The sequence below is a fragment of the Eulemur rufifrons genome, chromosome 15, assembly GCF_041146395.1.
Source record: "Eulemur rufifrons isolate Redbay chromosome 15, OSU_ERuf_1, whole genome shotgun sequence".
Classification (NCBI taxonomy): domain Eukaryota; kingdom Metazoa; phylum Chordata; class Mammalia; order Primates; family Lemuridae; genus Eulemur; species Eulemur rufifrons.
The window spans coordinates 46208357-46482927 of NC_090997.1; the positions used below are offsets into that span (position 1 = coordinate 46208357).

At 42.4% G+C, this 274571-nt stretch overlaps 5 protein-coding genes across 8 annotated transcripts; 1 reads left to right on the forward strand and 4 right to left on the reverse strand.

Moving 5' to 3' along the window:
* The first annotated feature begins 590 nt into the window (after positions 1 to 590).
* PM20D2 (peptidase M20 domain containing 2) lies at positions 591 to 14785 on the forward strand. Its single transcript, XM_069488378.1, has 7 exons — positions 591 to 1096; positions 3178 to 3326; positions 6352 to 6494; positions 8442 to 8596; positions 10734 to 10869; positions 14261 to 14368; positions 14582 to 14785. The coding sequence occupies exons 1-7, from the start codon at positions 626 to 628 to the stop codon at positions 14734 to 14736; spliced, it is 1317 nt and encodes a 438-aa protein (XP_069344479.1). The 5' UTR covers positions 591 to 625; the 3' UTR covers positions 14737 to 14785.
* Positions 14786 to 27369: 12584 nt separating this feature from the next.
* GABRR1 (gamma-aminobutyric acid type A receptor subunit rho1) lies at positions 27370 to 63410 on the reverse strand. Of its 3 annotated transcripts, none has more exons than XM_069488247.1 (10): positions 63289 to 63410; positions 45017 to 45067; positions 42917 to 43023; positions 41361 to 41428; positions 40161 to 40384; positions 34743 to 34825; positions 32677 to 32817; positions 30556 to 30708; positions 28625 to 28821; positions 27370 to 27675 (listed from the first exon to the last, which is right to left on the reverse strand). In XM_069488247.1, exons 1-10 carry the CDS (start codon positions 63408 to 63410, stop codon positions 27370 to 27372), a joined length of 1452 nt encoding a protein of 483 aa, XP_069344348.1. The 3 variants fall into 3 exon arrangements, with proteins under 3 accessions (XP_069344348.1, XP_069344347.1, XP_069344349.1); XM_069488246.1 differs by having other exon boundaries at positions 45017 to 45070; XM_069488248.1 differs by lacking the exon at positions 45017 to 45067.
* A 25252-nt stretch (positions 63411 to 88662) lies between these two features.
* On the reverse strand, positions 88663 to 123308 carry GABRR2 (gamma-aminobutyric acid type A receptor subunit rho2). Its single transcript, XM_069488262.1, has 9 exons — positions 123121 to 123308; positions 116005 to 116111; positions 100012 to 100079; positions 97391 to 97614; positions 96498 to 96580; positions 96165 to 96305; positions 93631 to 93783; positions 92444 to 92640; positions 88663 to 88974 (listed from the first exon to the last, which is right to left on the reverse strand). Exons 1-9 carry the CDS (start codon positions 123306 to 123308, stop codon positions 88663 to 88665), a joined length of 1473 nt encoding a protein of 490 aa, XP_069344363.1.
* A 2675-nt stretch (positions 123309 to 125983) lies between these two features.
* On the reverse strand, positions 125984 to 150603 carry UBE2J1 (ubiquitin conjugating enzyme E2 J1). 2 transcript variants are annotated; one of them, XM_069487461.1, is made up of 8 exons: positions 150308 to 150603; positions 144390 to 144463; positions 143311 to 143442; positions 139322 to 139406; positions 139068 to 139173; positions 136474 to 136603; positions 134737 to 134856; positions 125984 to 129293 (listed from the first exon to the last, which is right to left on the reverse strand). In XM_069487461.1, the coding sequence occupies exons 1-8, from the start codon at positions 150336 to 150338 to the stop codon at positions 129015 to 129017; spliced, it is 957 nt and encodes a 318-aa protein (XP_069343562.1). In that variant the 5' UTR covers positions 150339 to 150603; the 3' UTR covers positions 125984 to 129014. The 2 variants fall into 2 exon arrangements, with proteins under 2 accessions (XP_069343562.1, XP_069343563.1); XM_069487462.1 differs by lacking the exon at positions 134737 to 134856 and having other exon boundaries at positions 127526 to 129293.
* Positions 150604 to 165331: 14728 nt separating this feature from the next.
* On the reverse strand, positions 165332 to 201560 carry RRAGD (Ras related GTP binding D). The gene is made up of 7 exons (XM_069487853.1): positions 201174 to 201560; positions 185353 to 185648; positions 178850 to 179049; positions 177926 to 178040; positions 176555 to 176697; positions 171552 to 171700; positions 165332 to 165868 (listed from the first exon to the last, which is right to left on the reverse strand). The coding sequence occupies exons 1-7, from the start codon at positions 201316 to 201318 to the stop codon at positions 165717 to 165719; spliced, it is 1200 nt and encodes a 399-aa protein (XP_069343954.1). The 5' UTR covers positions 201319 to 201560; the 3' UTR covers positions 165332 to 165716.
* Positions 201561 to 274571: the final 73011 nt, after the last annotated feature.

The following is a 274571-nucleotide window of genomic DNA, read 5'->3' on the forward strand; positions in this document are numbered from 1 at the left end:
GACATTATTAAATTCTGATTCTAATGAGACAACTGTTGAGCAGTTGCAGCTTTTAGATAATACAACCTCATGAAGCAGGACGTAGAGGCAGTACCGAAACAGTGTATATATGAATGTTCTTTGTACAGCATTTATATTGACGGCCTCTTTTAGGAGCTGAAATCCTTGTACAATTTTTTATTACTATCACTAGGAAGGAGAGCGGCGTTTTTCACAGGACTATGTTCCGCTTGGTCTGTCTCTGATGGCTATTAACCAATAAAACCGTTCTCATTCTGCTGCTGTGGGAAATAAAAAACAGTGAAAAAGTAACAATGATTTTAGACTCTAAAAAAATTTAGAGCATAATTCAATTGCCAGGAGAGCGAAGGAGACAGAGGAGACAAGCTGAGCCCCGAGCCCCGCCTTCTTCACTGCGCCCCCGCCGCGGGGCGCGTCTCCCGGGAGCCCTGCCCCGGCGCGGAGGGGCGGGCCCGGGCTCGGGGCGCGTCTCCGGGGAGCCCTGCGACCGGCCTGCGCGCGCCGCCGGGTTCTGGCGGCCGGGGGCGCGTGCGCAGGCGCGGCAAGCGGCTACCAGCGAGCGAGGCAGCGAGCTGAGGGCAGAGGAGAGCCGGCTCTCGGCACCATGGGGCCAGGAGAGGAGCGGCAGGTGGAGGCGGGCGCGAGCGAAGGCGTCTCCAAGCTGGAGGTGCTGGAGCTGCTGAAGCTGCGCGCCGCGGAGCGCATCGACGAGGCGGCCGAGCGGCTAGGAGCCCTGAGCCGCGCGATCTGGAGCCAGCCCGAGCTGGCCTACGAGGAGCACCATGCCCACCGCGTGCTGACGCGCTTCTTCGAGCAGGAGCCGCCGGCCGCCGCCTGGGCGGTGCAGCCGCACTACCAGCTGCCCACCGCCTTCCGCGCGGAGTGGGAGCCGCCGGGGGGCCAGCCGAGCGCCGCGCTGCGCCCGCTGCACGTGGCCTTCCTCTGCGAATACGACGCGCTGCCGGGCATCGGCCACGCCTGCGGCCACAACCTCATCGCCGAGGTCGGGGCAGCGGCCGCTCTGGGCGTGAAGGGGGCCCTGGAGGGCCTCCCTGGACCGCCGCCTCCCGTGAAGGTGAGGTGGGGCGGGCGCGGGACTCCATGCGACTGCCCGGGTCGGGAGCTTCCCGGGAATGTCAGGGCCCCTGTGCATGCGGTGCGCCCCCGTCCCCTCCCGCCCAGGGGCCGGTGATGGGGACCGAACTCAACCTTGCTCTTGGCTCAAAGGCAGAATAGAATTCCCTAATAAAAGTCAGTAGTTCACGTGTTGCCGACCTAGCTATGTTTTGCAGGTATCTGTATCCTGTTCTGCCGCTGTAAACAACTCGGTGGATTCTCCCTTAGGAGAGAAATTAGAACCAAGCCTGGTTTTCATTACGGGGTATTTTTGTTAACCCAGAGACAACTGCAATTTGCTGACAAGGTTGTGCAGTCTCTCAAGGAAATTATTTTTGTAGGGAAATCTACAGCCCCTCTTCATTCGGCTTCAAAATTTTTTTTTTTTTTGTTCTTGGCAGTCATAGGAGCTGTTGTGATTTGAATCATTGGGATTTGGATAGGAAGTTTTCAGTCGTTAGAACCACCAAGCGTCTAAAAGTATACATATGATGGGGAAGTGAATGAACATTTACTACATAGATGAGTTCATCCTTAAGTCTTCATTTTTACTTCATGACTGGAGAAATATCTTGATTCTTTAAACAGGGAAATGTTTATGTTTGTCATAGGCCAAGTTTAATCTTGCATTACTGTTTTTCCAGATGTTTTGCATTCTGTAAGTTAAGATTCAATCATCATTCAAGTTAAGAGGAAACCAAATGTTTTATTTTCGTATTCTTTGGCCCATTATTTCCAATGTCAGTAACCTTTCTCATTTTATCCTAACAGTTCCATCTTTTGTGGCTTTTTCTCTTTGGCTGCCTTCTCTTTTCTGCTTCTGGGGGCTTTTTGTTGCACTTGGTTAGGTTTTTGTTCTGGTTGGGGGGGGCATCCTTTGCCATGTTGTGAAACACTGGAGAGATTTAGCTTTAACCAGGTTTATGAAAGGTCAGCAAGAGACATCATATTTAATGAGTCAAGAGTTAAGAGTAAAGAGCAGCTTAATTTGAAAGTTTGGGTACTTTATAACTTCTAAACAAAGCTGGACTTTGGGAAAAATACAAACTTGTAACTTCAAATGGTTCTTAGTTTTAGCAAGGTTAAGCTATATTTTACCTAAAAATCAAATTTAAATTGATTCTCTTTGCAAAACAAGACTTTTTCCAGCTTGTTTCATTGTCTTATACATGATCTTGAAAGTATGTTAGTTTATAGATAATTTTTTTCTTTTTAAAATTGTTTGAAGAAGTTAAGCTTAAATATCAAAGTAAAATGTTTACTCTGTAAAGTTCTTTTTTGTTTAATTAGGTGTTTGGTGACCAATAAATCTGCCTGGTTGAACTGGTGGAATCGAATTAGTAAGTTTGTGTAATAGTTGGCTGTTTCTAACCATGGTATTAAGATTTGTTTAATGTTCTTCATAAAGGATTAATGAGTTGAGACCTTTTAAGTAGGTAGCTCAGTAAGGAATCAGAGTTCGGGCCTAAAAGGTCAGGACATCTAATTCCAGCCCTGCCTGAAGACTTGCTCTGTGACCTGGGGCAAGAGACTTTACCCTATTCCTCAAAATCACCTTCCCTAAAATGATGATACAGCCTGGTTACCTACCTCACAGGGTTGTTGTGAGGGTAACTAGTAAGTCACTGGAAAGTTCCTTACCAGTCAAATGCTTATGAGTAATTGTAGACATAAATTAAAAGACTTAGGAAGCCGCTTTAAGAAATAAATCCTAACAAGTTTTGAGAAACTAAATATGTAGTGTTTAACTTTTTATCTTTGCCATTAGTTATGGAAAATTGGGTTATAAAATTGGGAAAAACTTCCTATAGTGTCTCTAGTACATACTTTGCACCAAATTAGTATAACGATGTAAATTAAATGTTGCGATTAATTCAGCACCATGTGTTTATGCCCATTGCATAAGTGTCAGAGAACAAAACATCTCTTCATAGTTTAAGGACTTTAATGTAGATTGTGAATAAATATGCAAAGGAACTTGTTTGATATTTTCCTACTAGGATTTTGTTGTTTTGCTCTGACATGGGTATTTCTTTCTAGGTAATTGTCCTGGGAACCCCTGCAGAAGAAGATGGTGGTGGCAAAATTGATCTAATTGAAGCAGGGGCTTTTAAAAATCTTGATGTTGTTTTTATGGCCCATCCATCCCAAGAGAATGCTGCTTATCTCCCAGATGTAGCTGAACATGAGTAAGTAATCAAGTTGAAGATAAACTTCTTAGAGGAAAACAGACCATAGAGTACTTTTATGTCTAAACCAGAGAATATACCTCCACGTTTATACATTTAAAAAGTAAATTGAAAGATAACAATATGATGTCTTGATTTCTATTGAATGACATTTGGCAAGCCTCTTCTAATTGAGATTTATTATGGTGTTCATAATTGGAGTATTAAAGTAGTAGCCCTAAAAAGCATAGGAATAGCAAACAGAAGATGTTCGCTCTTAAGTTCTGTTTTGAACTATCTGAAAACATTTTCAAGACGTTTCTGGAAAACATCTATCCTTTAATATGAGGTTGCCTTTGCAACTGCATAGATCTGCAAGAGACAATTCAATTAGACTTGGGAAGAAAACACACCTCTCCATTTTATTTATTTTGAGTTCTTTACAAAGAGGATAAATTATGCCCTGAGAGGGAACATAGAATCTGAGTAACTGGATTTTAGTGGAATTTGTCAATCTTTGCTTTTCAGATTTGTCTGGTGCTGAAAGCTTTTATCCTTCTCTACATTGAGGAGCTCCCTTTTTTCAGTGCTAGGAGCATGCATCTTTGAAGTGGTTTGAATTTTTTACACCAGAAATTTCAACCGTAGTAGTTAATGGTCCAGTCACAAGGAGCCACTGCTCAGCTGCTTCAGGAAAGCTGTGTGTTCTCCTCTGAGGTAGCTGGGTACCTAGGGAGTGATAGTAGAACCACCCAGCAGTATTTCTAGATTGTATTCAGGTAGCTCACCTCTCTACCCTACTGGGCCTTGTTTTCAGAGGGTGATCATTTTAACTATTCTGGTATTTTAGTTTTTATACTGGGAATTCATACTGTGACAGTAGGAAGACTCTTTCAACTTTAGCTTCAGGGTGGTATAATTATGCTAGCATGCCTCTGGAAAATATTAGGGATTAGAAATCTTCGCTCATGTCTTTGGCTGGAAGGGGCCTGCAGCTGTAGGCAGGCTTCCCAGCCCATTAGCCTTCTTGGACTGTCTTGATCCTAAAGTTAGCCTACTTGGCCCCAGGCCTCTTCTTCGTGTCTGACTTAGTTTTTTCACTGGTCATCTTTTAAGATGGAAAAGAGAACAAGATCAAGAATTTAATTTTTGGCCTGGCGCGGTGGCTCACTCCTGTAATCCCAGCACTCTGGGAGGCTGAGGCGGGAGGATCGATTGAGCTCAGGAGTTCAAGACCAGCCTGAGCAACTGAGCAAGAGCGAGACCCCGTCTCTACTAAAAATGGAAAGAAATTAGCTGGACAACTAAAAATATATAGAAAAAATTAGTCAGGCATGGTGGTGCATGCCTGTAGTTGCAGTTACCCAGGAGGCTGAGGAAGTAGGATTGCTTGAGCCCAGGAGTTTGAGGTTGCTGTGAACTAAGCTGACACCACGGCACTCTAGCCCGGGCAACAGAGCTAGACTCTTGTCTCCAAAAAAAAAAAAAAAAAAAGAATTTAGTTTTTAAGAAACTAATCCATTGGTCTTAAATTTTTTTGTGGTTTTATTTTTTTTTTTTTTTTTTGAGACAGGGTCTTGCTCTGTCACTCAGGCTGCGGTGCAGTGGCATCATCATAGCTCACTGTAACCTAAAACTCCTGGGTTCAAGCCAATGCTGCCTCAGCCTCCAGAGTAACCAGAGTCTCGGTATGTTGCTCAGTCTGGTCTCGAACTCTTGGGCTCAAGGAGTCCTCCTGCCTTGGCTTCCTAAAGTGCTGGGATTACAGGTTTGACCCATGGCACCTGGCCCTTATCCTAAAATCTTAAAAGTTGGATGCTTTTACTTGTTTTTGTTGTGGTAATAGAGTGTTTAGAATCAGTTAAGAAATAACAAAAGCAATCTAAGGACTCCTGAATCTAGCCCATGAAAAAAAAATAAATCCAGAGTAGTTTTCTAATAATCTAAATATGGTATTGTTAATCAGTTAGGCTTAAAAAGTGTTATCTAAACAAGTCAATCATGAAGCTTTATAAGTAACTATTTAATATGTAGTCCTTTCTCTAAATCTGTAGTTTTTACTCTAAATTGTATCTCTACTCTAAATTATGTAAGAGTAGTTAGAATGGTATGAAAACTATTTGTAAGTGGAATAACAATAATTTATAAAATTTAAAAATATTAATAATATAGGTATTTTGGAACATTGGTATAATATTGATCAGGAACAACTGACTTAATACCAGGGTACCTTATGGTAACATTGTGAATATAATCTGATTTTCATAGGTTATCTTAACCCATTTCAAGAGTTATTTTCTTTATATCTTTCCTGACCTTCCTCCACTTGAAACAGAATTTCTGAGTTTTTACAGACCCTTGATATAAAACTATCACAATGCAGTATAGAAGGAGATAGGAGCCATTTTTTTTTTTGTAATTCCAGCACCTAATATATAGTATTGTATGTTTGTTTGAATTAAATTGTATACACAGTTAGGCTAGGGGGTAGTTCAGGTCTGTAATCCTAGTACTTTGGGAGGCCACGGCAGGAGGATCATTTGAAGCCAGGAGTTTGAGACCGTCTTGAGCAACATAATGAGATCTGGTCTCAAAAAAAAAAAAAAAATTAGCCTAGCACCATGGCATGTGTCTATAGTCGCAGCTACTTTCCAGCTACTCCCAGCTACTCGGGAGGCTGAGGCAGGAGGGTCACTTGAGCTCAGGAGTTTGAGGTTGCTGTGAGCTATGGCTGCACTATGCACTCTAGCTCAGGTGACAGAGCAAGACCCTGTCTCAAAAAAAAATTTGTGTACAAATTAAGGTTGATTGAACAAAGTTCGCTTTTTCTCTTTTTTTGGAATGCTTTCTTTGTGTCAGGTGCTGTGTTACGTAATAATAAACTATAACTAACATCCGTAAATTACAGTGTTATTACTACAAGTGATTTGCAAATGGAAAGTCCAGCAATGTGAATTAATTTTGAATAATAGTTGGGTAATTTTAATTGATTTTCTTACTTTACCATTTTTGGGAAAAGAATTACAAATGGTTTTTTATTTCCTAGTGTGACCGTGAAATACTATGGAAAAGCATCTCATGCTGCTGCTTATCCTTGGGAAGGAGTAAATGCACTAGATGCCGCTGTCCTTGCCTACAACAATCTGTCTATGTTAAGACAGCAAATGAAACCAACCTGGAGAGTTCATGGTATGTATGAATGTTAAATATTTTGTATGATAGGTGGTGCTTAATGTATTTCAATGCAATATGATTATTTAATATTTGATTTTTTAAAAAACATTTGGAAATATTTTATGTACTTCATATGAATATTCTAAAAATTTTACACATATTTGCAGAAATTCATATGACAGGGTACTACAATATTTGTATGTGGGTAGGAAGACAGTTTCAATTATTGTACGTAAATGGATTGGTCTTCCTTGAGTAACAGAGGTAAAGTTTTTATGTAAGGAGCTACATTCTTTCTGTGGGTATTTGAAAATTGGAATGTGATTTTCCAGTTGTCCTCATTATCTCTTAATGATAACAAAATTTTGTCACTTCTTCAATTTAAAAGAAGTTGTAATGACTGCTAGTTTTATTTACTCGAGTGCTATTAATCCTGCATACCATCTTTTAAAACTACATGCATTACTGTATGATAAATACAGTTGTAAAGTACAGTCTTGAAGGTACAAATTTATTTTTTAGTTTATTTCCTTTTGATTTAAGAAATTGTTATAGTTTAATATTTCTTTTTTACTTGGTTTTGCTATAGGCTGAAGTCAGTTTGTAATCGCAAAAACATTACCAGTTTTCCCCGCCTTAGTTTCTTTAAAAGGAACGAACAGGAATATGTAGAAATATTTTTTTAAGTAGATCATATGAAATTAGATTTTGCATATCTATATTTTAGTTACTACTTTGAGTGGCTAAATCTTCGTTCTGTGGAGTTTAGTTCCAAATGAATGTTTTTTGTTTTGAAAGTTGATAGTACTTCGTGATCTTTGACCTAGTTTCTTCTTGGCATGAAAATTATTTCCCATTTGTAAAATGTGGATAATTAAAAATAGTAATATAGTAGGCCTTCCATATTGGTGGGTTTCACATGACAGATTCAACCAATTGCAGATGGAAAATATTTAAAAAAAAAAACAATAAAAATAACAACAGTAAAATAATACCAATAAAAACAATGCAGTATGACAACTATATGTTATATTTAACTGTTTATATATTTTCATTATATTAGGTATTGTTGGGCCGGGCGCGGTGGCTCACGCCTGTAATCCTAGCACTCTGGGAGGCCGAGGTGGGCGGATCGTTTGAGCTCAGGAGTTCGAGACCAGCCTGAGCAAGAGCGAGACCCCACCTCTACTAAAAATAGAAAGAAATTATATGGACAGCTAAAAATATATATAGAAAAAAAATTAGCCGGGCATGGTGGCGCATGCCTGTAGTCCCAGCTACTCGGGAGGCTGAGACAGGAGGATCGCTTGAGCTCAGGAGTTTGAGGTTGCTGTGAGCTAGGCTGACGCCACGGCACTCACTCTAGCCTAGGCAACAGAGTGAGACTCTGTCTCAAAAAAAATAAAAAATAAATAAATAAAAAATAGGTATTGTTAAAAAAAAAAAAAAAAAGAAAAGAAAATTACTTCCCTAGAGCTAAATGTCATTTAAAATATTCATGGGATTCTTGAAGTACAAGGATAATTATAGAACCTCCTCCTACCCTTAGTTTTTTCTTTTTTTATGTCAAAAATTTATCAAAATGGGCAACTATAGTAAAGCCTACTGAACAAGAATCTTTTCCAGAAAGCTTAAGATATTGCTAAGTTTATTTTTTTGTAGTTATATAATTTCTAGCAGTTTCTTATAATCTGGATCATAATTTCTTAACATTATATAAATTCCTTTGAATAAAGTACATATAATTATTTTATTATTTTCCTGTTAGGCAGAAAATACCATACTATGTATATAAACTTATGTTGTACAACATATCAAAATCTTTAATTGGTATATTGGTGAAGCTAGTAAGTTTAAATTATTTTTCTTTATGTACATATTGGCTAAAAAAACTTAATGAGTATATTTAAGCTTAAAGAAATGGTCACCAAGCTTAATTCCAGTAATTTGGTTTTTTTATAGGTATAATAAAAAATGGTGGTGTAAAACCCAATATCATTCCCTCTTATTCTGAATTAGTCTATTACTTCCGTGCCCCCTCAATGAAAGAACTTCAAGTTTTGACCAAAAAGGCAGAAGATTGCTTCAGAGCTGCAGCTTTGGCTACAGGGTGCACAGTAAGAATTTTTAAGAGTTAATCTAAGTTATAATTAGAGGTATATATATGGGCTGGGGCTGTTTATGTTAAGTTACATCGAAGCCTAACTTGCCTCTTTTTCATTTGGTGATATCTTGAATATGTAGAATGAATTGGCTGAATAGTTAATGTGAAAGTCTTTAATTTTTATATATTTTACTGAATGCCTGCAATAGGGAAGGCTACAAATCATCTTACTTTTATAACAATTAGAATAATTCTTATCCTGCTGAGCTAGAATCCCTGCCTTTTTACAAGTTATATTCTTCCTTATTGACAGTTATCCTTTTAGAATTGTTCTATGTTCTGTCCTGTAAAGGGAACTTTATGGCAAAATCGGCAAAAGCTGTTTTTGGTTAAGTTATAGGTTTGCGTAGTAGTGATATAAATACTTATGGCTTGCTGGAATGGAAGTTAAAAACACACAGACGTTAGTCGAGAGGTTCTGTTGATTTGATCCTAATATCAGAAACATTTAAGTACCAATCATGTGTGGTGTAAAGCAGTACAAATCCTGCCCTGCAGGGAGCCCGTAGTCTAGTTGAAGAGACGAGATCTTGACCTGTGCCTCAGCTTAGGTAACTCTGTAACCTTTAGAAACATTATTTAATATCTCTAGGCCACCATTTTCTCACTTGAAAAATGGGGATAATAACATAATCTATTTTAGGGTTCTTATGATAATTAAATGAGATAGTTTGTGAGAGTTTAGAGCCCAGCCTTCATATATATTACCTTATTTTTTCTGTCCTTGTTAGTCTAGAGATGTATGATTTATTCCCATAGTAGCAGTGTCTCACAATAGCAGTAACTCTCAGACAGTGTGTGTTAAGTGTCCTAAGAATAGTGTGGAAAGTGTCAGATTAGAGGCAGGAAAGAGATGGGCTGGGCTGTAAGGAGGGTGTTGTGGAAGACTGTGGACCTGAATTGAGCTTTGAAGGATGATCATAGTTTCAGATAGGTTTGTGAAGGACGGAGAATGAGAGCTCTTAGACAGGAAATACAGTCAGCAAAGATGAGTATGAAAGCTCTTGTTGTGTTGTAGTGAATAGATAAATATATGGACAAAGGTAGGAGCAAGGACATATCCTCATATGCCCTTGGAGAAGATAGGTATAGATTTAGTTAATGAGAACTATAAAGCATCCATAGCATAGGGCAGTAAAAACTAAGCCGTCATTTCCGTATTTGTTTATAATTATAAATATTTTTAATATACATGCATACATGAACTATTATCATTAGCTGATATCTCAAGGTGTACAGTATTCCTTTAGGGTAATTCCTTTCATTAGTCTTGGATTTAAGTCTATATTTTAAATAGTCTTTTAATAATTTCTTGTATTTTGGATGACTTGTGAGGTTCGATTAGGTTGTCACTGCTTCTAACTATTAATAGGTGTTGCCAAAAACAGGAGAAATGTCATCTCAAGAATAGAAGAAATGTTATCTCTGCCATTGTATGATTGGCTTTTGCTAACATTGATATTATCTTAAGTTCGAGGGAATATCACCCATTTTGATTTAATCAAAACTGAATCTTTAAATCTACTTAACCGAACACATGTAAACTGCTTCTGTATCTTCATACACTGAAACTAATAAATGAGGACTGTTGTCCACCTTTCCTCATTGTGAATCTTCTATATTTCTTTTAGGGTACTTTTCTATCTTTCAGACCAAGCAGTAGTGTCAGTATCAGTTAGCGTATTGAATATTAGTAAAGCTTATTTTCTTTCTTTTGGAAACTGAATCCTAGAGCAGTATTCCTCAGAGTATGGTTTTTGGACTATCTGGTGCTGGTTAAAATGGAAATTTCTGGGCTCTCCCCTCACCCTATTTAGGTGACTGAAGTTGATGACTCTGGCTAGTATAGAGCTTGGTGACATCATGTGGTTTGGTGCATATATAATAATATAAAGGAGACTGGGTTGTAGGAACTCTTGTAGAAATACATCTTTTTTTTCAAGGCAAGAGATTTGAGAGAGTTTATATCTGGAAGGGAAGATGCCCCCTCTTAAAATATCTTTCCTGATAGAGAACCCTCAGTGGTTTGAAAACTAGATAGTGAACTTGTGTTTTTTTATTTCAAAATTTGTTTTGCAATTTTTTATTAGGTGGAAATTAAAGGTGAAGCACATGATTATTATAATGTTCTTCCCAATAAGAGTCTATGGAAAGCTTATATGGAAAATGGAAAAAAGCTGGGAATAGAATTCATTTCAGAAGATACAATGATGAGTGCCCCTTCAGGTAATTAAGTTTTTTAATATGTATTGAGCTATTTCAGGAAGAGAAATACCATCTTTAGTTAAATGGTGGCGCTTAATGTTTTGGGAGGTAAGGAGATACTGCTAATGTTTTTAATATTTTCATAAACTTTATGGTTAGTGGAAAGAAACTAATGGACTCTCAGTGAGTGTAAAATGTCAAATAAGCAGACTTGTTTTTAGAAATAGCCAGCCTGCTTTTTGGTCTATATTCTAAATATTTTTAGTGTTTAAATTTGTTTAGTTCTAATTTTTAAGTAAGCTGCTAAAATGGGAAATAGAATTTTAATTCATTCTCAGTCATCACAATAAGCAGGTTAACTTAGTACTAAGTTATCTGGGACATTTTTGGTTTTTGAGGAGCAGTAGACAATTAGAATTTAAATAATCTCAAGTATATTTGGGGTTATTTTTGATTTTTTTTCCTTTTTAAAGCATATTACTACTAATACTTTTGCAAGTTAGAGATGTATCTCCTATTATAATAGATGTTGATGAATTAGACCCAAAAGGACTTGATGATAAAAATGGGGTGTCAATATCATTCACTGAGAAAAGGAGTTCAAGAGAAAGCAGGTTGGGGTAAGATGGGTTGATATAAATTATTAGCATGTTAAATTTGAGGTGCTTATAGGATTTTTAAGTAGAGCCATTTAGTACCTGTTGAAACTGGAACCCCAAAAAATGTTGAGGTTGGAGATTTAGGAATTGTTGATGTATGGAAGGTAGTTGAAGACAGAGATGTTGATGAGGTTACCCAAATCCATAGAGGGAGAAGATGCCCAAAGATGAAACCCTGAGGATCAACAGCATTTAAGAGACAGGCAAAGGAAGGAATCTATAGAAGGAGAGAGCAGTCAGAGAGAAAGCCAGACCATCAGGAGAGACTGGAGTCATGGAAGCCAGTGGGGTAGAGAACATCTAGAAGGGAGGGAGGAGTAAGTCGTGTCAGATGCTGTAGAGATTGAATGAGTTGAGTATGGTCTGGTGTCCATTGGACCACTAATTAGAAATTCACAGATTGTCTGGAAGAAAATAGTTGAAGACTGGTGGGACCAGATGCTGTATTTCACTTTCCTCCTACCCACTGGTAAAATCGTGCAGGTAGCAAAGGAAGGCTATTCTTTTTCAACAAAGTTAGCTTTAAAGGGAAATAGAGTGGATACAAGCTTGAGGGAGATATGGAAAAGAAAAGGTTTTTTAATGGAAGATACTTGAGAGAAGTAGATACTTGAGAGAAGTAAGTGCTCAGGAAGGAGGCAGGGAGTTCAGAGACATCCTCCCTAGGAAGTTGTTGGTAGCCCATGGTGAGCATTGAGCTGGTAGGCTGGAGGATTGAGAGAGAATTACCACTGAGAGGAGCTGGCCAGGAACATCAGAGTTTTGTGTTTTGTGTTTTGTAGTTTTGGTTCTTTTCTGAATAGCACTAGAGCTCAGCTCAGCATCGGAAACCATGAATTTGTTGTCAAGGCAGTCTTTATGGTCCTATACTTTTACCCTACCAGGTTTCTGCAGTCTAGTTGTAGGAGGGAAAACGCATGGTCAGTTTGAGTTTTATTTAATGGACAAAATGGTAGAATAAAATGGCTGTAATTTGGGCTTGATTTGCAGGCACTAGGGTCTAGCTCCACAGGTAAGGTCTTAAAACACGCTGCAGCCTTTGTCCATCTTGTTCACTGCTGTGCCGTCACTGTGTATCCTCGGTGTCTGGGGCTGTTCTGGCACAGTTAAGTGCGTAGTGAATGTTTTCCGAAGCAGTACTTCTTTACAGAGGCCAGGTTGCTCCAAAGCCTGACCGTAGCCTGCCCTTACCACATAACTAGTAGCTATGAGGCTATGGGCACATTATTTAATATCTGTAAGCCTTGGTTTCTTCATGTGTAAAATGGAAACTGTTCAAAATGTTAATGAGAATATGTATGAAGCACTTAGAATTATGTTTGGGATGTGGTAATTCCAGATAAACATTAGCTACTGTTACGAGTTCTGCTTCTTTTATTCCCTTACCACTTATTCTTGTATGGTCTAACTTTGCCTGGCATGGTGTTTGACACATAGTAAACATTGAGTAAATATCCACTGAGTGAACATAAGGCTCTGTTTTTACTATGATTTATTCAACAAATGTTTGTGTGTCAGTCATGTGAGAGGCCAGATGCATGGTGATTTAAAATATCATTTCTTGCCTTATAGAGCTTCATAGTCTAGTTTTCAAGATAGACGTTAACCAAATAATCCAGTAAATGAAAACTAAAATTGAAAAGTGCTATGAAAGAGAGTGATACAATTCCGTGAGAGCCCACGCTAGAGGAATTGGACCTTATTAGGGAGGTAAAGTAAGGCTTTGCTGAGGGAATGATGTGCAAGGTGGTATCTGAAGATTAAGTAGGGGTTAAGTGGGTGAAGACGAGATAGCATGTACAAAGGTCCTGTGGTAGGGACATCTGCATGCGGAGTGTCCAGAGTGGTTGGGGTGTAGAGGATAGTGGGAGCATGGTGTGAGATTGGGTTGGAAAGGTGAATGGTGTTAAGATTGAAAAAATATTGGCAAATAGAGTAGATGCTGCTAGACCAATTAGGGGACTATTATATTAGTTCAGGCAAGAGATGATAGTGCAGACTGATAGGGGACAGGTGTTAGTGATGGTGGTAAGAAGAGTGTTATGATTTTGAGATGTTTGGGAGGTACTGTTGGCAGGTGGGGTGGGGGCAGAAGAACAGAAAGATCATGAATTTAACTTTGGATATGTTAAGTTTGCTCTACCTTGAAGACAACCAAGAGGCAATATCAGGTTGGCAATTGGATGTATGTGCATGGAACTTAGAAGAGACTGGGAATAAATTTGAGCTGGTGGCAATTTGAAGCAATGCATACGGACAAAATCTTGAGAAAGTATGTGAAGTAAGAAGAGAAAGGCCCTGGAATTGAGTCTCTAGTAACTAATATTTCATGGTCAGATAGAGGAGGCTGCACTCCCAGGAGAGACAGAAGAAGGGGCCACCAGAAAGGCAGAAGGGAAGCCAAGTGCTGTGTCACAGAAGAGAAGGCAGGGGCTGGGCCGCAGTGTGCAGTGCTGTGGAGAGGGCAGTAAGCACCATGGGACTGGGCAAGGGCAGGTCTTCGGTGACCTTCGTGAGAGCTGTGGTGGTGACTGATGCAGGTGGCTGCCGACTGGAGTGGATTGAGGACTTGGTAGGAGGTAAGGTGGGGAGAGCACAAGCATGTGGACAGCTCTCCAGGAAGTTCACTTCTCTAGATCTCTCGTAACAGGGTATAAGAACTATATATAGCCAAGCACCGAATTCTAGCTGTAACTTCATAGTTCAAGAATATTTAAAAACAAATATACTTTTCATACTTTTTTTGTTCCAAGGATCTACTGATTTTGGAAATGTTACTTTTGTGGTTCCTGGAATTCATCCATATTTTTACATTGGATCTAAAGCCTTGAATCACACTGAGCAGTACACTGAGGCTGCAGGTAAGTGCTGTTGGATGTGAATGTTTTGGCATGTGTTCTCTTTTTCTAGTAGTAACTGCCTATTATTTTATTGTATAACATCACCTCAGTAAATACTATATTGTGGTGGGCAGTTGGAGAGCCAATTTAGATATTGAGAGCTAACCTGAGAAATTAATAAGTTGGTTTTTAATAAATATGGAGATATTTTAAATTATTTTCTGTACCTTTTAGGGTCCCAAGAAGCTCAGTTCTACACTTTGCGTACAGCCAAAGCTCTGGCAATGACTGCATTGGATGTTATTTTTAAACCAGAGTTGCTGGAAAGGATCAGGGAGGACTTTAAATTGAAACTTCAAGAAGAACAGTTTTTAAATACAGTAGAATAAAAGGAAGATTTAGGAACCACTTATGAATTGTTAAGAAGATGTGATGAATTTTTTCTTTCATTTTTTTTTTAACAAAGGGGAGGACATGCTTGTTTTTCAATCTTAAAGGAATCAAATTTCTCCTCCCTGATAAGTGAGGATGGGATGTGGAGAAAACATATTACCTCATATCTAAAGTGAAAATTTTTGCAAATCTATACTTGATGTAATTGTGATATTTTAGGAGCGGGTATATGATGCCGTTTCTTAAGCTGGATGATAGATGGTTTATCAGCGATAATATTTTGTAAACTCACATGGTGTATGTAGTTTTAAAAGTCCAAAAGTCAAACGTTATATTCAGAATTGACATCCATGACAGAGTTTTGTGGTATAGGGTGGTAAACTCGATCTTACTGTCCGGAAGGTATCCAGCCATGTAATATAAAAAATGGAGACATTTGTTGAAGAACATACGAGATACAAGAAACATTGTATATAGGACAATGATGCCTCAGTCCCCTTAGGGACAGTGATGCCTCATTCCGCTTCAAAGTAGGTACCCTGGGACCTCACACAGTTCTTCCACTGTTCAAAACACTCTGCAAAATCCTTTGTTGGAATCGCCATCAGCTGCCTCATATTTTCCTGAATCTCACTGATGGTCTGAAATCACTTCCCTTTCAAAGGTGATTTTAGTTTTGGGAAAAGCCAGAAGTCACAGGGCACCAAATCTGGGGTGTCGGGGGGCTGAGTCACCTGGGTGATTTGATGTTTTGCCAAAAAACTCTGCATGAGATGTGATGCATGGGCAAGTGCATTGTTGTGATGAAGCTGCCAATCCCCAGTTGCCCATAGCTGTGGCCACTTTCATTGCATTGCATCTCTCAACCAACGAAGAGCATTGAGGTAATAGTTCTTATTAACCGTTTGTCCTGAAGAATGTACTTGTGATGGACAACACCTTCCCAATCACAAAACACAGTTAACGTGGTCTTGATCTTGCTGCAACTTTGCTGCAGTTTCTTCGGATGTGGAGAACCAGGTGACTTCCATTGGGACTACTGGGCTTTCATTTCCGGATCTTAGTTATAGACCCACGATTCATCTCTGGTTATGACCTTCTTGAGGAAATCTGGTTCATTGGTAGCGGTTTGAAGCAAGTCATTAGCAAATGCAGCACGATGTTCTTTCTGCTCTGGTATCAGAAGCGGCGGAACGCATTTTGCCATGATATGTTTTCGTGCCGAGATCCTGCGTCAAAATCTCAGACACGGTAGTTTTTGGAATCCCCAGATCAGCTTCTAGTTCTCGCACTTAGTCAATGATCTTTGTTGATTGCAGCTCGTACACGTTCAACATTCTCAGGTGTTCTGCTTGTTGTAGGCCTTCCAGAACGTGGATCACTTTCAGCAGATTCTGTACCGTCTTTGAAGCATTTGTGCCACACTTTTATTTGTGCTGCACTCATTGCATCGTCCCCGAAAGCCTTCCAAATCATCCACATAGGCCAGGTGTGGGGGCTCACGCCTGTAATCCTGGCACTCTTGGAGGCCGAGGCGGGAGGATCGCTCAAGGTCAGGAGTTCGAGACCAGCCTGAGCAAGAGCAAGACCCCCGTCTCTACTAAAAATAGAAAGAAATTATCTGGACAGCTAAAAATATATATAGAAAAAAATTAGCCGGGTATGGTGGCACATGCCCATAGTCCCAGCTACTCGGGAGGCTGAGGCAGGAGGAATGCTTGAGCCCAGGAGTTTGAGGTTGCTGTGAGTTAGGCTGACGCCATGGCACTCTAGCCCGGGCAACAGAGCAAGACTCTGTCTAAAAAAAAAAAGAAAAAAAAATCATCCACATAGTTTCTGTGGAGGAATATTCAAGCTTAGCGCAAAATTTGATGCAGATTCGTTGCTCTACTTGCTCATTTTGAATGCAATAGCCACATAGTACACATGCTCACTCAACTGTGTCCAGCACCCCACTGACTAGTACATGATGTCATCATTGTTCACATAGGTGCATTCCAGTCCACTATCCTTGGTTGCTAGGTTACATCAATGTCACGCAAACTGTTCTGGTTATAGTAAGAAAGACTGGATACTTTCCGGACAGACCTCATATATATGGTTTATTATTCCCCTACTGGATTGTATATTTGAAGCCAGAATCTTTTTAATACACATGTGTATGGGTATTTTTAAAATTCTTATAGTATTTAGTAGCTTACCTGTGAATATTCGTTACTTTTGAATGCATACATACTGCTTCCATGCTTGGAATCATCAAAGTTTAAAATAGCTTTGTGGACAGATCACGATCCTAAGATGAGTTTTAATTTTGTGGTTGTAGGCATCTCTTGTACCACCTGTAGAAGAAAAGAGATACTTAGTATTACTTTGCTTCAGGTACACTTAGGAAACCGGACTCATTTTTTAAAAAGGCTAGGCTGACTTAGTGCAAAGTTTAAAATTACATGATTTTTAAAATATTGAATTAGTTTCTGACCTACATTAGTGATATAGGTAGTACACCTGCTTGACGTGCCTTTGTTTTAATAGAAAGTGTTTTAATTACACTTCATACCCTGTACTGAAAGCCTTTCCCTCAAATACCAGCTTTTGACTATGTTAAACTAATAGACTTCAACAGGCATAATCTAAATTAATGGTTTAAATATACAAATTGAAAATATTTTCTCTTCAGTGACTTAATTTTAAAAGCAGGCCTTAATATGAGACCCATATAAAATAATTATGTGCTACTATTGACTAAGTTACTATGTACCATATAAGATTGGATATAGCTAATATTTAGCATGCCTCTTAAAATTTTTGGAGTACTTTTCAGTATTCAATTCTTCATATCATGTGAACTACTCAGGAAGTTTTTCCCTTTTAATTGCCTTTCTCTATAGCACTCATAAGAGCCAGGGCATTAGGATAAACTAGAACATTTTGTTTGTTTATGAATACTTGTATAAACTTAAAAGTGTTTAGATTCCCCACAATCCTCCCAAAGCACTCTTTATTTATTAAGAGTTGTGTTGATATTTTAACTGTTACAATTTTGGCAGTTGAGTTCAATGAACATTTGTTGAGGAGTTCCTGTTTCTAAGCACTGGATGTAAGAAGAAGAGTTAAGACATGGTCCATGCCCAAAAAAGCTTGTGGTTAGTGTAATTCTCACAAGATTTACTTCATCTGAACATCACTGGGATTCAGGGAACAGCTGAAAGCTATAGTCTTGAAAATTTTTGAGGTAATGTTTCTAAAATATTTCAAAATACCTGAGTCACTTTAATCTGTTTGAACAGAAGAAATTGATGTGAAAAGTTTTTTTAAAGAATGATTGTCTGATTTTATATATTCTTTTTAAAAGCCTTTCTGATGGTGTTTTATACATTTGTAACTTTTTATCTGAAGCATCTTTTTAGTCTTTTGGAAGATATCCTACATAGTACTAGCCTTCAGAACTATCAAAGTAAATTTTATTTTAAGATAAACATTATCTTTGTGCTATCTGGCAACTCTTTATAAGGCTGTAAGGTGTGATAAACTACTTCTTTATTTTTTTACATACTTCAAGCGTTTTGCAATTCAGTTACATAGTTGAGGATGATATATTTTGGTATGTATAAAGTTGTTATTTTCAGGCAAGTAATCAGTCTACTAACCATCAGATTATAATAGTTTTTAGTAATATGTATATATTAAAATATGTATGAAAAAATCTCAAATGGTAAATGTTTATCTAATAGCAATTGTCTTTTTTAAATGACATTTATGTGAAGATATAATAAATATAAGAAGATAAACACAGTTACCCAAATATACTGTGATATACTATATTTTCTCTTATTTGTCAGTATTGTAAAGATTGTTTTGCTTTTCAGCTATATAATGTCATATATTTTAAAAGCAATTAAGTCATTTAGTTTAAAAATGAATGTTGTACTAGTCTCAGAAGTTGAAAATGGCAAATTGTACATGGTAGGCGTTAGATACATAATTATAGTATTGAATTTATCTTTTAAAAAAGTTTTGCAACTTCAATGCAAAGTAATTCCATATGATAATGCAAATGCAATAGAATGGGTTTTTAGGTGCTTATCAGTGGCTAAAATAAAGAATAAGTGCCTCATAAAAATTGTAGCTGTCCATGTTTCTTTGTTTAAACTGGCTTTCAAAATAGAGAGATAGAATCAAAATCTGTTCTTTTGAATTTTTTTTTTTGTTTTTGTAGAGACAGGGTCTTGTTATGTTGCCCAGGAGCTGGTCTTCAACTCCTGCCCTCACGCCATCCTTCCAGAGTTCTGGGATTACAGGCATGAGCCACCACCCCTAGCTCCTGTTCTTGTTTTTTTTTAAGTGATTAAAATGTAAGATTAGCTTTGGTTAGTTCAGTGGATCAAAGCATCTAAGAAATATAACAGAGAAAAGATTATCAGGTCAGGGTTTTAAATAGACAAGAATCTTGTTTAGGTCAAAGATTAAGTAGACATTACCCCACTGGATGAACAATTGTATTTGAGAGTTTGAATTTTTTTCTGTTTGTTGTGTTAACTAATCACCGACACAGTATTTTGTTCAGCTCAAGAGAATGAGAAGTGGTTAAAAACCTGCATATTTTCCATTTAATTTATTCAAGGTAGGTATACCAAAGCTTCTAAATTCATATATTGTTACTGCCTTAAATGATATGGATTCAGGACTAACAGTAGCCTCATGGAATGCTATCTGATCTGACGCATTCCTTGAAGTGTGTGTTATGGTATGAGAACCTTAAGGAGTTTGATGTGATCCTAAGTATACCTTGACTATAAATAAAGAGTTATTAATAAAAGTTTGCTCATTACTTGAGAGCAGGGTAGCATGCCACCTTTGAAGAAATGAACTTAAATGTAGTTGAAACCTAAAGCTTTAAACTAACATCCAAGCCCATTACTCTCTGAAAGTTGTGTAGTGGTACTCAATCTTTGTTCCACCATAATGTTGCTTCAAAGGGAGCAGTTATCCATAGCAGCTGTTTGGTACGACTTCCGTAGCTTCTGGAAGGCTTATGGCCTCTGCCCATACATTCCAGATCATAAAACCTACTGAGGTGGGTTGTATGTTCTTTAAGAGAAGGTCCCTTCCCAGGCAGAAACATTGCAACCTTGATTCTCTTGGATTTTTATCTCTAAGTACTTCCTCCAAGCAGACTGGAGCCCATATTCCCTGGCTTCTGATGTTGCCACTAGGCCACCTACCCTCTGCCTCTTTCTAGGTTCTCCTGGCCTGAGTATGAATTCTTTTGTTTCACTGATGATAATGAGCCCTGGAATTTTGAGTTCAATAAGCCTATGAGTGTCATGTATGAGCAGAGAAGTCCAATCTTGATAGTGAATGAAGCAGTCGTCCAGCAAGAAGTAAAGAATGGTCTTTATACTGCTTAGAAAGAGAAGCTGTCTGAAATCTTTCTAGTGAGGCCCAGCTGAACTTCACTTTATTTCGTTAATTTTATTTCTGTGAGATTCCCCTGTATTTCTTTCTTAAACTAGTTTGGGTTACTGTTCGTACTATCAAATGTCACTAAGGGTTTAATACCCATTCCTGATTTTTAAAGTCTTAGAAAGCTGGAAACCTAGGATCACACTATTATCACATAATAAAATTGATCTCAAATTAACATCCATTTGGCTGGGCGAGGTGGCTCATGCCTGTAATCCTAGCACTCTGGGAGGCCAAGGCGGGTAGATTGTTTGAGCTCAGGAGTTCGAGACCAGCCTGAGCAAGAGCAAGACCCCATCTCTACTAAAAAAATAGAAAGAAATTAGCTGGGCAACTAAAAGTATATAGAAAAAAATTAGCTGGGCATGGTGGCGCATGCCTGTAGTCCCAGCTACTCTGGAGGCTGAGGCAGGAGGATCGCTTGAGCCCAGAAGTTTGAGGTTGCTGTGAGCTGGGCTGATGCCACGGCACTCCAGCCCTAGCAACAGAGTGAGACTCTGTCTCAAAAAAAAAAAAAAAAAAAAAATTAATACCATTCTATACATTCATTCTCAATGTAAGAAAATAGTGTAGAGTGTGACAAGAATATATGCCTAAGAGTATTCATCACAGTATTAATTTTATCCAATATTATGAGAAAGATTGACGTGTACATTCATACTATGGAATGATTTTAATGGCTATAACATACCATGGGGAGTTTTTGGTAGAAAATGGTCCTGCTGTGTTATGGAAAAGAACCAAAATCAATTTGTATGTAAAATATGATGGCAGCTATATAAAAATGTATAGGAAAAGATGGGAAATACTATTTCTTGCTGCTGGCTAGTAGAATTATGAATGAGTTTTTTCTGTCTTCTATAACTTGAACTTTATAAACTGCCCTCGCCCTCAAAACAGGAAAACGAAAGTGCTCCCAAATCAGCACTTAAATCCCGGGTAACTCAGATTCATACTCCTTCAGAATTAAAAAAAATTCTAAACTCAACTGAGCTTTGTGGTATAGGAATATTTTTAAAAAATATTTCTGAACAAGTATTTCTTCCTATTTTAAAGAGACATTTGTATTCTTTAAGCTGGGCTTGGTGCTTGAGGGTATAGACTTTAGGGAGATACTTTACCAACTTCTTTGAGGTTAACAAATCAGCTATAGCTCTTAACACAGTGCTTAGCAGATATAATAAGTACTCAATTAATATCGAATAAGTTGTTGAATGTATAAATGCAGCACTCATCACTTTTCGTGAATGACACTCAGAGGTATATGGTTATGAGAACCTAGTTCAGAGCTTTGCTAACATGAATGTACGTATGAGTCACCTGGGGATCTTGTTAAAATACAGGTTCTAATTGAGTAGATCTGGGGTGGGGCCTGAGATTCTGCTTTCCTAACCTATTCCTAGGTAATTCCAATGTGTGCTCTGGGAGTTACAATAACCTAATTGTGTTTGTCCCAATTAAAAATAGGTGCAGCGATTACCCAAAGGTGGAACTCGAACTTAAGGGATGCCATGGAAATTAAATTATATTATGGAACAGTCAGTATTACAAAATGGGAAAATAGTTCCGATGCTATGCCTTAAATCTTTAGTTTTTAGATAAAGCTGCCCAATATGTTTGAGTATAATCAAACCATATTTCATAACTAAAGACCATTTTGCAAAGACTGTTAACTGTTTGGGATGGCAAAGCCAACAAGTTTATAACTAGGTTCATATTAAGTTGTAGTTGCCGTACTTTGGAAAGAAGCCAGAACATTAAAAGTGATTTTAAAATAAGGATAGTTATATGGACATGTATAACATGAGAAAATGGTGCCAATTTAGGATAAAGATTGAGAAATGTTCAGAGACTATTTTTTTCTTCTTTTATCATGCTTGAACTGTTTCTCTGTACATATCCTTAAATTGGGCAATATAAATTAGATTGCTTTCCAATAGAAGTTCTAAGAGTAAGAAACCACTAGAAAATTACAAGTGGAATTCTCCTATAACATGCCTCAATGAGACTTAAAACTTGACATTTGAACAAAGGAAATCTTGGCATTTTAGCCAGTAAAATTTCCTAAAGCAACTTCTGCCTGTTTATTTAATTCTTCTCAAATAATTCCATTGATCTTTCACACTACAAAAATGTCTTTTTCCTTGGAATTCATCATTTTTAGGAACAATTTTTGAAGTTACATTCATCTAGGTTTTACACTGCAAAAAAAAAATTAAATTTAAGACTATGTTTTATATTTGTTGCTAGAACTTGTTTTCTTGCTCCAGTGGTTTTCCTCCAGTGTTTTTTTTTTTTTTTCCTATATACAAAGCCCCTCAGTAAATTCCCCCAGTGTTAATGACCACTTTTAGAAATGGCAATAAAATTTTAAGCCAAAAGAAGTGATGGGAATTTGAGAGAATTTACTTTTTGCATCTCTTTATGACATTGTGGTTCCCTGTCTTATTTTTAGTTTTTAGAATAAATTAGATCTTTAAAAGGTTTAAAAGGCTTTTATTTATTGGAGAATCACAAAGTTAAGATAGATACATGAGTGTTTAATCTACAGAATGCCAAAGCAACCATTCAATCCAGCATACCAGTCAAACTGTCCAGCGTTGTATCAATTCAAAAGATACTGCCTAAATTTTATCTTGCAGTCATTAAGGTTGTGTTTTACTCTCATTGGGACCAAAAATAGAATTTTTTTGTTTTGTTCTAACTAGATTTTAAACTTTCTTCAAGAGTTTTTACTTAATTTTATTCTTTTCCTTTATTAGCTTCTTAGTCCATGACTCCTAGTATTCATTGTTCGGTGTGGTGTGTTACCATGAAATGAAAGAAGGTTTCTGTACTTGAAACTTAAAGGAGTCTTTAATACAAATCATGCTGTTTTAAACAGAGTATTGAAACTTGTAAATCATGAAAAATGAAAAAGCTAAATGCTTCCCCTTTTTCCACCTACCACTATAGATAAAAGGTGTAGCTGGGTGATATGGAAATTTTACATAATTTAACCTCACTTAGGCATGAATTAGATTCTCAAGGAGACACAGCTGCCTTCATTCAGTTCTCATGGTCAAGACCTGCATGCCAGGCAGGGGCCCCACAAATGCACGTGTTGAGTCACAGTAGGGACTGAGTGTGTACAGAGCTGTAAGTGCTACTCGAAGAAACCCACTAAACTTATATGGATATGTGAATTGTGTTTGAAGTAAACCAGAGGGCATTTATAAAATACTCTGATCTCAAAACACTAAGGTGGTCTCCTTCCACATAAGGTACTAATACTAAAAATAATTGAAAGAAAATGGATTAAATTCAAAATATGGAATTGAAAAATTAAGGGATCCTTTTATTTTGATAGTTGTGATAATACCGAAGTGAGCTAACTGGTATTACTCTAAAATTTTTGATATGTGCATTGGATAATGTGCTGTCTTATTACTGCAGGTACTGAGATTTCCCATACATAGCAATCCTTAAAATTCAGTTGTAACAATTTGATTGATAGCATCAAAATGAAATTGGTCTTTCTGTACGTGCATCATCATGCTTGTTGTGATTACAGCCACACACAGTAGCAGGCTCCATGGTTGAAACCCACAAGTCCATGTTCCTGGAGGCTGGAATGCAGGCACAGGGCTAGGTTATGTCAGCAACTCTCCACTTTCAAAAAAACTCATACAAAAAGCTGATGGATTGGAAATGAAATAAAACTGGCCTTTCACCATAGACACTTTGGAGAAGCACTAGTCTAGAATGTTGCCTACTACAGAATGGGTGCTCAATATTACTTCATGAATGAATGAATGAAAAGATGTCATTGATTGGTAAAAATATTTCCTTATACTAGTGTTTATATATTGTGTATGACAGTTTGCTTGTCCAGTATATATTATCTGTAATAAGATGAGTGAGCGTGGGGTTAGGAGTCTTTTCACTTATTAACCATGTTTTCTGTGTGCCTGTCAGTCAGCCTCTCTTGGCCTCTAAAAGTTTCCTCATTTAGATTCAAATGAAACAGAATGTGAACGTACACTTTGTGAAACTGGGTTCACAAATGTGAGGTTTTGTTGTTACTAACATAAGCCATTTTTTTATTCTAAGATCTAGCATCACCACTCCTTTCTATAAAGTATGAGTTATGAAAAAAAACTAAAGAATATTGGTTAGGATAATATAACACAGGAAGAGAATATTGCTATTAAATAAAAGCTGATTTGACTAAAGCTCCACTTCTCTACTGGCTAATACTTCTGCATGTCTTTCTGATGCCCACATTATATCATAATGATAAGAGACCCTCAAAATCCTAAAGTGCTTTCTGAATGACCAGGCAGAGAATACATTATGTTGGATATAGTTTTAGTAAAGTGTAGTTTAACCCTTTAAAAATAAATTATTCAATATAGCCATGTGGTACCTGCCTATTAGCCAGACAGTATCATTAACCAGATCATCCTATTCATGCCAGTAAAAGTTTATTGTACTATAGATGCTCACATATATGATGAGGTTTTTCTCTAAAACTATCCCTTAGAAAAGAGGGAATTGCTTTATATTTAGATCCTTACAAAGTCATACTATAGAGCTTTCTCTCAATTACATACCTTTGACAGTGAAGTACTGCCAAGAGAAAACACATTAGCATGGAAATTGTTCAATTAATGTGAGTTTTAGATACTCAGTGGAGGTCACTGTGGAATTACTAGAAAAGGTAGCAAAGAAATTTAACATGAATTTAATCATTTATTCCTCACAGTCACTACTGTGGCTATCAGCGTAAACAAGCCTTTTAAAGATCACTTTAAAAACAATACTGTATGAGATTATGTTGTAAAATCAGGAATAAACACCTGTAAGGTTGATTGGATGTGCTATAATGCAAATGGATAATTTCCATCGATATTTGTTATGGAACAAATTGTGTTTCATCCCATTTCCCAAATTGATGTTGAAGCTTCAACTCCTAATATGACTGTATTTGGAGGTAGGTCCTTTAAAAAGGTAATTAAGATTAAATGAGGTCATTGAGATGGGCCCTATTCCAGTATGACTGGTGTTTTTATAAGAAGAAGAAATTAGAACAGAGACATGTACAGAGGAAAGACCACGTGAGGACAGTGAGAAGGCAGCCATCTACAAGCCAGGAGAAGCTTCAGGAGAAAACAGACCTGCCAACGCCTTGATCTTGGACTTCAGCCTCCAAAATTGTGAGAAAATACATTTCTGTTGTCTAAGCCATCCAGTCTGTGGTACTTTGCTATGGCAACTTTAGCAGACTAATGGAGCATCCTATATGCTGGTTCAAATGGTGGAGTATCCACAGCAAGGTAGGTGGAAGTTGAGATGGTGTACCCTGAAAACCTAGATGACCCAAAGTGGCCCTAGTGATGAAGAAGTAAGACAGTAGCAAAGATGCTTGTGAAGAGTTGATTTTTTATTGCAATTGTTCCATAAAAAAGCATGGAAAAAGCAATGTTTTTAAAATAATATTTTAAAAATATCTTGATGAGGTTTTATTGGGGGTAAATGGGAGAATGCCTTATAATTAGGATTTATGCAAGTAGGTTTTCTTTTTCAAATTAGAATAAAGTATAGTGCTGGATATGTAGAAATACCATGATATTATTTACTATTGATGATCAAATTAACTTTGAAATGAAAATGACATTTATTGTATGTATAATTCATTTTTAAAGTCAGTTTCAAATAAGACAAATGCTGTTTGGCTAAGTTTGGTGGGGGTTGATCTGTATGGTATATAGATATACAGTATAAATAACTCCATTTTAAAATAATACTTTGAATTAGAACCCTCTCCTTTATCCATCCCTTCACATCAGCTGCCATAGGTCCATCCTGCTGCCTGTGATGACAGTTTTCTGTTTTATGGAAAATGCTGGTATTCACCGAGTATAAATGCAGACATTCAGTGATGTCCCATTTCTTTTGCTTTTTGTTGCTCTTTTACTCCTAAGAAATCATGTGAGTGTTTCTCATTCTAATGAGTTACGAGTAGTCCCAAATTTCCTTGGAATGTTGTTTATACAGGAGAAATCATTCTCTTCCCAAGTTCCTCAGTGAAGATACCGCATCACTGAGAAAGGATTTGGCTTTGAACAAGGATATGCTCCAAGGTGGAGATACATGAAGTGGTGATTATAAAACAGGAAACACTTAAATACAAGTTTCCTAGCCTAGCTATCTCCATGACAAAACAGACAGAATGCGTGCATATACCCTTATCTTCAAAGTTTCCCTACTAGGGAAATTTCCACCAAAATCAGAAACAATTGCACCAATCTAAACAGTTTTTCTTGTGAAGAGGTAAAACCTCGTGAACCACAGCATGTCAATAAAAATAATGTGAATATTATTGCCTTTTATTAAACATGCAGAGATGCATAAAAAATAGGTAATAGGCTATAAACTGAATCATGAGTTTCTGTCATAATGGGGATTTAGGTGCATGTGGGTTCCATGCAAATGAACTCTAGGTGCTTCCCAAGTCCACCTAGTCTGAAGACTATAATGACACTCATGTAAAGGAAATCATTTATGTGGATAGCATCGAGGATCTAACAGAGATTGAACTACAGTGTGCCCACAGCACTGGTAATGTGCTCTTCCAGGGGATGTGGGTGACAACATCAGTTGCTACAGTGTCATATTCCTGCAGCACTTATATAATGCTGTGTGTACAATAGATGGTTAATACATGCAAATTAACACATGAAACACTAGAAAAAAAATTTTTTTTCCTTGGGGCCACGGTATTTTATTACGAAAATAGAGTAAAAACTTGAAAAACAAAATGATCCTTTCTAATTTAATGAAAAATGTTATTTTTTATTGTTTTCTGTGCATGAGTTATATGCAACTTGAAAAATAGTTCACGCAGCTCCCAAAGTGGAGATGTGTGAGTTACATACACTTCATTAGGCCCCGGGCTCAAAACTAGCGTGAGGTAAATACAACTCACACAGCAGTTAATGTGCTAAACCAGTGAGTGTCTGTCTTGTCAGTCTAGCTTTGGAAAGCTGGAGAAAGAAGAGTGGAACCACCAGTGGGTACTGGGAAATTTTTTTTTTTAACATAGCCTTAAATTCTTTTTCATTACACAGATATTTCACTAGTGCATACCATGAAAAGTATGGAATTCATAAAATTACAGGCATCTATGAGAAAATAGACCAGTATATTAAATTGAATAAAATGTATGCCGCTGGAAAGATTATCCTGGAGTATTTATCAATGGCGTGGGTGTCGATTCTCATGCTCACGTAGCTGCTTCTCGGACTCTTCCTCTGGGGGGAGCTCCTCTCCGAGGCCAGGGTCAGCTGCACCATCATCCTGTCGGGCTTCTCGCCGTCGCCGTTGTCGTTGTCCGGCAGGTAGCTGTCCAGGTCGTTCACCTCCCCGTCGCTGTAGCTGCCGTCCAGCATCACGGCGCGGGGCGGGGGTAGCCCGCCGGCGCAGGGCAGCTGCGGACACAGCAAACAGGGGTGGCCGCTCAGCGCCTTCCCTCGGAAGCCCTTCCAAAGACTGCACGGTGGAGGGGGTTGCTTTTTTCTACTTTCTTTCTTATTCTCAGTTTGGGAGGAGGGTAGGACACTAACGGTGGTGTCACTGTAAACATTCTAAAATAGCAGGATTCCATTTTTGTTAAACTAAAGGATTCTTGTTGACTCTTAGGAAACATTGCGATGTCATAGCAGAGACCAACAAGAATGTTGATTCTTGATTACATAAATCGACTTGTTCTCCGTGAGATCATAAACTGATAAGAGCCTTTGATACAAATGTTTACAGATCACATTATTGTGTATGAGAGAGAGAGAGAAAGATGGGGGTGAGAATTGGGAAGGTATGGCATGGTGGGGATAGTTTATTGCGATATGATTAGAATTTTCTGGAGCAGATAACCATGCAGCTGCAGACTGGAGGGACAGAGGAAAGCCGGTGGGAGGCGGATAGCCTGGGAGATGTAGGAGATCACATATGAAGGAAAATTTCCTAGAATAGGAGTTGTTCTTCCCTGGAGGGTTCTTTTAACACACCTCTATGTTTGTAAATAATTTGTTCCACCATGTTAAATTGCCATTTCTTTTTCTCCTGGGATTCCCTCACTAAACTGAACACCACCAAGATATTGCCAAGACCTAAGACAGGTCTTAGTTACATTGGCTTTAGCAGCTCCAAGTATGTGGAAAGTACTAAATAAATGTTTTAGTAAGTGAAAGATGTCGCCCACAGTAAATGTCACACTGATTTAACACATGTGGTGATGTCTGCTCTTCACAACCACCCTGTGAAGTAGGCAGAGGAGGGAGGGCTCACGACCCCATTTTACAGAGGTCTGACCTGCCCGGGGCCCCAGAGCTGGACCAGGCTCCGTCCTGACCCGACGCTTTAAGCGCACAGTGAAGTCACCTTGTCCCGCAGCTTCTGCTCCTTCCGCTCCTGCACGGTGGTCAGGTAGTTGACGGCCGCGTACTCCAGCACCGAGAGGAACACGAACACAAAGCTGACCCAGAGGTAGATGTCCACGGCCTTGATGTAGGACACGCGGGGCATGGAGGCGTTGACGCCCGTGATGATGGTCGACATGGTCAGCACCGTCGTGATGCCTGCAAACACACACGAGGAGAAATAAGCATGTGTTTGTCTTTCTCCAATCACGGGATGGCTCCCTGCCTCCGCTTGTTTGTCCCTACAGCTCCCTCAACCTAGACTGTCTCCATCCCTACCCCTCTGTCTGGCAAACTACTCATCTTTCACAATTTCACTTTTACGAAGCTTTTCCTGATCCTTTCCCTCTCATGCCCACCCATTCCCGGTCTGCGTACCCTGTGTATTCATCGTAGCATCTGTCGCTGTACCTCTCCTCGAGAGCCCCAGACTTTTTGGCATTAAGGCATTTATCTCAATTTTTAAAAATAAGAGATTCATTTACAAGTAGGTATACATGGGGGGAAAGGTGCACGAGGTTTATCGTAATATTTATGTCCTTGCTCCTGCTGTGGAGTCCTGTTGTCCCCGCGGCATTAACAGCGGTCAGGGCTCCCCTGGCCGCCACCCCCATGCTGACCTGGCTGCCACTCAGCAATGTCGGCTCCAGGACCCAGAGGTCGATTTTACTAAGGATGATGATGTTAACTTCATCTATAGGAGACAGATTTCAAAACTAGAATGCATGTTTATTTAGCACAGTGAATGTTCAAGCTACGAACAACTGTTAGAAGACAGGGCATCTGTCCGTGGAAATTTGCCCAGGATTTCAAATTAAGCTCAGAACATTTGTTTGGCAAACATCAAATCACAGAGGATTGGGGTCATCTTAAGGGCCAGCTCCAATCCAGTTTCACTAAAACCTGGTGGGTCACACTCCCCCTTGCAGCCCCTGAACCGTCTGAGTGATGGTGGTATGTGTGATTAATTGGGTACAATATTCAGAGCGAGTGAAAGAGTTGATAGCAAACAGCTCCTGATAGAATGCTTACGGGGTGGGCATTTTCAGACTTGAGTATGAATAAGAATACTGGGAGAGCTTGTTAAAAATGCAGGTTCCTGGTCCTCACCCAGAGATAATGATTCTATAGATGTAGATGAGACCCAGGACTCTTCATTTTTAACCGTGTCCCTCAGAGATTCTCTTACAAAGATCTCTAGTGCCACCTTTTGAGAAACCCTGTTACAGAATATGATTCATTTTGCAAGTGAGCAGAGAAAGCCCCTAAAGACCAGGATCACCCACCCTAGAACACAGCTCTAATGAGACTAAAAGTGGGTTGTTTGGATTGGCACCTGTAGGGTCCTAGAAAGTTTTGCAACATAGATTCTTTTTTTTTTTTTTTTTTTTTTGAGATAGAGTCTTCCTCTCCCACCTGGGCTAGAGTACAGTGGCATCATCATTGCTCACAGCAACCTCAAACTACTGGGCTCAAGCTATCCTCCTGCCTTAGCCTCCCTAGTAGCTGGGACTACAGGTGTGTGTCACCACGCCTAGCTAATTTTTTCTATTTTTGGTAGAGACAGGGGTCTCACTCTTGCTCAGGCTGGTCTCAAACTCCTGACCTCAAGCAATTCTCCTGCCTCAGCCTTCCAGAGCGCTAGGATTACAGGCATGAGCCACCCACCACACCTCGCCCATAGATTCTTAATTATGGGATTTTATCTGCGATTAAATAACTTGGAGTTTCTCCAAGTTACAATGCCTAAAGGGGTATAGGACCAATTTGAAAAGAATGTTGAAAGAAATGAGAAGGCATGAGGAAAAAAAAAAGAAGAAAAGAATGCTTTTATCTGGAAGGAATTACTGGTATTTTCAGATGCTTGGAATGTGTACTTGAGATATTTCTTACCTAAGGGGACTCTGGCAGGCACAGCTCTGCGGTCGATCCAGAAGGACACCCAGGACAGCATGACCATCAGGGTGGCGGGGAAATAGGTTTGGAGTAAGAAGAAGAAGATGTGGCGACGCAGCGTGAAGTTAATGTACAGACGGTTGTACCAGCCTGGGGGACACAGGAAGAAAAGGTAGCACACATCATAGCTACTCAGCTCCTTCATATAACAAATTTTAATCAGGGAATCATAAATACCTTAGACACTCCAATGCAATCTTACCATACGTTAAAAAGGTGGAAATGAGGCCAGGCGCAGTGGCTCACGCCTGTAATCCTAGCACTCTGGGAGGCCGAGGCGGGTGGATCTCTCAAGGTCAGGAGTTCGAGACTAGCCTGAGCAAGAGCGAGACCCTGTCTCTACTAAAAATAGAAAGAAATTATATGGACAACTAAAAATATATATAGAAAAAATTAGCTGGGCATGGTGGCACATGCCTGTAGTCCCAGCTACTCGGGAGGCTGAGGCAGTAGGATCGCTTAAGCCCAGGAATTTGAGGTTGCTGTGAGTTAGGCTGATGCCACAGCACTCACTCTAGCCCGGACAACGGAGCGAGACTCTGTCTCAAAAAATAAATAAATAAATAAATAAATAAAAGGTGGAAATGAGGAAAAAACATGTAATAAAGTGATCACATGGTAATCCACACCACTTGGGTGAATCCGTCTTAAGAAATCTTTGGCCCCTGTCCTATACACAAAAGGAACTCCTTGAGAAGGTTTTTTAAACTCTTGTTACTCAAAATTCGTTCTCAGGCCCAGTAGCCTCACCACCACCTGGGTGGGAGCTTGTGGGAAATGCAGCCCTCAGGGCCCCACCCCAGATCTACTGAATTAGAATCTCCACTTACCAACATTCCCCAAGCAATTTGTATACATGTCAAAGTTTGGGAAGCACTGATTTAAACAATCCCCTCTGAATTTCTTTTTTGGGAGAAATGTGTTTTAAGTTAAAATACAAAGCTAAACACGACATTGTGTTTAGGAGCAGAGTGAACAATCACAGGTCCAGCTATGCTTTAGCTCTGCTCTTGTGTTCTTTACAAGGAAAACGTATGCCTGGGGGCGTTGAAGGGAAAGGGAGGATAAGTTTGAGATGACTGGGCCTGAAAATTAAATGTGGACTTGGCAGCATTGACTTGGAAACCGGCATCCTGGCTAATTTGGGATCTGCCTTTTGGTACCAGGAAGTGATTGTGGAGCACTGTCAAAATGCTGAGGGTCAAAAGAACCAGGGTCCCCTGATGAACCGAGACTTCTGGGTGATGGATGCGGAGGACAAGGAGCGCGGGGGTTGCCATGCTACGTTGGAAGTAAACCAGTGCTCTCTCTTATAGATAGGAAGACCACGGTGTACTTAGGAGATTGCACTTCCCTGTGCAGTCCATCAAGGAAGTTCTTAGCAATAGAACTGCTTAAGAATTTGAGCAAAATCATCCTGAAGGGTGACTGGTCAAAAAAGAGGCAAGAGATGGAGTAAGTTAACCTCAGCCATTTAAGTAGCACAGGCAGGCGCTCAGGAAGAAGGTCACAGGCAACCGGAGGTAGCAAGCCTGTCCAGACCCTTGGTTCAAAAAGCAACAAGCAGGCCCACAGGGGAATAACCAGCGGTTCCTGCGTGGAGCCTTAGAGGACAGTCACAGAGGGGCTGTGCAAGCAGGGTGGCAGGAGTGCCCTGAGCGGTTGGCTGGAGCAGGGAGAAATGAATGGAAAACAACAGACCTGAAGTTGGACTTGTTTCTTGCTGTAGAGGAGGGGCCTCTGACAAGCGTATCAGGGCTGCCAGCTAGTAGGCTGGCAGTGCAATTGTCTCAAATAAACCTGCTCACTTACGTCTGAGTCCTACTAATATTTTCTAGGCTTGTACTCCTAATGCATTGATGGTATCAAAAAATCACCTCCACCCAATGCTTGCCACCCACTAGACTTCATTTAGGATTTCCGTCTTTTGTTTCAGGTACAAGTGACACAGGGTCTGTTTACTTGACAGCCAATTCATGCCTTTCCTACAAGGGAGGATGAACCTCTGTGGCCAAGCTGAAGCCTGCCCCACGCCCCGCCCCCTGCCCCCACACCCACCCGTGCTGCTGTAGAAAGCCAGTTTCGTGGTGGTGTGGAATTCTTGAATGAGGAACTGGGAGAGTGAGATGCGCTCATCCGTCTTCAAGGAGTCATTGCCTTTTTTCCAGTACAGCATGAGGTCATCTTCCGTGTAGGCATCTGGAAGGATGGGAGACGGTGTCAGGCAAGACAGGCTGTCTGTGGGGCTGTGTGGAAGCTGTGTGTCTTGCTCTCTCACACAGACTATTGGGATTGTGATAACATAGTTTGAACAAACAAACCACGGTCTAAACAAAGCAAAACAAAATCCAAAAAAACCAAAGCTAACACTCCCCCGTCTTCCAAAAGTCATCAAAGCTCTCAAGCCCAAGTGCTCATAATTCCTGCAAAAGGGCTCACCCCGCAAGTCACCCTGCCATTGACCATGTTAGATCAAATGAAGTTGCTGTTTTTTAGGTCAGATTTCACATGGTTCAGCCTTATAAACCAGGGGCCCTTTCCTTTCTGCTTTCAAAGTGTAGTGACTCATCAATCGACGGTAAATGCTTTTAAACACTATCAGGTAGTAAAGGCTGTGTTCTAGCAAGAAAGGATCCACACAGAAATGGGAGCAGAACAAAGTCCCTTTTCTATAGGCCTCTAATTACTCCTACCTGGGGTAAAGTCAAAGTGAGCCCCTGATAATCACCCTCTTTGGTGCCACCATTTCTCCCAACCCCACCCACTTCAGGTGAATACATATCTTACTCCAGTTGAACAAACCTACCCACAGCCTGGGCATAACCAAGGTAAAACCTAATGGAGTTGCCAGTCCAATCTGCTCACTTGTAAACAGTTCCTTCCAGGGCTCCCTGACAATACTTTTTTTTTTTTGGAGATAGAGTCTTGCTCTGCTGTCCAGACGTCAGCCTAGCTCACAGCAACCTCAAACTCCTGGGCTCAAGCGATCTTCCTGCCTCAGTCTCGTTAGTAGCTGGGACTACAGGCATGCGCCACCATGCCCGGCTAATTTTTCTAGTTTTGGTAGAGACGGGGTCTTGCTCTTGCTCGGGCTGGTCTTGAACCACTGAGCTCAAGTGATCCTCCTGCCTCGGCCTCCCAGAGTGCTAGGATTCTAGGCATGAGCCACCAGGCCCAGCCCCCTGACAATATTTCTTCCCCATTTTCCAACCCTTGACCTATGTGATGATTGGTTTTAAGTGTCAACTTGGTATGGTTACAGCACCCAGTTATTCAGCCAAACGCTAATCTGTGGAGGTATTTTGTAAATGTGAATAGTGTCCACAACCAGTGGACTTGAAAGAAGATGATCCTGGATAAACTGGTGGGCCTGATCCAATCAGTGAAAGACTATAAGAACAGCTGAGGCTTCTGAAAGAAGTTCCACCTGTGGGTTGCAAAACTTCGTGCGATGCACAAAAGTTTTAAATTTTCATGAAGTCCAATTTGTCTCTTTTTTCATTTGTTGCCTGTGCCCATGGTGTCATGGGGCCTGGTTTTCAGCTTCCCCAGGACTCCCGCCTGTGTGGGAGCTTCCTGAGGCCCCTGGGCTGTACCTGACAGCAGACCAGCCACCACACATGCTCACAGCAGCAGTTCCCTGGGGCAACTGTTGCCCACTCCGCTTTTGCCAGGAAACCCTTTCTTCAGTGGAAAATGTATTTAGAAAAGCAATAAAACAGATCAAAAACGGGCTCTCTGGATGGACTCTGAGTGTGTGTGTGTGTGTGTGTGTGTGTGTTGGCCCGAGGGCTTGGAAGGAGACTCACATTCCATCTGCCCTCCACTCCTCCTCCTCAAGAAGTTGCCCTGGGGAACTCTTAAAAACTCCAGGTTCCAAAGAACAAAGTTTAAAACCATAGCCACAGGGCAGTAAAAAGATCAATTATGGGAATTTATCAATTATGGGATTTTAGTCTCAAATTTGTTCCTGATTTTTAAAATTACCCTAGTCTTAGCTTCAATCTAGAAAATCACTTTAAAAGCATTGTCCTGCATGAGAAACACACACTGTTCCTGCTGAGAGCTGGAGGTGTTTAGGATGATAAGGAGCTGCACAGACGCCTGGGCGCAGGTCTACTCACAGCTTTCAATTTCAAGCGAGCACGTTTGTGTGTCCAGGGGGAATCGGCTGAAGTCCATGTTGCACATTGCAGTCACCGTAACCCTGGAAACAAAAAGACAAAATCCAAGTGTTCAGAGCTTGCAAAGGACAGGTGCAAAATGATAAAGCAAACAGAAAGACCTCTGCTTCCTTCCAATATGATAACTGCCTCCTTCTCAAAATTCATAAGCAATGTGTCAGAATTCAGATAAGTAGCTGATGAGCGATACCCTCGTTGGAGTACTCAGGTATTTATGTTTAACCCCAGTGTCAGTGTGAGGGAATAGAATGTCTCTGCTAACTCTTATCACATCCAAGCATTTTAAAAAAGGAGTGGTCTCAATTGATATAACAATTGAAATAAAAGCTCACATGATATGTTTTCTTAAAAGAAGCCTTAGGAGCATATATTGTTCTCCTGTTTTAGGTAAGTTCAAGTTCTTCTGTTCTTTTATTGATTTTATTGATATTCAATATCATGTACACTACTGTGTACACTTAGGCCAGTTGCCAAACTGAGCACTTTTTTCCATTCTATTCTATCTCTCCATTATATCAATGCTGATATTTTTATATTGATAATAATATCTACTAGTGGGCTTTTGTGTTTTTAATGGGTCATTCCATGGAGATCACAGTAATGGGGAAACAATGAACAATCTTGTTGTACTAACACACAAGCACTTGGTGGTATTGAAGGTTTTGTTTCAGAGCTTACACAGGAAGATAGGCTTCTGCATCATGGAACAAACAGATCATTAGTCATAGACGAAAAGTCTCCCATTGGTGCGGGATTTCATGGCAGGACATGATTAACGGTCGCTGGCTGGTACTGAATATACTATTTTTCCTTCAGCCACACAAGATTTGCTATGTATAAGTTGTGGAAATGACCTGGATAATTCATGGCCCAAAAGAAAAAAAAAATCACTTTTAATTTAAATGGAAATTTCACGGAAAAGAGCATTCTTGAAATGGAATTACCCAAATATTTGACTCCTTTTTTCCCACTGCTTTGAGGGGAGAATGTTCTCCCCTCAAAGGTTGTGTTCTTCCAGGCATTTGGGATTGCCAGCAGCTGGGTAGCCTTCTGTCCCCTAGAGATCCCGATAAATAGGGTATGTTGGGGTGCGGGGTGCAGTCGGGCTGGCCGCCGACGTGGATGCCTTGTGTGTGGGCTTCCGTTTCTGTGGGTACCCCATCACATAACTATGTCTGATGTCACCATCAGCATGAACGCTAGAAGGCAAGTTTGGGGACACATGGAGCTAACTTTAGGGACATGAAATGTCAAATGCGGGAGATTCTTTGCTATGAACAAGAGGATTGAATATCTCTTCTTCGCATTAGTTTTAGAATCACAGACATCATCAGACGAAGTCTTTCCAGCCTGACTTGATGCTTTTTCATTCATAACCTATATATAGAACAAGCATTTGTGATGTAATGAAAACCCATGTTTATTTTTGTTTCCCAAGTCTCTTTAGATTGAGTCATCGGAAGGGATCTTCCCTTGCCCTGGACAGAAACTCTGCAGGTCCTGTGGCTCTTCGGCTCGTTCTCATGTAACAGTCAAAAACGCTCTCAAGTCACAAACCACATCTCAATTCAAAAATTAAAATTTTTGTCTGATATATTATATTAATCAATGCTTCTAACTTCATTCAAATGAAGACTTCTGCTTTCCCTCCTCAGCTAAGATACAAAGTTGGCATCTGAGCGGTCAGTTTCTGCCCATCTCGGATCACGGCTGGCACAGGTGGGAGTGCAGGAGAGAGGGAGGTGGGGCAGGAGAGTCTGGCTGGGCGGCTTTGCCCTCGGGGCCTGCCACCTGGTGGCAGCGGATGCTTCCGTTCCTGGGTTCCTCTTTCCCACAGTGGCTCCTTCAGGCTGCAGGTTTCCATCCTCCAGCAGCAACTCCCCGCCCCACTCTTGGTCACCCACCATCCGTTCCACACACTCTTGACCGTTCCCAACAACCTGGGAGCACAGACTGAGCACAGTAAAAACGTCTGGCTCTGCCCCGGGTGGGCAGACAGCTCTTCTCTCTCCCTGGAACTACGAAGTGTCCCCAGCTGTAGGCACACCGCCCCCAAGCTCTCCAGGTGGTCCAGTGAAGGCCCATTCACCACATGCCCACAACTCCCTCCAAAGAAAAATCTCACAAATCCTTTCTTCCTCCCCCCATCATTGACTATTTTATATCTTGAAATTTATTAGGAGTTCAACAGTCATGGAATTGGTTTTTCAACATTTCCTTAGTAAAATCTATGTAGTGTAATGGAGCATCTCACTTGTAAATTTCACTTTTTTATTGTATGTTTGTGCCTTGGAAACTTCGATCTCACTGTCCTGTCACCTGTCGTTTCCTGCCCCTCCGCCTGCTGCACTGTGCATACCTCATTGGATTCCATGCCTGTCTCCTCCACTGGCCTGCAGTCATGCTAAGGGTGGTGAGCTTGTATCATTTGCCTTTATGTCCCCAGAGCTTGAGACAGGACCTGGCAGGGATTTCATTTGCACAACTCTGGGGGCCACCCTGGCACCCAAAAGGCTCTTAAAAATCTGTTGCATGAATCCATGAGTGAACGAAGTGAGAGAATGGCTATTAGTGAGTATTTTAGGAGCCGACACGCTGCTTACTGAGTTGACAATACCCAAGTACTCCATGTTTTCTCTAACGTAAATTTCAAAGTGGTAGTCCTCAGTAACTTAAGCCTCTTTTTTTATTTAAGTAAAACAAAAGCATAATTTTATTTGCAATGAGAAATCAACTCATCTATTTTTAGGCACAGGGATGGAAAGGAGGTGTTTTCCCTGGTGGGTGAGGCTCACTGAGGATTTCGATTCTGAACACGTAGATGTTCCACTCCCTTGTTTCCTCTGTTCTGCCTTCTGTGGTGACATCCAGTGGTGCACTGGGCTAGACTTCTAGGGCTCTCAAGATCTGATTGCTAGATTTGAAGGAAAGTTGCGAGCCAGTTGTTAAGCACAGTCATTATTAAAACTTAAAATTAAATGGTACATGAAAAACAAAAGTAACAAATACTCAGAAGTTATCACTTCTTAATTATTTTACTACATTTTATTATTATCTATACTCCTGATATCATTTACATTTATTGCATCTGTATGGTAGAAATACTGCATAATAATGTGTTGCCATGTGACGTTTCTTTTTTTTTTTTTTTTGAGACAGAGTCTCACTTTGTTGCCCAGGCTAGAGTGAGTGCTGTGGCGTCAGCCTAGCTCACAGCAACCTCAAACTCCTGAGCTCAAGGGATCCTCCTGTCTCAGCCTCCCAAGTAGTTGGGACTACAGGCATGCACCACCATGCCCGGCTAATTTTTTCTATATATATATATTTTTTAGCTGTCCATATAATTTCTTTCTATTTTTAGTAGAGATGGGGTCTTGCTCTTGCTCAGGCTGGTCTCCAACTCCTGAGCTCAAACGATCCACCCACCTCGGCCTCCCAGAGTGCTAGGATTACAGGCGTGAGCCACCACGCCCGGCCGCCATGTGACGTTTCTTCTTAACTCTGCATTCAGTGACATCGGTGGCTGGTAGCTTGAAACCAGCCATTATGGCAGTATTTATACTACAGAAATTGGCAAACTCTACAGATTAGGGCTTGATTTATTGTTTTATTGATTATTTAGACTTAAGAAGGCAGATTAAACCTTAAAGTATGTTATGTCTATCACCATTACATTGTGAATAGCACAAAATATTGAGAAAATATTCTTCCAATATTTGAAAGCTATTACCCAACTCAGCAAAGACATTGCTTATGTCTATAATAAATGAGTAAAGTTCCTACCCAGTTCTTCATTGTTTCACTTTTGTCTTTCAATTTAAATGAAACTATCAACCAACATTCATCAGATCTACATTCATTTGGCAATCATGTAAGCAAGCAAATACTTATAAATATTTATTTGTAGTCTGACCTTGTAGAATTATTGTTGATGATATAATTATAAAACTGATAGTGGTTTTTATAAGAAATAGGAAATCATGCTCAAGTTATAAGTATATGGAATTTATAATAAAGAGCATGATATATTTAATTTAATTTGTAAATCACGTGCTATACATCCTTTCTATCAGTAATGTTTACAATAAACATATGTATGCATACTTTTGCCCCAGATAACCAATTGTTAAACATTTACTAGCACCCCAATGGCCATGTGTGTTACAGTCTAGTTCTCTGTAGCCCTGGTGGTGCCATTGAGTTGTGTTGCTGTGTTGGTGGTTTTTGAGCCTTAAATTGCCTTGACAACCTGCCTCAGGAATGAGGGCTTCAGACAGAACAAGTTCAATGTGGCTTGGGGCAGGGGTTGCACATTCTGGAGCCATTTAAGCCTTGAAGATGAAAATCCTGTACCTCCACTCTGTGTCTGGTACCTATCTACTTGGGTTCCAGGTCAGGATAAATATTAAGGTGTCATTATAAATATTCCTTTGGACAATAGGGACAGAAATTCAGCTTCAATATCACGATCCCTGATTCGGAAGATATGCTGTGCAACTGCCCAAGAACGCCCTGCTTAGACAGACGTTGGTGTGAAGATTCGTCATTACCATTCACCAGCATGTGAGCCAAAGCAAAGCCAGTGAAACTGAATTGCACCCTCGGCACAGGCACAGCACAGAAGCAGTAAACCACAGTGAGTGACCGCGTCCCTTCTCTGTGAAGGTCGCAGCTCATCTCCATACCTCTCCAGGGAGGGGAGCACCAGGAGTTTCTAAAGCCAGCCCTGCAGCCTGGAAGCCACGCTGGCTGAGGTGCTGAGATTAAGGAAAGCTTCCCTAGGTCAGTGCTTAACGAGCAATTAAACATTTCTAAGACATCTGAGCTGGTGAGAAGAAAAAAATTTATTCTTTGTATTTTAAAAGTGACGCTCAGAATACCACTTCAAGTCATAAAGTAGCCTGGGGTCCTCACAGTTTCTCAAGTAGAACACTGGGGAGAAAGGATAGAAAATATGCCTGTGGCTGGCCAGGTGGAGCAAAAGACTTTTTTTTTTTTTAATCAAAGTTCTAAAATGTACCTGAAAAATGGAAATCAGAGAGATTGGAGGAGGCAAGTCTTTGAGAATGCATTTTCTATTTCTCTGACTCCTGCTAGAGAAATAAACTTCTTTATTACAGAAATATACGGGATAGGGCATAAATCATAAGTATCAGCTTGAGAAATTTCCCAAATGTATTTTCAAGACTGAGTAATTCTTTAAAATTTCTACTCATGTAAAGTTAGTTTTCCTTGACGTTGAGAAGTTGGCAGCTACTGAAAAGTTAGAAATGAGGTGTTCAGAGCCAAAATGCAAAACTGTTGCTGCGAAACCCACGCTTCTCTTGGTTACGAGGAACGAGTGGAGTTTCTCCCTACCTGAGGCTGTAGAGCACTTTCCCGTCTGGCTGCACGCGCAGCATGACGTTGTCCGTGGTGGTGTCGTGGATGAAGGAGCGCTTAGAGTGCACGAAAAACATGTCGGGGACCCAGATCTTCTTCACCAGCCGGCCGTCAAATGTCATGCTGAGGTTGTTGGTGCTGGGAAAAGACAGCCTCTCGTCCTTCCAGTAGTGCCTCAGGTAGAGGGTCATTGTAAAGTCCTGGGGGCGGAGGGGCAGAGAGGGAACCCCAGACACACAAACCCACTGGGTGTGGGCAGGAGAGTCTGTGCCCATGTGGAGCCATCACCTGGCTGGGAATGAAACTGAGCCAAGTGAGGGCTTGCTTCTAGTGCCCCAGTTTGCTGCAGTAGGAGGAAGAGAATGCTGCAGGGGAGGAACGCTGCAAGCCGCAGACAGGGTGAGTGGGTCTGAGCCCCACCCCCAGCCCCTGGCATTTGCCCCTATACTAAGGAGCCTGCTACTGCCAACACCTGGGGCTCAAGCCACACGTGCCAGAGAGCGCTGGGAACAGCACTCAGCCATAGAGAGGGGTGGTGGATAAATGCCCCAGATCTCTTGCTCCTGACTTGGGATAGCCCTGAGATGTGTTCTTTGCAGACCCCCGAGCACCCCGTGGGATTGAGTTCTGCACTAGTGACTGGCTTGCTAGCACAGCTCCTCCGCTGCCTTCCCTCCCGTGTCACTTCCCCACTCTGTTCCTGTGTTTCTCAGAATCACCTCCAAATAAATTATGGTAGAATGCTCGTCTCAGGTCTGCTTCTAAAGGTAAGGCCCCCAAAAGTCCTGTAAGTCGAGGAGTTGTAGGCTGTTCCATTTTTTATCTGAACCCACTAGAAAGGAAAAAAAAGCGACACTCTTTTGTTCCTTCTGCATTTCCGCAGTCAGGAAATCTGTGGGAGTAAGAAGTGTCTGGCTACTTGGCAGCTGCAACCTGGGACCCTGTCGCTCACATTTGAGGCGCTGGAGGGGGAAGATCACATTTGTCATCTGGCTCTGTATCATCCCAGTTTGGTGGCTTTGGGCCAATCTCTCTGAGCCATCTGTAAAATGAGTGTGGCAACTCCCACCTCCTAGGGCAGTTGTGAGACTAAATGAGTTCAGGTGCCTGGAGCTGCTGGCCTGGGGCAGGCCATGGGAATCCCCCTGCCCACGGCCGGGTCAGAGAAGCTCTTACCATGTCAACCTCTGAGATGCTGTCCAAGCTCTCCACCTGCACGTCCACACCAACAGGAATGGCAGGGCCTGGGGACAGAGCATGACTACAGCATTCATTCTTTTTACTTGAACTTTTACTAGGCAGAAATAGGCAAAAGGAGCATTTCCCCTGGAACCTCAATGTGATGTCAGACTTGAAGGTTTGGTCATGCCAACCTGAAGTCACACCAGAGATAAAAGGATGGAATCATGGGCTGGCTTCCTGAAATATTCCAGCAAAAGGGAAAAAAAGGTTTTCTGTTTTGTTTTGTTTTTTTTAGTTTGAATCATCCAGGTGATTTTGAAATAATGATGTTAATAAATAGCTTTCTGCCTTGGTTGCATATGTTCATTTAAAGGTATGACCTAGGTTGAAGGCTGGGTCTGGTCTAAAGGGTAACCGACTTACTCTTTAGCATGAAGCCACCCACTTTATTTTCTGTATTTCTCTACTGATTGTGCACACTTTTTCATCATGAAAGCAGTGGCTCTTATATGGCCATGACAAAGGCATTGATTGGTAGTAGGCACCCAGGACTGAAGTCGTGTTCAGGTCGTTTCCCAACCCCACAGATCTGCTTCTCTGCTACATGGTGGAGGAGCTTTCAGGGGAGACATAATGAACCGGATGGCCTTAAAAACATGTGATTTTGTTGTTGTTGTTGTTGTTTCTGGGCCAAAAAACCTTAATATTGATAAATAGTAAGAAAGCATAATAAAGGAAATAGACTCTTGCCCCCTTTCGTCCCTGCTTTCAGGGACAGACATGGAACACCCTCAAATCACCATGGAGTGAAAAGGTGGGCTTGGATCCAACAGCAGCAGATTATGGACTGGATAGAGACTCCCTTCTGGGGCCTATTATTCTCTGGGCAAAGGTGAGTGGACAAAATAAAAGGCAAGAGAATGATTTTTAAAATAAATATTTTTTTTCCAGGAAAATAAACCCATAAGGATGAAAATCCTATTTCACACTAAGAGGGCTGAAACCAGCAGCTGCAGGCTAAGCTTCAGAGGGCTTTGCCATTCTTCTGCACTAAGTCATTATTTTCTCAAGCTATTTTCATGTAATTAAAACCACACTCTGCCCTTAGATACACACCCTGAATTCCGTCTTCCAGATCCCAGAGGAGAACAAATTTAGTGCAAGGGTTGTAATTTCAGAGCATTTTCAGGAGGCAGCTTTGGTCTGCAGCTGCCCCATCTTCCCCTTGCCCTGCCCACGGCCGGCCAGCTGCTGGCCTCACTGATCATGAGCCATCCTTGTCAGGAGCAGTGGCCTGAGGACAGCTGGTTGGCCCAGCCTGGTCACCCGTCAGCATGCGCCCCCTGGGAATGGGTTCCGCAGAGCCCAGGGTAGGGGGAGCCCATGCTCGGAAGATCTGTGGGCTTGGCCAAGCCTTGTCCACCGAGCACGGCCAGGGCAGACCTGACAGCAAAGGGCACAGCCGTGTGGTCCCTTGGCTTGATTTCCCGCACGCGGACAGACGGAAGGACCTGAAGAAAGAAGACACCCCGAGAATGCACATCTCATACCTCCGAAGCCAGGCCTCATGCTGAAATCATGGTCGTCTATCCTCAGAAGCTGCTCTGACTTTGTCAGAGGTGATTTGGTGATGTCAGGGCTTCGTTTCAGAATCGGGCTGCCGAGGGGGGAAAACAGGTGGGTCACGTATTCCAACCAAGCCGGATAAGAAGCCTGACTTGCTCTTGACAGGCTTGAGGGGATGTGTTATTTCTTTTTTTAAGCTACTTCCTTTCTCCAGCTCTCTGGATAAATGAACTGACCCAGAAGGTTCTCAACCACAACTGAGGAGCTTCAAAAACACCAACATCCAGGCCCCACCTCAGAGATTCTGATTTGGGCAGTTGGGGAATAGGGCCTAGAAATTGGTATTTTTTTTAAAGCTTCCCTGATGATTTTTTTTTTTTCTTTTTTTTTTTGAGACAGAGTCTTACTCTGTTGCCCGGGCTAGAGTGCTGTGGCATTAGCCTAGCTCATGATAACCTCAAACTCCCGGGCTCAAGCAATCCTACTGCCTCAGCCTCCCAAGTAGCTGGGACTACAGGCATGTGCCACCATGCCCGGCTAATTTTTTCTACATATTTTTAGTTGTCAGCTAATTTCTTTCTATTTTTAGTAGAGACAGGGTCTCGCTCTTGCTCAGGCTGATCTTAAACTCCTGACTTTGAGCGATCCTCCCGCCTTGGCCTCCCAGAGTGCTAGGATTACAGGCGTGAGCCACCGTGCCTGGCCTTCCCTGATGATTGTGATGTGTAACCAAGTCTGAGAATGGCTGGTCCCAGTCTTAGTAATAAGCCCAAACACCCCCAAAGTGCCTCAGCCATTCTGGGGCTTTGAGCTAGAGGGAGAGTGGTGTGCGTGGGCCAAGCCTAGTGCCCTTGACCCCTGCCTCCCGCTCTGTGGAGGGAGACGGACTTCCTTCCAGCCAAAGGCCAACCACCCTGTCATCTCAGGAGGCAGCTTTCGTGCTGCTGCTTCTGAATTGCACCTAGGGCCATTTTCATCTGTTTTCTCTTTTTCTAAATAGCTAACATATTTGCAAGGTTTGACAATTTTCTTTTTTCCTTTTTTTGGAGACAGGGTATCATTCTGTTGCCCGGGCTAGAGGGCAGTAGCATCATCATAGCTCATTGCTTTTACAACCAGCGCTGCAATGGCCTTGAACCTTCTCCATTCGCCCAGCCTTCCCAGTTCTTCCTTTTCCTGACATCCGGCCTGTGTCCTCTCTGGAGACCACCACACACACTTCCTTTCCCCAGCAAGGTGGCTCCCAACCTTTGGCATGCAAGAGCATCTCCTGGAGGGCTTGCTAAAACCTAGATTCTTAACCTCCCCCTCCCCCTGCAGCTTCGGATTGAGCAGGTCTGAGCTGAGGCCCAAGAATTTGCATCTCTAAAGAGGTCCCAGATGCTGCTGCTGCAGGCCAGGAGACAACACCTGGGGAACCACTGCCCAGGTGCATTTTATCCTTAGCAATACTCAGTCCACCTTTACGTTCTCTGCTCTCTTCTTTCCTGAAGAAACTCTTTAGCACCGTGGGGGTGGCGGGGAGAGGGGATGTGGCTAGGAAACAGAAAAACAGGGCTCTGACCTCCATTCTGAAACTGCCTGCTATGAGCCTTTAGGCAACTTGTTTGTTTTCCCAAGACTCAATTTCCCCGACTGGTAAGAGGTAAAGCTCTGTGACTGGATTGGGGTGGGGGCGCGGTCAGGATTAAATGAGAACGTGTGTGGAAGCACATTTCACACCACGAAGCGGTGTGCAAAGGAAGGCACCATCGCCATTAGTGAGCCGAAGAGGAAGTGTCCTTGTATAGTGGCCATTATGCTGCTGGCAGCGAAGGAAGTGGCCCAGGGAAAGAATCGGAACTAGTGCATGAGGACCACGCTGCAGCTGCTTCAGATGCATGCCAAGAGGACAGCCGGTCCCCATTGCCGTGTCATCCTCTGTCCCACCCAGCTCGATCCAGGACCCCCCATCTTCTCCTTTTAGGCTCCCCTTCCTCTTGTCCCCTGCCCTCTGCTTCCTGACCCTTGGTAAGGGGTCGGGGGACAGGGTGCTGCGGGGAGGAAACACTTGCAGAACAGTGTTTGTGTGTTCACGGCCATACCTGCCTGGCATGTGGGCGTCTCCGTGGGCTTCTCGTCTCTGTCTTTGAGGCCTGCTGTGAAAATAAAAAATAAAGACACTCTAGAGACAGTCTAGGTACTCACATCAACCAAGCACCCTCGTCCTCCAGATTTGCTTCAACTCTAAACAGAATAAAATGATAAATGTGAAAAGAAAAGAAAAACTATGAAGCTTCAGTGCATTAATTTAGCCTTTTGATGAGCATTTTCCAGGTAAATACAGAAGCAGGGATTGGAGGATTAATTATTTAGAAGGCCTAATTTGAAGAAGTCTGACCTGAAATATCTCCCCTACTGGTCTACCCAGGCCTGAAATTGATGCCATTCTTCCAGAATGTTCTTAAGGACATGCACATTTTAACTTTGATCCACCGTAAACCCGTTCCTATGGAGAATAACACATTGCCAGGTGAACTGTATCACTGGGGCATCTTTGCCGTCTGGCTTGTGAGTTCAGCCAAATGGGCACTGACAGGAGATGAGAGAGGAGGAGGAGGAGGGAGAAAGTCAGGGTATTTATTCCTCATTCTCACTCTGTTTTGATGCCAAGGACTAGCAATGCCTGTGTTACTCTGTGATGACAGATAATCAGAGGATTTCCAATAAGCTTCAATAATACTATTTCCCCTCAGTCCTAGAGGTATCATGGCTTCTTGCTGTTCCTAGTCCTCAGGCATCAGCAGCCCCCCTGGTTCCTGAGCCCTGCCCACATCTCTTCGAGTGCTCCCTTAATTCACATAAGCCCTTTTGAGCACGATGCTGTTTTCTGCTAGAACTCGACTGGTGCATGAGGACAGGTCAGGACCGATGCACAGGGATTATGTCATTTGTACCAAGTGGAGCAGAGCAGGTGTGCACTCTGCAGGAGTGGGTCCCCGCAGCGGGGATGAGCTAAGCCTGGAGGGAGGGATGCTCTCTGGGCTCCAGGCCACTGTCAGCAGGGGCAGTGTGAGGCTGCAGGCTACAGGTCAGAGTCCTCTTCCTGGCCAGCACTCGCCCAGTGCTGGGCCCCCATGGCCCCTCAGTGCACGCTAGCCAGATGACGGGAGGAATCAGCCCCGAAGATGCGCACATGCAAAGGGAGACAGGAGGGACTGAAAGAGGGGGCCGAATGGAAAACCACCTGGCCCAGACCTTACTTTAGCTTTGGGCCAAACAGAACTGGACACTGACAAAAGGGAGGTTTGTCAGATTCTGAGATACCACTGCCTCTGCCTTCCTGAAGCTGGATTCTAGCCTAGGGGACACTGATAAATAGCATCCTTAACGTCTTTCTCATGTTGTTTAATATCTTAAAATATAACTTTTTTTCTGTTTACATGCTCATGTAAAAAAACTTGGAAAATAGATTAAGCATAAAGGAGAAGATGAAAACAACTCAGAAATAACCTCTGTCACCTTTATACGTGTGTCCTTATGGTTCTCTGAGAGAGAGAAATCATAGTTTGTAACTCGCTTTTAAACTCAGATTACACTATAGTCAACCATAAGTTATAGTATACCTTAAAAGAACAAAAAGAGTGGAATCGGAATGTTCCTAACACAAAGAAATGATAAATGCTTGAGGTAATTAGATACCCCAATTACCCTGATTTGATTATTACACCTTGTATGCCTGTATCAAAACATCACATGTACCCCATAAATACATGCAATTATTATGTACCCATGATAATTAAAAATAAAACATCTTTAAAAAAACATACTCAAGTTACAATATGTCATGGAATATTTTTCATGTCATTGGCATCTTTTACGAGCCAAGGATATGATTATTAATCTGAAATGAAGTATTATACAAAGCAAATATCAGGAATAGCTAACATTGCTCGAGCCCTTCCTATCTGCCAAGGGCCATGCTAGCTCACATCACGTGCATTAACTCAGGCCTATGAGGTAGGCCTCATCATTACCCCTTTTATACACAAGGAAACTAAGACACATGAGGGTTTAAACAACTTGTAGAAGTGAGAGTATCAGAAGTCAGACCCAGGGGTCTGGCTCCAAAGGTTGGAAGCAAGGTTGGCCGTGTCGTCCTGTTGAAAGATTTGCCTCCCACTGCCAGGAATCTGGCTTAGAGATGGAAGGGCTGAGCTTGTCTTTCTCTTTGTGTGTAAGCTAGCACGGACCTTGCACAAAATTGGTGATCAATAAATATTTACTGAATGAGTCCCAGGAGGTCACAAAGAAAGGATAGACATGTCCCAAGTTAAGATGACATAGGATGACGTTCAAGACAGCTTTTTGGACTGAACAGAGGGTATGCACTTTTTGAACACCCATTTCCATTTTGGATAGAATGAAAAGTTCCAACCTACGGAACTTGTTAATGTCTGCTTGTTCTAGTTCCTCGTCAGTTTGTGTGTGGAGAATGTTTTCCCCAGAGAGGAGTCAGAACACTCTCAGAGGGCAGGTGGCATAGCGCTGGGCCCTGTGACGGGTGGGCTGCCCAAAGGCTCTTTTGCTAACAGCGGGGCTCCTGGTGAGTGATACTGGACTTCTCTGATGATTTCATCTCTGAGAAGATGAAGAACTTAACTTTCACAAGGAAGCAAGAACCCCCTAAGGAAAATGATCTTACAGGGAGGGCGATATGGTGGACTAGAAGCAGCCACTCTTACGGAGAGGATCAAAAGTGGTGAATAGATACCCACTTTTGGATCGATCGTCTCAGCGAGAGCACTGGGAATCCACGCAGAGGAGCCGGAGTGAAGTGAAGATGATGCCAGTGGGACGAGCTGCTCAGCAGGACCGGAGGTGACTAGGAAAGGTGCCCACACGTGGGAAAGGGATCGAGGAGAGAATCCGGGGCTCCACGCTTCCCCTGAGGATACTGCAATGGGAGCAGCGGGAGGGCCCCTCCACTGCAGCAGCCTCCGGACTGATACAAGGACCTGCCTGGAGGCTGTGCAGCTGTGTTGTTGCTCCAGAGAGAAGGGACAGCTGGTTTGCAAGCCCCAGGCACTGCGGCTGGCGCCATTATAACATTTCAAACCCAGAACACTACTTTTGCCCAAGGGCCAGATCTGTGACTACTGCCTCTCCATGGCCCCTGCCAGGTGGGGAGGGAGTAGGAATCCCAAGGCTGGTGTGCACTCATGACATGCACCCCCACCACCGCCACCACCATGGGGGGTGGGGAGGATCCCTGGGCAGAGCAGGAGACCAAAGACCTGGCACCTGCTGCTGTGGCCTGGGTGATCTTGCTCAACTGCACTTCCATGGGACCCAGGTGGAGCACATGCCCATAGCCCTTGGCACCCACTGCCCATGGCCAGGGCAGCTGGACCACTGCTTCTGCCACTACCAGTGCCTGAAAGACCCTGAGTGTGTGCCCCAGCCGGTAGCTCCCCCAACCTGCACATGAGCACTGCGCCCTGCAGACCTGCTCCATCCTGAGTAGGTGCCCTGCACTGTGGGCCCGCTCTGTCCAGGGATCCTGCTCCACCCTGTGCATGAGCTGTGACCTGCTGGCCTGCTCTACACTGAGGGCCACTCTGCCCCACACCCTGCAGGTCTGCGGGGCCACTGCACCCTGAGAACCTGCTATACCATGCACCACACCCTGCATGGACTTTGCCCAGCCTATGTGCCTGGCACCTAAGCTGCCCAGGCCTGCACACATTGGTGCTATGCCCAGTAGGCCTCCTCCATCCTGTGCACCTGCCCTGTCCTGCCAGCCAGCTCCACCTCATGTGTGCACCTGGCACCAGGAGCTGGCCTTGCCACAGCAGCCTGGTGATGACTACAAGGGAACAGGGGAGATGCAGCAGAGCAGCAGCATTAGAGGCTCACAGTGTACCATGTCAAGCTTCTGGAGTAGGACCCAAGCATGACATCCAGGGACCCATCCCTATCTTCACCAAGCAACAGAGGTCTCAGCATAGGAGAACAGATGTACCATATCTGCTATCTGTTTTGAGCTGAGAGAAGTAGCCCCAGATGGGAAGGCACCGGCATAAAAACTCCAGCAACATGAAAAAATAGGCTGTCTTGATACCCCCAAAGGATCACAATAGCTCTCCAGTAATGAACTCCAACCAAAATATTGTTGAAATGACAGATATGGATTTCAGATTCTGGATGGCAAGTAAGATGAATGGCATTGAGGAAATGGTAGAAAACCAACTCAAAGAAATTAAAAAAATGTTTCAGGACATGAATGAAAAATTCACTAAAGAGATAATATTAGAAAAGAGGTAATAGAAGTTAAAGAAATGAAAGAGTCATTTAGAGGATTTCAAAATACATCAAAAAACATTAACAACAGACTAGACCAAGCAGAAGAAAGAATTTCAGAGCTTGAAGACAAGGATTTCAAAGTAACCCAGTTAGTAAAAAAATGCAGAAAATAGAACAGAGAAGAATGAACAATCACTGAGAGAAACATGGGATTATGCAAAGCAAACTAATATAAGAATAATAGGTATCCCTCAGGGAGAAGAAAAATCAATAAGCATGGAGAACCTATTTGAGAGAATGATAGAGGAAAGCATCCCTGATAAAGCTAGAGGTTTAAATATCCAGATACAAGGTGGTTATTGACACCTGGAAGATTCATAGCAAATAGGACATCACCAAGACATATAATCTTCAGCCTGACCAAAGTCAAAGTGAAGGAGAAAATCCTACAAATTGTAAGATGAAAGCAACAGGTTACTTACAAAGGAAAACCCATCAGACTAACAGCAGACCTCTCAGCAGAGACCTTTCAATCCAGAAGGGATTGGGATCCCGTATTTAGTCTTCTTAAACAGAATAACTGCCAGCCAAGAATTTTGTATGCTACAAAACTAAGTTTCACAAATGAAGGAGAAATAAAATGTTTCCCAGATAAGCAAATAGTAGGGAATTTGTCACCACTAGATCTTCCCCACAGGAAATGCTTAACAGTGCTCTACATGGAAAAGAACAATTGATACCCACCCAATGTAAAAACACCCGAAAGTTAAAGCTCACAACTCTTATAAAACAGTAACACAAAGGAGAAAACAAAGCAACTAGGTATCATTCAACATGATGAACAGAACAGTATCTCACATGTCAATACTAACATTGAATGTAAATGGTCTTAATGCTCCTTTTAAAAGATATAGACTGGCTGAATGGATGAAAAAACCTAAGTATCTGCTGTCTCCAAGAAAATTGCATGGATACTCATAGACTCAAGGTAAAGGGATGGAAAAAAATATTCCATGTGAACGAAAGCCAAAAGTGAGCAGGAGTAGCTATTCTCATATCAGATAAAATAGACTTTAAATTATTAATAACAATGGTAAAAAAAAAAGACAAAGACAGTCGTTATATAATGATAAAGGGAGTAATTTAGCAAGAAGATATAACAATCCTAAATATATATGCAGCTAAGACAGGAGCTCCCAGATTCATAAATAAAATACTCCTCCATCTAGGCAAAGAAATAAACAGCAACACCATGATTATTGGGGACTTCAGCACTTCACTGACAGAACTGGACACATCTTCAAGGCAGAAGATCAACAAAGGAAGAGTGGACTTAAACAGGACTCTAGAACACATGGACCTAACAGATACATACAGAACATTCTACCCCCAAACTGCAGAATATACATTCTTCTCCAGCACCTGGGACATTTTCCAAGATAGATCATATGTTAGTCCACAAAAAGATAGATCATATGTTAGTCTCAGCAAATTCAGAAAAAGAAATCATTTCATGTATTTTGTCAGATCATAGTGGAATAAAACTGGAAATCAACTATAAGAGGAACTCTCAAATCTACAAAAATTCATGGAAATTAAACAACCAGCTGCTAAATGATCCTTGGGTCAAAGACAAAATTAAGATGGAAATCAAAAGATTTTTCAAACTGAATGACAATCATGACACAAGCACCCAAAATCCATGGGATACCACAAGAGCAGTGTTAAAAGAAAAATTCATAGCTTTAAATGCTTATATCAAAAAGACAGAAAGATCCCAAATTAACAACCTAGTGCCACATCTAAACAAACTAGAAAAAGAAGAATAAACCAAACCTAAAGCTAGCAGAAGAAAAAAAACAACAAAGCTCAGAGCAGAACTAAATGAAATGGAAACAAACAAACAAAAAGTTGGTTCTTTGAAACGATAAACAAAATCAATAGACCTCTCTAGATTAACCAGAAATAGAAGAGAAATGACCCAAATAAACTCAATGAAAAATGAAAAAGGAGACATTACAACTGATACCACAGAAATACAAAATATCATTCGTGAATACTATGAAAATCTCCATGCACACAAACTATAAAACATAAAGGAAATGGATAAATTCCTGGAAACACACAACCTCCCAAACCTGAATCAAGAAGAAATAGAAATCCTGAACAGACTAATAACAAGCAGTGAGATTGAAGCAGTAATAAAAAAAATTTACCAACCAAAAAAAATCCCTGGACCAGATGGATTCACACCCAATTATACCAGACCTGTAAAGAAGAACTGGTACATATCCTACAGAAATTATTCCATAACATTGAGAAGGAGGGAATCCTCCCTGACTCATTCTGTGATGCCAGTATCATCTTGACACCAAAGCCAGGAAAGGACAAAACAAAAAAACTACAGACCAATATCCCTTATAAAAATAGATGCCAAGAATCTTCAACAAAATACTAGCAAACTGAATTCAACAGCACATCAAAGAGAGAATTCACCATGATCAAGTGGGTTTCATCCCAGGGATGCAAGAATAGTTTAACATATGCAAATCAATAAACGTGATTCACCACATAAACAGAAGCAAAAACAAAGACCACATAATCATCTCAATAGATACAGAAAAAGCATTTGATAAAATCTAGCACCCTTTCTTGATAAAAACCCTTAATAAACTAGGCATAGAGCAAAGGCAATATATGTAAATTAAACATTTGTACCCCCATAATATGCTGAAATAAAAAAAATTTTAAAAACAAACAAAAAACAATCTAGTCATAGAAGGAACATATCTCCAAATTATAAAAGCCATATATGACAAAACCCACAGCCAACATCATACTGAATGGGGAAAAGTTGACTGTCTAGAATGTCCCTCCCACTATTCTTCACAGCCCTTCTTACTCAGACGACTCCATGCATTCCCAGATCAAATACTACCTCCTCCCAGAAGTGTTTCTGGGCTTCTCTCCTTCCCACTGAATCCAGTCTTTCTCTCCTTTACATGCTTTCATTAGAACACGCATCTCCCTGTGTGGCTTGGGCTTTCTGACTATCCCAGTCACTGCATCGTCAGCCCAGTGGAGGAGGGACTCTATCTTACACATCCCTGTAAGCCATTAGCACAGCTGATTTTACAAAGACACATGCAAAATATGGAAGGAGAAGCCCAAACCCAACGGTGTATTCCAAAAAGTTAATTGGACCCATAAGAAACACAGCAAGGAGGCCAAGGTCTAAATGAGGCAAGACTCAAGAGACACGTTAACGTCAAGCAGAATTCTTTCCGGTTGCATTCTGAGCCAGAGAGTTGGGAGAAGGAACCGTACTGAGTGAAGAAGATGAAGCAATATTAACAAACAGTTACAATAAGGCTGAGATTCTGATAACAGAATCCAATTTTACTTTAATACTCTCCATCAGAGAATGGTCTTCACATTGGAAAGAGTAAAAAGAATGAGTTGCTGCTCAGGATAGCGAACGTGATAGCAGGAGATCATCTAATGCTCAGCTCTGATTGCACATTGGAATCACTCGAAGCCACACCCCACACCAATTAAATCAGGACCTCTGAGGGTGGGGCCCAGCCATCAATAGTTTTCAAATCTCCTCCACTGATTGCAGTGTTCAGCCAATGTTGAGAATTCTAATTTTTTTTTTTTTTGAGAAAGAGTCTCACTGTGTCGCCCGGGCTAGAGTGAGTGCCGTGGCGTCAGCCTAGCTCACAGCAACCTCAAACTCCTGAGCTCAAGCAATCTTACTGCCTCAGTCTCCCGAGTAGCTGGGACTACAGGCATGCACCATCATGCCAAGCTAATTTTTTCTATATATTTTTAGTTGTCCATCTAATTTCTTTCTATTTTCAGTAGAGACAGGGTCTCGCTCTTGATCAGGCTGGTCTCGAACTCCCGAGCTCAAACAATCCTCCCACCTCAGCCTCCCAGAGTGCTAGGATTACAGGCGTGAGCCACCACGCCTGGCCAAGAATTCTAATTTTTAAAAGTAAAGCTCCTTTGCACAGAACTGATAGAACAGGAGGGCGGCAGGCAGGCAGGAAGTCAGCACTCTGCCCTGAACCCCGGTTTTTCTCACTGGTGGGAGACTCAGCAAGCTTCATCTTTCCAGGTCTGTTTCCTCAGCTGTGAAATAAGGGATGAGGCAGCTGTGAGGACTCTCAAGTCTATTTCAGAGGTGGCGGTGTCCCTGAGAGGTGAGAGATGCTTGGCAGCTCTAGTCCTGCTGACTGAGGGTCGGTGCCCTGACAAAGCCGGGATGTGGTGTCAGTTTCCACACAGACCCATCAGCACCCCTGGCTGAGGGGGCGGGTGTTTAATTTTTATTTATTTAATAAGGATGCTCCCATAATGTCATTTATATTGGATTTCTTGAATTTTTATAATGGCTGCGCATTTTGTTCACATAATGACTATTCTGTATTTTTCCTTGGGGGTAAATAGTTCACCTCCTCTGATTCCCTACTAAGTGGATTTTTCGTAACTAATAATCTACCTTTCAAATCATGTTCTCTAGAATGTGTGATGGTTAATTTTATGTGTCAACTTGACTGGACCATGGGACTCAGTTTTTGGTGAAACACCAGTCTAGATGTTGCCGTGAAGGGATTTTTTAAGATGTGATTAACATTTCCCTCGGTAGACTTCAAGTAAAGCAGATTACCCTCCTTAATGTGGGGAGTTCTCATCCGATCAGCTGGAGGCCGTAAGAGAAAACACTGGGGTTTCCTGAAGAAGGAGATTCTGCTTCCAGACTGACCGTCGTCCTCGAGACTGCTACACCCACTCCTGCCAGAATTTCCAGCCTGCCTGCTCCACTGATTTCAGACTTGGCGTGCCCATAAATGTGGGAGCCAGTTCTTTAAAATAAGTCTCTCATTATATCTCTCTCAAGAGAGGGGGGTCTATGTGCATGGATGTGTACATATACATCCTATTGGTCCTGTGTCTCTGGAGATCCCTGACCAATACAGGGTGTGAACACTCCTTGATGTCTGAGGTCTGCACATCTAAGGGAGAGCCTAGTTGGTGCCTGGAGCAGAAGGACAGCTGGGGCTGTCTGGGTGGGTGGGACCAGCCCACCTTTGCCCTGTCAGCTTCTGTCCTATCTTGGGGCTGTCTGATCAAGCCATCTTCCTGCCACGGTCACTGGCTTGTGTTCCCCCCAATGTGGTGGGTCCCTGAGACACAGACCCCCCTGCTATTGACCTTCCAGAGAGAAAAAAGGGCACATCAAGAGTATGCTTGTCTGCCTGCTTCTCAGGCCAAATCTCAACCTAGATCATCCCTTTGTTTCTTGTATATATGTCTGAATATATGTTCTCTAAGCCTTTACTTGAAGACACTGGGTTACTTTTTTTTTTTTTAATTTAAAGCTCTGAATTTTTTCCACTTATTCTGTTTATCAGAATTCTCAGACTGTATTTCTCCCACTTATTATAGAACATACTACTTTGTAATTTGCAGGTATCTACGTGTCCCTAATGCCAACACCATCCCCATTATGAGCAACCTTTGTTTAGCGATTAAAGCTTATTCACTATGTACTTATGTGCTTTTGAACATTCTAGGCACTCATTAGATGCCTTTGAGTGAAATTCCCATAGCTAATTAAATGTATCAGCTGTAAAAAACAAAAACAAAACAAACAAAAACAGAGTATGTTTTTCTAGGAGACACCTGCAATGCATTTCAGCCACCGCGCCCGGCCCATGGCCAACATTTCTTGAACATCTCCACATATCAGACATCGTACTTGAGCCTTGGGAGGCACCGGTAAATGAGGCAGGGTGAGCCCTCACCAGGTTCACGGTCTAGAAACAGACAGATGAGATAAAAATGACACTGGTGAGTGATTAATCCTCCGAGAGGGAAGTGATCAAAGACTGTGGAAGCTCAGAAGTCAGTCACCTGATTGAGAATTGACAGGCAGGGGCTGGGGAGGGCTGAGAAGGCTTCTCAGAGGAGGCAACACCTCTGCTAAATATTGGAGGAAGAAAGAAAATGAGCTGGAGAAGGAAGAAAGCGGGTGTTGTGAGCACGGGAGCAGCATGGGCAGAGCCTCAGGAAACCGTGGGGCGAAGGGCAGGTCATAATTAGGCAGAGAGAAGAGGGCCAAGAGCACCATGAGGTGACTCAACAGCTCGGCAAACATCCTGGAGAACAAAGGGACAAGATGAAGAGAGAACACTACTAGCTTAAGGGAAAACCAAATTTCAAGGGGTTTAGGGCGATGAGAGAGACCCAGTCCACGATCCACCAGTTTTCATGTTGCCCCACGTGACAGGGACTTGACGGCATCCCAAGCATCATCGTTGCCTCCCTCTGGCTCGGCCCTTCTCCACTGGAACCCCGTGAGGTCTCTCTCCCAGCCCAAAAACTCTCACCTGTTTCCTCTTGTCGCCTTCACCCAGTCTCAGTCTTTCAGTTCACAGCCAGGTTTCTGGTGAGAATGACCTGTGTTCACTCCATTTTCTCCTCTCCTCTCGTCAACCCACTAACACCCGTTTCTTCTCGTTAAGGTCATTAATGGTGCTTAGCTGCTATTAATATATCCAGGGATGAATGTCTCAGTCCTCTACCTAACTAACTTTAACCTTGGAGTGATCTGGCCCTACTGTCCACTCTCTCCTTCTTTTTTTTTTTTTTTTTAATTTTTTTTTTTTTTTTTTTTTGAGACAGAGTCTCACTCTGTTGCCCAGGCTAGAGTGAGTGCCGTGGCGTCAGTCTAGCTCACAGCAACCTCAAACTCCTGGACTTAAGCAATCCTCCTGCCTCAGCCTCCCGAGTAGCTGGGACTACAGGCATGCGCCACCATGCCCGGCTAATTTTTTGTATATATATATTTTAGTTGTCCATATAATTTCTTTCTATTTTTAGTAGAGACGGGGTCTCACTCTTGCTCAGGCTGGTCTCGAACTCCTGACCTCGAGCGATCCACCCGCCTCGGCCTCCCAGAGTGCTAAGATTACAGGCGTGAGCCACCGCGCCCGGCCCACTCTCTCCTTCTTGAAGCCTGTGACCCCCTCACTGGAACACCTCCCTCGTCGGAAAGCCTCTGAAGGCTCAGTCTGTATCTGATTTGGTCATTGGCAAAGAACCCATTGACCAATGTGGCAACCTGACCTATAATAAGCATTTGGTAACTGTCAAATAAATGGCTCTTAGAGCAACCTCGACACCTCTCTATTCCAGTTCTACGCCTATTTCTCTGGTCCCTCTTTTCCAGCTTCCTTCACTGAGTCCTTTTCTTCTGTCTTCTCCTTAAATGCTGCTCTCCTTAAGGTCTGCCCTTGATCCTGTTCTTACTTCATGCTCCATGCTCTCTCCCGTCACCTCACCTGCCACTGCCTATGAGGACTCCCTTTAAATCTGCAGCTCCAGGCTCAATTTCCTTCCTGAGCCAGAGACCCACATCCCTCCCTGTGGATGGGACAGCAGTCTCTGGCTATCTTACGAGCACATCCAGGTTCATTGTTCATACCAAACTCACTATCTTTACCCCCAAACCTCCTCCTCCACCTGCTCTCCTTCCCTGGCACCGCCATCTACCCAGTCATACAATCCAAATACCTGTTGGACATTCACCCTAAACTGCACTCTCACCCTGAAGCTAATCAAATTGTGCAAATTCCAACTCCTCAAAAGCTCTCAGATCAGGCCGGGCGCGGTGGCTCACGCCTGTAATCCTAGCACTCTGGGAGGCCGAGGCGGGTGGATCGCTCAAGGTCAGGAGTTCGAGACCAGCCTGAGCAAGAGCGAGACCCCGTCTCTACTAAAAATAGAAAGAAATTATATGGACACCTAAAAATCTATATAGAAAAAATTAGCCGGGCATAGTGGCGCATGCCTGTAGTCCCAGCTACTCGGGAGGCTGAGGCAGTAGGATCGCTTGAGCCCAGGAGTTTGAGGTTGCTGTGAGCTAAGCTGACGCCACGGCACTCACTCTAGCCTGGGCAACAAAGTGAGACTCTGTCTCAACAAAAAAAAAAAAAAAAAAAAAAAAAAAGCTCTCAGATCTACCCTCCTAGCTCTCCATCCCACTGTTATCCCAGCTGAGCCTTTCACCAGCTCTCAGCTGGTCGCAGGCACAGACTCCCCATTACTTTCTTGTCTCTCTCAAAGCACCCTCCCCGCCCATCCATCATACTGCTGAGCAAGCAAGCGTAATCTCTCTGAAATGGAAATCCGCCGAAAACATTCAGATCCTCCTCACCTTTGGAATAAATGTGGATTCAATAGCATGACAAAGAACCCATGATAATGATACTTCTGGCTTCTAGTAGGATCAGGTTACCCTCCCAGAGCCTGAGCTGGCATTTTTCCAGGGGCCTGTAGTATAGACAGGTTGTTTCCATTCTTCCAGGGAGAAGAGAGACAGTAAATTTTGATTCATTCTAAAAACATTGCCAAAAGCCCTGGCATTCTGATCTTTACCCCGAATGATTCGTGAAGGTGGGTCCCCCCTCAGTGTGCCTCCCATGGAGATGCTGGGAAATCACGTGAATTATTTGCTAGGATGGAGACTAGGGTGAGGCAAGTGAGGTACGTAGGGAACAAAATTAAGAGTCACTCCTTCTCTGGGTTGTGCAAACACCTCCTTACATTTTGCCTCTTAGGTACTTCACCCTCCTCACCCCTTTTGTGCCTGTGTTTGCCTGAGTTATTTGATTAGCAGGAACCATGGAAAGAAGCCTGGATTCAAATTACCAGCAGCTTATGGGTTTAGTGTCTGGATGAAATTAAGCAAGCCCTTTAAAAATTTAGGCTATATAAAAATAAAATTTAACCTGGCTAGTGGAGTATAAGTTGGGGCTGCCTTCTGTTCTAGAAAGAAATTTAGCCAAATATATCTGGAGCTTTGAATGTTCTTGTGCCATTCAATCCAGGACACTTTTAGGACTCTATCCTAATTATATAGTCATGTATGTAGACAACTTCTTATGTACAAAGATATACATACAGAATATTTATGTTAATAATAATAAAGAGGAAACAAGTGTCCATAAATAGAGGAAATGCTTACATGGTGGTACATTGTGCATTATTATGCATATTATGCATTATTATGCAGCCAACCAAATGATAATTATATGGACTTTTAAAACAAGTAAACATGCAGACAATATCGTAGTAAATACAATAAGATTATAAAACTATATGCATAAAATAACCCCAAACTAGTTAATATTTGATATATGCTTAGCAAAAAAGACCAGAAGAAAACACACAAAAATGTTAACAAGGTTACTTCTGGATTTAGAGATTGTGGGTGATTTGGGGTTTTTACATTTTTTCCTAGTGAAGTAACTTCAGTTAAAAAGATTTTTCCCATTTTTTGGTAAATTGAAGTAATAGCCATAAGTATCTTTCATAATAAAAAAATGAAAGTTTTTAAAGGTAATTTTTTTTTCCCCCAAGATAAGGTCCCCCTCTATCTCCCAGGCTAGAATGCAGTGGCGTGATCACAGCCCACTGTAGCCTCAACCTTCTGTGCTCAAGGGATCCTCCCACCTCAGCCTTCCAAGTAGCTAGGACTACAGGCATGCACCACCACACCCGGCTAATTTTTTAAAATTATTTTTTGTAGAGATGGGGTCTTACTATGTTGCCTAAGCTGGTCTCAAACTCCTGGGCTCAAGCAGTCCTCCTGCCTTGACCTCCCAAAATGCTGGGATTACAGGCATGAGCCACTATGTCTGGCCTAAAAGTAATTTTTAAAAAGAAAGTCTACGTCACTCTTTAAGATGAGCAATAAGACAAGGACACCCACTGTTGCCACTTCTATTCAACCATAGTATTGGAAGTCCTGGCCATAGCAATCAGGCAAAAGAAATAAATAAAAGGCATATAAATAGGGAACAAAGAAGTAAAAATGTCACTGTTTGCTGATGACATGATCTTATATATAAGAAACCCTAAAGATTCGATCCAAAAAGCATTATGGAGGTATCTTAAACAGATTCAAGTAGATCTGCCATTTGATCCAGCAATCCCATTATTGGGCATATACACAAAGGAAAAAAGGTCATTCTGTAACAAAGACACATGTACCCGAATGTTTATAGCAGCACAATTCACAATAGCAAAGATGTGGAAACAACCCAAATGCCCATCAATACATGATTGGATTAGTAAGCTGTGGTATATGTATACCATGGAATATTACTCAGCTATAAGAAATAATGAAGATACGACATCTCTATGGTTCTCCTGGAGAGAGTTGGAACCCATTATATTAAGTGAAGTATCCCAAGAATGGAAAAACAGGCATCACATGTACTCACCAGAAAATTGTTTTCCCTGATCATCACCTAAATACACATCTGAGAACGATGCCAATCGGATATCAGACTGAGGTGGGGGGTGGGGGAGGGGATGGGTGTATGCCTACACAATGAGTGCATTGCGCACCGTTTGGGGAATGGTAACGCTTGAAGGTGCTGACTCCGGAAGGGGGGGGTGGGGAAGGGAGGGATATGTACCTACATGATGGGTGCAACGCACACTATCTGGGGAACAGACATGCCTGGAGCTCTGACTTGGGGGGAAAGGCGGTACATGGGCAACGTATGTAACCTGCAATTCTGTATCCCCCATAACAATAAGATGAAATTAAGAAAAAAACTATTAGAACTAATAAACTAATGCAGTAAAGTTACTGGATACAAATCAACACACAAAAATCAGTAGTGTTTTCTATACACTAACAAGAAACTATCTGAAAAAGAAATCAAGAAAATCCCATTTAAAATAGCTACCCTCAAAAAAGAATAAATAAAATAATAAAGAATAAATTTAACCAAGGCGGTGAAAAATCTGTACACTGAAAACCACAGAACACTAATGAAACAAATTGAAGAAGACACAAATAAATGGAAAGATAGCCTGTGTTCACGGATTGAAGAATTAATATTGTTAAAATGTTCATACTGCCCAAATTGATCTACAGATTCAATGCAATCCTCATAAAAATTGCAATGTCATTTTTTACAGAAATAGAAAAAATCCTAAAATTTGTATGGAACCACAAAAGACACTGAATAGTCAAAACAATCTTGAGCAAAAAGAACAAAGCTAGAGGCATCACACTACCTGATTGCAAGCTGTGTTACAAAGCCATAGTAATTAAAACAGCATGGTACTAGAATAAAAATGATACACCAACCAACGGAACAGAATAGAGAGCCCCAAAATGAACCCACACGTTTACAGTCAATTGATTTTCAATGTGTGCCAAAAACACACAACGGGAAAAGAATAGTCTCTTCAATAAATGGTGTTGGGAAAACTGACTATCCACATGCCCTTTAACTCACACCATATATAAGAATCAACTCAAAATGGCTAAAGACTTAAACATAAGACCTGAAACTGTAAAACTGCTAGAAGAAAACATAGCAGAAAACTACATGACATTGATCTAGGCAGTGATTTTTTTGGACTTGACCCCCAAAGCCCAGGCAACAAAAGCAAAAATAGACAAATAAGATTACATCAATCTAAAAAGCTTCTGCGCAGCAAAGGAAATACTTAACAGAGTGAAGAGACAACCTACAGACTGGGAGAAAATATTTTCAAGGCATGCATCTAATAAAGGATTAATATCCAAAATTTGTAAGGAACTCAAACAATTCAATAGCAAGAATATAAACAAACCAATTAAAACATGGACAAAGGACCTGAATAGACATTTGTCAAAAGAAGACATACAAATGGCCAACAGATATATGGAGAAAAATGTTCAACATCACTAATCATTAAGGAAATGCAAATCACCTCACACCCATCAAAATGGCTATTATCAAAAAGATGAACGATAAGTGTTGGCAAGTATATGGAGAAAAGGGAACCTTCGTACACTATTGGTGGGAGCATAAATTAGTACAGTATTACGGAAAACTGCATGGAGGCTTCTCAAAAAAACTAAAAGCAGAATTACCATATGATCCAGCAATCCCACAACTGGATATACATCCAAAGGATTTGAAATCAGTTTGTTGAAGAGATATCTGCACTCCCATTTCCATTGCAGCATTATTCATAATAGCAAAGTTTTGGAATCAACCTAAGTGTCCATCAACAGATGAATGAATAAAGAAAATGCAGTATACATACATGTATAATGACAACCATACACAGTGGAATACTATTCAGTCATTATAAAGAAGAAAATTCTGTCATCTGCAACAACATGGATGAACCTGGAGGACATGAAGCTAAGTGAAATAAGCCAGGTTCCAAAAACAAATACTGTGTAATCTCACTTATATGTAAACTCTAAAACGATTAAACTCATAGCAACAGACAATAGAATGATAGTTACCAGTGGCTGGGGATGGGTGGTGCAGGGAGGATATATTGGTCAAAAGATACGAAGTTTCAGTTAGGAGGAACAAGTCTTTTGAGATACATTGCACACTATGGTGACTATAGTTAATAATACTGTATTACATATTTCAAGATTGCTAAGAGTAAATTTCAAATGTTCTCACCACAAAAAACAGTAAGTATTGGAGGTGATGGATACGTTAATTAGCTTGAATAATCATTCCACATTGTATACATATATTCTAACATCACTTTGTACCCCATTAATACATACAATAATAATTTGTAAATTTACAACAAAAGAAAAATAATTTAAAAATTTAAAAAAATTTAAATTTTAAAAAAGTAATTCTTTAAAAGAAAATCTTTTTCACTCTCTGAGATTTGTTAATCATTGGTATTTGCTACTGGATTGCGACTCTAACTCTGGCTTGGGAGACAGGCTGAGAAGTTTTGGATGACAAGCAATAAGATTTGTTGCTGTTGTGCTTTTAATCCCTGTGAGCACATTTGGTTTAAATAATCTCTATGGCTGCACCACTTCACAATTTCCAGTTTGCCCAAACAACTTCTGCCTCTGATGAGAGCAGGGCACAGTAGTCTCCCTTGGTACCCCAGGGCTCACCATGACCACTATATATTTCAGCTCCTGGTTTTGTGATACTGTTAAAACAGCTCGAAACAAATGCTGTGAGCTCCAGCTGGCTGTTTGCAACCCTTGTGTGGAGGGTTCTCTGAAGCCCCAGGGGGGAAGGTGCTGAGGAGCTAGGCACGCAGCCCTTGTCCTAGTCCCAAACTCTGGGAAGCTAGGTTTTCTTTCGTGTTAACTGATCTTTCTGACTCTATTCGTATTTATATCCAGAGATAAAGAAAGCTGAAGTTCGATTGAGAGCTAGGGCTGATAAAGGACCAAGAGTCAAGAATGCCCTTACTGCCTTCATGTCCTCATCAGTAAAGAGAAAGTGCTGGATTAGGTTGTCCCCAAGTGTCCTCTTGTAGAGACTGATGCCAGCAAGCAGGGGTGCATCCCATACACACACTCATTGCTAGTGCTGCCATCAGGGCTGCCCTGTGAGGTGGTGCCCAGGGGCTGGTGGGGAGTCTGGCTCCCTGTCTAAGCTCCCTCTACGAGGGGTGGACAGGGCAGCATGTACCATGTTGGCCACAGCCAAGCAGCTCACCTGAAGGCAGCTCCATCCCTGTCCCCGCCCAGTTTACAGGTAGGGGACAATCTAATGATCCTTCTAGCCATACAGCTTAAAGAAAGCTGCTTTGTTTCCTTTTAAAAGATTTAGAAGTGATCCACAAATCTAACAGAAATACTTAGAACCAACAAAATCATTCTTACAAATTAGAGATTCCATTGATTATTTGGGAATTTGCAGATTTTTTTTTCTAACCTTAGGATACAGACATCAAACAATTGCCCTTGGTTTTTAAAAAAACGTGCATGCATTCTTTTTTTCCAGAATCTACCTTTTACCCAGGACAATTCATAAGGAATTTAAGAATATGCAATAATAATATCATCTAATCAGCACCATTTTATAACAAAACATAATTCTAACTTCCTAAAAGGGGGGAAGCAGGAGAACAAAGGGAAAAGGGGAAAAGGCATCCACACAAAATACCATAAGCTGGAAACGATGCTCGATCTCTAGAACAATACCATAGACTTGCTTTGCACACCCTCTTCCCCTAAATCCTCTATCCCTAAATGTCTACTCACCTGCCTTTCTTAGACATCTCGTGTACTTCTCTTCCTGGCCAGCGCACTCTGCTTTCAGTGGCCAAAACCCATCCCCACCACAAAAGAAAGATGCCAAATTTCATATTCTGAAAAGCCAACATGGGTTTCCAAATCCAAACAGTTCTCGCAAGAAACAGCAAAAAGGTGTTCTTTTTCTCTCTTAAGACATTATTGGTCTGTTCGTTATTAGAAGGATGTTTACTCATGCAAAAAAAAAAAAAAAATCAACCGCGAGTATGTAATCTGGAAAGCAGGAGAAAGCAATTTCCACTAAACCTATAAATCCTCCTACGTCACATGTCAGGGATTTTCTGAACTGAGGTTGAATTCTTGTGTTCCTGTGGAACAATTATTTTGGCCAGTCTAAATTAGTTCATCGTCAAATGTGGTAAATATGTTGGTAAAGGTCTATTATCTTGTCCATGGAATACAGGGAAGTAAAAATGGACCAAACCAATTTCCAAAACAAAAAAGACTGGAGATGCTGAAATGTTTCATAAGTTCACATTAATGAGCGCATCCCTGGATCTATTTTAAGCTTCCAGCCGTTATTATTTGCTCTAGCTGAGAGCTGGGTTTGGACAGCTCCCTGCCCCCACTTCTTCCTGTGGCTGAATCTGTGAAACCTCAGGGCTCCATACCTGGGCAGGCTGTCTGTACGGCTGAGATTGGGAGGGCAAGTGAAGAAGAGGCTTTTCTATCTTTGTTTTGCGCGGAAACAACTAAATTTCCTTGTTAATTGCATTACTCTTATAATGAACCTCATTGGACTTTTCACATATGAAAAGTATCAGTAATAAACTATAGCCATCAAGTCTGTGATATCTATCTACAGATAGCTTTTCTTTTTCTTTGATGCTTGCTCTAAGACTCTGCTGTAATCTACAGGCCAGAGTTTGCGTCTTCATCAAAGGACAGTCTCAGAGCCTTGTGGAAGAGACTGCACTAGGTACTCCCAACTATCTACTCTTCAAAGCAGAGCTAACACGGCTTTCATAACTTCCTGTACTGCACTGGCAGACTGCGTGAGGAGTCCTGGAATTCTATAGTTGAAAAGCAGACAGTTGCACAAATCCAAGGTCCAACAGAACGAGAATTAATTACCCAGGGCCAGTTGCGGTGGCTCAGGCTTGTAATCCTAGCACTCTGAGAGGCCGAGGTGGGAGGATTGCTTGAGCTCAGGAGTTCAAGACCAGCCTCAGCAAGAGGCCCAGCTACTCGAGAGGCAGGAGGATCCCTTGAACCCAGGAATTTGAGGTTGCAGTGAGTTACAGTGATGCCACCCATACCCAGACAGAGTGAGACTCTGTCTTAAAAAAAAATAAATAAATAAAATAAACTTTACTTTCCATTAACACCATGTGGCTCTACTGTAGAGAGACTCTGTACCCTCTTTTTGTTTGTTTTTTTGGGATTTTTTATTTTTGCCAGGGTCTTGTTCTGTTGCCTGGGCTAGAGTGCGGTGGTGTCATCATAGCTCACTGTAACCTCAAACTCCTAGGCTCAAGCAATCCTCCTGCCTCAGGCTTCCAAATAGCTGGGATGACTACAGGCACGTGCCACCACACCCGGTTAATTTTTCTATTTTTTGTAGAGATAGGGTCTTGCTATGTTGCTCAGGCTGGTCTTGAACTCTGGTCTCCAGGGTAGTAATTCATTCAGTGTAGGAAGGACCAGGCAGAGGTTGACTGTAGCTTACTTTCTCATGGCCTTCAAGTGTCCCCTTGCTTCTGGCCCTCAGAGTAGCCCAATGCCATGCAAAAGGCCCTCCCTCACTGATGGAGCGAACTTCAGACACCGCACCCCGGCTACTCCCAGACAGTGGCCCCAGGCGCTCATCAACTGTTTTCAACTTGCTCCCTCTAGCACAGCTTCTAGCTACGGTGGCCTCCACATCTGTGGGTTCTGCATCCACGGATTCATTTCAGATCAAAAATGTTCAGGAAATGCCGGGCCCGGTGGCTCACGCCTGTAATCCTAGCACTCTGGGAGGCCGAGGCGGGTGGATCGCTCAAGGTCAGGAGTTAGAGACCAGCCTGAGCAAGAGCGAGACCCCGTCTCTACTAAAAATAGGAAGAAATTAGCTGGCCAACTAAAATATATATAGAAAAAATGAGCCGGGCATGGTGGCACATGCCTGTAGTCCCAGCTACTCAGGAGGCTGAGGCGGTAGGATCGCTTAAGCCCAGGAGTTTGAGGTTGCTGTGAGCTAGGCTGACACCACGGCACTCACTCTAGTCCGGACAACAAAGTGAGAGTCTGTCTCAAAAAACAAAACAAAAAAATGTTCAGAAAAAAAACAATAAAAAATATAATAATACCACAATAAAAAATAACACAAATCCAAAAAAACAATACAGTATAAGAATCATTTATATAGCAGTTACATTGTATTAGGTATTCCGAGTAATCTAGAGATGGTTTAAAGTGGGGGGGGGTATAGGTTATATGCAAATACTGCGCCATTTTTATATAAGGGACTTAAGCATCCATGATTTTGGTACCGAAGGGCGTCCTGGAAACAAAACCCTTTGGATACCCAGGAGAGACTGAACACTTACAACAGTTTTGTTCCTGGCTCTGAGGTCGGTGCCCAAACATGATCTCTCAGCATTGGGCTGGACCTTGCCAGGTGGGGAATTAAAGATGAATTAAAGAGCAAAGGAAAGGAATTTGATAAAACAATGACCACAAGAGTCATTTTTCAGTTCCAGATGTAGCTGTTTATTTACTCACTGTATTTCCTGGCCTATAATTTAAGCTGCTGCTGGAATCAAACCATTCAAAGACCAAGAAATAAGAAAGAATATTGTTTCTCGTGGCCACTCCTGACTGTGAGGAGTCCAGAAAATACAACCTTACCCATTGCTAAAATTCTATCACTATGGGGGAATAAAAAAGTAAATTTGGGGGTACAATCAGTGGCCTGCTGAACTCTCTAATCGTTCTTCCTATCCCAAAAGTCAGGTGGCCATGACTTGAATCCCAACTCCCGTTCCTGTAAACCCACATTGCTGGGCTCCTTTGTTCCTTGGCCCTCTTCATATCTGGAGCTAAACACTCAGATCAGTCAGGACATCCAAATAAAACAAAGAGGGGACAAAGCGTTAGGCCATTAATATCAGTCATGTCGGGAAGGCTGTGGTATTTACAGTGTGCTTCCAAAGCAACCACCCCCATTCTGCATCTGCTAGTTTAATTCAGGTCAGATTCCTTGATCTCTAGGTCTTTTGATGCCCATCTGTAATGTGCTCTTTTTGTCATTTCCCTGTCGCTGTTTCCCTGCTGCGTTACCAATGCCATAAAACAGCTGGTGTTGGTGTCATATTGAAAGCACTTAAATTACTTAACTCAAGTTATTTAATATGGTGGTGACAATAAACTATTTGGAGGCTGTCTACCAACTATATTGGAATTTTCATGATTGATGAGAACTCTAGATTAACAAGAAGGATCAATTAGCTGGAGTAGTCTAAGCCTTGTGGTCTAAACACACCCAGCCCAGTGTTCCAAAAACTGCTGCAGCCAGAATTGCAGGACCAAGGATCAATAGACCATTAGACTATGACCTTTTGATAGCAGAGCCTTAATTTTATCCATACATATTTTTTTTCATCACAAGCTTCATGATAAACTTGATGTCTGACACTTGGTAGAAATCAATAAATATTTGCTGCATGAATAAATGATAAATGTCTGTGTCTAGATTCTTTGTTTTGTTTTTTTTTGCATGTGTAAGTCCAGTTTTTCCAGAACCATGTGTTGAAAAAACTATCTTTTCTCCATTGAATTGCCTTTGTTTCTTTGTCAAAGATCAGTTGAATATATTTGTGTGGGTCTATTTCTAGAATCTCTATTCTGTTCCATTGATTTATTGTCCACTCTTTTGCCAATACTACACTGTTCTGATTACTGTTGCTTTGTAGTAATTCTTGAAGTTGGGTAGTGTCAGTCCTCCAACTTTGTTCTTCTCCTTCAATACTGTAGTGACTATTCTGGGCCTTTTGCCTTTCTATATAAACTTTAGAATCAGTTTGTCAATATTCATAAAATAACTCATTGGGATTTTGATTGGGATTGCATTGAATCTATAGACCAAGTTGGGAAGAACAGACATCTTAATAATATCGAGTCTTCCCATCCATGAAAATAGAATATCTGTCCATTTATTTAGATTCTCTTGATTTCTTTCACTACACAAATAAACGAATTAATAAATATTGCCACTGAAACTTCATGTTTGGAAATATTTGTGGAATGTTTATAACCTGAGTCATACCATAAAATTTTCTTATTTTCAATATTCTCTTCTAAAGAATAATTAAGGAGGCAAACTTAACATTTTTTTAGTACCTACCTCCAACAGATAACTTGAATGAGTTCACATCTCCAACTGCACTGCCACCACCAGGACCCATCAACTCTTCCCTTGACCACTGCAATAGCTTCCTAACCATTCACCTCAGAGTCTACCCTTGACTCCAGTGCCAGTTATCAACTTATTGGCTCCCAAGCCAGTAAGAAAGCCACCTTTCCTTGTCCTACATTGTAATAATACAGCTAACTCTTAACCCGTGTTTCTCCCATGCCAGCCAACAGTATGCTAGGTTCTGCCAATAGAGGGTGCGGGACAGAGTCTGCAAGGCTAGAAGAGGGAGAAGAGAATTTTCTTCTTCCTATTTTAATGTTTTAAGTGGCAGCAAGGGAACAGTGTGCAGCTGGTCCCTGTGGTGTTCCTCAAAGCAGCTGAGGTCCTCATGGTTCCAGCAAGCAGCTCCCAGCAAGTTTCTTCTTCCCCACGCCCCACGGTTCCTGCAGGAGCCACACCTTCTCACCAGAGTATGGACCACAGACCTTACGGGACCTCCTCTAAGTTCCTTCCTTGTTCTTCCCTCAGCCCTAGCGTGCTCTCTGCACTTGCTACCTCGGTACTCTTAGGGTCCTTTTCTTTGCCTTTTAACAGTTAACCACCTTGTACCTAGTAAACAACTCCTTGTAAAATGTTCCCTGTTCAAGTTACTGGTGTGGTTTCTGCCTCTTGACTAGATCCTGACTAATACACTCCCTATTTTATTCTCCAGAGATCAGCCAGAGTGATTTATTTTTTAATTTGGATCCCACTGATTGTCTCTCTGAAAAAAATGAAAAATAGGCTGTCAATAAAGTGAATGAACCCTCCACTTCCTATTGATACACTCCTGTGGTTTCCCAATAAACTTTGACTAAAAGCTAAACTTTATGTTAGCCTCAAGACCTCTGCCCAGCTTCCCAAGTTTATCGGACTTCCTTGCCCCATCTCACTATGCTCCAGACACTGTGCTTGATGTAATGGTTTCCAACTGCTATGGTTAGTTTAATGTGTCAACTTGGCCAGGTCATAGTACCCAGTTACATAGTCAAACACTTAATTTAGGTCTTGCTGTGAAGATATTTTGTAGATGTGGTTAACATCTACAATCAATTGACTTTCAGTAAAGGAAATTACCTTGATGATGTGGGTGGGCCTCATTCAATCAGTTGAAAGGCCTTAAGAGCAAAACTGAGGTTTCCTGGAAGAAGAAATTTTGCCTCTAAACTATAGCATCAGCCCAATAATTCCATCTTACTTGCCTGCCCTGCAAATTTTAAACTTGCCAGCCCCCACAAACACATAAGCCAATTCCTTGAAATAAGTAAATAAATGAAGTAGGATATATGCTATATACGTTAAGAATGAAAAATAAAATTCTAGTCCCCCAACCAACTGAATAGACCCCCCTCTTGGACAAGGGGACCTCAGAGAAACCTTAAAAACTACGTTCTCAGCCATGACAGGACATGAGGTTGGACATGCTTTGTTATACCCTCTCCCTGTTGTGATTTGGACACAACTGACCAGCATTAATATTAAAATAGAGATCAGAGTCTGACAGAACAGACTCTTTTTGGCAATAAAATACCAAATTATAAATAGGACCTACGGCCATGCCAGGCAAGGATTAAATCATACACCCCCACACTTAAAGAATAAACTATGTTCTAACTGCCACAAGGTTTTTCTTTTTCTCTAGCAGCTAAACAAGCATTGGATTTGAGATAAGCCATTTTAAAACAATTATATGTCATCCACCACCAGACGCTGACTAACTGACCTCCCTCATAAGCCATAACCATAGCTGTGATTGGCCATAAGACTGGTTTCAGTAACTTTCTTCTGATAAGAGACCACTGACTATACACTGGTTCTGGCCATTGAAAAGAGGTTGTGCACTTGAGTGCCTTTGTGTCCCTGCTTCATCTTTTGACATATAGAGCCTCCTAGCAATGCGGTTAAATGTTAAGGCTCGGCCGGGCGCGGTGGCTCACGCCTGTAATCCCAGCACTCTGGGAGGCCGAGGTGGGCGGATCATTTGAGCTCAGGAGTTCGAGACCAGCCTGAGCAAGAGCGAGACCCCATCTCTAAAAATAGAAAGAAATTATATGGACAGCTAAAAATATATATAGAAAAAATTAGCCAGGCATGGTGGCACATGCCTGTAGTCCCAGCTACTCGGGAGGCTGAGACAGGAGGATCGCTTGAGCTCAGGAGTCTGAGGTTGCTGTGAGCTAGGCTGACGCCACGGCACTCACTCTAGCCTGGGCAACAGAGTGAGACTCTGTCTCAAAAAAAAAAAAAAAAAAAAAAGGCTCCACCCCAAGGTGAACACAGGATACATGTAACATGCATGTTTGCCTATAACACATGTGCGTGACCCCCTTTCATGAATATTCATAGCTCCTATAACTTGTTGAATATGTATACTTAGCCAACCCCTTCAGCATAAATCCCTGTTTACCCTTCTCTCCCTCAAAGTGTCTGCATCCAGTTTAGGTGACAGGTCCTCTTCCCAGCCTGGAGGCCTTCATTTATTTATTTCTTATAACAACTGTAACCCATTATAAGAAATAAAGCCTCCTTTCCAAATTTTTGAAGACCTTCTGATTTTTAAGTTGACATATATGAATATATAGCATTTTATATACATATACATATGTCCTACATATGATGCTATACCCGGGCACCTCAAACTTACCCTGCGAGCCTGCCTGGAGCTCTGCTCCCCACTTTACAGGACTGGCTCTCCCCACCCTTCAGGTCTCAACATTGCCTTTTCAGAGAAGCACTCCCCGACCACCCTATCTAAGTAGGTTCTAGATCTCTTATTTGCTGCCACTCCAACATGTTCTTTCCTTCAAAGCATTTCTAACTACTTGTTTATTGTTGAAAAATATCTCCCTAAGATTTTAATAATCAATGAGGCATATCTATTTGCTCACCACTTAGAACCCTACCTGGCTTACAGTAGGTGTTCAATAAATATTTAGTGAATGATTGAATTAACCCATCAAATGCCTAACACTTTTATTTACTAAGGAAAGAAATGCATCAATATATTTAAATTTTTTCTGAGTTTAATTTTGGAATATTTCAAAATATAGGACACAATTTCAGATGTCCATATATTAATACATTTTAAGAAACATTTCAACAACAAGGTTTGAAATACAAAGTATTTCTGATTAGCATTGATTTAATTTTTAAAAACAAAATATCTTAATTGCTCCAATTTTTCTCACCTTGGAAGGTCCATCTAAGTCCAAACCATTATGTGATGCTCATCTCATAAAAAACAACCTCTCCTGACCACAGTAGGTCATCATGAGCTCTCTTTGTTCATGTACCAATGGTGCTTACTCTGTACCACATAACTTTAGTATTAGGTGGGTGCAAAAGTAATTTTGGTTTTGGCATTGTTGAAATTTGCTGTTTGATATTAGAATATATCCTTAAATAAAAGTGGCTATGTTATACATCATTTTAAAGTGCATTTCTCACTTTTTTTTTTTTGCTAATGACTTATTACTTGCTGTTTATTTTATATTTATTTTAGACTATGGAAATGATGTTAGACAAAAAGCAAATTTGAGAGATTTTCTTATTCCAGTCCAAAATGGGTCGGAAAGCAGCAGAGACAACTCGCAACATCAACAATGCATTTGGCCCAGGAACTGCTAATGAGCGTACAGTGCAGTGGTTGGTCAAGAAGTTTTGCAAAGGAGATGAGAGACTCGAAGATGAGGAGCGCAGTGGCCGGCCATTGGAAGTTGACAACGACCAATTGGGAGCAATCATGGAAGCTGATCCTCTTACACGACAGGTTGCCAAAGAACTCAACGTTGATCATTCTACAGCCGTTTGGCATTTGAAGCAAATTGGAAAGGTGAAAAAGCTCGATAAGTGGGTGTCTTATAAGAGGTCCGAAATTGAAAAAAATTGTTGTTTTGAAGTGTCATCTTCTCTTCTTCTATGCAACAAGAATGAACCATTTCCTGATTGGATTGTGACATGAGACGAAAAGTGGATTGTATATGACAACCGGTGATAACTAGCTCAGTGACTGGACCCAGAAGAAGCTCCAAAGCACTTTCCAAAGCCAAACTTGCACCAAAAGAAGGTCCTTGTCACTGTTGGGTGGTCTGCTGCCCGTCTGATCCACGACAGCTTTCTGAATCTCCGCGAAACCATTCCATCTGAGAAGTATGCTCAGCAAGTCAATGAGATGCGCTGAAAACTGCAATGCCTGCTGCCGGCACTGGTCGACAGAAAGGGCCAGATTCTTCTCCACGACAACACCTGAGCGCATGTTGCACAACCAGCGCTTCAAAAGTTGAACAAATTGGGCTACAAAGTTTTGCCTCATTTGCCATATTCACCTGACCGCTCACCAACCGACTACCACTTCTTCAAGCATCTCGACAACTTTTTGCAGGGAAACGCTTCCACAACCAGCAGGCTGCAGAAAATGCTTTGCAAGAGTGCGTTGAATCCTGAAGCACAGATTTTTATGCTAAAGGAATAAACAAACTTATTTCTTGTTGGCAAAAATGTGATGATTGTAATGGTTCCTATTTAGATTTACAAAGATGCGTTTGAGCCTAGTTATAATGATTTCAAATCCATGTTCCAAAAACCTCAATTACTTTTGCACCAACCTAATAGTCAATTATCTGTTGCCTAAAACAATTGGCTACTGTTCCACATATATTGTATTAGCCCTTTTTCTCTAAGAACAGTATAAATGGCATCACCGGATCTTACACACCTTTTTATCATAGTGACTTTGTACACTGTTAGATGAAAAATTATATTCATAACCATTCTCATGATTATGATCAAACAACAACTGTTTTACAAATACTTAGACCAATTATCTGGTGATTCTCTGAGCAGTCCGTTAAACATTTGACCGAAACCCTTCTTAGGAAGTTGAACACTTTGGTTTCCTTCCAGTGAGGTAACCCCCACTTCCTACTTTTGCTAGCTCTTTCTACCAGGAGCCATAGTGGTTTTTAAAATGTGGTCTCTAGTTTAAACTAATTAGAGGTTATAAACATTAACTATCAATGAAGAGTCGGTAAGAAAAAAACCACCTGTAAAACCCCCATTTCTGAGAAACAAAAAGAAGAAAGACAGCATTAAAGATTTCTATTTTTATGGTTTGCTATTCTAAATGACTTGAATTTTTCCTTTCATTAGGCTAGAAATAGAAATGAGAGGAGCATTTATGAAGTACATGGTATTTCCAGCACTGCCATCTTGGGTGATTTGGGGCATGTTTCGACTTGCTGTACAGCAATCTCCTTGCTTGGCAATAATCCTTCCAAGTTATAGATCCATCTGGGACCAGGCATAAATAATAAATGTTTGTAAAGTGCTGTGTCAATGAAGCAGAGTAATATCACAGAAGTAATATGACCAACATCCTCAACAAGTGACCCGTGGAAAACCAATAGATAGTTTAAAGTGAAAAGTAGTGGTTCTCAGCCGCTATTTCAGCCCATCCAGTGGCTGAAGACCACTGGGCAGCCTTAGGGAAACTGAAGGGAATCGTCAATCCATACAGGTACTATATCTTCCAGGACAATTTTATTTGTAAAAAATAGAGGCTTGACTCAAACTGGCCTAAACAGAAATGTATTCTCTCACAAAACAGGAATTCCAGGATAGGGGGTTGTTTGATCTAGTGATTCAGTGGTGTCATAAATTTCCCAGTTCTTTCTTTCCCTCCAACTTTTATGTTCTCTTTTTCCTCTGGCCATTTTACCCACCGTTGCCATATGGCTGCCAACAGCAAAAAGTTCCCTCACTCACAGCCAGTGGGAAAGAGAGGGAAGTCCTCTTCCCAGAGCACGGAAGACAAGCCCTTCCCTTCAGTCTGACTGAACCAAGGAAGATCACAAGTCCATCCTGGGACAAGTTACCGTTACCAAGGGAAAAACGTGCTCTGATTGGCCTAGACTAAGCAGGATCCCCTTTTGGACTGGGAACGGGGCAGATGTTGAACTGATGAGGAAGGGGGAAGACAGGGTGGATGTGAAACCATCCTTATAAAATTAATTAAACCAAGTTGCTGGGATTTTGATAAGGACATAGTCTTGAAATAGCACAGCTATTAACCAGCTCTTGCCCCATAGCCCACTCCCTTACAGCTGTTTACTGCTTAAGAGGCACATAGACCTCTGTCAGAAAGTCCTATAAGTTCCCTTAATCACTCTTATAGTAATATCTTCAATGTTAAGCAACATAAGACTGTTTCCTGAGATATTTTCCAGACCCTGCATTCCAATGGGCCCACTGACACCAGCCAGTCCTGCGACTCCTGCTGGGAACTGACTCAGCACAAAAATGCAGTTTCTACATCCCTACAGTTTCATCAGTTGTGCCAATTCCCTAGCCCCCTGCCCACCAAAATTCCCTAAAAACCTCAGCCCAGGACTCTTTGGGGAGATGAATTCAAGGGGTTCTTCCTGTCTCCTCCTTTGGCTGCTCAACAATTATTAAACTCTTTCTCTCCTGCAACGCCTGCTGTTTCAGTGTGTTAGTCTGTCACTGTGCGGTGAGCAGATGAACCTTGAGATCCTATAAGGGATGCTGGGTCGGCCACCGATGGTACCCACCACAGGTGCAAAGCATTGCCTGGAGACCGAATACATAGCCTGCCTTTGCTGTTTCCAAAGGCCCTAGCAGCTCTTGTGATCAAAAAATGCAAACCTATTTTGGAAGTATAGCTGCATTTGTAATGGCCTTCAGCCATTTATTTTCTCCACCAAGGGACATTAAAATTATGACTACCATCATCTGATAAGGAAAGAAGGAAAGAAGGGAGCGAGGGAGGGAAGGAAAAAGGAAGACAGGCAGGCTCTTCCTAATGCAAACCTTTAAATGAAGTTGCAGTTCCTATGGGAAAGTGCAGCCCTGTCTCCCTCTGCTGGAGTCACAGTAAAATTGTTTAAGGAAGACTTTCATTCATTTCCAAGTTGGCCTTTAATTAAAACCTGTTGGCTTCTAGGCTTAAATACAACTTCACAAAAAGTCCTCTGGTTTCTTGTTGAAGGAGTTTGACATGCTTGTCTGGCTCCAGGGGCGTAGTCGTGGCGGATGTCGTGGTGACAAGAGGAAATGCTGTGAGATCAGCCTAGGCCTCAAGGCGCAGTGGGTGGGGAGCCCTGCGTGGGGTCTGCTAGGGTGGAAGAGGGGTGTGGATGTGGGGCCCTCAGCAGCTTAGATGCTCTCTGAGGACTGACTACGAGAAACACAGGCACTTTTTTGTCGTCCCCCAGAGCAAACCCAACTGCTGCTGAATAATAATGGTTTGCAACTGAACGGTCCTTTGTCCATTTGGCCCTAAGAATGAGCTCTCAAAGTAGGCAGAAGGTTGCTACCTCCCCTTCCTCTGTGAGGAAGCTGGGCCTTGAGACATGAGGTTATTCGGCCCAGCCCGTGTGGTTAATAGACACGAAAATTTGCGCTTTGGTCCCAGGCCTGTGCTTTTTTTCCTTCACCTCTATGCTCCCCCACCCCTTTCTGAAATGGCTGATCTGCAAAATGATGTTATTTGTGGCGCGTTCTTCTTACTTTCCATGTTGCCCAACAAGGCATTTTGATGACAACTCAGATCTTTTAGTTAAGTAATTCCAGATTATTCCCTGCTAATTAGAGGAAAGGATTTAATGAAATAAACGTTTTGTTTTTTTTTTTTTGGTGACAGTTAAGAATGAATTCATTGAATGAGAAGCCATATTTGGAATTGCCAGCTCTTGAAGAAAAGAAAGAATGTAATTTAACTTTATGATAAAATAAACAACAGACTTCAATTGAATGCATAGTAAGTATAAAATAGGAAATAACAACATCACAAAAGAGCAACATAACATAAGTTGTGCAATTTAATGTTTGACTATTTAACTTTTTTTAGCATGTAACTGTCTTGACTCACAGATTAGCTTTGGTTGCATATAATTCCTTAAAATCAGTTAATACAAATTCCACTCTCTTTGAATCTGTTGAAAAACAAAAATAAAATAATGAATTTTGCCCCATACCCTGCCACCCAGGAGACCATCCTGGACAGCGTGGATGTGAACATAAATCACAAGTTCGTGGGGGACTGCAGGTGATCATGGTGGCACTTTAGTCAATGCTGGAGAGAGAGCTGGCCAACCCTGGCCATGGGGTCTCAGGGCTGTGGATCCTGCTTCTGACTGTTCTGTAGAATGGGCTCCCCAACCTACGGTGAGTTGTAGAATTATTTCATTATATATTACAATGTAATAATAATAGAAATAAAGTACACAATACATGTAATGCACTCGAATCACCCCAAAACCATCTCCCTGTCCCCCCCGCAACCCCACCCCACCCCAGGCTGTGGAAAGATTGTCTTCCATGAAAATGGTTCCTTTGCCAAAAAGGTGGGGGACCCCTGCTGTAGAAAGTGCTAAAGATAGCAGCGCAGGTGGTTTTCTCAGTTGCTTCCTCTTGAGTTGAATATTCAGTAGTTTCTGGAGTTGCTGAGTTCAATTACACCTAATTTAGAATTACCACAGTTCATGCTCTGAAACCTCAGTGATAGAGACATGAAAATTTTAGACAATCATGATTATTTTGCTTAAAAAATGGTGCTTTACTTTCAGGTCAATTTACAGGTGTTAATTAGTGGTTACTAGTAATTTTAAAATAAAAGGAAAAAGAAATGCAGCTTTGTCCACCCCACCTCTCCCCACCAGTCCTGCAAGGTGCCTCTCCAACTCGCTGTCCGTAGCTTCTTGCACAAAAGGAGGCAGAGCCTGAGGCACCAGAGAAATGTCTGAGAAGGCCAAACTGTCCAGGCGGTGAGGACACAGAGATTAAAGTAAATGACCAAATCACCAGGGATATGGGAAGGCTTCCTTCTTAGCATGCAATGCTGCAGGGCACTGCCCATCTCGCTTGGACACCATGCTGAGTGCTCTGGGAAAGACAGGTTGGTGGGAGGAGGAACTCTGGGGGGATCTGCTCCACCAGGTTGGTGGGCAACGTAGCCCAGGCTGGTCTTGAGCTCCTGGCACAAGGGATTCTCCTGCCTCAGCCTCCCGGAGTAGCTGGGAACACAGGCGAGGCGTGTGCCACCATGCTTGGCAGGGGCTGGTGCTTCTGAATGTCCCATAAATACAAAGCTTGTTACAGTGTGCACTTAGCCTATGGCTTACACAGCAGTCTCACTGCGAACCTCCAAGAAGACCAAAATGGGAAATCATTAAGAGTTTAGGCAAACTTTCAGCTTTCTTCAGTTATATCTACTGGATAACACTCCAAAGAATTCGAATATAGCAACCCTCCCACAAGTAAACAAAGGCTGTGGATGGAGAGAGTTACTGTAAAGTGGGGATGCTAGGAGGAGGTGTGACATCTTTCTAGAAAGGCAGACATCGCAATAGTAACGGCTCAGACTTGAGCCAGATCTACCTGTGTTCAAATCCCACTTAGCTCATTCACATCTGTGCAGCCTCTGGGAGGGAAACCTGTCCCATTGATGGTGGTCACATGGACAGGTGGAGCAGTCAGTGGAGGGGCCTTCTCAGTCTTTCCCAAGGACAATTGCCTTGGATTTGCTGACTCCATTTGCTTGTCCCAAAATTGACAGAGTTTAGGGGAAGGAAAGAAATCCTGAGCTCTTTCAAAATAAACGATGGCAGGGATTCAGTGCTCAGGTTCTATTTCTGGGCACAGAAATATTCTGAGTCTCTTTGAGCTCAATTGTAACAGAATCTCCTGGCATCAACAAAATGCTTTAGAAAGACCCGTTTATCTCCGAGATAGAAACAAGAAATTATCTGGGAGAGAGGGACAGAGGAAGGCGAAATGTTTTGTACTTAGATATGAGCTTCCTAATGTAAAGGAAAATAAAAAATCTCAGGACCTCCAAATTTATTATGCCAAAGGGAGAGCTAAGCCTGGAGACTGAGTCACGCAACACCGCCATTTATTCCCAAATGAATAGCTGTTAGTCCAACCTCGAGTCAAAGTATTACATGTTAGCCAGACGCCCACAGAAAGGCAAAAGGCCTCAGGCATCTCTGGCTGACTGCCCTCACAAATTGTTCTTTGCTGGCCTCAGAATCTTTCAAAATGTATATCCTCCCATAAAACAAGGACATGTCAGTTGTACATTTAGGTCTGCATTCTAAATCTAGGTCCTAAAACTAAAGTCTGCTAGATGTCACACTGAAAATGCTTATCTTCCTAGGACAGAGACAAGATGAGCTCACTCATTCTTCCATCTACTCCCCTTCATCTTACCGGCCTTCCCCCCATTTAACAAAATGTATAAATACTAAACCTTCTGAAAATACCTCTTGGAGAACACTGGCTACAGACTCGTGTTTTTCCTGGGTGCCCCCAAGCTCTGGCTCAATAAACCTCAGTTGATTGAGACTCTTGCCTCAGCCACTCATTTTGGTTAACACTAACAATTCTCAGCTGGTGCTTCATAGAAACAAGTGGGTGTGTTCATGAGTGCTACAGCAGGAACTACTCCTTCCTCCTCTATGTATCCCTTTCTTCCAGAATCACCTATTTTTAGCTAGGTATGTGCCTATTCAGAGTAAACACTTTCCCCAGCATTCTTTGCAGGTAGAGGTACTGGTAGGAAATGTGTGGCACCCACTGGGAACTTTCCTTGCTTCCTGGAACTTTCCTTGCAATACAGCTGGGGTGCCCTTTTCCCCATTCTCTGTCCCTTTAACCATCCTGCTTCCTCAAATGCAGAAATAATGACTGTCTTGAACCATGAGGTCAAGGGCCACCCTACCCGCTGGGGCAGCAAGCAGTGAGCTGGTCACAGCCTGAGCTTTTGTTCCCTGAGGACTTTGGAGCAGAGCTGCTAACCCATCCCAGATTGTTCACTTCCGGACTTCTATCTTATTTAACCTCTTGTTATTTTTACTCTGCTGCCTGTAGCTGAATCTAGTTAAAACTGATGTAGGTGACATTCAGCAAGTCATGAAAGCAAACACATGGACATTAAGCAAACTTTTTCAAAGGAGTTTTCCTGAAGTCAGGAATATGCACTAGGAACTTAATGAAAAGCGTGATTCAGTGAAGAATCCTGAGAGATGGGCTACCTTATCATTTCAACTGCAGGGAGAACACTCACAGATGTCCCAGTGGGTCAGAGCGAAACCACCCTCACAGGGTTCCCAGAATGACAAGCCACGCTTTAGGAGGAAATATAGTTTGGCATTAACCAGGGTGCACTGGTGCGCTTTGACCCACTTCCTTGCAATTGCTAACTGAGAGTAATGTCCTATGCTGACCACCTGCTTCTCCATTATTCCTATAGACTGGATCTCTGACGCTGGAGTAAGACTGTTGCTCAAGCATTGCTTGTTTTTCAGATCCTGAATTCTAGCAGAATGGCTGATGCCAACCAGTCTGAAGACCCCCTCAAGGAACCAGCTCAGCACAAGTATATGGTTTTTTTCATCTCTCTGTCCCACAACTTCACCCCCCACTTCTTGACTAATTAGTGATCCCCACACCTCAGCTGGCCATCTGTCCCACCGTCTGTCCAGATCTCTTACAATCCCTATCCCCAAACCTCTTGGGGAGGCGAATTTGAGATGTCCTCCCATCCCCTCATTATGCAGCCCTACGATTAAGCTCTTTCCTTGCTGCAACCCTTGGTGTCTCGGTACGCTGACCTGCTGCCCATCAGGAAACGAACTATTACGGTTACAAGGGGCCAAGAAAAAGCTAATTTGAACTCTGTAACTGGCAGAAGAGGGTCTCTGGGTAGTGGGTAAGCATTTTTCCTTTAACAACTGTCTGGCATTAGGCAAGTTAGTCTCTCTGGGTTTATTTTCTCATCTGCAAAATCGAGAACAAGTTCTCCGTTCTATAGGTGGTCCCCCAAAGTACTGTCAGGTCCACGCCAAAGTTTTCATCTGTGCTTTTGATGAAAATGTGAGGCGTAAAGTGCAAACTGGGTTTTCTTAGGAAGAATTTCACATGTTATGAAATCAGACCTTCCTACAGTTTCAGTTTAAAAATTGTTGTTGTTTTAGAAATGATAATAGATGGAAGCAATATTTTGGGTTGTGGGTGGTTTTTAATGTTTTCATTTGGCAAAGTTAAAAGCTGACAACACTCTTCCCCCTGCTTCCTTCTCCTTTTTCTTCTCCTCCTCCTTCCCTGCTCTCCTCCTCCCTCTTTCTCCTCTCCCTCTTCTTTGTTTTTTTTCAGGGCCTGGCACTGAGCTGAGTATTTCAGACACATTAACTCACTTACTGCTCCACTCTAAGAGGCCAGAATTACTATCTATTTTTCTTTTTTTTTTCAGATGGAGACACCAAATCTTGGAGAGATTAAGTAAATGACTCAAGGCCACACAGCTAGACAGGCTCCTGTACAGAGATATGAGTGAGATCCTCAGTAGCTAACAGTAAATGACGTGAAGTGAGTACCTAACACAGTGTTTAATGCCTAGTGGACACTTACAAAGAGCAGTTGTTCATTCATGTCTTCCAAAAATATTTGCTGAGCATCTACCATGAGCTGAGCACTGTTATGGACCCTGAAATACAGCAATTAAGAAAACAGACAAAAACCCTTGCCCTTAGGGAGCTTATCTTCCAGAGGTTATTATTAAATCTGTGATTCCATCCTCTGCTGCAGCTTCACCCACTTGCACCCTTGCCGCTCACAGGAGGAGGGCAGAGGTCTGTGGCCGTTCCACTCTACAGCCCCCCAAATGCCACAGCAGAGCAGACATAGGGGAGAGTGGGAGATACAGGGTCCCCAGCGGCCGGCTTCCTAGCAGAGGTAGAACAGTGGTGCTCCCTTAGGGGAAAGGAAAGGTGGTGGGGAAAGGAAGAAGTGAGTGAAGACTGGAGACCAGAAGGGGGTGGGCAACCAGAGGACCAGGATCCAGGGCTGGATGCTACTTCCAAACAACTCGGCCAAATCCAAGCTCTGTGGTGCCTGCCTGTCCCTCCCACCGCTGACTCCCATTCCACCCTTGGAAGCCAGGTGCCTTCTGGAGTGATCTGACGAGATAGGAGAAGACTGGAACTTGCCTAGGGCCATTTTTTCCTCAAACTCTATGCTTTCTTGAAGGGCACTATGAAAAGTGAAAAGGACTTGGGCCAGAGGTCCCATTTCCAGTCCTGGCCCTGTAACTTGCCATCTTTGCCTCTTATTCCCCGTGTAAATCCTACTTCACCAGGATCTTGGAAGGATTAAAGGACTGGGTTCTTGAAAAATCACCTGCTCATAGTAGGCTAAGTATTCTTTGTTGGGCTAGTTGGCTGGGTCCTTTACTTTGTCCCCACAAATGCTGCTCCTTTCTGTTTTTCCATCTCTCAGCCCCACCCCCCAGTAGACCCTGAACCACCTCCAGAGAACCCCTTGTTACCAGGGAACACAGTTTGCAAACCATGTCCAGGCACTACTCTCCCAGAGAAATTGATTTCAGACTTTAGTGCTAGCCTTTAAAATAGAGTGTCATTAAAAAAAAAAAAAAAAAAAAGAGGTGGGGCCACTGTAAAATAAAAAATCTCGGGCAGTAGAGTTCAGGCATTGATATTTTTTCAAAAGTTCCCCGTGTGACTCACATGCAGCCAGGGCTGGGAACCACTGATCGAGGAGAAGCATCACCACGTAAAGGAAGTGCCTCAATACACAATGTGCTCTGGGAGCACAGATGAGGTAACAATAAATCCTGCTTTGGAGGCCAGGTGTGGTGGCTCACACCTGTAATCCTATCACTTTGGGAGGCCTAGGCGGGAGGATCCCTTGAGGCCAGGAGTTCAAGACCAGCCTGAGCAAGAGTGAGACACCCCTCCCCCCGCCCCTGCTCTTTACAAAAAATAGAAAAATTAGCCGGGCATGATGGTGCACACCTGTAGCCCCAGCTACTCGGGAGGCTGAGGCAGGAGGATTGCTTGAGCCCAGGAGTTTGAGGTTACAGTGAGCTATGATGACACCGCTGCACTCTAGCCTGGGCAACAGAGCAAGACCCTGTCTCAAAAAATAAAATAAAAAATTCTGCTTTGGGAAGGGAGAGAGTATCAGGTAAAGCCACAGAAGGGAGGTGACATCTGAACTCAACTTCAAATGATGAGCAGGTCCCTGGGGTCCCTAGGGCCTTGCTATGTAAGGCCTGGTCTGCAGGCCAGCAGCACCAACATCTCCTGCATGCTTTTTAGAAATGCATCATCTTGGGTCCCACCCAAGCCCACTTTATCAGAATCTATAGTTTACCAAGACAACCAGGTTATTCATACGCACATTAAAATTGGACATGTGTTGAGCTAAATGGACAAGGTGGAGAAGAGCATTCACTGTGATTAACCTGGCCAGTTTAGTTTAAACAATAGTTTATTGTAGCCAAGGTTTATTCTTCAATTTAGCTTTTAAAATAAATCCGAAACCTAATGTTCTTGATAGCTGGTCCAAATGTCATTTCATAATGCCATCTGAAGGTCTGAGGGACAGGATTGAGTGCTTTATCCCAATTTGCTAATGGGGAATGTTTTTGTACTGCAGGTGCAGACGATCTCGGGATGGTCTGGAGGTCAAACAGCTGGGCCGTGGGACCAGGCACAGGATTTAACTCTGGGTGAGAACAGTCCGGCACACTTGCCCTCAGACAGACGTAGGGCATGTAGCCTTGCAGGTGGGCACCATTTTAAGTCCCGATGTGTTTCCTAGTGATTGGTGGGGGTGGGGAGTCAGCTGCTTCCAATCCTGTGTTAATCCCCCAGGCCACAGCCGTCTGTACTTTTGCAATGAAATGAAAAACGGGAGACGTCTCAAACGGTGATGGTGGTGCGGACTAGCGAACTCTACTTGTGCCTTCATTAAATGAATAGTATCCTATAATGGCATAAGTGGTAGAAACCCATAATACCTCTGCCCTAGCTGCCTGAATATCTGCACATCTCACAAAGCCAGCGTCGGCCTCCAGGAGCTAATTGGATGTCCTAGTTATCTCCAAGTTCTCACCTGGGTGTAGGGGTAATTCTGTGTGGACATGTTTCTGCACAACCCAGACCAGTTTGGATTTTCTTTCTACTCTTTCCAACCCCTTCTCTGTCCATCTAAGTAAGGGAATAAATCACCTTTTCCCTGAAAATACTGTGAGAAATGGATCATTTCATGCAAAGTCCACCTCCCTAGATGTGTTATGGAAGGCCTCATGGCTTGGTATGTGAGTAGCAGGGGAATCTTTCCCTCTGCAGCGGGGTTTATGTGAGAACCGAGTTGGGAACCACACGTCTGTGTTTACCCTGGTGCTGAGCACAGAGAACGCACCCAGTACTTGGCCCTTTACGTGATGTGGTTGCTTTAATGTCTGTTCTCTTATCTCCTGTGGTGGCTGAGGCAGTGCCCACCGCATGTGTGTGGGGACAGAAGATGGCACAAATACATCTTTATTTGTTTTGAGTTGTTTTTATTTGTCTTAAGTTGTCCTCGAGACTGCTGCTTCCCAAGCTCTGGCCCACAGTTATGAGCACTGTTCTAGCACCACTCCCCCAGATTCCAACAGAATAGTCTGGGGAACCAACCACTGGGAACACAGCCCCTCTCCTGGCCAGGTAGGCCACCATGTTGTTTTTAAATACTCAGAAAGAAGAAGAATCTGTAATGGGCTTTCCATAATAAATAGCATTAGTTTTCTGAACATTTTTCCTTCTACCTACTTAATCTTTACCAAGGATGGCTGCTACCTGGTGCTTGTCCTCAGCTAGCCCCTGCCTACACATTGCTACTCATCTGTTCACAGTCTTACCCTTTCCAATTTTTATGGTTATTCTTTGCCCCCAACCCCACCCTCTTCCACTTCAGAGTTTCTCCCCTCCCGTTTCTACAACACAAGTGTCTCTGTTGTCCGATCTATTTCTCTGATCAGTCCTCCTGTGACCTAAGCTCTTCCCCACAGCCCTCCTCTTTACCTCTGTTTCCCCTTCAAGAGTTTTGTCTGCTTTCGCAGCTTCACTGAACCTATCTGGGAGGGTAATTGCAGATCTTTATCTCACTCCCGGCCTCAGATCAGCATTTACAGCTTTTTATTTGACGTTTCCATTTCCTTGTTGCACTGAGCCTGCACCCATAACAGCTCTTTCTCCCAGTCTCTGTTAGTGTCCACGCCCGGCTGTGGCTCTCACACCTTACGGAACTTAGCATGAACTTTCTCTGCTAGTATTATCATTATTTTCCTTCTGCGTTGGTTCCTCGAAATTAAGCAGCCTTCCATTTTTTAAATTCATGGCCTCCCTTCTGCACATGTTTACAAAAAGATTGAACCAAATAAAAATGTTTTTAAAGGGTTCTACCTTTCTAAACTTCAACGCAGCACAGAGCTCTGATCATCTTCAACATACTTGGCCCAGACTAGACTCATCAAATTCCTTCCCCAGATTCCTTCTCCATTCTAAGTGGAATGAACCTAGAAGGACCCTTGACACCAGGGTCATGGATCTAGAAGGCTGTGGGCCCAAGACTGTCAAGGCTGTTCCCCATCCACACAAACAGCAGGTGGAGAAAACTTGTCTGCATTGGGTGAGAATGGACACAGAGTAATGGATGGAGACGTGATCCTGGAGAGATGTATTGACTCTCAATTCCAAACCCTCAAGTCCTCAGAGTTTCTCTGCTTCCTACAAATTCTCTTTTATTCTGTGAGCCCCTATAGTATCCTTTCAATAAATCTCCTTTTTTACTTGCATATTTTTAGTTGGATTTATGTCATTGGCAATTAAAAGGGTTTGAAAATACACCAGCTTATGTTCTATTGGAAAAGTAATCGATTTTCCAAAAGATTATTACTTCCCTGATCAAAACCCTTCTTGCTCTAACCTACTTTTCCAATCTTACGTTTCTTACACATTCAGTGGCCTGTCTATTCACTGACACCCCTCCTCCACCTGCCGAACATAGCTGGGCTTTCCTTCTGCCTTGTTATCATCCACCCCCCTCCTTTGCTGGTAGTTGAATCTAGATCTATCCGTTGCTCGAAATTTATCACAAACAGCACTACTCAAGCTCCGTGGTCTTTCCCTCCTTTGGGCTGTGGCCCCTATAACCTTCTTCATGCCTAATGGGTGTTTCCCATTCATTTCTCTCTCTGGGGCTACGCCATCCCCCACCCCAGCACAGGCCTTGAAGACAAGTGCTTAATACATGTTGGCTCCTTGGTGTCAATGAAGTATATCTGATCATCAGTTTTTGTATAAAAGTCATTTCTTTTATTCTGATATGCACATTTTTTCACAATTTAATATTGGTGAAATCAGGATTAAGCGTATAATCATTGGCATGCCAGAATTTAATGAGCAGCATTTTTTATTTCTTAGGGTTACATAAAATATTGTTGCATCTTACATTTGATGATGTCGTAGAGTCAGTGAAAGAAAGTATCATTCGAGCATCCCAGATAACAATTGTTTGCTCCTCTGTCTTCCTGCCTCTAGGGTGAATCATCCCCTGTTCTCAACATGTCTTTAGTTCCTGCGTTCTACTCCTACTGTTGTTGTCTCCACTTTGCCTCCTTTAATTTTCCACTTTATTCAAGTGCAGATTATTACACTGCAATAAGGCAGTGCTAAATACAGTGGTGTCATTGTGTCATGGTCCCACATGATAAAACACTGTATGATGCTAAATATGTTTGCTATAAAATGAACTCCAGTTAAATATAGAAGCTAGCAAAAATACATCTTTATTTCAGTTGTGAACAGGCAACCATGTTGTATGAGACATAATTTGTGAAGACAATGAAGTCAGAAGCAGAGTAGTGATAGAATTAAATAAGACTTACAACCAAAGCAATACAATATATTTAATGACAATATAATCATCATTCTTTGAGCAGATTGTGGCCTAGGAGAGTCTCTAGAGATAAAAGGTTTCTAAACAACTCCAGACGCCCTGTACCATCCAATTACTCTTGTTTATGCACTTTCATTCTTCACTGGTCTATGAGGCTGGGAAATCCAGTGGTCTTGCGCTAGGCAACTCGCTGGATGGGAAGCTGTCCTCATTAGCGCTGGCACGGTGGGGACCTGACATGACCCCTAGTGTTGTGGAAAGAGCTGGTCTCTCACCTCCTCTTCCTACAGCCTGGGATCCAGCCAAAACAAATGACTCGCCCCATAAACCCTATACTCCGCAATCCAAAACCTTCCTGCTGGGCAGAGATGTTCCGCAGATCTGCACTGCCAGGCACAGTAGCTCCTAGCACCTGTGGCTGTTGAGCAGAGCACGTGAAGTGTGCTAAGGGTAAACCAAAGAACTGAGTTTTCAATTTCATTTAACTTAAATTTAAAGACATATGGCCAGTGGCTACCATATTGGCCATGCAGAACTAGCAAGTGCTCTGCCCCATTTCTTCTTCTCCAAATCCCTGACCTTCAAGGGGCATCTCTGAGGCTGCTTTCTCCACAGGATCCAGTCTTCCCAGTGGGACTCGTTTCTTTCCTTCCTCAGAACTCCCATCACACATTGAGCCAGTACTGTGTCACTAAGCAGTTTTAAACTTATAGATGTTTGTGTGTCACGTCCTCTACTAGTCCCCTCTCTGCTGTGACTACTCTTATTCTTAATTTGGACCCCACTATACCTAGGATGGGGTTGCTTTAAAATGTTTGCTGTCTGGATATATAATAGCAGCACACACAGCAATTAACATCAACAGTAGGAATTGACCAACGTTGCCATTCAGTGAAGGATTAACCTTGTCCAAAAAAGGTTTGAGTCTTAGCTCCCTGCTCCTGGGGGGTGATCACTGTGCCCTTGGAATATCCTGCCTGATAGAAGGGTCTTTGTTTATTGGGGGTCTTGGGCCATACCAGATAGTCTATGTTATGTGATTTGTGATGGGTGCCTTGGGACACAAGTATCAGCTCACCCTCTAGTGGAGCTAAAGACTAAGGTCAGCCATGGGGGGGATTGGCTGGATCCACGTGACAGATCCCCAATAAAAACTCTATACACCTTGGTGAGTTTGGGTGAGTTTCCCTGGTTGGCAATACTCCATGCACACTATTGGACATCAGTGCTGGGGAAAATAATCACTATCCACTTGACTCCACTTGGGAAGGACAATTGAAAATTCTGTGCCTGGTCTCCCCTACACCCTGTCCTATGTGGTCTCTTCCCTTCGCTGACTTTAATCTGTATCCTGTTGCTGTAATAAACTATAACCATGAGCATAATGGCTTTTCTGAGTTCTGCAAGTCCTTCTAGAGAATTATTAAACCTGAGGATGATCTTGGGAACCTCCTGAACTTGCAGTTGCCCAAGATAATCTATGTTGCAATGGTGCCTGGGGCCAGCCCAGCTGAGAGTTCAGCTCCTTGAATCCCAGCCCTGATCACACAGCCTCTGGGCTTAGAGATGATGCCAGAGATGATGAGCCTGGTGCTTAACATGAGCAATGGGCTTCAGGGAGCAGGGTCACACAGGAGTATATGTCGGAACAGAGGAAGTGGGTGGAGGACTGCCCCAGGGGAAGGAACGGAAACGGGCTGCATAGAGCAACTGTGTGGTCAGTCGTGGTGTGGGAGTAAGAAGTCAGGGAGCTACAGGCCCCTGACTTGAACCTTCTGGGAGTATTCACGTGCACCCTAGTCCTCAGGAACTAAGAATCACTGCCCCTGGCAGTCATGAGCTGTGGGGCAGACCTATCAGGCCAGAGCTTACTTGATTTAAGGCAGGTTATACTCTCTGTTTTGCTGTACCATTTTTCTACTCTTGACCAAAGTTTAGGCCAGGCACCAGACCCTGGCAGGAAGCTGGCAGGGGCAGAGGGAAAGAGAGCAGAACCACCTCCTTCAGTAAACAAAGAATGTGCGGTGAGCATTGCCTCTCTGCTCCTCAAGAACTGTCTTCTGATCCCAAGTGCTGTGACTTAAAGAAAGGGCCCTTATCAAAATCATGTCCTTTATACCACCTGAAATTCCACTAATTAAAGAGTCAAGTTAACCTAACAATCACCTAAAACTGGATCAAGAGAAACGGTCTTTCACAACTTAGTGTAGACTCAATAATTAGATTGCTTTCCTCACTCTGAGCTTAGCTGCATCAGAGGAAGGGGTCACTAACTTACAGGAGTAAGGGAGAGATCGTTCTGGAGTGTGGGCCCTTCTGGTTAGAGTAGGAGGGGTACTGGGGTGCGGCCGGGACTTTGGTGCAGAGATTATTGAGGACATTGTTCTGGGGCAGGAAGGGAAGAGTCCAGAAGCAGAGAAGATCCATGCCCCCTTCCTCTCCAAGACCAAGTTCTGCTCTCACTAATTCTCAAGTCCCACCTGTCTCCCCTGCCCTAGGCTTGCCCTGAATGGAGATTCCAGGAGAGAAGCATTCTGCTGGCTTCATGAGGGCCTCACAGGAGACTGGAAATGCTTTTCTAGACAGACCTAGGAGTAAAAGCACCAGCAAACAGGATGGGTCTGTGGGGTAAGCAGGGTTGAGGGAGGCAGAAGGGCAGGAGTACGTTATGCCACACGTAGGATGAGCATAGCTCAGAGACATTCTCTGAGACATTCATTTCCACAGTGCCTGGCACAGGGTGGGGCCTCAGTATTCAGTGAATGGTTGAATAGATGGATGAATGAATAATTTCCCCTAATATTGCAAAATCACGTAGGCTGCCGGACTCACACAGGCCAAATCATTCCCGCTTGAGACCTGAGCTTTCTTCCTTCCTAGGTAGGCACTTAGTCCAGTTGTGTGGGTGTACAGATTTCTCGTGCCTCCTTTCCTGTCTCTAATCCAAATGCCCCTAGGCTTGCCCTTCGTTTTTCCCTTTCCCTCCACACCTGCATCTGAGGCTTCCTGAGAGTTGCAGAGTGTCTGGCGGGCATAGCAGGGGAGTTCTTGTGAACTAGTTCACACACAAGAGCAGAAGACGGCTGTCCCAGAGGGATGTGAAGTGTGACACAGGACACCTGTCGACTACTGGCCCAGCCTGGCAGGTGTCTATGCTCTCTCCTAGCCACACCTTGGAGCCCCTAGGAAAACACTGACCAATAAATTAAGTTGAAAAATATGTAAGAGGCAGGGAATATCAACCTGGAGTATTTGTCAATGGCATGGGTGTGCTGGAAGATGCGCAGACCCACCTGGCCCTTCAGAAGCCCCTTCTTCCTGGAGGAGTTGGATTCATTGCTCAGGGCCAGGTGGACCACGATTTTGTCTTGCCTCTCTTCTTCCGTCCGGATGTGGCTTCTCGGGTATCCGGCCAGGCTGTTGGCCTCAGACTCGCTGTAGCTTCCATCCAGCATCATGGTTCTTGAATGAGGCATTCCACACACGCACGGGAACTGTGGGCAGCAAACATCAAGGGCTGTGTGTTAGAATCACCTGCGCAGCTCTTCAGACTGGCCACGGCCAGGCTCCACGCTACACTAAAACTAGTCTTAGTTTAAAACTACCAGGTGCTTCTACTGAGAACCACTGATCTAGTCCAAATGCCCTCCATTGCAGAGGCAAAAGCTAAGACCCAGACAGCTGTACAATTCTCCTGAGACCACACAGCAGGTGTCAGAGCCAGGACTTTAACCCCACACATACTGATTTCAGCCGTAGGACTGATTTCACCTCTCCATGCATTAACCAGAAGATGATTAGGTGGAAGAGTATCCTTATGCTGAAGAGTTATATTTTAGACTCAAGGGTCATGGTGCTTGCCGTGTATTTTAAAAAGGTTCAACTGCACCAACAAAAATATGCTGATATGGAGAAAGCACTCACGCAAAAATGGCAAAATGTCAGCAGTGCTAGACCCAGCTGTGGGTGTATGGATGTATGTTTCCCTATTCTTTCGATTGTTTCTGCAAGCATGAAAATGTTTATAAGAAAGTCTAAGAGGGAAGAGGATCGTTGTGCTTGACTTCTCCCCACAGTTTGAGTCAGCAGAGAGTGGGCTTCCACTGGCACCTGGACTGTCAGTGTTGGCCGAAAGCACGAGGCCTGCTTGACCAGCCGACCGGCCATGGGTTTATTCCTCCCGATCTGGTGACACCAGCACGTTTCTGACCTGGTCCCAGCCCGTCAGTGCCTCTGTTTTTTACATTTGGAAAAATGAAATAATGACATTTCACAACCTGCCTTCTATAATTATGGATCTTAAAATACTCAGATGAATATCATATAGCTTTGGAATGCAAAAATAGATAAATGAAGTCTAATGTGAAATTAGAGTTACTCAAAGTATTCTTATGCTTGAAGAAATCATTTGTGGTTGGGGGACTTTTTTTTTGCAGATTTGATTGTTTCATTATTATTTCTATGTCTTGTCCCATCAGTAACAGTAATTAAGTAACATAGTAACCCATTTTTGAATAATTAACATGGACCCATAGATATTAGTAAGAGGTCATTTATTCAACTCTTTGCATTTAGGTATAATCACACCCAAACTTTGATACAATTGTGAGATATTGTCATTGGGGTTATTTATTTATTTAAGGCACAGGTCTTTACTTCTTTTCCTTGCTCTAAACTGCAATACTTTCTGCTAAAATGAAAGCAGAATTTTCTCCTATGATTTTGAGTTAGAATCAGGAAATGCCAAATATTCTGATTAATCCCTCTTTTCCACATCAGCTTGTTTCTACGAAAGAGTTCACCATTTGAACTAGGGGTGGGTTACCCGGTCGCAGGCAGCTGTGTCCTGTATGGAGTGTAGGTCAAACCTCAGCAAGCCTGAAACTTTGTTAGATGCTGACTCCAGGGTGCCATCCCCAGAGAGTCTGATCAGTAGGTCTGGGGTATGGCCTGGGAATCTTTATTTCTAACAGGCTCAGGTGATTCCAGGGCAGGTGCTCCATGGCTCCCACTTGGGAACCTCTTTACTGGGGACCATCTTAATGATCAGGAATAGTGGTTTCTCTGTGGGGCAGCAGGAGAGAGATTTGATGTCTGCCCACTGTGTGCCCTCCAGCAACTATGTGTCTCTGCGTTTAATCACATGTTTGAAAACAGTGAAGTCTAAGATCTCACCTCCCAGACATCTGTTCTCACACAGAGAGACAGACCTACGGGCCCAGAGGCCTTTCTGAGTATGACTTCCCTGTTGCTCTTTGAACAGTGTCATATAATCACTGGCAAAGACCAGGACCCATCGTTTGGAAGCAGGTTAAGGAGCTGCCTGAATACAAGTTACGCATGGTTAATGGTTCATGAACCCGTATTTGTCTGATGAAGGCTTTGCTATTTTTTGCATGACTGCATACAGGAAAGTCCAATGGGTTATAAATCCAAAGTGTTTAAATATAATCCAAAGGTCTTTGATAATGATCAATGTATAAATTATTGAAAACTTAAATACTCAAATGCTGAAGTACAAAAGGTTTGAATAGTTTTAAAAATAAATTCTTTTTTTTTTTTTTTAAGCCAGTCAAATTTAGCAGTGGAGGAGTTGAAAAAAATAAATTCTTGAACAGTCTAATTTATTTGTAGATAATGTGGAAATATTTGACAGGTGTAATGTGGTCACTGAAAAACTATTTTTGAAAAGGCAACATATCCTCTTTTCCTAAAATTTAAAGCTCCCTTATGCTAAGGGGCTAACAACCAGCCAGACAGGCATAAATGTGGGATTTTCATGCTCCTGATCTCTACACCTTTTAGGAACACTCATTTTGATTAGTGCATTGATTAGCAAAGTCGGCATTCTTTATTTCTTACTGTGATCAGTAAGAGTCTGAAATGAATGAAATAGACTTTCCCTCCCTAAGCCAAAGGCCCATGAACATTGCTTTGTAAAATTTCCTGTTTGCATTCTATCTCCCAGTATACAGTTGACCCTGGAACAACAGAGTTTTGAAGGGCACAGGTGCACTTACACACAGATTTTCTACTGCCTCTGCCACCCCTGAGACAGCAAGACCAACCCCTCCTCTTCCTCCATAATATGATGATGACAAGGATGAAGACATTTATTATTAATGTGATCCACTTCCACTTAATAAATAAGAAATAGATTTTCTCTTCCTTATGATTTTCTTAATAACATTTTCTTTTCTCTAGCTTACTTTATTGTAAGAATATAGTCTGTGATACATACAATAGACAAAATATATATTGATGGACTGTTTATGTTATCAGTAAGGCTTCCAGCCAACAGTAGGCTATTAGTAGTTAAGTTTTGTGGGAGCCAAAAGTTACACTCGGATTTTCACTTGTGGGAGAGTTGGCACCCAACCCTCACATTGTTCAAGGGCCAACTGTAGTATAGTGCAGTATAATATTTCCAATAAATAAATACAAAATATTTATCTTTAGTCTTTAATGTGGCTGAATTTTCACTGGGCCAGAGCAGTGATAAATAAAGGAGCTTTTTTTTCTAAAACCTCCCCTTCTCTGGTCATAGGACAGGGAGGCATTTTCTCTAGACATGTTCAGTAATAATAGTGATAGTTTGTATCTAGAACCTTACAGCTTCAAAACAGCTTTCACACACGTTCTCCCATGTGACTCTTACAATAACCCTGGGAGGTGAGGGTTCTGTTATGCCCCTTTTACAGATGAGGAAACTGAGGCCATGCCTAGCAGAGATGGGTCTAAGAACCCAAGTCTTCCATTCCCAGTCTTTGTCCAAGACTTTCTGCTTTCTGGGATCCTTTCTGGTAGAAGCTGGAACCTATTCTAAAATGGATCCTCCTCCTTTCGCATCAACATCTCCTTTTTCTACCTGCAAACCCTGGTGGGCCCTCTGCCCTGCCGACCTTCTCATTTTCATCCAACCCGCAGCAGGGCTTAGGCAAGGGAAGGAAGAAACCCTCCCACCTTCTCCCGCAGCTTGCGCTCCTTCCGCTCCTGCACGGTGGTCAGGTAGTTGACGGCCGCGTACTCCAGCACCGAGAGGAACACGAACACAAAGCTGACCCAGAGGTAGATGTCCACGGCCTTGATGTAGGACACGCGGGGCATGGAGGCGTTGACGCCCGTGATGATGGTCGACATGGTCAGCACCGTGGTGATGCCTGCAACACCCAGTCTTAGTTCAGCTGCTGACAATGGTACAGAGATGCCCCCCACAGCTCACTAGGTCGCAATTCTACATTCTCTGTCTCTTAAATTGAATGAGAAATTCCCCGGACATCTTGCTAGGATCTGCCGCACCAGCAGCCGGGCCTGTTCTCTGCCCTCGCCCCCCCAACTCGCTGCCCCTCTCCTTTCACTTCAAGCCCCTCGGGGACTGGCTTTCTGTGACGTGGCTGGCAAGGTCAGGCATGCTTCGGAAAGGACCTGCTCTGATGTGGAATTAAAGACAGAGACTAAAGAACATCTCTAAAGCAACTTTCCCAAACCTCAAGGAATGAAGACATTGTCCCTCATCTAAGCCACGTTTATTAGGTCCACGAAGGCTGTGGCAATTCTCAGAAGCTTATCGTGCTAGTTTCTTCTCCACGGTGTCTTCTTCCTGGTTAAACCCTCACATTTCTCAAAGCCCAACCTAATTTTGTCCAAATTTACAACGATGAGTTGTACACTTTCACTCTGGAATTCAGGGACTGTGAAGGGCGAAACCACAGCTCCAGGGAATACAGCCCTCCCCTTCCCAGACATCAGGTATTACGGGCCCTGCCTCCAAGCCCTCCGTCTGTCTAAACAAGGCCAGCAAATGAAGGTTTTGTACGTACAGAATAAACTGTTGGCATCTGCAGAATCATCTTATTTATCTAAGTACTGAGCTCTGATACTGCCAGTCGTGGACGTCTACACCCCAAATAGGCTAGCTAAAGTGATGCGGTCACAGCTGATGGAGTTTTAGCTCCCTGGGGTTCTCATAATGTGGCAGAGGAAACAGGCCAGCGTCTGAATGGGGAAGGCAAGAAGCAGAAGGAAAAGTTGCTCCTTCCAACTCTGACAGCTCATCAGTTCAGAACCCTGAATAAAGATTGTACTTTTCTTCACACTGTGATCAGTTTGAAAAAATAGCCACCCTACCACATCTTATGAAATGTGTTTACCCAGCGAAACTCTGGCAGGCACAGCTCTGCGGTCGATCCAGAAGGACACCCAGGACAGCATGACCATCAGGGTGGCGGGGAAATAGGTTTGGAGTAAGAAGAAGAAGATGTGGCGACGCAGCGTGAAGTTAATGTACAGACGGTTGTACCAGCCTGGGGGACACGGGAAGAAGCCAGTGAGGTTAGAAACAAACTCCTGCCCTGGACCCCTCTTGCCCTGACATTGCTCTCATCAGCAACAGAAGGTTAAAATTCATGAGCAATTGGCTAATATAATACCTTTCTTTTCCATAATCTAAGCCCTCTCTATTGCTAATATCATCTTGTACATTGACTGTCTTATTAGGTATTATCTAACTTTTCTTCACAGCATTCGGGGAAGGGTAGAACTAAACAGAAGTATAGTTTTAGTTGTTTGTTTGCTATTTGTTACTTGCAAACTCCAAGCATGTTTCCAGAGTGACTCGAAACTCAAGAGTGCAAGAAGTTGGAGTGGTTCTGCCTCGCTGAGGCCAGTACTGCTGAAGCAGGAGCCAGGAGAGCTGGGCTCGCAGCCCTGTCCTCCTCATTGTGAGACTGGACACTCACACGATTTCCACATCCATTGCAACAAGAAGCAGGCTGTCACCTGATTCTAAAGGCTGACACTGGGGACATGAGGAAATGGGACTCTCCGAGGCTTTTCCAAGATCTCAGACTGAGCCACAGATGAGCTTGGGTCAACATGGGTCTCCAGTGCCCAGGCCAGTGTACAAGACGCTGGCATTAGGTATATTCACATTGCTGTACCACTGCCACCACTGTGCATTCCAGAACTTATACATTATCCCAGAGAAAAACTCTGCATCCGTTAAACAATAACTCTCCACTCCCCTCCCCCAAGCTCCTGGGACCCTCCATACTATTTCTGTCTCTGTGAATTTGCCTATTTTAGGTACCTCATGTAAGCAGAATCATACAATGTATGTTCTTTTGTGGCTGGTTTATTATACTTAGCATAAGGGTTTCAAGATTCATCCACATTGTATCGTGAATCAATTTCATTCCTTTTCAAGGCTGGATCATATTCCATTGTGTATGTATACCACATTTTATTTTTCCATTCATCTGTTGATGGACACTTGGGTTGTTTCTGCCTTTTGGCTATTATGAATAGTGCTGCTATGAACCTGGGGAACTTTTAAAACATCCCATGCCTAGGTCCCCGGCCCAGAATGGTTGAATCAGAACCTCGCCATAAAGCTCCCAGGGGTTCCTCCCGTGCAGCAAGGTTGCGGTCACAGGCCTCCGCCCACACTGCTCACTCCCGCTCTGAGGCTCTTCTCTCCCCGCCCACCTGTCCAGCTTGCGCTCAATTCCTCCAGACAGCTGGCCTCAGTCATTCTAGCCAATTGTGATTTAGGTCTCTCTTTTCCAGAGCCTAAATCGTTCACTCTACACAGAGGGACATTTTGGCACTCACATATACACTACTGCATGTCTTGAGCATTTGCATGCTATGGGACTTCTGCTCAGTTCCTTGAAAATCCTTGAGGGCAGGAACCAAGAGCTGAGCACATTTCTATCCACCTCAGGCCCTAGCACAGCCCTCACACATGGAGACCCGCAGTGACCACCCATTGAACTAAAGGGACATTGTGTGAGAAGTCCTAACTCCCAGTACCTGTGAATGTGACTGTATCTGGAAACGGAGTCTTTGCAGATGTAATCAAGGCAAGATGATTAGTGGGGGTTCTAATGCAATGACTGATATCCTTACAGAAGAGGGAAAATTAGACGTGGGCACACAGAGAGAACTCCACGTGAAGACATAGACACAGGACGAAGGCCATGTGATGATGGAGGCAGAGATCAGAGAGACACAGCTGCAAGCCAAGGGACGCTGAGAATTGCTGGCAGCCACCAGAAGCTAGGAGGAGGCAGGAAGGATTCCGCCCTAGAGCCTGCAGAGGGAGCAGGGACTTTGGCCTTCTGGCCTCCAGAACTGTGAGGGAATAGATCTCTGTTGTTTTAAGTGCCTAGTTGGTGGTATGTTGTTAAGGGTAGCCCCAGGAAACTAACACGGTGAGATTAGAGATGAGCTGATAAATTGATCCTCTCAAAACTTCAAACCTGGCCCAGGCTCTGAGAAGAGGTTACCCTAAGCATTAAAAATAAATCTATAGATCTCAATATAGGTAATAAAATACATTTCCTCAGAAAGTTATTCATCCATAGTGTTCAGTAGAATGAAGCCGCTTAGAGAACAGCATGTACAATATGACCCTGACTTTGTAAAATTACACAACTGAAGCAAGATGTCTTAAAGAGTGTTTGCTAAATTGTTGGGAGTGATTCCCTCTGGTGATGGGATTTCAGGAGACAGCAACTTCTCTACTCTTCGCTTTCTGCTTTTAAGTGCTATGTGTATTTTGTGGGACTATGCATTATTTTAGTAATCAAAATTTATTTTCATTGGGGTTAAGGCTAAAGAAGAATTCAAATGTGGTTTTTTTTTTTCACATTTGAATCAGACTGTGGCGAAAGTTAGCTACCAGTGCTGCTGTAGAAGGCCAGTCTGGAAGTTGTGTGAAATTTCTGAATCAGAAACTGGGACAAGGAGATCTTCTCATCTGTTTTCAGGGATTCGTCCCCATTCTTCCAATACAGCATCAGATCTTCATCTGTGTACGCATCTTTGGGGAGAGGAAAATATGTTATTTTGACCCCTTTGCTTCTGACGCAGGGTGAAGCGACAGGGAACTCCTACGCCGGTCTAGGAGTAAACAGGCCTTGGCACTGGCAGGCGGTGCTGTCTCATGGTGACTCAAATGGCACAAAGGTCGCAGAGGGAATACAGTGAAGCCATTAGGGAAGCTGATACTTACAGCTCTCCAGCTCCAAAGAACAGGTCTGGGAGTCCAGGGGAAAGTGGCTGAAGTCCATGTTGCACATGGCGGTGACCGTAATCCTAGACAACCCAAACACAGACGTCGGCTTGTGCGAGTTACTGGCTCACGCACCTGCAACCAAGAGCAGCTGCCGCCTCACATCTACTTCAGAAGTTTGGAAACATAGGTATCTAAGTAGAGTTTTGTCTTCTGTAGCAGATTATTGGTCCCCTTCATGGTGCTGGTGAGCCATGCCCCTCCCCCAGCCACAGGGGGCCCTGGCTGCTGGCGGCTCACACCTCACCCTCCTCTGGCTCACACCTCACCCTCCTCTGAGCACTGCCCTCAGCCGGCAGGGCCACCTTCCCCAGAGATGCCTGGAGTTTAGGCCCCCCCCCCACCCCCACCCCCACCCTTCCCTAGGCCAGGAAGGGCCTGGTAGCAGCACTTAGTTCTGGTGAACTGTACAAGCAGGCCAGGATGGTGTGGAATAGACTCTTCAGTCACTCAGGCTAGCCCCAAAGCCCATCTGCAGTAGCATCCAATAATCAGTAGCCATTGGTGTTTTTGTAAAATCCTTACTACCAAACAACTAAAATCGTAGGCTCTCAGGGATGAAAGGTACAGTACATAGAAGGGCATTGTCTCCATCAACTTGTTCAGGCCAAAGTTGTCTTCTGATCCAACCTTAAGACCCCCCACTGAAGGGGAAGTTGCCACCTACGGGGGTGGCCATTTCATGTCTAGACAGTTCGGACTGGCAGCAGAAGGCTCGGACCATCCCACACAGCCCACAGACCCACACAGTGACAGGCTCTTCGTGTCAAAGGGACTGACCACGCATACTGGAGTGGCATTGGACAAAGGAACGAAGACCCCTGGACAGCTACCTCATGCTGTACAGCACGTGGCCATCCGGGAACACCCTCAGCATGATGTTTTCAGTGGTGGTGTCGTGAATGAATGACCTTTTGGAGTGAACAAAGAAGACATCCGGGACCCAGATCTTCTTCACCAGCCTGCCGTCGAAGGTCATGCTCTTGTTGCTGGTGCTGGCGAAGGCCAGCCTCTCATCCTTCCAGTAATGCCGCAGGTACAGCGTCATGGTGAAGTCCTGTGGGAGCCGGGGCGAGACCAGACAGAAATGGCTTAGAAGCCTCCTTCCTTACGATCGACTCACCATCCACCACCGTACTGGACATCCCAGGCTCAGCCTCCAGAGTGGGAGGGAACAGTTCTGCAGCTCCACGGCACAACCTCTGAGGCAATGGCACTGCTGCAGTCCGAAGGAGAATGGCTCATTTTTATGCATCATGAGGTTGGAGCCCAGGAGACTGAGCAACCAGCCCTTCAGTCTTTGCAAATGAAAACTGCAGCTGTGATGCCGACAGCCTGCTCTGGCGGCCAGCAGGGCAGGATTTCCCCAAAGCCCTGCTCTCTCTCACCTAGGCCTCTGCACCCATGTTTCCTTACCCACCGCTAACCATTCCACTTCAGCTTAGTGGCCACTTGCAGAACCTGGACCATCAAGTGTCCCTCTTAGGAGGGTTTCTACCATTAGACTTATAAGATCCCTGAAGGAAGAAGCGTGTCCTGTCCACCGTCGAATCCCCACTCACCACTGAATTGAGTGCAGTTGAGTAAATCGTTGCTGGATGGAAAGTGGGGCCATAATGGCTGAGGGGAAGGACAGCTGTATACCTACTATAATTTCAGCCAGAAAGCTTATCCTGCTAAAAAGTGTCTCCTTGCCCGCACAATTGTTGCCTTAAACCAAGAGTATGGCCCTGCTCCACACCAGAGCTTAGGCACAAGGAGCAAATGGGAAAATAACTGCCCAAAAGATCCTCTTCTGGGAGCAGGTGGAGGAAGGATGGGAAGAGTACATGGTGGTGGCAGGCCCAGAGGGAGCCCCAGGAAGGGAGGAAAGAATGGGCACCGAGATTGTGCCTACATAAGAGGCTGACCTAGACTGGTCCCAGCCCCCAGGGCATCAGCACCTGCCGGGAACATGCCTTCCACCCACAAGGAGAACAGCCAATACAGGAATAGGAAGAGATCAGCTAAGTGTCCCCTGGCTCTTTCCCTCTAGGGCTCACAGGTGAACAGCATGCTCTGGGGGAGGTCGCCCGGGGCAGTGCCACACTGCAGGCTCACAAACACCAGCCGTGCATGGCCACCTTGGACGTTACCTACATCCCACCTTCTTTGTGCTGGAGTCTGCCTGCTTTCCCACTGGTTGGTGGCTGCTCTAAGACAGGCAAGTCATTCTAGATACCTCTTCCTGGAATCCTGAGCCACACGGGACAGCAGAGTCTTCACAGCCAGAGCGGACATCTGGGTCGGCTCAGGTCTCAGGCAGCCAGACTGGTCCCAGAGCCACCTTGTTCTGCAGCTGGACCCAGATGTTGGACATCCAAAGGGACAGGCAGTGTACACTCTAGCATCTTGGAAACTGTCATGCCCGCATGACCCCGTTTTTTCCCAGGTGCCAGAGCTACAGGGTGCACAGCATCAGTATCAATCGTATCAGCTCTGTTGCGTTGGGTCAGTCAGGAGCCCGGGCAGCCCCCGCCCTTCAAGGGCACACAACGGCATTGCAGTGAGGAAGGGGAGCCTCCCCCACTTTCACTCATTCCACACATGTTTTGAGGGTCCCCAGTGGAGATATAGGAGTGAAAAACAAAAGACAAGTCCCTGCACTCATGGAGCTTGTAGTCAAGTGTGGGAGACGACCAATATACAAGAACCCCCCAAAATAAATATATAGCACAATTATAAATGATGTGGGCTATGAAGGAAAAACAGAAACTCTGGGTCAGGAGGTCAGGGAAGCCTCTCTGAAGAAGGTTCATCGTAGCTGAGACCTAAAGGACAAGGACACAGCTGTGGGGAAGGCCAAAGCAAGAGCATGTTCAAGGTCCCTAAGGCAGACAAAAGAGGATGTCTGCAAACTGGAAGAGAAGTGCACAGGAGGATGAGACAGGGAGTGGGAGCGGGGAGGGGGTAGCCTCTGCAGGACAGCCGGGGTGTGTGTGCATGCGGTGGTAAAGTTGGGGTAGACGTGGGGTGCCAAGGAGTGAGTCGGGAGCTGCGCTACGGCAGGAGCTGAGAATCAGAGAACTGCAGAATTTCAGCCTGAAACTGTCCCCCTCCAGCACTCCTCCAAGTGTGTTTCATCTGACCACTTGCATCATTTGAGCAGTGTGTTCAGAATGCAAAGTGCTGGGCCCCGATCCCAGAGATTCTGCATTAGGAGGTGTGTGTTGGAGCCCAGGAATCTGCATTTAACCAACCCCTCAAGTTATCTTTGGCCGTGAAGCTTGAGGATCCCCACTGTAGATTTCACTGCACCTGAGCCAACTTCCAAGTCCCCATCTTGTCAGCTTTAGCTCCCGCTCTGCCCACACAGCGCAGCCTGCACTGCCGAGGCCCACCAGGCCACAGGCTCTCGCAGCACTCAGCCCACACCATCCCCCGATGGAGGCCGCCCAGCCAGGGCGCTGCGTACCATGTCCACCTCCGAGATGCTATCCAGACTCTCCACCTGCACGTCCACGCCCACCGGGATGGCAGGGCCTGCAGAAGAGCAGAGACAGCTGGTTAAGGCACCTTCCTCTCTACCACCAGGCTGGAGACAGCCCCAGAACCCTCCCTGGGGGAGCCAGGACCGGAGCAGGGTGGGGCAGGGGGCAGAACTCTGTGAGGTTTTCTTGCTAGTTCCTGACATGTTGGGTGCCTGAGCCTTCTCCGTGAGGGCAGGGACAGTGCCTGACTTAGCTGCCGTCCCTGGGCCAAGGTGGATGTTTAATCCAGGTTTGTTGGATGAATCAATGAGCAGGATAACAACTTCCTACATCCCAGGGCTGTCCCTGTAGGGTAGAGGTAATCATGTTGCCCTGGTGCCTGAGTGGAGACTGGTCATTTGTCTTCCTGTGACGTCTAAAGACTCCGAGCTGGGGCACCCACGTTCCCCGGTCTGGATTCATTCAGTCATTCAAATTCTACCTCCAGAGGACCTAATGTATAGCTGGGGTCCTGCCCACTGGAGGCCTTCAACCCAGTGTGAGACAGGTCTCTGCACAAAGTTACATCATGGTGAAAGACACTACTGTATGAGATTTTGAAATCTTTTCAGGCTTTGTCAGATTAGAAGTACAGAATACCTAGCACAGAAACTAGCACTGAATTTCATCTGGCTGGTGGCAAGATGTCTCCAAATAAGTTTATCCATCCTTTATCTTGAGCTGGGTGATAGTTACAATGGTAAGTTCACTTTATGATAGTTTAATGAGCTGTATACTTGTAATTTGTACACTTTTCTGTACATAAATTTTGCTTCAGTAAATTTTTTTAGATTTTAAAATTTAAAAAAACTTAGAAAGCGGCCGTGTGTGGTGGCTCACGCCCGTAATCCTAGCACTCTGGGAGGCCAAGGCGGGTGGATTGTTTGAGCTCAGGAGTTCGAGACCAGCCTGAGCAAGAGCAAGACCACATCTCTACTAAAAATAAAAAGAAATTATATGGACAGCTAAAAATATATACAGAAAAAATTAGCTGGGCATGGTGGCGCATGCCTGTAGTCCCAGCTACTTGAGAGGCTGAGGCAAAAGGATCGCTTGAGCCCAGGAGTTTGAGGTTGCTGTGAGCTAGGCTGATGCCACGGCACTCACTGTAGCCCGGGCAACAGAATGAGACTCTGTCTCAAAAAAAAAAAAAAAAACTTAGAAAGAAAAAAACTAAAAGTCTGTGTCTGTCAAACATAGGAACAAATGCTATTACACTCACAGCCAAAAACTGTTTCTGGAGAGAGTTGGGTGGCAGCTGGGCTGGGCCTTCTGGGGACAGGGCATTGTCCAGAGGCCAGCCCAGCTACAGCTGGGTCCTCTGAGCCCTGACCAGGGAGCGTGGGACCAGGACAGTCTGCCCCACGGTGGTCTGAGTGGGGAGAGCCTTAGTGGGGCAGGGTGAGTGTGGGTCTTAGGGAATGAGAAGAACTGGAAAGGACTGAGACTTTGGCTGTGGGCAGGGAAGGAGGGTCAGAGATCCTGACACGAAGCAAGTAGGAACTACATGGCTCAATCCTCAGTTCCAGCCCAAATGCAGGGTGGGGTCCCCTTGGAAGGGGTCCAGGGCATTGGATGGGCTCCCTGACCCCCCAAAACTCTCCCGTAGGCTTGCTAACACTTGAAATCCCACCATTAAAGATTCATTTTGGGGCTGAGCCTGATAGGATGGAAGTATTTGATTTATTACTGGTGGGAATGAGTGAATATTTTCTGGGTTCTTAGACATGAAAGCAAATAAGTACAATGCTTTATTTTTATTTTTGTTTTTCCCTCTCAGATAAATCAGGGTGTAAGTTGATGTTTCTATTTTCCTGTGTTCCTCAAACCATAGTTTAGGTGGGACCTGTGAGAAATTCCTGCTCTGACAGCTGCATTCTCCTTTTAGTCCAGGCCCCAGGAGTGCTTTGAAGGTGCTGGAAATGGAATGGTCAGTGTGAGGGGAGGCCCCTCCTCAGGCTCACTAACCTGCTTTTCTTGAGGGGCCTGCAACCCAGGGGAGGTCTGCGGGAGACCTGGCGGGAAGTGGGGGCTTTCTCCCACACCCTGCAGCAGTTCTCCACACCCTGCTGGGGCTCCCAACCTTGCTCATTTCCTGCTCTGGGGACCTCCTTAGTCTGAGGTATTAAAAAGGCCCAGGGTGGAGCTGCCCCCCAGGAAGCCCTGCCTCCTGTGGAAAGTGTGCCACGCTCTCCCTGGCTCCCATGTCCCCCACGCCCCTTTTCTCTAAAGTGCTGAGTGACCTGCTCCATCCAGTAGTCCGGGAGCCAAAAGGAAGAAATAGTACCTCCACCGCCCTCTTTGGACCCGCCTCCCGGCGGCCTGGTTTTCTGATAATGTGCACAGTGTTTAAACAGGAGCTGGCTTTGGCTCGGGCACCCTCCAGATAAAATATATGAGCTTGCTTCGTGCCTCTTGCTGTGTCTCTGTTCTCAGGGCCTGGCTCGCTCTCCAGAGCTCCAGTGCCCTTTCAAGGAGAAATGTAACAACAACTGCAAGGCAGTCGCCAGCATTCCTGGTGTTCCTGGTGCGCTGGGGCTGGGCTGTTGGAGGTAAACACTCTGTGTATTCAGGAGGCCCCAGGGCTGCTTTCAGGGAAATTTACACCTCAAGTTTAAACAGAGACGAAAAGCCCTGCTTTCCTCGGTCTGAGCTTAGCCTTTGACCTGCTCCACTGCCCAGCTCTCCTGATCTCTCCACTTTGTGGCCCTTCCCAACCTGGTTTTGGGAAAAATTCTTGCAAATGACTGGTCTTTCTCCTTCTTCCGTGAACAATTTTATGTTTTGAGTGGGGCTCAGTCCTATCAGGTGTTAAAAGGAAAATAGTCTTGTTAACTAACTAGGTGCTCATGACTGGCCCCTTAACGTTGCCATGGGGTTTTCTACTGGCAGGGAGGGGTCTGGTGAGCCACACAGAAGTCTTCGCCAGGACTTCTGGTACTATATAGCCAGTTTGGGGACAAATTCAAGGCAGCATGGGGGAAAGCCATGTTTAGCCAAGGGCTCTTCTTGGTTCCTAGCCTTTCTACCATTATTTCTCTTCACATGGTCCTGGAAAGCACACATTAGGGCTGTATTCACACCCAGCAATACATAAAAAAAAACATAATAAATCATGTCCAAATCAGGCTTACTCCAGGAATGCAAGACTGGTTTTAACATTAGAAAATCAATCAAAGACTTCCACCCAGTAGCAGCAAACTAAATAATTCACACTAACATTTCTACTGAAAACAAAAAAGTTGGACAAAATATAAAAACTTCTTTTTGAAGGCATCAAAGTTCACAAAATGGCTGGGATTGGGGGGTTGGAGGGAAGTAGAAGCCCAAGGAGATGGGCCCAGTCTTTGGACTGACCTCCGGGGGCATTCGCCAACTCAGGAGGGGGGCTGAGAGGCCGAGAGATGCTTTCGATGACTTCAGGAGCTGTGGGACAGGAATTAGGATCCTGGGCTCATCAAGTAGAGGTGCTTACACTGGGACCCCGAAGATATACCCTGTCAGTGAAGGTGAGCCAGAGTAGATGGGCCCACGCAGGGTTTGCAGTTCAGCTCCAAGTTACGTCAGTGACACGGTCAAAGCTGTCTGGAGAGGTTCTGCCCTCCGGCAACCTTGGGTGCCAGTGCCAGCAGGTACCTGGCAGAAATAGACACACATCCTCTCTGGAGGAAGATGACATCATCCTTGGTCTCCAATTGTTTCTTTTAAAGATATTATAAAATAATATATAGTTCATAAGCAAAGATAACCAGGCACATAAGAAAATAAGACAGATAGAATAACCAGCAGGAAAATAGAGTATGTAAATAGACTCATGGGGGCTTCGGATACTGAAATAAGATAGACTTTAAAATACCTAAGTTTACTACATACAAAGAAATTTTTTAAAAATTAAGATTGAGAATTTCTGCATAAAACTAGGAACTATAAAACACAATGAATATAATTTTCCCAATAACAGACTAAAAGAGGAATATTATTTAATTACTTCAATAGTTGCCAGAAAAGCCTTTGTTCAAATCAGTACCTATTTATGATTTGTAAAAATAAAGAATGGAAGGGAATTTCCTCAATCTGATAAAGGAGAGGTGCCAAAAAAAAATCTACATTGAATATTATATTTAATAGTAAAATGTTGTAAGATTTCCTTTGAAATCAGAAATGAGACGAGACGCCCATTGATGCCACTACCATTCAACACTGTACAGAAGGCCCTCGCCAGTGCAGTCAGGTAAGATCCTGGAAGCCCACCAGCAGGCCCGCGGGGGCAGCCAGGCACGTGCGGCCTCCCAAAAGTCAGTCTCCCCCTCCCCACCCCCAGCTGGCTTCAGGCTGACGTGGAGAGCAACTGCTGTCCGACCCCCAATCTCCCCTTTCCAGACCCTCACTGACTTCCCCAGCTCTTCCCAGATTCCTCACGTCCCCATGATCCTGCGGCAACTCTGTGTTCTTGACTCCAGGCGATGCGGGGCCTGGCAGCAGGGGCCACCCTGTGCGCTGTGCTGCACACACGATCACCCACTGGCAGTGCACCAGGGCTCCTCGAAGCCAGTGCCTTCCAACACTTGTCACGATCCAACTTTCGAACGTCTGCCCATCCGACGGACATCAAGTTCTTTCTCAGAGTTGTTTTAAGGTTTATTTTTCTAATTATCAATGAGTTTGAGCATTTTCTTATGCTTGTAGCTTCAGGATTTCATCTTCTGTGAATTGACTATTTATATTTTTTCCCATTTTTCTACTGGGTTCTAATTCTTTTTGCTTGTCATCAGGAGATCCTAGTTTGCTAAGAATTCTTGTCATCGATAGGTGCTGTTTTATCAAGAGCTTTTTCTGTATCTATTTAGAGAATCCTATGATTATAAAGTTGGAAATGTACAAAATGATAAAAATGACATATATACATATGATTTGTACAACAAAATATTGTAAACAATTTACATGTCCTTCAATAAGACATTGTTCAAAGTATGATAGATTCATACAATGGAATAATAAGCAACCATTAAAAATATTAATAAGAATAAGCTCTTTATGAACTGCTGGGGAAAAATTCTCAAGATATATTGCTAAGTTTTAAAAAAATCAAGATGGCCGGGCGCGGTGGCTCACGCCTGTAATCCTAGCACTCTGGGAGGCTGAGGTGGGCGGATCGGTTGAGCTCAGGAGTTCGAGACCAGCCTGAGCAAGAGCGAGACCCCACCTCTACTAAAAATAGAAAGAAATTATATGGACAGCTAAAAATATATATAGAAAAAATTAGCCGGGCATGGTGGTGCGTGCCTGTAGTCCCAGCTACTCGGGAGGCTGAGACAGGAGGATCGCTTGAGCTCAGGAGTTTGAGGTTGCTGTGAGCTAGGCTGACGCCACGGCACTCACTCTAGCCTGGGCAACAGAGTGACTCTGTCTCAAAAAAAAAAAAAGAAAATAAAAAAATCAAGATGCAGAACAAGTATGTATAGCACAATAGTCTGAAAACTGGGGGGTGAGAATATATATGCATATTTACTTGCATATGCATAAACTAACTTTATAAGGACATGAAAAAGATTTTCATAGGCATCTAGAACAACAGAAAGGATAATTGCCCTGGCTCTGCCTGAGCCAAGCACATCTGGAGAGGACAGCGTTGGGAACCAGGACATCCCCACCCCACCCTGTGAACAGTACAGACCCGGCGGGAGCTATGGGGTGGTGAGCATGTTCACGGTCACACCCCATCAGAAACTATCGAATGGCGTGGGATACTGACCTTGCAAAAATTTAAAACTTTGAGAAAATAGTCTTCAACTATTTGAAGAATTGTCACGTGGAATGCCAGAGACTTTTTCTGAATGGCACCGTCATTATGTCACACAAGGTCTTGTGTATAGAAGCCTCAGAGAGACAGACTGGCTCTCAAAATGATGAAAACTCTCCAATGGTCCTAATACTTCAGAGATGGACCAAGTTGCTGCAGGAGAGAGCGTCACACGCTGTATGATCGCATTTAGATGAAGCTTGAGAATGAGCAGAACGAATCCATGGAGATAGGAGGTTGGAGAAATGGTTTCCCTTGGGAGGTTCCATTTGGGAGGAGTAGGAGGGAGACTTCTGGGAGCTGGAAATGTTGTGCATTAATATCTTGATCTGAGTGGTATTTTCAAGGGCAAATGTTTACATATGTAAAAATTCAAGCTAGACACTTAAGAGGTGTATACTTTACCATATGTATGTTTGTAGTAGGCAGAATAATGCCCCCACAAAGATATATACATCCTCATCTTCAGAATACGTGAATCTGTGAGTTTACAGGGCAAAGGGGAATGAAGACAGCAGATAGCATTAAAGTTGCTAATGAGCTGATCTTAAAATAGGGAGAGGACCCTGGACTATCCTAGTGAGCCCAGTGTAATCACAAGGGTTCCTAAATGTGGCAGAGAGAGGCAGAAGAGCAAGTCAGAGTGCTGCCATGTTTGAAGAACTCAACCCCCTGTTGCTTGCTTTGACCACAGAAGAAGGAAGCCAGGAGCCATGGAATGTGGGCAGCTTCTAGAAGCCAGAAAGAGCAAGAAAACACATTCTCCCTGGAACCTCCAGAAAGGAACACAGCCCTGCTGACACCTCGATTTTAGCCCAGCAAGATCCATTTCAAGCTTCCGAACAACAGAACCATAGATAACAAATCTGTGGTCATTTGGTATAGAACTTAGAGAAAACCAATACAATGTTTTACCTCTAATAAAATGTTTTTTGGAGAAAAAGGGTCTGATGTGGATTGGGGAGAATGCTGGACCCAGTGCTGCTACCCCTGTGTAAAGTAGGAAGAACACGTCCATGCAATACCTCATGCAAAATTCAAAGTTCCCTTTCTGCCGCTGACTCCCCAGGGGTACGGCCCTGTATCCCTCTCCTCGGTGAACATGAGTTGGAGGTGAGCAGCCTTGCCCTTTTCCTCTGGCTCTGGGCTCGGCTGTTTGGGGAAACATGTCAGACATTCCTCAGCCCTTAGAGAGGTTAGGAGGGCCTGAGTAGAGGCTGGGGAGGTGAGCAGAGACGCCGCCAGTGGGAAGAGGTGCCCCCTGCCCTGCCTCTGCGAGCAAGCCCCGGGCAGCAGATGGGCTTCTCCCGCTGGATGGCCCTGGAGTGATCAGGCTGGGCCCAGCTGCCCTGGGCATTGCTGGAGCAGGAGAATTTTCATTACTGGAGGTTGTGTGGCTTGACTTTGCATTTCCTCCACCTCCCTTCCCTTTCCTTGAGGGCTTCTTGCAAAGTTTGAACTAATTTGAAATATTGGCCATGAGACTCTTTTCCCCTTCTTGGTGGGGTAATCAAACATTTCAGTTTTAAAATAGACCTGACTTTTCTCATGGTGAGTTGTGCCTCCTAACCAGGTAGTGAGCGCCAATGTGACTATCTGATTAGGGGTAGCGGGGTGGGCGAGGCTGGACTAGATTGGTGGCGGTCCCCTCCAGAATGGCACCGCACTTACCAGAGATACAAATTCTCGGGCCCCACCCAGGCCTGCTGCATCAGACACTCGGGGGTGGGGCCCAGGAGGTCCGTTTTAAGAGCCTTCCAGGAGCTGCTGATTCTCATTCAAGCAGAGAACCACCGGCCCACGGACCTTGGAGTAGACTTCCAGGAGTGAGAATGCACAATTTGCCACATCCTGGTGGCCACTTCCCTTTCGTTGTCAAACTTCTGCTCTCCCATCTCCACCAGCTGTTGGTGCTTCCCGCCCATGCATCCCCTCCTTCCCCACTGCACTTACACAGGTGTGGACTCTTCCTAGGCCTCAGCCCCCTCCGGCATCGGCCACCCTCTGTGAGACTCCCTTCCTCTGTGGTCTCTATGACACAGCGCTCCCCTGAATCCTCTCCTCCTGGGGACCTCAGGCCCCTTCTCTTCTATGCAGACACTCAGCCCCTCCCACAACCAACTCTCACCCTAGCCTGGTGACTCAGTCTCCCTCCAGGGCCTATCTCGGCCCCAACTCCAATGGCCCGATTGCTTCTGAATGCCTAAAAGAGGTCTCTACAGAGTATCTGACCAATTTCTTAAACTTAACATCCCAAAACAGACCCATCCAAATACTGCATGATCTCACTTATATGTAGAATATAAAATGGTCAAATTCATAGAAGCAGACCATAGAATGGTGGCTGCCAGGAGCTGGAGGGTGAGGGAAATGGGATGTTGGTCAAAGAGTGCAAAGTTTTGGTTATGCAGGATGAGTAAGTTTTGGAGACCTCGTGTACAGCAATGTGACAATAGTTCACAGTACTGGATCATATACTTGAAATTTGCTAAGAGGGCAGATCTTAAGTGTTCTCCCTACAAAAAGAAAAAGGTAAAAGATGATGAATACGTTAATTGGCTTGATCATGGTGACCATTTTACCATGCATATGTATATCAAAATATCAAGTTGTAAACCTTATATATATATACAATGTTTATTTGTCAACTATACCTCAAAGCTGAAAACAAAATATTTTTCAAAAAGCACAACAACCTATTTAGTGGGGGTCAGACCTGCCCCACTGCCCAGCATCCCTGTCCTTCAGGAGCATGGTGACCTCATGGGCCACCTACGCCCAGATGGGGTCACAAAGCACCAGTGAAGGAAGGAGAGTCTCGAGGGCAGAGCTGCACAGGGGCTGGGTGGGACACAGGCAAGGAGGGAAGGTTAATTTTAGGGGAAGGAGCAAGTAGAAGCTGGTCACTGTAGCAGGTTAGGTTTGTGCCCCAGAAGGGAAGCTGAGGAAAGGTCAGAGGAGTTCCCTCCTCCGAGGGTCGTAGCCCTTGCGAAGAAGCTGCCGGAGCCCCAGCTTCCTCCCCAGCTTCCGCTCCCAACCCATTCACCCAAAGCACCGACCCCACCCAGTGTGGCGAGGGGAGAGGCAGAGCCAGTGAGTCCAAGAAGCAACTCTAGAGAGGAGGTTGCGGCCCCAGAGAGAGGCGATGCGCCCCGTGCCCTGCCTTGAGCTGGCTCCCTGGGCCTCAAGGAGCCTGCGTGGCAGACTCCTGTGACTCAGAAGTCCAGGGGCTGATTCTCCTCTAGAGAGGAGGCCACAGCGTCAAGCCCCAGGAGAGCCATGGGCCATGAGGGAGGGTCTCTACTCTGAGTCTGGGTGCCCCAAACACGGGGCAGCTTATATGGGTGGTTCTGAAGTGGCAAGCAAGGTGAAAACCATGTGGATTCCTTAGGAAGGCATCACACTGGGGACAGTCCCGCTGGGGAAGTAACTAGGCAGTAGCCTGAGAAGTAGCACAGCGGTACGAGAGAGGGGTCCTAAGGGAGCTCTGAGCAAGAAGGCACAGGCCACCGGCTCCTCGGGGACAGGGGCCAAGTCTCTGTGTTGTTTGCAACCAGAGCCTTTGCAGTGCTTGATGCACCGTCACCACCATCGTCACCCTCACTCACGTTGGCTGTGCTAAGTGCTTCAGGGAGGACACCTGAGTCCACCCTCACACAACCGGCTGAGGCAGGTGCTGTACCACCCCCACTCTACAGATGAGGACTAGAGGGTTAGAAGGCGACTGAGTCCCCAGCTAGAGGGAGGCACAGCCATGAGCCAATCCCAAGTGGTCCACCTCCAGAGGCCCTGCTCTTAGCCACTGCATTGAGCGGCACAGAGCAGTCTTAATAAATAAAAATAGCAGCATGTATCGAGCATTTCCTATGTGCCATGTGCTGGGCTTGAAACTGTGCACATATGACTCACTTAATTCTTAGAACACCTCTCTGAGCTAGTTACTGTTGTTATTCCCACTTTAAATAAGGGGCAATTGAGGAACAGAGAGGCTCAGGAACTTGCCCTGGGTCACACAGCTAGTAAGAGGCACAGCTGAGATTTGGACTAACCCAGGCAATACAGCCCCAGCGTGGTGGTTTTCAAACACGTCTGAAAATTGTTTAACGCTCCTCCTATCAAGAGATGGAGTTTAGTTTCTCTCCCCTCAAACCTGGGCGGGACTTTGTGATCAATTTGATGAACAGAATGCAGCAGGAGTGACAGCAGGTCCTTGCCCTCTGCCTTCTGCTTGGGTTCAGCCAATGAAGGTGCCAGCAGGTATCAGAAGGCGGGAGGGGAGTGAGGGGAACTGACTCTCCTACCCCACTCCCCGCCCAGCTGTGGGCTGCACCCCTCTCCCGAAGGCCACAGCTGCTGTCGCGCAGCTCCGGCTCTTTCCCGGCTCAGGTAACTGCTTCCTCCTCTCACCCTCCAGGGCCTGCCAATGGCTCCCCATCTTCCCGCCCCCGGGCTTCACCACAGCCTGCTGTTGCCCTTAACCCTGCCCACACCTTTGTAAACACGCCCCATTACGCTCTCTGCATTTGCCCCTTTGAGTATGCCAGCTGTTTCCTGACTGGTACCGTAGTGTTTCCCAGGTGCTTTTCCTCAGTGAACGGCCTCGCCCAGGCCAGACACTCAAAGGTGCCCAGGTCCCCCTGACTCGGTCAGATGCCAGGACCTGGCTCTGGTGCCTCCTGAGCATCTCTCGGATCCCCCCACTTCTTTCTAAGGTCTTAGCTCCATCCCTCATCTGCTCTGGTCGCGGCCACTGCTGAAGGGCCCAGCCAGCGTCCCCATCCGCCCTCAGCCCCCCGGCCTCCTCCAGCCAGGGCCACCGTGAGCCTTCTGCAGCCTGAGCCCCGGTCCTGTCCTGTCGTTCTCCAGCTTAGGCTGTGCTGCCGCGTCTAACCTCGGCAAAGCCTTCCCGGAGCTGCGCTGCCCCACGCTCCGGTCTTATCCCTGTGTCCCTCATCCCCACCCTGCACTCCCTCCCTGTCTCTGGTCTGCACACACACACACACACACACACACACACGATGCAATCCAGCCACGTGGAGCTGCTCCCACCCCCTGACGCACCTCACTGCTTCACGCTCCAGAGCCCTCGTCCTTCTCCCCGGACTGTCCTCCTGCTCTCTCCTGGTCGGCCGGTGCTCACCCACTGCGCATCCTTCCAGACTCAGTGCAGGCTTTTGTGAGCCTCTCTCTGGGCAGAACTGGCCGTTCGCTTGTTTCTCCCACTCCGTCAGTGGAGACATCCTACGTTGCTTGTGTGTGTCTGTGCTACTTGATCGACCTTAATCATTTATCTGTTTCCTCAGTAGACTGTTAGATTCTTTCTTTCTTTCTTTTTTTTTTTTTTTTAAGAGATGGGGTCTTACTCTGTCACTCAGGCTGGAGTGCAGTGGCCCCATCACAGCTGTAACCTTGAACTCCTGGGCTTAAGCAATCCTCTCGCCTTAGCCTCCCGAGTAGCTGGTACTACAGGTGCGCACCATACACCCAGCTCACTTCTTGAGAACAACATGTTATTTCATATAAAGTAATTTAATGTAAAAAGTAGTCTGAGCTTTCCCAGGCAAGGGTGGCTTCTCCTCAGGGCAGCCTTTCCCAGGTGTCCGTGACCAGAGTTTGCTGTGTGCCCCACCCCGACAGTTCCCCAGACTTTCCTTCCCAGCAGCCCTCGCCTTCAACATCTCCACGTGAGGCTCTCTGGTTTTTCTGACTAACGCGCAGACTCCAGTGTCTGTGTCTTGCTCACTACTGGGTCCCTAGGGCCAAGGGCCCTGCTCAACATATAGTAGCAGCTCAAAAAATATATATTTGTCTTATGTACAGAAGCATTTTGGTTGGAGAACCTAACCTACTTAGGTTGCCACCATTTTTCTTGAGCATTCTGACAAACTCCTTGGATATGCTTCAAAAGATTCCTTGATACTACATCTCTCCTCTACCTCGCATCTATACCGTTTGAATTAAAAACCAGAATTGCGCTGGTGGAAGCATAAAATGGTGCAGCCACTAAGGAAAACAGTAGGTGGTTCCTTAAAAAAAGAGATATAGAACTACCATATGATCTAGCAATCCCACTTCTGGGAATAGACCCAAAAGAATCAAAAGCAGGGTCTTGCACAGGTATTTGTACACCCATGTTCATAGCAGCACTAGTCACAAGAGCCAAAGGGGGAAACAATCCAAGTGTCCATCAACAGATGAACGGATGAACAGAATGCCACATATACACACAATGGAATATTCAGCCTTTACAAAGAAGGAACTCCTTTCACATGCTATAATCTGGATGAGCCTTGAAGACCTTATGCCAGGTGAAATAAGCCAGTCACAAAAGCTAGTCAAAAACAGTAGAATTCCACTTACATCAGCTACCTGGAATAATCAAAATCATAGAGACAGAAAGTAGAATGGTGGTTACCAGGGGCTGAGGGGAGGGGGAAATGGGCAGTTATTGTTTAATAGGCACAGATTTTCCATTTGAAAAGATGAAAAAAGTTCTGGAGATGGATGGTGGTGATAGCTGTACAATGGGAATGTACTTAATGTCATCTAACGGTATGCTTAAGAATGGTTAAAATGGTAAATTTTATACTATATATATTTCACAACGTTTAAAAAATAAATTTAAATAAAATCAGCATTGCAACCTAACAAATGGAGGAGAAAGCCTGTGCCCGTGGCGGCCTTCTAACCAGGGCACACTACTGAATCAAACAGCTGGCTGCCTAGACTAGGTATTTTTATTCCAACTGATCCCTGGGATTATTAGGAAGCTGCTAGATTTTTAATCTTTTCTCTTGTCAGACTAAAAAGGTCACCCAAAGGGTATCTCGTCCTAGGCAGATTCCTCTCTATCTGCTGCTTTTAAACATCAATCCACCAGGAAGTGCCTCCTAGAGAAAGGTGGGACTGAAGACATAGCCCACAGCGCTGGGGAGGCTGTTGAGGGATGTCTTTGCTCCAATGACCTGCTTGGTGTGGCGGGTGCAAGAGAAGGGGTGCTGGGCTAGGCCGGCGCTTGGGGCTCTGCTTCTAACTAGAAGCCTGTCTCGGAGCTGCCCCCAGGGAGGGGCACCTTCCATCACCAGCAGAGTCACCTACACGCTGTCTGCCCAGCCTCGTTCCTCACAGAGACCTGCCCAGGGCTGAGGCGCCGGTGACATGGAGACACACAGGAGCACCACAGGGAAGGCTTCTCGGATCTAAGCAATCTCCAGATGCTCCTGGAGATGACAGGTTATGAAGGTCATTGAAACCGCAGGCAGTGGGAAGCCCCCTCCTGTGCTCGTCCCAACTTGCCTATTCGGCCAGGACTCCGGGATGTGGAACTCTGGTACCTCACTGTGTGCTCCCCTCCCCCTGTTTCATCCAAGCGACATCTGGACATCCAGGAAAGCCCCCCAGGGGATCAAAGGTGCCCCAAGTACCAACGGCCCGGGGGAAGAGCTGGAAGGAAGAAAGAGTGGCTCCCACCCTATGCTTGGGTGACTGAGAGATCCTGACAGTGGATGTGTAAGAGCCTCAGGTCTGATCACACCTGAGGAAGGTGACATCTCCTTCCCCTGCAGCTTCCCCAAAGTCAGGGCCCTCCCCAGGGGCAGAAGCTTACCCAGGAGGTCCTGACCCTCCACACTCTCGAGGGCTCCATGGAAGGGCCTAGCAGATGCAGTGATCACAGAACAAGAAGTCCAGGAGCACCCTGACTGGGGCTGCAGCACATCAAATGATTCTCGCTCAGAGCCAGGTTTCTGGGAATGCAGCAGGACTTCGTCTGGCATTCCTGAGAGCTCGCTCCTGGCTTTCTCCCCAAGGCAGGGGTGTTTTTTTTACCAGGCTTTCAGTTTTGCAGCTGATGTCACAGAAGAAACCTAAGTTCTGCCCCAGCTGTGCCATGGCCATCACTTAACTCCCTGGACGCCAGGCTCTTCTTCTATAAACTGAGGCTACTCACCAGGTGATTGCTCAGGCTCCTGACAGCAACAACAGCCTCGGGTACAAAGTGACAAGCATTGTTCGGGATAGCACCCACACCCAGACACACATGCCTGCCCCACAAAACAGTGCACTGAGGCAGGCTGCATTATGACTTCTACGTATTTTACAACTGAGTTGGTATAATGATGAATATATTAATAGTATATATTTAAACACCTTCTACATAAAATTTCATATTTTTTTTCTGATTTTAAAATAAACCATTTTGGGGGGGACCCTAAAAGCGTTGTGGGTCCGTGGCAGTGTGCCTGCTCTGCTTACTGTGTGTGTCGGTTTGCATGCACATGCTGCAGCAGGCGAGAAAAAGACCCAGCTAGGAGCGAGTGTCTGACCTCAGCAGCAGTGTGACCTGGGCCACTCGCTTCACCTCTCTGTGCCTCAGTTTCCCCATCCTGGGATAATGATAGTATTTACCTCATAGAGCTGATGAGGGAACTGAAATAAGATCATCTAAGTACCTTGATTAGAATGGTGCCGGGCACAGAATAGTCGCCATAAAAGCGGTGTTTGCCGTTCATATTATTGTTTTGTTGTTCCTAGTCACTCATCTGACCCTCTGTGCTCTTAACTGATGGAAGAAAGGAAAAGTGGAGTTTCCAGCTTATGAGAATGCCTCCCTTAGCCTTCCTGGAGCAAATATAGCTATTTTAAAGCTGCTTATTCAGTAAAGCTTCGTGTTCATAAAATTCCTTGGCAGAATTGCCCTGGCGGGTCCCCGGCGGAACTCAGACTACCAGAAATACAGCGGCCTCCTGCGGTCCTGGGACCGGGGCAGTCAGGCTGGGGTGGGAAGGAGAAGAGTCACGAAACTGTAATCTGCCGCCTACGTTCCCCGTCCGCTTAGCAGCTGTCAGAGCTCAGGGAATTTAGTGGGAGGCTTCGAGGCCTTTTAAAATGCAAAGGCCTCTGGGATAAATTAATTTCTTAATCCCTTAACAGTCACAGGAGAGGAAGGTCTGACAGCTGGGTTCTGCAGAGGGGACGTGAATGAATGTGTGTCACGGGCTTTACACATATTATCTCGTTTAATCTGAACAACCCCCTGTGTGGGGATTACTAGCCCCATTTTATAAACAAGTAAATGGAGGCTCAGAGAGGATTGATGACTGGCCAGAAGGTCACCCCTACGCCTTCCTGCTGCCCCGGGACAACGATGGGGCCTAGGAGAGGATCAAGGGAGAGATGAAGGAAGGGCAGCCAGCCCGCCTGGGTCTGTCTAGGCTGGGGCCACCGGCTGATGTGTCGGGCCTGTTTCCCCACATGCACAGCGGGGAGCTGGCCGGGGACTCACTCACTCTGCTACCCTTACCCCTCCCCCTGCCGGGTCAGCAGATGACTGACTCCCTTGCCTGCTGCTATGGCCCAAAGGTTATATGTCCCCATAAAATGCATATGTTGAAATCCTACCCCTCAAGGTGATGGTACTAGAAAGTGAGGCCTTTTGAAGGTGATTATGTCATTAGGGTGGAGCCCCCATGAATGGGATCAGTGCCCTTGTAAAGAGGCCCCCGAGAGCTGCCTTGCCCCTTTCCGCCATGTGCAGTTACAGTGAGAAGGTGCCATCTATGAACCAGAAAGTGAGCCCTCACCAGACACTGAGTCTGCTGGCACTTTGGTCTTGAACTTCCAGCTTCCGGAACTGTGAGCCACCCAGTCTACGGTATTTTGTATGGCAGCCTGAACTGGCATGTCTTCAGTTCCAGGGAAGGACAGCCACTGGCATGCACCCTTCCCTCACCCCAAAAGTAGCTGATCACCTTTTGGGCAGGGGTGTGAAGGGTCCTTGTCATGAGCTAAGTTGGTGCTGCCTGATGGAAAGCAGGTGGGCCCCTCAAAACTGTGAACTCCCTGCTGGTCAGTGGGCAGCCACAAAGGGGCCGTTTTGTGTCCCTACTGTCCCTTCCTGCTCTTACTTTTTAGGAAAGAAAAAGTTGACAGTAGCAGGGCCTGTCTCCAGCTCAGCTCTCTTCAGTTAACAGCCCTCCCACCACCTCCTTCCTGCTCTTTTCTCCTTGGAAAAATGAGTGATTCAGGAAGCAGCCTCGGGCTCATCATGCCTTCCAACCACGGGCTGTCCCCGAGGGACACCGTGCACCGTGCAGCCCTGGGGCCAGGGCCCCACCCAGCCGAGGGAGGACAGTCCTACCTCCGAAGGCAGGCCTCATGGTGAAGTCATGGTCGTCCACTCTGAGGAGCGGCTGAGGCTTTCCCTTTTGGGTTTTGGTCACGTCGAGGTTCTTCTTATACAGGTGACTACAAAGACAAGCAGGAAACGTTTTCCATTAGCTCCTGAAGGCATTGAGTGAGGTGATTAGGAGAGGTTACTCCCTGCAGGATCTACCTGTTAGGCACCTTTTCTCCATTCTGCTACCTCCTTCTCGACCAGGGGAGGGGGAAGGCTGAAGGACCCTCACAGGCAGGCCCACCTGAGGACCAGGCCCTTCCAGATTCTTCCCAAAGTAGATGCCGTCCTGGGCAGGACAGTGTTCTACCTTGGCAGGCTCTTAAGTATCTTGCCAAAAGTTATAATTGGATGAAAATGGTTGAGTGAAGAGCATGACATATTTTTCTTTTTAAAATTTTTATTTATTTATTTATTTATTTTAGAGACAGGGTCTCACTCTGTCACCCAGGCTGGAGTACAGTAAGCACTATCATAGCTCACTGAAACCTCCAGGTCCTGGGCAAATGATCCTCCTACCTCAACCTGCCCAGTAGCTGGGACTACAGGCATGTGCCACCATACTCGGCTAATTTTCTTTATTGTTTGTAGAGATGGGGTCTCGCTGTGTTGCCCAGGCTGGTCTCAAACTCCTGGCCTCAAACAATCCTCCTGCTGGCTTTGTGATAAATATACTTCTCAGACAAATAGAGTCAAATTTTTAAAATGGTGGTTTTATCCCAGCCAGGCCTGAAGCTCCTTCAGTCCAAACTGCCGCATCCACCCTGGTGCAGAGCCTCTGTCCCCAGAAAGAGAATCCACAGCCAGCGGGGAGCGAGGCCACAGCTGGGGACAGAGCTGCTCTGGCCACCCAAGCAGGTGGTGGCGGAGCCCAGCATGCAGCCTTGATCGGTCCCTTCCTCGAACCAGATGATGGAGGAGTGATTCTCTCTCTCACACTCAGTCTTTCCAGATCATTTTCTTTACCATGACCACACACAACCTTAAAGCAGTCAGAGCCAAAATATGCTAAAGCAATTGTCTGCTGACAGGGTTTTCACTAAACAAGAAAAAGAAAAAAGAGAGAAAGAACAGAAAGAACAAGAAAGAAGAAAAGAAAAAAAGAAAGAGAAGGAAAGAAGAAAAGAAAGAGAGGACAAAGAAGAAATGAGAGGGAGAAAAGAAAGGAAAAAGGAGGGAGGGAGGGAGGGAAGAGGGAACCTGGGCAGCCAGGCTGATCGCAGCACCTGATCGGTCGCCCTTGCAAGGCTGATGGGTTTGTGCTGGCACCTCAGTTAGTGTACGTTGTTAGTCAGTTTATCTCTGTGTCCATTGCACTGAGCACGTAGTAGACATTCAATAAATGGGAGCAACAGGGCAAGACAACAGCCAGTTTCCAGAATAAATCAATACTGATGCCATTCCAGTATAATTGGTCAAAGTTACCCCTAAACCAGATGGTTCTCAGCCTTAACCACGTATTAGCAGTACCTGGAAGCTTTATGAAGCTCCTGATGCTCAGGCCACACCCCCAGCCAAGCAAATCCGCGTCTCTGGAGTGGGACCCAGGTGTCAGCACTTGTCAAAGTCCCCCAGATGATCCCCATGTAGCCAAGGCTGAGCACCACAGCTCCAAACTTAACACTTTTAGATCTGGCAAACCTCAATGAGAATAAACTCCATCTGGCTCTGTGTTGCGTTGGCTAGACCAGTGATGCTCACACTCGGCTACAGACTGTAATCACCTGGGGAGATTTTAAAACTTCTGATGCCTAAGTCCCACCCGCAGAGATTAGGATTTGGTTGGTTGGAGGGGAGCTCTCAGCACTGGGAATTTTGTAGGGCTCCCGGGTGATTCGGAGGTACCGGCAATGCTTGAGAACCACTAGGACAGACCTTACCCTGATGCCTTTGGCTGAGTCCTGAGAGGTGCAGAGGCACCGGCCAGGGCTGAGGATTTCGGTGTCACAGGTGAGGGGACAGCTCATTCACACGGAGAAGGAGCCACGCCCTCTCAGGGCCGGTCTGTGATTCTCTGTTACGTGCCACATAGTGAAGGTTTTTAGAAATAAATGAAGAGATTTCATTTTGAATGTTCATTGCTCATTTACATACTCCTTTTTATGCCCCATATTCTTGTCACCCTTTATTCACTTTTGAGAGAAACAGCCATGTTTCCTGTTTAAACTTCGTAAGAGAGAAACAACGTGTTTCTTGAGGCGTCTTCTCATGAAATCCTTATCTTTCATTCTCTGCCAGCTCCACTCAAATGGGGTAATCCACCAGGAGGGCTGAAGCTGTGCCAATCAAAACAGCAGCCACTAGACACAGGTGGCTGTTTAAATTAATTAAAATTAAATTAATATTCAGTTTCTCAGTTACACTGGTTACACTTACATGCTCAATAGCCACACCTAGCTAGTGGCTACCATCGGGGACAGTGAAGATACAGAACATTTCTGTAATCACTGAGAGTTTCATTGTTCAGTCCTACCCCAAACAGACTGACCTTAAGCCAGGGCTTCCCAGTTCATAGCCCTGCTCTTAAAACTACCTGCCCAGCTTCTCATGGTCCCAGACCCTCCCAACCTCAGGAATTGCCTATGTCTCTCTCTCCCCACTCAGTTCCTCCCGTCAACCTTGGGGATGTCAATGTCCACATGAACAACCACCCCAAACTCTGGTCACACCGCACCGCAGTTCCTAGACTCAGATGAATTTCCTCAACACATTTCTACAGAGTAGCTCCTCTGCCCAGATGCTGTTCAAGTCATGGGGAGGACATATATTCACTGTCCCCACAGGGCCTGTAACCTAGTAGGGGAGATGGACAATAAATGAGTGGACAGATAAATTATGTAAGTTCAGGAAGTGCTAAGTGCCATAAAAAATGATAAAGCAAGAGAAGACATAAGAGAGAGATGGGTTGGGGCGGAGGGCGGTTTAGCTGGGGTGGCTGGGAAGTGTTTCTGAGGCCAGGAGGGAGCGAGCCCTGAGAGGGTCTGGAGGAAGCGCGAGCTGAGAGCGAGAGGGGCAAGTGCAAGTGTCCTGCGGTCAGTCTGGCCTGTGTGAGGGCAGCTCCTACCTGGCAGCATTTCGCCCAGTCTCCCCACAGGTTCTGAGGTAACTGGAGCTCAGCAAGTACCTGACCCCCCTTCTCACAGAGCCCTTGAATCTGCCCCAAAGACCCTCATCACAGCGGCCTCAGCGCCTGCCCCCTTCACTGCGCCGCCCCATCAGCACTCACACTGGGTTCGAGTCCCTCCCATCATGAACCAAAACCAAGCAGAAAACCCATCAGAACCCCACGTCCTCCTCCAGCTCCCAGTTCATGCACAACTTCCTGCAAGTGATAGCAGTACAGGTAGGTTAGTCACATTTTTGAACATTTCCTTTTTTATAGAGCAAGTTTAAAGACTTTAATTTTTGGAGTAGCTTTAGGTTCACAGCCTAATTGAATCGGAGGTACAGTTTCCGTAGGCCCCGCCCCTACACATGCGCAGCCGCCCCCATTACCAACGTCCCCACGGAGTGGTGCACTTGCTGTGCATCATTGTCACCCGAGTCCCTAGTTCACACGAAGGTTCACTCTTGACGGTGTGAAACATTCTATGGGTTTGGACAAATCCATAATGACATGTATCCACCATTATGGTATCATACAAAACGGCCTCACTGTACTAAAAATCCTTGGTATTCCACCTAAAAAAAATTCTGCCCTCTAGATAAATAATTCTCCAAAACAGTTGTGTTACACATGCTGCTGGCACCGCCCCACTTCCAAGCACTCTTGTCCGCTCGCGGCCAGCCCCAGGCCCTGCAGGTGCTCTTACCGGGGGCTGGCTTCTCTGCAGAAGAAGGGAGGACCATGCCTCTGCTAGAAACTCCGTCTTTCAGGGCAGGGCACTCAGCTTCCTTCCCACCTCTCTGACAGTTCCTCCTTAGTCCCATGGCAGCCTCCGCCTCCTCCTCAGCCCATCTCTTAAATGCCAGTGTCCCCAGCACCCCGTCCCAGCCACCTTTTCTTCTCTCTACACTTTCTTTGGCAGGCTCACCTAAGCCAGTGGCTTAAATTGTCATCAGCATGCTGATGTTCCTAAATCCATGCCCTCTGCTCTCGGCCTCTGTATCTGACCATCTAATTCAATGTCCCTAGCTGAGTATCCTATAGGAATCTAAGCTCAATGCACCCGTAGTTTAGTTTAGGATACACTGAGTTTGAAGTGAGTGGGCTACAGGGTGACGGGGCATTAGATGAGAAGAGGAAGAGGACAGGTGTGCCCGAAATGGAGAGAATGAGTCTGCAGGGACAAGCAGGGGCCAGGCCTGGCAGAGCCTTGAAAGCCATGGTAAGAATTCTGCCTGTATCCAAGGAATGGGAAGACAATGGCGGTCAAGGGTGTTATGCAGATGAGGGAGGAAGCCATGATCAGATTGGTTTTTAGAGGAGCTCATTACAGTTGCACATGCCAGGAGGAAAGTCCAATTTAACTTCCTCCCCTACAGCTGAAGTTCTGGGCCTCAGTCCAGTCCCTTGATACAGGTGTAGTCATGTCAGGTGCTTACAAGGAGCTTAGACACTCGCAGGTGTCTTCCCAGAGCCTTGTCCCCAGGAGTCGAGGGGGACCAGGCCTGATTCTCTAGGCAGCAACCGCATGAGGGGCCATGTCCAGACACCCCAGCAGAGATGCCCCAGGAAGGCAGATGAAGAGCTCAGCCCGAGGGCTTAGCAGATCACAGACATTAAACTGTCAGGGCAGCCGGCTCACTGCCCCTCTGACTCACAGGGAGCGAATCTCTCCTGGGCCACACAGTTTCCACATCCATTTAGGGAGAGGATTAAAGGAGCGGAAGTCCTGGAACGCCACCAGCCCAGCAAGAGAGAGGAGATTTAAATCCCAGTGCCATTGAAGGCTCAGGATTTTTTTTAAGGGATCAGTTGTTTGATAACTCAGGCCACTAAGATCCTGAGCCGTGGGCTACTGGGGTGAGCTGGGCACTCTCCATTCATCCTCTCAGGGGAGATGGCGGCGCTGCCCGGACAGCCTCGGCCCTCAGACTCCAGTCTCCCCAGCCACGGTAGATTCAGCAAGGCCCAGAACCACCTTCGCTCTCCTTTTTCCTAGCCTCGGATCAACACGTATTTTACTTTCTTTCAATGTATGTGTTCATCTTCTCCCACTTTAACACCTCACAGGATGAATTTCAAGAAATTCTCCTCACCCCCAAGAGTCAGATTCAAGCTGTCCCCAGGCTCACACAGGAGTCATGGGTTGAGACTGTGGCTCTTCTGTGGAAAAGTGACAGAGACGCCGTGACAGCCCAGGCTGCCAAGTGGGGTCCCTGAGGGACTCGTGCTGAACCCCAGCACAGTTCTTAGGGAACAGACAGTTTCAGACAACTTTTCCTCCAGTCTGAGCAAATCAGGGGCTTGTGTTCTGGTCTTGTGGAGCCACTTGCAAACTGTGTGAATGAATTACCGATGCCTCTGACCGGCCATTTCCGCATCTGCAGAATGAGTTGGTGCGGACGGTTTCCCAAAGTGCTCTGTGGAGTAGGAATCCCACAGGATAGTCCAAAAAAAAAGTGTGGATTTTTTGGTGGTTGTTTTTGTTATTTCTGAGGAACACTGCATAATTTATCCTCCCCATAAAGATTCACTAGCAGTTCAGCTGTAAGGACATCTGTTTAAAATGGTCTAAACCAGGGTTTCCCAAGCTTCTGTGAGCCTGGAAGCCCCTTTTCACAAAACACCTATTCACATTTTCCAAAATGATTGCTCAGGGGACTTGCTGGACCAGATGACCTCTGAGGTCCCCTCCAGCCCACAGCCTACGACTCTGGCAACATGACTGGGTTAAGCCGTGCGGAGCAACACCTCTTACCCACGGGCCTGGAGGATCTGGGTCTGTTTCTTTCTGGCTGAGCAGAACTAGCCCCTAGAGAGTAATCGCATCTCCCAGGGCAGCAGGCTCCACTGGGTGCTGCAGGTAGAGATCATTGCTCTTATTCACATTTAGTTTTTTTCTAAAAATAAGGATGTAATCAAGATTTAAATTTATATGCATATTTATAATATAATATTATGCATATGTAATTTATAAGTAAATATACATATATTGAAGGTACAATTTCAAAAAATTGTCACTGATAGCAGTGAATGATCAAAAATGTTTTAGAGACCACTGACCTAGAAAATGTGTCTCAAGATGTTAGTTTATGTTCAAAACCACTCGTTCACCCAATGCTTAGTAGAATGGAAAATAAATGTGGAACATGCCCCACATGGTGTTCACATCTAGCTGCTTGTTCTATTTTTTCTTATCTTCCTGTCTAATAGTCCTTATGTCTACCTCAGGCCTGCAGTATCATGCCTTGTACGTCAGTTCAAAACAAACTTACTGAGGAAATTAAATTGGTAATGTAATGATTTTCAATGCAAATTCTGAGCCTAACCAGTATTTCTTGGAAATGTCTCCATTACGCCATGAGATGGCATTCACTGTAGTCCACACATATATTTCTGATAATCTAGCGAAGTTCAAACACCTGTTCTAAGATTCAAAACAATAAAATGAAACTCAATATCATTATAAAATTTTCCCCTATCAAATCATTTTAAGACAACTCCCGATTCTATTTTTTCCTAATAGTTCAGGCTAAATTCCTATATACAGTTCCCCCAAAAATGCTTGAGTATAACTTTTTAGCAGGCCACCTCTGGACCCCAGAGGATGTAATCCTGAGAGACAAAGCACAATTGGAGAAGTATAAAGAACTTTCATTTTACTCGCTAAGTCTTCAACTGTCTGCCTGAAGTCAAAATGCTTTGGCTGAACACCGGCATCAGACTGAAATGCTCAACCCAGTCTAGTTTTGCTCTCCGTGCTTGTGACACACAGAGTACTTGTGCGCAGTGAGAGGCAGCTTTCAGTGAGGTAGAGGCCCCCTCTACCTGCGTCTGGAAAACAGGTTCTCCTAGGACAATGTGAGGCCATAACCCCTGGCCCTCCTGGGAGCCGTCTCACTGGGCCGCTGCTGCTACTGCGCAGAGGGACATCCCTTCCTCCCCTCCCCCACCCCCATCCCAAGTGACTTTACCTTGGCTTGGGCATTTCCAGCTGTCCTGACCCTTTCTTCCTCTTGGGCTTTCTGCTTTCCACAAGAACCATCAGGCAAAGCAAGAACAAAATGAATCTTGTAAAATAAGGCATTTTGTGGACGTCTATGACGCAACAAGCTGCTTTGCAGTAACCTGCGGCGGGGCGAATGCCCGCTGGCTTAACCATGGATCCAGTCTGCCGCCTCCCAGCAGTGCTGCTCGGAGGGCCGGCGAGGGCATGGCTGGCAAGGCTGATTGTCCTGACTTACTGTTTAATACTGACGCCTGTCCCACCCCCAGCCCCTACGCACCAGGCCGTGACACCAACGCCAGGCTTTGCCCTCCCTGCCGCTTCGTGATTGGCCATTAGTCAAGGAGTGTGTCCTCCTGGGAAACTCTGCTTCCGCCGGATCCTGGAATAGCTTTGGCTAAAGCTGTTACATAAAAAAAATTAAATCTCTTCATCATGCCAGCTTTATTAAAGCTGAGATTATTAATTCATCTTCTGGCTGTGTAAAACCAGTCTGTCCCATCCACCAGGCAGTCAGCTTGGATTCTGAGTGGATGTGCAGAGAGTACTTGGAGGGTGTGGAGATGACTGCCTGGTGTCCAGGAAATGCTGAGGAAACACACGCATGACATGTTTTCTTGGGATTGCTTTATTTCTGGATCTAAGAGAATATGTTGTTTTGCCTGTGGCCAAAGATACTTGCTTTTCTCTCAAATACACATCTTTCTTCTTTTTCTTCTGTGAAAACACATCAAAGCATAAAATACCTTTTGCTTTTGAAGGATGGCATAAACCAAAGAATTCATGATTATGTAAGGATCTTTCTTTTCTTCCATTTGGACAAACCAATAAAGGACTGGCTGTAACCCTAGAATTATGCCTGGATGTTGTTGGTTTTCAAGAAATGTTTGATTTTTGCACTTCTGGATACAACTTTAGGTCCTACCAATTTTTTACTTTAAAGCTCTCTTGTTATCAATAGTTCAATTATTGTGATTACAGCAAGGAGAAAACCAGAGTTGGATGACATAATTTTTTTAATCACAACTTTATTGAATTATTCACACACCATAAATTCATCCCTTTAAAATTGATTTTAATATGTTGAGAGTTGTACAACTATCACCACTATCTGATTTCAGAACGTTTTCCTCTCCCCCAAAAGAAACTCATACCCATCAGCAGTCCCCTCCCCTTCCCACTTTCCTTCAGCCCCTGGCAACCACCAATCCTCTTGCTTTCTCTGTGGATTTGCCTATTCTGGACATTTTATATAAATGGAATCATATAATATGTAGCTTATGTCTTCAGGGTTCATCAGTGTTGTAGCATATATCATCATATCATTCCTTTTTATGGCCCAATAATATTCCATTGTATGGATATAACACATTTTGTTTATTCAACAGTTGGACATTTGAGTTTCTACTTTTCAGCTATGAAAAACAGTGTTGCTATGAATATTTGTGTACAAGTTTATGTGTGAATACATTTTCATTTCTTTTGGCTACATACGTGAGAGTGGGATTGCTGGGTCACATGGTAACTTTATGTTTAACTTTTTGAGGAACTGCCAAATGGCTTTTCAAAGCGGCAACACTATTTTACAACCCCATCAGCAATGTACAAGCGTTCCAACTTCTCCACATCTTCACCAACACTTATTATCTGCTTTTTTATTCTAACCATCCTTAATTCTAAAATGGTATCTCACTGTGGCTGGTTGGTTGGTTGAGACAGGAACTTGCTCTGTTCCCAGGCTTGACGGCATCGCATCATCATAGCTCACTGCAACCTCAAACTTCCTGGGCTCAAATGATCCTCCTGCCTCAGCCTTCCAGGTAGCTGGGATTACAGGTAAGCACTACTGTGCCTGGCTAGTTTTTTCTATTTTTTGTAGAGATGGGGTCTCACTGTGTTGCTCAGGCTGGTCTTGAACTCCTGGTCTCAAGCAATCCTCCCACCTTGGCCTCCCAAAGTGCTGGGATTACAGGTGTGAGCCACCATGCCTGGCCTCACTGTAGTTTTGATGTGCATTTTGCTAATGACTAATGATGTTGAGCCTGTTTTCATGTGCTTATTGGGCATTTGTATATCTTCTTTGAAGAAACATCTATTCAAATCCTTTGTCATTTTTTAATCAGGAAATTTATTATTGGGTTATAATTATTCTTTCGATATTCTGGATCCCTTATCAGATATGTGATCTGCAAACATTTTCTCCTATTGTGTTGTCTTTTCACATTCTTGATGTTCTTTGAAAAAAAAGTTTTTTATTTTGATGAAATATATCTTTTTCTTTGGTTGCTTGTGCCTTTGATTTTGTACTAAGAAACCACTGCCTAATTCATTGTCACAAGGATTTACTATGTTTCCTTCTAAGAATTTTATAGTTTTAGCTCTTACATTTAGGTCTTTGATCCATTTTGGTTTTTTTTTTTTTTTGTATGGTGTGAGGCAGTGGATGGTATAACTTTAACCTTTGCTTCTTTCTCTCAAGGCAGAGGATCAGCCCCAGTGGCTCAAGCTTGGGGGGATGGGAAGGCCCCAGACGCATCTGCTGAGGTCTGATTATGCCTTGTGTCCTGTGTTAAGGGTTTGGGCCTATCTTAAGAGCAATGGAAGAGAAGGGATCAAGTCTGTGTGTTGGATAAGACTGGCTGCAGTGCAAGGAGTGGGGCAAGACTGGAGACCTTTTAGGAGGCTACTGCACTGATTCAGAAGAGTTAATGGCTAATTAGGGTAGTGGCAGTGGGCATGAAGAAAAGTGGAAAGATGCGAGAGAAATGGACAGGAGACAAGACTGGATGACATAAAGAATACAGTCTGGTCAAAAACAAGGTATAAAGGGTTAAAGACACTGGTTTTATTGAGCAGCTCAAACTAGTTCTGAAGGCAACTCTTTAAGAGACTCCAAACAGCTTTTGAGCAACACACAGCCTCCCACAAAGGCTTTAATAGTACATATTAATGTACGCATTATTCTTTTTAAAGTCAGGTTCACAAATTTATTCACTTTTCATATACTTACTTGCAAGTAATAAAACAATATAGGCTTTTCAGTATTTCAGCCTAGGTTTTTGCTCAAGTAAGTCCCATGTGTGAGGTTTACTTATGGATTCTTGTCTATAAAAATGGATGGTCTCAAGATAACAGAAAGTTTATTCACAGCCCAGAATAACAAAAAGAGTTCTTATTCTTCTGAAATAGAAAATTTTGTGTTTCCAGAGTCAAAATGATCAATAATTTTCGAAGTTTTTAAAAAAAATTAGTTGAGAATCTTGATGAAATTCATTTATTTCAGTAGAATAAAACAATAAGCAGCATGAAAAAGTAAAGTGCTACATAAAAGCCCCGCATTACATAAAATTTGAAAGGTTCATTGGCCTAAACAGTTACAGGTGAAACAAACTATTTTTTTAAGCATGCTATTTTAACTACCTTGATATGTGGTCGTGTGCTGTGTTGTTCAAAGAAAAAGCCATGAGTTACCTAGATCTGAGGACTAGGGGAAGACAGAGTCCTAAGCCTTTACCTACCAGAATACACATACAGTTTTGGCCTTATGCTGGAATTAAGGGAAAATGTAGGGATTTAAAATAACAGTTTTCTGAAGAAGCCGCTCAGTGGCTCGTTGAGTAAGAAAGGCCTCAAAGATCAATTTTGCTCATTTAACCCCACACTGTGGTTCACATTAACAACTTAAGGATTTTTAGGGAGCATGTGTGAGGTGAAAGGGAAGAAGGAAATTGTGCCACTTTGAGATGGTTTGTCAGGTGCCAAAACAATCCCAACACAAACAAGCAGGTGGCCAGTTAGTTGTCAGTAAGGGAAGAGAAGTCAAGCAGACAGAGAAGGATCTGCACGGTGCAGAATCTTCTTTGCTTAACTTTAATGTGTAAGTGTACCCCATGGAAACATGCAGCAAGATCACATAGATCCAAGGCTGGCTCAAGTATGACTGAGAGGAAATGGAGGGAAGATTGCTTCTAGCACACGATTAATCTCAGCATAGATTGAGGGCGTGCAGATTTCTTTCTGCTCAGGTGATAACACTACCTGGTCTTCCCACTTGGGTTGGTGACCTCTTGCTTGAAGACCACTGACCAACAAACCAACATTTCTAATATCTTATATTCCAAATCAAGACTTCAGAATGCATTTTCTTATGCATTTATAATTTATAAAGTTATAAAATGGTAATCTATAATTTTCCTGACATATGAGGTCTTCATAAAGTCCTTGGGCTTTTTTAAACTTTACCAACTTTAACTACAGATATAACAAACAATCTGTAAACCTTTAAAATGCTAATTTATTAAAGTTTAAGACAATTCTGTATTATATAATAATATACAATATATTCCTATCTTAGGTGTAGACATAAAGGAAAACTGGCTATGAAAACAAATTGTGTTTGCTAGCTAATAGAACCAAAGTCTCATAAACGGGAGTAAAAATTAAATTTGCCTTTAAAATGATTTTACAAATTCTTTCTATCTTGCCCCATAATTTCAGTTAGTTAAAACCACATAAGGACTTTATGAATACCCTCCCCCAAACTATTAAAGATACACATGGGCTAACTTTTATGGACTGGTCTATAACCTAAATACCATTTACAACATTGTTTGACTTGTAAAAAAAAATTAACTTATAAATGTACTTTTAGAGCATAACCTATTTGAAAGCTAGGGACTGCCTGTATTTAAAATTGAATCTTCATTAACAATACCATCAAGAGTACTCTCAATGCTGCTACCTGAACATGCTGAAAGCAATGTTTTCCTGTGATTATACAGTCTCACAGGTATTATGATGACAAAATTATCTATTAGAGTCTGTGGAACTAGCTAGCACTAAGTTATATATTGATTTTTCCTCTGAAAATTCTTTCTTGGGCTTTAATTAGGTAGACAATTCTAAGTAAAGGTTTTTCTACTTCTATCACTGTTGCTTGGGCCCTGAGCTTTTCTATTAAAATGGTACATGAAATATTTCAACATTATGCATATTCCTAGAATTAAAATTTATAGTGATTACAAAGCTAGGCATATAATACATCTCAAAGACATACAATTCAAAGCAGAGCAAACATTCAAATCTTAAGATTCTCCTACTTCTGGAAAACCAGGTGATTTCCCGGCATGGACCCTTTCTTCCTTAAAATAAGGATCTGTGGCAAATTGTTGTCTTTCTTTTTAAATTTGTGTGCATATTGGAGAGGAGGGATAACAGGATATCAAAGTGGTTACAAAGTACTCCCTCTTCAAGTAACATCCGATAACAAATATGTGATCTCATTTCCTCATAAACATTTGACTGAAATATAGTTATTTTCACTGAAGAATGTTTAGGACACTAAGTCACAGAATGAGCAATACCAGCATATCTCCTATGAATGACTGAAAGCTACTTGAAGAGTTTTGCTTTCCCTTTTCAACTCTTCTATCCCTGTACCATTCTATGTAAGTAGAAACAAAGTACTCAATAAATGGTATTGAGTCATTAGTAATACTCATTGGAACTTAAAACATCATCTTTTATCTAAAAATTTCCAAGGGCTACACAGAAAAGTTCACAAATTTACATAAAAAGAAGCTGAGGCATGAGAAATAAATTATTAACAATAAATTATTTCTCGGTAAAGCAGATCAAATAATGAGACAAGGAACTTTGATTTCCAGTTCCTTAAAGTAAGCAGGACACGCTGCTGGAAATAGTCTGAATGTCTAGCTATATTTATACTGAACTTTGAAGAATCAAAAAAAGGAATGAAGGGTAAATACAAAATAATCTTTTTGTAAACAATTCTTAGATTATACCCAATGCAGACTGTTTAATGAAGCAGTTGAGTCACAGCTCTTAAGTCACAAAACAATATTATAACTCAAAGTCAAATATGTACTCATTGGCCAGATATATTCTTCGGAATATAAGAGCTGCCAATGCCAAAGTCAGGATGACAATCAGTACAGCTGATCCGCCATGATCAGTGTGGTTGTCTCTTGGCTGCTGGCCCTGGATTACATCTGGTGAAGTAGATGATCCTCTTTGACTCTGCTGCTGGGCCCGGCGCTGTCGAGGGCTCATGGAGGTATTCTTAACTACAGGTTGGGTAGGTTGTTGAAAGGATGCTGATGAGGGATTCTGGACTCCATACTAGGAAATTTTAAGAAATTTTATTTGAAATTGGCAAGGAAAATTTATACATGTACTTATTATCTATTCAAGAATACACAGAATCTCAGAATGCTAAATATGACTAAGGGCATAACTATCAAGAATTATCTGAATGCTGAGACTAATAAATCACCCTCCTGAATAAGCCAGCAACACAACTTAGATACATACTATGTAGAAGAGGAATTTAACAGCAACAAGTAAGACAAAGAAAGCCTTTACCTACATTCTCCATGGATGGCTTTCTACTCTGCCTCAGAAGCAACTCTGGCAACATCTGCTAAGCATCTGGGGGCTTCCCTTCTTTCGGGAGATCCAAGGAGTAAGTAAAAAGTGATTTCCACTTTCAGCTTGAAAATTAGCTATTCTAAATGGCAAAAAGGGCAATTCTCAATTGTGTACCTTTTAAAAACTAGTTTTCTTCCCAGGTTATCTTACTGTATCCATATGTTTCCACCAACAATCAATAGAGCATAAGAAATATTGCAGGCAGTACATTCCTCACGTGGTTTTCAAACCAGGCTTACCCTTTCTCACAATTCCTGTCAAATGAATTGAACACAAGTCCAGAAGTATCTTTTACTTAGCATTGAATACTTTTTGTTGTCAAGAATTCCCTGGGTATGTGCTGAGAAAAATTTGGAGGTAGTTGTGTGTGACCCCATGTATCCTCTATGTTGGCCCACTGCTTGCTTCCCATGAAGCATAGGATGACAACTGCTTCTATCGCCTATGACTGGTCAGTTAAAACATAACCACAATATGATTCCAAGTCATTCAAAATCTTAAATATGACTTATAGGTAAGAAAAAAATGGTGATGGCATATTCCGGGAAGCTCTACAAAATATGTACGTATGTATTTTAGAGAAGGTCTTGCTATGTTGCCCAGGCTGGTCTTGAACTCCTGGGCTCAAGTGATCCTCCCACCTTGGCCTCCCTAAGTTGGGATTATAGGCATGAACCACCTCGCTTGGCCTCATTTTATCTCTACTAACTCAATGATTTTTATTTTTTTTATTTATTTATTTTTTTTTTTGTTGAGACAGAGTCTCACTTTGTTGCCCAGGCTAGAGTGAGTGCCGTGGCGTCAGCTTAGCTCACAGCAACCTCAGACTCCTCGGCTTAAGCGATCCTACTGCCTCAGCCTCCCGAGTAGCTGGGACTACAGGCATGCGCCACTATGCCCGGCTAATTTTTTTCTATATAGATTTTTAGTTGTCCATATAATGTCTTTCTATTTTTAGTAGAGACGGGGTCTCGCTCAGGCTGGTCTCGAACTCCTGACCTTGAGCAATCCACCCGCCTCGGCCTCCCAGAGTGCTAGGATTACAGGCGTGAGCCACCGCGCCCGGCCTAACTCAATGATTTTTAATTCTTTTATTGAAAGTAACTGTATACTGATTATACATTATTGCCAATATACATTCTTTCAAAAAAAAAGAATGAATGTTTTATTCAGAATAACCTAAAAAACTTATTAAGTATGAAACATTTAAAATACTTTACATTAGAGAAAATTTAAATATTCAGAAGAAAAAATAATCACAGAATGTAATTCAATTACTTTTTTAAAATGGTAAGAGGATGGGCTTTGTGCTAGTAATAGCTATAAACATTATGGGGAAAAAACTGCTGATCTAAGTTACGTGTAGAAAAACTTCCATTTTAAATCTGATATTCATTTCAACATTAAAAAGCTTAAATAAGGCCAGGCGTGGTGGCTCACACCTGTAATCCTAGCACTCTGGGAGGGTGAGGCGGGAGGATCGCTTGAGGTCGGGAGTTCGAGACCAGCCTGAGCAAGAGCGAGACCCCGTCTCTACTAAAAATAGAAAGAAATGATTTGGACAGCTAAAAATATATATATGGAAAAAAAATTAGCCAGGCATGGTGGCGCATGCCTGTAGTCCCAGCTAGTGGGGAGGCTGAGGCAGAAGGATTGTTTAAGCCCAGGAGCTTGAGGTTGCTGTGAGCTAGGCTGACGCCATGGCACTCTAGCCCAGGCAACAGAGCGAGACTCTGCCTCAAAAAAAAAAAAAAAAAAAAGCTTAAATAATCTGAATTTCTTAAAACTATCCTTTGGAATCACTCAAATGTAGTGATCCATAAATACAGAGGTAGAAAGGAACTACTGACTCTGAGTTAAAAATAAAGGTTAGTGCTTATACTTGAACTTGGACTTCTATAATCTGGGACTCCCAGGAGCAATCTGCTCATTGAAGAGAACAGATACACAAAGCTGCTCACAATATGATGCATCACAGGCATCATATAGTGAGTTAAGACTCATTGAGTTGAAGTGAGTTATGGCAGCCAATACAGAAACATTGCATTTGAAATCTCCTATTCTTCCGATAGCTCAGCCAAGAAGATGAAAGTGTTTAATAGAGTAAAACTACTCAAGTATTAAAGAGAAATGGGTTCGTAAGGAAAATAAAAAACATGATGGTGCTATCAATCCAAAAACTAGCACAAAAGGTTGACTCAGATTAAAGCTTTTATTTTAAACATGTTGTAAATATGTTATACATGTTATACACGTTACAAATATATTTTATCCATTTGTTTAAGGGGAGAACATTATCCTGCCCATAAACCTGACCAAAACAGGGAGGCTTATTACTAGGCCAGCTTTGCCACTAAGTAGACGTGTGACCCCAAGCAAGTTATTTAATCCAAGACTCAGCTCCCTCTTCTGTACAAGGAGAATATCCAATTCAGTGGCTATTAAATGGGATAATGATATAAAGTGCTTAGGACACATAATTGCATACTAAATATCAGTTATTAAGATTGTTACTATTAAAATATCCATTTGGAGGCATCGATATTTAGGTTAAAAAAAAGTCATGACTTTACTTAGGACAGCTTTTTGGCCCTTTATTAGTACAGTTAACACACTTAGAAAAACAATCCCTTAAAACGTTGACTCTCGATGATATTTTAGTACATACATATATAAAATATTCATATAGATATAATGTTTTAATTAGGTTCCTATGTTTCAGATGCCTTTTGGATGGTATATCACTGACTAAAATCTAATGCCTTGATATTATAAAATTCTAAAATTTTTCATATTTAAAACAATCACAGTCATTGTTAAGTCCGTAGTAATACATATCAATTTTTCTATTATAACCCAGAATAACCAGCATCTATGAGGGGGTTTTGTGTTTGCTTTTTAACATAAAATGGAATGGCTTATTCAGAACCTTAATCCCCGGGAAAAGGGGAAAATCTGACAGACTGGAAGAACATAAAACTGCCATCAGTATTTCTTCCAATTCTACATAGCTAAAAAATCTGCATCAAAAAGCAACAGATGGCCTGATGTTATCTGCTGTATTTATTAGACTTTTGGCAATCTCTTGCCCCCCACCTCCAGGCTAAAAAAAACCCATACTTTTTCTGGGATTTGATGCGTAACATTTCAGTGAATTTTTCTTACACCTGCATGTAAAGCAACCACCCCTAGCAAAAACCAGGTTTCAGTTACTTCCATAGTGGTCAAATTATATAATCATACTCTGAGATAGTTTATATATAAATGTAATTAAAAGCTTAACCAGCAATTGCAGACAATTTATTGCTTAGTAGTATTTTAACCAAAATTGGTCTCAATTAATGACCTATACCTATGAAAAAGAATTCTAAGTCTCATGTACATTAAGATCAAAGCGAGAAATCCTACTGTAATAGTAACATTATTGTTTGTACACTCTAATTTACTTAAACTTCTTTAACTGTATTCCTAGTGTTTTTAAAAAGTGCCAATCCTGAGGTTCATTCATTCAATCAACAAATATGTACCGATCACCTACTATATACCCAAGGCACTAAGCCAAGCACTGGGGATGCAGTGGAGAAGTCAAAAAAGAGTCCTGACCCTCAAAGGAACTTATATTCTGGGAAGTGAAATAGACAATAAATAATTACAAAATAAATTATAACTGGAATAAGCATAACTGGAATATGTAACAAGGGGACTTGACAGATTTAAAATACACAAAAGGTTTATATGAATCACAAATATTAGGAGACTGTCCTAATAGGTGAAAAGAAAATATCACCTTCCTTTTTGTAATAGAATGGCTCTATTTTTAAAAACTATTTATGAAATAAAAATAATTAGAATACAAAAAATGAAAAGTAATCAGAGATTTTTAATATTTCAAACTAAAACATATACTGACTTCAAAATTCATTCATTATATTCCTCTGCAATTTATAAAAGTACATTGGAATCACATAAAAATGATTTGTACTCATCCCGACATACTTTTTTCTCATACCTCCATCTTTAGTTCCCCTGGAGTGTCACCCTCTCCCCTGCTCTTTTCAACCTACTTTTCTCTGCCTACTTACTCATTCTCTGGATAGGAGAGACCTACTCAAGACTATTCAGTCCCACTTTATAGTAAGTTATTGATAGGTAAAGGGCAAATCTGTACTTGTCCAGCTTCTATTTCAATTTTCCCAACCCTTTAAAATCATCTATAAACTGGAGGTGCGGTGGGGGGGAAATATGTGACTACTTAACAAAACAATCTGTTACCAAAAAGACACCAAAAGACAGTTCATCTTTTGTATGCAGAAAGGAAAGTCATTATTTTTCCCCATAATCCTAATTATTTAGCACCAATCTAGTCATATTTTTTTATTCAATCTCTCTGATCACCTAGGCTCACCAATTTTTTAGACAATGGGTCAGGGCACAACTAACAACAACCATAGTATTCATTTATTATTTTATTCGACAATTATTTACCGGACACTCACTATGTGCAAGGTAACGTCGTCACCAACAGAAATTTATGATTGATAGTAATGTTCGATATCTGCATTGTCCAGTATGGCACCCACTAGCCACATGTGGCTATACAGCACTTGAAATGTAGTTAGTGTGACTGAAAAAATGAATTTGAAACTTTCTTTAATTTGGATTAATTTAAATTTAAATATAGATGGCTGCATGTGGCTAGTGGCTACTATATGGTACACAGCAAGTGTAAGGCACATGTTTGGCTCTAGGTCTTTAAGTCAGTACCTTAATACAGCTTAACAAAGCTGCCAAAGATAGTGTCTATTGAGAAAGTGGCTAACATAGGTATATTTTGTTTTATTCAGAGTCTAGCACTATATTGAAAGTGGCTTTTCAGAGAAATCATATTATTCTAGAGGGATAATAAGACTTAAAAGTTATTTAGTCCAGCGCCATTTAGCAAAAAAGAAAACAAGCCAGAAAGCATGAATAACTTGCTCAACATAATATAATTCATTAGACAGACAGCTAGGCTAGAATCTAATTGTTAGGAGAACCAAAATTTTCAGATATTTGATCTAGGGATCTCTTCCTCCTATTCCAAATAATAATAATGATATAGATATACATATATATTAAAAGATAAGAGCCATACCGATGTACTAGCCGTAGCACCCTGGAATGCTGTAGGTATATCATCTTGTAAATCATTTAGTGAAAAAGAGTGGTTTAAGTCTGACTCAGCGATAGTCTTTCCAGACGAATTGACTTCTGCCTATAAATAAGATACACCCAAGAGTAGTGTTACAAAAAGAAACATACAGAATAATCTGCAACCTGCTGAAGTCAGGTTCTTGAATTTATTTTAACTGCTAGTTTAATATCTACTATTAGTCAGTTAAGCACTGGGCACTCATGTGTCTAACACTGTGCTAGGTATTGTAGGAAGAGGCACAGACAATCCCTGCTCCCTAAAAGCTGTTACCTGGTGAGGGACAAAACCAATACCCATCGTTCATAATCTACAGTTCTAAAATGCTCCCAAAACTAAAAGCTTTTTGGTGACTTTTAGGCAAGTCTGATGAACTGATGTGAAACTATGAATAGTCTTTATCCCACATTAATGTAAATATTCCCAGGTTTGCTGAGAAAATATTAATGAATTTGATTATGAGGTACTGCCCTAGATCCCACTGTGGGCTATTTAATATATGGTATGGGTAAGATATTTTCTAAAATCTGAAAAATTCTGATGTACAAAACATATGTGATCCTAAGATTTTCAGAGAACAATTTTAAATGTAATAGGAATCCTCAGAAGGAAGAAAGTAATCAACATTTATTGAGTACCTCCTCTTCCAGACACTTTAATAAAACAGAGAGAAAATTTCTTCCAAGAACTGGACCCGGAAAGACAGTAGGATGTAAGAAGTGGAGAAGGTGGAGGTAGCATGTTGCTTAATGCAGGCTGACTTTTTTTTTTTTTTTAAGGTAATTAAGTTCCAGAAGTCTTAAATACTTAACTTTTTTCTTTTTTTTTTGAGAGTCTCACTCTATTGCCCTGGCTAGAGTACATGGCATCATCATAGCTCACTGCAGCCTTAAACTCCTGGACTCAAGTGATCCTCTAGCCTCCCAAATAGCTGGGACTACAGGTACTCACCACCATGCCCAGCTAATTTTTTCTATTTTTAGTAGAGACAGCATCACGCTCTTGCTCAGGCTGGTCTCGAACTTCTGAGCTCAATTGATCCTCCTGCCTCAGCCTCCTAGAATGCTAGGATTACAGGCATAAGCCACCTCACCCAGCCTACTTAACACTTTAAATAATTAAATATTCAATACTCAAAGTATTAAAATACTATATACTCCTATATTTGGGTGAAACATGCAGAAAAAAGGAATATAAGGGAGATAAGCCAAAATATTAACAGTAGTTATTTCTTCAGGATGAGATTATGGTTGATTGTCATTTTCTTCTTATTGCTTATCTATATTTTCTATAATAATAGCTAGAATTTATTAAGCACCAGGGACAGTTCTAAATGCAACATATGTACTGCTTGTATTAACTCGGTTAATCCGATGTCATGGGTACCATTATTATTTACAGATGAGAACAAGGTACAAAGTGGTTAATATGTCTGACATCATACTATTAATAAGCAACTAAGTTGGGATTTGAACCCTGGCATTGTGTACCAGAGTCTAAGCTTTAAACACTATGCTATAATGCCTTTATGAATGTAGATTATGAGTTCTGTAATAAGAAAAATTTATTTATAAAATTTTATTGCAATAGAACTATATTGCTTTCCTTTCTATCTATAATAGAATCTAGCAGTAAACAAAAGGATTACACAATTAGAATTTATTTAGGAATTTATAATACCTTAAAACTGATTTGTCTAGCCAGTTCCTTGGCTTCTTGGTCAGCCTGGCTTGAATCACTTCCAGATTTTAAAGGCAACAGGACATCCTTCATGGCAGAGCCGCATCCTTCACAATAGAAATCTTGTGATCTGGTAGGAGACAATTTTTTTATGAGACTAAATCAAATGGCTGAATGTTAATCCCTCTTACTGAGACATTCAAATGCTGAATCATTAAATTTAAAAGACAAGAACACTGGACAATTCCACATCACATTCATCTACATGCAGCAAATTAGACTGCAAATTATAGTTAAGCCAATAACTATAGTCCTTAGACAAGTATGTAAGTTAGGTTGGCAAAAAATACAGGGCTTAGAGTCCATGTTTTCAATAAACTAAAGAAAAATAAGCTGTAGATCTACACAATGACAAAATAAATTGTTTATTACATTGTCCTCAAGATCAAATATAACAAGCCTATTTTTAAGCCTGTGAAAAAAGTCCATTACAAAACTTAAATTATCTTTTAGCAGAAACATATGTAAAGCAGTAAAGAAGCCAATTAAAAATAGAATTTAGAGATATATCTAGGAAAAAAACTCACAAATCCTACTCATCTAAATAGCAGTACAACTTGGAAGACTTCGGAAAACTTATGGAGAATCCAAATACTGCAGCTATCACTGATTATATTAAGTAGAGACTCAAGATAAACCTGCTAACTAGACTATTTCCTAAGATATATTTGTTTTTTCATTTTTCCCTTTGCATTCCAGATAAAGCTACCCTAAAGCTCATAGGAGTGCTATGAGGATTTGAATTACTGAAAATAAATATGAATAATATGTAGAAATACATATTGTTACATTGTTGAACTTTAAAAAAAATTGTTTTTATAGTACTTCTACTTCAATACAATTCAAAAGCTTTAGGTCTTGAAGCATATGCTATTTAAATTTATAAAACAGCATAACATAAACAAAATATATGAAAAGTGGCACTAATTTAGTATTTATTGATGATAAATGATATTTTTTCCTAGTTTTTTGTTGTTGTTGTTGTTTTGAGACAGGGTCTCACTCTGTTATCCAGGCTGGACTATAATAGTATCATCATAGTTCACAGCAGCCTCAAGCTCCTGAGCTCAAGTGATCCTCCTGCCTCAGCCTCCCTAGTGGCTGGGACTGCAGGTGTGCACTACCATGTACCGCTAATTTTTTTATTTTTTGTAGAGATGGGGTCTCATGCTATGTTGCCCAGGCTGGTTTTGAACTCCTGGCCTCAAGCAACCTCCCACCTCAGCCTCCCAAAGTTCGAGGATTATAGAAGTGAACCACTGCACCCAGTGCAATAAATGATTTTTTTGTTTCACCAGAAGCAGCATTGTTATCCATACATACCCCTTTGAGAATTGGTTGTGCACAAATTATCTGCCTTAAAATGTATTCACTTTTAACTGAGAAGTCAGATGAAATAAAGGAGAATGTTTATTTTAAATGCATTAATTTAGATAAGCATGGTGTAGTATGCTACCATGGTTGAATGTAAAATCATTTTTAAAAAGGCTTCTCTATCATAGACTGAGAACCTAGAACATATACACTGAGAAGCCTAGAAGAAGAAGAACCCAAGTTCTTTTTTTTTACCTTTTACATGAAATCAACTGGATAAAAGTATCAAGATAGAACACTAACATAGGAAATCAAATAAAAACAAATACTATATATTCAAAGTACATATTGTTATCTGTGAAGAATAGTAAGGTATATCACCAGAATTTAGAAATAAGGTTTAAAAAGAAAAGTTGCTGATGAGACCAAGCAGTCTACCAAATCTTCCAGATGCTAAAAAAGTCTATTTGATTTAAAAAACATCTGTGCAGGGCCTACTGTGGACTGTGCTAGGGTAAAATGTGCTATAATTTAATTAATAAACTATGTCTGAAGCATGGTAGGCAGCAGGCTCTACAACAGGAAAAATATCAAAATTAAGAATTGGACCTCAGCACTACTCAAAGAGAAGACACCCTGAATTGAATTACTGATCTTGGTTTCATAGACAAAAATGCACCTGGAAAAAAACAGAGAAGGTAATACCAATCCTCAAGTTGGGCAATCAAAACTTGATAAAGAAAATCTCTTTTGCTTTATTGCAGATCATTTATTGAGTACTTGTTATGAGCTAGATACTGTAGATACAAAGATGGATAAAGTGAATTCCTTCTCTGCTCTCAAGGAGTTTTCAATCTTGTGGAACACTACATATAAATAATCACTCTGGTTCTTTTCCATCTATAATACCATCCAAGTGGAGACAAATGACCAGTATTGTTTTCATGGAGAATGTATCTCCCATTGTAGTAAAATCAATCATAGTGGAATAGTCCCAACTTCTTTTTAAAACCATATAGCATGAAATCAATTATTTAGATTCTGGTCATCCCAAGGAAATTAGTACAACTGAATTTCTAAAATAGCAAAGCTAAGGTCAGACCCTATGGCCACAGTAACTCAGAAAGTAAATCACATAGTAAGAGACAGAGCCTACCTCCTAATAGCCATTACCCAGAATAGTTTTCGGACCTTAACAAAGAATGAAATACAAAACTTACTTTTTGGCAAGCGCTCTTCTTTCCTCGGGTGTATAATCTAGAGAACCTATGGCTCCTTCTCCTTTTGTTGGCATAAACCCAATGATGGCTAATAATGCTGTCCTTACTGAAAGAAAATAGTAAACGTCAATCTAAGTTGCTTTATAAAAGAAACTGGGTTTACTCTGGAAAGAGAAAAAAGAGGGTATTATACTTCATAACTATGAATTGACTAAAATTTAAGAGATTTAAATTTATAATAGATTAATACTTACTACTCCATGAAGGCTGCCAAGTTTCAGGATGATGTCCTGAGATGCTCAAACAGATTTTCTTGCCCACTTCAAATCGTCCATTAGCCTTAGGAATAAACAATGCATTTTAAAAATTATATGTGTAATGTTTTTATACTTTTAAGGTATAAATATATTTTTATAATTTATATATAAATAATAATTTTAAATATTATTTTAAAAAGAATTTTAAAAGAACATAACCTCTAAGGGAGCAAAGAATTTTGTCCTCTTATAAACACTCCAAAAATATTTGTTGGATGCTAAATGAATACTACAACTGTTTTTAGAAGGTATTATAGCACCTTTTTGAAACTTAGTTACACAACTGAAATATAAATAATTAACATATAAAGATTTACTGATGTCCTACCCTGTGCCTAGTATAGAGCTAGGCTCAGTTAAGAATTTTTTTTTTTTTAAGAGATGGGGTCTCAGGCCGGACGCGGTGGCTCACACCTGTAATCCTAGCACTCTGGGAGGCCGAGGTGGGAGGATCGCTCGAGATCAGGAGTTCGAAACTAGCCTGAGCAAGAGTGAGACCCCCATCTCTACTAAAAACAGAAAGAAATTATCTGGACAACTAAAAATATATATAGAAAAAATTAGCCAGGCATGGTGGCGCATGCCTGTAGTTCCAGCTACTCAGGAGGCTGAGGCAGTAGGATCGCTTAAGCCCAGGAGTTTGAGGTTGCTGTGAGCTAGGCTGATGCCATGGCACTCTAGCCAGGGCAACAGAGCAAGACTGTGTCTCAAAAAAAAAACAAAAAAGAGATGGGATCTCACTCTGTTCCTCAGGCTGGAGTGCAGTGGTACAATCATAGCTCACTACAGCCTCGAGCTTCTGGGCTCAAGTGATCCTCCCACCTCAGCCTCCCAAGTCACTGGGACTACAGGCATGAGCCACTGCCCCCCAGCTCAGTTAATCTAAAAGAGACGACATGCAAGAGGCGAGGATAAAATCTAAGGACTGACTATCATCTAATTAGATGTTGGTGAGGAAGGGCATGGAGAGAAAGGCTTTGAGAGAAGAGCGATTTTCAGAAGAATGATGTATTTAATAAGATAGGAACACAGAAGAAGATCAGAAATAATTATTTCAATTTTGGACTTGGATCTTATATTTTGGTAGGAAAGCTATTTTGTTTTTTCTTTTCAGAGATGGTGCCTTGCCATGTTGCCCAGGCTGGACTCAAACTCCTAGCTCAAGTGATCCTCTCACCTCAGCCTTTCAAATAGCTGGGACTGCAGGCACTCCCCACTGCACTCAGCTGGAAGGAAAGCTATTGATCATGTCTAAAAGGCAGGTAGAAATGTCAGTACGCTGACGTCAGAAGAAGACATATATATACCTTTGGTACCTCTCTTCAGAAGTGATCACTGAAGCCATTTCATAGAAATAAAACAGCTGAAGTCTGAACTTGTAGAATTATCCATATTGAGGGGAAGGGTGAGGAAGAAGAGAAATGAAGTTAGAATATAAGCTCCATGTGTGCACAGACTTTGACTTATTCTCTGCTGCACCCACAGGGCCTGGTACATGACATATGTCTAAAAGTATTTGTTGAATGAAAGTTGGAGAAGATTTTTCAAAAGAGAGGAAGTGAACCAGAAAGAGTGCAGTTTTGAATATCAGAAGGGTAGAGGTGATTCTTAGCCAGTGCGGTAAACACAACCATACTATTGATTAACTATTGAAATATTTCTGTATTTGTTGGTAAGGAGCTGCTGCTACCTACTGTCCACCCCACTAGGTTCCCCAGGCACCAGCCCCTCCCCCCAGGCCACTTGGCTCTCTCCAAGACCTAGCAACTAAATGAAGTGACTTCTAACCCTGCTCCAGCCCTACTGCCAGCATTAACAATTCTCAGTATCACCTAATACTTGTTAAGCAGTTTCTATATGCCAAGAACTTTATAGTGTGATTATATTTGCCATACACAGCATTCCTTTTGACCGATGAGAAAACTGAATTTCAAAGACATTCTGTAAACTGGCCATGATGTAATGGAAAGAACAGTGATAAGAATCCAGGTCTATTGGCTCTAAAACAAATGCTCTTTCCATTATACCAAATATAAGTAAAAGCAGCCTTAATTGAGAATTTTTTTTGTTTGCTTTAAAATGATTTTACTGTTGATTTACATTAAATCAAGAAAACCCATATAGTATCCCTGCAAACACTCTATCTCACATGATATTCAAGACTAAATATCTTCCAAATCACATTCAAAAAGCAGATGATATGTACTTTGGCAGTTTTCAAGAAAAATGGTCAAATCATAATTAAATTTCAATGTACTGAACATCTCCTCTTGCACTTAGCATTGGACTAGGTGCTTAAGAACAAGTAGTTTGACTCAATAAATTTTTTTTTTTTTTTTTTTTGTTGAGACAGAGTCTCACTTTGTTGCCCAGGCTAGAGTGAGTGCCGTGGCGTCAGCTTAGCTCACAGCAACCTCAGACTCCTCGGCTTAAGCGATCCTACTGCCTCAGCCTCCCGAGTAGCTGGGACTACAGGCATGCGCCATTATGCCCGGCTAATTTTTTCTATATAGATTTTTAGTTGTCCATATAATGTCTTTCTATTTTTAGTAGAGACGGGGTCTCGCTCTTGCTCAGGCTGGTCTCGAACTCCTGACCTCGAGCGGTCCACCCGCCTCGGCCTCCCAGAGTGCTAGGATTACAGGCGTGAGCCACCGCGCCCGGCCATACTCAATAAATTTTTTAAAAATGCACATGTAAAACAATATTATTCACAGAATTCTTGACATAGTTGTATTTAAGTTACTATTGCTGAGAAATTTGAGGTTTATGTTGTCTCTCTTTCAGTCCCCAAGGTTGTTTTGAGTTCTCTAGGCTTTGGTGGAATTTCAGGTCTGGTGAGTAGTACCTGTGCACCACTTCGACCCCCATGCACATGGCTAGGAGGCTGGCTGCGAACGTTTTCAGGAAGGTGGCCGGGGTACACCCTCAGGCATGGTCAGTGGGCATTAAGTGCACAGGTGCTGGGTCTCGGGTCTAATTTGGAATTTATTGATGAACACCTTTTTATTTCACCATTTGCTACCTTGCAAGTTAGATGTTTAGCTTAGATGGAGCAGAGTGAAGACTGAGAAGAGGCAGTGAGATTTCTCAAACTGGTCTCTGAGATTGGTGTCGTAAGCATGTTCTATCAGAGTGCTATGTGTGGAGGCCAGACAGCAGCTAAACTGGAGTAAGGATGCTGTGGAGGTTATCAAAGAGAAAAACAGGAACAGCTTATAGTGGTAACATATACAAAAAGGTTTTTGTGTTTGTTTTTGCTTTTTTCAAGGTTAGGAGGGAATTAAACATATTTATAAATTAAAGGCATTAAGGGAAGGAAAAGTTTAGCAATTAAGAGAGGAATGAGATCAATATTTTTCCTTCATATGAAGACAAAGTATGTACAAATGGAGAAAAATTCTGAGATATAAATAGTAATAATATAGCTAACATTTATTGAGGACTCTATGTCAGGCCCTATTCCAAGAACTATACAATAAGATATTTACACTTAATCCCACATACATTCAAAGAGGCAGGTATCATTATTCTCATTGTAAAGATAGGAAACGAAAGAAAAGTGTAAGAAAGATGGGAAGTTGAAGATGATGTGACTACAAGGTACAGTAACATTAGCTACACTTTATAGAGTACTTACCACAATAAGTGCCAGAGACTGTGTTCCCAGCACTTTGCATACATTAATTCACTGAATCCTAACAAACATGCCATGACATTTATACATTCCTTAGTATCTTTAGCATTTCTCAGGTGTCTCAGCTTCCTAGGAATTATATTGGAGGAAAAAAAATTGCAATTCCAGGGCCTGGACCCCAAAGGCAAAACTATAATAATGTTCCACTTTATTTCCCAGTGAAAATGAGTATGCTGACTATATTTTGCAGCTACCAGGAAGAGTTAAGCCACAAGCCAAGATGTCTTACCGTTAGGAGAATAATGCTTGGTGGTTTCATGGGATACTCTGGTGGCAGTACTATCCGCCCATGATAAACTCCTCCATCAAAATCAGAATCTGGGGGCCCTCTAACTGTGAAGTGCCATTCAAAAAGGTTATCCTGAACAAAAATAATAACCCACAAGGAATCAATAACATTAAAAAGTTTGATCATTTTTATCAATCTCAATATTAGAAATACTACTGGGTGAGAAAAAGTAAATGTTTTTTAGTATTCCTAGGACAGTTTCTAATGCACAAGATGTCTCAAGAATAAAAGTTATAAATAAGGAAAGGTTATAAATAAAGGCTATTTAATCCAGTTTTCATGTCTCATAAAAACTAAAATCTTTTTTAAATAAATGCATTAAAATTTTCTGAGTATTGTTATGTATTCATAAATAAGATAAACATTTAATTGGAAATTAATTCTTGAAAAAATATCAATTAGTTATAATTATCATATAATCAAATAATTACTAAAAATTTGGGTTATTTTAACAAATCTTTAAAAATAAACCCTTATAGATGCATAAGAGCTTATTTATAAACGGTCAGTAATAATACATTTACTATTAATGTCATCTTACAGTTACCAAGTACTTTTCAGTTTGCAAAAAACTTGCACATATATTATATTTTTATTCTATTACCATGAAAACCTGACTGAGCACAGTTAAATATCCTCCTTTCACAGATGAGAAAACTGGAGACAGGGAGAGGCATTTGTGCAAAAAGCCCAGGGTAGCTGCAGAGACTCCTCAAGGGGCTGGCTTTCCATACTGTAAAGAGTCTGGGGTTATTTCCACTTCCCCTCCCTCATACTCAAGACCTAGCACTATCTTCAACTTAGCATCTGAGACCCATTTTACAGAGGATAGAAATCTGCTTCTTCTAAAATGTCTGACTGGCTAATGCAATACTCAGGAAATATAGGGAATAGAATATATCAATAAACTACATCAAATACATCTATAATGACTCAAAGCAATGAAAAGCAAGTTTAAAGAATGTTTTAAATATTAAAGTATCAAAATCCATATGAAGAATATGGAGATAGAAACTAACCTCTAAAGGTTGTGCATGGTAATGATCTGTTGGATCTTTCAATTCTGCTGCTTCTTTCATTAAACGTTTAACAGCTAAAATTCAAAAAAATAGAGACATTTAAAATATGCTTTTCTAACTGATTAGCAAGACTTACAAGCCTAATGAAAAAGTTCCTACTTCAATGAAAAATGTAGAGAGGACTAGTTCAACTGAGCATATGGTAGAGTTTAATTATGGGATAATAATAATAGAGGGGGAGAGGAAGGAAATGGTTGCTAGACGTTAGAAGAATGGCACACTTTTGAAGAACTATATATAAAATTAATATACAGGGAAGATACAATTTTTATTAAATATATCCTTCCTATATGGTAGCATTTATCAAAATGCTATGCAAACATTAACTCATTTAATTCTCAAAATACCACTACTAGATAGGTACTATTTTTATCCCCATTTTCTAGATGAGGAAGCTGAGACATGGAAAGATTACATAAGTTGCTCAAGGTCTTACAACTAGTAAATGACAGGATTCCAACATAGGTAGTCTGACTCTACTGTCTTAAAATGTCTATATTAACAAAAATGTGCCCTCAGGATCTCACACTGGGTGAACAGTAAACTCCCCTATATCCTCAACCTCATGGGACTTTCCACCCACTGTTTTGCATTAACTTAATGTGACTGTCCCCTGAGTTCATTGAATCTCTCTCCAAGGCCCTAATTAAATTCCTTTTTGAAATTATTCTTCAGCTTAATTAAAAGCCCACTACTTTCTTCACCCCACCCATACCTACATTCACTTCTCTCTTTATCCACATCCTTGGCTCTTAGGAGTCCTTTTATTCATGCTCCCCTAAAAAAATTCAACTCTGGCTGATCCAACTCAACCATCTTACTTAGTGTCTCTACCCAAACTGAGCATTACTGAAAGGGTAAAAAAAGTCATAAAGGCTGGCACATTTATGCCATTAAAGAGTCATTACCAACAACCTCCACAGGGACATAATACCTCCTAATGATCCTACATTTCTCTAGTAAGCCTACCAGCTCACTAGCTCCACATAGCACTCTAAGACTACTGCACACCTGTTCTTATCTCTCCTCCTTTTCACTGCTTTCGGTTAATGGCACAGCCTTTTATCTCCATAATAAATGACTGTTAGCAGGAAGGCACTCAGAAGCCCATCACGATCTACCATCCTGTATGTATCTGCACCCCCTCTCCTTCCCTGTTGGCTCTCAAAATTCAATCCTTTGATATGTGCTCTGGATCCCAACCCTCTCAAACTTTAGGTGCTAAAAAAATGTCAGATACTGGCATGGAATGGCAAAGCCAGGGAAAATGCTTCTCAAAATTCTGCTTAAAACCACTGATGCAGTTCAATATGCGCTATAAGAGAGATATGCACCAGATGTTGGGAGGACCAGGTAGATAAACAACTTTAGAGCAGACAAGAGAAAAGGGATCAGATACATTTGAAAGAAAAGACAGTAGGAATTACCCAAGTGGGTATGAATAGGTAGAGGGACTAATAAAAGAAAGATGTGTAGAGACAGAGGTTGGGGAGAAAGTTATGTTATGGGAGAGAGGTTAACTGAGAAGCAATCCCCACACATATACAATCAGTTTGGTATGTATCAGGACTTTTGCATAAAACTTCCTTTTGAATCAACGGTTCTCAGACTTAAAAAAGTTCTTAAGTTGGCCAGGTGCAGTGGCTCACGCCTATAATCCTAGCACTCTGGGAGGCTGAGGAGAGAGGATTATTTGGCTCAGGAGTTGGAGACCAACCAAAAATAGAAAAATTAGCCAGGCCTGGTGGCATGCACCTGTAGTCCCAGCTACGCAGGAGGCTGAGGCAGGAGGATCACTTGAACCCGGGAGTTTGAGGTTGTAGTGAGTGATGATGATGCCACTGCACTCTATCTGAGGCAACAGAGTGAGTCTCAAAAAAAAAAAAAGTTCTTAAGTCATTATCCTACTTCATAATTATTAATATTCTTTTCCATCTTTTATTCTGAACTGAGCCCCTATAGGCAGAGATTTATTCACTGGATCATCGATTATTTATTGAGTTCCTTCTAGGTGCCAGACTCTACAGTTTCAACCATAAACAAAATACAGTTTTGTTCATCAGGGAGCTTATAGTGGTGGGGAGTCAATATAAACAGCATGATAAATGCTATATTCCTATTCTATATAGGAATAGAAACATATATATATGAGACACTCTCTCCCTCCAAGTTCTAGGCACTAGGCTTTGTTCAACTCTTTGAACACACTCCACCTTCTCTCTATTCCGGGCCTTTCTACATTGTGTTTCCTCAGCCTGCAAGGCTGCTCTGGCCCCCATCCTCCACCTCATCATCTAGACTGGCTTCCACTAAACCTTTGTTTTAAGTAGCTTCCTCAAGAAGATCTCCCGGACACTTTCTCTTGTCCTACCTTAGAGGAATGACTAGAGTGTCCCATCTGGACAGATAAAAATCTCTGAGCAGCCCTAGGAAGGAGTGGAGACTAGGAATGTTGTCCAAGTTATTCTGGTCAGGTTTGGAAACTACTGCCCTAGAGACTAGGCTGAGCCTCAGGTATAACTGCCTGTTCCTGCTCCCATATTGAAGGCACTTAAGCAAATATTTAAGGACTGATGTTCCTGCCCAAAAGACTCTGCAAGGGTATTAGTTCAACAACTATTTAAAGAATGTTTCAGTGTTGGAGATAGAAAAATGACTAAGATCTGCTTCTTGCCCTCAATAACAGTGAGTAGAGAAAGACATGAAAAACAATTACAACACAATGCGGTACTACTGACCAAGTATGTACAAGCACATATAGGAACCACCTTGGTCTGCCTAGAGGATCTGGACAATAGGAATTAACAGGAACTTCAGATGGATTAAAGGGAAGGCATTCCAGGGAGAGGTTCCAGCAAGGACCAAGGCATGCAAATGAGAAAAGCTCCTCTACCTGGGGAGTCGTTCAGGCAAAATGGATAGATGGTGAAAATGCAAAGGAAAGTACGAGCGCTGAGCTATGAGTCTGGGGAGCTCTGAGCTATGAGTCTGGCGAAGAAGGAAAGGGTCAAATCATGAGCAGCCCTGTAGGCCAAGCTACATATTTTACTTTGAACTTTATCCACAGCTACAAGGAAGCTACCAAAAATTTTTAAACTTGAAGAGTGATCTAGTAAGTTTTTGTTTTGTTTTCATTGATCTGGTGACAAAAGTAACTGATTAGATATATGTGTGTCTCTATGTGCTCACACACGTATGTGTATATGTGTGCTTCAGGACAGGGGTGGAGCAAAGGAGTAGACCAAGAAATCAAAAATGACTCCCATGAGTGCCTGGGTGCTGTCAATTCCTGGGATATGGAATATTATGGTGAGATGCAAGTTTGGTGGAGGAGAGAAAACTGACGTTTGGTTTTTATACCTTGCAGAGATTTTTTTTCGATCTATGGGAAACCTAGGTGAAGATGTGGAGTCACCAGTAAATTCTATGTATCTACAGCTTAGGAGAAAGGTCTGAGTTCAGAGGATTAGCATAAAGGTGCAGTTGACACCAATTCCATGGATAGGATAATTGCTAGGCTTCTGGGAGAGGTAGTGGGTACCTTTGTACCCGTCTCTTATACTCCCATCACCTGCTGCACATGTCCATAGGCACCTTCTAAGGAAGCTGCCAAAGGAGGTTCTTTATACACAGGTCTCCCTACTTTGTACTATAAGACCGTACTACCTTGGACAAACAAGGATCAGGGAGCTTGATCCTGAGACAACTATGGATAGGTTAGTCAGAGGCTTACGAGATGACCCTTACACAAAAGTTCTGTCCACAATTACAAGTCTATTCCAAAAAAAAAAATTAAAATATTTTACCACCTATGAAATGAATAAATTTATTAATCACATGCTAGTACACTGGCCCCTAACCAGTTACCTGCAATGCTGCTCTGGCCCCCATCCTCTAACTCATCATCTAGACTGGCTCCCACTAGAACTTTAAGTAGCTTCCTCAGGAAGGTCTCCCTTCTAATTGTTTTTACTTCATTTTTCCATTCATACCTCTAAGACAACCCCACAGCAGGTAGAGAGTAAAGGATGGTGTTTTTAACCACTTCCTTTCACAGAGGCATTATTCTAAAAATACCACACTTTGGAGAATAAAACAATGAAACTTTCACTATGCCTCCCAGCATTTTCAATAAGTCCCATATCTCATCTAATTCACTTTCTCCAGGAACTCCAATAATCCACACAATAACAAAAAAAATTGTTTTAAAGCATTCTCTCTCTTTTTAGAGCAGCAATACTATCTTCGAGGAAATGAAACCAAAAAGAGGAAGAAGCAATTTATGATAGAGCTAAAAGGATGTCAACCAAAGCTCAACCAGCTGACAGTAGGTCACATACTTTGGAATTGTACAAAATTCTAGAGACTTTTAAAAGCTTATCATAATATCAGGTATGACAGCCTATCAATTTTGAGCAACGTCCCTGACAACAACCTCTTTGGTCCCACCAGTTATCCATTGCAAACTGCCCTACTACTCACATTTGCGTTATTCTCCAGACATTCCACCAAGTACTTCTGCGTCCCTAAGGAACCACGTGACCAAGGAGTCACCATACATTTTTACCCTACTAGTTTTATTTAAATATATCATAATCTAAATAATTCAATCATTTTACCATCTAAGCTTAAAAATTAAGCTTTTCTCTCCCTCTTATTCATCTTTTTTTTCCTGGAGTTCTTAAGTGATGGGCTTGGGGGGTGTCATGAACCCACTGAAATTGAATTGTATAAATGTAATTCTTGGAGCACCCACAGACTTCACCAGACTTTTAAAGGAGTCTATGGTCCTGTCCCCAAACCCTTCAGATCAATTCTACACACTTGATTACCTAAGGCCATTTCTTAGCCTGATGGCATTCAGGCTAACAAAACTCTGTTCAATCAATGTCCTCAGGCTTTTCTCAAATTTCTGCATATTCTGAAACCTTTAAAAAAAATTCAAAGATTCACAATGTTAACTCTATCCATAAGGATGCTAGTCTTGCTGATTCCTACTGAGAAGCAGCTTTTTAGGAAGGAAATTTTAAGCAGCAGCAAGAGTTGGTCAAACCATCACTAATATCCTAGGATTTATCACTCAGAGCTGAACTGCAGAGTTTTTTCCTTCTGACATACTTATCAAGGTACAGATAGAATAAACACCATTTATGGAATCTAATGATTCATTTCAAGTTTGTCTTAATCTGAGACAGCTGGTTACTTTTCTTATATCTTTATAATGCACCAGAAAATAATTGAGGCTAGGATTGTTTGGATTGCTTGTGTAAATGAAGCAGGAGCATTCAATGCAGGAAAGGAAATTTGTAAGACTTAACACAGATATAATTTCATACTAGCCAGTTTGGCAAAAATCAAGGTTAGCTCTCAAGTACATGGCTCATCTAGTTGTTTTTGTTTTGTTTTGTTTTTTAGCTCTTTCGTCCCAAATGCTGTAAATAGATATATAAACGACCAAATCCTTAAATGTGACTCAAACGGCCAATAAAAGTCCGGAGAAGGGATAACGATGCAGGTAGAGCAAGAGGCTGTTGACTATTACCCACGGACATCACCTTTACACTTGTCCTTAGGGATAAGCCTACGACCCAGATCTATGGGACGAAGATGAAGGAAGGGAGGCTGGTGCTTCGGGGCACTGATCAGTCGCCCCGGGGATTGGCAGTGGCTGCCCGCCACCCTGCCACCCCGCCACCCCGCCCTGCGGCCTGCACTTCCCGGGCAGGCGGCGGTCTCGCGTAGAGCGCGAAACCGGGAGCAGAGTCGCGAGTGGTGGCGGACTCGAGGGGACCGCGGCGCCGGGACCAGAGTCCAGGGTCACTTCACCTTCCCTGCCCACCGCCCCCAGCCCTCCTCACCCGGACTCTTCAGGTTGTAGCGGGTCTCCATGGCGGGTCGCTGGCCCGGCTCCGGCCTCCCGACCTGCTGCCACCTCCTCTCCGCGCTGCCGCTGTCCAGGTCTCAGCGCGGCTCAGGCAGACTGGGCCTGGCCGAGGGAGCCTCCGCAGACGCCGGCCAGTCCAGCCCGGACTGCGGGCGGGGTGGCGAGGGTGCGGGTGAGGCGCGGGCTTCTGATGGCGCCGCCTCCTCCCTGCTTCCCCGCCTCCCTCAGGGCCGGGCAGGCGCCGGCGCCGGCCGGGGTGTCGCTGAACCGGGCGCCCGGGCTGGAGGTCAGCCTCCTGGTCTGGCCGCAGGCCCAACCCTGCCGCGGCCCTCGGCTTGCGTCACCCGCCCTCGTCCGGGTTTTGTGAAGTTGTCCTGACGTGGCAGTCGCTTCGTGGCGGTCGGTCACTCTGCAAGAGCGAGCGGCACCCTCGCCCTGTCGCCTCGGCCCCCCGGAGGCCGACCTTCCGCCGGGACCATCCGGGGTCCCCTGGCGCTCGCGGGTTTCACGGAGGAACCGCCTGGCCGGAAGCGGCTCCGGTCCTCCTCTGCGGGCGGGGTCCGGGACCCCCGGGGCCCCAAGAGCTTTGAGGGGGCGCCGGGCTCCGGGCTCCGGCTGCAAATCTGCCCGCAGCCCGGCTGTCCGCGCGCTGGACCGCGGAGTCTGTGAAGTGCTTTGTTTCTAGATCCGGTAGCTGTTGGGGGTAGGGAGCGAGTTAAGTGGAGAAGGGGAAAACCACTAACAAGAGAATGGAGTAGGATTTCTATAACATTTTTTTCCTCAGTTAATGTGATTAGGTGCAAGACACTGTTTTAGGCATTGCGGAAGATTTTTCTTTTTCTTTTCTTTCTTTTTTTCTTTCTTTCCTTTTTTTTTTTTTTTTTTTTTTTGAGACGGGGTCTCTGTTGCCTGGGCTAGAGTGCAGCGTTGTCATCATAACTCATTGCAACCTCAAACTCCTGGGCTCAGGCGATCCTCCTGCCTCAGCCTCCTGAGTAGCTGGGACTACAGGCGCAAGGCCACGACGCCTGGCTAATTTTTCAATTTTTTTTGTAGAGACGGAGGTCTCGCTCTTGCTCAGGCTGCTCTCAAACCCCTGAGCTCAAGCGATCCTCCCTCCTCGGTCTCTTAAAGTGCTAGGATTGCAGTTGTGAGCTACCGCGCAGGCCAGGAGATTTTTTTTTTTAAAGAATTAAAATCTGTCAAAAAATGAAGCTAAGGGGATTACACTGAATTCGAGGGAAAGCATACAAATATGAAAGGTTAAACTTCAAAGGGGACACTCCATGCTTCCTTGTTAAATGAGTGGGATCAAGAGAGAGGATTAAGCTCAGAAGGCTTAAAGAAGGAGCAAGGACCTTGGGAGAGGGAGGGACTGGGAAAGTGGGGAGGATGGAGAGGAAAATGAGGAATTCTAGGTGGGATGAAGAGGGTTAATCAGAATCGGCAAGTTTTACTTTGTTACATAAAGACAGAAAATCCTAAATTTTATTTGTTTTCTACTGCTAAAGTTAAGAATCTAAATCTATAAGTGACTTTTTAATGTCAGAATTTTACCAGCGGCCCTTTGTAGAGTGAAATGGGGAGGAAAAAAGTAAAGACTAAAATTAGATGATATCTTAAACCATTCCATGATGTTTTCTGAACAATAAACTGATAATCTGATTGGCCGAAATATGCAAAGGAAACCAAACTCCATTGTGCTGCTTCTTTCATTCATTCTTCATTCATTGTGTTGAATCTTCAAATCGTCTACACTTAACACCCTCTCCTGCCACAGCTCTGCAAAAGCCACTCACTTGGGCAATAGGCTTTACCGTGGCTACACCTGCAAAACAGGCACTGTATTATCACTCCCATTTTATAGCTAAGGAAACTAAGTTCCAGAAGCCTTTTGTTATTCAGCCTCCAGGTCCATCAATCAATCTCTGGGGGTAATTGTCCTCTGGGGCTCTCCTTTAGCCACCACCTCTTCCTCTGTGTTCTTGGGGCTCTTCTCCCACAGAACTAGCTCAGTAGGAATTACAATCTCTCCTTCCTTGGTTAACAACAACAAAGATCTTTTCAGACAATTTAGTTATGGACATATATCAAAGCTTAATTATAATCTTGCTGCAAGAGCAAATCCAATTCCAAAATTTCTCTCAGCAGAGATGTTTTTACAGAGAAAAGAGAAGAGATACAAAAAAAAAAAGTATTAGTATTTAATGGTCACTAGATTCTTAACTGATAGGTGAGTGGAAAGGGAGCTAGTTAAATTTATTCAAAAATTGCTCATATTTTATCAAGAACATTTATTCCTTCCTAGAAGAAAGTTATAAATTACATCAAGTGATTCTATCCCAGATCAAATGTGGGGTAATTTTTTCCTTACATTTGATAATCCTTAGGAAAACTTTTCATTTTAAGATTTGTAAAGCATACTCAGGAGATTACAAAAACGACACAAGATGAAATTTAAAATGTTTCAGAATCTTAAAAAACATCTTAGAACCACAATTCTTGACCTATATAATTCATATTTTCCTTAGATAGTAACCAGAAGCCCTTCAAAGTACAGGTCCCTGCCCCACTACCGTTTGCATCCTATGTAAGGTCTGGATTATAGTTTTTTAGCACTTACTATGTATTGGGCACTTAACGTACATCAACTCATTTATTCTCCATAACAGCTCTGGCAGTGGCACAGATTGTTTATACCCATTTTACAAATGAAGATAATTGAGGTCTCTGAGAACAAAGTGATTTACTTAAGTTCTCTGTTTTTTCAACTACAAGCTATTATCTTTCTGGTATATTGTTTTTGTCATATTAATGAAAGGAAACTTTTTTAGAGTTTCATTTACTTCTTGATTTGGATACTTTGAAATCCATTTTACAGAGGTTCTTAAAGCTTCAGTGACTCATTTAAGAAAAGCTTCAATGACTTATCCAGAAAATGAAAGAAGCCTGATTCAAGTCCAGATCTCCTGACTGTGAAATCTGCAGTTGTTTTTGCTACACTAAAAAGGAATCAGACTGTCTTGTGTCACGCAAGGCCTTTTTGTTCCACCCTTTGAAAAGAGGATATGCAACTTAGAACCTCAGAGCTATTTTTGGATCACATACTTTAAGATATTTATTCTTCAGCATTTAAAACTTTTCTTATTTTTTAGCTGGGCCATGTGGTGTGCCTGTAGTCATGGGTAATTGGTAGGCTAAGGCTGGAGGACAGCTGAGTACAGGAGATAAGTCTATAGTGCTTTTTTTTTTTTTTTTTTTTTTTTTTTTTGAGACAGAGTCTCACTTTGTTGCCCAGGCTAGAGTGCCATGGTGTCAGCCTAGCTCACAGCAACCTCAGACTCCTGGGCTCAAGCAATCCTCCTGCCTCAGCCTCCCGAGTAGCTGGGACTACAGGCATGCGCCACCATGACTGGCTAATTTTTTCTATATGTATATTTAGCTGTCTATATAATTTCTTTCTATTTTTAGTAGAGACAGGGGTCTCGCTCTTGCTCAGGCTGGTCTCGAACTCCTGAGCTCAAACGATCCGCCCGCCTCGGCCTCCCAGAGTGCTAGGATTACAGGGGTGAGCCACCGCACCCGGCCTATAGTGCTTTCTGATTGTGCCTGATTCTGCACTCCAGCCTGGGCAACATAGTGAGCAAGATCCCGTCAAGGAAAAAAAAAAAATTAAAAACTTTTCTTTTTTTTTTTTTGCAGTCGAAAAAACTTATTTTTTTAAATGGTGTTTTTTTCTTTTCTTTTCTTTCTTTCTTTTTTTTTTTTGGTGTTTTTTTCTTGATCATAAGAGCAAAAAACATGATTATTGTTCAATATTTGGAATATGAACAAAATCCAAATCTCCCATAATCTTCCTGCTTAGAAATGGCCATACTTAATAGTTTGATATATTTACCTTGTCTTTATTTATAAAGCATGGGTATTTTAAGAATTGAAATCCCATTGTACAATATGTACTTTTCTATACTAAAAGTATCTACCATTAACCATCTGGACTACTTGTTTTACCAGTTGCAATGCTATTATCACTTAGACTGATATTTACATCAGTGTCTTCCTAGAGTAAAATTATGGGAAAAAAACACCTTGGAAAGCCATATATGGACTTTACTGTAAATATTTTATTAATTACTTTGAATATTTTATAATAAGAGTTTTTTGAGTTTTCAGGAAAGAAAGAAATCCTGTCATAATTTCTTCTTGTTTTCCCCCTAGGATTTCCCTTTGGATTAGTTAATAAGAAACATGGGACATTTTCCCAGAGGATGTAGCTGGTATTAATGTAATGGAGATGTTAGTTATGTCATTATCAGGGACACAAGTTTAAATTCTGGTTACCTGAACAAAAATGTCAGACAGGAAGCAGCTCTGTTTTTCGTTCGCCCTCCTTTGCTGCATTGCAGGTCTAACAGTTATGCTTTTGCTTACCATCTGGTGGCCGGCTGAGAGAACCGGGAGGGAAAAATGCCTCTTTGGTTTTTTCTCAGGTTCTGCTATGTTCAAGATATGCCTCACCTGTTCATTCTATTTTAACACTTTTCTGATACTGTATTTCAGAAGAAAATATTATAGAGAGATATCAAGTGAGTGTATTTGAAATACTGTGGATTGCTTACAATACTAGTTTAGTAGGTTCCTTCTACCAGATAACTTGTAATATAACTTTTCTCATTTTAAAAGGTTTTTCCTATGAATAAGCAAAGAAGTGTTTTCTAAATACAATAGTAAATACTTGTTCACAAAATTAATAAATCATTTTACTGTGGCTTTTTTAATTTATGTCTTTTCTTTGAGACCCAATTTGCTACATAGCTTTGAATTATCTGATATCTCTCCCAAAATTGCAGCTCTTGGTATTAGGGGTGAGAAAAAGAAACCTGCTTAGGATTGTGCTTTTGCTTTATTTACATGGACTGCATTTCTTTGTTTTTTTTCAAAATTAAAAGGTGCTTTTTAAATTGGTAACAAAAATTATAATACTACTTATCATCCTTAATCCTTAGTTTTAATGAACTGATGAGTTTGACCAGAGTTATTTCGTTTTCTAAGTTTAGCTCTAAAGGGGACACCTGCACCTAAGATAAAACTGTCGTTCCTGGGAGAGAACACAGGTGCTTGGTGCTGTGCTGGCCGAGGGCCGTGGCACTGCCATGCCTGTGTCTTCTCCTTCTCTCCCCCGAGTGCTCTCCCAATAGCTCTTCAAAGCACTGTCGTTCTGTCTATGCCACATTTCTTCTCTCATATATCCTGTCATACCAATTTGTCATTCTCCAGACTCATTTTAGCCACTTGCTGATTAATGAAACTTGGTCACCAATAAACTAACCTGAACAGCTTAGAACTCTGCTCTCTACCTTGGTAGCAGTTTCAGTTTCTATTCATTGGGAAAATGCAAAAAAAAAAAAAAAAAAAAATTTCTGAGTTCAATACTTTTAAACTAATTTGTATTTTATTCACTATTGTGGCATCCACAAACTTCCAAAACATAGTAGTTCATAGAGGAACATTCTTCAATCTACAGACAATGCTCAGCATAACATGAATTATGGAACCTCTCACAGTAATTCTGCAGCCACGAGGCACTTTCAGCAGTATTAATATCATCTTTAGAACAGTCAACACTGTGATGCTTCCCGTTAAAATCCAATGTATAATTATAGGCAAATTTTGAATGATGACCAAGTCATCAACTTCTAAAAGCAGTCCTGGACTTTCCTACAATTTGTTCTTCCGGCACTGAACAACCAAAAGTGTAGGTATGCCACAATTTGCCTTCTAGCATCTTGTGAGAAAATACTGGGCCAGTTTAACGTCCCTAGGAAATTCAAGTTGGATTTAAGTGCAGACATTCTTAAATAATAATGTAAACCATATATGCAGAATAGAAAGCAAAATTTTTCCCAAAATAGCATTTCTCAGAAAAGAGAATTGGCTTGTATTTTTGTCTTTGTCCTTTTTGAACAAAGTACTCTTCAGGAAAGGACCTCAAGGAATGGCAGTTTTCTGTCATATAAAAATCACCTAACGGCTGGGCATGGTGGCTCACGCCTGTAATCCTAGCACTCTGGGAGGCCGAGGCAGGAGAATCACTTGAGCTCAGGTGTTGGAGGCCAGCCTGAGCAAGAGTGAGACCCCGTCTCTACAAAAAATAGAAAAAATTAGCTGAGTGTGGTAGCAGGTTCCTGTAGTCCCAGCTACTTGGGAAGCTAAGGCAGGAGGATCGCTTGAGCCTAGGAGTTTGAGGTTGCAGTGAGCTATGATGATGCCACTGCACTCCAGCCTGGGTGACAGAGCAAGACCTTGTCTACAAAAAAAAAAAAAAGGCCGGGCGTGGTGGCTCACGCCTGTAATCCTAGCACTCTGGGAGGCCGAGGTGGGCGGATCGTTTGAGCTCAGGAGTTCAAGACCAGCCTGAGCAAGAGCGAGACCCCATCTCTACTAAAAATAGAAAGAAATTATATGGACAGCTAAAAATATATATAGAAAAAATTAGCCGGGCATGGTGGCGCATGCCTGTAGTCCTAGCTACTCGGGAGGCTGAGACAGGAGGATCACTTGAGCTCAGGAGTTTGAGGTTGCTGTGAGCTAGGCTGACGCCACGGCACTCACTCTAGCCTGGGCAACAGAGTGAGACTCTGTCTCAAAAAAAAAAAAAAAAAAGTCACCTAACAAAATCAGGGGAAAAAAGACAAAGATATATTTATTAATTATTTCTGAGGGTAAGACCTTGGAGAACAAGTATTGGAGATCATTATTAGTATGCTTTTAAATAATCATTGAACAGAGAAATATAAAAGTATTTATTTGTGGAGATTGTGACTATGTAGCAGAAAAAACTGTCCTGATATTTAATAAATGGTTCTTGTGACTCAGTAAAATCCCTACTGACAGCATCCTACTCAATTTAAAGCATGTTCTACCTTAAATAACTGGAGGAAACTATTAGATGACTCAAAATGTTGTTCGAATGATGATAAAGACTCAGCTATAGAAGATGCATGTGAAGAATTTGAATGAAATTGTTTGAATGAGGAAAAAGCATTTTTTATAAATTAATACCATTTGTATAATTTGTGATATTCAATGTAAATAATTATTTAAATATCTAAATTAATAAATGGTTTACTTTTTAAATTATTTCACTTACATTCATAAAAGTTCACATTTAAATTATAGATTAAATGATGTGGATTTTTAAAGCTGCATAATCAAGTTGGAAAAAGACACTAACACTGGAGATATGTATGTGGGAGTGAAGGATTCGAGAAAGCTCCCGCGGGTGATTCCAGTCCTCATCTCCCATCTTCTCCCTGCTCTATCCCTTTAACAACTGCAGGGAAAACAGTGTCTCCCAAATTATAAGAATTGTCTAGGGTGCTTATTTGAAATACAGATAGGGATTCTGATTCAAGAAGACTGAGATAGGGATGGGCAGCTGCATCTTTAAGCACCCTAGCTGACTCTCAAAATCAGGTAACTTTGGAAAATACTGACGGAGAGCATTGAATGAAACAGTATTATGTGGATTGGTGGCACTGTTTCTTGCACATTACAAACCCAGTGGAGTTCCTTCTTCTCCCACTGAGATGAAAAGACATACAGGCCTGGTCTCCCCAGTCAGCGCCTTGCTGCATTGCTTCCCAGGGAGCAGGGGCCAAAGCCTAACTACTGAGGCCATCTTGTAAGAGGTCTGGAAGAAGTCCAGAACGAGTTCCAGGTTATCGACTGTCTAGTTGAAGAAAGCTGTGTTCTACAGGGCTCGGCTCTCTGCAAGGCCAGAGACAGAATACTGAGCCGCAGCCTGAGGGACTCAGGCAGTAATGAAAGCTGGAGGTAAACAGAAGCAGCTTTTAGGAACGGGTGGTGAGGTTTAGCATGGGACTGGGGGTCTAAACTGCTCTATTGTAGTTGGCTTTTCACAGGAGAGGCCTTAGTTCAGTGACTCTGGGTTTAAAGATTAGAATGATCCTGCTGGACCCAGGAGCTCATTAGTAGACTGAGGAAGCAGGATGGTCAAGGTCTCAGGCAGCTGGACATCTTCCTCCATCTGCCTCCCTCACCCTTAGTGTAGTTGCTTGATCAGCTCCTTTTCATGGGAAAGCCGGGTCTTAGGGGTCTCAAAATAGCACCAATGAGCAAACTCACGAGTTCTTGATACTGACTATGATCAGTGTCATCTGAATTAACAAAGGACCCCATAGGAGTTAGATATGAGCTCATGAGTCACTCCACTCCACATAAAGTTCATTATCATATTCTAGTCCAGGACAGAGTCTATTATAAAGACAATCCCCTCGGGACTACAACCCCCTCAACCCCTCATCCCTGATACGACCCAGCATACAAAAATATCCAAGAATGGCGATGAAAAGTAAAACCGTTCTAGTAAACACAATAGAAAGCCCTGATCAAATAAAAGAAAAATTCAAGAACTTACTCAGAATTTCCCATTTGTTAAGGCTTTAAATTAAAGAGAGAAGGAAAATATTTTAGGCGGGAAAGAAAATCCTCAGATATCTCTGATCTGGCCAGTGGGTTCACTGTAACACTGTTTTACAAACTGCAGGTTGTGACTCATTAGTGGATTGTGAGATCTTTTTAAAAAAGGAAATGAGGCCGGGCCGTGGTGGCTCACGCCTGTAATCCTAGCACTCTGGGAGGCCGAGGCGGGTGGATCGTTTGAGCTCAGGAGTTCGAGACCAGCCTGAGCAAGAGCGAAGACCCCGTCTCTACTAAAAATAGAAAGAAATTATATGGACAGCTAAAAATATATGTAGAAAAATTAGCCGGGCACGGTGGCACATGCCTGTAGTCCCAGCTAATTAGGAGGCTGAGGCAAGAGGATTGCTTTAGCCCAGGAGTTTGAGGTTGCTGTGAGCTGAGCTGATGCCACGGCACTCTAGCCTGGGTGACAGAGTGAGACTTTGTCAAAAAAAAAAAAAAAAAAAAAAGGGAAATGAAAGAGAAAAAAATACCAGAATACATTGCATGTAGAAAGGATATTACTTCGTGAGGGTTGTTTTAAGTAATATTTGTAAGTATGAGTGTGTGATGATTTGCAATGTGAACTGTACTTACTGTGGCTCACAACACAAAGCTTAAAATGGATTTCATAAAAGGTCAACTTCTACAGTTCTGTCCCAGGGCAGTTTTATATGCCATTCAAACATTGCTTCAGGTATAAGAGTTCACATGGATGTTCTGCCTTTTTTTTTTTTTTTTTTTTGAGATAGAGTCTTGCTCTGTTCCCCGGGCTGAAGTGACACAGCGTCTCACAGCAACCTCAAACTCCTGGGCTCAAATGATCCTCCTGCCTCAGCCTCTTGAGTAGCTGGAAATACAGGCCCGCACCACCACACCCGGCTAATTTTTTCTATTTTTAGTAGAGACAGGGTCTCGCTCTTGCTCAGGGCTCAGGCTGGTCTCAAACTCCTGAGCTCAAGAGGACCTCCTGCCTCAGCCTCTGTTACAGGCGTGAGGCCACCAAGCCTGGCCGATGTTCCGCTTTTTAAAACATGTTTTTCATGATTGAACATTAAGAACCAGATTCCATCTCAGCTTTAACTGTCAGATCATTTGTTGAAACCAAAAATGTAATGTTCTACAAAGAAAGACTATTGACTGATATTTACTTGGCTGGTCGTAAAGATGTTATTTTGAATTTTTTTTTGTAATCATGGAATTGAATTGTCCCTTAGGGGAAGAACATGATACAATTTCAAGTATCTTCAAAATCGTGATAGAGACTACTAAAGCCTGTATTTTCACCTTACCATGACCATTACAGAAAACTGTAAAGATATTGATGATAGAACTGAAATAGGATCACTGCTCAAACTTAAATGTTATTTATGATAAAAGTAGATCTTTTGAGGACCCACTAGGACAACTTCGACACATTTACAAATATCACCCAGCCTTTCAAAATTCTAAATGATCTACAAGAACCCTGCATCCACCCTATATTCTACTGCCAGCTTCTCCTCACATACTCTATTGTTGCTCATGACAACATATTAAAAGAACATAAACATCCATCTTAGGCAGCACTCATAGTTCTATGGTACAAACAGATTGAAAAGAGTAGAAACAGCCAAATAAACTTTTTATTAAATCTAGTTCTGCAAATGGTACTGATTTCATATATGTTTTAAGCTGGAAAAGTATGAACATTGAAATAACTAACATTTAAAACTTCATATTTTAATTCACCTCTTAATTATAAGGCACTACTTCAATAAACATCCCCAATTTACAGCCTACTTCTTCTAGTATATTTAGTCTTATATTAAATATAACTAACTGTTGATCAGCCATAGGTTGAACAATTCAACTTCTTGGATGCTAGATACTACCATGCGTGGTCTCTGCTGGAGAGTGGTAAAGTCTTACACACTGTAGTTCTAAAAACTGATACCTACAAGGATCTCTCTAAAATTAGTTTATATATTTTTTATTATTTTTAGATATTAAAATCCTTTCATCTCCAGTATCTGCCTTTTAGCCATTTTACTAGCACAGTGTCTGGCATATAATAGGTACCCCATGAATATTTGTTGAAAAATGATTGACAAAGAAATCAAAACTCCTTTTATTTACCACACGCTGTTTGGGCATGCTTGGTTTGTTTTTTTTGTTTTTTTGAGACAGAGTCCTGCTTTGTCACCCTGGCTAGAGTGCTGTGGCGTCAGCCTAGCTCACAGCAACCTCAAACTCCTGGGCTCAAGCGATCCTTCTGCCTCAGCCTCCCACGTAGCTAGGACTACAGGCATGCGCCACCATGCCCGGCTAATTTTTTTTTCTATATATTTTTAGTTGTCCAGCTAATTTCTATTTTTTAGTAGAGACGAGGTCTTGCTCTTGCTCAAGCTGGTTTCTAACTCCTGAGCTCAAAACGATCCGCCCGCCTCAGCCTCCCAGAGTGCTAGGATTACAGGCGTGAGCCACCGGGCCTAGCCTTGGGCATGCTTGTTGAGCTTTGTTGAGGGAAGATGAGCCAAGGCCAGAGGGGCAGGTAGGGCTAAGGAGGCAGGGCCTTGTAAACTTCACCAGTCTGGACTGATATCTAAGAGGAATGGAGGGCTATCGGAGGGTGTTAAGCAAGGAACTGATCAGCAGAGGTTTAGAAAGGTCACTCGGGGTCTTGTGTGGAGAATGGAACGGACGCATGCGTGAGGTGAACAAACATTGGCTAAAAGGCTACTGAGATCCAAATACACAGAGACGGTGGTCTAAGCCAAGATAGTGCCAGAGGAGCTAGAGAGAATAGAACAGATTCAGTAGACATTTGTAAAGGTGAGCTGAAGGAACTGAGTGATTGTAGGAGACTCGTCAAGAACGAGGTCCAAGTGTCTGGCAGAAACACTAGGGAGGAAAGTCACACCATCATAGGAGGAGATTTAGCAAGAAGGAAGCCAATTTTAGACGTTGGATTTGAGGCACTTCTTATAGAAGATTCCAGCAAAGGTATGCTAGTGGCAATTTTAAATATAGGTCCGAAGCTCAAAAATGGATTAGGATTGAAATGTACTTCTTAAAATTTTAATACCAATCAGTGTTTTATTTTCTGTAAGTCCCTGTTATACATACTGACAACTCAAGGTAACAAGTTGGATGTAGCTAAGACCAAAGGTTTATTTTCTCCTGACTTGCTCAGAGCTTGATATACTAGTGCCTATTAGGAAAAAAAATGGCTGTAAAAGGTATTTACATTTTCTTCTGATATTTAACACTGTTAATATTATCTTCAGCATTATTCAATGGAGTAGGAAGAAAAATGTATAATCTTTGTTGACTTTCTTCTCTGAAGTACATTTAGAAGACTGCTTCTATGGGTTCTATAAATATGCAAGAAGAGCTCATGTAAGAATAGGTATTTTTTTCAATATCCCAGCACTTAAGCTCATGCAGCAGTAAATCCTGAACTACAAGCGCCCCTCTTCATATTTGTGATAGGAAGGTATTTAAAAGACATTTGGTGAAGCTGCATGCAGTCCTAGTTGGGAAGGTGGGCTCTCAAGTCCCGTTCCTGCATTGTGTTTTACTAGTTACATTATCTTGAGAAACTTAGTTTTAGCTCTTTGGCCTCAGTTGCCTCATCTGTAAAACAAATGATAATAGTACTTACCTCTCAGATTTATGAGGATTACTTACATAAAAGCACTTCTGATTGTACTCAATCAGTATCTATCATTATTAAATAATTCTGTTAAAGACTACATTTCTTTCTCTTAAACTCAACATTGCCACTGATGAAAAATCTTGGAAATAATTTCAGATCAGGTTTTCTAATCAGAAAAAGGACTTCATATTTAAGATATCTAATGCTAGCCTTCCCTGAGAACTCTCAGGGGACCTGTAAAGGTCATTAGAGGGTGGAATCTTACTGTGTGGACTGTCAGGAAAAGGATTTCCAGGTGACTAGGGGATTAGCGCCAGAGCAGCAAGAATTAATACCTGAAGTCTACTGAAATAACAGTTCTACAGTTCTAACAGGCATGTCCCCATCAAAAGTATGGAGAGATAAGATTTAAAAATAAAAGTGTAAGTTCAGTTTAAATAGTGAGATTTATCATCATTTTCATAAAATAAGAGCTGGTTAATCAGGGCAAATAATTTTACTAAATGGACCTAACAGGACCAATGAAACAGTGACATACACGTACAGTGAACAACCTCACAATATGAAAAGGCCACACTTCCTTTTCACCAAAGAGACCACTCTGCTCCCAGAAAGCTTAGTTATGAATATGCTTGAAATAAAAGGAAGCTTTATCAAATCATGAAGCTATGACACACACTTTTAAATTGGTAGTTAACATTCTTAAAAACAATGGTTTAACAATGGTTATAAATGATGTACAGCTTAAAGTAAAACATACACACTATGCTTGATTACAAATTATATGCAGTCTGTACAAGTTGAATGCATACCATACTTTAATAATCAAGACAGCTCAGCTGTTTTTCTGGAGTAAGTTTCACACAGAGTTGATAACCCATATATAACAATATTGCTGTGATTTTAGTCACTTTCTATTTAAGGGTCCAAAATATATTATGTTCAGAAAATAACACTGTGAATGTCAACCAGTTTTTGATTTCTATTCCTTCAAAAACACATGCTGCAATTCCAATACCACAGACTTGAAAAACTGAACACTTAGACATAACTCCTGTGTCTTTCTTTAACTAAGGGTCATTGCCACACTTGCGCGGTTTGAGGCAGTCATCTGTCTATGCTAGCGTGTGATTAATCAAAGAGTACACTTACCACCATGAACTTGGGTCCTATGTCATAGGATTATTTTTGCCTTTCCCCCAAAGAATCACTTGCTCTTGAAGTAATAGGCTTTTTAAGGCACATTTTAACAAAAACTCATCATATACCCAGCTTAAAAACAGAGGCTCTACCTGGTTATAATAATATATATACCTAAGTAATGTGTGATTCATCAGATAGGCAACTGTTTCTATCTTGAGGATAAAATCGTATTAGAAAACTGATTCTTTATTTGCTATTCAAAAAGAAACATTCTGTAAAAAATATTAGAGAATTAGATTTATAAGAATAACTCATAAGTGCCAGGCCTGTTGGCCAAGGTCCAACAGGGTATAGCTCTGGAAACCAGGGAACCCTGCGTGCCTAACTATCCAGGCTTCTGAATAGGAGGCATGAGGAAGGGAGTTAGGGCACCTTAATGATTTTTAGAAATCTCCTTTTGAAATGTACAGACTCAAACCTTCAACCCCTATCAGATACCATCTTAAATTTCAGTCACCAGCTTCAAAGGAATAGGACTTGGGGAGAGGGAGGAAAGAGGATAGAAAGAAGCCATTGATAGAAGTGGGAAAGGTTCAAGGACAAGTTGGTTTAAGGATTTATGTATTTTGCTAGGACCAGCTTTGATATCCCTAGGAGGCTCTGCTTTAAAAAAAAAAATTATTTTCTAACGTCTTACAAACATGCCTTCGGGGGCTAACCCTTGCGATGGACACAGAATTACCTACTTGGAATGATGTGCTGTAGGGGTAGATTTAGTTCTCTTAATTTCTTGCTAGTCTAAAGTAAACATTAAGTGAAAGAATTTCATAGAAACAATTACGCAGTTAATTGTAATGCCTCCTCTGGCCATTGTTTTCCCACTTCCCACCATTACGGGCTTTCATAATGGCTCTTCAGCCTTGCAGAGCTCCAGTTCAATCATAAGGTAGGAACAGGTGGAGTACACGAGGCTCATTACCACAGATGAAAAGGAGACTTGGAGGTATTAAATAACAAATGACACTAACAGGATTAAGCTCCATGGTGGAGATCTGAGGTTTGCTCCATTCACTGAGGTCATGGAGCAATAAGAAACTGGTCCTAAACAAACATTTTCATTGTAGCATGACAACAGGCCATTTCACAGGTGCCAGAATTGTGTATATATTTGTTATACAATCCAGAATTGTGTATGTATTGGTTAGTCTGCAGTTGCCAATCACATACATTTGGGAAAACTTTTGGTCTCTAATGTTACTTTTGCCCTGGGTGACAGGTACAGAAAATCCTCCAGAAACCCTGCAATTTAATGACATTCTGATTTCTCTCCAGTGATCAGCGCCATTTTGGAAATCTGGTCCCAAAATTTCTAAAGAATACAGTAAAAAGAAATAACCTCTCTGTATAAAGTGATTATGAAGATATGTGTTGAGGTAAAGAGCTTCATAAAATCTGTTGAGCAGGGAAGAACAGCCACAGCTATAGAAATTTTTAGGTAAATCTGGTGCTTAATATACTCTACAAAACTCCCGTTTACACCCGTTATAGATAGGGGACAGTTTTTATTGCTCCTGGAGCTTACAGCCCCAATCTGTTCCAGCTCCACTGAAAAATGATTTTTCTCAACATTTGTTAGCAAAGATTCCCAAATTTACAAAAAGTCATTCCCACTGCATCACTTTTTGATTAATTTCTGATTGCCATATAGATATGGACTACAGTATGCATGTCCTTGACACCAAGTACAGAAAAAGCTTAGAAAAGTCATTTTATCAAAGTTCAGTTCAATGAGAAAAAAACATGAAAAAGTGCAAAATATGTACAGTTCCTGGCAGTTCTCACATGGGAGTTTTCTGACTAAAGACCATAAAAGTTTACATTTGTGTCATGAAAGTACAATGGATTTCACTTCATTGTTAATATACAAGTTTTTGCTTCAAAGTGCTTACTTTATTTAAAAAAGAAAAGATCAAGAGGGTTGCAGGAATTTTTTTTTTTTTTTTACAACAAATTCATGTTATGTGTCCCAATCTCCTTCTTCCTCTTCCTTTAGTGCAACATGGCGCAGCAGCCTCATCAAAAAGGTCTGATTTCAAAGATGTTCCTGAAACCTCACCTACAGCAGCACTCTCGGGGTCCCATTAGGGGTGGCTCCTTTTTTCTTCTGCAGCCGATTCTGAACTTTTCGAGATTTCACTACTTTCATTCTCACCTCAAAAACTTCATGGATGGCCTTCCGAAAGCAATGAAAATTATAGTCAATAAGCCCTGGAGAAGAGAACAAAAATATCAGTAAGTGTCACATAGAAATAATCTCCATCTTTTCATGTCAGCTAGGGCCAGGACAAGCCAGCAGGGGGCGGCAGAGGAGCTCTGGGAGGTGTGCAGCTGGGCTTCAGGAACTGCAGGCGAAGTTTTGTGAAGGCAGATTTTTCCCGAGGCAAGGTTCCAGAGTACATACCACATTTTCAAAAGTATCGATGACCTAAAAGATTTGAAGAACCAATGAACTGCATATCTTTTACCTTTCAGAATTAAAGATTCCTTACAATTAAGATAAATCTGTAACGAAAACTTTTTCTCCCCAAAAGGCATTACTAAATTGACTCTGAGTAGAGGCAGAGCTTGACTTGGGAATGTGACTGAGATCTCAAAGCCACAGTATCAATCAATCAATCTTTAGTGAGTATCTATTATATTTAAACCATTTTCATAACCCCAGGGAAGCAAAGTCCCCAGTAGTAACAGTCACCTATGTCAAATCTAAGCTCAGGAATTTAACAACCAAAGACACTCTCAGCTTTTCAATATTAAATAAGTTTTAAGTGGAGAAATAGTAGGGGAGAGTCTTCTTGTATTTTCAGAAATGAATGAGTGGCACAAAAATATGACAGAATAAAAGATAACCCAAAATCTTGAGGAATGCATTTTTCATCATTGCAAGATTAATGTATAAAAGTCTTGAGGCCGGGCGAGGTGGCTCACGCCTGTAATCCTAGCACTCTGGGAGGCCGAGGTGGGCGGATCGTTTGAGCTCAGGAGTTCGAGACCAGCCTGAGCAAGAGCGAGACCCCATCTCTACTAAAAATAGAAAGAAATTATATGGACAGCTAAAAATATATATAGAAAAAATTAGCCGGGCATGGTGGTGCATGCCTGTAGTCCCAACTACTTGGGAGGCTGAGACAGGAGGATCCCTTGAGCTCAGGAGTTTGAGGTTGCTGTGAGCTAGGCTAACGCCACGGCACTCACTCTAGCCTGGGCAACAAAGTGAGACTCTGTCTCAAAAAAAAAAAAAAAAAAAAAAAAGTCTTGAGAGCAACATTATGTTATACCAATTAAGATAAAGTGGTTGGTTCTATTTACTATCTTTAAATTTATTAAAATAACTAGCCCAACAATTATTTCCATCTGTCAGGTGATACTTCCAGAGCCCCACCCAGAGAAAGAACTGGGATTCCAGCCAAGGATGAAATTCTTCAACTGCAACGGGGGCTGGGGGAGTGGACACCATCTCAGCTTCCGGGAGCAGGAAAGCGTCTGAGTAGTGCCCTCTGCTGCTTCTGCAGAGATAGTGAACCATAAGTACAGAGGAACTAGGAGACAATTTCCTCAAGAAAATGATCAATGAGGCAATCAAGGGGGAAAGTAATAAGATACAAAGAAGAAACAAAGAAATCATTTTACTTAGTGGGAATTTGAATACAAGATGTGAGAACAACCTCAAATATTCTTTGCTTATATGCACAACAAACTGCCTTAAGAAGAAAGCTTAAAGAAATTCGGCTCAATGAGAAGAGTGCAATTAAATACTTAACTAGGGGCCGGGTGGGGTGGCTTATGCCACTCTAGCACTCTGGATCACTTGAGCTCAGGAATTCGAGACCAGCCTGAGGAAAAGCGAGACCCCGTCTCTACTAAAAATAGAAAAAACTAGCCTGTAGTCCCAGCTACTTGGGAGGCTGAGGCAGGAGGATGGCCTGAGCCCAGGAGTTTGAGGTTGCTGTGAGCTAGATGGCACTCTAGCCCGGGCAACAGAGTGAGATCTGTCACAAAACAAAAAAATAAAAATAAAACCCACCTCAACTGGGGAGATTTCAGAGACATCCTATTGATAGCTCTTGACAAATCTTAACTTACTTATATCTTTGTGCATTTCAAAATTTAACAGTAATTTTGCTGTGTTTGGGTTTTAAACATAAAAAAGCAAAGTTCATAACTGAGGTTTTTAAAGGAAAGTAAACATTCAGAAGTGTTTGCTATTTTAACCCTTTCATTAAAGGCAGTTGAGAATACAAGGACAGAGACAGGAACAAAACAGACATTATCTTCACCACCACCCCCCACAGTTACTATGATCCCACGTTGTTCTCTGGTTTAGAGGTCATCAATCCTAGCTGCACACTAAAAACACCCAGGCAATTTTTTAAAATTACCAAATTATTTCCAGGCCCGTCTCCCATGAATTCTATTCTAATTGGAAGGGGGCACAGATATCCACATTTTTTAACCATTCTCCTTCCTGAGGTGCCTATAATGTGCATCTGATTTCAATCCTCTCTTTTCTGCCAAAGCAGTCCTGAAGAGCATTAATGAAAACTCAGAAGGAGACCAACAGGAGGAAAAGATAATCAAGTGCAGATTATCGGCACCAACAGGATTCAATAACACTTGCAATTAAAGCACCAACAAACAAATCAAACTACTCCTTGCATTTATAAGCACTAAGTTTTCTTTAAAGACAACTATGTGATAGCTAGGGTGATCAACTCATCCATTTCCCTGGGGCTTTCCCAGTTTTAGCACTGAAGGTATCCTGCCCCAGGAACCCCCTCGATCCCAGACAAATGGAGATGGTTGGTTACCCTAAAAAGCACACAAGTTAAACATGATGAGGTTAAACGTGAAGTCTGCCCATTTGCTTACATTTGTTAGTTAGAACATTAAAATTAATGCCTAGGTTTCTAGTTAGTTTAAAATTCTACAAAATCTGCTTATCCTCAGAGATAATCCCACCTAGGTGGTTTAGGAATAATTTACCAAAGATTCACATGACAAATTCCTGCTTAAATTTAGTTCCATAACTATCATAGATGAATGTTAAAATTATTGGGCAGTTTAAGGAGAAATAGGAATTGCAGAGTTTGGAAGTATTTATTAACTGTAGGAATTTTACAGCAGAAAAACCTAGCAGACACTACCTTAATTAGATCAAGGTTAGCATCCCTACTAATAAGACATACCAATGAACCACTTCCTGTGAGCACTGAGAAGGAAGGACTCAGTATCATTTCTCTGTGGTATTCCTGCCACAGTGCATAATCTCATTCCAACTGTGTGAAAACATCAGACGAACTCAATATGAGGGACATTCCGCAAAATAATTGATCAGTACTCTTCAAAAGTGTCAAGGGCATGAGAGATAAACTGTCACAGACTGGAGGAGACTAAGAGAAATAAAAACTAAATCAAGTCAGGGATCCTGGGATGGAAAAAGGGCATTTGTGGGAAAACTGGTGAAATATGAATAAGGTCTGTAGTTTAATGGTATTATACCAATGTTAATCCCCTGGTTTTGATAACTGAACTATAGTGTGTAAGATGTTAACATTATGGGAAGCTGGATGAAGAATACATGAAAACTACGTACTGTTTTTGCAACTTTTCTGTTAAGTTTAACATCAGTTTGAAATAAATAAACTCTCCACATTGACCCCAACATTCTCTCAATTTAAGGACCTGCTGCCACCCTACATGGTTTTGGGGCTGTAGTTGCATTACTTTTATTTTCCTTAGCTTTCAAAATCAACGTGAAATATTAATCACCAATAAATTTGGGAAATATTTTTAACCAAGGAAATATATGTATAATGGTCACACACACACACACACACACACACACACCATACACACCTGGCTCAACATAGAAAGAAGCTCAGCAATCCTTAACTCTGACTGCCATAAACTGGTGGTGTGACCTTGAGACAAAGTCACTTATATTTTCTAGACCTGAGTAAAATCATCTGTAAAATTAGAACAAAACTGGCAGGGTGCAGTGGCTCACACCTGTAATCCTAGCACTCTGGGAGGTTGAGGTGGGGAAATCACTTGAGCTCAGGAGTTTGAGACAAGCCTGAGCAAGACCCCATCTCTACTAAGCAGAAAAATTAGCCGGGCATTGTGGTGCACGCCTGTAGTCCCAGCTACTTAGGAGGCTGAGGCAGGAGGATCGCTTGAGCCCAGGAGTTTGAGGTTGCTGTGAGCTAGGCTGATGCCACAGCACTCTACCTAGGGTTACAGAGCAAGACTCTGTCTCAAAAAAATAAATAAATAAAATAAAATAAAGTAAATTACTAAAATCCAATATTGACAAGAATACAGCAAAATGAACACACTCATATTCTCTTAGTAGCACAAACTCAAAAAAAAAATCTTTCTGAAGGACATTTTGGTAATATGCATCAAAAGTAACCAAAATGTGCCAATCCTTTTGATCTAAGTAATTCCACTTGAAATTTTTCCTGAGGAAATAACCAAAGCTGCGCACAAATATTTAGTGCAAAGGTCATCACAGTATTATTTGTAACATCAAAATTTAGAAACAATATAAATGTCTAAAAAAATAATCAAACACAATCATTACAACGATGTGGTTAAAAAAGACCAGTGAGCTGGAAAGATATCTGTAATAATTTAAGTGAAGGTTATAAAGTAGTACTTATCATATAATCTTCTATTTTAAAACCTATGTATATACATGTAGGAAAAAGGCTGGGAAGTTATTCAGGAAATGTTAAGAGTAGCTGAGTGAAGCTTATCAATAATTATTATTTTTTGCTTATTTCTAAGTTTTCTAAATTAATCCATTAATTTTGTGATAAAAAGAAACAAAATCTAAATTATGGCCAATGAATTAGGAAAATCTCACGATATAAATAAGAGAAAACAACAGGATATAAAACTATATAGATAATATGGCCCCAGTTTTATTTGAGGGAAGGAAAAAAGGGATGAAGGAAGGGAGAAAAGGAAAGAGAGAAGGAGCGAGGGAGGGAGAAAAATCTCAGATATTTTAACATCAGATCAGCTCTAGATGGTAAGATGAGTGGCTTTATTCTGTTGTTGATACTTTCCTAAATTTTCAAAGCATTTTTATAATGAACATGTACTGGAGAAAAAGGCAATGTCAGTAAATGTTACTATTACCACCTTTTCAGGCATTTTTTAACCCAGTAAATGAGTAAACCATACACTAATTACTAACAAAAATCCCTAGCCACATCAGTAAGCCAGTACATCCCAGTTTAGGTAGTGGGGGGTGGAGAGGGATGAAGTTAATTGCTTTTATTTCAAAATAAAACTGAATTTGGTGCTAAAAAGATACTTGCTGAAGTTAGTAAGTGTATTTCTGTCTTCCCTTTTCAGAATCATGATATCATCCCTGTGTTTTGAAGACTTACGAGTATATGAAGGCTGAAAAGAAGTCAAATACCATCTAGCTTTAATGTCATATAAATATTGCTGTCCCTTCTTTATATGAGGAGAACAAATGGTCACATGGTCACCTAAGACCTTCTAGAGGTGTGGACCATTGTGGGGCGGGGCCTCCGCCTTTCAGATAGTCTGGGGAGACTCTCCCTGGGAAGAGACTTCACAGCCTGGCAATGATGCGAGCGCCGGCAGCTTCACCGACAGAGAAGCTAAGGCCCCGGGAAGGCTGGTCGGGTTCCACCTCCACCTCACTGTAGTCACAGCTGCACCACTAGAGGGCAGGCTGGCTCACTGACCCAGAAGTCACCTCCAGCCTAACTCAGGCTGCCAGCCAAGGGGGCCTGTGACTAACGTCTCCAAGTTTCAAGGGGCATGCTGTTGTCCACTCACATTCCACAAACAATAAATATGGCATCAGTCTGAATTGAAACGCTTCTTTTAAATCATACCAGAATATTACCTTTTCTTTCAAAGCTTTCCTCTCTGACAAAGCAAACGAGAGCCAGGAACTTGGTCACCTCTTTTAAATAAAGAACTGTTGTATTATTCAGCTTTATAATGGCTGTTGATTCCTTGTCATAGGGGGTTCCTGCTCCATCTTCTTTGAGACTAAATGGGGACAGAAACCAAAATGTATTTGACCATTGAGAAAGAACTACAAATTGTAAGCCATTGACAGAGACCAGCTTTAACACACAAAAAATGATAATCATAGTAAGTCGTTTGCACTCGCAGGGCCTTTCAGCAAACGATCTCAGAGACACAGCGTCACAAGAACACACACAGGCCATGACAGTCACTTTCCTACTGATGCAGTGAGTGCCTGTTGCAGCAGCTGGGCAACTTTCCAGGGACCTGAGGAAGAAAGGTGAGGGATGCAGGTTAGCTCTTCCCCCTCCTTGGCCAAGGGCTTCTTGTTTTCTCCTGATAGAATAGCCAGGCTGTCAAAAGCATGGTCTGATGAAAGACCAAGAAGGCTGAAGAACTACTGAAAATTAAAGCAGTCTAAAGAGACATGAGACCAAATGCTGGACTGGACCCTGGATCAGGGAAAAAACTGCTATAAAATAATTATGACCACTGGTAAAATCTGAATATAGTCCATATGTTAGGTGATAATGTAGCCATGCTAGATTTGATAATTAAACTGTGGTCCTATAAAAGAATGTCCTTGTTCTTAATAGATACCTGCTCAAATAGTTAGGATCAAAGCATCACGTTGTCTACAACTTACTCTCTAACGGGTCACTAAAAACAAAGAGATGAATGATACGTATTAGAAAAAGAGAGATACAGCAAATACAGCAAACTGGTAAAACTGGTGAATCCCAAGGAAGGATGTATAAGAGTTCACTGTATCACTCTTGCACATTTTCTGTATGCTTGACATTTTTTCAAAATAAAGAGTTAATATGTTGGACTACTTAAGAATGTGGTCTGTAGACACAAATGACTTAGGTTTGAATCCCAGCTCTTATTTACTACATGAGCTTGGCCAAGTTGAGTAACTTCTTTGAGCCTCCATTTCCTCATCTGTATACTAACAGTAATTACTTCAAAGTTTCCTAATGAAGATGAAATGAAATAATGCATATATAGCACTAAGCATAATATGGAGAACATAAAATATACAATGATAATTGCTACTATTATGGCTTTAGTGATCAAAACTGGACCCTCTGAAGTCATCGTTGTAATGAAAGAATTATGAATCCTTTCCTCATAGGCAAAAAATATTTTCCTATACCTTCTTCCCTTATCTGAAACTATATATAAATTTTGATTTATTTTTACTTCCTAAATTTATGATTAATTGACCAGAAATTTAACTTAATTGGAATTGTGTTAAACCTCATTATTTTCACATAAGAGCTAGCATTTATTAAGCTTTACTATGTGACATGTACCATTCTTAGTTCTTACCATGCATTATCCATCATCTACCCTAAGAATCTAAGCTAGGTATTGAGGAACCTGAAGCTGGGAAAAAATAAGATAATTTGGTCAAAGCTGATGACAGGGATAGAGCAAGGACCTCAAATCTAGATCTGACTAATTTTAAAGTTAATGCTTTAATCTCATAAATACACAAGGGGGTAGGGTGACACGCCAGATTTAATGAAAAGCCTGAATTATAGGGTATTTTAAGGGAAATATAGGTTTTTAGTTTTGAGAGTATTTTAAACTGCCATATACATGGCTACTTAAAACTAAATTGTAGAAGTTACTTTTCTTAAAAAAAAAAAGGATTCAATTCACTATACCCTACCAAAACATAACAGAAAAATCTTTGAAGTCTTGGACCTCAAATGTTAAAGATGATTTGATAGGATTCTTAACTTCCATTGTATTGTTTTTAGCTGTTTTTTAAGACTGAATTTCTTTTGCTTATAAGTAATGCTCCGAGAACAATAAACTGAAACATTTAAAATTTTCCACCAATCAAGAAAATGCCTTCAAAATTTCCAAGTAAATACTATATAGATACTAAACGTTGTGTTTATTAACAGCATTTAATAACACAAGAAAATTCTTAGGTGATAATGTTAAAAGAAAAAAGCAGGATATAAAATTGCAGATACAAAGTGATTTCATTATCCTAAAAATTATACATAGAAATAAAAATAAAATATATAAAAATGTTAATAGTGACTGTGTCTAGGTGGTGAGATTATGAGCTATTTTAATTTTATTCTTTATACTTGTATGTAGTTTCTATAATGAAAATGTATCACAACCAGAAAAAAGTAAACAAAAATATTAGGAAAACAAAAAAGACCCCCCAAAAACTTACAAGTAGAAATTGGTGAGGTTTTGCAACTGTAAAAACCATGTTTTACTACCCAAGTTTTCATCTCTAACTAATGAAAACACAAGAGGGAACATATTTTACGGTGTGCGTAGGGGGGAGGGTGGTATACGTGAAGAGCTGCAGGAGGGAAGGAGGGGCAGAACCTCAGCTAAGAGATTCCTGGGATACCAGGTCCCCTGCTTTGCGCTGGTCTCCACTGGGCAGCTGGGAAAGGGCAGTGAGACCTCCAGTGACAGGGCCACCTGCAGCCTCACTGTCTAAGAGGTCCCCAGGCTCCACGTACATCCCCACCCCGCCTCCTGCCACTGCTTTAGCAAACAGTCTGAAGAAAGCCCAGAGCTGGCAAGCCATTTGTGACCCAGACTGGCTGTGACTGCATCCTGTGGGTTCCTGTGAACACTGCACTCCACCACGGAAAAACAATCTGCCGGCAAAGCCCAGCTTCCTCCCCCCCATGTTTGTTTTAGCTGGGTAAAAGTAACTCTGATTAACATCATTTACATGAACAACTTGCCACTTACATCTAATTACCATACGGCACAATAATGATCATGCATATCGTTAAATATGTGCCAGATTAATTGTGTTGCTCATTGTACTTGATTACCACAGCAATCTAGACAGTAATCAGCATACATTCAGCTTCCACGACTATTTCAAGGTCATCCACTTATAGTTTCAAAATAATAGAACACTGCAGGGCAGTAATCTTGGGCAATAAGGTCTGTATCTAAAGCCAGATGGCAGTGTTTAATAATAACAACAATAATAACTTATGACAGCTACATTTATCCAGGGTCTACCAGGTGAAGGCACATTACGAGCCTAATGATATTCATCCTAACTATAATCTTATAAGGTTTCACTTCCTCTATTTCATAACAAAAGGGAGCGTGTGTGTGTGTGTGTGTGTGTGTGTGTGTATAACAGAGTTAACAGAGAGAATCTGAACTGAGTGGGAAAAGGACGTTCGGACAGAAGAGAGAAATGGTGAGACCGAGACTCTCACAGCAGCTGACATGGGAGGGATAATGTCAAGCCGTGTGAAGCAAGTGCCAGGCAGTGAGTAAAGAGGAAGATGAATAAAAGCTTTACCTCATCAAAGAATGGCTGAGGATGTAATATACAATATAAACAGACAGCAACACCTTGACATCTTCCTAAGAGAGACAAACAACTAGTTCTCGCCCATTCGCTCTGTACGACACCTGTTCAGCAAATCTGTAATTATGGAGAACTGTTTGTTGGCAACATAATCACCTCTCCCCATTCCTTGTTTATTTTGTATTATTTTAAGTAAATAGGAAGTTCTGTTTTCTAAGAATATAAAACTATAATAATAAATAATAATTAGCACATAATGTTGTTTGTGTAGTTTTATGATTCTCTGTTGTCCATAAGACAATCAAAAATATATTTCAAAAAAGCAGCAGTTATTTCCCATAATAAAGAGGGAAATGGAAATATTGTTAGGATGAGATATTTATTTAGCGTTCAAGGATCTATCAGTCTTTCCCAAGTATATAAAACATATGCTGATAGATTTTTCAACAGAGGATCAGGAATCAGTTAGACCTGGGTTTGAACTCTAGTACTGTTCCTTATCGACAATATGAGTGGGGGTTAGAAACTTAACCACTCTGAACCTTAGTTTCCCCAACTGTAAAGTGAGTACGGTTCAGTTGACCCTTGAACAACAAGGGTTTAACCTACAAGGGTCCACTTATACGCAGATTTCCTTCTGCCTCTGCCATTCCTGAGACAGGAAGACCAACCCTTCCTCTTCCTCAGCCTACTCAGTGTGAAGATGACAGGCATGAAGAGCTTTATGATGACCATGTCCACATAATGAATAGGAGATATATTTTCTCTTTCTTATGATTTTCTTAATAATTTTTCTTTTCTTTATATTACTTTATTGTAAGAATACAGTACATAATACATATAAAATATTTATTAATCAACTGTTCATGCTATCAGTAAGGCTTCTAGTGAACAGTAAGTTATTAGAAGTTATGTTTTTGGAGAGTCAAAAGTTATATGCAGCTTTTCAACTGCATAGAGGGTCGACGCCCCTAACCCTTACTTTGTTCAAGGGTCAATTGTAGTTCCTGCCTCATGAAATAGTGGAGAATTAAATTATATGATGCAGGCAATAAGATTATTAGCATAATGCTAGGCATTTGTTCAATAATTATTATTGCATGCTAAATGATATATTTATTTGTAGATCTCAGTGATTTAAAAAGCCAAACAAGTAAGTGCAAAATGCCTCAAAAATTATGAAAAAAAAAAAAATGGCTTGATTGTGGCCTCTAAGAATGTTTTACAGCTGGGAGAGGTGGCTCATGCATGTGATCCCAGCACTTTGGGAGGCCAAGGTGGGAACATTGCTTGAGGCCAGGAGTTCAAGACCAGTCCAGGCAATATAACGAGACCCTGTCTCTACAAAAAAATAATTAAAAAATTAGCCAGGTGTGGTGGCATGTGCCTGTCGTTGCCTGTAGTCCCAGCTACTCGGGAGGCTGAGGTAGGAGGATCACTCGAGCCCAGGAGGTCGAGGTTACAGTGAGCTACGTTAGCACCACTGCACTCCAGCCTGGGCAACAGAGAAAGACCCTGTCTCAAAAAAAAAAGAATGTTTTACTTACCCATAAATACAAGAGATGTCGATAACCACATCTATCATATCACAGCAGAGCTCATAGGTTTGCATATCCACTGGAGTACTATCAGTTGCAATATAAATTTTACTGACCACATCAAATAGAAATGCCTTTTCAATTCCAGAATTCTGAAACAAAAAGAAAAGGCTGCCTTAAAGTGACAGCTGATTTCAGACATTATGATTATATAAAATTATATGCCACCCTCAATGTAAAATATGAATAAACAAACATTAATAAAAATTTAAGTTGTAGCATTTTATTATGATTTAAACTCCATTGTCATAAACTTCTTTATAATGGACTTGCATAAGAAATAAAAAGTAGAATTATCACAAATTATTTATTTTAGGTAAGCAAATTGGGTAATACTTCCTAACTCTTACAGATATACCTGCAGTTAGGAAAAGACCAAGTAAAAACACTAATTTTACTGACTGCAAATTAAAAATAAATTTTGAGAATCTAAACAAACAAACTCACCAAAATTGTGTAGTGACAGAATAAATCTGAGTACAACCAACAGGTCTGCCTTCATTCAACTCTGCAGAGCCTGCCTGGGATTGGTGGTTTATAGGACTCATTCAGCATTTCATTAACAAAGTGTGAAACATATAAAAAGCTATCCAACACTAGTGCATGTCTATAATCCTAGCACTCTGGGAGGCCCAGGTGGGAGGACTGCTTGAGGTCAGGAGTTAGAGACCAGTCTGAGCAGGAATGACCCTGTCTCTACTAAAAATAGAAAAACTAGCCAGGCATGGTGGCTGATAAGTAGCCCCAGCTACTGCAGAAGCTGAGGCAAGGAAGATCACTTGAGGTAAGGAGTTTGAGGTTGTAGTGAGCTACGATGACGTCACTTCATTCTAGCCTGGGCAACAGAATGAGTCACTGTCTCAAAAAACAAAAAACAAAAAAACTATTCACTCAACAGTATATATCTTATCATCAAAACCAAGTTTTATGCTCCTTACCACTGGTAAGACTCTATTACCAAAACTTGAATAACATTCCAACTATACCAGTGAAGTACAGGAGTCTACTTGGGAAGTTAAATTTTAAAGGATCAAAAACAATCCTAAGAGTAGTATGTGCCTACGGTCACAGCAACTCGGGAGGCTGAGGCAGGAGGATTGCTTGAGCCCAGGAGTTTTAATTTAGCCTGGGCAACATAGTGAGACCCCATCTTAAAAATAAATAATTCAGTAAAACACTATATAGGAGTAATCTTCAAAAGTAATACTTAAATGACCTTGAAATGCTGTGGCAGCAAGCAGAAATAAGATCTTTTTCACACTTGCAATACTATTTTCAAATTTTACAAGTGAACCAAACAGAAGCATATTATTTACTTACTGAGATAAAGATGTTTAGCAAATTCTCCAGAGTTGGGAGTTGTGGAATCAGTTTCTGAACCACTTTGCTAAAAGCTTCAAATATTGAATGATCGTATATGCTTGTCAGATAAAAGCTGAAAGAGGAAACAGTATTTCATCATATTTTCCCTTTGACTGAGGAATAAACCTGTAATCTGCCTTCTGTATCTATAGTTCTAACACACACATTCCAGACCCCCTCAGAATTGACAATGACCTCAATAAAAAACGAGAATATCTTAATGAGCCACTCCTCCCAACCTTCCAAAAAGCCCGAATTGTGTCTCCTCTCACCTGTTGACTGGCAAGCTTACAAGGACAGCAGTAGGTGCCTACACCAGCTTCCTGACAGTCTGTCTGCCAGAGAATCCACATCAGATCATCTTTACACAGGCCTCTTAGGTTGTCCAATCAGTAACTGTTATATTATTGATATTGAAGCATCTAATTTTTTTTTCTTTTTACAATTTGCAAAATGAATGATGCATGTACCACCCCACAAAAAATGAGGCAAAGTTGTTTTTCTTTGTATTTGTTTGGATTGTTTTTAGACTACTCCTTTACTTATAATTATAGATAATATCATATTTACCAAGAACTGTAAACTTCTGCATCAACTAACTTCCTGAATTATATTTATGGGTTTTATGTTATGTGTTTTTCACATGGTGGGGGGCAACCTTGGCTTTGACCATTTGTTAAGAAACAGTGCTTTCACTGAAGATTAGAATGAGCACTTGCTCACAAAGCTCATTTTCCCCAAATCCTATCCCAGTGTCTACAGCATAAAACAGGGCAAACAAGGTAAATCAGTGCTCATGCCAAGCCAACTGTGGTGACTCCGGACCCCAACCCTGCTATGTTCCATCCTTGACTGGGATCCCTAAGGGGTTTCTGTTCTCACCTGAGGTGAATTTTTTCTAATCCAGCATCTGCAAGGTCATCGTTTGCCCTCTGGTGAATATCTCTTTGGGTTTCAATTTTGTGGTCATCTGACAGACCATCCACTTTATGAATAAACACCTCGAAGTTGATGTCGGTATTCACTTTGTAGGCCCTGGTCACCGTGAGGTGCAGCCTGGCCAGGGCTTCCATGTAATCGTCCTAGGATCAAAGGCAATGCCTGTGAGAGGAGCCTGCTTTGGCTTCTGAACCTTCCACATACACTCTTCATCTGGAAACAATGTGGCTATAACTCCCCAAAATATTTTACAAAGGCTCCCCCAAAAAGAGCTGGCTTCTTAGAATTCAAGTTTGAACTCTTAACATTTGTTAACAAACAGAAGAAAAAGAAAGGCTAAAAAATTGCAGCTGATTTAGGCAGTTATGATTTAGGCTGATGAGAGTCAGCAAGGTCAGAGTTGTATTATTGTTTCAGGAAGAGAAAATGACCCCATGCCACGTCAGACCTTGCCTGGAATACTGTTCTTCCCAGCTTTTTGGTCTCTTGCGAACCGTTATGAACAATTAGAGATGGAGACATGTTACGGGTCACAGGGAGGATGGGGAAGGAGCTGGGGGAACAGTTTTAAGAACCACTGGTTCAAGATATTGGCATGGATGCGGAGGGAAAGGAACATTCATACACTGCTGGTGGGACTGCAAACTAGTACAACCTCTATGGAAAGTAGTATGGAGACACCTCAAAGAACTAAAAGTAGAGCTACCATTTGATCCAGCAATCCCACTACTGGGTATTGACCCAAAGGAAAAAAAGACATTTTATAAAAAAAGACACTTGAACTCGAATGTTTATTGCAGCACAATTCACAATTGCAAAGATGTAGAATCAACCTGAGTGCCCATAAATGCACGAGTGGATTAATAAAATGTGGCATATGTATACCATGAAGTGCTACTCAGCCATAAAAAAGATGGTGAACGAATACCTTTTGTAACAACCTGGATGGAACTGGAGACCATTATGCTAGGTGAAGTATTGCAAGAATGGAAAAACAAACACCACATTTACTCTCTATTAAACTGGAACTAATTGATCAACACTTATGTGCACACGTAGAAGTAAAACAACGTAAATCAAGCAGGTGTGGGGGGAGGGGGGGTTGGGTAAAATCACACCTAACGCGTGCAAGGCACACTATCTGGTGATGGTCACACCTACAGCTTTGACTCAAATTGTACAAAAGCAATTCATGTAGCCAAACCATTTGTACACCTGTAAATATTCTGAAATTAAAAAAAAAAAAAAAGAACCACTGGTCCAAAGCAGAAGTCCAAAAACCACAGCCCACAGGCCCACTGCCTGTTTTTTTAAAGTTACATTGGAGCACAGCCACGCTCTTTGCTTACATATTGTCTAAGGCTGCTCTCCTGCTACAACGGCAGAGTTGAGCAGTTTTCCTCTGTGGAAACTCCTCAGAGACAGTACAGTTCTGCAAAGCCTAAGATATTTACTTTCTGGCCATTCGCAAAAAAGATTGCTGATCCCTGGTCTGGAGTACTTGCCCCAAACAACACAATGCTATTTATTTATTTTTTTTTTTAGAGACAGGGTCTCACTCACTATGTTGCTCAGGCTGGTTTTGAACTACCAGCCTCAAGCAATCATCCCTCCTCAGCCTCCCAAAGTGTTCGGATTATAGGTGTGAGCCACCGCACCCGGCCCACAATACTGATTTTTCCTTCCCACACCTATATAATAACATAATGAACACCTGTGTTTCCATCCCTCTATTTAAGAAATAAAATGTCTACACCAAAGCCCTCTGTGTTTCTCCCCATCCTCCCAGCCCGGACCATCCCTCTACCGCCTACCCTCCAGAGACAACCACTATCCTGAGTTTAGTGTTTATTCTCACTCATCTCTTCATACATTACTACATATATATATCCCCAAACAACACACAGAATTCATTTACATTGTTAAAAAATTTACAGAAATACCAACTTGTATGTATATTATAGTTTGCCTTTTTCCTTCAACATTATGTCAGTGAGATTCACCTATGCTGAATGTTACGTAGTATGTGACTCTAGTGCATTAATTCCTTTTAATGGTTCTATAAAATTTCATTTTATGGATGGTCTATAATTTATCATATATGTTTGTTGATGGACATTCCAAATATTTCCAAGTATCTGTAAGTACGATAATGTGAACAGCCTCATGTACACATGGCTCACCCTAAAGGCTGGCTTGCCGGGTCACAGGTATGAGCTCCTTAACGTGCCCGCATGGCGTGTAACAGCGCCTAATGCTCCAGACTCTCACCAGCACTTGGTGCTGTCAGACCTCTTGACTGTTGCCAGCGGGAGGGGTGTGAACAGGTCTTGTGTTTATTGCAGAAAAAGGAAAGCAACCTGTAGGACAGAAGTGAAGGAACTTCTCATCCCCACTTATAACTCCAAACCTGGAAAATACAGAATGCCAACATAACTGGGGATGTTTTCTGGCATTCTTCTGTTCTCCAAACTGAATCAATAAAAATGTCTCCCTAATCTCTAGATATATCGAAATATTAAATATATTAATTAGAAAACTATGAAGACAGAAAAATAACAAATGGAGTCCCTCTCCTTCATACTCTCAAGAGTTATTTAAAATAAAAGGCAAATATTGGATATCGGGTCAGTAGATTAAGCATTAAATAAAAACTGAAGTTATTCCTGTACGATTACACATACATGAAATTCTAGAAAAGGCAAATCAATCTACAAATGACGGAAAGTGTACCAGTGGTTGCCAGGGGCTGGGTGTTTTGGGGACTGTCTGAGAAAGGGTACAGGGAAGCTTTGGGGCGGTAGAAACAGTCCACATCTTGAATGAGAGGTGGTTACATGGTGTATACACATTTGTCAAACCCACTGAACTATGCGCTTAAAATGAATGCACGTTACTGCATATAAATTATACCTCAAAAAAAGTGTTATCACTTACGTCTTTAAGCAAAGAAGGTAGTTAAAGGAACATGTCTGTGAGCAAAACTACCCAATGTCAACAGAACATCACATCTCAAAAGATTAGAAATTGCTACTCTAACCTCCCTGCCAAGCATCTAAAATGGTCTGATTACCAACTAACTGATGAAACAGCACACAGCTATAAGGACTAAAAATGACATTAAAGAAGAAAATACTTGGTTGATTAGAACAGAAGGACTGTAGATGATTTTTCCCACTGTTCATTATTAACCTTCTATGACAAATAAAAATAAAGCAGAAATACACTGTCTCCAAAATTAGACATAGGAATTACAGGCAGGTCACAATCACCAGCCCGGGTCATGTGGAAACTCCCTTTTGGATCCAAAGGCATTGTGGGCAGGGGGTGGGGAGGTCTTGGGGTGTCACACAGTTAGCTCACGAGAAATCACACTTGCTTTCAATCTTTATTATTTCACAACATTCTGTGAGGACACATTTTCTCTTTGGGGATATATTTATCTGGTAATCTTGTGACTGTGAGGAATTCACAAGCAAAAAATAAAAATATGAGGTGTCAGACCAAAAGAGCACTGCTTAGAAATAAAGGAAAGGGCCAGGCGTGGTAGCTCACACCTGTAATCCTAGCACTTTGGGAGACCCAAGGCAGGAGGATCGCTTCAGGTCAGGAGTTTGAGACCAGCCTGAACAACATCGTGAGACTCTGTCTCTACCAAAAGACAGAAAAATGAGCTGGGCGTGGTGGCATGTACCTGTAATCCCAACTACTCAGGAGGCTGAGGAAGGAGGATCACTTGAGTCCAGGACTTTGAGGTTGCAGTGAGCTATGATCACATCACTGTACTCTAGCCCAGGCAACAGAGCAAGACCTTGTCTCAAAAAACAAACAAACAAACAAACAAACAAAAGAAATAAAGGAAAGGACTCTCAAGTGCTGCAGAGACACCTCCCTAAAGCTTGATCTGCCTTTTAGTGCTTGTAATCACATCACATAAAGATTCCTGCAAACATGATTTTTGCAGACTGCTTCCAATAGAAAAGTATATTAGGTTCTGAAACTGCTTATTTAATTATTCCTTATTTAGTAAATGACAGCGCTCAACAATGTTTTTCCTACTTGTTTTTAAAAGTGTAACTTAAAGAGATGAATTTCTCAAATATTTTTATACCTTTCCCTGCCCTACAACTGAAAAAACCCACAACAAACCCAAGAGCCAGCACAGTGGTATGTGCCTAGTCCCAGCTACTCAGGAGACTGAGACAGGAGGATGACTTGAGGCCAGGTGTTTGAGGCTGCAGTGCGCTATGACTGCCCCCATGAATAGCCACTGCAATCCAGTCTGGGCAACATGGCAAGACCCCATCTATAAATAAATAAATACTTGAGAAACTAAAATAAAAACCACATTTGCTAATCCAAATTGAAGGTCAGCTTTTCATGTTCACGAAAATTAAAACCAAATTACAGTTCCAATTTAAAAATAGGCAAGCAAACCAATTTTAGCTACATGATAGCCATATTACAAACACCTAAGATAGATTTGTATTAGAAATTTGAGTGCCATAAATACAAATTGCTGTGTAAGCACAACATGGTATTTAAGTATTTACTAAAGCCGTTATCTAGAAATGATGAGTCATCTGGTTGGAAACCCACTTAGCTACGGGTAGGACCACTGCTACTGCTGCCTAGTTCAACCACAGCAACCAGCGGCTGTATGACTTAGGGAGAAACATGGAGCTTAAAAGAGACAGATGAACAGGACATCCCTGGGGCCCTCCCAGGCAGCAATGTGCACACACCCCATCCATTCCTCTCGGGCTCCAAGCTCCCTAATTTATGGTTCTGGCAGACCTGAGACGGGAAGGCAAGGGATACTGCCAAGACCACAGATGGGCCAGAAAACAGGTCAGTGCAAGTGGGACAGCCAGGAAAGCAGCTGCTGACAGCAGGCCTTGGACTGGGTGCAGGTGTCTACCAGCAGGCACAACACATGCGTTTCTGAGTAGGCCCGTGGGAAGAGTGAACCTCTGTTCATAGATCAGGCATTGGATTTAAAGTCTCTCCCCTCCACACCCCTACCAAAAAAGAAAGAAGGAACGCCTCTAACCAAACAGCTATTCTCCCATAGCCATGCAAGAGATAAACAGTGCAGCTACTTGAAACTGAAAGGCCTGGTTGAAAATTTCATTATTATATTAAACAGGCACGTAGTTCCCCGAATGAACTTACGATCCTCTCAGGCATGAGCAGCCTTCTCAGAGAACGGTTTGCCAAACACAGAGCTATTATGATGAATAGTCTTCGTAACCCTCCTCTCTAACACCTCTGATGCTCCTGGAAAGGCCGGGTGTGCTCAACTGGGGTCCTGCACCCCAGCAACTGGCCAACCTGTCTGATTGTGGATCCAGAGTTCTAGGGACATGGCACAAACTCAACTTCAGAGTTGGTTTGGCACATGCCTAGAGGATCTGATGCCTTTTGTGCCCCCACCACTGCAAAAGAGAGCCCTTGGAGAGCCTCTGGGCTCGGTCTCGCATCACAGACACTTTCTAAGAGCTCTTGGACATGAAGAACTTGAAGAGCAACAATGCCCCAATCCTGCCACACACACTTTTCCTAAAATGGATCTGCCTGGGATGTACCTGAGATGCACCTGTGGTCCTGCTGTCTCCCTTTCCCTCCTCCCCTTCACACCACCTACAGGGGAAAGGCCCCAGGGTATAAAAAACCCAGGGTGTCAAAGAGCCAACTGGAATGCTGGAAAAGGAATCTGACCAATGACTGGAGGAAAAGCTCCTCACCAGTGAAGGAGTTCCCAATTATTTGCTTCCAAAAAAGTGGAAGGAGGACCTAACCAGGAAGCCTATTGATAAGCTACTAAAAATAATTTATTGTGATAGAAAACTGGGCAATTTAGGGGATACAACTTGGAAGGAATTTGAATAATGGGACAAATGCTATAATAAAACTTGTCCTATCGTCACCTACTCATTTATTCTTTATATGTAATGGTTATCTATAAAATATATAATATAGTTATATTGTTTTAATCAATTGTGTGCTAGTAATAATTTGTTCCAGAGGAAAATTTTTCACACTTAGAACTTCATCTTACAGGAAATAATAGTTTACATGTAAATTTATATCCATATTTTTGTTGCAGAGAACCTGTGACCTTTTGTAGATGTCTGCCAAGGGTATAGGGGGCAGGAGGGACGACACATATTTGCTGTCATTGGCCTGGATGGTCCCTCTGTCTGTGAGGTTTCCCAGGTCTACGATCTGCTGAAGTGTGAACACCTCCCTAACAGTCAGCAGATTGACTGGTCAAGGCTGGAGTCTTTGCTCTTTTGCAAAGTCTGAGAGTCCTGACCAAGAAACACTTGACCTACTCCAGAGTTTAGAAACCAAAGCAAAACCAACACAAAGGAATCTGCTTTAACATGGGGGTGGGGTTGTGGGTGCCAGGCCATCACGCCCCCCGAGACTCTGAGCCTTACCTGGGAGTCGATGACGAATATGAGTGCTCCTGTTCCCCTGAAGATCATCTCGTAGTCAAAGGTAGGGTCAAAAAAGTCAATCTGTCCTGGGAAGTCCCAAATCTGAAAATTGACAAAGGAGCTGTTGGATACATCTTCCCGGCAAATCTTGTTAGTGCTCTCCAGGAACAGGGTCTCGTTGGGAGACATTTTGTGAAAGACGACTTTCTGGATGGACGACTTGCCGCTTCTCCTCAGCCCCATGAGCAGGATCCTCGGCTTCACCTCCGTGCTGAAGGGGTCGCTAAAATCCAGAACTGGAGAAACCACAGAATGAGAATGAGGGTGAGACGCTTTCATGGTGGTTAATTAGAAGAGTTTCACTTCCACCTCGAACGTGATTTACGATTCATAGGCAATGCTACTCTTCCAAATTCAGGGAGTGCTAACTACATCACTCCACTCGTTGAGGGGACAGCTTTTGGTAGGTGCAAAACACTAAAAAAATGTACTAATAGTTTCACTACTTGTCACACCATCCCCGAGGACAAGAAGCCTGTGCAACGCCACATCACGAGCAGGGACTCCGGAGTGCGAAGGGCAGAGACTTCCTGGAACAGACTGTCTGTGGAAAGAATCCAGGACTTCTCAAGCCAGAGCAATGTCCTCTGCTATCATCGGAGTCTCTACGCACGAAAGAGATACTCGTTTATTTGAGTGATGCCTCTCTCAGTTACCCTCCTCTAGCCACCAAGGCCTGGGAAATGGACACTGGATTAGATGCCTCAGATTTAGACTGTTTTAGGGAACAGATGCAAATGTTGTGAGAGGCAGATCTCCCCCCCGGCCCACTCTGGCTCTAGGCCTCTATCATCCTATAAGGTAGACATGAGCCGTATATAGCTATTTAAATTTAAATTGATTAAAATTCAGATCTTCCTTATAGGGTTCCTAAAATAGTCAGAATCATAGATAATAGAAAGTAGAATGGTGGTTTCCAGGGGGTGAGAAGAGAGAGGAATGGAGAATTACTGTTTAATGGGCACAGAGTTTCAGATGGGGAATACTGCTAGAGATAGATGGTGTGATGGGTATGAATGTACTTAATGCTACTGAACTATACACTCAAAAATGGTTAAAATTGTAAATTTTATGTTATGTATATTTTACCACAATAAAGAAAACTCCGAGCCGGGTGTGGTGGCTCACACCTGCAATCCTAGCACTCTGGGAAGCTGAGGTGGGAGGATCACTTGAGATCAGGAGCTTGAGACCAGCCTCAGTAAAAGCAAGACCCCATCTCTACTAAAAATGGAAAGAAATTAGTTGGGCAACTAAAAATATAAAAACTTAGCCAGGCGTGGTGGTGTACACCTGTAGTCCCAGCTACTCCGGAGGCTGAGGCAGAAGGATCGCTTGTGCCCAGGAGTTTGAGGTTGCTGTGAGCTAAGATGACCCCATGGCACTCTAGCCCAGGCAAAAGAACGAAAGTCTGTATGTCAAAAAAAAAAAAAAGAAAAAAAAAAATTCCATTTCTCAGTTTCATTAGCCTCTGCAAGTGCTCAACAGCCACAAATGGCAAGTGGTTAATGTATTAGACAACACAGACATAGGACAGTCTTATCATCACAGAAAGTTCTATAGGTCAGCACTACTCCAGTCCCTGAGAACAAAAATTCAATCCTCAAGTCCTCTGCCAAGGTCCCTTGAGGGATTAGGCATCACAGGATAAAAGAAGGAATTGATACAAAAGTTCAAAACCTTGTAGGGCTCTCTCTTTTCTTTGTTCTTGAAACATACAGTATTAAGTTTACAATGTCCTTTAGTCCTAGCTGACCACTTAATTTCTAAGCAGCCTTCCTACTTGACCGAGAGCGTTTACATTTCACAGAAGCAAAGTGTAGCCTAGTGGTTACATGTTAGGGCTCTGACGTCAGCAAGACTTGGGGTTTGAGCTATCAGACCTTGGAAAAGATACTTAGCTTTTGAGACTCAAAGTCCATAAAATAGACTCGATAATGAAAATAAACACCTCATAGGTCTGTTATGATAATGAAATGAGATCAAGGACCTAAAATAATTATTAAAAGTAAGACTTATTCAGCAAATGGTGCTGGGCAATCTGGATATCCACATGCAAAAGAAAGAAGTTGGACCCTTACCTCACACCATATACAAAAATTAACTCAAAATGGATCAAACACTTAAATTTAAGAGCTTCAACTATAAAACTCTTAAATCAAAATGTTTGATTTACTACTTGGGAGGCTGAGGCAGCAGGATTGCTTGAGCCCAGGAGTTTGAGGTTGCTGTGAGCTGGGCTGACGCCAGGGCACTCTAGCCCAGGCAACAGAGTGAGACTCGGTCTCAAAAAACAAAAAAAGAAAAAAATGTTTGATTTAAAAAGGAAACATAGGTATAAATCCAGGTGGCCTTAGATTAGGCAATGGTTTCTTAGCTATGACACCAAAAGCACAAGCAACCACAGGAAAAAAATAGATAAACTTCATCAAAATTGAGAAACAAAGTGAAAAGATAATTTATAGAATGGGAGAAAGCATTTGCAAATCATATATGTGATAAGAGTCTAGTGTTCAGAATATATATAAAGGACTCTTACAATTCAACAGTAAAAGACAACCCAATAAAAAATGGGCAAAGGATCTGAATAGTCATATCTCCAAAGACGATACACAAAAGACCAATAAGCATACAAAAAGATGTTCCACATCATTAGCAATCAGAGAAAAATACAAACCAAAACCACAAAACGATGGCTATAATCAAAATGACAGATAAAGTGTGAGGATATGGAGAAAATGGAACCCTCAGACACTGCTGATGGGAATGTAAAATGGTGCACTTTGGAAGAGTTTGGCAGTTCCTCAAAAGGTTAAACATAGAGCTACCATATAACCCAGTAATTCCACTCCTACGAATATACTCAAAAAAATAAAAACATGTCCAAGTACAAACTTGTACATGAATGTTCACAACAGTATTATTTATAATAGCCAAGAAGTAGAAACAACCTGATGCCCATCAACTCATGAATGGATAAATAGAATATGAGATATCAACACAATTGAACATTATTTACCCATAAAAAAGAAATGAAGTACTGATTCATGCTACAACATGGAGGAACATTGAAAACATTATGCCAAGTGAAAGAAGCCAGACACAAAAGGCTACATGTTACATGATTCCATTTATATGAAATGTCAAGAATAAACAAATCCATAGAGACGAAAGGAGATTAGTAGTTGCCAGGGGCTGGAGAGAGGGGAAAATGGGGAGTGGCTGTTAAGTGGTATGTGGTTTCTTTGGAGTGATAAAAATGTTCTCGAATTGAACAGTGGTGAAGGTTGCACACCTTTGTGGATGTACTAAAAACCACTGAACTGTATACTTTAAAGGAGCAAATACTATGGTACGTAAAGCATATCTCAATTTTTAAAAAAGCGTTCATGAATGACCAAAAAAAAAAAAAAAGACATAAAAATAAAAGACCCAGTATTAAACATGGAGCAAGGTCAAGAAAATAAATCAATGTCTTAAGAAAAAAGGGAAGAATATAAGCAAATATAGAGATAGAAATACATTAAATAATTTTCCTAAATTTCTTTTTTGTTTCCTTCTGAACTATATACCTCATTATGTCTTTCTTTGTCCCCGGTCTCAGTCTAACCCTAATAGATAGAAAAGTAATCTTTTATTTCCCTATTGTAACTAAACAATTTTTCCCCCCAAACTCTACAACTGTCTAAAACTCATGTTAATATCTGATAATATCTTAGTAAATTTCATTTTCTATACATAATATTTTGACATATGAATTTGTAGATGTAGGTAAACATACAAATTTCAAACAAAATAATGATTGAATAAAGAAAATGCAAGTATAGATGTGCATAGACACGACTCCACTATAAGCAACACCTCACTCCTACTTTACCCACACACATTTTCCAGTTCAGCTGAACCCACGTCAACAAGTTGCTGGTGATATACAACATAAGCAGTAATGTGGAAGTAAACCACCCAGAGGTCACCAGATTGCTACTTCAACAGTGATTATATGCTACCCACTCACTATACTGCCAATGCAAGTCAATCTCAGCAAAAGCAAGGCATGAATTGAAAACGAAAGTAGGACTCTGTCTCACAGAAAAAGGGGGCGGGGGAAGGGAAAGAAAAAAAATGACCTAATTTTTAAAAGGGAGAGGAGCAAAAGATTTGAAGAGACAATTCACCAAAGAAGATTCATGGAAGGTAAATAAGCACATGAAAAGATACTCAACACATCATTAGTCATTGAGAAAATGTAAATCAAAACCACAATGGGACACTAGTACACACCCACTTAGTTCTAAAAATTAAGAAGATACACAGTAACAAGCATTAGCAAGGATGTGGAGGTACTAGAACTCACATATGCTGCTGGTGGCAATGTAAAATGGTACAACTATTTTGGGAAACCGTTTAGTGGTTTCTTAAGAAGTTGAACATACATCTATCATATCATCCCAGCCATTCCACTGCTAGGTATTTACCCAAGAGAAATGAAAGCATATATCCATACAGAAACTTGTAAACAAAAGCTCATAACAACCTTATCTGTAATAGTCAAAAACTAGAAACAACCCAAATGTCCGTCAACTGTTGAATGGATAAACAAATTGTGGTATGTCTCAGCAATAAAAATAAATACATAAACTACTGATACCCATAACATGAATGAATTTCAAAATAATTATGCCAAGTGAAAGAAGCCAGTTAAACAAGGACATATCCTATAATTCCTTTTCCATAAAAGTCTTTTGAAAATATGAACGAATCTATAGTGACAAATAGCACATCAGTGGTCGCCTAGGAAATGGAAGAGGTAATAAGGAAGGCAAGACGGAGGAACTCCTACGGGGTGATGGATATGTGCTTTATCTTGATTGTGGTGATGGCTTCACAGGTGTATACATATGTCAAACTTATCAAATATGTGTACTTTATGTCAATTATACCTTTACAGCTGTTTTAAAAAAACGTAATCTCAAGTACAAGAATGGAAACCTTAAGAGCTATAGTTGCTTTGCTATCACCTCCCAAATAGCAAGTGTTAGATCAATGCAAAGTAGGGGAGAAAGCCTGTGGGCTGGGGGAGGAACCCTGTGGATTATATAGACTATGAATGCAGATTTAAAGCAGTGCAGAATTTAGATGGAGTAGAGAGAAGGAGGGGCAGGAAGCCCTCCAGGAGATGGAAACCGAAATGTAAGCAAAGTCATAATGTGTTGCATGGCACAGGAAAATACTCATGCAATGAAAATTCATAGCAATCATGTATGAAGGTACCTATCATGTGCCAGGCCCTGTACTAGGCACTCTACATACTTCATCCCATTCACACTCCTTCAAGAATAGATATAATTATGTCATTTCACAGGTGAAGAAACTCAGGCTCAGAAGGTCAAGTAACATTCAAACTGAGGGGTTCCCCATCCAGAGTCTATGCATTCTTTCTGCTATGCAACACTGCCTGCAATTAATGAAAGCAAAACTCCACATTAAATTGTGTACAAATGCAAAAATATTTGTGTTTATAAATGTCTTTTTTCCCAATTTATATTGCTAGATATGGGCATAGATTTTAACTTATCTTCAGCAGAATCTGTAAGACTCTATGTGGCATGATCATCCATGCTGGTGCCCTGTGGGAGGTGGATCTTCTCCTCCTGGGAGGATGGGGAGGTGACAGACAGCACTGTGAGGGGAGGAGGGAGTGTATATGCATGTGTACACACATGGAGTGTGGCTGGGAAGCCAAACGCACATGCGGCTATAACACCACGAACAGTGGAAAGTATTTCCTTTTCCCTGCCTGCCAAATTCAAGCATGGGCCACCCACTGTAAACAGCTGGGAAAGGGGGGCCAGATCAGCCAGAGGACCATCAACGTTGCTGAGACTGCTCAGTCCTGTGCAACTGCATCTTACCACATCCCCCTGGGGTGCATGAAAACCCACTGTGTGCCAGGGTCTGCACTGGACATTTCTACAAACTTTACCTGCCCAGCGAGGAAGTACAAGTCTGTTCGACATCTGTGGAATCTCGGGTAAGGAACCTGCCCAAGGTCACACGACTGGTATGTGGTGGAGTGCTGCTCACCCAGAGCCCCAGCCACCAATCAGCTGTCACACTAAATACTAAACTGTAGTCTAACCTGCATATCTCATGAATTAAAATTTACACGGGACCATCTCCTTGAGGTGTTCTACAAAATGGCCTCCTTCCAGAGGAGCCCCGTGATTTCCAAACCTTAAGTCAGAACACATTAGTCATCATAAAATCAATTAGTGGGCATTTATGAGCAACAGCATTAAACATCAACAAAGAAATAAAAAAAGAAACTAGAAAATGTCAGAGTACATCATGCGTAAGAGTAAAAACTGCTTAGTGAAATTCTTTAAGTTTTATTTACGTGCATGTGAGTGCTAGTTCATAATATAAATTTTGTTTTTGACTGTGGGCCACAGTCAAAAACTTTTATAGGCCACAGCTTTAGATCAGAAAAGGTTTCTTTCATATCAGAAAGGGACTGCTGACAAAAATCTCCCCTCTGATCCTCTCCCACCTTTCCCTCAATTATCTCTGCTTAAGCAACCTCATAGAGCCTGGATAGCTTAGTTGTTGGAGCCTCAGACTCTTATTTTTTTTTTTTTTTTTTGAAACAGAGTCTCGCTCTGTTGCCCGGGCTAGAGTGAGTGCCGTGGCGTCAGCCTAGCTCACAGCAACCTCAAACTCCTGGGCTCAAGCAATCCTTCTGCCTCAGCCTCCCGAGTAGCTGGGACTACAGGCATGCGTCACCATGCCCGGCTAATTTTTTCTATATATTTTTAGTTGTCCATATAATTTCTTTCTATTTTTTTAGTAGAGACGGGGGTCTCGCTCTCGCTCAGGCTGGTCTCGAACTCCTGAGCTCAAAGGATCCGCCTGCCTCGGCCTCCCAAGTGCTAGGATTACAGGCGTGAGCCACCGCGCCCGGCCGAGCCTCAGACTCTTAATCTGAGGGTACAGGGTTCAAGTCCCGGCCCAGACACTGAAAAAAGAAGCCCCAGAGAGCACAGCTCTGAGTTCCCCAACCTCAACAGGAGTGGTAGAGGTGGGCGGCTTATGTTCGGAAAGGTAACACCTCAGCCTCTCAGCCTGGAGAAGGCTGGGCTCTCTCCAAAGCTTCCCATCACTCGCTGTCTCAGGCTTTGTAAGAGAAAGGTGACAGAGAATGAAGGATGACAGCTGCCCTGGAAGGGGCAATCAAAGGACAAATCTTTAAAAATCTGCTACAGGAGGCTCCCTTTAAAAGTGCCAAGGGAGTTTGGAGGAAGTTGCCCAAGTGAGGTGAAATTTACAATAGGGCAGTTTGTTCTCATTTCATAAAGGTTCCCTGAATGCCTGCCAAGTGTGAGGCTGCGGACACAAAGAAAAAAGATTCATCCCCTAGCAGTGAGAGTAACTGACAATTACCACGCACGGCTAGCTAAGGCGAGGTGTTCTGGACAGCAAGTGAGGGCTCCCTGGAGAAATAACATCTGCATCCCAAAGAGGAGGCATGAAAGGGATGAATGAGGAAAGACTCGGGAAGAGAACTGGCAAGGGAGCTGAAGGCAAAAAGAGGCGACACATTGTCCGGTGGCTTCCCACAGCATTTAGAATAAACCCAAATGGCTTCCTCTCCCCACAGGCTTGGCACCGGCTGCCCTCTCACCCGTGCCTGGCTCATCTTTCCCACTTGTTCCCTCTTCTCCAGCCACACTGGCCTTCTGGACAGTTCCTCACCTCCAGGTCCTGCCTTGCCCCTCCCTCTGTGTGGACGGTCTTCCCAGGCTCCTTGTCCCACTCAGCCCAGCTGCAATGTCACCTCCTCTGATGTAAATCAGGCCCTAACATTCCCTAGGCCAACACCCTGTGACTTTACTAGTCTTCTTACCTACTGCGTTTGTCTTCTTGTTTACTTGTTTACTGTCTGTCTCTAACACATACAGAGGCAAAATACATTGTAGCAGGTGGCCTGAGTTCAATGAATACCTTTGAGTAAATCAGTTGGCAGAGAGGTAACAGGCCAGCTCATGAATGAGATGCCGGGACATCTGGATTTTACTCTGAAAGCCATGAGGAAATCACCAGGGATTTTAAGGGGAGACTAACATGATCAGATTTACATTTCAGGAAGTTCACTCCAGAAACAGACTCTCTAGAGGTGTGGAGGAGTTGGGAGATTGTTCTAGAACACAAATGAGAAATGACAGAACTAAGGCACAGGCCGTGGAAACAGGCAGAAGAAATGGACTCATGAGAAGCTGAAATCTATGGCCCACTGGACACGGGGGACAAGAGAGAAAGAAGCCCTGGGTTCCAGACCCGGCAGCCCATTCACCGAGAATGTAGCGGGAAGAGGCTGGACAGGTATTTGGACTTGTTGAGTCTGTGGCCCCTGCTGGTCTGCAGCTCACGTGGGGAGGGATCCAGGGCCGCAGAAGGGAGATAAACACGTGTGGATGCAGACAGGCTGGAAACGGGAATGGAAGCTGCTGAGGCAGCCCACGCCTGATGGTCCTTTCCCCCCCACCCCATCTCATTGGCGGAGGGGGCATGTTTGAGGAGTTTTAGCCTCGGCCACTGCAAAATGCTCAAATCAACCCACTCCACCCTCTCTTCAACCAGCAGTACCTTTTACTGACCACCTACATAGCTGGCAGTGTGATCCCTGATCCTCAAGGTGGTAACATTCATCCCTTACAGATGTAAAAACGGACATCTCCCATCCACATACTAATCACAGCATGTAGTTTCTTTGGTCAGGCAAGGTGAGTAAGCTGTACAATACTGTACCTATGGTCAACAATAACATATTATACACTTAAACATTTATCAAGAGGACAGATCTCAATAAAGTTTTTTAAAACTGTCAAGAGGTAAAGAGGAAGAGAAAGAACCAATTAGAAGATATTTATGGCACATCTAAGCAAAGGAGTAAAAGATGTGCCAAAATATGCCAGACTGGCATATTCGTTATTTCAAATATAAAACACTGGAGAAATTGTAATTTCAGAAGGGGCTAGCTGACCTGTCTCTTCCTGCATGCAGCAAACCATAAAGATTCCTCAGGCAGGAGGCCCTGCCCCATACCAGGGAGAGAAAGTGACTCTTATCACCAGACACTGGGAAGGAAGTGGCGACTGCACTGGATCTGAATAAATATACTCAACAAAGTAACCCTTATCTTCCACTAGTTTTACACCCGCTACATATCTCCTAGTGACTACCCTAGAAAATGTACTGCTTCTAGCCAGATTTTCTTTGTCCTGTCATTGCCTTTCAAATGTATCGTTCTTTGCCTAAAAAGTACAAAGTATTTTGCTTTGGCCACTTCTTTGGACTTCACGCTCTTGTGAAGATCCCCATGCACATGCAAAACTAATAAAATCTGTGTGCTTTTTTCTTCTTTAATCTGCCTGGTGTCAATTTGTTTTCTAGATCCAGCCGATGAACACACGTAAGAGCTTATGAGGAGCTGGAGGTGATCTCTGGCTCCCCTACATAGGCACTGAGAACCTTTAGGTTGGTGGAGTAATATTTAGGGCAACAAAGCAGCTGTTACGGGGGGGAATATATTATATATGTGTATTTGGGGCCACAGATGATGAAAGACTTACTGTTCTTTATTCTCTCCATATTTAGGAAACATCAGTGTGGCCTTCTGCCATTTTTCCCATAGGGGATATTACACATATACTTGAAGAATGAAAAAAAGTTATCATTTGAAGGGATTAAGCAGTAGTATTGTCTTCTGTCTTTCTGTAAAATTTTAATACTATATTCTAAAGGGTGCTTTTTTTTCCCCTTTCAGTCTACAATTTAGGTTCAGTGGCTGGCCTGTGTACCACAAAGTATAGAATAATACAAAAACACCACTCTGCAGTTGTAGCTTAGTCAAATTAAAATTGTTGTAAAAAACAAAATAAACCGAGGCCTCAGTGCTTACCACAACAAACACTCAATAGATAGTTGTTTGCTGGGATGATTAAATGAAAGTGACTGAGCAGAATTTGAAGCTAAATTAACCAAAGCTTTAAAAAGAAACTTCATGTCTGACTTTGGCCCAGCTCAGCACTTGGAACTGGCTATCCAGAGGATCAGTTTTATGCCTAGGCAAAGTTAACCTCCTGTGGTCAGAGACACTGAATATTCCTTACCTATCTTCCACTTGGTCCTGTCAATACCCCAATTTCCCACATAGCCCCGGCTCTGGAACCGGACTGCTAAGACCTCAGGGAAACTCAACACTCAAAGAGCCGGGCTCTGGAGAAGGCTCCTCTAATTGGGCCATTATCAGCCTTTCACACCTGCAGACCAACTACTTAATCCGGAATTAGCCAGTAACCAGCAGAGCCAGGTCAAAAACCCACAGGCTTTGTAAATAAAGAAGGCAGAGAGAGAAAGAAGGGTTAGCACCCTGAGCACAGGGCTGCCTGGGGACCAGGCTTGGCTGATCTGTGGGCTGGGAATGCTTACAACAAAGAAAGAACCAGAAACCAGGAAAATGGGAATTGAGGCCAATGTGCACCTTCTTACATAGTTCTTAAGAGGGTTGGCCCTGCCTTCCTGAGCTCAAGGGGTCTCTTCAGGGAGAATGAGACATCCTACGAAATGTACATCATAAATTATGGTGCATTATACAATTTGAGAGCTAGTATTATATAATTAAGGAAAGTTCTTCAAGAGGTAACAGTTTTGAAGAGGCCCAAAATAGGAAAATATAACAACAATTTAACAAAAGAATTAGGGTGACATAGTGGCAACATGATGACAAGTGGAATGGTTGAAAACGTACTGGGTTAATGGCAGAATGGGGTTCAAGTTCCAGCTCTGCCATTTACTATCTGTGTGACCCCCATACATGTCCCCTGGCCCATGAGTCTTAATTTCCTCCTCTGTCTCTATCAGTGCAAGTGTGTGCACACACACGCTCCTTTTTTTCTTGTTTTCCCATCTCGATCCTAGGCAACTGAGAAGGTCTTTTGTGGAATGTGACTCTGCTGAGAGGCTCAATCATTCTTAAGGGAGAGTGAGAATTTCTTTGCTGTTAGTATTCTGTGGGGTCAGCAAAGGCTTAATTAAGGGTCTATATACTTATGGTTTTAGGAACAGGCCTCTAGCTTGTTTCTATCTGCAACATTATCTGTGGCTCCTTTAAGTTTCCAGAGCATGTGTTGATCAATAGAACTACTTATACATTGAAAATCCAGGAGCTCAAGAAATTCCAACAAGTAGCAATGAATCATATGAATAATATTAGTACTACTAATAAGAAAATATGGAAAAATCATGAAGATTCACTGTCCCTTTGATTAACTACTTAGTAAGGAGAATTAAATACAATCAATATATATTTTCAAAGGCATAAAGGTTCTTAAAGGTAATTAATTATGTGTGAAGACTAAATCTTTCTCTATGAAATCCCCTCAAATCACACTGGCAGGTAACTAAAAAAACAGGATAGTTACCGTATACAAATATTTCTTTAATGTATGTAATTCAATGACATTTCTAATGTGTTCTGATTTACTGAAGCTCCTACAAGAAGGGAAAAGTGTTCTCATGAACTTTCTAACAATCACTTTGACAGTGAATCAAGCTTGGTTTTATGTAGTCCTCTGTTTTACACATTGAGAAATAGCTGAAGTCTTTCTCAGGGGCCCCCAAGGACGTTGTAGGCCAGGAGTAAAAACCTATTTGTCTTGAATGTCACAACAGAACCAGGGAAAGCCGCTGTCACGAGACAGCCCTAAGGCTTTGGAAGAGAAGGGAGACTCAAAAAAGGTAAAGGATACAAAAAGAATAAAGAAGGTAGAGAAGAAGAAAAAAAAGGAGCAGGAAAGAGGTGGCTGTGGTAGGAAGTAAAATTGTCACCAACAATTGTTCTGGGGTGGTGGGAGGATTGAATAAAACGGGATAAATTTTGGGGCAGACACATAGTTATCTCTGAAAGACAAAGATAACCTTTCAAACTCACACCCACATTTCTCACCCAGAACTTGCTGTTTCTGCCTCTTATTTCCATTAGACTATCCTCTGTCTAATATTAAAATGGGAGAGATTTCTAATAAAAGTAGAGAATCAAGATTCTATGATACCCTGAATCAATGAAACATGTTTATAAAACATGTGATATAAAAGTATGCTCTCCAAATACAGGTATTCGAAAAAGCACTTGCCAATGGTATGACTTTGGCTGCACCATTTTTAACTATTCTGTAGTTCCATCTATTCCAACTCTTCTGTATCTCTGTATTCCAGGGCCAGAAGGAAATCCAAGAAATTAGCTGTGGCCAGGGCAGTAGTCAACCTAGCTCTTTTTGGACAAGGCAGAATTATAAGGAAAGGGGCTTACATCTCCACACACGTGACCTCTTCTAAACCTGCTGAAATGGCTGCAGAAAACTCCTCTGGTACCTCCCAGCTCTGGTTTTAGTACTAGGAGAAGAATTATCTTACTCTTCAAAGAACAATGAAAAGGTGAATTTTTTTAAAAAGCTGCCACTGATTAATAGATGTGAATTGTTAGATTCACCCCATCTACACCCTTCAAGGAAGTATCATCTGCTGACCCTGGATCTTTCATGCCTCCGGTAACCACCTAAACTTACTCCCTCAGACCCTAAGGGTGTGCACAAGCTGCTGGGAAAACAAAGACTGAACTCAGGTGGACTGTAGGTGGACTGTGTTAGCCAAGTTTCCCCTAAAAATTGAGAGGGACTTTGGGGAAAAAACAATTTCATTTTCTGATGAAACATGATCTTTTAATTGCTTTCCTTATCGTTACAGTTCTTAAAGCACAGCAAATTTACTAAAAGATTTAAAGTCCATGTGTGTAAAAATAATCATTATTTTTGGAGCAATTGTTTTTAATGGTTTAATCATTGCCTACTCCCTGGGGTTTTATCTAGAGTGTGAGGGTTGAAGGTGAGACTCACCTTTATCTGTAAATAACTACCAAGAAAAGAGGGTTGAAAGGTGCCCAAATCTGTCCTAACAGGACTAAAGTGCCTGAGAACACTCCTGCTATTCATGAATAAAATACGGAGTGGAAGCCAGAGGAGAAGTGCAATTTAAGTCTCACCTTGGCTACACTGTTTTCAAACTTAGCACAATGTGGCAAAACTTACAAGGCACTTGGTTTTAAAATGAGATCAGAGGGTCCTTTATAAGTCTTCTAGACTGAATGAAATGAAAGTCACACTGCTCATCCACCTTCATACCACCCCCAGCATCCCACCTGGTTGGGTAGATTTCTGAACCTCATGGAAAAAGCCCCAGGTATCCACAAAGTGAAGGCACTAAACCAAGTCCATTAGGAAGGGGAAGGGGAAAGAGGTTCGTTAGAGAAACGTTTTGCTCATGGTTCAAAGTGCACCATATCCATCTTCTCTCAGAATAAACAAGTCGGTTTTTTTCACATTCCATTTCTTAAGTTTGAGAGTTGATAAATGTAAATTTTACCAAAAATAAAACAGGATTATAATGCAACACGTGAATCAGCCTTCTGAAGGGCACAGGAAGGGAAGTCACAAAACTCCCAACCCCCCCTCCCAATCCCAACTCCCTGGGAACAGATCAGTTGGCCTGACAGTCTTCAGGGACAGCGCTTGCTGGAACTGCTGACTGAGGAGCCTATCTGCTACTGTAGAAAGCAAATGTTCTGATAAAGATTCTGCATCAAGGCCTAAAACCCCAAAATCAAAGCCAGGGAAACCTGGAAAGAACAGAGCCCAAAAGATAAAGGAGGAGGTCTGGGCAGCAGACCCCCTATCACAGCAGGCCCAGGCAGAGAGAGGCCAGGCTTAAGTGATGTTTGCCAGAGCAAACATCAGTGCACTGCTCTTCTCACCACATAAATACACACAATCCTTTTATAGCAAGATTCCAGGCTGATCCCAAGAACTCATGGCAGAAGGATTTTATTACTGAAGTCATCAAGAGCACCAGTTACAGGCAGGTTTGCCTTTAGGTTAGCAGCAGAAGGGAGCCTCCAAGTCTGGGCTCTGGGGAAGCCCTTTGTTCCGGGAATCCCACCCCCCCAGGCTGGGCTTTAATTTCACTTCAAGTCCCCAAATCAAATTTTAAAACTGCCCCCTTAAAGAACCACAGAATAAACAAACAGTTCCTGTGCTTTTCTTGGACGCTGTCTGGCCCCAAGGACAGTATCAAATTACAGGGCTTTCCCTCTGGATATGCTCCCTTTTTTCTTTTTTTAAAAAGAGTATCTCACACCCACTCCATTGTGTGCCTACATTCCAAATACCTTGCGAATACATTCCCATTCTGCATCTCTACGGAGTCGCCCAAGAATCTGGGAGGAGCTAACAAATGCAATTTGAATAATAATGAAGCGAATGAACAATTTAATTACGGAAGGTAGCCCTTGAGACTCCAGTACAGGGCTGAAAGCCTTTATCTACAAAAACGTGGCCGGGTGCTCAACTGTGGGACCAATTACCGGGAGTGCAGAAGAGAGAAGTGCACAGGTGCACACATCAGTTTAAGCAAATGGAGAATTAGCACAAATCCTCCCAGGAGAGAAGACACTACGAAAAAACGGTGACTTGGAGAGCTGCTTTCTCATCTACCAGGCGCAAGGCATAGTTAACTTTATTCTCTTTCTGATTCACTGAAAGTAGTGCCTGCCAGATGTAGAATAAACTGTCCTCCTGAGAAAGGCTCTGTATAGGGAATTTAAAAGAAGTTCAGTGAATTCTCAATAAAAGTTCTTAAAAATCAACAGTCACAAAGGTACTTTTATCCCTCACACAATTTCTTCAGTGTGAAACATTAAAGAAGTTAACTCCTTCTCTAGGATGCGTACAGCTTCACCAAGAATAATGTTATGTTTAACAGCCCTATTCTATTGACCTTTTCAAGTGACCTTACAATAAAGGATCTTTTGCTTGTGCTTTTGAGGAACACAAAAAAGATTAACCTTTCCGGAATCCTGAAAGTCTCTCAACTTCCTTAGGCTTTAAGAATAAAATGCAAGAAACTTCCCCCACCCCAGGCTGAACGATTGCTAAAATCCGCTACTTGTACACGAAAAAGAGTTTGCTTTAGTGGCAAAGAATTTCCCCGCCCCGCGCTCACTCCCGGGCAGGCACTGCCAGTCCAGGTGGTGACGCTGAGCGCAGATAAGGTGTCCTAACAACAATATTTGCCTGGATCCCGAGAAACCTGCGGCCACTAGGCGACTCCCGTGTCACCTAGGCGTGCATCCCCTCGCTGCAGACCTGGGCAACCCCAGGACCCCTCCCGCGGCAACGCGGGGCAAGACTGACACCCGCAGCTGCCGACTACCCGGCCAGTCACGCTGCTGGCGGCTGCCTTTTTTTAGCCACGACATCTGACCCTGGCTTCAACAGCAGCGTTCAAGGAGAGGTCCCAAGGCGCGCGAGGTCCCCTCCCCTCCTCAACCCCCAGACCCCGCAAAGAGCTCGGGATCTGGGATGGGGGAGGCACTGGCTCTGAAAGGGGACAGCGCGTTCCTCCTTTCCAGACGCTCCCTCCTTCCCCCTTACCCACCGATCCTGGTCGCCCCTCCGCCACCAGCACCGGGCTCCCCAATTTTGCAGCTCGAGGTCCCTCCTCTGGCGCCCCTCCCCACCCCCATCCCTCAACTCCGCTCCCCTGGATCCCCTCCAAGTCGGCGGCCCGCGCGCCCGGCCGGGCCGGGGGCGGGAAGATACCGAGGGAAGGCAAGGGGAGCGGGCTGAGGACATGCGGGGCGGGACGCTCACCTCCCTCCTCCGTCCCGCTGTCCGGATCGGCGTCCGAGGAGTCGGGCCCGTCCCCGTAGTCCGCTAGTCCCACCAGCTCATCCTCCTCCTCCTCCTCCTCCTCGTCCTCTTCCTGCGGCTGCGGCTTCCCCAGCACCTGGCTCATCGCGCCCACCAGCCGGCCGTCCCGGGGGCGATGGGGGTCCCGGGTGAGGGCCAAGCCTCCTCGCCGGCCGCCTGCAACCTATTTCTGAATTGGGGTTTTGTCCAAAGCTTCGCGGGAGCCGGCGGAAGCGGGGGCCGCGCGATCCCCGCGGCGGGCGGTGCCCAGGTCCGGGTCCCGCGGTTCCCAGCGCGCCCGAAGCCCCCTCCTCCGCCCCGCCTGCTGGCGGAGGAGTCAGCCGGAGCGCGGCAGTTCCTCCCGGAGGAGGGAGAAAGAGAGACTGCGTGACCCGAGTCACCTGACACACACTGTCAACACTCACACACACACCCCACACGGGCGCGCGCGCGCTCCCCCGGCCGCAGGCACCGCTCGGCCGGCGCTGGGCCGAGGCCACACACACACACTCACACACTCACGAAGTGAGCGGGGCGGTTCGGGGCCCCTCCACCCACCCAGACACTCACACACAGACACACGCCCCGTACAAGGGGCCCCCGGGACGCTGCGCCGTCACCCACCGCGGCTGCGCGCCAGGGGCCCCCACGCGCTGCTCTTGCACGTGGTCCCCGCACTGGCGAGGGAGGGGGTGCTGCACACTCTGAGAACCCCCCAGCCATCCCACTCCTACCACACACACCCCGGCGGTGCCCTACCTTGGGCTGCCGTCTCCCGCTTTCAATCCTGGGCTAGCGTTCCGGTCCCAAGTGGGCTGCCTCCTAGCACGGTGGCGCCCAGGTCCCCACCCCAGAGCAGCGTGCAGAGGACGCCCCGTGGATGCTCAAGCACCCCAGGAGGAGAACTCAGACAAATGCGCAGTGGAGGCACAGTCTCCATAGCAATTGTCTTTTAGTGTGCCTTTATGGTTCAAAGTGCTTCCCACCGAGAATATTCAAAAGGCAGGCCTACCCAGATGTAAATGTGGCTGAAGAAGGCACGTGACTCGTGGCTGCCTCGGCTAAATAATTCCTCTGCAGCCTTTTGGAAAAGGTCGCAAGTGTATAACTCTCAGGGGCTATTCATGGCCACCTCCTCAAGGCTCATTATTGCATAGACTGTAATCCCACATAAATAAAATGTTTCAAGGCTTTTTGCGGGGTGGGGGCGTGAGGGGGGACAATTCTCAAATAGGAATAGCAGCAATGTGGGGGTGAGACTAAAACCTGCAAGCTTCTCACCACAGGACACGCTGTACCCACCCTTTCGGGGTACTGCAAAAAATCACGTGGATGAACTTCCTTCTATGGAGCACAATAAGAAAAAAACCGGCTGGCCGGCATGGTGATCCAGATCCTACAGGTGCCAACAGTTCAGCAGGTGGTGTGGCAGAGGAGAGGAGAGGAGGGAGGGAGCTCAGGCTGGAGACTCTTGGGGCCCAAGGGCACTGCCTCTGTAGGGAACATTTATCAAGCACCTACTATATGCTGGGCTAAGTAGTTGGTCCAAGGATGCTCAGGGCAGTGTTGCTGCCCTAGAGGAGTTCTCAGTCTACCAATCATGACTCACGTCCTGATTTTTTCTGGCAGTTTTGGGTGTTGAAGGTGGATGCAGACACTTTCTAGGTGGCTAGTTCTAATTGGAAAGGTCCTCAGATTTTCCAGGTGAAGCAGTATAACTTGGTATGAATGTATCAGTCAAATTCCTTCCCAGGATGAAGCAGAAGTCACATGCAAAGATTTTAAATGAAAAGCCTTGAAGTGAACAGATAAGGTACAAAGGTGTGGACAGAATTTAGGGAATCAACTCAAGGACTAGCAATACTGGGAAGATGTTACCACCCCTAAATTTGCAGGAGTAAAGGAAGGGACCTAGAGTCCTGGAGAGGGACCACAAAACAGGAGGTATAACTGATAAGGACTAACATCAAGGAGAGAGCAGTGGGAAAAAATACCCTGACCTCTGTCTCCTCCCACCCTCCCTCTGCTCTCCTAGGTCTCACATTTGCCAAACCCAACTGGAATCCAGAGGGCAAAGGATCCTGGAATCTAGTCTGGGACAGAGACTGGGTAGAGAAGGCAGAGAATGGATCCCAGGGTGGGGTGAGGTACAAACATAACCAGCACAAGCAGGCTCTACTTACTGTCATCAGAGGTAAGTTACTTAAACCTTTGTAAACCTCATTCCTCATCAGTAGGACATTATGCCCTCTCAGAATTATTAGGAAGAGTAAATGAGGAAAAAAAAAAATTCTCAGGTACTTACAAAGCTCATTTCCTAGGAGTAATTTTCCTAGCCCATTTTCATCTCTTCTATAAAAGGAAACCCCGGGGAGGAGGGCTCTCCCAGAGTGTGTGTGAAGACTTTCAGCTAGCCCGCAGCTAGCCCGCAGCTAGCCCACCAGCCTGGGGAGGCCTTTGAGGCCGCCTGATTCAAACTGCAGAGAATTATTTGTGAGACCCTAGAAGTCCATCTAAGGTCAGTTCAGACTCAAACCACTAGGGCATTGCTGGGCTGGTTGCTGAGTGTATGCCCCATGGACCCAAGGGATCAGAAGAGGACAATCCATAACCCAACAGCCCCATGGTGCCTGTGACCCAGAAAGAATGGAAATGTCTAATGATCCTTGGACATCCCCCAAGAAGAGAGATCTTAGCAGGGAAACACCGGCAATAGATAGAAACACACTCTAAGATACTTAAGATTTGTACCATTCTTGAGAATTAAAAGGAACAAATTCCACCAAAAAGAGCAGTTAAAAGTCAAATCCTCTATTATTCTCTACCTCAAGCTAAACAAAAGGGTCACGTGCAGATTTAAGATATTTTAATTCACTGTCATTTCAGAAATGTATAGTATCATAAAGTTTGAACCAACAAAACAGGAAAAAAACAAATGCTTTTCTCCTTCTTCTGTTATCATTTCGATATTGTCAGTTTTCAAACAAGGGATGTGTTGAAGAATATCCTAAAAATAGAAGTCCTTGAATTTAAAAAATTAGCCAGGTGTGGTAGCTCATGCCTGTGGTCCCAACTACTGGGGAGGCTGAGGTGGGAGGAACTCTTGAGCCCAGGAGTTCCAGGCTATAGTGAGCTGTGATAGCACCACTGATTCCAGCCTGTGTGACAGAGTAAGACCCTATCTCTAAAATGAAATGAAATTAAATATTATGTGTATGGATTCCTTCAGAATTTAAATAAAAATTAAAAAACACTGCAAGAACCCTGGAAGCCTTTAATAAACTCAGTGTGGCATCTGGTTAGTGAATTGGCTGCTGACTTGGCCACTCTCGACTGGAGCTCAGCCTGTGTCTGCGGGTATCTCCCTGGGAGAGTGTTGTAAAGAATGTGAGGATTTGTCTCTGGGCTACCCATGGTTTTTGCTGTTGTATGTAACCATGGTAGGTTGCCTTATACTTGACAGGTGCTTCATAAATGTTGGAAGGAAGGAAGGAAGGAAGGACGGAGGAAGGGAGGAAAGAAGGGTGGAAGATAGCTCTCGGCATACACCTAGCATATTTTTGAGAGAAACTTCAGGAAGAGATAGAAGCCAAGTTTTCCACTTGCTCTGAACCTTGGGAAATGCCACAGTGAGGTAAATATGAACTGTGAGCTACAAGCGAGCAACTAGGAATGAGCTGACACGAAGAAGATGATAACTCAGGCCATCATCTGTTCAAGACTACCGAGATTTAAAGAGATTGCAATACCATGACTACTAAATGCTTATTTTATTTTTACTAACTCTTCCTTCTAAAAAAAACTCTTAACTTTTAGAGACATTTTGTAGCATCATGAAAGATGAGCTTTGTCTATTGCCTGTTAAAATTTAACCAACTAACGCTTACTGAAATTTTCCATGAATGGGGCACTCTTCCAAAATAATATGAACTACAAAGTATTTCCATTGAGTAAGTAATATTAGTCCTTTTACTTTATAATTAAGAAAACTGAGGTTAAACCATTCACCCAAGGTACCACATGGAGTGGATGGCGGAACTACTTTGGAACTCAGACAGCCTCACGTTAAACCTTAGTCCTATTTAGCTAAGGCTAAAGTCCACAATACAGCCATTCAACTGAAAAGGGTGGAAGGGAAGTGAGGAGCTAGCTCCAGATCTCCTAGATAAGAAGCAAAACTCATGTAGACACTCAAAAATTGGTCTGTTATCTCAGACCATTTAATTTACTAGATTCACTGAGAGGATAGAAAACTAAAGAAAAGCTTCCTAATGAACAAAAGATGGAAAACTTCCTGTCATAATAAAATTGCTGTCTCTTCAATAAATATTGCTGGGAAAACTGGATATCCATACCTAGAAGAATGAAACTAGACCCCTATCTCTCACCATACACAAAAATCACATCAAAATGGATTAAAGACTTAAATCTAAGACCTGAAAATGAAATCACTAAAAGAAAACATTGGGGAAACTCTCCAAGACATTAGTCTAGGCAATGATTTATTTATTTCTTTTTTTTTCATATATATATATATATATTTTAGTTACCCAGCTAATTTATTTATTTATTTAGTAGAGACGGGGGTCTCGCTCTTGCTCGGGCTGGTCTTGAGCTCCTGACCTCAAGTGATCCTCCCACCTCTGCCTCCCTGAGTGCTAGGATTATAGGCAAGAGCCACTGCACCTGGTCTGATTTCCTGAGTAATACCTCAAAAGCACAGGAAACCAAAGTAAAAACGGCCAAATGGAATCAAATCAAGCTAAAAAGCTTCTGTGTAACAAAGGAAACAACAAAGTGAAGAGACAATCCACAGAATGGGAGAAAATGTTTGTGAACTACCCATCTGACAAGGGATTAGTAACTAGAATATATAAGGAGCTCAAACAACTCAATAGGAAAAAATCAAATGATGTGATTTTAAAATGGGCAAAAGATCTGAACAGACATTTCTCAAAACAAGACATACAAATGGCCAACAGGTATATGAAAAATTGCTCAACATCATTAGTCATCAGAGAAATGCAAATCAAAACTACAATGAGATATCATCTCACCCCAGTTAAAATGACTTTTATCCAAAAGACAGGCAATAACGAATGCTGGAGAGGATGTGGAGAAAGGGGAACCCTCATATACTGTTGGTGGGAATGTGAATTAGTACAGTCACTATGTGGAGTATGGAGGTTCCTCAAAAAACTAAAAGTAGGCTGGACATGGTGGCTCACACCTGTGATCCTAGCACTCTGGGAGGCTGAGGCAGGATTGCCTGAGCTCAGGAGTCCAAGACCTGCCTGAGCAAGAGCAAGACCCCATCTCTACAAAAAACAGAAAAATTAGCCAGGCGTGGTGCTGCAAATACGTAGTTCTAGCTACTAAGGAGGCTGAGGCAGGAGGATCACGTGAGCCTCAGAGTTTGAGGTTGCCGTGAGCTATGATGATGCCACTCTACTCTAGCCTGGGCAGCAAAGCAAGATTCTGTCTCCAAAAAAAAAAAAAAAGAAAGAAAAGAAATGATGAATACTTGAGGTTGTTATACATTGCATGCTTGTGTCAAAACATCACATGTACCCCATAAATATATACAACTATTATGTATACAAATAATTAAAAATAATTTTTTAAAAAAGAAAACGTCTTGTAATGATAAAATTGTTGATAATCATCATTCCTTTTATTAGGAACACAAATAATAAGCAATTTAGTACCCTTTCTGGTTTATGTGGCTATATTATACTATATGCTCAGCTGAAGTATAAAATCTAAGTGTACTTTTCCCTGAAAATTTTAATTTTAAAGGCCAGAAGTTTGTTTCCTTATTTCTTTGGGTTATTTTGCTGCTACCAATTCAATGTCTTGGGGCAAGGAACATCAGAGCTATTTAAAAGAAACCTGTATCGTGTAGGCAGAATAATTGCAGTCCTGAATAGGGCAAGCAATTAAATAGAGCTTGCGTGCCGCATCTTAGGGTATTTTGAGGCATCTCATGGCACTGTGCCTGGTTCCCGGGATTCACATGTTGAAAGCTTTTCATGCCTTCCTTTTAAATATGTATTTAAAGCTAGTCATTCTCTCTTGAAGCAAACAAAGGAAAGAGCCTTCTACAGAGTCTTGCTGGACTCCTTCTAATCCAGGGAAACCAACCAAATTTCTCAAGGGGACAGTTCACAGCCTCCAATTCACCTAAGACATTTGATGATCTAATGAAATCATTAAGAAGTCATTAAATCATTTTCACTGAGGCTGTCCATCATGAAAGAGATTTTATTAAAATAATGTTTCACAACTTTAAACACATGCATATGGTAAAACAGCCAACCAACACAAAAGAATGTCCAATGAAAAGTTAGTTTCTGGCCGGGCGCAGTGGCTCACGCCTGTAATCCTAGCACTCTGGGAGGCCGAGGCGGGCGGATTGTTTGAGCTCAGGAGTTCGAGACCAGCCTGAGCAAGAGTGAGACCCCGTCTCTACTAAAAATAGAAAGAAATTATATGGACAGCTAAAAATATATTATAGAATATAGAAAAAATTAGCCAGGCATGGTGGCGCATGCCTGTAGTCCCAGCTACTCGGGAGGCTGAGGCAGGAGGATTGCTTGAACCCAGGAGTTTGAGGTTGCTGTGAGCTAGGCTGATGCCACGGCACTCACTCTAGCCTGGGCAACAGAGTGAGACTCTGTCTCAAAAAAAAAAAAAAATTAAAAAAAAATTGAAAGTTAGTTTCTCTCCCTCACAGTCCCCCAGTTCCCTCTGTAGATGGAAACACTCTGCCTTTGAATGTGCAAACATATTCATAGCCATTATACAGATTTATATTTTGCAACTTCATCCCTTTAGTAGTTAACAAATATTTTTTAAAGAAAGAAAATGAAGATAATAGGATTTTCAGGGCGATACTTTGAAGAAAATCAACTGATGGAGGTGAAAGACTACTTGGGGGTGAGAGAAGGAGCCTGATTTAGATGGGGTAGCCAAAGAAGACCTCTCTAAAAAGGTGACATTGGCGTTGACCATGAGAAGGAAATAGCTAAGTGAAAGTCAGGATGGAGAGTGTTCTCCCAGAAGGTGTTTCAGCTGTTGGAAAAGTCAAGGAGGAGGGACAGGGCTTAGTGCTGGAGGAACAAAAAGGGGGAGGACGGTAGGCATGAGGGATAGATAGTCTTTTCTGCCAGGGTAGGGAGTTTAGATTTTATGCCAAGTGCCACTGGAAGCACTGAAGAGTTTTAAGAAGGGAGGCGAAATGCGTGGTTTACTTCTGTGAAAGCTCGTTCTGGTAGATTGTTTCCAAAGATGGCCACAAGTATCTATCCTATCTCACATGCCCTTTTGCAAATGTGCCTTTGCCACACCTTCCATCTATTTATCCTCCTCTTGAATCTGGGCAAGCGCTGTGCTTGCTTTAACCATTAGAATGTGGCAGAAGTGGGCAGGACGCGGTGGCTGACACCTGTAATCCTAGCACTCTGGGAGGCCGAGGCAGAAGGATCACTTGAGCTCAGGAGTTTGAGACCAGCCTGAGCAAGAGCAAGACCCCATCTCTACCAAAAATAGAAAAAATTAACTGGGCATGGTGGCACGTGCCTGTAGTCTTAGCTACTCAGGAGGCTGAGACAAGAGGATCGCTTGAGCCCAGGAGTTTGAGGTTGCAGTGAGCTATGATGATGCCACTGCACTCCACCCAGGGTGACAGAGCAAGACTCTGTTTCAAAAAAAAAAAAAAAAAAAAGGTGGTAGAAGTGACAAGGACAAGGACCTTGTGGCAACTTCTGAGATTGGGTCATAAGAGACCATGCTGCTTCCTTTTTTACTTTCTTGGAGCCTTGAGCCACCATAAAAAGAACTCTGGGCTATCCAGCTAGTGTAGAGAGGCCCTGAAGGATGCCAGAGCACAAGAGGCCCCAGCCTTCCAGCCATCCTCGCTGAGGGGCCAGACATGTGAGTGACACCACCAAGGATTCTCCAGCCCAAACTTCAGTCATGTGGGCAAGTCCAGCCCACACCGCTTGGAACACAGCCTTGCTGTTCCTGCTGAACCCTGCTCAGCCAACCCAAAGAATCATAAGCAAATAAAATGACTTTTTTTAAAACCATTAAGATTTCGGGTGGCTTGTTACACAACAATGGATAACTGATGAACATACTCCGGCTGATATGGGGAAAATGGATTGTAAGGCACTTACAAGTGGAAGCAGAAATAACAGTTAGGAGGCCACTGTTGTAGTCCAAAAGGGAAATGAATGGGGACAGTGGAAATGGACAGAAGTGGATAGATTTGAAATAAATTTTGGAGGTGGAATAGATAAGATTTATTGATAGATTTGATGTGAGTGGTCAGGGAAAGGACTCCCCCCCAGGCATTTGGTTTGAGCAACCAAGTGCTATTTATTAAAATAAGTAAGACCCAGATGGGAACAGAATTAGGAGGCAGGAGGTGAACTGATGTCCTAGATTTCTAACATTCTAGTTATTGTATATTGCTACCGAACAATCTCCCTTAATCCTGCAATTTTGGCCATTTCTTAGATGTCTATCATGTTGTCTCTGAAATAAATGAAGTTTTCCAACTGCAAGCCATTAATGAACTAAAGATGACAATTGTAATTATCCAAGAAAAGTCTCAAATTAGTGAAATGGAATTGCTACATATGAACTTTTATAAAAAATTAACTTTTAGCTGGGCATGTGGGAGACTGAGGCCGGAGGATCCCTTAGCCCAGGAATTCAATCAAGGCCAGCCTGGATGACATAGCAAGACCCAGTCTCTAAAAATAAATAAATAAAATAAATAACTTTTATTCATATGGACTTCTAAGGACAAGCTTTTGACACAAATTGTGCCACAATATGAGAACAGAAAGCTCTTGACAACAGAGCCAGCAGAACAAAGGTACTAAATGTTTCACGTGTCTGTAGGTCAGTTCGGACTTGGCAACCCCTACTTTGGCTGGGAGAATTACACCAATTTACATATTTAATGATATAAGAGGGCAGATTCTCCAAGACAAAGTTATTAAAAATGCACTAAAATGGCCGGGCGTGGTGGCTCACGCCCGTAATCCTAGCACTTGGGAGGCCGAGGCGGGTGGATCCTTTGAGCTCAGGAGTTCGAGACTAGCCTGAGCAAGAGCGAGACCCCCGTCTCTACTAAAAATAGAAAGAAATTAGCTGGGCAACTAAAAATACATAGAAAAAATTAGCCGGGCATGGTGGCACATGCCTGTAGTCCCAGCTACTCGGGAGGCTGAGGCAGGAGGATCACTTGAGCCCAGGAGTTTGAGGTTGCTGTTGAGCTAGGCTGACGCCACGGCACTCTAGCCTGGGCAACAGAGTGAGACTCTGTCTCAAAAAAAAAAAAAAAAAAAAGCACTAAAATGAAATCCGGGAATGGTACTTATACATATTGTTTTATTTTACCTAATGAAAGTAGCAGGCACTATCAGTTGGCTACTTTTTTCCCCAAACTCCTTCTTTAAGCCCACATCCCAAACTAGAGAAGGCAAAGTCAGACACTCAAACTCCAGGACTCTTTCACATCTGGTCAGTGAGTTGTAAGGGAGAATCCTGCTGAGGAACTTCTAGCAAAGAGATTGCTTCCTGATAAAAGAGGCTGATGAAGCAGAAGAGTCCTGATACCACCTTTCCCGCTTTGAACACAGTTGGGTAAGAACACGGCACTTGGAGGTGCGGAAGGCATCTTGCAGCTGTGAGGTAACAGGCCCAAGATAAAAAAACCCGTCATGGGAAGAGCAGAATAAAAAGAGAGAAAAGGTCTACATGACCTTGTTGAACTGCTGCACTCAAACTGGAAAATGCCTATCTTTGAACTTTTTTTTCCCCACTTAACACAAAGCTATAACTTTGTTAATGATAGAAATAGTACAAATTTCAAACCAAGCTGCAGCTACTCTTTTGACACACACACAAAAAATTCCTTGTTTTCAGATGGTTACATTAATTCCATAATAGCATATACTGTTTTATTATTCTCATTACTATCGTTCTTCAGGGCTTGGACTGCCTGTGCTCTCAACCATTTGCTTGTGACATGACCGATTTTACATCCTTAAGTTTCACACCTGTTTCATCAACCTCTTTCTCTTTACTCTCCTCTTATACAGTTGAATCTGTATGTTTATTTGAATGTTTCAGACAACTTCACCTTAAACTTAAAATTCCTCAGCAGCTCCTAGCTGTGCCTGCCCAGATAAATCCTTGATCTTAGCTTCCCCCAAAACGACACAGGTATTTGAGGTTGGGCTCTTGTATACATCTCGTTTTGTGATGACAAAGAGGATATTCTTAGATTTTAAGACAGTGCTTCTAGTAACCCCATAACCTGTTGAAGACCCACGTTGGACACAGTCTTCCCTGCTGCCTTTTCACTCCGACTTTGTTTTGCGTTACTGACTGGTTCTTCATTGATCGCAGCTGCTGCTGCCAGCTGGGCTTATTGTGTGGTTGCATATGTGGAATCTTGTTCCTTGAGCTCTGGTATTGATTCATCACTGTCAGATTCTGTTCCAGACCTGTGCGGGGAACGTGGAACCCAGATGGCCACAGAAAAAGCCCAAACTTCTTATTTCATGAGACAACTATTCCTTAAGCCAGTGTTTCCTCACCTTGTGCAGTCATGGAGCACATAGAAAATGATATAATTTGTATGTTGCACTGAGGTACACGGACAGGCTGCTCATCTCAGGCCCTGCCCAGCTGCCCCAAAGGCTGAAGGGACCCATAACTTGGCCACACCTGTACCCCATTTATGGCACACAAGTGATGATATCCCAGATGGGAAGTTCAGCTGAAGCCAAGAGGGTGGGGGATTCTGAACTTTTCAGCAAAAGATGTCCTAACTGACACAATGATACACTTTATGAGTGGAGGGAAGGATGGATGGAGCGATGAAACTTGATCATACCCCTGGTGGTGGTGTTCAGAAGTCACGTCACATTCAGAGGATCTTGGTAAAGATGTCTCTCACAGGAGACAACTGTGGCTCTATAGAAAGGAAACTTGCTTTTGCTTCTCTCTACATGTCTTCATTCTTCTCTCTCTCTGTGAAAACCAACTTTCTGTGCCTTTCCTACCAGGTGGCAGGAGATGGCTACCCCCCCCCCCCCCAAACCCCAACCCCAGCGATAGTGGACCTAGATTCTAGAACAGCCTACCTGGGTTAAATCCTAGTTCCATCACTAACTAGCTGTGTGACCTCAATCAAGTTACTTAACCTCTCTGTGCCTCAATTTCCTCATCTCTAAAGTAGAGATAATGTTATATATCTCAATAGGGCTGAGGGAAGAATTAAATCTATCAAACTATACAAAATAATTTAAGACAGTAAGGGCTATGGAAGTGTTAGCTATTATTACCTTTGATTTCCAGGCAAGAAAATCTGATTTGTTGAGTTTGGGCCAGTGGTTAGTCTACTCCTGCGCTAGTCCCAATCATACTTTACATATTGCCCCATACTACCATGTACCACTCCTTCAGAGCATTTATTTCAATTGTAATTTAATATTTGATTGAGGACTGGATTCACTGCTAGACTGCAGTACTGTCTGCTTTTGCTCACCATTCTATCCTCAGTGCCTAGCACAGTAGTCAGAACCTCCATGAAATACAGTTCTAGGATACACCACTCAACATTGTATTTTATGTCCAACTTGGTAACTTGGTGGTAGCTTCCTTCCAAGTCCCAAGGAATATGTGTTGATGACTGAATTAATGGCCCAATCTACTATGGCTGAGGGTGCAGCTGTGTGGCCATAGAGGGGCCTACCCTCATGGGTGGGGAGGCAGTTCTTAACACAGGAGGATAAGCTGAACAGAAACCTCCAAATGTATCCATCACTGCCAGTCACAGGGAATGCAAAGTCAAACAAATATCAGGCAGACACTGTTGGTGGCATAACCAACTCACCCCTTTATCCTTAGTTTGGTAACTCTACATGCTGTCAGGCATCAATATATTCAGGGAAGGAACTCCAGACCCAGAAGTTGAATCACGATTGGTCTATGCTAGGTATAAGTAACCACCACCCCTACCTTTGTGACTCAGCTGTCACCAATGACATTTAAGAGAAATATGTTTAAGGGGCATCTGAGAAGGATTTGTTTCTCAATTGAAATAAATACAGTGAAAAGGCTGGCATCCTTTTCCTGTCTAGATGTCAAGCCAAAGACAAAACCAAAACTGAGGGTGATACAGTAGAATGATAGAAGGAGCTCAAGATCAGATTTTTTAATCATATAAGTTATTACATGTTTTATTGTTTAAGCCACTCTAATCAAGCACACTCTTTCTTGCAGCCAAACACATTGTAACTGATAAACACGGTCCCTTTACCTTAGGAACTCAAAGTAAGTGATAGAGACAGATCAGAAAATCAGTAGCTTAAAGTCAGGAACAGAGAAGGATGCCCACTATCACCACTCCTCTTAAACAATGTACTATAGATCCTTGACTGCGTAATAAGATAGGAGAAAAAAAATCATTGTGACACTAAAAGCACACACTATCCATAAAATTAAAAATTGATAAACTGGACTTTGTCAAAAATAAAACCTTTTTCTCTGCAAAGACCCTGTTAAGAGGATAAAAAGACAAATTATAGTCCGGGGTAAAGTATTTGCTAACCACTTATCAGACAAAGACCTCATATCCACAACATATAAAGAATTCTCAAAAATCTAGTACACTAAAAAATCCTACTAGAAAATAGGCCAAAGACATGAAAAGACATTTCACTGAAGAGGATATAGCAATGTCAAATAAGCACATGAAAAGATGTTCAACACCACTGGCCATTAAGGAAATGCAAATTATCAAGACCACAATGGGATATCACTACATACCTATCAAAATAGTTGGAACAAAAAATAGTGACACCATAAAATGCTGGCAAGGATGCAGAAAAATTGTCTCTTGTACATTGGTGGTGGGAATGTAAAATAGCACAGCCACTCTGGAAAACAGTTTGGCAGTTTCTTATAACAATAAACATGCAACTATTAAATGACCCAGCAATTGCCCTTCTGGATACTTATCTCAGAAAAATGAAAACTTATGCTCATATAAACATGTCCAGAAATATGAAAACTTATCTTCATATATACTCAAATGTTCATAGCAGCTTTATGTATATTAACCAAACATTGCAAACAACCCAGATGCCTTTCAACTGGTGAATGGCTAAACAAACTCTGGTCTATTCACACCACGGTATATTCACTACTCAGTAATAAAAGGAATGAACTATTGATACACATAACAACTTGGATGGATCTCAAGGGCATTATGCTGAGTGAAAATAAGGCAGTCACATACTATATGACTCCACTTACATAACGTTCTTGTAATGACAAAATTATAGAGATGGAGAACAGATTAGTGGTTGCCAGAGTTAGGGATGATGGGGAGGCGAGGGATAGGTGTGCCTATAATGGAGAAACACAAGGAAGATTCTTTGTGGGGATGGCATAGACCTGTATTTCACATTTGGTCTTAACTAAAAGGCCGAGAAGGGATATAGATCTGTATTTTGCTTGTGATGGTAGTTACATGAAGCTAAGCTATGCATGTGACAAAATCATGTAGAACTACACACACACATTGTGCCAATGACTCAACATTGTAAAGATGTTAAATTTCTCTAAATTACAGAAGTAGCAAACAATTTTTATTTATTTATTTATTTATTTTGAGACAGAGTCTCGCTCTGTTTCCCCGGGCTAGAGTGAGTGCCGTGGCTCTCAGCACGTAGCTCACAGCAACCTCAAACTCCTGGGCTTAAGCGATCCTACTGCCTCCGCCTCCTGAGTAGCTGGGACTACAGGCATGCACCACCATGCCCAGTTAATTTTTTCTATATATATTTTTAGTTGGCCAGATAATTTCTTTCTATTTTTAGTAGAGATGGCGTCTCGCTCTTGCTCAGGCTGGTCTCGAACTCCTGACCTTGAGCGATCCACCCGCCTCGGCCTCCCAGAGTGCTAGGATTACAGGCGTGAGCCACTGCACCCGGCCCAAACAATGTATTAAATGACTTCCTGTGGCCATACTGGACTCTGCGTGATTCATATGTCTTCTCATTCTGGAATCCTGGCTGAAGGAGCAGCCACTCTTTCAGGCATGATATTTTCATGGCAGAAGGCAGAAGCTCCAGGGTGGTGGGGGAAACACACAACACATTTAAAGCTTCTGCTCCATCATGGTGTTGGCCAAGGCAAGTCAACACAAGCCCAAAAAACCAATGAAACAGAGAAGTTTACCTCACATATAGGAGAGCATGGCAAAGGTGGGAAGGAACAAATAATTGCGAATGAATGATGCAGTCTACAACTTAGATTTACTGCGATTCCAAATCAAAATCCCAAGTTTTCCATGAAGCCTAACAAATGAATTCTAAAATGTCTGTGGAAGAGCAAGGGGCTAAGAATGATTAAGATCTTTATAAAGAAGAAAGTGCAGTAAGTCAGGGTAGGACAACCATAGTTAGAAATCAAGATTTGAAATAAAACCACAGATTTTCAGGCAATATGAAAGTAGCTTTGGGATAGGCAAATGAAACAAAATAGAGGACCTAAAACAGACTCACATACACATGGAAACCTATTATAAGATAGCTCTGGCATTGCAAATGAGAGGAGACATGAATTTCAAATGGAATATATACTTAAATGTGAAAGGCAAACTTTTAAAACTTGTGGAAGAAAATATGGGAGACTATTTTTATATGGTTGGGGTCAGGAAGGATTTCTCAAAACACATGAGGCCAGGCATGGTGGCTCACACTTGTAATCCTAACACTTTGAGAGACAGTACACTTTCATTTATACTATTGGAGAGGCTGTGGCTCTCCAATCTATAGATTTTTTTTATAGAAAATAAAGTTCTCCCCTTTTCTTCTATAAAAAAAAACAAACACAACACTTTGGGAGACCAAGGCGGGAGGATTGCTTGAGGCCAGGAGTTTGAGACCAGCCTGAGCAAGAGTGAGACCCCATCTCTACAAAAAATAGAAAAATTAGCTGAGTGTGGTGGTATGAATCTGTAGTTCCAGCTACTCAGGAGGCTAAAGCAGGAGGATCACTTGAGCCCAGGAGTTTGAGGTTGCAGTGAGGTATAATGACGCCACTGCACTGTAGCCTGTGCAACACAGCGAGACCTGGTCTCAAAAAAAAAAACAAAAAACAAACAAAAAAACCCCACATGAAATAGGGCAAAAAACATGACAACAAGTAACAAAAAAGGAAACAAGAAGGGTTCATAAACATTAAAGATGCTCAACTGTGCTGGTAAGTGGACAAATACAAACTACAACTATTATGAGAAATCATTTCACACCCATGAAGAAAATGAGTGTTGGCAAAGAGGAACTTTCATACAGTGCTGAAGGAAATGAAAATCGTACAACCAGTTTTGACATTACATATTAAATTTAAACATACACATATCTTAAGACCCAACAATTCCACTTCTAGATATATATCCTAAAAATATTCTTATACACATGTATCAGGAGGAATATTTAAGAATATTTATAGCAACATTGATTGTAATAGCAAAAATTGGAGCCAACCCAATGTCCAAAACTAGAATAGATAATTAAATTGTGGTATATCCTTATAATGAAATACTACATCTCAGGGAAATCGAACAGTTGAATCTCAGAAACACAATGCAGAGCAAAAAATGCAAGTTGCACAGGAATCATGCTGAGTGATTCCAGTTACAGAAAGTTCAAAAACAGGCAAACACGCACGAACCATCTAGTGTTTAGGGATACATATATTTGTGCTAGGGGAATTATTAGTACAAAATTCAGGATGCTGGTTTCCTCTGGAGGAGCACGATATGATCCCAGAGGGGCACGTGGAAGGCTTTTGACTTGAGTGGAAGCTTTAGCAAAGGCAGTTTCAGTGCAGTGGCAGAGATAGAAGCCAGAGCAGTGTGCTGAAGGTTGAATTGAAGCTAACTAACAACATGAGAGAGAGCTAGTGCAGTCAGGTCATTAAAGAAATGTTGCTGGAAATAGGAGCAGATAACATTATCACAAAGCAGTGAAAATGATCATTTGCAGAGCAGACTTCTTTCTCACGAGGCAGAGGGAGCAGGTGGTGGGGTGGGTATATGAGGCTGGCGGTGATTGAGCTGAACAGAGGGGCAAAAACTGAGTTGCAGGCTGGAGCCTTTCTCACACAGAGGGAGATTTAGGAGTCTCCTTTTACTCATTGCCCGAAGACTGTGTGCCTACTTGGAGATGAGCAAGCAAGGTCTCCCAGCAGCTGAGCTACTACCGCCTGCCTTGGCTCTCATGGGGCCTCCTGCCAGGAATTCCCATTAATCAAAGTCTGGGAACAAATGCAGACCAGTCAGCTCTCCGGAGCACTCACATGTCTTGCAGGCTGGCTTGGGCTTTCTGTTTCTTTCAGCGTGGTTGCTCTGATGGCTCACAAATATAACTTAAAACCCCATCTCCTTGTGACTTTATGGTGATATTGTAAAAGCCTCTCAGGGAACTGGAGCACTCTTTATTTTGGAAGTTTATTCAAAGAACTAGCTAGGAAAACTCTTTAATCTGGAAAAGTATAAGAGAGAAATGATCCCATTGAAAGGTCATGTGTACATACCTTGATTTGGGCACTTCTCCTGGAGCTCAGCGGTGACCTGCCTGGAGATAAATCTATAGCTAGCAATGGGCAGGGAAAGGAACCGTGTTCTCCTAACAGCCCCAGTAGGGAGCAACAGCAATGGAGAACAAATCTGAAGAAGGCCAAAGGACAATCCTGCCTAATGCTCCTTAAAGGAGAGAGAAATACCGTAAGGAAAAGGAGGAAAAGGAGGAGATCATTATGTTTCTTTTCCCCTGAAAACGAGGCCTATTTCAGAGGGAATAAGGAAAGTTAGATTCACGATAAGCTTGTTCCAAACCTTAGGTGAGATGGAAACTCCATTGTAGGTTCCACCTGCCTCCCCCTCCATTTCTCTGCATTTGGAGAGCAGACACCTGTCCATGCTTCTTCAAAAGGCTGAATGAGGTCCCAGCTATTCGTACATTAATTAACAATAATTTATTGAATGCTTACTATGTTCAGGGAGCTCTTCCAGGTACTGAAGAAGTAGCTGTGAAAGAACATAGTCAAAAATACAACGAGATGACGGTATGTAAAGCGTGATATGAATCAGGGGTTAGGATCGCTCAATGCTTTTGCTTTTGCCATATGGGATGGTTCTGACAAGCTACTTACAAGAGGAGCTGTTTGGAATAAAGGCTTCCTTTCCCCTCTTCAGCTACCCTAATGAATCGGAATCATTTCATTGTTGCTCAGCTTCTATCAGGTGACTCCGATAAAGTGAACTACGGTTATATTGAAATATACACTTGGCCACAGGTTGAGGATTGGAGGTTTCTCCTCCCAATTCTCCCCTCCCTCCAATAAACCTGGTAACCTCTGCGCGGAAAACCCCATCCCACTCTAGGCCCCTTCCTCCCACTTTAGAAGGAGGCCTCTTGGCGTCCAAGGGCCGGTGGATCCAGGCGGGAGCGGGCTGCAGACCCGGGACAGCCGCAGGGCCTTCACGGCCCCACGGCTCATGCGGCCCCCGCCGAGCCCCGGCCAGTCGCTGCGGGGCGCTGCGGCCCCAGTTTAGGAGCCGCCGGCGGGGCGACGCGGGCAGGGCGGGGCGGGGCGGAGGGCCCTGCGGCGGCGGGGCGCGGCGGGCTGGCCACAGGTAACCCGCCGGAGCCCGATCGCAGCCTGGCGGGCGGGAGGCTGGAGGCGCGGCGGGGGGCGGCGCCGAGGCCCAGGGGCCGCCGGAGCCAGCGGGATCCTGTCCCCCTCGCCTCCCGTCGCCCCCCACCCTGTCGCCGGCATCGGTCCCTGCGGCGCGGACGTCCGGCGCTGGAGAGAAAGGTACCGTGCGACCTCGCCGGGTCTCTTGGGACTCCCCCCCCTTAAACCGAGGGCCGGAGCCCCCCACCCCCCGGGTGCCTCTGGTCCGGGGAGGACGATAGTGGGGAGACCCCCCGATCGCCGACTGCTTGGGAAGGAGACCAGACAGCGCATTGCCCCCTCCTGCGGCCTACGGGAGGGAGGGGGGCTCCCTGGGGCACCTCCCTTTTTGCTTTGCCTCAGTTGCCTCCCTAGAATTTGAAACTTTGGGTGGGGGAAGGGCAGAGAACTTTCTCATCTTTGCTTGTCCCCCTCCTATGTCTCCAGTGAGCTCGCAGAGTTTGAAGAAAGTGGAGGGGGTGGTGAGGGGATCACCAGGCAGTCTGCGAGCAGAAAGGAGGGTCGCCCCCGCTAGTCGCCTGGCGCTCCCCACGGTCCGGCCCGCGGGCCGGCGCAGAGCGACCCCGCCCCTCCCCGCCTCGGAGGACTGCAGACCGTGGGAGGACTGCAGACCGTGCGGGTGCAGGAGGTGGGGGGCTCTCCTGCCCCGGGGGATGATCGCGACCCCGCGGGAGCCCCAGCTCTGTGAAGTGTGAGGAAGTGGCATCTCCCGAGGCCGAGGAAGCAAGCGCGTTGTTCGGTCTGGGTTCAGACGTCAGCTTACCGACACTTAAAGTTGGGGATGTAAGTGTGGCGCTTCCGGTAGATTTGGGGGGCGGGAGGGGAAGTAGAGCATTATTTGCGACCCAAGCACTTCGTAAAGCTGGTCAAGAATGTTTTCCCTGAGGTACAGTGAGATAGTTTACGCAGTAATAAAGGGGTCTACTTTGGGGGCCTGAGATTGTGTTCTGAAGCCACCACTTGTTAGGTGTGTGTGACTTTGGAAAACCCACCTCTTTAATCCTTAGTTTTTAGAACTGTAAACTGAAGGTATTATACTTAACCCCGTAGTATTGTGGAAACTCAGTGGAACGATGCAAGTAAAATGCTTGGCATAGTGCTCTTATGCATCCTTTTTTGTGAACCTGTTGGATGATGATATTCATTTATGCTTAGGTAGTATGTTATGCCAATGTAAGTGGAAAGAACTTGGGCAATGAAGACGAACACACCTGGCTCCAAGGTGGTCCCATGGCGTACTGATTGACACTGCGTGGAGGTTTCTCATCTTTAAAATAGCCATAGCAACCCTATTGTTCTCGGCGTGTAGTAGGTGTGTCTATACTCAAACGTGTTAAACTTCCTCTGTCTTCCCTGGTATGTGCTTAGCATATGGTAACAACAAATTTTGAAAAAAATCATGAATATAAAGTAAAATTGGAAGAGTTTTCTGCTTTCTAGGTCATAAGGGGGCCAGGGATCGGTGGGGAGGGTAGAAGAGGGATGAAGAGGAATTAAAGAGACCAGAAAACAACTAGTTGCAGTGTTGGGAGATATAAACTAATGGCACCAAAAATTAACCTCTTAGCCTCTCACTTAAACCCATCAGCCCCCCCCAAGCCTGTCCAGATAAGCATATGCTCCAAGTAGAGACTGCTTGTGATCCAACTCAGCTTAGAGACAAGGCACACTTACAACTCCCAAGGCCCTCCATCCCATATAGAGATTCTAGGCCCACCACTGTGAAATATATCCTACATTCTGACAGGTATAACTTAGAGGTACAATTTAAAGAATAACAAAAGAACACACCCAAGTACCCATCACCCAGCTGAAGAGCTAGAACATCCCCAGTCTCCTAGAGCCCCTAAGCACCCCTCTCCATGGCCATCCACTCTTTTCTCCCCCAACCTCCAGGAACCGCTGTTCTGGGTTTTGTGTTAAATTTCCCCTTGCTTACATGAAAAACTGTGAGGAAAGGAAGTTTCCAAACAAGCGTTTCCACAATAACCTGGAGCATTCTTACTTACTTATTTTCTGAAGGAACATTCTGTTGAACTTAAAAGAAGGATATTGAGGGCAAGAAACAAACCAGAAAAAAGCTGAAAGTGGCCGGGCACGGTGGCTCACGCCTGTAATCCTAGCACTCTGGGAGGCCGAGGCAGGCGGATTGTTTGAGCTCAAGAGTTCGAGACCAGCCTGAGCAAGAGCGAGACCCCATCTCTACTAAAAATAGAAAGAAATTATATGGACAGTTAAAAATATATATAGAAAAAATTAGCCAGGCATGGTGGTGCATGCCTGTAGTCCCAGCTACTCGGGAGGCTGAGGCAGGAGGATTGCTTGAGCCCAGGAGTTTGAGGTTGCTGTGAGCTGGGCTGACGCCACGGCACTCACTCTAGCCCGGGCAACAGAGTGAGACTGTGTCTCAAAAAAAAAAAAAAAAAAAAAAAGCTGAAAGTCTCAAAGTGCTGGGCTCTCCCAGTCTCTCTCTTCAAGGTTTCTCTCCTGCTTGCCTGGCACAGACTCTGAGGATATGTTCTGTCTGTGTAGGGAAGGCCCAGTCTCTTCCAACATAGCTTGGAGGCTATAATTTTAAAAGTTTTAATTGAGTCCCTGAGAACTGGAAAAACAGTAATTTACATGCATGTGTTTTAGACCTTTTTTTTTTTTTTTTTAATACAAATTATCCTGGGGGCATTGTATGGGATTTGAAGGATTAAGCTGGCCGAGTGACCTTTAAAAACGGTTTTAACCCAAATTTTTCTTTTCCTGGTTATTACGTTTGTGTGATAGTCTTTATTTTAAGTGATTTCTTCAGGGCTACACAGCTTTCCTCTGTAACTCTTACACTACCCTGTTACTTTTTGGCTAAGGCAGAGATTCCCAAACTTGGTTCATGGAGCTCTTAGTGTCTGAGTAATTTTTCACAGTTCCCCTAGGTTTCATTAGTTAATAGTAGTTAGGTTCAAACAACATAGTATTTATATCTTAACAATTTAGAAATCATTTGAAAAATATAAACTGAGAGAAAAATATTTTATGTCATTTTAAATAACAATTACTGTGTGCATGTGTGTGCCTGTACTCAAATCTTGGGATCACGTTGGACACTGCCACTCTCATTTCCTGTCTCACGTTAATATTTCTGCAGCACTTGCTTTTTATCACAGTAACCACAGAAAACCCAGCTTTTATGATAGCAATGCACCATGATATACAGTTGAATCTCTGAACTACCTCCAGTTATTGAGTTGGGCAGTGTCCAACAGTTCAGTACACCATGTTTGCATTGAAATTTTCAAATATTCTAAGTTGCCCCTATGAATTTGCTACAGCTGCAAAACACCCAGTCAGGGAGTGCAAAATAGTGAACTTTAAAGACATTATGCTAAGTGAAACAAGCTAGTCACAGTAGGGACAAATATTGTATGATTACACTATATCTGAGGTACATAAAGTAGTCAAATTCATGGAGTCAGCAGCATGGTGGTTACCAGGGTCTGTGGGGAGGACGGAGTGGAGCATTCATGTGCTATTTTTGCAACTTCTACATGAGACTAGTATTACTTCAAGGTAAAGTTTAAAAAAGTAAAAAAACAAAAACTTCTGTTGCTCGTGCCCCACTGCTGGACTGTACCAAGGCACTGAGGTTAGGGACAGCTCAGGAGGGACGTCACCTCCCTTTTTCTCCTCCTCCTCATCCCCAGTCAAGGCAGAAGAGATGCAAAAAAAATAGCTATGTTCTCTCTCTTTTATAGGGAAGTGTCTGCATTTACTAGTGGGTTCCTGTATAAACCTGAAGGTCGGCTATTAAATCTCCCACTGAAATAGGAATTCTTAACCGGAGGTTCATCAGTGGGCTACAGACACACTATGATCTCCCAAAATTTTAAGTATTTGAGTGAATGCTCATATGTAGGCTTGAGGGAGAAAAAATTCCATAACTTTTATTAGAGTCTCAAATGGTTCCCTAACTCAAAAAAGGTTAGTAAAGCACGACAAGAAAATATTGTTTACAGAACTCTACTTGCCATAGAATAGGTTCCTTTACTTGAGTGGCTTAGCCTCCTTTGTTTCTCTGGCATACCTTTCCTCCTACCAGCTTCCAGAGGCTTTCTTTCTGCTCAAACCTGGGATGAGCCTGAACAGTTCTTTTTCCTCAGAGCTTCCTGCCATTCATCTGGATCCTGAAAACTCCAAGACCCATTCCTCAAGGACCAGGGAGGCCCCAGAGTGAACTGTCCATAGGGCAGATGAGGAACTGAAGTCTGTGCAGGACTTAGCCTGGCAACTGCCAAATCTCTACCCCTACACCTTAGGCTCCAGAAAAACGTGAAGTGAATAATAGTAAGTGAGGCACACAGCTATAGAAAAACTCATGGAGGTGGTGCTGAAGATTCTGCCTTGAGGGAGGCAAATTTAATTTTAAGATTATTTCTGGTTTACACTTTGTTTCAGGTGTATTGTAAATATATCATACAAAACACTCTAACTTTTTAATATCCAGTGATTTAGGTGAGCTATGGTATATATGGTATTATTAGAAAAGACATTATGTATAAGTTAGAATTTACTTAATAAAAGGGCTCTCCAGTCATTCAGACTGGTTTTTAACTCATGTGAATGGGCTGGATAAGTGGTAAAAATGGTACCTTGCAAGCTCTTCTTGTACTTATGATTCTTCAGTGTTTGCATTTGTCTTAGAAACCCTTCAGTAAATCATGATTTGACTCTTTCACCAACAAACATACTGTAACAAACATTTCCAAATCTCAGTGGCTTAATCCAGTGAAAGCTTATTACTAGGTCATACAATGTCCAAGTTGGTTATTCCAGCTCTCCTTCAAGTGACTCAGGGATCAGAGTTCCTTCCTTCTTGTGATGCTACCATCTTCAGCATGTGGTCTCCAGAGTCACTACAAAGGGAAGAGAGTATGGAAAAAGCAAACCACATTAACTACCTCCACCAGTACATGAAACGCATCACTTCTGCTCACGTTCGATTGGCCAGAAGCAGTTGCACGGCCCCACTTAGATTCAGGGAGGCCGGGCAACTGTTTCTGAACAAAAATCATTTACTTTGGGAGGGAAACAGAATTTTTTGGTGGTAAGTAACCATATTTTATCTAGTCTTTTTACTAGTCAATTAATTGTAACTGCTTTCATATAATTGATTTCTCACTTTCTAAGCGTGTGTGTCTCTCTAATAAAATGTTATGCCTTCATAGCGTAAGGTGTGGATGAGACCTCCATATAGGAAACAATTATATAATAATTGCCATGTGAGCAAACAAAAATGAGATTAGCCATCTAGGGTCAAACATTTATTAGGGAACAAAACATATTTAATTTACTCAGAGTCATCCAACCATGTAGAGAATTGTACATTTGAGAAAGATGGAGAAGAGGAAGATTAGCGAAGGACAAGAACATGCATGTCTTAATGACTTCATGAATGTTATCTTAAGAGTTTTAAACTGCTTCAAGCAGCTGCCAATAGGCTAGTATGAAACTTTTTTTTCCCCTTCAAGAAAAAAGAGTCTTTGCCGTGGAATGTATTACATAATCACAAAGTGCACATGCCACTTTGACTTACTTGCTCTGAAGGGAAACTAAAGTTGTAAAATTTGGACCTGCTTGTCTTATTTGCTTGAAGTAAGTTTGTGCCTGAGAGGACACCATTTGTCTGTTTTCAGCACCGACACCTAGAAATGAGACACATTAAAAGAAGATCATGTGAAAGATCCCCAGACTCAGAGACATGGAGAGACTTTAGTAATGTGCGCTAACTACCGCAATGCTTCCTTTGTCCACTACTGGTTGGGATTGGGTTGTTCTACTTAAGGAAAAGGTCCAAATAATTAAAATTTATCATTTTTTGGCTGGGCAAGGTGGCTCACGCCTGTAATGCTGGCACTTTGGGAGGCTGAGGTGGGAGGATGGCTTGAGGCTAGGAGTTTGACACCAATCTGAGCAAGAGTGAGACCCCCGTCCCTACAAAAAATATAAAAATTAGCTGGGTGTGGTGCTATTCAGGAGGCTGAATTGAGAGGATCTTTTGAACCCAGGAGTTCGAGGTTACAGTGAACTATGATTGTGCCACTGCACTCCAGCCTGGGTGACAAAGCAAGACCCTGTGTCTTTAAAAAAAAAAAAAGTTATCCTGGAACTCTGGCTTATATAGCATCTTCAACACAGAACAGTAACTTTTTAGAGAAGTGGCAAGACAAAAGGGACCTTGAGTCTTCAGGGGGACAAGCTGTAGAAAGGCAAATATATAGGAAAGTAAGGGTAGATAGAGGGCAGTTAATACCGTTTGTTATGTAGATTCCTCTGGTGACATCACCTTTGTCCTTCCTGGTAGAGAGGAGAGGAGGGACACCTTTGTTAAGTTTATGTCCTGCTTTCAGGCAAATAGAGGAAGGGCTGAGAGCTTTGCTTTTATTCACTCCCTCTCACTTGCCTTCAGCTCAAAATAATCCTTATGCCAAAGTGACAAATGTTGGGGTGGCATATCCTGCTACCCTTCATTGGAATTAAAGGTGCACTAGCTGGGCATGGTGGCGTGCCTGTGGTCCCAGGTACTTGGGAGGCTGAGGTGGGAGGATTGCTTGATGCTAGGGGTTTACTACAGCACTACAAGGCTGTAGTGCTCTATGACTGCACTGTGAATAGCCACTGCACTGCAGCCTGGGCAACATAGCGAGGCCCTGTCTCAAAACAAACAAACAAACAAACAAACAAACAAACTAGCCCTGGGCCAAATCCAGCCAGGTGCTTCTTTTTGTAAATAAAGTTTTACAGGAACACAGCCACACTCATCCCTTCCATACTGTCTATAGTTGCTTTCACACTACAGTGGCAGAGTTGAGTAGTGGCCACAGAGACCACATGGCCTGCAAAACCTGATACGTCTACTGTCTGCTCCTTTGCAGAAAAAAGTTTGCTAACCCCCTTCACTAGACATAGAATTAGTATAACTTGGTTTGAGAGTTAGAAGCTACTTAATCTCTCTGACCCACTGTTACCTACCACTGTAGTGGGGATAATAAAACCTACCTGATGAAGTAGTTAAAATAAATAGTTTTTAAAGTTAAATGACCTTGGGCAAGTCACTAAATTTATCTTCTAGTTAGCTACCTATCTTCCAGTTCCAGTTAGCTTCCTTGGACCAATACTTTTTTTTTCTTTTTCTTTTTTTTTTTTTGAGACAGAGTCTCACTCTGTTACCTGGGCTGGAATGCAGTGGCGTCATCATAGCTCACTGCAGCCTCAAACTCCTGGGCTCAGATGATTCTCCTGCCTCATCCTGAATAGCTGGGACTACATGTGTGCACCACCATGCTTGGCTAATTTTTTTATTTTTTGTAGAGATGGGGTCTTGCTATGGTGGTCAGGCTGTAGACCAATGCTTTTCAAATTTACCATGCATAAGAATTATCTGGGGAACCTATTAAAATTCAGAGATTCCCAGCCTCACTCCTTAGATCCTGATTCAGCAGGTCTGGGGAGGTACATATTTAAAAAGCACCCCAGATACTGATGAAGGTGACCTGTGGTCCACACATTAAATAACTTAGACATGTGTGGCAATTTCTTTTTTAGTTCCTAAAAGTAGTTTGTCTCGATGCTCTAGATATGCTTCTTGTCTCAACCAGCATTGAAGCCTTGCCTACTTGATAGGAGAGCTTGGAATCAACAGAGGAATGCCCAGTGGCATTAATCATCGGCATTCTGAACAGGGCAGTAGGCTTGTCTTATAAATCAGATCACTCACTGCCTGAGCTCACCTATAGAGACATCTGCAGCTTTGCTTCCAAATAGAAATCACGATAGGAAAAGTTGGCACTAGGGCTTTAGTGAATGTGAATGGTTTACATTTCGAGCTTAGTATGCCTCTTGATGCTAAGAGAGAACAAATTAAAGCTGAAAATTAGCATTATGGCCCTGGCTTAGCCATCTCTTTTTGAAATCAAGGTAAAAATTAATAGCAGAAGGAGATATGAGAGGAAGAACCTAAGTCCTGGTGCTTTACAGGTGCTTTAAGAACGGATGCTTATTTAATTGTTAGTGATTCCCTTAATCTCCAGAATGTATTATCCTGGGTTACATAATATCTAATGAATGGCTTGCTCTCTGAAGCCTTTGTTTTCCTCCATTTGCTGTTCAAAAACTTAGGAAAGAGCTGCAAAACCAGTAATGAATAATAGCAAAATCTCCTGACACCTGTTGGGTTTTTATACGATATGGAAAAAAGTGGGACCAAAAAAAAAAAAACCACTCCCCAAACAAAAACAAATAAAACCCTAAAGGAAGAATCAAAGAACCTCACACCTCCAGTACTTTATATGATTGAAGTTATGTTGCTGCTTTTCAGAAGCACTCTTTCAAAACTGAGGATCACATGCCTTTAGACACGTACCGTCTTTGCCACCCTGCTGAAATAAAATGTGGAAGTTCGATTGGGTGTAAGCCAGGGTATTTTGTACTTTGAAATATAAGTAAACACTTTATCATACAATGGCAGACTTACACCTAATTAGATATCTTCCTGTTCGGAGACATCTAGGGAAATTGATTTTGAAAACGTTAGGGAAATTGATTTTGAAAACAGTAGTTTAAGAGAGATTTTTAAAATCCTACATAAGATTATGAAGGGATTCCTTTAAATTATGAGCTCCTCCAGTCCCATGATATTTAGTATAATATATAGGCATACCTTGTTTTACTGCACTTTGCAGATACTACATTTTTTGCAAACTGAAGGGTTGTGGCAACTCTGCCTTGAGCCACTCGATCAGTGCCATTTTCCAACAGCATGTGTTCACTTCATGTCTCTGTGTCACATCTTGGGAATTCTCCCAATATTTCAAACTTTTTTGTTATTTTTATGTTTGCTATGGTGATTTATGATCAGTGATTTTTTTTTTTTTTTTGATGTTAACTATTGTAATCAGTTTGGGATGCCACAAACCTCATCCATATAACAAGGAGAACTTAATTGATAAATGTGTGTGTTCTGACTGCTCCACTGGCTGGATCTTCACCTTCTCTCTCCCTCCCCTTGGGCCTCTCTATTCTCTGGGACACAATAATATTATTGAAATTAAGCCAGTTAATAACTCTACAATGGCTTCTAAGCATTCAAGTAAAAGAAAGAGTCACAAGTCCCTCACTTTAAATCAAAAACTAGAAATGATTAAGCTTAGTGAGGAGGGCATGTTGAAAGCCAAGACAGGCTGAAAGCTAGGCCACTTGCACCTAAGAGTTAGCCAGGTTGTGGAATGCAAAGGGAAAATTCTTGAAGGAAATGAAAAGTGCTACTCCAGTGAACACACAAATGATAAGAAAGTGAAACGTCTTTGTGGCTGACATGGAGAAAGTTTGAGTGGTCTGGGTAGAAGAACAAACTAGCCACACCATTTCCTTAAACCAAAGCCTAAACCACAGCAAGGCCCTTCTGTGAAGGCTGGGAGAGGTGAGGAAGCTGCACAAGAAACGTTTGAAGCTAGCAGAGGTCGGTTCATGAGGTTTAAGGAAAGAAGACGTCTCTGTAACCTAAATATACCAGGTGAAGCAACAAGTGCTGAAGTAGAAGCTGCCGTGAGTTATCCAGATCTTGTTAAGATTGATGAAGGTGGTTCCACTGAACAACATATTTCCAATGTAGATGAAACAGCCTCATAGCTAGAGGGGAGAAATCAATGTCTGGCTTCAAAGCTTCAAAGGACAGGCTGAAGCTGACTCTCTCTTGTTAGGGGCTAATGCAGCTGGTGACTTTAAACGGAAGCTGATGCTCATGGAGCATTCTGAAAATCCTAGGGCACTTAAGAATTATGCTCAATCTACTCTGCCTGTGTGTTATAAATGGGACAACAAAGCCCAGATGTCAGCACATCTGTTTAGAGCATGGTTTACTGAATATTTTAAGTCCACTGTTGAGACCTACTACACATAAAAAAAGATTTCTCTCAAAATATTACTGCTCACTGACAATGCACCTGGTCACCAAGAGCTCTGATGGAGGTGTACAAGGAAATTAATGTTGTTTTCATGACTGCTAACACAACATCCATTCTGCAGCCCATGGATCAAGGAGTAATTTCAACTTTGAAGTCTTGTTTAAGAAATACATTTTGTAAGGCTGTAGTTACCACAGAAAGTGATTCCTCTGGTGGATCTGGGCAAAGTAAATTGAAAACATTCTGGAAAGGATTTACCATTCTAGATGCCATTAGGAACGTTCATGATTCATGAGAGGGGGTCAAAATATCAACAATAACAGGAGTTTGGAAGAAGTTGATTCCAATCCTCATGGATGATTTTAAACTTTCAGTGGAGGAAGTAACTGCAGATGTGGTAGAAATAGCAAAGAGGCAGGATTACAAGCAGCACCTGAAGATGGGACTGAATTCCTGCAATCTCATGATAAAACCTTAATGGATGAGGAGTTGCTTCTTATGGATTAGTAAAGAAAATGGTTTCTTAAGATGGAATTGTGAAAGTTGCAGATACCAGGATAAAATCACTTTTCGTCAGATCCAAACTAACTAGAGGCAGGAGAGCATGGAGGGGGAGGGCTCATGCTTGCATGGGAGAGATAAAGACTGTCTCAAGGACTTTCTAAAATAACCCCATAAGAAATTCTTTCTTTAGGACTATGGCAATTCAGATAAAATGCCCTCGAAAGAACACCTGCTGAATAACGACGCCAGGTCTGGCCTTGAGTTTCCAAAACCAATGACCTCTGTTTCTAAGCAGCCTATGAGAACTTCTCATTCTGCCAGTAAATTTCCCTTTACCCTCCCCTCTGCCATAGCTGTGCATCTCAGGCTATAGTCCTCTTTTCTATTATAATTCCCAAATAAATTCAACATATTTGGAGATATTTTTTCTCTGATTTATTTTTTTGGTTGGAAGAATCTATTTCTGGTGAAGTTGCTGTTGTTGAAGTGACAACAAAGACTTTAGAATCTTACATAAACTTAGTTGATAAAGCAGTGGCGGGGTTGGAGAGGATTGATTCCAATTTTGAAAGTTGTTGTGGTGGTAAAGTGCTATCAAACAGCATCGCATGCTACAGAGAAATCTCTCGTGAAAGGCAGAGTCAATCGATGCTGCAAGCTTCATTGTTGTCTTGTTTTAAGAAACTGCAACCACCACCCCATCAGTCAGCAGCCATCTACATTGAGGCAAGATTCTCCATAAGCAAAAAGATTAGGATTCGCTGAAGGCTCAGATGATCATTAGCATTTTTATCAATAAAGCATTTTTTTTTTTTCTTTTTGAGACAAGGTCTCACTCTGCCACCCTGGCTAGAGTGCAGTGGCATCATCATAGCTCGTTGCACCTCAGACTCCTAGGCTCAAGAGATCCTCCTGCTTCAGCCTCCCGGGTAGCTGGCACTACAAGCTTGTGCCACCATGTCTGGCTAATTTTTCTTTTTTTTGTAGAGATGGGGGTCTCACTCTTGGTCAGGATGGTCTCTAACTCCGAGCCTCGGGGAGTCTTCCTGCCTCAGCTTCCCAGAGTGCTAGGATTACAGGCATGAGCCATGGTGCCCAGCCCCAGCAATAAAGTATTTTTTAATTAAGTTATATACATGTGTTTTTTAGACATAAAGCTATGGCACAATTAATAGACTACAGTATAACGTAAATATAACTTTTATATGCACTGAAAAATCAAAAAATTCTTGTGACTCTCTTTATTGTGACATTCACTTTATTGTGGTGGTCTGGAACCAAATCCACAATATCTCCAAGGTATTCCTGTATAATTAGATTACTAAAAGTCAAAGTATACTCTCTTTTTAGGAGCCCCTCATTGTCAGGAAGGCAGGAATACCCTTGTGGACTACATTCTCAAAAGTTAGTGAAATAAACAGCCATCTTTTATTGTCATTAAAATGGTAGCTCTAAATCATTTCTTTTTCCCCCTCCAAAATGTGTAACAGTTCTAATTTCTCTCTAGGTATCAGAATTTCTTTCCTTTCTATTACTAAATCCTGGAGAAAAGGCCATTTTGAAAAATTAGAGCTTGTATCTTTAAAAACTGTTATTTTTATATACGAAAACCTAATTACCTTGTTGCTCCGTGCAAATTTCTATCTTGTTAAGTCCTAAATTGACTAATTTATATTCTTCCCTTGGTTCTTAAAGAATCAAAAACACTAACACTGAACTTATAATTGGTTGTGTTAAAAGCAACCAGGTTTTTGTGTCTAAAAATGGAACATAGACTATTGTATCTGATTTTGCTTCAGAATTTTTGTGCAGTTCCTTATTACACACTGTCCTCCTTTTGAAATTTTCCTAATGTCAGAGACATTTACTGTAAGAGTAAAGAAATAAGTCGTAAGGGACTTTTAGTATATGCTCTGAATTTATTAGCCAACTAATTGGAGGGAAGTTAATATCCCACTTATATAAAGTATACTTCTTATTAGTGTTAATGAAAGATGTATACAAAGAGAAGAGAAGACATATTCCCCAAATTTAAGCAAATAGAAGCCATGTAACTCCTCATTTTGTGTGAAGAAAAGTAACATCAGAGGCCATTAGGATATTTAAGTGAAAATATCCTAAATGTTATGTGTTTTTTTTTTTTTTTTTTTGAGACAGAGTCTCACTCTGTTGCCCGGGCTAGAGTGAGTGCCGTGGCGTCAGCCTAGCTCACAGCAACCTCAAACTCCTGGGCTTAAGCGATCCTCCTGCCTCAGCCTCCCGAGTAGCTGGGACTACAGGCATGCGCCACCATGCCCGGCTAATTTTTTGTATATATATATTTTAGTTGTCCATATAATTTCTTTCTATTTTTAGTAGAGACGGGGTCTCACTCTTGCTCAGGCTGGTCTTGAACTCCTGACCTCGAGCGATCCACCCGCCTCGGCCTCCCAGAGTGCTAGGATTACAGGCGTGAGCCACCGCGCCCGGCCATTGTTATGTTTTTATACTAAAGCTAGAAGGGAAGACCAAGTATTGATTGTAACCTACTCAGATATCATAAATCCACAGCAGAGCTGCCTGAACTGCTTAGAATAAATGACATTAATTAAGGCTGAGTGTATTGTGCTAGGATCAGGGAGGCAAACTGTTTTACTGTTCTCTACAAAGCCAAATCCCTCTACCTGAAAAATAATTTAAAAAATTTTTTTTGAAGTGGTGACCTTCTTTTGGCCTGCCTATTGATTTGTTTTTTCTTTCTAATTAGCATTAAGTAATGCATTTTAAAACACCAGACCCCCACATTCAAACCTGGCTGAATGACCTTGCTTGGAAATGGACAATAAAGATGCCGTTTATGGGAAGTCTATGTCATGAAAGACTGGCAGGCTTGAACGAGAGGAGTGCAGACCTGGCAGCCAGGAAGGCCGGGCTCTGATTTCATGTCTGACAGCAGCCTTTGTGCCCTCTGCCAAGGAAGTCTCCTGCTTCTATGGCTTCGCTTTTCTATTTTCTTAGAAAGGTGACCACTGGCCCGATGGTTCGGACTGGTCCTCATTGACTAGTCCCCCGCTCCTGTGGATTTGAGTCACAGTAGCATTGTTTTAGCTTCACAGATTATCATAAGGTAAATACCCTTGTAAAACCACCACGCTGGTCAGGAAGTGAAACTTTGCCGGTCATTCCAGCAGCTCCTCCCGTGTCCCATCCCAATCATAACTCCCTCCCTCCCTCCAAAAGTAACTACAGGCTGTCCTCCCTCGCACGGTATTGTGTACTGTAGAAATGATAGTGCACGCCGAAACCCTGATAAGCTGCCTTAATAAGCAGTGGAGAAAACTGTGTTTGTTCTGGGACCTTTAACATTTTTGTCAAAACATTAAAAGCCCTCTTACTGCCAGTGCAGTGGCTCACACTGGTAATAGCAGCACTTTGGGAGGCCAAGGCCGGAGGATTGCTTGAGGCCAGAAGTTTGAGACCAGCCTGGGCAACAAAGCAAGATGCCTTCTCTACAAAAAAAGTAAAAATGTATCAAGAGTAGGTTGAATAGTGCTTGCTTTCTTTTTTTCTCATCATATAACTTATGATGCACAACAAGGATCATTTCTACGCCTTGATGAATTTTTATATCCCTTTTGAAGTTTGGATCAACTTCTGACACGTTATCCTTCCTGCTTTCAGTGTTGTGAAGTGTCTCCAAGAGTTCCTTTAATGTGAAGTTTTTGCGGATGTCATTTTTTCCTTTTATTCATCTCAACCACTTTTCTTGTTTATGTTGATAACGTCTCTTCATGAAGTTCCTCTGGGGACACCTCTAGAGTCTTCAAGTGGTGACAGTGCCAACATTCCCATGGTCAGCTGTTTCTTCCATAACTCTTGTTTACATTCCATTCATATTTTACTTCCAGTGTTATCATTTTCATTTCTTTGCTGCACTTTCATCTTTGTTGGGCCTTTTCGATTATTCATTTTTGTGAAATGTTATGTGGGCTTATCCCTGGGAGACCAGGAGGCAACACACATACATGATTTGCTGTCTGTGTGTGAACTGAATAACAGATGAGGAGGGACCAGTGACAGACAGACTTTGAAAGGAGTGATGTGATTGGGCACTGGTCATGAGACACATCGGTTAATTACATAGTGATTTGTGGCCTGAGAGCCATTAGCGAAGTTTGTGCTTTATGCAGTTTCTCCAAGTCAATCCACTGTGGTAAGTTAAATTTGAACTGTGTTCTTAGGGGACTGCTGCAATTTAGCTAAACTGTGGAACCGAAATTGTGCATATTGGAATCATTTAAAGCTGTGGTCCCCAACCCCCATGCTGTGGACTGGTACAGGTCCATGGTCTGTTAGGAACTGGGCCGCACAGCAGGAGGTGAGCGGTGGGTGAGTGAGGGAAGCCTTATCTGTATTTACAGCCACTCCTCATCGCTTGTATCACTACATAAGCTCCGCCTCCTGCCAGATCAGCAGCAGCATTAGATTCTCATATGAGTCGGAACCCTACATAAACTGCACGTGCGAGGGAACTAAATTGTGGCTCCTTATGAGAATCTAATGCCTGCTGATCTGCGGTGGAGCTGAGGCGGTGATGCTAGCGCTGGGAAGCGGCTGCAAATACAGATTATCATTCGCTGAGAGGTTTGCCTGTACGATAAATGTAATGCGCTTGAATCATCCCGAAACCATTCCCCTCCAGCACTGCCATCCGTGAAAAAATTGTTTCCATGAAACTAGTCCCTGATGCCAAAAAAGGCTGGGACTGCTACATTAAAGTAATGACTGCCTGCATGATCCTAACTTGTACAGTAATCACTTCCTAGTACTTTTTTATAGTTCTGCTACCCAAATGTGTATCTTTAGACACTATAGTTTAGTGTTGTCCCTTTAAATGTTTTTGTTATGTCTTCCAAGTCTTTTTTCTTTTGGAGACAGGGTCTTGCTCTGTCACCCTGGCTAGAGTACAGTGGTGCCATCATAGCTCACTGCAGCCTCAAACTCCTAGGCTTGATCGATCCTCTTGCCTCAGCCTTCTGAGTAGCTGGGACTACGGGCATGTACCATTGAGTCCAGCTAATTTTTCTATTTTTAGTAGAGACGGGATCTCGCTCTTGCTCAGGCTGGTCTTGAACTCCTAAGCTCAAGCAATCCTCTGCCTTGGCCTCCCAGAGTGGTAGGATTACAGGTGTGAGCCACCACACCCGGACTAATTTTTAAAGTTTTTGTAGAGACAGAGTCTTACTATATTGCTCAGGCTGGTCTCGAACTCCTGGCCTCAAGCAAGCCTGCTGCCTTGGCCTCCCAATGTGCTGGGATTTTTTTTTTTTTCTTAAACTGTGGGTTTACCCTCTATCTTAGTTTGCCAGGGCTGCCATAACAAAAGACCACAGATTGGGTGGTTTAAACAACTGAAATTTATTTTCTCATGGTTCTGGTGTTGGCAGAATTGGTTTCTCCTGAGGCCACTCTCCGTGGCTTGTAGGTGGCTCCCTGCATGATGAGACGCCATGCCCTCATATGCATCCCTGGCGTCTCTCTCTCTGTGTCCCAGTCTCGCCAGTCAGACTAGATGAGGGCCTACCCTAATGGCCGCATTTTAACTTAATTATCCCTTTCAAGGCCCTGTCTCCAAATACAGTCACATTCTGAGGTTTTGAGGTTGAGGATTTCAACATATGAACTTGTTCACCCCATAACATCCTCCACCTCTTTCTTTTCTTTACTACCTGTCTATCCAAATAGCTGGGCTGTTTGATGACTAGTCACATAAAACATAAACTATAGTCACATAAGCTTTTCAGCGAAGAGTCAGGATCATCCATGAAGGGCACCATTGAAGATTAGGCCTGGATTATGTAGAGTAAAATTATGTTCCAGTTACTAAGGCTGTATAACAAATCACCCTTAAACTTGGTGGCTTAAAACAGAAACAATTATTTATTATCTCTAACAGTCTGTTAGTCAGGAATGCTGTAGTGCCCCGTAACTGCACCTGGGAATAGCCACAGCCTCCAGCCTGGGCAACATAGAGAGACCCTGTCTCTCTTCAAAAAAAAAAAAAAATCAGAGGAGATTCAGAAATACTTTATAGATTAGCAAGATTTAGGAAGAATATGGGGGGGATTGGTTTTTTTGTTTGTTTTTTTTTTTTTTTAGTGAGGTTAATTGTTTTTCTCAAGTTTTTTTGTTATAGTTGCTAGTTAGGATCATTTGAAAATGAGAGTCAGTGGAGGTGGGGAGAAAGAAATGAAATAATTATCTCAGAGTCACCATATCTACCTCTGCTGAGTTGTACTACATCATATTAGTGTTTTGGAATTCACAAAGTGGAGTTTTAGTTCCATGAGATTCATACATACTTTGGAAGCTACGGAATTTCTTGAAATTGGGGTAAACACACTCAGGTGTTACGTATGCTTTTGTATGAAGTAAGAAGAGACTGTACTAGAAGTGACAGAATAACGTGCTACGGAGCAGGAAGAATATATAGAGGAGGGGAAGCAAGTTGAGCCGATGAAGTTGAGTAGCAGGGAGTGTATTAGTTGATGGGAGAGAATAGAATTGGTGAGAGGTGAGATTTCTTATGACAGAGTGTAAACTTGTGCTGCAGTATTATGTGTTGTCTGTAGGAAGATACGTAGTTACCCAAGTGATTTAACAGTGCAAAGAAGTAAGAGATTTGTGGCTTCATGTTAAATCAATTTATGTCCATTGCAAAGCTGATGCTAATAATTTAGAATTTAAATTTTATTAGCAGTCACATTCACTCATAACAACTCAGTGTCATTTTTAAAATAAAGATGTTTTGGGTTCATTCATAAAGGAAAAATAGGAACATTATTAAAATATGTTAAGAGTATAAGATCTCTAATTTATTGTCGTTTGTTTGAACTTCACATGCTGCAGAAATGAATGCAACATTCAGTTCCGATTCTTGTGAAGGGAGTATAAGAAATGATGTTGTTGAATCTTTATACTCCTGGAAGTTTGTCTGATAAATTAAGTAGTTGTCACCCTGAGTTTCATACAATTCATAGCATAAAAAAGAACTAAAAATCAATTTGTTTATGTTTCACCTCACTCCACAGGCTTATTAGAGGTGACCAGTGCTAGTTTTAAAAATGAAGTGGGAGTTTTCATATTTTGTATGACTTCCGTGCATGCGTGTGTGTAATAAATTTGTAAAAAAAAAAAAAGTGAAGGAACTTTGCAGTGTTTCTGTTCTTTTGGGATTAGGCTGTTTTGAAGAGTCAAGCCTGTTGAAATTTATTTGTGACAGAGATGGGTGAATATTAACAGTAAACAATTTTTTTAAACATGTAATGCAAGCTCCCTGTTGTCTTTTGTTCTACCTTAGAAACAAAGACATCTCTGTGCTGCAGGCTAGAGACCTGGAGTAAAGTACCTCTGACTAGTACATGCTAAAGAGCACAGTCCTAACCTATAAGAGGTAGAATTATGGTGACTTTTTACGGTAACTAGATTGCTTATGAAATACCAATACCCTCTTAAGTCCTGATCTGAATGGGGTTCACATGTCTGTGTTCTGTGTTTCATATTTACCATCTTGCATTTTGGGGCCAGGTTCAATGGCTCATGCCTGTAATCCCAGCACTGTGGGAGGCCAAAGTGGGAGAATAGCTTGAGGCCAGGGGTTCGAGGCCAGCCTGGGCAACATAGTGAGACCCCATCTCTACAAAGAATAGAAAAATTTAGCCTGGTGTGGTGGCCTGAGTTTGTAGTTCTAGTTACTTGGGAGGCTGAGATCACTTGAGCCCAGGAGTTTGAGACTTCAGTGAAGTATGATTGGGCCATTGCACTCCACCCTGGGTGACAGAGCAAGACCCTGTCTCTTAAAAAAAAAAAAAAATTGCATTTTGTTTTAGAGCAAAGTCTGTTGGATAAGACAATAAAAGATTGTCTTTGGGCAATTCCCAAATTCTGTTTTAGCAAATCTCTTAAGTTATTATTGGAGCCCTTTATTATTTTTAGAGATGTTTTTAAAATATAGAAAGGTACATGAGTTACCCACATGTATTGACCACCAGGTGAATTTTTAGTTTTTAATAACTTCCTGATGGGGATTTGATTTCCTGCTTTACAAAATATTATACTCAGCAGAAGGTCTTTGAACTTATGGGAAACAGTTCTAGAAAAGTGAAAAAGATTGATCCCTTTCAAGACTAGCTATTATTTATAGGGGTAGCTCCAAACTTTATTGTAGTGCTTTGTAAACTCACCAGAATCTGCTATTTAACATTAGCAATAAACTGAGTCATTTACTTCTAGGCCAGCCTGGGGCTTTCAGTGTGATTGGATACCTTTTTCCCCACATCTTCAAATGGTTGTAAGGTCTATACTGTCAAACCCATTCCAGAGTGAGGAAGAAAAGAAAAAGAAACTGATCATTTTCCTCTTTTTAAAAATGATCTAGAGCATTTGGATAATTCTGAAATGTTATCCACTTGGTGTGGCTGATGTTTTTCATTCATCATGCTAAGTGCTTGGCTAAGTTCCGTATGGCCCTTTCATGTCCTTCACTTCTGGAAATTTTCTTCTTTCATTGCTTTGATTATTCCCTCTCTGTTTTTCCTTTTTGAAACTTTTGGTACTCAGATATTGAACTTACTGGCTGAGCCTCTTTTTTGCTTTTCTGTGTCCATTTCTGTCTCTGTCTCTGTCTTTTGGTCCTACTTCCTAGGAGATTTTCTTTTCTTTTCTCCTTTTTTCTTTTTTGTAGAGATGGAATCTCACTAGGTTGCCCAGGCTGGTCTTGAACTCCTGGCCTCAAGTGATCCTCCTCCCTGGGCCTCCCAAAGTGCAGGGGTTACAGGCATGAGCCTCCTCACACAGCCATCCGAGAGATTTTAATTTCCAATTCCTCTGTTGAATTAAAAAATATTTTTTCAATCACATTTTTATTTTTAAGAGCTCTCTTTTGTTCTCTGGTCATTCCTTTTCCATTATAACTTGTCCTATAATACTTTCTTTAATCTCTCTGAGTATACCAATTCAAGTTTTGTTTTGTTTTGTTTTATTTTCAACTTCTTGTCTGTTGCTAGCATTATCTCAGTTTACCCCAGGGTTATTTCTTTTTGTTCACCCTGGTATCTCCTTTTCACTTTGGAAAGTTTCCTTGACTATCTGGTGATCCTTGGTTTTCTGATCATGTTTAAGAATAAAAGGCAATTGGAGGCCGTTAAGCACTAGGAGGGATTTTTGTCTTTATCCTCTATCTTAAGATATTTATATATTTTCTAATATATGTACTTTTTGAAACAAAATGTATAAGCAGTTATGTAACTTGTCTTTTCATTGAGTGTTTTTTGTATTTTCTATGCTGTTAAATTTTTCAAAACATAATTTTTAATAACTGCAAAATATTTTATCATGGGTATACCATAAGTTTACTGGTTGTCTATTATTGGACATGTAGAAAGTATCTGGAATGTCATTTTTTAAAATAACAATGAAAATATTTTACATAAATGTTTTGTACTTTAATTAATTTCATTAAATGGATTACCAGAAATTAAATTGCCGAGTGAAAGGTATCAACACTTTTTTTTTTTTTTTTTTTTTTTGAGACAGAGTCTCACTTTGTTGCCCAGGCTAGAGTGAGTGCCGTGGTGTCAGCCTAGCTCACAGCAACCTCAAACTCCTGAGCTCAAGTGATCCTCCTGTCTCAGCCTCCCGAGTAGCTGGGACTACAGGCATGTGCCACCACGCCCAGCTAATTTTTTCTATATATATTTTTAGCTGTCCATATAATTTCTTTCTATTTTTAGTAGAGGTGGGGTCTCGCTCTTGCTCAGGCTGGTCTCGAACTCCTGAGCTCAAACGATCCGCCCACCTCGGCCTCCCAGAGTGCTAGGATTACAGGCGTGAGCCACCGCGCCCGGCCTCAACACTTTTTAAGGTTCATACCATTTTTTTTTTGTTTTTTTGAGACAGAATCTCACTCTGTCACCCCAGGTAGAATGCAGTGGCATCATCACAGCTCACTGCAACCTCAAACTCCTGGGCTCAAGCAATCCTTCTGCCTCAGCCTCCCAAGTAGCTGGGACTACAGGCACACACCACTGTGCCCCTGCTAATTTTTTCTATTTTTGGTAGAGACAGGGTCTCACTCTTGCTCAGGCTGGTCTCAAACTCCTGAGCGCAAGCCATCCTCCTGCCTCAGCCTCCCAGAAAGCTAGGATGACAGGCTTGAGCCACTGTGCCTGGCCATACCATATTTTTCAAATTATATCTTAACACTATTTCATCAAATTGGAGATCTTATGACTTTTCCAAAGAATATATGGAAACTATTACTTATTAATATTTCAAAAAATAATCTTATTTTATAAAAAAGCTTGGCCCTTATTTTTGGGCCTGATATGATAAATCTTTATCATTGAAGGAGCTCATCCTATCTATTTACCTTTCTTGGTAAGACTATCTTTTGTTAGGTTGACTTTTACAAAACAAAAATATGATAACGTATATCAATATGCTGGAAATATGAATTAGTCTCTCTAATTTATCAGTTAGTTGTAAAGGCACAGCCCTTCAATAATAGAGTCTTGACTTTAATTAGATCTGAGATAACAGAATAAAATACTCCTCCTTTATGAACCGTCACTGAGGAGAACTATTATTAGTCCCTGAAGTTAAAAAGCTGTCATTGTTCTTTAATAAGATAATTTCATCACTAGGGGTAATATTTTATCTAGTACTCTAAATTCCTACTTATACTGGCAGGAACTTCTTTTTATCCTGATTGAGTGTCCAATTTTAGAATAACAGATGGCCAGAGCTTGCTTTATACTGATTAGTAATATTTTTTCCTCTAAGATACAGAAAACATTTCTTTAGTCCCTTGCAACTTAATCATCCATGTCTCCTTACAGAAATCTTAAGCCTCCCTAGATGGTTCAGAGTGTTATCTACAAGCACTTACATCTGTCACGCCTTTGTTTGGAGGCCCGGGCAGGAATGTCACATGATACACAGGAAAAGATCCTGTGATCTTGCCTATTCATATGTGACCCACCATAGTTTGTCAAGAGGCTTTTGTATTTTAATAACACCTTTTCAAGAACTTACCTTGCTTTCATCTAAACTACCTTGCAACTTCCTTAGGGGAAAATATATTTCTGTTTGGAACTGAAATGGAAAAGACATTATTTTTTCCTAGATTGTGAGTTAAATTTTATTATGTCTGTGTAGACCTCTGAGAGGTTGTTGGTGGAACTCACCTTGGCTTTTAGAGGCAGGAAAGGAATTCTCTGGAATTGGATGGGCCAGGAAGGGGGCAGGGGAGTCTTGCCACTTGGCAGCATGAGATTTCAATAATGCCGTGTGCTTGTGTGTGTGCAGAGGAGGAAATAGGTGACTTTTCAGATAATCTGAGTAAAAATCTGCAACAGGCTGGGAGCAGTGGTCAGCACCTGTAGTCCCAGCTGCTCTGGAAGCTGAGGCAAGGGGATCGCTTTTGTAGCAAAAGCCACAACCGGAAAGGAGGGAACTTTTCAGCTTCCCAATTGGCCCTGAAAATTTCGGCCCACCCAGATCTTCTTTCTTTGAGAATTTGTAGTGCTGTTATTACAGATTATCTGGCACTTTGCTTTAAATTAACTTTTAAATGTGAATCATTGCAGAGTGGCTGAGAGATCAGGCTCCGGGGCTTTGGTCAATTTAGGAAGAATCCTGGCCCTATGACACATGATCTGTGTCACCTTGGGCAAGCTACTCAAGCTCTTCATGCCCCAGTTTCTTCTGTTTAAAATGGACATAGTAATAGTACCTATCTCATTAGGTTGTTATGGGTAAAGTACTTAGCCAGCAAGATTAATACATATTCATTGTAGAAAAGGAGATAATATAGAAATAGGCAGAAAAGATGAACATTCCAATCCTTCCAAGCACAGCTGACCACTATTACTATATTGGTACCTACCCTTATAGATTTTTTGTATACACAATTGAGATCATACTCATGCTATTTTATAACTTTTTCTCCTTATCATGAGCATTTCCCCATATGACTCAATTTTCTTTTTCTTTCTTTCTTTCTTTTTTTTTTTTTTTGAGACAGAGTCTCACTCTGTTGCCCAGGCTAGAGTGCCATGGTGTCAGCCTAGCTCACAGCAACCTCAAACTCCTGGGCTCAAGCGATCCTCCTGCCTCAGCCTCCCGAGTCGCCAGGCACCACCATGCCCAGCTAATTTTTTCTATATATGTTTTTAGTTGTCCAGCTAATTTCTTTCTATTTTTAGTAGAGACAGGGTCTTGCTCTTGCTCAGGCTGGTCTCAAACTCCTGAGCTCAAATGATCCACTTGCCTTGGCCTCCCAGAGTTCTAGGATTACAGGCGTGAGCCACGGCACCCGGCCCTCAATTTTCAATATCATTATATTATATCTAAAAGATAGAACTATACTAAGTGGATATATTTCAGTTTATTAAACTGTTCCCTTATTATTGAAGCTTTAGGTGGTTCTAGTTTTTCACTTTTACACGTAATGCTTCAACAAACATTTTTGTACATTAATTTCACATTTGAGGTTACTTTCCTTGAAGAGAAATGGAATTGCTAAGTCAAAAGGTATTTGTTTATGTTTTAAGGCTTTTCTTTTTTTTTTTTTTTTTTTTGAGACAGAGTCTCACTCTGTTGCCCAGGCTAGAGTGAGTGCCGTGGCGTCAGCCTAGCTCACAGCAACCTCAAACTCCTGAGCTCAAGCGATCCTCCTGTCTCAGCCTCCCAAGTAGCTGGGACTACAGGCATGCACCACCATGCCCGGCTAATTTTTTTTTATATATATATATTTAGCTGTCCATATAATTTCTTTCTATTTTTAGTAGAGATGGGGTCTCGCTCTTGCTCAGTCTGGTCTCGAACTCCTGAGCTCAAACGATCCGCCCACCTCGGCCTCCCAGAGTGCTAGGATTACAGGCGTGAGCCACCACGCCCGGCAAGGCTTTTCACACATATTGCCAAATTGACTTCTGGAAATTTTTTTGCCAGCAATACATGAGAATTTGTTTCCTTGCCATTTTGTGAGCATTGATTATTTCATTTATTAACATTCAGTTGGATAGGTAAAAACATTGTATCTTTATTATTTTATTATTGTTTGAGTACAATGAAGGCTGAATAATTTGTGTATATTTTTAGCCCTTGTATTTAATTTTCTTCTATGTGTGGGAAATGCCTGTGAATTTCTTGTGCCTATTTTTCTTTTGAAGTCTTCACCTTCTTGTAAATTATCAATTTGTAAGAGATCTTTATATAGAAAGATCTTTATATAATCGATTAACTTCATCAAGATTTTTTTTTAGGGAATAAAGTTCCAAGAACTTTGTTAAATTAGGTTTGATCAATTAAGCTTCATCCATGGGGTCTCTAAGAGAAAAATTACAAATCAGTCGATATTTATAATATTACAGTGTACAAGGCATATAACAGACATTTTAGGGGCATATATATATATATATTTTTTTTTTCCTGAGTATACTAAGTACTTATTGATTTAATTTTTTTGGAGTTTGCTTTGTTGGTGGAATATACTTCATTCATCCTGATTGGGTATTATGAATCCCATTTTATGCAATACCTATGGTATTCTGGTGGATTCCTCAACTATTTACTGGACACTGTCTTAGTGTTTAAACTATAATAATCGTAGCATTTATGCACTGTACTTATCAATAATTCTGTGTGTAGACAGATCAAAAGTCAAGATGGAAGGTCCACGGATTTTTGTGGTTCTAGAGCTGAGTTCATAATACTTAGTATGATAACGCTTTCAATGACTTGAAAGGTGGGATTCTCAGAAAGATCTGAACAGTTGCAAAAGACTTGTGCTTCACTGATTTCCGTAGAAGAGTATCACAAGAGCTCACCCTGTGTAGGGGAGAGCACTGTTGCCCCTACACATACAACTCCTGCAGCATTCATCTGTGCAGCATTTTTTAAAATTTAATTTAATTTTTTTCTTTTAATTTCAGCATATTCTGGGGGTACAAATGTTTAGGTTACGTATATTCCCCTTGTCCCTCCCAAGTCAGAGCTTCACGCATGTCCATCTCCATACGGTGCGCACCGCACCCATTAGGTGTGAATATACCCGTTCCCACCTCCCCCCTCCCGTCTGCCGGACACCTGATGAATGTTATTACTGTGCGTTTGTGCAGCATTTTGTGGCTTGGACATGGAGCATATATTTTGTGAAACCTGGAGTTGAAGTGAATTCCCTTAGAGTGCATTTTGAAACTTTATTAGTACCTTCAAACACACTTTGGCATTTTAAAACTGCCATAAAAATTCCTGTTACACTGAAGGAGTTCCTAAGGCTATGTGGCTACCCCATTCCACCCTCTTTACTTCCCAGGACCCCTCAGTGAAAGTTCCCCCAGAGGTCCAAGTAGACATTGCTGATAAGCAGAAAAGCCTTCCAAAACAACCATTAGGTGACCCACACCAAGTGTGTAAGGCTTTCAGTCTTACAGATGTTTTTTTTAATAGTTTTGCTTCTCATCCTAGGGAGATTTCCTGAAGTTCTGGTCAGGGAGTCTAAAAATTCCCATTTTACTAATAGTTGAAAATGAGGCTGCTTACCTTACCTCTGGATTTTTTTTTTTATTTTTACCTAAAGTTTAATGAAATATTCTGTATTACCTACAATATTTTATTTGAAGGTGAGAATAGACTATAAGAAGATGTATAAAATCTGTGTCAATCAGCAGAACACAAATCAAGTTCCTACCAGTACTATTTATAAATATTTAAATCTTATTTACTCAGTCATGGTTAAGATGTTGTCTTTTAATGGTTGAACCTGGACGTATGCTTAGACTTAAACTTTTTATTTTAATTTTTTCTGAGTGTCTGTAGCTTTTTCTAGCTAAGCTATTGTATTTCTCTGGCCACTTAATCTGTATTTAGAATTTTGGCTAGTATTTTGAGAAATTTAGATGCTTTTCCAAGGCATATCATTTTGTAAAAATTGCATTGCAAACTTTTCTCTCTTGATTCTCTCTCCCTTAGCTTCTTCCTTCCCCACCTCCAGCCCTTCCTTCACCCCCCATTTATGGGTCTATTTTTTACCTCAAGAATAATGGTTATTACCTGGGACTTGTCTCATAAATTCAGCTCTTTCTAATGAGGCACTAAATCTGTCTCTTGGATTTTGGATTTTTTTTTTTTTAGGAGAACTGTTAATTACCTCTGCACTTGCCTATACCCAGCTCAAAAGTAAATTGCAGAGGATGCACAGGAAACATCCGTTTATAAAATGTGGTATTTGAGTAAAATTCTTAATGCAAAAATATTAACAGCATAACGTCATATAATCAGCTCAACCTTGTCTAGAGTAGATTTACTGAGTTTGTAGAAGTCAAATATTTCATATTATAAACAGACTCTTACTGGGATACTTTTCCTATCACTCTTTATTTGTTGCTACCTTTTAAATTCACAACTTTAGCTTGTATCTCTGCCACGTTAACTCTTTCTCTGGGCTTTCCCTGCCTGCAGGGTCAAATCCTTTCAATCTATAAATCCAACAAGCAGCTGCTGGATTCTAATATGTCCAGAGCACAGGTAGGAGTAGGTCACTGCATTGCACACCCCTCCTAAAATTCCTGCTGAGTTACCATCAAGGTTCTTACCCACTTTAAGCCTCTTTACCATAAGAAAATTAAGCTGGGGCTTAATTAAGCTAGTCTCATCAGTTGTTGCCCCTTGACCGAATCTTTTGCCCTGTCCATCTGAATAGTCTGCCATTGTTTTGAGCACTTGGTACTTTTCTTACCACCCATCTCTGTGCAGAGAAATTCGACCCACCTTGGAAGCTGAGATGACACAGTCTCCACTGGCATTCCTTTCCAGATCGCTCCGGTTGGCAGTGTTTCTCTGCATTCTGTAGCTCCGGTGTCACTTGTCTGGAATTATTTTTACATCTGTAGACCCTTATCACTCTTGCCTGCAGGTAGGAACCATCTCATGCATTTCTAGTTCTCTTTGGCATGCTCAAACTGCTCGGCCTGCAGCCTGTGCTCAACCTGAAACTCCTGGGCTCAAGTGATCCTCTTGCCTTAGCCTCCTGAGTAGCTGGGACTACAAGTGTGCACCATTGCTCCTGGCTAATTTAAAAATTTTTTTTTCTAGAGACACGGCCTGGGTATGTTGCTCAGTCTGATCTCAAGAGATCCCCTTGCCTTGGCCTCCCAAAGTGTTGGTATTACAGGCGTGAGCCACCACGCCTGGCAGTAACATGCTTTTTTTTTTTTTTTTTCAATTTCAGCAACATACTGGAGACATCTTTCCAACTCTGTCCATGTTAATAATCCCATCATTACTGAAGATGGCTATAAAGTAGTCCATTGAGTTAAAAATGATGAATTTACCCCCTTTTAATGAGCATTTCTGTTCTTGTTTTTTTCTTCCTTTTTTGCTCATATTACCAGCACTATAGTGAACATCTTCCTATAGTTATCCTTTGGCTCTCTTCTGTCCCCATTATCTCTTTAGGATAAATTCCTGGAAGTGGAATTGCTGGGTCAGGTGTATATATATTTTCACTGCTGTTATTGCCCAGCTGCCCATCAGGAAGGTAAAGTTGTACCCAGGGAAATTCTGTGTGGCTTTTTCACTGCCCTCACCAGCATGGATATTGTCAAATCATCTTAGTCTTTGCCAGTTTTATGGTTTAAAAAAATATGTATCTTTTGTATTTCTTTGAAGACTGAGGTTGAATATCATTTTGTAAGTTAATGTCCATTTGTGTGTGTGTGTGTGTGAGAGTGTGTGTGTGTGTGTGTGTGTGTTTTCCTTCAGTTAGACTGATTGCTGTTTACTGCAGTCTTCCAGGGACCTGATCCCAGATAGTCCCGTCCTATAATGGAGCTTACAATTTAGTGTATGCATGGAACAGCCTTATCAGATACTCTGCCCATTTTACTACAGGTTGAGCACCCCAAATCCAAAAGTCTGAAATCCAAAATGCCCCTAAATCCAAAACTCTTTGAGCTCTGACATGATGCTCAAAGGAAATGCTCATTGGAGCGTTTTGGATTTTTTGATTTGGAATGTTCAACTGGTAAAATGCAAATATTCCAAAATCCAAAAAAAATCTGAAAGCCAAAACACTTCTGTTTTGACAATGCTTCTGTTGTCAAGCATTTTGAATGAGGGATATTCAACCTGTATTAGAGTGTTTTGTCTTTATTCATTTATAAGAACTTTTAAAAAATTTTTGCATGTTGCAGATATTTCACTATTTTCCTTTTAGATTTTTGGCCTTTATGATTAAGTTGAAAAGGCCTTCTGTACTCCTAAAATCATAAAAATATTAATCCATAGCTGCCTTTGCTATTTTTAAGGTTTTGCTTTTAGATTTATCTTTTAATATTTTAGAATAACATTCATAGAACATCTATATAGTTTATATTTGTTTTTATAATTTCTAATAGGTAACAACCCCTTTGTTTTTCTTATTTTCAGAATTTTTCCGTCCATTTTCTCATTCATGCTTTGCAGATAATCTTTAAAATCTTTTAAATTACAAAAAGCTTGTTTGGGATTATATTGAATATATGGGTTATTGGGTGGAGAATCAATATATTTATAGTACCAAATCATTCATTCATTCTTTCAAAGAAATTGATGAAGTGCTTAGTGTGTACCAAGCATTTTCTAGTTACTGGGGAAAAAACAATGAACAGCCCCACACAAATCCCTGCCACGGAGGAAGCTTACATTCTAGAGCTACGATGTCCAGTGTGGTGGCCACTGGCCACATGTGGTTACTGAGCATTTAAATGTTGCTAGTGTGTATGTCAAAATGGTAATATTTCAGATATATTGGGAAAAATAAAATGTATAATTAAAGTTAATTTCACTTGTTGCTTTTTACATGTTTAATGTGGCTACTAGAAAATTTCAAGTTATGTCGCTTGCATTATATTTCCATTGGACAGCTCTGATCTCTAGTGTGTTAGGGAACGTGTGTATGGTGTGTAGTATAGGAAAGGCAGACCATGCACAAGATCACTTACTTACTTATAAGTAACATAAAATATTAGACAGCCAAAAGTGGTAAAGAGGAAAAGGGAGTATACATATTTGTGTGTGTCTTCTGTAAGTTAGTCAGGAAGGCCTCCCCGAGTAAAGTCCTGAAGGAAGAGAGGAAGCAGCCACGTGAATGTCTGAATGTTGGGGAGAGAACATTCCCAACACAGGGAACAGTAAGTGCAAAGGTCCTGAGATAAGCACTTGCTGGTCTTTTTAAGGAACAGCAGGAGGAGAGGCCGTTGTGGCCAGAGCAGAGTGAAAGGGACAGAGAAGAGTAGGAGAGGGGACCAGAGAGGTCTGGAGCTTAGAGGAGGGACAGAGGCTGCAAAGTAACATGCTGGCGTTATCAGTACTTGGAAGGTAACTGAAGCCATGGGACTGCAGGAGACACCCGGAGAGTGAGTGCAGATAGCCAGGGGCCCACGGCCTGAGCCCTTGGACCGCCTCACGTTGCAGCCGGGGCGACGAGGAGAAGCAGCAACAGAACATGGGAAAGAGTGGCCAGAAGTTAGGAAGAAAACCAGGTGTGTGTGTTTTCCTGGAAGCCAAGCAAAGTCAAGGAGAAAGGATCCACGTCTTCGCATCCTGCTGATGGGTCAAGTTGATCCAGGACTGAGAACTGACGTTTGAGTTTAGCAGTGTGGAGAACACCAGTGACCTTGATGACAGCAACTGAGGTGCGGTGGCAGGATGAAAGCCTGACCAGAGTGGGTCCGAGATAGAGAAGGAGAGAAATCGGCGTCATAAGTACAGACCACTCCTTGAAGGAGGTTTCCTATGTGGGGCAAGATGTGTCTTCCTGTTTAAGTCACCTCTGCATTCCTCGATAGAGTTTTTATGGTTTGCTTCATCTAGGGACTGTTCATTTCTTATTAAATGTGCTTTTAGGTGTATTGTGCTTTTTAAAAATTGTTATTGTGAATAGCATTTTCTATCGTTATATTTTCTGACTGATTTTTGGATGGTATATTCAAAGATCTTTCATTTTAGTATTAATTTTGTAAATGGCCACTCTATTATTATAATACTTTGCTAGGGCTTCCATAACAAATTACCATGAACTGGGTGAATTAAACAATAGAAATTTATTGTCTCACAGGTCTGGAGGCCACAGTCCATGATCAAGGTCAGGAGGGTTGATTCCTTTTGAAGGAGAATGTGTTCCTCCTAGCTTCTGGTGCTTTGCTGGCAGTCTGTGGTGTTCCCTAGCTCGTAGATGCAATACTCCAATCTTCGCTTTCATCTTCACTTAGTGGTCTCTGTGTGTGCGTGTCTCTGGGTCCAAATTTCCCCTTTTTATACAACACCAGTCATATTGGATTAGGGCCCACCCTCATGACCTCACCTGTGTCGGATCATCTGTGAAGACCCTATTTCCAAACAAGGTCACACTCGGGGGTTAGGACTCCCCCATATCTTTTTTGGGGAAACACAATTCAACCCATAACAGTAGCCTTTTAAGCTCCTTAATTGTTTCAAATAGCTTATTTAACTTTCTTGAATTTTTGGGATATACAATATATAAATTGCAAATAATTATAGGTTATTTTCCTACTTCATAAAATCTGTAACTTGAATTTTGCTCCCTTGTCTAATTTCACTTTACTTTAACCTCCTTGAAAGGTCTGACTGCCCTCAGTATTTCTATTTCCTAACTCCTGGATTTTTCTCTCCCACTGAAACCACTACATCCTGGGCCACTGACCAACGGCCCAGGTTGTGGTAAGCTTATAGAAGTGCTTTTTGGGAGAACTTTATCCTAACCTGAATAAGTACCTTATCTTATGTGTAAGGAATTCAATTAAAAAGTTGAGAGAAAAAGTCATGAAATTTAGTTAAATGATCAAAAATATGAGATTTTAAAAATTTGAATAAGATCCCCATATTGGATTATTCAGTGTGCTTCTTCAGTCTCTTTTAATTGATACCTGCATTTGCACTCTCTTCACTCTTCCCTTCCCTCCCCTCACAGTTTCTTCGTCCTACAGAGCTTTACACCGTCTGGATTTTGCTGGTTGTATCCTTGTGTGTCATTTAACATGTTTTTCTGTCCCTAGTACTTCTTGTAAATTGGCAGTTGGGTACAGAAGCCTGGTCACATTCAGGTTCAGTTTATTTTGACTACTTCGTAAGTGGTGATGTGTTCTTTTATCAGGTGTGCACTGTCTGGTTGTTTCTCTTTTTTAGGAACCATTGATGCCTAATGTTTAGATCTGTCAATCCACTGGGTGTTGCTAAATAATGATATTCTAATTGCATCATTCTTTCCTCACTTATTAGATGAATTATAAAGAGAAACTTTACTTCATCTACTATTTGGTTACCAGTAGTGTAGTTTATAATAATGTAGGCAAATCTTTTTTTTTTTTTTTTGAGACAGAGTCTCACTTTGTTGCCCAGGCTAGAGTGAGTGCCGTGGTATCAGCCTAGCTCACAGCAACCTCAAACTCCTGGGCTCAAGCGATCCTCCTGCCTCAGCCTCCCGAGTAGCTGGGACTACAGGCATGTGCCACTATGCCCGGCTAATTTTTCTATATATATATATTTTTAGTTGTCCATATAATTTCTTTCTATTTTTAGTAGAGACGGGGTCTTGCTCTTGCTCAGGCTGGTCTGGAACTCCTGACCTTGAGCGATCCACCCGCCTCGGCCTCCCAGAGTGCTAGGATTACAGGCGTGAGTCACCGCGCCCGGCCTGTAGGCAAATCTTAATTCTTTCCTTTATCAGTTTTTATAGGAGCTTTTTACAGCAAAACTAGTTTAACCCAAGAAAGTCTAGTGCATAGAGCAAAGTGCCTATTGGTATAGCTTCTTGGAATACCTGTTTTTCAAATACATATAAGGAGGTTTGCAGAAGATCCTATAGAAGATAATGGATTAGCTAACAGGTCATGTTGTCCCACCTCCAGTTTTTTCTGAATGAGCAGTAACCCTCTCCCCCTGCAGCCCTTCCTTCTGTCCTTCTGTCTCCACTCACGTTAATATCAATGCATATATTTAGTACTTAAATTTCCAGAACAGCCCCATACAGTCATTCTGCGCAGAGTTAGTGAAATCACTGCAGGTGCCCTGGGGCAGGAGACAGAGGAGGAGTAGGAACATGTGGTTACCGGAGGTAATTGCACTTCCCAGGTCTTCCCTTGTCTTGGACAATAGTTCTCCTTCACCGTGTACCTGTCAAACACTTGCTGGGTCCTTTACCATGACCCCCCTCAGGATAGCCTCTGCCTGGAGTGTGAATGCAGCACCCCTGGATGCTTCCAGAAAACCTTGGAGTGAAAGGTGCTGATGGACACCTGGCTCCAGGCAGCTGGTTAGGAGGTGTGGGCAATATTGCCTCACCATCTCAGCATCTCACTGGGTCTTGTGGCTCCGGTGTCGCTTTGGCTGTGAGTGGCTTCCTGTGCAAGCCAAGGCAAATCCTGTCATTGCACGCTGCCTGCCTCACTGTCTCCTTCTGAAAGGCAGAGCAAATCACTCAGACCCCCTGGCCCATGTCTGCTTACTGCTGAGTCTGAGCCTTGGCCCTGTGAGCTGGAGCTTGGCCCATTCAGACAAGGTTCTGCTGGTGCCCCCAGGTATCTGGGCTCACACCTGTCGAAGGAGAGCCCCAGAGGAAGGGAGGTCACTGCCTGCTCCCTGGCCTCCCATCCGCCTGCATAGTCACTGGCCTTGCTCTGTGTTTTTTGGTGGACTGCATGTACTTTCTTTGTAATGAATAGAATTTCTTTAAATCAGAGATTATTAGATTTTTTTCTTAACCTGGTATCCTAAATTTCAAATTTAGGTGTGGTATAAGTTTTTCTTCCCTTGCCTATGCCTTTTATTTTTATTTATGTAATCATTTTTGCCTTTGCTTTGTTGGTATATATAAAAAAAAAGGAAAAAAGTCCTTATGTAATCATTGCCATAGGTCTAGAGAATTTATTAAAATGCATATATTTGTTACATTTTTAAAAAACATTTTACTCTATGCCAGCTGTAGTGGCTCATGTCTGTAATTTCAGTCCTTTGGGAGGTTGACATGGGAGGATTGCTTGAAGCCAGAAGTTCGAGACCAGCCTGGGCAACATAGCAAGACCCTGTCTCTACAAAAAATAAAAAAATAAATAAATAAAATCTCATCTTTATTCTTCTCCTTTCAGGATTGCCTAATTTTAAGTCTCACCAGAAAATTTCTGTGTATCGAATGTATAGTGTTTATTAATCAAGTGTAATAGCATTTTTTTATAAAGTACTGTCTCATGTTACCAGTGTGGATAGTTTTTCTAAACACTGTTTTCAGGCACTATTAGTCTAGTTACTGGTGAGACTTAAAGCTTAAAAAATTTTAATGCTATGGATAAAGGAGGAGCAGGAGGCGGCACTTAAGTGTCAAACTTCTCCGAAAAGACCACTGTGTGATGCCACACAACTCACTCAGCTTTCTTCTATCTTTTTTTTCCACATCTCCAAAGCTGTCATTAGCTTGAGGTAGAGAAAAAATGTTCACAATGTACAGTGGTGTACAGGTATCATCAACAGGTATCATTAGAATTGGTAAAGGTATTTTCATCTGAGGGTTGTCTGTCTTTTTTTTTTTTTATTATTTCAGCGTATTATGGGGGTACAAAAGTTTAGGTTACGTATATTGCCCTTGCCCCCCATGCCCCCCAATCAGAGCTTCAAGCATGTCCATCCTCTAGACGGTACGCATCACACTCATTATGTATGCATGCACCCATCCCCTCCCCACCCCCCCACATCTGCCCGACACTCGATTAATGTTATTCCTAAATGTGCTCTTAGGTGATGATCAGTGAAACCAATTTGATGGTGAGTACATGTGGTGCTTATTTTTTCATACTTGGGATACTTCACTTAGTAGAATGGGTTCCAGCTCTATCCAGGAAAATATAAGAGGTGCTATATCACCATTCTTTCTTTTCTTTTCTTTTTTTTTTTTTTTTTTGAGACAGAGTCTGGCTCTGTTGCCTGGACTAGAGTGCCATGGCATCAGTCTAGCTCACAGCAACCTCAAACTCCTGGGCTCAAGCAATCCTTCTGCCTCAGCCTCCCGAGTAGCTGGGACTACAGGCACACTCCACCATGCCCAGCTAATTTTTTTTTCTATATATATTTTTAGCTGTCCAAATCATTCCTTTCTATTTTTAGTAGAGACGAGGTCTTGCTCTTGCTGAGGCTGGTCTCGAACTCCTGACCTCGAGCGATCCTCCCGCCTCGGCCTCCCAGAATGCTAGGATTACAGGCGTGAGCCACCGCGCCCGGCCAACATTCTTTCTTATAGCTGAGTAGTACTCCATGGTATACATATGCCACATTTTATTAATCCACTCATGCTGAAGGTCTTTCTAATATCAATAACTTTTAGAACTTTTTCTCTCTTTTTTTTTAATCTGAAAAATTGCTCACTATGGTGTTACATTGAATGGAGTCTAGAAACAAACTGAATTTTAATTTCACTTTGATTTGAAATTATTTGTGCTTTTACTTTGGCTTCTTTACAGCCTACACTGAGGAGGTTTAACTTAACCTATATTCTTGACTGGATCAGAATTTCTGGACTTTGAGTCCACCATAAAAAGAATCAATGTGTAATGAGAAATTTGTTTAATTTATAAGTTGTCAGAAAGCGGCAATCCCAAGACTCTCTGTGTAAAACATGAATAGATATATGGAAATACAACTTATTTGAGAAATAAACCCTAGGAACCCAAACCTCAGATCTGGACATTTCTTGTTTAAGCAAAAATATCAGAGTAACGCACATATGGCTCTCATTCCATGACTATTTTCTAATTAAGGGTTGCCATACTCTAAATTCTGTTTTTTTGAAGCTAAAAAGAAAACAATCTAAAACTTGCTGATTTCAGTTGAATCTGTGTGTTAGCTCTGCACTGGCATGATAGGATTGAAACACGCAGAGTCGTATCTGTACCCTTGTTTCTGGTCAATTGCCAAAAATGAAGACATCAAAGGAAATAGAAAAACTGGGGAGCATCCTCGGTTTGTTTTTTTTTTATTGTTTTTTTTTCTTTCCTGAATAAAGGAGGAAAGTATGCCTCGGTTTTTTACTTAGTAGTTCCTCTAGGTCTCTCTCCACAGCTTTTCCAAATGAAACTCTCTTCCACATCCCCTGCTAGAAAGGGCCAGCCCAGCCCTAGATAGACTAGGTGATTGTTCTTGTTAACTTTACATTTGTGCATGTGTGGAATTGTTTCTGTAGGACAGATGTCCAGAGGTGGACATGCTCAAAGAGATGTGGAAATGTTAAATGTGAACATTTAACAAATATTGCCAAATTGTCCTCCAGGAAGGTTGTACCCACATGCACGTCCACCAACAGTGAAAGTGAAACCAACCACTGAGTTGTAATGAAGTGCTCTGGGGTTGTTTGTGGGGAGCCAGACAAGCCTGAAGCTTTGCCAGCCATTTTCTAGTCCAGAAGTCCATTCTTGGTACAGTCATCAGCTGTTTGGGACAGTGTAAAGCAATTTACAGATCTTCTTAGAAAAGAACATTTTCATAAATATTTTCATATTAAAGGATCTTTAAAAATAATGCATAATCCTATTCTTGATAAATTTTCATCCTTTGCAAATTACCGTCTATATTGTCTATGTTTTACCATTTGTAATTACTGTGTGTATTTTCATATTTTACTTTATTCAGAGAACTGCCTCATAAGCTGTTTTCTGCTTCTGCATATCTTTCATCATGGTCATTTAAAAGCTGCATAATGTTGCATTTTATTATTGCACCATAATTGTTAATTCAGTTCTTAATGTTGAATATTTAGTTTACAACCAAATACTTAAACTGCACGTTGTTAAGTGATAAGATTGATTGGTTTGTTCTGGTTATAAAAGTAATACAGTTCATTATAGAAAAATCTGGAAAACACAGAAAAACAGGAAGACACATAAAACTCTCCTTATATTCTCTGTTAATGAACTCTGAGCATTAGGATATATTTCCTTCCTATCTTTTCTTAATATTTTTTTGTTATACAGTTTTGTTTTGTTTTTTTTTTTGAGACAGAGTCTCACTTTGTTGCCCAGGCTAGAGTGAGTGCCGTGGCGTCAGCCTAGCTCACAGCAACCTCAAACTCCTGGGCTCAAGCGATCCTCCTGCCTCAGCCTCCCGAGTAGCTGGGACTACAGGCATGCGCCACCATGCCCGGCTAATTTTTCTATATATATATTTTTAGTTGTCCATATAATTTTTTTCTATTTTTAGTAGAGACGGGGTCTCGCTCTTGCTCAGGCTGGTCTCGAACTCCTGACCTTGAGCGATCCACCCGCCTCGGCCTCCCAGAGTGCTAGGATTACAGGCGTGAGCCACCGCGCCCGGCCTGTTATACAGTTTTTAAACATACTATTTGTGTAAAACATTCATTTTTTTCATGTTTTAAACCCTTTTAAAATATCATTTTTCCTTCTTTTTTTTTAAAAAGGTAAAAGTTTTTGCTGGGATCACTCCTGTAATCCCAGCACTTTGGGGAACTGAGGTGGGAGGATCACCTGAGCCCAGCAGTATGAGGCTGCAGTGAGTTGTGACTGCGCCACTGCACTCCAGCGTGGGCAACAGAGGGAGACCTTGTCTCTAAAAAAGGAAAAAGAATTGTCACAATTTTATGTGCACATATCTTGTGCATTTCCTCTGTTGCCTTTAGGAAAACAGGAATGTGGATAGCTGTTTTATAATAATGACATTAGGGGTAGTGGTGGTGATGGTATTGGTGGTGGTGGCACTTTGGCCCTGCTGGTGATGGTGGTACCAATGGCAGTGTTGGGGGTACTGGTGGTGCTGGTGATTTGAGCGTTCGCCGACTTCTACCGTATGATGAAGCTTGATGAAGTCACATGCAAGTCTGCTTTGTGCCAGAACAGTGCCAGTGGACAGCATGGGTGAAAGCAATTCTTTTGATTTCTCTCACAACATAGGAAGAAAGATAAGCTTTTTGGGAGGAAAGGTTTTTGCCATTGCCCCTTGTAAGGGGGAAACAGTCGGCGTCTACCCAGGTCCCTGCACACACACTCAGAACACACTTCCTAGGAGCTCCCTCCCCTCCTCTGCTTGGAGTCTCAGACCAGCAGTGAGATTCTGCCCTATGAAATATTCATAAAATTCAATTGACCATAAAACACTTTGTAAATGGAAGTGCTGTAAGTGACCCAAATTATATCAGCAGCTTTTTGAGAAATGGTGGAAGAAAGGAAAAGGAATTTAAGGGAATGGGATCCAGTGAGCCAACCTTGCTATTTTCAAACCATAATAAATGGGCCATGAATCTGCATTTTGTAATTTCAGAAGTGACTAATGCTTGGATTGTTTTTGAGCATTATAAGAGTAGCCTCATCCCAATATAAATCATTTCTACATTACACAGATTAGGTTGCTTTTTAAATCAATATTTTTCTTTCATAGTCATTTTACTTCAGTTCTAAAAATCCCGAGAATCTGTTCTTAAGGGGGTGCCCTCACTCACGTCAGCTGCTGTGGAAGCCACTGAAGCCTGACCGGCTGTGTCAACACCACACGCCGCGCCTCCCCCAGCCCTGCAGAAAGCCCCCTGCCCACGGATGCACAGGGGCCAGAATTTTCACTGTTAGAAATTCTCCCTAGCTTGTGCTGGTGTTGTCTCCATCTAATCATCAGTCCTTTATTCTGCTGTTTGGAGCCCTCAAAATAAATCTGCTCTTTGTAACCTTCAGGTGTTGATGGTCATGCCCTACCCTCACCCTTTTCAAATTTTTCCTTCCTCCTAGGACAGGATTCCTAGAACCTTCACCCTCCTGGTTCCCTACTCCCCTAGGTAAAATAGTACACAGGACACCTATTCCCCCATCCCCACCCCCTTGTTCATCACACTGTATTTCTGATCATGAATCCTAAAATTAACTTTATTCATTTGTTTTGGGGACCCACATCACGCCATGGTCTCATATTGACTGGTTAACAAACTAAAACTCCAGGGCAGCTGCTTTTTGAGCCTAAGTACTAAATGTAACATCAATTTTCGGCAATCTTATCTTTTTTCCTTTGGGCTCATTTTTTCTGACCCAGACCTCTTTGGGAATTCTGATTATGTCCATTGGGTCTTATCTAAAGCATTCATCTCTCCCAGCGTGGTATCCTCAGATAATTTGAAAAGCCTGCCGGCTGGATTGCTGATGTATTTACCTAGGCTCAGGGCTCTGAAGAGGGTGACAAATCCCACATAACGAGTTTGCCAAATGTACGCTGGCAGCCTGCAGACTCAAGGCTCCTTAGAGAAGGCAGAAGAACAAAACCCAGGGTCTGGCTGCCAGGGGGGGCCGTGGCTGCCAGGGTGGAGGAACAGAGCAGTACTGGTTTGGCCATTGACATGTAAATGTCAGAGGGGCCTAAGGCTGGTCCCCAGCAGACCCTCCCGCCATCCCACCGTCCACACAAAGCGCTGGCTGCGGCTTTGCCTTTGTGAGGCCCCAGGCTGTGCTGGCTGCAGCGGCAAGTCCCCGTGAGTATCTGCTTGTTGTAAAACTTCTGTTTTGGACGGTGCTCGCCGACAGGAAAGTTCTCCCGCCTCGTGCAGTGGGAGTGGTCTCTTTGGAAGTAGACATAGCCCCTGTAAATGTTTTTGAAATGGAAATGAATACTACTAGGTGATGATTAATTTGATTTATGGAAGGAGAGAGCAGAGTCACATTTGTACACATGTATGTGCATCTACAAGAACAAGATCAGATGCCGGTTGCGAAGTTTCTGTAGGATAGTTTTATTTTTGGCATTGTGCTTTCTGTAGTCCTGCTCGCTCACACGCGCTGGCTTTCTTCTCGCTCTCCCTGTCTCGCTCTTTCTTTTTCTCTCTTAATCTGTCACCTTCGTTACCTTCCTTCCTCTTTCCCTGTTTCTAGTGTTCTGGAGTTTGCAATGATGGTAAATTGTATGACTCACAGAAGAGGTGTCACTGTGTGCTTTGCAAGTTAGACAAGTGAAGGAAGAATTATTTGCCGCCACCGTTAGAAGAATCCTATGGAGAAAACACTGCTAAAGTATTGATATGTTGAAGTTTTTTTTTTATTCTTCTGAAACTTCAGTGGAAGAGTTTATGCAACACTAGCATCCTAAATTCAATATGTGAAATAAGTGTCTCTTATCACATGATGATATGCCTTTGTCATGCTTTGTTCTGATTTTGTTATAAGTTCTTTACAAACTAGCAGGAAATTATTTAAAATATAAATTTAGAGTTCATATTCAGAATGAGGAATTGAATAAGAGGAGAATCTTGATTTTAAAAAATCTTGAAGTAAAAGTTTTATTTGGTAAAAGTTATCCCACATAGGACTAACTTCCCTGACTGCTTACAGAGAGGGTGCTTTTAAAGAAAACATTTTCTTAATAAAATGAAAATGTTTCCAGATGTCTGTCTCCCTCTCCCATTCTCTTTCTCTCTCTCTTTCTTTCCCTCTCCCTCTCTACCTCACTTTCTCTCTGTGGCCTGCAGTATGAGTTTAGTACACAGTGCATCCTTGAGTCTTGAATATTCAGACACTTTTTTGCTCTTTTAAGATAATTACAGTAATAGAATTATACTTACGTACCAGAATACCCATAATGAAATTGGGGAAAAAAGTTCAAACAATCAGTCTTCGATCCAGAAGCCATAAAACCTATCATTAAGTGTGAAGTCTGTTCTTAATTTTTAAATATCTCTTGCTCTAATGAGCATAATGAGGGGAGTTTGGTATGGTGGAAAGAACACTGAGTATTTGGAAACATGGGCTCTGGCTCTAGGTGGCCTTGGGCAAACAACTGCTGAGGACCTCGATGATGGACTACTCAACCTGGAGCACTTGGAAGTGGCGAGGGGGAGCATTTTAGGTTGTCACAGTGTATGGGGGCACTAATGGTTGGGGACCCTGGATGTTAGATATCTGGAAATGCCCTGGCCTGTCTTGCCCAGCCAGGTGAAGAATTGGCCCACCCCATAGCAATGACACCCCTGCTGACATGATTACTGAGGTTCTTCCAGCTCTGTTCTCTCAAGTTCATAAGTGGAGCAGTGCAAGCATTCAAAACAGATGTGAAGCTGGTACGTTTAGTGTCTGTATCTGACGCCTATCATTAAACACTATGTTCGGGGTGAAGTCATACTTGGTAATGCTGATCAGGACACGCAGGCCCTGGCGACTCAGACTCAGAGCTTTGTTGCTGAGGGAAATCTCTGCTCTAAGCACAGAATACTGGTACTGTCCAAATGCAGGTGGCAGAGCTGAGCCTGGGTTTTTTGGCTAGCTTTGGCTTTTCCTTCAAGTCCACTTTCCCCACAGGGAAGCAGTGGGTTTATCATGGCCATGCTCAGTCTCCAGGGCGTGGACTTTTCTGCTGCAGACAAAGGGCAGCTGCCTCTTCACACTGCCTGCTGCTGGCTGCTGTCACATCTGCTGGGAAAGGGGGTCGCTCTGGAAGCTTCAGTGCTGCCCTGCGATCCGGCTGCCTGTTGTCACAGGCCAGATTGGAGGAAACCATCTAATCAACCCCAATGAGGCAGAAAGGGATTTGGGCTGGAAAAAAGATTCCTGGGGTATCTGAATTCTTAGATAGGTTGGCATGATTACTTTTTATTTGATAATGATGTGCTATTAAATGAAAGTCACACAAGAAAGCTTCTCCCAAGATTGTCTTTTGTTTTTTGGTGAGATAGAGTCTCGCTCTGTCACCCCAGCTGCAGTGCAGTGACATCATCATAGCTCACAGCAACCTCAAACTCCTGGGCTCAAGCGATCCTCCTGCCTCAGCCTCCCAAGTAGCTGGGACTACAGGCACTTGACACCACACCCAGCTAATTATTCTATTTTTAGTAGAGATGGGGTCTCACTCTTGCTCAGGTTGGTCTTGAACTCCTGAGGTCAAGCGATCCACCCGCCTTAGCTTCTCAGAGTGCTAGGATTACAGGTGTGAGCCACCACGCCCGACCTCAAGATTGTCTTTTTATAGAAAGCAACAGAGAGGCGAGTTATCTACTAATCCTCACCAGGAATTCGCTGTGATGTTGTATGTATATACAGCTCTTAATAACTATAGTGTAGATTACCTGGAACATGGTTTTTAAATTGAGGTGTTGTTTTCAGTTACAAAAATAATTTATTTAAAGATAAGTCAATTAAATAAGAAAAATATGAGTAATGACTACATTTTGATACACATCCTGCCAGTCTTTTAAAATTTTTACAAAAATGGGGTTGTACTATATGATGTTTTGTAACCTACTTTGTTCACCTCGTGGTTTCTCATGTGCATGCTTCTGTGACATAGCTACAGTCACGCACCGCCTAATGACTTTTCAGCCAACGATGGACTGCTTATATGACAGTGGTGTCATAAGATTATGGTGGAGGATATATAGAAACCTGATATATGGCACTTGATGTTGGCATTGTAGATCCACTAGGGGAAATGAGTGATATTCAGTAATAGTGCTGGACATTTAGTTTTCCATGTGAAAAAATATATATAAATAAAAATACACATACCATCCAGGTGTGTGTAACTATACTCTGTGACATTCACACAACTATGAAATCACCTAATGATGCATTTCTCAGAATGTACCCCTGTCATTAAGTGACATATGACTGCATTAAATAGTTTTACATGACTTCTGTTGTAGTTCAGGCTGCTATCACAGACTACCATAGATTGGCGACTTAAAAATTCAGAAACTCAATTCTGACAGTTCTGGAGCCTGGTATGTTTGAGAGTAGGGTGCCAGCATGGTTGGGTTCTGGTGAGGGCCCTCTTCCTGGTTTGTAGACACTGTCTTCTAGCTGTGCCCTCACATTCCTAGAGCAGAGAGAGGAAGCAAGCTCTCTTGTGTCTCTTTTTATCGGGGCACTAATCCTACCATGAAGGCTCCACCCTCATGACCCGATTACCTCCCAAAGGCCCCACCTCCAAATAATATCACGCTGGAGATTAGGGTTTCAACTGTGAATTTGCAGGGGGTACACAAACATTCAGCCCATAGCAACTGCAGGTGATTCATTGAGAGGATAGTGCCAAAAAGCACAGGCTCTGGAGCTGGACTCTCTGGGTTCAAGCCTCAGCCCTGCCTAGGCTTTGTACCTTGGTTTACTCACCTGTAAAATGGGGAGAATGCTAATACAAACAGCATTGATGTGTTTTGAGAAGTAAATGAGAAAGTAGATGTTGAGTGCTTAGGATAGAGCCTTGCGTAAAGTAAGCACTCAATATCTGTTAGGTGTCATCATCAGCATCCCCCTATTCATGCTGTCCATTTTCATTATGACCCTACCATCCCACTAACCAATCCCCTAGTGTTCGACATTCTGGCAATTCAGTTCTTTCTGACATCCAGAGTCATACCTGGGGACCCGAAGAAAATATAAAAATTTTCTTCAAGGCTTCTCAGATATCTGAAAATACATCTTAGGACCCCAGAACCATGCTTGGCAAAGGCTGAGTTGGTCTGAAGTCACTGCCCAAGGTATTTTGGTTCATTATTGGCATTCCAGAAAGAAAAATATAGGTTACATTTTTATTATTTCTTTGGATTGAATACTGGATTGACTTTTGCTCAAGAAGAGTGGCTATTAAATTTTTGACTGTGACCCACTGTAAGAAATACATTTTACATACGTAGTGACCCAGTATGTACATATACATATATAAACACACACAAGTGAAACAAATGTTTCCCCAAATATATGCGGTACACATTGGTATATTCTATCTTAGTCTATATTTCATTCTTTAAAATGCTGCTTATGACTCATTAACTTATTTTCATGACCCACAAATGGCCAATAACCCAGAATTTGGAAATCCTGTTTCAGAGGTGGTGTCTTGTGACTGTGGGCTGTCTGAACCTTGGCGGGGACTTGCATCCCTTTTCATGGTGGTGCACGTTGCCTTCCTCCTGGGTGCCGGGTCCCGGGAGGGCTGTGCATGCTCAGGGCATTGCCCTTGGAGGGGTCTCCGTGCCACTGGGCTGGAGGGGAAGTTGAGGCAGAGCCCCTTGTGTTGGCAGCCTGGTACTTGGACAGCTTTGCTTTTGAGAACTTTGATCTTTCCCTGGATTGGCTGTTGCAGCTGACAGCTCTGCCTGAGAGGGAAGGTTTAAACAAAGACCATGATTCAGTGTGAGTGCCCCTGAATCATGTCTTTGTCTCAGCTCTCGACAGAACAGAAGGAAGTTGTTCATTATTAAGGATGCCATCTGCCCGCAGATTGATCTCTCTGCAGCCAGGGCTGGCTCGCTTTCAAGTAGGTGAAGATCTGGCTCCCCAGTCAGTGTGTTTTGAAGGGGTCCAGAAAAGATTTTCTTTAAATGTCTACTTGGTCTCCTGTGCCTAAAATTTCATGATTAGAACTTTGTTCTTTTGAATCTTCTAAGTTTTTGGTCTTCCAGAATTCCTGATCAATGTAAAAATATCCTTGGAAAAAAGAATGCCTTAAGAATGTATGAGGTAATATTTACTGGGAATTTGGACAGCCACTGAGAGCAAGCCCTGCACACTTGTGTGGAGCTGGGGGTGCAGGACGGGGGACAGACCGACTGGAGGTTGGTGAACAGGAGGAACAAGAGCAGAGAAGGGTCCCGGCGCGGTGGCTCACACCTGTAATCCTAGCACTCTGGGAGGCCGAGGCAGGAGGGTCACTCAAGGTCAGGAGTTCAAGACCAGCCTGAGCAAGAGTGAGACCCCGTCTCTACTAAAAAAATAGAAAGAAATGATCTGGACAACTAAAAAATATATATAGAAAATATTAGCCGGGCATGGTGGCGCATGTCTATAGTCCCAGCTACTCAGGAGGCTGAGGCAGGAGGATCGCTTGAGCCCAGGAGTTTGAGGTTGCTGTGAGCTAGGCTGACGCCACGGCACTCACTCTAGCCCGGGCAACAGAGTGAGACTGTCTCAAAAAAAAAAAAAAAAAAAAAAAAAAAAAGCAGAGAAGGCCACAGGGCAGGCTCCTAGACAGATTGGTGTCTAACAGTAGTTGGAAAGCTCTGTGAGATTGTGGAGTCCTTTAAATATTTTTATGAGAATTTTATGAAGACCTCATGGCTTGGGATGGACTTGAGCAGGGCCTAGAGATGAAGGAACCAACGGTGAGCAGAACGCTTAGAACCACTGCTACTCAGGGATTCCATGGCTTGTATTATCCAGTGGTTTGTATTTTGTTTAACAAATTTATTCCCAGGCAGACAATGTGATTAATACCACGCAAGGTTTCTGTTTTATTTTGCCCAACACCTTCTAAGCACCTTGTATTTATACTGGCATTTTTCCTTAGGCTAAGTCTTCTGGTCGTTCAGATTGGTCCAGATTACCACAGTGTGGTTGCATGCCAGTTTGTTTTTCCAGTTGTTGTTTATCATAGTCATAGAGCTGTGATCACCTTGGTCAGTGTTTTTCAAGCTGTGGTTTTCAACCCGTTGCTGGGTCTTTACATCAGTTTAATGGGTGTAGTGATATATATGCAAAACAACTACGTTTCATGTGAGTGCTACAGATAGATTCATTTTTCTCTTTGACAAATATCAGATGTCACTGCAGCCCCTTACTGTTTATACCCATTGCTCAGATGTTGGTGAGGAGACAGGCACAGAGGCCGTGGGGACACAGAGGGGACTGCAGTGATGAAGATTCCTGGTTGCCTCTTCCTTGCCTTGGTGAGCACCTGCTCTTTCCCTACTCTGGAAAAGCCGTGGGCTGGTGACTCAGCGGGACAAGCACAGCTGTGGGAAGCTGCAGGGTGTGTCTCTGCTGCCTCTGAGGTTCAGAGAATGAGCGGGGCAGGCTTCTGGGGAGAGAGGGGCCATCCCAGCTTGGCCTGTGTGATGGGTTGGATGGCGGCCCCCCAAAAGATATGTCCATGTCTTCATCCCTGGAGCCTGTGAACGTTCCCTTATTTGGAAAAAGAATTTTGCAGATGTGATTAAGTTAAGGATTTTGAGCTGAGGAAATCATCTTGGGTGAGCCCTAAATCCAATGACAAGTGTCTTTTAAGAGGCAGGGGGAGATTTGACACAGACAGAACGGGAGGAGGCTGTGTGACCAGCGAGGCTGAGACTGGAATGATGTGGCCACAAGCCAAGGAGTGCTGCAGTCATCAGAAGCGTGAAGAGACCCTTCCCAAGAGATTCCCAAGGGAGCACGGCCCTGTCAGCACCCTGATCTCCCACCTCTGACCTCCAGAACTGTGAGAGAACACATTTCTTTTGTTTTAGGCCACCAAATTTGTATTAGTTAATAGTTATGACAAACCCAGAGAATGAATACAGTCCGGATTTCCACAGGCAGGAATCACAGAAGGGAGGGTGTTGGGCTGCAGGGAATATGACCCCAAAATATTTTAGGCTGAAGGAATTTGACAAAACTGCGGACATAGAAGGGTCACTGTCACCTTCCCCTGTGTCCTTCTCCCTTGAAGCAGGTCATGCAATTGAAGAAGAATTTTCTGACTTTTTCTAGAAGCAGGTCCTAAGACCTGCATGGGAAAGGTACTCTCCCTATACCCAGAGGAAAAGAGCATCCTTATCTATGTAGACAAAGGGACACAGAGAAGAATCTGGGCAAACAGGTGTGCTGTGTTTCCTCCAGTTTATTACCATTAGATGATTTTTTTTAATCCAGTCATACTTCTGCATAACTATCCACTGCTTCATCAAACCCAGCATAAAAAACCAAAAACAAAAACAAAGGTTTGCCTATTTCTTTGGGTCTTCCTTTCTTTATGAAAATATGTCACTTAAAACATATTCAATAGACCGGAAGCGGTGGCTAACGCCTATAATCCTATAATCCTAGCACTCTGGGAGGCCAATCCTGAGGATTGCTTGAGCTCAGGAGATCGAGACCAGCCTGAGCGAGAGCAAGACCCCATCTCTACTAAAAATAGAAAGGAATTAGCAAGACAACTAAAACAAACAAAAATATTCAATAAATGTATATTCTTGTCTCTTGGTTGTCTTTTGTTATGGTGCCTTGGCCATGAACCTAGGATGGATGAGGAAAGATACTTTCCTGCCTCCAAGGGCGTTTCTGGAGAGGGCAGGGATGGCAGGGCAGAGCCCCATTTGGGAAGAGAACAGTGAGCCGCCTGGCCGGAGCACAGCCTCTGTGAAAGGCGGCAACAGGAGAGACTGCTGGAAAGTGTATCGCTGACTGACGCCTTTGTGGTAGCCTGAGTAATTCCTTGTTTGTAAAGGATCATTTGATAGCTCATTGTACTGCCTCTTAGATAATGGCTCTTAACACCAGGTGACCAGGCAAAAAATAACAGGATGAGGTTTGTTTGTTACCCAGGTGGCTGCGCTTGTGTGTTTAGGGGAAGAATGTAAACACTCCCTGATTTTTCCCCTTAAAGACAGCCACGTGACACCCCACAGGGTTGCTTTAGTCACTCGCTACATTTTGTTCTTGAACTTGTACTTCTCACTGCTTTTTCCTAAAAGGACGTATTTTTGTGGCATTTTATTTCCTTGAAATGGTCAATTAATGTGTAATCACTCCTGTGAAGTACAGTCAACATCTTTAAACCAGGTGAAGATGTTCATGTTCTTCAACACAAAACTAGTGCCTGCCTCTTTGAGAGATTCAGAATAGACCCTCCCTGGTTTCAGAAGAACTGGACCATTTGGTACCTTATTTTTAATTTAAGAGCTAGAATTTAGGAGGGAGTACATTTTGGGACCTGTTTTTATTTCTTCAGGTTAAGAAATAGCAGGTCTTGGTCTTGCATCTCCTCAGCTGTCTTTCTAACCTGCACGATACATTCTTATGTCTTTGCTGTCTCTCATACCCCAAATTCCACATGTTTATTACTCATGTTTGTGGTTTTTAATTATTAGTTTTTATGATAGTAATAACTCAAGCTTATTGTAAAAATGTCAGATGATAGGTTTGAATATATTGCTCCTAACGCTTCAGCTGGCTGCAAACCCCACCTCTCCTTGCAATCCTCACATCGATGTCCTGTGGCTGTTGTAACAAATGAACACAAACTCGGTGGCCTGAAGGAACAGAAATGTATTCTCTCAGAGTTCTGGAGGCCAGAAGTCCAAAATCAAGGCGTCAGCAGGACTCTGCTCCCTCCAGAGGTTCTAGTGGAGATTCTGTTTCTCCCCCCTTCCAGCTCCTGGTGGTTGCATGGATTTCTTGTCTTGAGGCCACGTCATTCCAGTCTCTGCCTTCGTCTTGTCTTCTGTATGTCTGTGTGTGTCTGTGTCCCAAAACGCCCTCTGCCTCTCTGTTATAAGAATACGTGTGATTGCATTTAGGGCCCACCGTGAAAATCCAGGATAAGTGGCTTCACACAAACCCTCTAACTTAATCACATGTTGCGGGCCATTTAAGGTAATGTTCACATTTTTGCTATATAAGGTTTTGGGCATTGGGACCTTGACATAACTCTTTGGGGGCCACCCACTACAATTGTTAAAGAAAAAATTATTCTGACACTTGTTAAAACGGTAAGGAAGACTTTATTCAGGATTCTCGTGATAGGGGTCAAGATTATTGCAATAGGGAGTGTGAGGGGTTCCACTCTGAACACAACAGGAATGAGCAGGGACTGACAGCCAAAGAGCAGGTTGAGGGTCAGTGGATGCAAGATGACTACGAGGAGATACCAAGGGTAGGAGATTCATGCTAAAGTAATAGGATTCTTGCTGAAGGCAAGATGTCATCTGGGGGATGAAGAATTTGATCAGATATTGGTGGTGATAAGATATCAAAGGTGTGAGGATTCTCTCTAAACTGATTTAGCAGAAGTTTTGCCAATGCTGGGCTGGTGCAGGCCTGGCAAGGATGGGGGCTCATGTCGAGGCCTCGTCAAGAACAGGACTTAGAGGAGTCCAACACAAGTTTGGTCAAGGAGAGAGTCTTTGTCTCCATCCTCTAAAACAGGGTTTTGCAGACTCAGAAAGACCATGGACATGAACCCAATTTTCTAATGTGACGTTATCAACAACCAAGCTTGTCCTGGTAGGGGAACTTTGGCACTCCATGCTGCCGCTGCCTGATTGGAAAAGTGGCTTAAAGTGGATTTTGTTCTCTCCTGCAGTCAACCTTTCTTGCCTCTCCACACTGTCCTTGCAGTGTGGACATCTTGCTTTCATAAGGAAGGTTGGTTTAGCGGTCACTCTGCTTCCCAGCCCCCAGTTATAAGGTAGTATCTGCTCCTGCCTGAATGTTACTGTTTGATTCAACCTGCAGGAAAAATAACACACCCGTGGGGACTGATGTTAGGAAACTCATTGCAACGTCAGAGAGAATTTTAGATCAATCACTACGTGGGAAGAGGAAATTGACTGGTAGTTTGGGACCCAGACTGGGAATGTTTGGCGACCAATAAGAAGCCAAGTGGCCATTCTAAGGATCTGATTTGGCATGAACTCCGTGGCTCTGGGCACACTGGTCCAACTTCAAGACTGGGTCCGGAAAGAGGGTGTGCTGGGGTCTTCTCCATGGCAGGGAAGGAGTGTGTCTGCCTTCAGACCCCAAATTGACCTAATCTCCTCTAGGCTCCTCTAGGTTGCTGGGCTCACCTCTTAGCAGGTGGATGCCGGCCTGTATCGTGCCCTGGACTCTGACGGGTAGTAAATAAACAGAATTGATTCTACAACTCTGCAAGTAGCTCCCACTGGTGCTTCAGGGACAGCAAAGGCCTACTTTCACAGCCCTACTTTCAATACTCTTCTAGAGCCTCATTTTTTTTTTCTTACTATAGGATGAGAAAATAGTGCTTTTTACTTATCCAAACTGAAACTCTATCATAGGGCTTTGTGGGCATTCAATACTGTAATTTAATTATATTGTATTCAGCTGACTATAATTTATTACTCACTAAATTGCATTTATTGAACACTAGCCCTGTGCTGCATGCTGTCTAGGACACTTTTTATTTCTTTTAATCTTTACAACCACCTACAAGTTGTTGGTATTATCTCCATTTTTTAGGTGGGGAAACTGAGGCTCAGAAAGTTTCTGACTTTCCCAGGATCTCCCATCTAGTAGTTGTAGAGTCAGGACTGGAGTCTGGGGCGGCTGACTCCAGTGTGCCACCCGGTGAGCCCCCAGTAACAGGGAAAGAGTCCTAGAGCTAGCTCGTGGCCGCCTTTGGCTTTAGGACACCTTACTAACCTGTCTTCCCAGCTATAAAATGAAAACTCTGAATTTGTACTTCTCCAGGCCTCAGGAACACTGACAAGGGGGATTAGCAAGCTTTTTTTTTTTTTTTTCTTAATTAAAGTACTTAGGAGTTGCACTTGGGAAGATGATATTTGAATGACTAACAACAGAACTCTGTGAAGGGTTGTAGGGTCATGTAGAGTACATAGTAGGTGAGGTTCTGCTGGAATGATTAAGGGCTGTGGGAGGGGACAGTAGGTCCAGCTGGGATCCTGTTGATAAGCCTGCAGGAAACTCACAGCAGTCAACGTGTGAACACAGAGATGTGGACAGAGATAGGCCGGGTGGACCAGGCCCAGAAAGTCTGGTTCTCCCCCTTTCCCTTTCAGGGATGTGCCCTGGGAAAATAGAAAATAGAAAATCCTACTGTCTATCTTTCAAGTGACAAAGAACAAACTTTTATTAAGCTCAGAATTTGGAAAAGTTACGAGGTCTGCAAATAAGAGGCTTGTCCCAACCCTAACTAAGCATTAATATTAACATTTATTGTTTGATAGATTAGCTGAGAATATTGATGAAAAATGAAAGTATTCTGCTTCTTACTTTGCAGTAACCAAAGCTTCTAACCCAAGCATAATGGCCCCTGCTCTGGATGACTTTACAGCTTCCTTTATTTTGTTTTGGTACAAATTCCAACTTTTCAGAGATGCCTCCTCTTGGGACTTTTCTTGGAGACAGAGTCTTGCTCTTTTGCCCTGGCTAAAGTGCAGTGGTGTCATCATAGCTCACTGCAACCTCAAACTCCTGGGCTCAATCGATCCTCCTGCCTCAGCCTCCCGAGTACCTGGGACTATGGTTGGCTAATTTTTAAAATTTTTAGTAGAGATGGGGTCTCACTATGTTGCTCAGGCTGGCCTCAAACTCCTGGACTCAAGTGATCCTCCAGCTTTGGCCTCCCAAAGTGCTAGTATTACAGTGTGAACCACTATGCCCGGCACTCTCTGAACTTTCAATAAACTTTCAAATTAATTTTCTCCCTTTTTACTAGGTAGGTTTTATCTGAGGTGGTTATGAATGGATTGGATTCTCCTAAAAATTAAAAAAAAATTACTTTTTTGCTGGCACAAGCTGATAATTTAGGATATTTAAAATTGAATTTGAAACTTTAAGCTATTATTGATTGATTAATTAATTAATTCATTCATTCAGCATACTTTGTCTTTATGTATCTCCTGTTTTGTGACTTTTATCCTCCCTTGTCCTGATGAGCTCCTGACTCCTGGTGAGTTCTTGCTCTGCAAAAAACGGTGGACTGACTGCTTCAGCTGGACCCAAAACAGCTTTGTTTTCTTTATTTCTTTTTCTATTTTTAATTTTCAGATTTGTAGGAAGATTATAAGAAATGGCATATATGACTAGATGCTGGTTTTCTATAATAATAATCATTGAAATCCTTGGAAACTGTCCTTTTGTTTAAATTGTCTTTTTAAAACAGTTTTCCTGCAAGTCTTGCCTTCCTAAGTGTGGTACCACCTCACCTTACACTGTGCGAGCTTTGACTTCAAATGCATCAGGTTGCAAAGTTTTCAGCAGGCAGTCCTACTGTTAACAATATCTTGAGATAAGTCTATTTTTTAAGAAAAAAATGCATTAAAAATGAACAGTAACTGGTATTGAAAAAGGCCTAGCTCTGTCACCAGGTGTGTCTTCTTTAATAAGCCTCCTAGTTTCTTGGAGTTCTCAACAGCAACCTGTAATGGAAGAAGAGCATAACACCCACCTCCCAGGTCCCTAATCTCCCAGGAGATTAAAGGGGATGTGGGATGGGAAAGCACTTTGGAAATGGGAAAGCACTTTGGGAATTATAAATGGCTGTACTAAAGTTAATTACTATTCTCATTAAAGCTATGATGCTTTTAGTGGCTTGGGGCATTAATAATAGATGAGCTCGTGTAGCAGGACTGTGGGTCATAGTTTTAAGTTTCTGTTGATTCTTGTTGTATTTTGATTTGTTACATCCAACTTAACTTGTTTCAGGCCAAGGGAGTGGGTTTTGTGCCGCGTAAGTAATAAAGATAATTGGGATGCACTTAACAAGGTCAGAAGAGAATTATTCCCAGCTTAGTCATATTTTTCCCAGTACAGAAAAGCACAGCTCCTACTGTATCTGGATGACACTCTGGTGGGATTGTGCGTCAAGATGGGACTTGCACCTGAGGCCGTTTCTTAGGAGGATTTTATGCCGGCATCATAGTTTCAGAAGACGTGACAATCAGAATGCTTCTCATCATTCAGGTTGACTTCTCTTTACATGGAACACAGAGTCTGCCTACAAAATCAAGGCTTATGCTTGTCTAATTGTTTTTTCCCTTATGGAAGCTTAAGGCTTGTTTCAAAGTATTTCCAGTGTTTTGCCCTTTATGGAACATGTGCTTATAAAAACATACAAATATTTTCTTTCAGCAAAAAAAACTCTTGGGTCTCACCTCCACAACTTGTGCTTGGAGTCAGTGGAGCTCTAAACCACATTTGCATTCAAAAGAGAAATGCCTTCTTGGCAAATACAGCACACTTGATGATACTTCAGTTGCTTGAAAGTCCTTGAACTTAAACATTCTTTAGAAACACATTCCCTTGAAGAGGTTCAGAGAACTCCTAACTGGGAGAATATGACTTTTCACGGCAGGGCCTTTACTCCCTGCCACGAACCTGCAGGGCAGCTCTCTGGAAGGAAACAAAACACAGCAAAATGCCTGTCACCTGTGTATACTACAGTATTTTTTTTTTTTTTTTTTTTTTTTTTGCATTAAAGAAAATTACTTATTTCAGACACTTGGGGAGAGGCTTTGTGGGTAACATCCATTTGGAGATGCTTGAAGATAATCAGTTTCTTATACCACAGTGAATGGGCATTTTGTGCCTCACATGATGTTTAGTGCAGTAACTGTGATTCTTCCTTTTTCATTCCTTTCTCATTTAAAAGGCATCCTGGGGCTGAGTTTTCAATACCAGGAAGTTATCTTCAAAAAAAGCAATGAATGGAATGAGGGTAACACCATGTCCCACCTCACCAACACCCTTCAGGACTTCTGTCTTCACTTATGTGGGTCTGGTGTGCGGGGTGGGCTCTGGGTCCTTCTGCTTCATCGGTTTCCAGCTGGAAGTGCTGGGTGGCAGCTGCTATAGATGATTAACACAATCACCCAGACCCCATATTCTTCTTGTTAACATTAAGGTACACTTGCCCGTAAATTTGTTGTTATTACATTTCTTTCACTGGTTACTAGATGTTTGTAGCTTCCCCCCCTGCCCCCAGGTCCACTACATTTCTTCATAGCAACAGTGGTAATCATTAGGATAGTCGTCATAGCTGAGATTTTCACTGCCTATTGACTTGAAAAAGATTTTTTTGGTTTCAGGTATATAGTTATTTTAAATAATATAACATTACTATGATGAGCATAACTAAGATAAAAATAACCTAATTGTAATTATCTCATGCAGAATAATCATTTCAACACCTTAATAGAGGTATAAGAAGAAGTCCGTCCAGATCCCCATCTACCAAAAGCTTATAGCCTAGTCTTATTTATTTTTTAGGACAGTCCAGGCTGAGAAGTAAATATTTTTTTAAAAATCAGCTTTAAAAGCATATGCAGATTTGATCCTTGCATTTTTTACCTGACAGGACTCTTTTGAACTTTTGGCTATTGTCAAGAAAATATAGCAATTAAATCCCGTTATGCCAATAGTTATAGTACTTATAGTGTGGCAGGTACTATTCTAAATGTGTTATTTATATCAATTCACTTAGTTAAAAAATGCAGAGATCTCACTGTAGGGTATAACAAGAAAGACGTCATTCAATCAAGGCGGGGCGTGGAGGTGGGGGTCAGCTGGTTCTAATAGGATTGCCCCATCCTTTGTTGCAGCTGCTCTTATTTCTGTATAACTGGGGGCTGTAAGCCCTCCACTGCTTCCTCTGTGACCTCTTCCTGGTGCTGCAGGCGCCCTTCCGCCCTCTCTTTCATCCTGCAGGCAGCAGAGTTCTTGGCTTGGACCCACACAGTCCTTTCAGCTGGAATTGGAGGTAGTTTGCGGAAGCCATCTCAACAAGGTTGGTAACTGGACTAAAACTACAGAGCTCTCAGGCTGTGACTAGTTTTTTGCATTAGACCAGTCTGTGGATTTGATGCTTTTTTGGCTGCTGGGGCTCTCAAGGAAGGATTGGAAGAGAAGGACAAAGAGAGCCCTCAGAAGTGGGGTCCCACTGCTTCTAAGTCATGATGCTCTCTCCTAATCGGGAAGCAGTGTTGACTGGGCCAGCGCATCTAGGGTGAGCACCTCTCTTGGGCAGAGAGAGGACAGAAAGCCGTTAGACTCACATCAGTTTAGATGTTTATCTTATGCCTGCTGCATCTAACAGCCCCTGGGCTGCGGAAGGAGTTTTCAGGTGCCCTGGACGGTGTGGGCTTCTGAGTCAGAGGGAACCTGAGCTTGGTCTGTGGCACCGCCCTTTACTACCTGTGCAGACGTGGGCAAGTTACCTAACCCCCTAGATTCTTGACTGCCTACTATGTGGCTGGTATGGCCTTGAACTAAACAATTCCTACCCTCAAGGAGCTAGAAAAGACTGCAAACAGTGACCAAAACGAATAAATACATTCTATAGATGGTGACAAGTGCTCAGACTGCGATTTTAAATAAGCTGGTCAGAGAAGACATCACTGACAAAGTAACATTGGTGCAAACACCTGTAGCCGCTAAGGGAGGCCATTTACCCACCTGGTGAAGAGTGTTCCAGGTAGAGGGACCGTAGTGCAGAGGTCCCGAGGTGCTATGTGCCTGGTGTGTTGGAGGAGGAGCAAGGGGGCCAGTGTGGCTGGAGCAGAGCAAGCCACGGGACTAATAGGTGATGTAATCAGAGAGGTAGGTGGGGCGCAGATGCTGGAGGGCTTTGCAGACTATTGTACAGACCTGGGCTTTTACTCTGGGTAAAATGAGAAGCCACGGCAGTGGTGGTGGGTAGAGGGGGTTTGAGTAGAGAGTGACATGGTCTGACTTAAGGTTTAAAGGATCACCTTGGAAATTGTGTTGGGAATAGTCGGTGGGGGAAGAGGAAGAGAAAGGCCAGGCAAGTGGCTGTGCAGCATCCAGGTGAGACATGACTGAGGCCTCGCCAAGGTGGGAGCGGCAAAACCAGGGTGGGTGGTCGCATGCTGGATCGATTTATATAATGATATCCAGCTGATGGCGTGTCGTGAGGTAGAATGGGACGCCCAGGGAATGCGGGCTTGTCGTAGGTCCTCAATAAGGGGAGCTTCTGCTGCTGTTAGGGAGGGGCTTGTTGTCTTGCAGGACAGTTTTGACCTTCCCACGGGTCAGGGAGTTGCCCATCCAGTCTTCGGCGGCAGCAGCTTGGGAATGGAACTCAGAATTGCTGACTTTAACCCAAACAGAATGCCTCCTGCCTTTCCCCTTAACCGAAAATCTAAGTCACTGCGAAACCACAGCCCGAACGTGCTCAGTTAAATCGCACACCCGTGAAAGAGCTGCTGCCGTCGCACCACCTCCCCTTACACCGTGCGAGCTTTGCCTTCAAAGCAACAAGCCTGGTTTCCATGAGTTGATTGGCCCATTACATCTATTTCAGTTTAGCCTTGACGTTCTCAGTTGTCCTGTGCATCCTCCCCTGTCCCTTCGCTGCAGGCAGACTTGGTCTAACCCTGGCTCTCTGCTAGTTCTCCATTCCCTCCCCAGGTCTCTGTGTGTGTTTTCCCCGGGGGGCGGTGCTGTCCTTCCCCTGTATGCTCGACCTGTTTCAGCACTTGCCACCCACCCTGAACTGCTTAGAGATTGACTAGTTGGAAAGTAAACATGGAGGGATGATTGCATCTGCATTTCTCAGTGTTTTCAAAAAATACGGGACTTCTGTCATGGATAAATAAGGTTCTGTGTAGGAAACAGCAGCTACTTTAGGCATTGTAAGCAGAAGACCGGGAATTGGACGGTCACAGTCCCTGGCAGGGCTGGAGGAGGAGGAGGCTGTAGGCTGGGCCCTGAGGCAACTCCTGGAACAGTGAGGAACTCGCTCTCCAGAGGCTGCCAACTCAGAGGACGTTAACTGCAGCTGTGGGTGCGAGAAACCCACTCCCTACCTGGGCTCCAAAGATCAGGAAGCCTGAATTAAGAAGGGGTTGCCACCCTGCTGCCTCCAGCCCTCAGGAGGATGGTCCTAGAGTGTGGTCACAGAAAATCCTCCCATTTGCTGCAGCCATAACAGAAAACAATATGAAGGTTGCTCAAAAAATTAAAAATAGAACTACGGTGTGACCCAGTAATCACACTTCTGGGTATGTATCTCTGTCACCGTCTCGAGAGAGATCTGCACTCCCATGTTCATTGCAGCTTTATTCACAATAGCCAAGATGTGGAAATGACCTGTGTCTATCAACAGATGAACGGGTAAAGGAAATGTGGCGTGTATACACAGAGTGGAATATTATTGTCTTCAAAAAGAAGGAAATCCTGTCATTTGTGAAAGCGCAGATGAACCTGCAAGACATGCTAAACGAAATACGTCAGACACAAAAAGACAAATACTGCATGATGTCACTTATATGTGGAACCTAAAACAGGGGAACTCATGGAAACAGAGTAGAAGGCTGGTTACCAGGGATTGGCAGTGGGGGAGGAATTGGGGAGATGTTGGTTAAAAAGTGCAAATTTTCAGTTATAAGATGAATAAGTTCTAGAGATCTAACGTATAGTATGGTGACTACAGTTAATAATGTACACTTGAAATTTGCTGAGAGAGTAGGTCTTAAGTATTCTCAGCACATACACACTAAAGGTAACTATGTGAGGTGATGGATATGTTAATTAGCTTGATTGTGATAATCATTTAACAATGTATACATATATCAAGA

Excerpts from the sequence above, each read along its gene's own strand:
- PM20D2 (XM_069488378.1), top strand. The coding sequence starts at position 626 with ATGGGGCCAGGAGAGGAGCGGCAGGTGGAGGCGGGCGCGAGCGAAGGC. Across the intron at positions 10,870-14,260 it reads AATGATGAGTGCCCCTTCAG|GATCTACTGATTTTGGAAAT; the intron begins GTAATTAAGTTT and ends TTTTGTTCCAAG. Across the intron at positions 14,369-14,581 it reads GCAGTACACTGAGGCTGCAG|GGTCCCAAGAAGCTCAGTTC; the intron begins GTAAGTGCTGTT and ends TGTACCTTTTAG.
- GABRR1 (XM_069488246.1), bottom strand. The coding sequence starts at position 63,410 with ATGTTGGCTTTTCAGAATATGAAATTTGGCATCTTTCTTTTGTGGTGG. Across the intron at positions 40,385-41,360 it reads GCATCTCAGAGGTTGACATG|GACTTTACAATGACCCTCTA; the intron begins GTAAGAGCTTCT and ends CTCCGCCCCCAG. Across the intron at positions 32,818-34,742 it reads CTCGCTTGAAATTGAAAGCT|ATGCCTACACGGAAGATGAC; the intron begins GTGAGTAGACCT and ends CCATCCTTCCAG.
- GABRR2 (XM_069488262.1), bottom strand. The coding sequence starts at position 123,308 with ATGGTTAAGCCAGCGGGCATTCGCCCCGCCGCAGGTTACTGCAAAGCA. Across the intron at positions 96,581-97,390 it reads CACGTGCTGTACAGCATGAG|GATTACGGTCACCGCCATGT; the intron begins GTAGCTGTCCAG and ends TGGGTTGTCTAG. Across the intron at positions 88,975-92,443 it reads AGCGCAAGCTGCGGGAGAAG|TTCCCGTGCGTGTGTGGAAT; the intron begins GTGGGAGGGTTT and ends TGCTGCCCACAG.
- UBE2J1 (XM_069487461.1), bottom strand. The coding sequence starts at position 150,338 with ATGGAGACCCGCTACAACCTGAAGAGTCCGG. Across the intron at positions 143,443-144,389 it reads ACCATGCACAACCTTTAGAG|GATAACCTTTTTGAATGGCA; the intron begins GTTAGTTTCTAT and ends ATTTTTGTTCAG. Across the intron at positions 134,857-136,473 it reads CTAGACAAATCAGTTTTAAG|GCAGAAGTCAATTCGTCTGG; the intron begins GTATTATAAATT and ends TCTTATTTATAG.
- RRAGD (XM_069487853.1), bottom strand. The coding sequence starts at position 201,318 with ATGAGCCAGGTGCTGGGGAAGCCGCAGCCGCAGGAAGAGGACGAGGAG. Across the intron at positions 185,649-201,173 it reads CAGCGGGACGGAGGAGGGAG|TTCTGGATTTTAGCGACCCC; the intron begins GTGAGCGTCCCG and ends TGGTTTCTCCAG. Across the intron at positions 171,701-176,554 it reads GACATCTCTTGTATTTATGG|TCTCAAAGAAGATGGAGCAG; the intron begins GTAAGTAAAACA and ends GTCCCCATTTAG.